The sequence below is a fragment of the Chlorocebus sabaeus genome, chromosome 11, assembly GCF_047675955.1.
Source record: "Chlorocebus sabaeus isolate Y175 chromosome 11, mChlSab1.0.hap1, whole genome shotgun sequence".
Lineage (NCBI taxonomy): Eukaryota > Metazoa > Chordata > Mammalia > Primates > Cercopithecidae > Chlorocebus > Chlorocebus sabaeus.
In genome coordinates, this window is record NC_132914.1 from 121,918,898 (window position 1) to 122,207,255 (window position 288,358).

The 288,358-nt window shown below is 50.3% G+C and overlaps 2 protein-coding genes, 1 long non-coding RNA gene, 1 other non-coding gene and 1 pseudogene across 6 annotated transcripts; 2 read left to right on the top strand and 3 right to left on the bottom strand.

Moving 5' to 3' along the window:
* Positions 1-139,127: 139,127 nt before the first annotated feature.
* Positions 139,128-225,272, bottom strand: SCARB1 (scavenger receptor class B member 1). Of its 3 annotated transcripts, none has more exons than XM_008005178.3 (13): positions 224,908-225,272; positions 177,721-177,878; positions 174,717-174,858; positions 173,947-174,150; positions 171,655-171,750; positions 169,973-170,088; positions 167,573-167,739; positions 159,596-159,714; positions 154,712-154,785; positions 148,779-148,830; positions 147,722-147,868; positions 144,048-144,176; positions 139,128-139,998 (listed from the first exon to the last, which is right to left on the bottom strand). In XM_008005178.3, the coding sequence occupies exons 1-12, from the start codon at positions 225,031-225,033 to the stop codon at positions 144,048-144,050; spliced, it is 1,530 nt and encodes a 509-aa protein (XP_008003369.2). In that variant the 5' UTR covers positions 225,034-225,272; the 3' UTR covers positions 139,128-139,998. The 3 variants fall into 3 exon arrangements, with proteins under 3 accessions (XP_008003369.2, XP_008003372.1, XP_008003371.2); XM_008005181.3 differs by lacking the exon at positions 224,908-225,272 and adding an exon at positions 218,851-218,874; XM_008005180.3 differs by lacking the exon at positions 144,048-144,176 and having other exon boundaries at positions 224,908-225,159.
* Positions 225,273-225,360: 88 nt separating this feature from the next.
* On the top strand, positions 225,361-232,223 carry LOC119622691 (uncharacterized). The gene is made up of 2 exons (XR_012094615.1): positions 225,361-227,017; positions 227,997-232,223. It is a non-coding gene; the product is annotated as an uncharacterized lncRNA (long non-coding RNA).
* Positions 232,224-261,211: 28,988 nt separating this feature from the next.
* On the top strand, positions 261,212-261,311 carry LOC119623999 (U6 spliceosomal RNA; annotated as a pseudogene).
* A 16,274-nt stretch (positions 261,312-277,585) lies between these two features.
* On the bottom strand, positions 277,586-280,460 carry UBC (ubiquitin C). The gene is made up of 2 exons (XM_008005182.3): positions 280,088-280,460; positions 277,586-279,258 (listed from the first exon to the last, which is right to left on the bottom strand). Exon 2 carries the CDS (start codon positions 279,253-279,255, stop codon positions 277,654-277,656), a length of 1,602 nt encoding a protein of 533 aa, XP_008003373.3. The 5' UTR covers positions 279,256-279,258; positions 280,088-280,460; the 3' UTR covers positions 277,586-277,653.
* A 6,778-nt stretch (positions 280,461-287,238) lies between these two features.
* On the bottom strand, positions 287,239-287,310 carry TRNAA-UGC (transfer RNA alanine (anticodon UGC)). The gene has a single exon. It is a non-coding gene; the product is annotated as a tRNA-Ala (tRNA).
* Positions 287,311-288,358: the final 1,048 nt, after the last annotated feature.

A 288,358-nucleotide genomic window follows, 5' to 3' on the forward strand; every position in this document is an offset into this window, starting at 1 on the left:
ATTTTTTTTTATTTTTTTAAATTTTTTTTTGTAGAAACAGTATCTCAATATGTTGCCCAGGCTTGTCTCAAACTCCTGGGCTCAAGTGATCCTCCACTTTGGCCTCTCAAAGTGCTGGGATTACAGGTGTGAGCCACTGCGCCTGGCCTAGCCTGTTCTTGCAACTGCCTGTTGCTGCTGTAACAAATGGCTGCAGACACAGTGACTTCAGGGCACACATTTATCATTTCCCAGCTCTGGAGGGCAGAAGTCCTACATGTGTCTCACTGGGTTAAAATCAAGGCATCAGCAGGTGTGCTCCCTCTGGAGGCTCTAGGGAAGAACCCATTCCTTGCCTTTTCCGGCTTCTGGGGGACACCTGCCCTCCTTGGATTATGGTCCCTTCCTCTGACTTCAAGGCTGGCAGTGCAGCATCTTCAAATCTCTCTGACTCTGACCTCCTCCTTCCACTATTGAGGGCCCCAGTGATGAAATTGAGCCTACCCAGGTAACCCAGGATAATCTCATCTCAGGGCCAGCTGATTCGCACTCTCAATTCCAGCCGCCTCCCTAGTTCTCCTCGCAATGTAACCTGGCATAGTCGCAGGTTCCAGAAATCAGGATGTGGACATCTTTGCAGACCATTATCCTGCTTCCCACCTGACTCTCACTGGTTCTAGGCTCTATCGACTCTCCTGCTCCTTCAGGATTAGGAATACTAAGGGGGTCCCATGGTGCCACCCCCTGGGTGCCACACACCCCCCTACTGTTTCCATAAATCCTGCCCACCCCCCCATAATCATCCCTTCATTTCATCACCTCGATGGCCCCCATTTGAGCTGTCACCTGCAGGGACCTAATTAGTGCAGATAGTGAGATACTTGCCTTTTCCAGCTGAGGAATAAAGGACCATCACACATACCTGTCAGCCCCTCACGCTGGTGCCTGGCACATGGTAAATGCTCGGCCACCTTTACAATCATAGTGTTTTCTTTCTCTCACTAGATGCAGGCCCCCTTGTAAGTGGGAACTATGTACTGTTCTATCATTTTTACTAGCCTTTGGCCTAGCTGCTGACAAAGAATTTCTAATCAATTATTCATTCAACAAACATTTATTGAGCCCCACCTAGACTCTGGAAGACAGAAATGAGATGATCTGACGCCAACAGCAAACCTGCCCACAGGAATCTTCAAATCTAGAGAGGGAGACGACATTTATATCAGTCATCATACAAACACACAATTACAAGATCACATCTCCTCCCAGATTCTCATGGAGGGCCTCCTCTGGACCAGCCATGGCACTGGGCTTATCAGGAGTACAGAAGTGAGGGAGGTATAATCCCTGCCCTCAAGATGTTGATAATCCCATAAGGAAACAATCTGTGACTGGTGAAACAATCCCATAAGGAAACAATAAGTGCTATGCAGCAAGGACAATAGTAGCCAGCACTATGCAGTGTCCACGGGTTCGCTCAGGCAAGCCTCATTTCAGCCTAGGCAGTGGAGAATGAACTCAGCAGGCTGGGTGTCCAAACCCTGCACATTCCAAAGAAAAGAATGGACCTTGATCAGCTCTGGACATAACCTCTACACCCTTGGAATATCATGCCTGATATGAGAGTATTTGTATCTGAGCCAGGGCCACACCACATGGTTGATGCTAACGACCTGATTATATTGAATGCCTGTTTTCATTTGCCTGGGGCCCTAAGCCACACAGAATATTTGACCACTGCAGGGGCTGGAGAGTGAGTAACTGAGGTCAGCTCTGTGGACGCTCCAAGCCTATGTGCCTGACCCCCAATAAAAACCCCAGACAATGAGGCTCAGGCAAGCTTCTCTGGTTGGCAATGTGTTGTGTGTGTCGTCACACAGTTTCTGGAAGAGATAAGTGCTGTTCACACAACTCTACTGGGAGAAGATAGCTGGGAGCTTGTGCCTGGCTTCTCCTAGCCACTGCCTGGCACACCTTTTCCCTCTGCTAATTCCTGTCTGTGTCCTTTTGCTGTAATAAACCATAGCTACAAGTATGATAGCTTTGTGAGTTCTGTGAGTCCTTCCAGCAAGTCCCTGAACCTGAGGGTGGCCTGGGGGACCCCTGACACAACCCTATATGGCCCCTATATATAGTTTTTGAGACAAGGTCTCACTCTGTCACCCAGGCTGGCGTGCTGCAATACAATCACAACTCACTGAAACCTTGGCCTCCTGGGCTTAGGTGATTCTCCCACCTCAGCCTCCCAAGTAGCTGGGACTACAGGTGCATGCCCCACAGCTGGCTAATTTTTGTATTATTTTTGTAGAAACGGGGTTTCACCATGTTGCCCAAGCTGGTCTCAAACTCCTGGGCTAAAGCAATCCACCCACCTTGGCCTCCCAAAGTGCTAGGATTACAGGCATGAGCCACCATGCCTGGTCCACTATGAGACCCCTATTTTATAATCAGGGAAATCAAGGCTGGGAGCAGTGGCTTACGCTTGTAATCCCAGCACTTTGGGAGGCTGAGGTGGGTGGATCATGAGGTCAGGAGTTCGAGATCAGCCTGGCCAGCACAGTTAAACCCTATCTTTACTAAAAATACAAAAATCAGCTGGGCATGGTGGCAGGCACCTGTAGTCCCAGCTACTTGGGAGGCTGAGGCAGGAGAATCACTTGAACCCAGGAGGTGGAGGTTGCAGTGAGCTGAGACTGTGCCACTATACTCCAGCCTGAGTGACAGAGTGAGACTCCAGCTCAAAAAAACACAAAAACAAAAACAAATGCACAAACAAAAACAATCTGGGAAATCAAAGCCAAATGGTTTAAATTGTGGCCCCATGGTCACATAGGAAGCAGCAGAGATGGGGCTTGAATTCAGGCAGCCAGGCTTGCAATCTGGCCTTGCCGTACCACTGGGTGCTAACAGACTGTGGTCAGAAAGAAGGAGGGTCCAGGCTGCCTGAGGCATTGGGAGCCACTTGGTAGGTGTGGGAGGATTAATTTGAAGAGGACCCTAAAAATCAATAGTTACACTTTTTTTCCTAATCATAGGTAAAATAGGTATTCTTTATTGGAAAAAAAAAAAAAAAAGCAATAAAGAAGTTGTGTTTGGCACAAAATGGACCCCTCTCTTAATTTGAATTCCAAAGACACCAACAGCCTGGAGTGTGTCCTTCAGTACCTTTCTCTACATGCAAACATGTACCTGAGGTAAAGCACCGTATTACTTCCTATTACTGATGTAACAAGTGATCATAAACATAGCAGCTGAAACACCACCAATTAATTCTCTTACTCTCTGGAGGTCAGAAGTCCGAGATCGATTTCGTTGAACTACGCAAGACATCAGCAGGACTGGTTCCTTCTGGAGGGGAAGCGTTTCTTTGTGTTTTCTGGCTTTGGAGGTGCCTGCATTCCTGCTCTCGTGAGCCCGTCCTCACATCCCTACAACCTCTTGCTTGCAGAGGTCACAGCTTCTGCTTTGTTTTCTGTAGTCAAACCTCCCTCTTATAAGGACACTTGTGACTATGTTTAGGGCCCAGGGTCATCTCCCCCTCCCAAGATCTGTAACTGAATCCCGTCTGTGAAGTTTCTCATGCCATGTAAGGTTTCGGGGATCAGGACATGGATGTCTTTGGGGACAGGATTCTGCCCACCCCATACTCTGTCTGCAGCCCCCCCTTGCCTTTCCCACCCACCCCCTTCGTCAGCTTCTCTGTGCCAGCGTGAGCAGACCTGCCTCGTCCTTTCCACTGGATGAGCCCTTACACAGCAGCTGCCTGTTAAAGGCAGGGTCAGCTGTGTTGACAGGGAAACGGGTCAGAGTTCTGACTCCCTCCCCTGGGAGCTGAGAGGAAGGAGCTGGCTGGTCCCTGCAGGCCAGGAGACACTGAGAAAGAGCTCTGGAAAGGAGTGAGCCATCCTATGGCCAAAACCTCCCCTAGAGGCACTTCCAAGTTTCCCAGGTTCCCCAAGTCAGAGATGGCTGGTGCAATGTGTGAACTGACACCAAAGCTGGGACCTGGGGACAAAGGCGGCCTAAACGTGGAGGCCAGAATGCACTGCGAAAAAGCATCCTTATTTTGAGGTGATAGCCATGTACAGACCAGTGGGTGTCCAAAGGGACCTGCTTAAAACTTAACAGCTTCCTTAGGCTTTACACTCACATTTCCACACTCGTCCTCATGCTGCATGCACAGGTTATGCTTTGCTCCTCCAGGGTCCCCCTGCCCATGCACCAGGCCTGTCTAGTTTATATTCTTGTTACTTAGTTTGTTCTCTCTTGACCTTCCAGGCCCCTGTCTAACAGATGGGTTATTTTATACATCAAAATGGAGGTTCAGAGAGGCAAATTGAAAGAGGTTCAGAGAGGTTAGGCAACTTGCTCAAGGGCACACAGCCAGGAAGTTGCAGATCTGGTTTTGGATACACGGCCTCAGTTCCCTATCAGAGAGCTCTCTGGTGAGGACCAGAGATTAAACTAGATCCTAGGGAAGTCCAGATGGGAACTAGTGTCCTCTGTCATTTTTCTGCTATCAGCAGAGGGTCCTGGGCTCAGGGTTTGACACCCATTTGGCTACCTCCAGATTGGTCTCCAGCTGGGAGGCAGAGTGTCCCCACACATCCAAGGTCACGCCTGTCTAGATAAGATGTGAAATGTCCCCTTCCTCTTAGCCCCATGTTTGCCTGTGGCCTGAGCTGCCTCCCACATCTGCTGGGGAAGTCACATCCTTAGAGCCCTGGGGTGGGCACATGCGGTCATCCTGGCAGGCTCGAGCCAGCCCGTGCCTGCCCCGCCCCCCCCAACAGAGGGATCCATTCTGACCCTGTTGGGTTTTGGGGAGGGAAGGCTAAAACCAGCTCCCAGTATGGGAGACTTGGGAGCTTTAGTCAAACCATCCCTTTTCCTCTCCCATCCCAGACCTGGGGGAGAGACTAGGGGTGCCATGAGGGCAGAGTGTCCAACTCCATCCAGGTTTGCCTGGGACCATCCCAGTCTTAGCACCATGAGTCCTGCGTCCCAGGAACACCCTAGTCTGGGGCTCACGGAGGCAGCTGCGGACCCGCCCATACGGGGTTGTGGAGTTTCTCTTCCATTCCTGCTGGGAAACGGCCTGTCCACCAGCCTTACACCCTTGCAACCCACTGGTGTTTCTGCGAAGGGTGGAGTGGGGAAAAGCGTATGTGTCTGCTCGTCTATGTAGCCTTGTGCCAACACTGACACCCCAACCTCAGTTTTGTCTTCTGGAGAATGGGGATAAGGATGCTACCCTCCTGGCAGAGCTGCTGAGAGGCTTAAAGGAGGGAGAGATTGTAAGTGGCCAGCAAGGGAGAGTTTTTTAAGGAACGGCACACAGGGGAGACGTTGGGCAAAGCAGAGTGAGTGCTGGGGACATTCTGCAAGCAGAGGTGGCCACAGGCAGGGGCGGTTGCTGGTTGTGTGCCCAGAGTGTGCCAGGCCCACATGGGCTGTGCTCTTGGTTCACCCTCAGAACTACCTAGGAGGGGACCCATGTAGTTCATGAATGTCACTACCCCCATTTTATGGATAAAGAAACTGAGGCTCTGGGGGCAGCCAGCAAGGGGCAAACCCCTGCCCCCACCTAGCAGCAGCTGTCTTTGCAGACAGGAGCCTGCAGCGCAGGGGAGAGAAGGGACCCGTTTTTCCTGTCTGTTGCCCTGTCCTCACCCAGAGACCCAGAGGCGCCTGCGGGGCCCCAGAGCCAGGATGCCCTCCCAGACTCTGCCACCCACACCAGTGACTCCATCTTGGAGGTGGGAGTCTGTTTCCTCCTCTATAAAATGGGAATGAGGCCACTGAAGCAGTCGAAGGGAAGTTTTAATGACCACCCGTGGCCAGCGCCGAGCCACCCAGGCTGGGCAGTGGCCAGGGTTGGAATCCTGATGATCCTGGGGACCTAAGAACACCTGCAGGGGACTACAGATCCCCCACCAACTCCCAGCTGGGTGGGGCGTCTCTCTGTGCTCCCCAAATTATGGGCCACATTGTTCTGAGCTGTAACTCCCTGCTTACTCCTTGCTACACGCCTGTCTCCCTCCCTGCTGGGTTGCTGCAGGCAGGTGCTTATTCAGGAGTTGGAGTCCAGGCCTTCACCTCCTGTAGCCCTGTCCCCACCCTGGAGCAGTGGGGACAAAGCAGGTGCCCCCTCCCACACCATGTCCTGGATGACTCCCTAGACCAGGGATTCTCAAAGTGAGGTCCAAGACTCCTGGAGGGATCCATAGAGTCCCCCTTTTCCTTCCCTACGTCTCTGTGAGGCCAAGTTTTCTTCATGTCCTTCAAACCAAAACGCCAAGTCACACCAGACCGGATGTGGAAGCAGATTTGGGAATCCAGCTCTCTTCTATGGGACCGGACATGAAAGAGGTTTGCAAAAATGTGAAACATACAATGCCACTCTTCTCACGATTTCTTTATGTTTGGGAAAAAAGTTACCTTTCTTAAAATATATTACTTACATTAACATATTAAGTATGTTATTGTTCTTTTAAAATAAATGTATGTACTGAAATTTTATCAGTGTTAATCTCTAATGCAGTAAATACTGATAAATAGAACACACATAAACAAAAGCCCTTTGGAGTCCTCAATAATTTTTAAGGGTGTCATAGGGTCTAGGGGCCAAAATGTCTGGGAACTGCTCCCTTAAACATCAATCTTACTTTGATCCTTAAATTAAAATAGCTAACAGCAGCCGGGCACAGTGGCTCATGCCTGGAATTCCAGCACTTTGGGAGGCCAAGGCGGGTGGATCACCTGAGATCAGGAGTTGGAGACCAGCCTGGCCAACATGGTGAAACCCCGTCTCTACTAAAAATACAAAAATTAGCTGGGTGTGGTGATACACACCTGTAATCCCAGCCACTTGGGAGGCTGAGACAGGAGAATCGCTTGAACCCTGGAGGCGGAGGTTGCAGTGAGCCGAGATCGTGCCTCTGCACTCCAGCCTGGGTGACACGGTGAGAATTCGTCTCCAAAAAAAAAAAAAAAAAATTAGCGAAGAGTTACTTTGCACTTTCTATGCACCTGGCATTTGTCTGAACCTTGTGCATAGATAGTTATATGTAGACATGCACATAGATATTAATTTAACAGCACAAGAACCCTCTGAGGTGGGTTTTAATTACCCCATTTTATATATAGGGAACTCAGGTTCCAAGACGGGACACCCCTTGCCCACCAGGGGCCACTGCCTCTAGGGAAGCCCCCCACTGGGACCCTCAAAGTCTGGTTCCCGAGTGGCTGAGAATCTAGGAAAAACCAGCTGGAATCCTCGAAGTTGGCCCGCGCTGTGGAAAATGCCCTGAGGCTCACTGGTCCAGACTGCCTTGGGGAACCCCAAACCCTGGCATGTCCAGGTCACTTGCTCTGAAGGAAGCCTGGCCACCGCTCACTCACCCACCTCCAGCCACACCGGACCTCCGGCTTTTCCGTGCTGCTCTTTGGACACCCAAACTGTGCCAGCCTCGGGGTTTGTGCACCTGCTGTTCCCTCCCGCCGGAATGCCTTTCATTCACGTGGGGCCCGTCATCGTCCCTGGCCTCATGTAAAACAGCAGCACCCTCTCCCACCCTTCTTCCCTTCCACCCTTTCGCTGCTCTATATTTCCTGTGTGACACTCAGCACCATGGGACATTGTGTCATGGATGCACTTGTCAGGGGCTTAGTGTCTGTCCCCCTGTGGGAATCTAAACCTGGTAAAAGCCCAGGCACAGCAACAGGTCCCAACATGGTGGCCTCACTGAGTGGATGGGCAGGAGACGGGGACAGGAGAGTCATGTCTGGCTACAGGGACGCCCGCCCACCTCCTCCAGCCTGGCTGACCGGCACCGTGTTGGCCTGCTGCCCAGACTTGCCAGATCTTTCGATTTTTCAAAAGAAGCTGAACATCCAGAATTTTATGTAAAATCTCCTCGTTTTTTTTTTTTTTTCACTAGCAACTTATTCAAATTAACAAAAAGAAAAAAAAAAAAACAGCTTGGTGAGCCAAACCTTATGTAGATAAACTAAGTTTGGCTAATCAGACTTGCCTTGCCTTCTAAGGGGAGGTGACATTTGAACAAGACTGGAAAGCCTTCAGAGCTAGGCACAGGCCAAGCAGGGGAGGAGGGGAACAGGGTCGTGCCAGGCCAGCTGGGGCTGGGTTGTGGGGAGCATTTGAGAGGTCCGCACTCCGAAGACAGGCCTGTCACCCTTCCCCTTGGCTTCGGAAGTCTCCCCACCTCCCCACCGACCCCAGGCCCAGCTGGCTGCAAGCCATACACTTGAAGCATATGCGTGGAGTGTTTTTGAGAAACGGAACACACAATACATCGCAAATAAGGCTGCTCCTCCGTCTGGCTGGGACACGTCTCCACGCTCCGCCAGATGGTCCCCGGCCGCCTCCCCAGCTGAGGCCCGGGCTTTGTGAGGTTGCATTCTGCATAGAGGCTCCTCTCCATCCTGCAGTAGGCTGCTGGGAAGCTCTTTCCCTGGGGTGGCCGGGAGGATTTTTCTTGGCCCACAGACAGGAAGGCTGATTCAGCCGGGAACCTTCTTCTGCATTCAGAACCCTCACAGCTCCATCCTACTCCATCCTCCTCCATCCCCCACCCACCACGCTCCATCCCCTGCCAGCCCCCATGACCCTGAGCCCCAAAGCGCTGGCGTTTATTGCTAATTGTTTTCAGACAGATGGTGTGACTCAGAGTCTAATTCCCCAGGCTAGGGGGCGGGGATGCTAGAGGAGAAGGCCGTGACCTTGACCGCTTGCATTCTTGAAGAAAATGTTTAGCCCGGCCTGGGAGGCGGGGCGGGGGGCAGTGACGATGGCAAGGGCTTGCAGAGGGGAAGTTTCAGGGCTTTGAGAAGGGAACAGGGGAATAGGAGGAGGCTTTGAAATGTGGGAACCAACCCTGGAGCCCCAAGGGCTGACAAAGCTGGCTGGAGAATGGCCCCACCTTCAGGAAGCCCTCTGGGATTGAAGCCTGTGAGGCAGGAAGAATTCCTCCTATAGGGTTGAATTTAGGGATGTGGGGAGTAGGGGATTTGTGGGGAGGGTGGAAGACCTCTCCACAATTTAATAAGGAGCCTCACTTTTTTTTTTTTTTTTTTTTTGGGGGGACAGAGTCTTACTCTGTTGCCAGGCTAGAGTGCAGTGGCGTGATCTTGGCTCACTGCAATCCCCAACTCCCTGGTTCAAGCAATTCTCCTGCCTCAGTCTACTGAGTAGCTGGGATAACAGGCACGCACCACCAAGCCCAGCTAATTTTTGTACTTTTATAGAGATGGGGTTTCACCATGTTGGCCAGGATGGTCTCGATCTCCTGATCTCGTGATCTGCCCGCCTTGGCCTCCCAAAGTGTTGGGATTACAGGTGTGACCCACTGCACCTGGCCAGGAGCCTCACTTTTTAATGTAATTTCAACATGATCTGAAGGCTTACAGAGCCACCAACATTTCAGTAGATCCCATGAGTCTGCCGAGCTGAATGAAGACCCCAAATTACAGACGAGAAAAAGAGGTGACCTCTGAGGTTAGATGACTTGCCTTAGGCCACACAGTCCACAAAGATCCATTGAGCTCTCACTCTGTGCCTGGTGGGAACACAGCCATGGCAGAGGACAGGACTGACAAAGTCCGTGTTCACAGACTGGATAGATTTGCACAGGTTTGTGAGAGGAGACAGACACAACTACAAAGGAATACGTTCAGAAACGGAAAGGACTAGAAAGAGAATAAACTAGGGAACGGGGTAGGCAGGGACCTCTGGAGAAGATCAGAGACGGCTTCTCCGAGGAGGCACGCTCAAACGTCGAGCCTTGAAGGCAGAGTTGGAACAAACTGTCTACATCTCAAAACAGAGAGAAAGCCAGTGCAACGGCCCTGGGGTATGGACGAGCTTGTTGTGTCCAAGGAGGGGAAGCGTGGCCCTGGAAGCCATGATGGGGTGTATACAGAGCTGAGATTGTAAAGCCCCTTCACCAACGTTATCACCAAATGCACCCAGGACTAGAGAGCGAGAATCAGCATGATACCAAAACAGCAGGTTGGTCAACATCAGGTTATTTCAACTGGCTTTCTTTGTAAGGGTTAAAGCAGAAGGGACTTCTTTATGCTTGCTCAGGTTGACTGGGCCCTCCTCAATTGGTTGCTGTGAATCTCCAGTCTGTTAGAAAAGTTGCCCCCATTTCTTCTATTTCTGTTTTCTTTTTCCTTTCTTTTTTGTTTTTAGTGACAGGGTCTCTGTCACCCAGGCTGGGCTGCAGTGGCACAATCATAGCTCACTGCAGCCTCAACCTCCTAGGCTCAAGTGATCCTCCTGTCTCAGCCTCCTGAGTATCTGGGACTACAGGTGTGCAATGCCATGCCTGGGTAATTTTTATTTGTTTATTTTTTGCTTTGTCTTGTAGAGATAAGGTCTTATTATGTTGCCCAGGCTGGTCTCAAACTCCTGACCTCAAGCAATCCTCCTGCCTTGGCCTCCCAAAGTGCTGGGATTACAGACACGTAAGCCACTGTGCCCAGCCCAAACTGCCCCCATTTCCAAGCTGTTTAATTACGTGGCACCTGCAGGAATGGCTCCGTTCTTGGTCCGCTGGGGCCTAGCAAAGGAGCTCAGTCCAAAACAAGGGCCTCGCATAAATTTTATTTATCAGCTATGGAGGAAAATAAAGCAAGGAAGGTGGGAGAAATCAGGGGGATTCAGGTGTGACCTTAAATAGGAAGGTCAGGGAAGGGCTCCTGGAAAAGCAGAAAACAATGGAGGAAAGACCTGAAGGAGATGAGGAAGTGAGGCAGGCTGGAATGACGGAAGGAAGGAAGGGACTGATATGAGATCCCTGGAGCAGCCAGATTCACAGAGACAGAAATTCTTTATGAATCTGGCTATTCCAGGGACTTCACATCAGTGGAATCTGACATATTTGTCCTTTTATAACTGACATTCTACTCAGTATGTCCTCAAGCTTCATCCACATTGTAGCCTGTGTCAGAATGTCCTTCCTTTTGAAGGCTGAGCAATATTCCATTCTTTCTGGAAGGAAGGGCCTTCCAGAAAGAGGGAGCAGCTGGTGCGCAAAGGCCCTGGGGAAGGTGTGTGCTTGGTATGTGTAAGGAGGCCAGAGCAGATGAGGGAGAGAAGGAGGCACTGAGCTCCGGGACACAGCACAGGGTGAGGGAGTAGACCCCGCAGGGCATCGTGGGTTGTGGTAAGCACTGGCTTTTCCTCCAGGGACAAGGGAAATTGTTATAGGTGTTTGAGCAGAGGAGTGGCATGTCTTGACTTAGGTCTAGCAGGATCCCTTTGGCTGCCAACTGGAAAATCAACTGTGGGAATGATGGCTGAGAGGCCATCGAGGAGACCACTGCACCCATCCAAGCCAGAGATGATGCTAGCTGGAACCAGGGGAGGCAGTGGACTGGAGAGAAGTGGTCAGAGCCATGATAGATTTTTTTAAATTGTAGTAAAATACACAGAACATAAAATGTATCATCGCAACCCTTTTCTTTTTTTTTTTTTTTTTTTTGAGACGGAGTCTCGCTCTGTCGCCCGGGCTGGAGTGCAGTGGCCGGATCTCAGCTCACTGCAAGCTCCGCCTCCCGGGTTCCCGCCATTCTCCTGCCTCAGCCTCCCGAGTAGCTGGGACTACAGGCGCCCGCCACCTCGCCCGGCTAGTTTTTTGTGATTTTAGTAGAGACGGGGTTTCACCGTGTTCGCCAGGATGGTCTCGATCTCCTGACCTCGTGATCCGCCCGTCTCGGCCTCCCAAAGTGCTGGGATTACAGGCTTGAGCCACCGCGCCCGGCCAATCGCAACCCTTTTCAAGCATACAGTTCAGTGGCATGAAGGGCCTTCACACTGTTCTGCAGCCATCACCGCCCGTCTACAGAACTTTCTCATCTTCCCCGATTAAAACTGTCTCCATGGCTGGCGCAGTGGCTCACGCCTGTAATCCCAGCACTTTGGAGGCTGAGGCGGGCGGATTATGAGGTCAGAAGGGTCAGGGGATCAAGACCATCCTGGCTAACACGGTGAAACCCCATCTCTACTAAAAATACAAAAAATTATCCAGGTGAGGTGGCGGGCACCTGTAGTCCCAGTTACTCGGGAGGCTGAGGCAGGAGAACGGCGTGAACTCGGAAGCCAGAGCTTGCAGTGAGCCAAGATCGCGCCACTGCACTCCAGCCTGGACAACAGAGTGAGACTCCATCTAAAAACAAAACAAAACAAAAAAAAAACAACTGTCTTCATGAAACACAGCCCTGGCACCCACCATTCTACCTTCTGTCTCTATGAATCTGGCTACTCCAGGGAGTTCATATCAGTGCAAACTGACAGTATTTGTCCTTTTATGACAGGCTTATTCTACTTACTATAATGTCTTCAAGCTTCATCCACAATGTAGCCTATGTCAGAATGTCCGTCCTTTTCAAGGCTGAGTAATACTCCATCGTATGGATAGACCGCATTTCGCTTAACCATCATCCATTGACAGACACTCTGGTTGCTTCCACCTTTTGGCCATTGTGAACAGTGCTGCTGTGAACATGGATGTGCAAACATCTCTCCTACTCCTTGAGGATGGATTTTTAAGGTATGGGCAATAAGATTCGCTGATGGTGCAGATCCAGGAGTGTGAGAAAAAGAGGCGTCAATGTGGACCAAAATCAGCTCAGCTCCTGCCCCACCCTGTCTTGATGGGCAAAAGGCCATTCCACCTCTGACATTCTAGGACATTCTTTTGAGACATTTCATAGCACAGCCTCAGCTCCTGACCCCTCATCTCTGCCATTTCAACCTCGCAGGGGCTCAACTTCCCTTCTCTTCTGCCAAGCCTCCCAGGTCAGCATCTGCCCGCCTTCATTTCTCAGGCAGACCATCTCAGTCAGTGCATGCTATCAGCCTCCTTGTCACTGTTGTCCTCCCACTGCACCTCAGTAGGCTCAGATGAGTGAGACACGAGGCTCTTGAGTGTGCTAGAACTCAGCTGAATTTCTGCTTTTAGTCCCATTCAGCAGAAACAGAGCCTTGCTTAGTCTTGAGCTTTTGCTCTCTTCTTCCACTCTGCCCAGGGATTGACGCTACTCATGGCACTCCTAGGCAGTGAGTTTGTGGACCTCATTGGGCCAAGAGTCCCCACCCATGTCCCTGAGATGCTTATGGTCTCATCTGCCTTTAGGTCTTGGTCTGGTTCCAATGACACTGGCCTGTCTTCTGCTCCCCAAACATACTGAGTGAGTGCCTACCCCAGGGCCTTTGCACCTACCATTCTGGTCTTTGCCCACTTTCCTCTTCATTTTGCCACCCCTACTCACCCAGGTTCCAGCTTCAACCTCCCTGCCTCAGAAACCTCCTCTATGCCCCAGGCTGAAGCCAGGCTCCCAGTCAGCTCCCCTCATACCTTCCTGGAAACTCCTTTCTTGACACTTGTCCCATTGGGAGAGAGAGAGACAGGAGGGGGCAGTGGTTAACGCAAGGATTGAAGTCAGACTGCCTGGGTCCAGATCCTGGCTCTCACTGAAAAAGCAGAGTGACCTTGACCAAATCATGGAATTCTCCCATCCTCACTCATAAAATGAGGATAATCATGATCCCCATGCACAGGGTTGTGTGGGGATTAAATGAGATAATATACATCAAGTGCCCAGAACAGTGCCCGACACAAAGTGTGCCATGATCCCCTAATTGTTGTTTTGTGGAATTCCTTGCTGACATCTTCCCTGCCTGGTGGTAACTCAGAGGAGAGGGGCTGGGTCTGCCCCGGGTGTGCAGGTGTACCTCATGTGCTCTCCAGATCTGGACCAGCAGGGTAGATGGATGGACAGATGGATGTTCTAACTCTGAGTCCATGCAGCAACCTCCTCCTCTTCCCCGGTGCCGGCACCACCTCCATCCAGCCCCTCCCCGCCCTCCTGCCACTGGGGGCTCACCTGACCCAGCCCCCACCTCCCCAGCCTCCTGTATCCGCTCAAGTGCAATTAAGCCAAACTTTTGATTGAAGATATTTATAAAGGCACTAAGAATGTCCTCTAATATCAGCTTATATATTTTTAATCTGCCGTTAAAGTGATTTAAAACGGAGCTCCGATGGATGGGCGTGATGAAAATTAAAAGTCTCCATCACCTTGTGTCTGGCTGCAGCGCCCCAGCCGACAAGGACGCAGTGGGGCGGGGGCACCCCACCCCGCCAAATTAAGGGGAAATGCAGCCTTGCCTGCTCTTTTCCAGGGCTGGGGCAGCCAGGGAGACGCAGTGTCATTAAGTAGTGAGCGCAAAGGGCAGCAGTGTCTGCAGAAGGAGCCACGCGGCCGCCCTTAATGAACGGTGACATCTGCTCAGCTCTTTAATTAACGAGCCCCCACGCACTGTGGCAGGACACAGCGACCACGTCCTCTGTGCTTGCAGGAAAAAAAAAAAAAAAAAAAAAAAGCCAGGCAGGGAGATGACTACAAATATGAAGAATGATTTTTTTTCCTGCCTCCTTTTAGAAACTGGAGAATGGAACCCAGCTGCGACTGTTCCCTCTGCAAGGCCATTTCCCGGGACTGGGTTCCTGAGGAGCCTGGTGGGTGAAGGTGCTCTCGCCCCATGCCCGGTGTTCAACCTTTTCTTCACCCTTCTCCCACCCCCGGCCTCTTCACACACAAGTCTGAAATAAATGAAGGCAGCCAGAGCATGGGGGTCTGAGCTTCCCCCAGGCCTGGGATGAAAAGCCATGAATCAGCCCTGTGTTAAATTTCCCCATCATAAATTCACGCATCCACAACTGCATCCCAGCTTCCTCCATGACAACAGGCTGCCACCCACAAAGACACCAAGCGGGGGCTGTGAGAGATTCCAGATCTCACAACAAGGATAAGGGCCCAGAACAAGGGCCACTAGTGGCCATCCAGGGCTTAACCTCTAAGACATTGCGTCTTCCCATTTTCATGCTGGAGGCAGGGTTTACAGAGAGCCAGGCTGCAGTGGGGAGATTTTGACCTGAGGACCAGAGGCCCAAATCTCTGGTTTGTAACATCTCAAAAAACTTGGCCCTTGTCGCTTAATGGCCCAAAAGGTAGCTCTGGAAGAGCCCTGCCCCAACCCCAAATACATCAGCTACAGGTTTTTTTGTTTTTTTCCAGAACCTTCTGGAGTTTTCTATAATTCAACTAAATTTCTGCTTTGTGTCCCATTCAGTGGAAAACAGAACCTTGGCAAGTCTAGTGTTTTCCCACTCTTAGCCTACTCTGCCTAGGGATTCAGTCTAGCTGTGGCCTTCCTGTAAAATGAGTCTGTGGACCTTAGATCAAGGGTCACCACAGATGCCCCCAAGATGCCCATGGTCTCATCTGCCCTTAGGCCTTGGTCTAGCTCCAGCTACACTGGCCTCTTTTCTGCTCCCCAAACATACTGAGTGAGTGCTCACAGTCACAGGCACTTATTTAGCACTTACTGTATGCCTGGCTCTCTGCAAAGTGGTTTATACACAGTAGCTCTCACACCAACCCTATGAAGAAAGAACTATCACCAATCCCACTTTACAGAAGCAATTCTTCTGAGGAACACCAAGAGACAGTGTAGACAAGCTGAGAGTTATGTGCCTGAAGAGTGAGATAGTTGGGGTATTTATCTACCCAATCTCCACTTGTCATCGGTTGAAGGTGTTAAACTCTCCAGCAGTCTCTCCTGAGGAGGCTTAGTGAGCACCAACAGCACCTACTCTCCTCCCTCCCTGCACTTTCCTGTCTGGAATGTTCTGGAGTTTTGGCAGCCATGTTGGCACTACAGAGAAAGGTATAAGAACTGCTGAGGCCCTGACATGGCCTGGTTTCCAAAACAGCTTTTGCCAGGCTTCTTTAAATATCCAATTCTATTTGCTCATTGCTGATATGTAGGAAAGCAATTGACTTTTGTGTATTTACCTTGTATCCTGCAACCTTGCTATAATCACTTATTCATTCTAGTGTTTTTTTGTCATTGTTTTGAATCTTTGGGATTTTCTAAACAGTCGTGTTATCTGTGAAGAAAGTTTTATTTCTTCCTTCTCAATCTGTATACCTTTTCTTACTTGTCTTATTGCATTAGCTATGATTTCCAGTATGACCTTGAAAAGGAGTGGTGAGAGTGAATGTCCTTGCCTTGTTCCTGACCTTAGGAGGAAAGAACCTAGTCTCTCACCATTGAGATGTTAGCTATTGGATTATCGTAAATGTTCTTTATCAGTTGAAGTTCCTCTTTACTCCTAGTTTGCTGGGAGTTTTTATCGGGGATAGGTGTTGGAGTTTGCCAAATGCTTTTTCTGCATCTATTGATGTGATCATATGATTTTTAGCCAGGTTTCGTTTTAGAAGAGGAAAACAAAACTCCCATTTTGTTCAGGCCACCGATAGTTAAGCTTTCTGCAACTTGCAGGCAACAGGCATCCCTAACGGATATGAGGAGTTACAGGAAGGAAGGAAATGGATGATATGGGTCTGGGCTGCCTTTTCAATAAATGTCCTTGTGACTGAGATATTGGGTACATTAGTCTCCCCTGGCTGCCATTAACAAAGTACCACAAATGGGGCGGCTTACACAACAGAAATGTATTCTCTCACAGTTCTGCAGGCCAGAAGTCTGAGATCAAAGGGCCAGCAGGGTTGGTTCATTCCGTGAGAATCTGTTCCTGGCCTCTCCCCTAGCTTCTGGTGCTTCGCTGGCAATCTTTGGCATCCCTTAGCTGGTGGATACGTCACCCTGATTTCTGCTTTCATTTTCCCATGGCATTCTTCCTGTGTGTGTCTGTGTCCAAAGTTCCCCGCTTTAGAAGGGCACAGTCATATTGGATGAGGGATCCCCTTATTCCAGTATGACCTCATCTGAACTAATTCCATCTGCAGGGACCCTACTTCCCAAATAAGGTTGCATTCTGAGGCACTGAGGGTGAAGTTAGGACTTCAGCACATGAATTGCGGGGAATACAACAGGGTCTATAACATCAGGTTAGGGAAAGTTTTCTTTTTATGATCAGGAGTCTTGAGGGCACTTATGGCCATCAGAAAGGTCTGGTTGGGAAGGAAGAAAGGAAAATCCATTGTGTGTAGTTTCTGAGGGACTGGCAAGAGTGAGAGCCCCAGCCCAGAATGAGGGACTGGCCTTTCCTGGCCAACCACCGGGATGCACATGGGGTCCCTATGTGAGGTCTCCTCCTTCCTGAGCAGCCTCCATCTCGGGCAGTGGGCCCGGGGCCGGGGGGAGGCAGTGGAGGGGGCCCCCACGCCACGTTTTGTGGCTGAGCTGAGGCTTCTGCCCTCGCAGCTGGGCTGACCTCCTGCAGGCCGGCCGCAGTCTAAACAAGGGCTGAGTGTGTTTTTCTAGGAGAGGATTGGGCTGGGGTTTGCCCGGGAGCCTGGTTCAGACAGGAGCCCTTTGAAGGCAGGATGAATTGAGACAATGTCTCCTTCCAGCTGAGGGCAGGCAGCGGGCAGGAGCAGCCTTCCAGAGGGCCTCTTGTCCAGGGATGAGGAGAGGGTGGGAAGGGGAGCTTAGCCTCCGGGCCACCATTGGGCCTGAATGACCTTGTCACCTAACAATCCAGTAACTGAGGCAGTGACGGATTCTCGCAGCCTTTGCCAAAGCAAGCCTTTTGCAGGAGCAAGTGACAGGAGGTGGTCCCAGACAAGTATCTCTTTTATTTTTAATAATTATGCATGTATTTAATGTATACTAGAAAAATATAGTTAGCCCATCCCATTAATGGTGTCCCAGGTTGCATTGCTTCATGCAAGGTGACATCTCAAAATTTAAAAAGGAGGTTACTGGAAACTACTTGTATGCCCATCAGAGGTGAATGGATAAGTGAATTGTGGTACATCCTTACAGTGGAAAACTACACAGCAATGAAAAAGCCCATCCTGATCTGCACACCAGCATGGAGCTACAGCTATTGTGTGGGCTGGTGACAGGTCCTGCTCTTAAAACAGGGAGAGGCTGAGCACGGACCCAGCACGTGGGCCCAGCACTGATGCTGTTCCAAGGCTCCACCCCTCCCTGGCCTGTCTCTATATCAAGCCAGTTGTCCCCCAAATTGTGCCTAATCACTTCTTATCTCACTGTTGCAATTCTGGTTCAGATGACCTTACTTCTCACTTGGCTCCCCTGGCCCAGCCTATTGCCTCTTCACACACTGCACTTCCACACTGCACAGATTCATCTTCCTAAACTGCTGCTCTGATTGAGACTCCCCTGACCCCACTGCCATAACTCAAGCACCTTCTATGGCTCCCTATTACCCAGAAAATAAATATCAAACTCCTCAGTGTGTTATTTCACAATCCCAGGACCTTCTGAGCTGGCTTCAGTCCTATGTGGTATACCAGCCACAGCAGTGAATTGGCTACTTCCTCACTGTGTCCCACAAGTTCTCTCCTCTTGATCTTCTCCTTCTACCTGGGATACTTTTTCTATAACCTCAACTCTAGAAGTCTCTTTTCTTTTGAAGGTGCAGCTTTAAATGCTACTTCCTCCTTGCTAGTGAAAATGAAACACATCTCTTTCCTCGTTTTTCTGCCTCTCTCTCCAAGAACGCCCTTATCATTTTTCTTGGACCATGGTGATTTGACTCCCAATCTCAGGTGATCAAGATTTTAAAACAGTCACTCAAAAAGAGCAATGCTTAACCCAGAGGAAGGAGGCTCTGATGGTGACATTTTAGGCACCCATGCCTGAGAAGAAGGCACCATGTTGATCAGGGAGCCCCTTCCCTGAAAGCACCTACACCAAAGGCCACAGACTCCAGCAATTGGAGTCTGAGAAGAGACGCTATGAGCTTATATCAGGGAAGTTGTCTTGGAAAAGGGATAATTGATCTGGGCCTTGAAGGTAGATGGCACTCAGGGAAGTGGCATGGTTCTGGGGAAAGAATTTAGAATTTGTGGACTCAGATAGGCTGGGCTCAAATTCCTTTTCTGCATGGTTTTTTTTTTTTTTTTTTTTTTTGAGACATGGTCTTGTTCTGTCACCCAGCCTAGAATGCAGTGGTGCAATCATAGCTCACTGCAGCCTCAACCTCCCTAGGCTCAAGTGAGTCTCCCACTTCAGCCTCCCAGGTTGCTGAAACTACAGGCACAGGCCACACACCCACTTAATTTTTTTTTTCTGTATTTTGTAGAGATGGGGTTTTTTCATGTTGCCTAGGCTGCTCTCGAACTCCTTGGCTCAGGCGATCCTCCTGCCTCGGCCTTGCAAAGTGCTGGGATGAGACTTTGGCTATCACAGAAGCCCCAACTCAAATTGCCCTCAGCTAAAAGGAAAAGTTATTAGCTCTTGTAATGGTAAATTCTAAGGTAGTGCTGGCCTCAGGTATGGATGAGTCCAGGGACCCAAGCAATGGACCAACATGAACACATGGCTGTTTGTGTCCATGTTGGCTTCCTCCTCAGTCATGTCCTGCCTTCACCACGGAAATGGCATCCAAGCAGGCACAGTTAAATATACTTAATCAGTCCAGATTCTCACTTCCCAGCTGTTTCTGCAACAGTCCTGGGATACCTCTTACTGGACAAAATTGGGTCATCCAATGACCCCTGAACCAATCACTGAGGCAGAGGTTTGGAAATTTTGGATTGGCTGAGCCTTAGTCACATGCCCATCTCTGGACCAATGGGGAGATCCAGTTCAACACAAACCACATGGTCTGAGATGAGAGAAGGGCTATCTCCAAGTAAACTAGAGGGGCTATGACCAGAAGGGGCAACTGATGTCCAATAAAGTTACCGAACAACTGCAGGACCTTGTACAGGTACCTTATGCATTCTGATGCTGAGAGCCCTTGTTTATAAGGTGGGAAAATGACAGACCCACCCAAGGGGAGCTGTAGCTAGTTGTGTGATGATGGTCATGAAAACATCTGGCACACTATTGGAGCCTAATAATGGCTCGCAGATTCAGAAGCTGGGCTGGAATTAGAGCAGATAAGCAGGAAGGATGGAAGTGGCTGTGTTTTCCAAGATGGCTACAAATTCTCCCATCCCACTGGCTCTTTTTACATGTGAGGTGGGCACTCCTGTTATTAGAGCTGGGAGTTATGTCCCTCCCCTTGCCCAGAGCTGAGACTGCAGTGGAAGGGAAACTGGGTGACTTCTGAGGCTGTTACAGGTGTAATGGCTTCCTCCTGGCCCTCTTGGGACACTTTTTTTCTGGAGCACCATGTTGTAAGGAAGCCCAAGCCATACGTGGAGGCTCTGGCCCCAGCTGAGGTTCCACCTGACAGTCACTATCAACTGCCAGACATGTGGGTTGAGATAACCTCAGCCCCAGTCCATGTGTGACTGCAACCACAGGAGAGGCCCCACACCAGAACCATCTGGCTGAGCCCAGTCAACCCCGGAACCATGACATAACAATAACATCATTGCTATTGTTTTATGCTGCTAAGTTTTGGGGTAACTCCTTATACAGCAACAGATACCTGGAAAGGGGAACATGGAAGGATTGTATGCAGAGGCTATGGTGGGAGGCTATGGTGGCCTGATTTCATCACAGGATGTGTCTCCAAATCTCACTGGTTCACATGCCAGGTAATCCTAGTCTGTACAAAAGAGAAAAAGAAGAGGCTGTGCCCGAGCTCCCTGAACCACACACAGCCCTGTGCCCACTTCAGCCCTGGGCGGAAGTGGACTCATTCACATCATCAGGCCCTGGCTGTGAATTTCCCAGGACAAAGGGGTAGCCCCACAGCTGTCAGGGCAAACCTCCTTCGGTGCCTTCCAACAGCTCAGGCCAGCCCAGTTCTCACTGACTTGTGGATGGAACGTGTCACCTTCAGAGGAAGGGGGCAACATAAACCTTTGAAGGTGAGTTTGCTAAATGCTTGCATAGCGAGGCCCCTGCACCTCCCTTTGCTGAGACTGGGGGAGGCTGAATGGCACCAGTCCCTATCTCTCAGGCCCGCTCAACCCCGCTCAGCCCCATCCTTCTAGCTCAGTCCTGTGGGACCGCCCCATCCTTGGGCAGCCCAGCTACACCAGCAGATCACCGAATGTGGATTGTACCCAGGTGGTGTCTACACAGATCAGAAGGTGGTTCAGATAATGGGATCCTTTGAAGCAGACGATGAAACATTCCACTCCAGACCTCAAACGCCCAGGTGGCTGCCTGCCTCGGGTATTCAGGCGTCACTGCGTGGCTCCCGCCCCACCTCCTTGAACCACCCATGGGAACAGCCTCTGCCTTCTCCTTGCTGAACTGCTATTTGTTCACTTTATTTTTTTTTTCTTTATTTTTATTTTTTGAGACGGAGTCTCGCTCTGTCACCCAGGCTGGAGTGCAGTGGCCGGATCTCAGCTCACTGCAAGCTCCGCCTCCCGGGTTTAGGCCATTCTCCTGCCTCAGCTTCTGGAGTAGCTGGGACTACAGGCGCCCACCATGACGCCCTACTAATTTTTTGTATTTTTTAGTAGAGACGGGGTTTCACCGTGTTAGCCAGGATGGTCTCGATCTCCTGACCTCGTGATCCACCCGTCTCGGCCTCCCAAAGTGCTGGGATTACAGGCTTGAGCCACCGCGCCCGGCCTATTTTCTCACTTTAAAAACAACTCCTCACTTTCTCTGTAGGCAAATAAATGGACTTAAAGAGGAAAGCTTCAATCACCCCATAATTGGAAAGCTGATATCACTTGCTGGAAGAGGTGGTGATGGCGAAAGTGAACACAGAGAAACAAAAGGTGTCACCCAAGTCTGGTTTCTGTCCTGCTGCCTGAGGAAGGTTTTAAATGGAAACCGTTTCCGGCTGTTGTGAAGGAAGTCCTGCCAACCTCACTCAGTGAGGTGTCAAAGACATCTCAGCACCTGTGGAGAGTTTCTCCCTGGAGTTGGTGGAAGAACAGGGGGAAAAAAAAAAAAGGAGTGGTTTTCTTGCTGTTTCATATTATTTAATGCTGTGCCTACATCCATTCCGGGTCTTCCTAACCACTTGGCGGAAACCCCAAATTAAGATGCACAGGGCTTGGGTACCTCTGAGAGCATTATATGCACTATCTCATTTAATCCTCATGGTAGATACGGTTATCAGTATCACATAGGGCACAGAGAAGTTAAGTAGCGCATCTGAGGTCACACAGCCAGTGAGTGGTGAAGCTGGGATTTGAACCCAGTTCTCTAGCTTGAGTCTGTGCTCCTAACCATGCAGCATGCTGCCGTCTGAGAAGCACAGGTTTACACCCATCAGGTCCTAGACAACTGCCCAGAGTCTCTGTACTAGAGTGAAAAATGCCCTCAGCCCACAATTTATGTCACTCCCCGGTACCTACGAATGTGACCTCTGGAAATAGGGTCCTTGCAGATGTGATCAAGTGAAGATGACGTCATACTGGATTGGAGTGGGTCCTTATAAGGAGGAGGAAGTTTGGACAGAGACATGCAGGGAAAAGCCACGCGACCACAGAGGCAGCGATTAGAGTGTGGCAGCCATAGCTAAGGACTGCCAAGAACGCTGGCAACTAGCAGAAGCCGGAAGGGGCCGGGAGGTGTCCTCCCTGACAGCCTTCAGAGAGAGCGTGGCCCTGCCGCCGCCCACATGGTGAGGGAACACGATTCCTGCTGCTTTTAGCCACAAAGTTTAGGATTTTTTTTTTTTTTTTTTTTTTTTTTTTTTGAGACGGAGTTTCGCTCTGTCGCCCAGGCTGGAGTGCAGTGGCCGGATCTCAGCTCACTGCAAGCTCCGCCTCCCGGGTTCCCGCCATTCTCCTGCCTCAGCCTCATGAGTAGCTGGGACTACAGGCGCCCGCCACCTCGCCCGGCTAGTTTTTTGTATTTTTTAGTAGAGATGGGGTTTCACGGTGTTAGCCAGGATGGTCTCGATCTCCTGACCTCGTGATCCACCCGTCTCGGCCTCCCAAAGTGCTGGGATTACAGGTGTGAGCCACCGCGCCCGGCCTAGGATGTTTTTTTCCAGCAGTGGCAGAAAACTAACAGTCTTCTTGGCCTGTGTTTGGGGGCACATGTCTCCCACAGGAACAAGTGCCCCCTGGGAAGGGGTCTGGAGTTAGCTGAACTGCAGGAAATCTGTTGTTTTTTCTTGGAAAAGTTGAATTTTCACCTTTCCCCATCTGCTCAGAGATCTTCAGGGACAGCCTTACCTTCCCATTGGCTTCTGTTGCTGTGTTACTTTGGCCAAGTGACTTAACCTCTCTGAATCCCATAGTGGATTTTGCAAGCAAATAGGCGGTATGAGTTTGTTCTCACACTGCTAGAAAGATATGCCTGAGACTGGGTAATTTATAAAGGAAAGAGGTTTAATTGACTTACCGTTCTGCATGGCTGGGGAGGACTCAGGAAACGTATAGTCATGGCAGAAGGCAAAGGGGAAGCATGACACCTCCCTCACAAGGCGGCAGGAAAGAGAATGAACGCGGTGGGAACTACCAAACACTTATGAAACCATCAGATCTCATGAGAACTCACTCACTCTCACGAGAACAGCATGGGGGAAACCACCCCCATGATTCAATTACCTCCACCTGGTCTCTCTCCTGACACGTGGGGATTACGGGGATTACAATTCAAGATGAGATTTTGGGTTGGGACGCAAAGCCTAACCATATCATAGACCTAGAACACCTGCCCCCAGGAGGCAGCTGTTATATCTCCGTGGATTAAGATTTTAGGAACTGGCCGGGCGCGGTGGCTCAAGCCTGTAATCCCAGCACTTTGGGAGGCCGAGACGGGCGGATCACGAGGTCAGGAGATCGAGACCATCCTGGCTAACACGGTGAAACCTCGTCTCTACTAAAAATACAAAAAACTAGCCGGGCGAGGTGGCGGGCGCCTGTAGTCCCAGCTACTCCGGAGGCTGAGGCAGGAGAATGGCGTAAACCCGGGAGGCGGAGCTTGCAGTGAGCTGAGATCCGGCCACTGCAGTCCAGCCCGGGCTACAGAGCAAGACTCCGTCTCAAAAAAAAAAAAAAAAAAAAAAAGATTTTAGGAACTTTTATGGAATTGCCAAACGTTTTCTTTAAGTTGGGCTAAGGATATGGTATCTAAAGCTTTTTTTTTTTTTTTTTTTTTTGTTTATAGTCTGTCTAGACCCATGTTGGCTGATGGAACTTTCTGTGATGATAGAAATATGGCTATCAAGCACTTGAAATGCGGCTGGTACCACTAAGGAACTGAATTTGTAATTTTATTTAATCTAAATGTAAATAGATACATGGATTGGTTTCCTGTAGCTGGTGTAACAAATGATTTTAAAAGTAGTGGCTTAACACATTTTATTCTCTTACAGTTCTCAGGTCACAGGTCTGCAGTGGGTCACACCTAAAAGCAAGGTGTTGGCGAGGCTGCATTTATTCCTGGAGGCTCCAGGAGAGCCTCTGTTTCCTTGTCTTTTCCAGCTTCTAGAAATCTTCTGCATTCCTTGGCTTGTGGCCTCACATCACTCTGACATCTGCTTCCATGGTCACATCTCCTTCTCTGACTCTGACTCTCCTGCCTCCCTCTTATAACAATCCTTGTGATGACCTTGGGCCCACCCAGATCATCCAGGAACATCTTCTCCCATCTCAGATTCTTAATTTAATCACATCTGTAGAGCCCCCTTTATGGTATCAGGACACATATTCACAGGTCCCAGGGCTTAGGACCTGGACATCCTGTGGGCCATGTTTCCATCTCCTGCTGCGTGGGGCTAGGGGCTACCGTATCCAACAGACAGATCCAGACTGGACTGTCATTTCCTAGGGAAACTGCTTCTGTCTTAATCGCCATTGTGCCCTGCGTCAGGCACACAGTAGGTGCTCAATTAATGTGTTCAATTAATGAAATTTGAACATTGCTTCTACAACATGTTTGCTGAACAACATGTTGGGTTTAAATTCTGAGGCTGAGCTAAATTTTGCAAATTGGAGACAGTTGTCATGCTGCCTTTAGCCTGGGCCTTGGGCACTGGTTCTGTTCCATTGTGCTGTGTGACTTTAAGCAAGCCTCTGCGCCTCTCCAGGCATCAGCTTCCCCATCTGTACAAAGAGCCAGGAGGGAGGAAGCCAGACGCTGTGAACCACCTGCAAACAGCCTCGTGGGGGCAGAGAAAACTGGGACGCAGAAGCCATGGGGTGGTCCATGGGCAAGGCCTTGAGGGAGGCGAGCAGTCCACCCCAAAACTAAAAGCATATTTCAGAAAAATGGTGTGGGAGACCAGGAGGGAGACCTTCTGAGCCATCTGGGGGAAAGAACTTGGGGGCCTGGACTGGGGTTAGAATCAGTGACTTCCAATGCTTTGCCGTCTGCCTGGATAGTTCTCCCAAGCCATCTCTGACTCTACACATCCTTCGAGGCCCAGTTCAAATGGCCCTTTCTTAAGGAAACCTTCCTTGACTCCCCCAACCCACCTCTGACCCACAGGAAGAGCTCAGGGTGTCCGGGCCTCCACAGAAGCTGTGCCGCCCCCATCGCAGTCCAGAAATGTTAAATGGCTTGCCCCAAGTCACATATGCTAGTGAGTGGCAGATCTGGGATGTGAACCCAGGTGATCTGGCTCCAACATCTGTGCTCTTCCTGGGCTATCTATGTATGCACATTCACCACACGCACACATGCATACATGCACACAGCACACACACAAAACACATGCACATCCCTAATCACACACGCAGACCTGCACATGCACACACACAGACACACACATTCATCCTAATGCATATACCTGCACACACATTCATCCTAATACACACATGTACCTGCACACACACACACTCATCCTAATACAGGCATGTACCTGCACACACACATTCATCCTAATACACACATGTACCTGCACACACACACTCATTCTAATACACACATGTACCTGCACACACACACACATCCTAATACACACATGTACCTGCACACACACATTCATCCTAATACACACATGTACCTGCACACACACATTAATCCTAATACACACATGTATCTGCACACACACACACACTCATCCTAATACACACATGTACCTGCACACACACACTCATTCATCCTAATACACGCATGTACCTGCACACACACACACACACACACTCATCCTAATACACGCATGTACCTGCACACATACATTCATCCTAATACACACATGTACCTGCACACACACACTCATCCTAATACACACATGTACCTACACACACACACTCATCCTAATACACACATGTACCTACACACACACACTCATCCTAATACACACATGTACCTGCACACACACACTCATCCTAATACACACATGTACCTGCACACACACATTCATCCTAATACACACATGTATCTGCACACACACACACACATCCTAATGCACGCATGTACCTGCACACACACACACATCCTAATACACGCATGTACCTGCACACACACATTCATCCTAATACACACATGTACCTGCACACACACACATTCATCCTAATGCACACATGTACCTGCACACACACATTCATCCTAATACACACATGTACCTGCACACACACACACATCCTAATACACACATGTACCTGCACACACACACACATCCTAATGCACGCATGTACCTGCACACACACACACATCCTAATACACGCATGTACCTGCACACACACACTCATCCTAATACACACATGTACCTGCACACACACATTCATCCTAATACACACATGTACCTGCACACACACACACATTCATCCTAATACACACATGTACCTGCACACACACATTCATCCTAATACACACATGTACCTGCACACACACACACATCCTAATACACACATGTACCTGCACACACACACATTCATCCTAATACACACATGTACCTGCACACACACATTCATCCTAATACACACATGTACCTGCACACACACACTCATCCTAATACACACATGTATCTGCACACACACATTCATCCTAATACATGCATGTACCTGCACACACACATTCATCCTAATACATGTATCTGCACACACACACACACACTCATCCTAATACACACATGTACCTGCACACACACACATCCTAATACACACATGTACCTACACACACACACTCATCCTAATACACACATGTACCTGCACACACACACTCATTCTAATACACACATGTATCTGCACACACACATTCATCCTAATACATGCATGTACCTGCACACACACACATTCATCCTAACACATGTACCTGCACACACACACACACACACATCCTAATACATACATATACCTACACATACACACATTCATCCCAATACACACGTACCTGCACACACACATTCATCCTAATACACACATGTATCTGCACACACACACACACATCCTAATGCACGCATGTACCTGCACACACACAGACACACACACTCATCCTAATACACACATGTACCTGCACACACACAGACACACACACTCATCCTAATACACACATGTACCTGCACACACACAGACACACACACTCATCCTAATACACACATGTACCTGCACACACACATTCATCCTAATACATACATGTACCTGCACACACACACACATCCTAATACACACATGTACCTGCACACACACACATTCATCCTAATACACACATGTACCTGCACACACACATTCATCTTAATACACACATGTACCTGCACACACACACACATCCTAATACACACATGTACCTGCACACACACATTCATCCTAATACACACATGTACCTGCACACACACACATCCTAATACACACATGTACCTGCACACACACACATTCATCCTAATACACACATGTACCTGCACACACACACATCCTAATACACACATGTACCTGCACACACACATTCATCCTAATACACACATGTACCTGCACACACACATTCATCCTAATACACACATGTACCTGCACACACATTCATCCTAATACACACATGTACCTGCACACACACACACACATCCTAATACACACATGTACCTGCACACACACATTCATCCTAATACACACATGTACCTACACACACACACATTCATCCTAATACACACATGTACCTGCACACACACACACACATCCTAATACACACATGTACCTGCACACACACATTCATCCTAATACACACATGTACCTGCACACACACATTCATCCTAATACACACATGTACCTACACACACACACATTCATCCTAATACACACATGTACCTACACACACACACATTCATCCTAATACACACATGTACCTGCACACACACATTCATCCTAATACACACATGTACCTGCACACACACACATCCTAATACACACATGTACCTGCACACACACATTCATCCTAATACACACATGTACCTGCACACACACACACATCCTAATACACACATGTACCTACACACATACACTCATCCTAATACACACATGTACCTGCACATGCACATGAGGTACACATCCTTAAAGACATGAATATACATGCACATGCATGCACATATCCACATTGTCCCACAGACACAACACACATGCATATCCAGCTACACGCACCTATATGTACATGCACACACAGACACCTCTGCATTAACACAGACTCCGCCTCACCCCCATTACAGCCACACCCCACACAGCCATGCATACACACACGGGCACACACTTGTGCATGCATATTCCTTCACACATTCATGTACATATGCATATATACATTCACCCCACACACATATACATATGTGCATGGCATATGACACATGGCATATTCATTCACACATCCTACACTTGCCCACACATCCATATACACACACATATGCACACATGCACATAAGTACACATATATATACACATGACATATACACAAAACACACTTTTTTCTTGAGACAAGGTCTCACTTTGTTGCCCAGGCTGGAGTGCAGTGGCACAATCACAGCTCACCGCAGCCTAGACCTCCTGGGCTCAAGCGATCCTCCCACCTCAGCCCCCTGAGTAGGCAGGACTACAGGTGCACACCACCATGCCTGGCTAATTTAATTTTTGTACAGTCTGGGTCTCACTGTGTTGCCCAGGTTGGTCTCAAACTCCTGGCCTCAAGCAATCCTCCTGCCTTGGCTTCCCAAAGCACTGGAATTACAGGTGTGAGACACTGTGCCTGGTTCCACACTCATATTCTTTTGTACATGTGACCACGTGACACATATGTATGCATATATGTGCACACACACATCTAGACCAAATGCTGACCTCCTAGCATAAGCTTATTCACTTGCACACACACATATTATCTACTGGCCCAGCACACACACACCCACAGGTGTGCACACACAGACGTGTGTGAAGACCACTCATGCACACACCTTGTGTAGGGGCTATACCTAAATGTAAAATCTGCAGAAACACCACTGGAGCAGCATGCATAGGCACATAAAACATGTGTGTGTCCAAATATTCACATGTACTATGCACTCAGTCACAAACAGAAAACCATGGAACTGCAATATGTGAACCAGGAAATCTCCTCATTCTCTTTGCCTCTCTGCAGGCCCAGATATGCATGTGCACACACAAGACATGCCCAGATCCTTCTGCTCCCACTGCCTGTCCCCTATGCCCTCCCTCTCCACCCTCTCCTCTATGCACTCAGTGTATTGGTGAGGCCTAGGGGCAGAGAGCAACGCCCTCTGGTCCTGGATGACCTCAAGGAAGAGGAACGGAGCAGCTGCCTGGCCTCGCCTGCTGGGAAGGGGGACAGCGGGCAGCACAGTGGGAGTTCTGGGAGGACAGCGGATTCCAACCCCAGCCCTGGGCTCGACCCCACCTGGCCTGACCCTGGACACCCTGATCACATTCTTCCTAACGCTTGCCTACCATGCTGGGTGCTGGGGCCAGATGCAGACCCAACACACTCCAAGGTATGCAGAGGAGACCCGGAAGCTGGGGAAGAGTATGGATCCTTTGCTTCACCCTGAAGCCCCCTGTCTGGCCGTGCTGAGCAGACAGGAAGATGACAGCACAGTGTAGGCTGGTGGGGGGACGCCTGCCCGTCCAGCCTCCTACGCAGCAGATGGCCAGCCATCTGCAGGCCCCCTCCTCCTCCTCTCTCCCTCCCTCCTCCCAGCGTGGCCAGGCCTGGTGCTGGGGCGAGGCTGCTCGAGGCTGGCAGAGCGTGTTGGAGCCATGTGCTGCCTGGCGGGCAGGCAGGCGGGCAGGCAGTCAGGCAGGCTGGGAGGCTGCTGCTCCGAGAAAGGCATCCAAACACACAGGCAGGCACGGCCTTCTGCGCTGCCCCACCCCTCTCCCCATACTGTGTGCACCTCTGTTCCAGGATATTCTGGGGCTTCAGGAACAGAACAGTCCTTCATCCCAACAGTCATTCATTCAACAAACACTAAGTGCTTACTAAGTGCTAGGTACTGGAGATACAGGAATGAACAAAACAAATATTTGTTGAGCACCTACTATGGGCCAGACACATTTTCGAGAATGATTGATACAGCTGTGAGCTAAAGGAATATACATTAGATGCCTGCCCTGTGTCAGGCACTAGGCTGATGACAGCAGTGACAGGATAAATGCTTAGTGAGCACCTACTGCATGCCAGGAGCTGGTCTGGGCACTGGGAATACAGCAATGAACAAATTATTTGTTGAGCACCTACTGTGTGCCACACACATTTCTAGGTCCAGAAGTTAGAAGAGCAAGCAATAGCATTATTTATTGCACACCTACTATGCACCAGGCCGTATGCTTTCTGGGCACTGGGGATAGAGCGGTGAATTTATTGAGCACCTACTGTACGCCAGACACATTTGTAGGCACTGGGGATAGAACAGTGAGCAAAATAACTATTTGTTGAGTACCTACTATATGCCAGGCCCTGGGTGGTGACCAAAAAAGTCACTGTCCCCATCCTCTCTCAGTCTCCTGGGTGAGCAGCAGTGACTACCTGATGCCTCAGGCAGAACTAAGGCTGTGGGGGGAAAGGATAGTGGCATTCTTACTGGCTTGATTATTTTAGACGGGTGCAGTCAGGGAAGGCCCCTCTGAGGAGGTGTCTTGGAGCAGAGACCTGGGTGAAATGAGGAGGCCACCCTGAGGATACTGGGGAGGAAGGATGTTCCTGGCAGCGGGAACAGCCGGGGTGAAGTTTCCAAAGGGAGAAAGTGCTTGGTGTGCCCTAAACGGCCCAGAGGCCCCTGCCAGGGGAAGGGGAGGAAACTGGTGGGAGATGAGGGGTGGGGTAGGACCCTGGTGAGTAGTCTGGGGAAACTGAGGCCTGGGAGGAGGCCCCAAGGGTTGCCAGTGGAGTGTGGGGGGTACCATGAGCATGTAATTATGACAATGACCTCGGGTGCAGGAAGCTTTCCCTGGGCCCAACCTCTGCCGAAGGGGGTATCAGCATTTGACCCACTGACCCTGGGATGCCAACCCCGTAATGATGCCCATTTCACAGGCAGGAAGACAGGACATGGAGGTCAGCTCGGATGAGAAAGCAAGAACTGGGGCCTGCCTCTGGTTGGGTGCTCCTGATCCATCCAAGGGCAGGCCAGGGAGACAGGTTCTCTCAGCCCACGCGGGCACCACCGCCATGTCCCCACCAGGCCACGGACAGCTGGGCTCCCCGTTAGCTCCAACTGAGCGGTGGCCTCTGAAGGCAATGTCCCCGGCCGACCCTCTGCTGGCGCCTGAAGCTGTCAGCCTTGATTCCCGGCGGGCTTAGTCACCCCATACAAGTGACATTTATTTATTCCCTCACACGGGAGCGTGGAGAGAATTAATTATTTAGCACCGAGGAAGCACTTTGAACATGAAAGTGCTGAGGAGGGCCTGACATTACAGAGAATAATGTTCCCTCCTCGCTACGCCCGCGGCTCCGGATGGCAGAGCCATCAACCCCCAGGGTCCCACGATGGGGGCGGAACCCCCACCAACCCGCTGTGCCAGGAGGCGGGGGGAAAAGGCTCTGAACTTAGAAATTTCCCTTCTGTAAAAGGAGGGAAGATAGTGAAGGAAAGAGGGAGGGAGGGAGGCAGGGAGCGGTGAAGAGGGAGGAAGGGAGGAAGAAAAGGAAAGGAGACAAGAAAGGAGGAAGGTTTCACGCACATCTTCCAGCCACTGCACACGGGGGAGCTGGAAGGCAGAGCAGAACTGAGTCACAAGGACATCATTATGGCTCAAAAAGCATTTTCTCTCCGCTATTTCCCAAGGTCTTCAAAACACAGGGGGGCTGTCAGCACAGACCCATTTCACAACAAGTAAACTGAGGCTCAGAGAAGAGCAGCACCTTGCTTGAGGTTGTACAGTTTGGCCACAGTAGCTGGGAACTAAATCTGTGTGTGCGCTTGTGTGTATATGTGGGCATGTGTGTGTGCGTGTGTGTGTGCACGGGCATGCGTGTGCGTGTGTATGTGGGTATTTGTGTACGTGTGTGTGTGCAGGCGTGTGTGTGTGTGCATGTGTGTATGTGCGCATGCACACCTGTGTGTCGGGGTAGCCCTGTCTGAATGTAGCTGCCAAGGTCCTCGCCTATGGCAGGACATGTCCCCAGGCCCCTGCTCCCCAGGCACCGGAATCCCCAGGGTGCATGACAATGGCCACACCACAGCAGCGGCCAGCAGAGACCCTGGGGTCAGCCCTGGACGCTGAGCCTCTCTCCCTCCTACCACTCCGAGGATTCCCATGTTGGGGCTTCCCCCAGCCTGCCCGCCACCTCGGGGCAGAGGCAGGGAGGAGAGATCTGGGTAGGGTGGGGAGCAAGGGATAGGGGGAGTAAGAAACAGTCTGGCAGGGAGTTGGAAGTTCAAAGTTTGATTTGACTCCATATTTACCCAAAGGAAATCCATCAGGCTAGAAATAGACAACTGGAGCCAGAAGCACCGAGTTTGCCGTCCCTGCAGGTTCCACGGTCTCTGCTCCTCTCTTCAGAGAGAAAAAGGCTGGCGGACGTGCTCAAGCCCCGTCTAAGTCAGAACCAGGACACCCCAGCAGAAGAGGAGACATGGAGGTCACGGGGGTGTCTCTGTGCTTCCTCCTGCCCTGCAGCCCCAGCTGCATCTGATTCGCCTCCACTCACCCCGGTGGCCAGAACCATGCCTGCATTCAATAGGCGCCCAATGCATGCTCAGGGGACCTGTATGTTATCTGAGGGCCCCTGTAAAATGAAATGGAAAAGAACTGGGGGAAGCAGAGGCCTTGCTTAGGCAGGTACGTAACCTCTGGTGCCTCCGTTTCCCTATCTGTAAAATAGAAGCAAACGTGATGGAACCGCATTATAGACGGGAGTAGCCTAGCGCTTATTCCCAAGGGGCTTTAAACAGAACCTGGCCTGTGTTAAGTACTTGTTCAGTCCAAGCTATCATCAGGGACCAACACTGGGCATATCCCCTGACAGATGCTTGATCTTCGCAGCAACCTGCGTGCAGGTCCTTGTGAGCCCATTGTACTTATTTAAGAGACAGGGTCTCACTCTGTCACCCAGGCTGGAGTGTGGTGGCATGATCACGGCACTGCAGTCTTGACCTTCTGGGCTCAAGCGATCCTCCCACCTCAGTCTCCCAAGTACCCGGGACTACAGGAACACACCACCACGCCCGGCTAACAGTTTTATAATTTGTAGAGACTGGGTCTTGCTATGTTGCTCAGGCTGGTCTCAAATTCCTGGCCTCACGCAATCCTCCTGCCTCAGCCTCCCAAAGCTGTTTTGTTATTATTACTGTTCAGATGATGACACTGAGGCCCAGATAAATAAAGTAACTTGCTCAAGGCCACCCAGCTAGAAAGTGCCTGGGCTGGATTCAAGCCTGTCGCCCCGCCCCTGCCTCCTGGACAGACAAATGGCTTAGACAAGAGGGCAGGGGGCTCCCTGGTGGGAGGGGGCTGACCTCAAGGACCCCCAGTTCAGACTGTGGGAGTCTCTTGATGCTAATCAGGCCTCCGGGGGTGGCCTTGAGGCTTCCCTGCACGGCCGCCCTCAGAGAGCATAACTGAATGCTGTGTGCTTTGAACCAGAAAATGCTCCCGGCTATAAATTAGGGGACCGCCCATGGGCACAAGGCCCTGCGGCCACCTCTGCTGCCCTGGGCCAGGACGGTGGAGGCCCCCCAGGCTCCCTGGACAGCTGGGAAGCCCGCTAGAGGCTGCTGCCATGGCGACGGTGCCGGCTGCCCTCACTCTGCGTGGGCCACATCCTGCCTCTCCCGGGACGAAGTGGACTGGGGCTCAGCCAGCCGCCTCTCCCTCCTCCTCCCTCCCCCGGGGTCATCTGGGGGTCCCAAGGGCTGCCCGCCCATCTGCAACCTGGCGGGGCAAAGCCAGCTCAAAGACGCCCCTCTCTTAAGCATGACGAGCATTGAGCACTTAGCCCCTTACAAGTATTGGTGGCTCAACTCACAATAGGTGAAAAGACTGAGGCCCACAGAGGCAGCATTGCTTGCCCAGGGTCACCGGACTAGGCAAGAGCAAAGATGGGGTTCCAAGCTGGGGTTTCTGACCCCAGAGCTCCATTGCAGAGTACAGTGCAATGGCAAAGACATGACCTCAGGAGCAAGACAAGCTGTGTGACCCTGGACAAGTTACTCAGCCTCTCTGGGCTTGGGCGTCCCCTTGGGCAAAATGGGATAAGAGTGCCTGCTTCCTAGGGTCCTCAGGAGGACTCCATCTGTTAATGCATGTACAACACTCACAGCAGGAACACACACCAAGCAGGCGCTGGGTCTTAGCCTCACTGTCTCCCAGAAACGGGTCCTGGGATGAGGTTTGTAGGCACATGCTTCAGGGGAGGCTGCACAGGGGAGATGGGACAGGGCAGGGAAGGAAGCCAAGCCCAGGTGTCACTCAAGCCAACGTCCCAGCCTCAGCCAGATCTGGGTCTGAGGAACACCCAGTTTGTCCTGCCCCAAGGCAAGGGCTCAGACTCACAGTGGTCACCCAGGGGCTGCCCCAGGGAATGATAGCCGCCAGGCGGGTCAGCTGCCTGGACATGGGGCCAAAGCACCGCCAGCAGCCCGGGAGCAGTGCCCAGAAGCGAGGTGAACGTACAGGCAGTCAGGAGCGAACTGGAGAGAAGGGACACAGAAGCGTCATTGAGAGGCCTGGGGCACGCGGGGGCGGAATCCTGACAGTAAAGCCTCACACCGCCGAGTCCAGGTTGTTATTTTAGGGTTTACTGCCTACAAACTTCAACTCTGCAACAAACCCATCTGACCAGTGGAGTTGCCCTTGTTTTACACATAGAAGGTCAGTGTTTGGCCAAAGCGACAGGGCTTGGGGCAGGGAGCCAAATCTCTAGGCTCCAGGTCAGTTTTCCACTGCCCCTGTGGCCGGGGCGTGGTGGCTGCGTGCAGGGCCCGTAGGAGAGGGTTCTGACTTGCACAGGAGGCCATGAGTGGCTCGAGGACCTGGAGCACCCGGAGCAGGTTGTAGCAGTCAGGATGCCTTGGGTAGCAAGTTAGAGAAAAATCCCAATTCCAACAGCTTTCATGATGAACGTGGATTCTCCCCCGTGACAGGAGGTCCCGGAGCAAAGGAGCTGCATAGCTGGGTGACTCCACAGCTCATTGGTGGCATCTGCACCAGGTGCTTCCTCCTCTCTCTCCTGCCACCCCTCAGTGTTGGGACTCCCTTCATGGCCCCAAGATGGCTGCAGCAGATCCGGTCATCACATCCCAACAGGACAGAGTGCAGCCAAAGATAAGGCAGCCATCTCTTCCCCTCTTTTTGTTTTTTGTTTGTTTGTCTGTTAGTTTTGTTTTTGAGACAGTCTTACTCTGTCACCCAGCTGGAGGGCAGTGACTCGATCTCGGCTCATGGCAACCTCTGCCTCCTCAGCCTCCCTGCCTTCTCCTGCCTCAGCCTCCTGAGTAGCTAGGATTACAGACGTTCACCACCATGCCCAGCTAATTTTTATATTTTTAGTAGAGATGGGGTTTCACCATGTTGCCCAGACTGGTCTCGAACTTCTGACCTCAGGCAATCTGCCCACCTCAATCTCCCAAAGTGCTGGGATTACAGGCGTGAGCCCCCACACTTGACCTGGTTCTCTCTTTTTGAAAAGCAGGTAGGCTGGGCATGGTGGCTCAGACCTGTAATGCCAGCACTTTGGGAGGCCAAGAAGGATGGAGTGCTTGAACCCGGAAGTTCAAGATCAACCTGGGCAACATGGCAAAAACCGTCTCTACCAAAAGCAATATAAAAATTAGCCAGAAATGGTGGCACATACCTGTAGTCCAGCTACTCAGGAGACCCGATCTAGAAAAAAATAAATAGGTAACAGCAGGTAAGCATTCCCTCTAACTCCCCCAGCGCAGTCCCCTCCACACTGCACTGGCTAGGGTTAGGCCACATGAATACCTAGGAAGGGGCATGGGGTGGCCATGACTGGCTTAGCCCAGGGTCAGCAAACGGTGGCTCACGGGCCCCAAGCCTGTTTTTGTAAATAAAGATTTATTGGTGCCTAGCCACATCCTTTTTTTTTTTTTTTTTTTTGAGACTGAGTCTTGCTCTGTCACCCAGGCTGGAGTGCAGTGGCACGATCTTGGCTCACTGCAACCTCTGTCTCCTATGTTCAAGCGATTCTCCTGCCTCAGCCTCCTGAGTGGCTGGGATTGCAGGCACAAACCACCACGCCCAGCTAATTTTTAAATTTTTTGTAGAGATGAGGATCTTGCTGTGTTGCCAAGGCTGGTCTTGAACTCCCGGGCTCAAGCGATCCTCCTGCCTCAGCCTCCCACACTGCACACCCTTTTATTCATATTGTCTGTGGTTGCTTTTGTGTGACAGAAGCAGAGCTGAGGAGTGACCGCAGAGACTGCCCAAAAAGCCTAGAAGAACGACTTGACCCTTTACAGAGAAAAAGTTTGCTGACCCCTGGCTAGACTAACTGGGATCCACCCCTGACCTGGATTGAGTCATTTCCCCCGCGGGATGAATGAACACTATGACAGTCTCTGAGCCCCGTAGAAGTGGGGGCAGGGGCTGGCCTGGCCGCTACCAGTCATCCTTCAAAGCTTTACTACTCAAAGCGTGGCCCCCAGGCCAGCAGCATCTGGCCCACATGGCCGCCGGGTCTTGGTTCCCACCCCAGACCTATGAAATCAGAACCTGCATCCTAACCAGACCCCCAGGGAATGTTACCCGCTAAGTGCAGCGCGTTAGCCTCTCCGGTTGTTGTAACCAGGTACCACGAACCGGGTGGCTTAAAACCACAGGTCTGGAGGCCAGCAGGCTGCATTCCAGGTGCCAGCAGGGCCCCGCTGCCTCCAAAGACTCTGGGGCAGGATTCTTCCCCGCCCCTTACAGCTCCTGGTGGTTCTTGCGACCCTTGGCCTTCCTGGCTTTACAGATGGGTCACTCCAGCCTCGCCTCTGCCTCCATGTAGTCACTGCGTGTCTCCCTGTTTCCTATGCGGGCTTCAGTCATCTTGGAGTCCACCCTAATGACCTCATCTCAGCTTGATCACATCTGCAAAGATCCTATTTCCAAATAAAGTCATATCCACAGCTGCCAGGGGTTAGGACCCGGACATGTGTTTTGGGGAAACATGACCCCACCTGTGACATGTGAGTAGTCCCACCGCACACCACACATGGGTGAACTGGGACACACGTGCTTGTGTTTTTGGGGAGGACAGGGCTGGGGGAGGGGCAGCTCCAGCTTCCCTGACTTCTCAGGCTCCCAGAGCTGCCCTCCTGGGAAACAGCACGCTGGAAGCTTCGTGAACATAGCTGGCCCAAGGCTGGCTCAGGGAGGTCATCTCTACCCCTCATCTCCCACCAGGCCTGAGCTGCTCCTGGGGACTCCTGGGTTGAACCGTGAGTGTCCTCAGCAGGTCTGGCACTGGGTGAGGCGTGCCCCTCTGCACTGGCACCCTGAGAGGGCTTGCCTTCTAACATTCGGTACCCTGAGCCAAGCGCTGGGACTCAGCCCACTTCTCATCTCCAAACCCTGCTCCGGGCTTCTGCTCCCCAACTGTGGCCAAGTGACAGGTGAGCCCAGCCCCCGCACCAACTGCATGAACAGAAGCACCGTCTTCTCAGTGAAACTGAAAATGCCCAGCAAGTGCACCCTGAGCAAACCTCTTTGCTTTGCACATACCTGGTGCTTAAAACTCACGTGCTCAATGTACGAGGAAGTAAATGCCGGAATCCAGATTCCTTATAGTGACTGACAAGGCCCAGCATGATCTAGCCTGCCCTCCTTACCAACCTCATTCCCCCTGTTTTCCTCCTAAACCTCTAGTTTCCAGTTCCATGTCAAGCCTACTACAGGGCCTTTGCACCTGCCGTGCCCTCTGCTGGAAGGCTCCTCCCCACAGACATGCCCATGGCTGGTTCTCTTACTTGATTTAGATTCCTGTGCAGGTGATGTGACCTCTTCAGAGGTAAACCCCACCCCCTCACCCCCTCACTTTCTATCCAATCAATTTTAACGTCTGTGTAGAACACTCACAACTGCCTCCAATCCTCACGTTCATTTATCTATCTACCTGCCACGTCCTGAGTGTGTGGAATGGTGCCGGGCACACAGTAGGTGCGCAGTGAAAACTTGCTACTGAACTGAGAGAGCTCCCTTCTCACCCCCAATCGGCTGAGCTCTTAGTAAACACTCAGGAGTCTCCAGGCCCCTGTATTAAAGGCCTGGCCAGCCTCGCCCTGCTGTGGAATTTTCCAGATGGGGCTGTTTCTTTGTGTGTCAACAGAGTGCTTAATCTCTGCTCATCATGCCGGGCAGGAAGGAGCCTGCTTCACTGAGGAGCTTCTGTCTCAGCCACCAGGTAACATGAGTGGGGCCTCGGGTGGGGGGCAGCATGTTTCCCCACCCCGGCCTTGATAAATGTCCAGGGGCCCTTCTAGCCTCCGCCAGGCAGCTGCCTCTGACCACAGCCTCCGCCGCAGAGCTGAGCTACCCACGTGTGCTCACTCCGAAACTGCAAGCCGGCCCCTGAGGGGGTGTGTGAGGGGTCAGGGTCTTAAAAACTTCCTGCATATTTTCCCTTTAGAAATAGCATCCTTAACTTTCTTTTTTTTTTTTACTTGTTAAAAATGTACTCATGTAATCCACATGCACTAGCTGTGAGAAATTCCATAACATCTTTTGGGAAGAGATCCTCGCCCCCTGAGGCTGTCCCCATGGCACAGATGATAAGCACGGTCAACGAGGCTGGGCGCCCGTACTTCACAAACTTTGTGGGGTCCACAGCAACCCTCTAAGGCTTTTACTTTTATCATCCCCATTCCACAGACAGGGAAACTGAGGCTCAGAGAGGGACAGGGCCAGCAGCCAGCACATGTTGGAGGGAGGTCAAGTCGCTGTGGCTTTCATCAAAGTGGTCACGGGACTACTATGCCATATCCCACCTCTTTGTAGAAGAGTTTTTGATTTCATTTTTAAATTTTTGTGTTGCTATTTCTGTTTTGGACCATTTTCTGTGTATTGTTCTGTGACTTGCTTTTTTCATTTAACATGTCTGAGACATCAATTCATGCTGGACACACAGAGGTCACCTCATTCTTTTTTTTTTTTTTTTTTGAGATGGAGTTGTGCTCTGTCACCCAGGCTGGAGTGCAGTGACAGGATCTCAGCTCACTGCAACCTCTGTTTCCTGGGTTCAAGCAATTCTCCTGCCTTAGCCTCCTGAGTAGCTGGGATTACAGGCACACGCCACCATGCCTGGCTAATTTTCGTATTTTTGGTAGAGACAGGGTTTCCCCATGTTGGCCAGGCTGGTCTCGAACTTTTGACCTCAAGTGATCCACCCGCCTTAGCCTTCCACAGTGCTGGGATGACAGGCGTGGCCAGTCACCTCATTCTTTTTAACACCTGTTTCATAGCCTCTGACACACAGCACAGAGCCATTATAATTGTTGGAGTCGAAACGGTTCATGTCTGATCATCTTGCATTCTCCGGACATAATTCTTTTTAATGTGCACTACAGTCTATATGTGATGCAGTGAGCACTTTTGGGAAAACCAGTCAGACCTGGGCTGGTTGGTCAGGAGAAGGTCTGAAGTGCCCTGTCTGGCCAAGTCTGAGATTGTGGTGGTAGAGAAAGTGAAAGCAGGCTCCAGCACCGAGGTCCAGAATGTTCCCAGCTCCGAAGCCATGAAGGCAAAGCACTTCTTTCTTTGGGCGTCTGCATATCCAAGGACTCCAGAGTATCAAACATTCAAAGCACTGTGGCTCATTCCCTGAACAATGCTGCCAGGTAATTCACAAAGCAACCCTCTGCACACCAAAGTTTGCTCCAGTCTCCGAAGCAAGTCCTACTCAGGGTCTCCCCAGAGCACACGAAGAGAAGCCAGGCCTCTCTCCACTACAGGCAGTGGATGCTTTTGGGGGGCTGGCATAAAGGGAGTAGGGAGGGCATGAGTTGTCACAAAGTCAAAATGAAACTGCTAACAACACAGCTCCGTCTCCCAAGAGTGACTCACCCGGTGAAAACCGGAATATTGTTCCGAGTGTCAAAATCTGCAGAACAGCCTCCAGGATCTGGGTCTTATCCAGCTTAAATGAGCCAAAACATTCCTGCATCTTCCTGGGGTTCCTGGTGAAGGGCGTATTGTCTTTTCCCTTTAGCCCTTGTTTTGGAAAGCTCTGAAGAGGCACCCAGGAGGTCAGCAGACAGCAGCCTAGCCGCTTCTTCTCCAGGACAGCACTGGGACGGCTTTGAAATGCCTCCCAGCGCTTGCCTTCTGCAATCCCCAAACCTATGCTGCTGGCATGCTGGCTGCCACAGAGCGTGGAGAACACCAGGACCCTGGTGGGAGGCAGAAAAAACGCCGCTTAGCCTCGCGCTGGAGGGCCAGGCACGGCAGAGTTTATCATCGTTAGGAGCGAGTTAACTTCGAACAGGGGAGACATGCTTTTAGAGTAATTGTATTAGCCCTGGATTCCGGAATGCCTTTTCCATTCTTTTAAGGAACAATCTGTGCAACCTTGTGCCCTCTGTAGAGAGGGGAGACTGACGGGTTTGTAGGTGGAGAAAAGGGTGAGACATTTTTAGCTCCCAGTTTTATTCATGAGAAAATTTGCCAGGTGATCCTGGAGCGTGACAGGTTGTCTTGTGCAGTTTGCCAGGGCTCCGTGGTGCTCCTGGGTACACTCTGGGTGCATATGTGAATCCACAGTGAGCCACATGCAAAGCAGGACAATTGGACCTGGATCAGTCTTTAGCGCTGATGGTGACTGAGAGAACAGGGAGGGGAATGACAGCAGCTAACATTTATCTAATGCTTCCTATAGGCTGGACGAGGTCCCGAGCACTTTGTGTGTATAACATTTAACTCAGATAATGACCCAACAAGGGAAGTACTAACATGATCTCCATTTTACAGACAGGGAAGGCGAGGCACAGAAAGGTTAAGTAACTTGCCCAAGGTCACACAGCTAGAAAATTGCCCGCCTAGGGCACCCCAGCTCCATGGCAGTGAAATGATTGCAGTCGTGATAGTCAGGATGACATCACTCCCTATCCTTGTCTGATGAGTCCCCGTGGGGGATCTTGGAAGGCTTCTTACAGGAAGTGGAGACAGACTCCAAGGTGAGGTTTTCCTTGAAGGAAGCGTGGGATTCTAACTAGCAACTGGGGCAGAAACAGCATTCAGTGTGGCAGGATGGGCGGGTACGGAGGCTGGGAGGAGGGAAAGGGGCTGCTGGTGAGAAAATTGTGGAGCCAGAGCTTGGTGTGGGTGAAAACCCAAGCATACAGTCAGTGTTCAATAAATGGCAGCTTGGACATTATGGAGTCCAGAAGGCAGTATCCCAGCCGCTCCTTCCTGGCTGGGGTCCAGCATCCAGCACCCTCAGTGATTCCCAGGAGCCATGGCCCAGCCCCAGGGCAGGGTCCTGATTGGTCCAAGATGATCACACCCCTAACCAGAGATTGGTCTAGTCATGGTCATGTGACACAGTTTGACCAACTGCTGTCAAAAATCTAGGAATGCTTTTTCTCACCCTCAAAACCAACTCTCCTTCCAAGAAGGCCCTTGTGTGAGTTAGCTATTGCCGCATAACAAAATGCCCCACATTTTGCCTCCGGGAACGATGATGTATTTTCTCAGCTTCTGTGGGTCTGGAATCTCAGGGAGGCCCTTACTGGGAAGTTCTAGCACAGGGTCTCCCACAAAGTCTCCAGCAGTGGAAAGGTCAGCTCGGGTTCCCGTCATCCGAACGTTCCTGTTCAGCATTTCTCCCTCCATCTGAAAGGCTTCCAAGGTCGGCTCGCCCAGTCCCAGCCTGCGGGGCACAGAACCTTGGCTTTTTCCTGACACACGAGTTCCAGCTCAAACATCACCACCTCTGAGAAGCCTTCCGAGATCATCTTATAAAAAGTGGCCCCCTCCCTGTCCTGCCAGTGAGTCTGCATCCTGTCCCCACCCGCCTTACTGCCTCTGGGCCTGAGGTTCTCTCTCTACTGTTTGCCTTTTTTTCCCTCCTTTTATAATTTACGTCTCTGTTGGTCTCCCTACCCCCTCACTGAAATGTACACTCCGTGACAGTCCCAACATTGCCTGTCTTGTCGTCTGCTAGATTTCCCAGAGTTTAGCATAGTGCCTGTATGTAGTAGGTGCTCAATTAAAGATATGTCTATATTGAATGAATAAATGAATGAGTGGATATTCAGCAGCTGTAGAAGTGGTCTAGGACATCAGGCAACCCTGAAGAAGCAAGGAAGAGGTTAATAACTCTGACACTGTGTGTGTGTGTGTGTGTGTGTATCTGTCTTTCTCCTGTCTCTTCCTCTCTACCCCATCTCTCTCTCTCTCCTGTCTCTTTCTGTCCTTCCCTGACACCCCCTGCCATCAGCCTTCCTGCTGCAGCACACACACCCTCTTCCTCCAGCTGCCTGCATCCAGGTCCCCTCCCTAAGTCTCACTTTCAAAGCCCCCAGATTCAACCTTCTCTGCTTTGCTTCCAGACTGGCTTCTCCAGCCCCACCCCCACCTCCTCCATCCTGTGCCTGCCAGCTCTGGGAGGTCACCTGCAGAACAAAAATGACAAGGGATTGGGAGTCAGGCAGATCTGGCCTGTGTTGAGGACTTCCCAGTCATATGATCTCAGGGAAGTCACCTCCCTGTTCTGAGCCCCAGTTTCCTCATCTGTACAATGGCGCAGTGAGACCACTCAGCCTAAAGAACGCATCACCTCCCTGACTGTGAACATGGGGTTACTTTAGGGATAGAGGGACACCGGGGCTGCCTGTGACAATCCCCACACCTCCCATCCCCCGGAAGCCCACAGCGACTTCAGTTCTCTCGAGTTTGCCGGGCAGCCGCCCCTCCTCTGCAGTTCCTCCCCAGAGAGTGTGGATGCTTAAACGGCCAATATTTCCCCTGGCTCAGCACAAAGCACCGTCATTGCAGGGCAGCCAGGAAGGGCTGTTAGCTTGATTGGGTTCTTTTTCATCTCCACATCAGCTGTTAAGCAGCTCAGCTCATGCAGGGGAAACTGCCTCTCGACTGCCCAGTGCTGGCGTGGGGCTTGGAGGAGTCGTTAAGAAACAGCAAGAATGCGGCCCCATTGCACACCCTCCAGAGGCCAAACTCTTGAAGTACCCCCTCTCCCAGCTCAAAGCCAGCAATAGCTCTGTATTCCCACCCCAGGGATCGATCCAGAGCCCCTCCTCCTCCCTCTATGTGCCGAAGGGTTCCCTCAACAGGACCCCACCCCCCATTTCCTCCCAGAGCTCTCCTTTCTATTTGAGGAAGAGAATTTTTTTTCCGAAGTTCTCCTGATGTGCTGGAGGTAGGGGAATGCTTACTTTCAAACGCATTGGTAACTGCGTCTGCTTCCTAAGGGAAGTGACATAACTCATTCCAATGGGAACATGAATTCCTACATCATCCCCCTCTGGTAACAACAAATACAACAAGACAGGTATGGTGCTGAGTGTTTTCCACAAATGCACTCAAGTAAGCCTCAGGGCAACCCTAAGAAAAAGGCATTAGCCGCATTCCCATTTTACAGACCAGGTTACAGAGGCACAGAGAGGGTGAGTAATGTGCTTGAGGTCACACAGCCAGTGAAGGAAGGGGCTGCCATTGGAACTCAGACCTTCTGGCTCCCTGAGCCTGCTCACAAAGGGGAAGGGAATAGTGGACAAGGCCCAAAGCCAGTTCCTCTGTGAGGCCAGGGCATGCAGAAGGAACAGGGGCCATCTCCTCAGCAGAGCACCATAATAAGGCTTTGGAAATGTAAGGGAAGCCCAAGCTTGGGAGGGCCCTGGATAGGAAAGTTTGGGAAATAGAGTTTCCTGGAGAGGCTGAGAGGAAGGAACTGGGAAACAGGAAAGTTGGAGAATCTAAAAAAAAAAAAAAAAAAAAGGTGGAGCAGTGTGTGCTGTGAAACCACTCCATTCTCCCCAAATTGTAACAAAGTCTGATGCACCCAGAAATGATCCAGGCTAGGGGAGGGGGAAGAGGAATGACAGAGAGGTGGGTAGCCAGAGATGAAAACCCAACTTTTAGAATTTTATCATTTTGGGCCGGGCATGGTGGCTCATGCCTGTAATCCCAGCACTTTCAGAGGCCAGGCAGGTGGATCACCTGAGGTCAGGAGTTCAAGACCAGCCTGGCCAATGTGGTGAAACCCCATCTCTACTAAAAATACAAAAATTAGTCAGGCATGGTGGCATGCACCTGTAATTCCAGCTACTTGGGAGGCTGAGGCATGAGGATCACTTGAACCCAGGAGTAGGCAGAGGCTGCAGTGAGCCGAGATCACACCACTGCATTCCAGCCTGGGCGACAGAGCAAGACCACATCTCAAAAAAAAAAAAAAAGAAAGAAAGAAAGAAATTTGTCATTTTGTATAACTAAAAAGTCTAGGGGGGACTTCAGGCATGGCTTGATTCAGGGGATCAATGAACACCACCATCAGTCCTTCTGTATCTTGGTGCTGCTTTCCTCTAGCCTGGATTGTCTCTCAGGCAGGTCTGGGCACATCCCACCAGCACAGCAAATCTGCCAAAAGAGACCTTCTTTCCCAAGTGGTTCCAGCAAAAGTCTCCGGGAAGGTTCTCATTGGCCTGGCCTGGTCACATGACTATCCCTGAACCAATTACCATGGTGATGGGGCAGAGTCTGCCCCACCCAAACTACATGGGTGAAGAGAAGGAAAGGATTCTTCCCCAAAGGGACATGCAAGAGGGACTTTCCTCCCAGAAGGAAAGAGCCTGGACAGGGAGGGCCTCAGACATCTGCTGCAGGGCTGAGTTCCCTGTCTGGGGCCATGAGGTGAGGAGAAGGGAGGAAAGCACAGTTGTAGGACAGAGTCCACCAGTGAGGCTGGGAGGTTCTGAGCCAGAGCTCAACACCTCAAAGGATGAAGTTGCACTGCCCCAGCTGTCCATGCTCACCTGGAACTGTACAGAAATCCTGCCCAGGGCACTGGGCTGTCTGCAGAATGGGCAAGAAGAGAGATGCCTAGAAAGCAGAGAACCAGAAAGGCTGAATAGTAACCTGCCTCAGCTTCCCTTTCTGTAAGATGGGTTCAAAAACAGCACCAAGCTCACAGGGCTATGAAGAGGAAAGCGGTGGATAGCTATAAAGCGCTCAGGACAGTGACATAGGAAACACGCAATGGACATCTAATTCTTTGCCAACCCGACCACACAGAACTGCCATGATCCCACTGCTGTACCTCTGCCTAGGCCTCTTCCTCTGCCACTTTCTCAGCCACATCCGGTCCTCCTCCGTGAAGCCTTCCTGGAATTCCCAGTGCACTCTGGCCAGACCCCTAGAGCCCCACAGCCCCGGGTGTGAGCCCTGGCTCTGCTCCTCCACCCTGAGGAGGTGGCTTCACCTCTCTGAGCCAACTTTCTCTTCTGGAAAATGTGGATAATTAAAAGCATCTGGGCGGGTACTAGTGCACCCTGAGCAACACCGAGAGGCTGTGGTTTCTCTGGAGCTGGGGTCCCCTCCCTGCCATCTCTCAGTGCCTTGGGGAAAACCTGTCTATGATGCCGAAAGACTCAGATTGGAGTACTCAAGATTCAGAGTGGGCCCAAGGTCTCCCCCAATAGGCTGTGTGACACTGAGTAAGTCACTTTCCCTCTCTGAGCCTCAGTTTCCCCATGGTAATCCCTTCCTCATAGAGCAGTTTTGAAGCTGGCAGGAGCCTCTGACGCAGTGCCTGAGACAGGCAGATATTCCATCAATGGGCATTCTCTTTTCCCCTGGCTACCAGCACAAATGCCACCTTCTCTGAGCAGTCTTCCCTGATTGCCTAGCTGCAGTGAACTCTTGGCCTAGCCTCTTGCCTGCATGGTGAGCTCCTCGGAAGTTCAGATCAGGCTGCTAGTACCTTTAGGGTCTCCAGGACCTGGCACATGTCCCTGTAAATAGTGTTCTGGAGATTTTGAGACTGATGACAATGATAATGACGATTTTTTAAATGTCGTTTGAGACTTCCTGGGTCTCCTTAATCTTTCTCCCACTTTAATGTTAGTTTAACTTGACTTGAAGTTGTCTTCAGATTCTCTTTTGCGAGGATGCAAGTATAAACAAAGTTATAAATCCTGCATCTGCTCAGAGCCAGCTCTGCCAGGCAAGCTTCTGTGTGCCAGTCTCAAGTGGAATCTTACCTTCAATGATGAGGCTTCAAGGGTTTCATGGCCTGTGAGGCTGTTGGCAGTGGGACACACCGATGACCACTTCTTGTCATAGTTACGTATTTATTTTAACGAGAAATTGCATTTGGCTGCATATATCAGAAAACCCAAATAACAGTGGCTTACTCAAATAAGAGGTTTCTGTTTCCCTCTTAACAAGACATCTGGAGGTGGCCTGTTCAAGGCTGGGAAGGCAGCCCCCCCATGCCATGAATACCCAGGCCCTTTTCTACCCCTTTAATCCTCATAGTCACCTATGGTCACAAAGTGGCTGCTGTACCTCCAGCATTGCATCTAGATTCCAGGCAGGAAGAGAAAAAAGAGAAAAGGGCAAAAGACCTGCACTAGCTTCCTGCACTGCTGCCCACCCACCCTTCACCTTTTAAAGAGCGTTTGCGGAAGCCCCACCCAAGGACATCCATTTACATCTTATTGGCAAGAGCTGTGTCACAGAGCAACCCCTACTTGTACAGGAAGCTAGAAAAGGTGGGATTCAAACCAGGTGCACTACTGTCTTGAACAAAATTAGGGTTTCATTAGTAAGGAAGGTGGGGGCAGAGTGGATGTTGAGAAGGCATCCAGTAGCATGGACCACACATAACCATGATTTTGCTGGAATTCTTACTTAGACCAGTGGTTCTCACACTTGAGAATGTGTCCAAATCTCCTAGGGGGCTTATGAGAACACAGGTAGCTGCCCCCCAAGCCCGGAATGCCCGACTCAGTGAGTCCAGGGTGGGCCTGAGTTTACATCTCTGACAAGCTCCCAGGTGAGGCCGAGGCTGCTGGTGCAGCACCACACTTTGAGAACTGTTGGCTCTCGGCATGGCTCAAGTTGGTACTTGAGTAAAACCACGTGAGTTTAATTTAGAAGGAGAAGAATACAGTCGTTTAGATGCATTATCAGTTAGGATCCCAATAGAAAACAGAGGAGGGTACACTGACACAGGACATGGAGAAGCGCTAACTAATCAACTATCTGCAAAGGTGTGAGCAGGGGGTAGAGAAGCTCCTCCCCTCCAGGTAGCAACAGTGAGGAGCTGTCACCACACCTGAAGGTAAATTACCAGAACATGAAGAGGGTGGCTGTAAGAGAAGACCACCCCATAGGAGCCCTATCCTTTGTAGGAGGGGTGCAGCCAACCTTGGACGTTGCAGAGAGGAACTGGGGCTGTAAGCACTCCCAGGCCTCTTTCTCTTCCTGCCACCAGCCTCTAGCTGGACACCCAAGGGCTGGAAGGCCACAGGCCATCCTAGATGAACAGAGTGATTATTGGGCCTGGAGAGACACACTGAAGATGTCCAGCACAGACAGAAAATATCATGACACCAGGATATCCCGGAGCAACTGTTCGGCAAACAACAATTTAAAGCAGGCAACTCAGCCAGCTCATTCGTTCATTCATTCAGTTATTCACTGGAGCACCTGCTACGTACCAGGCACTTACTGGGTGCCAGGGATTAAGAGATGAATTAATCATGACCCCAGTTCAGAGAGCTGCCATCTGCTGAGGTCCAAGGCACTGTGGTGGTGGGTAGGTGGGATCATCTTCCCCAACCCCTGCCATAGCCCACCCAGCCAGACTCACGGTGCCCGCCACAGATCTCATCTGCTTGTCACTCGAATTCCACTGTGATTTAATCTGTCATTAAAGTTTAACTATGGGGAAAAGACTGTAAAAAAAGTCACCCGCTCCATCACAAATCAAAATGTTATTATGTACTAAAACAGGGGCTGCAGGAACAAGCTGACGGGATTTGGCTGGGATTAGGGACAAAGTGAATCTAAACCACTGGGTGCCCACGTGTCCCCCTGGTAAGACCCCGTAAACCTTTATGCATATAGATTTATATCGGCGAACTGTCGATTATGATATTTGTTTTCCTGGGCTGCAAACAAAACCTCAACCCTCAGTGGCCCCCTCGCTGCCGCGTCAGCCACACACAGAATGTCTCCAGGCTCCACAGCCAATAACAAAAATGATGAAGAATCTGATGCAGACGTGGATAATTGCTCTGGCTTCCTCTTGTGAATTTAAATAGCTTTCTTGAATTACTGCTTTTGACAAGATCAATAAAATTGAGCTATGGCTGTATCAGGCCTTTCAGCAAATACATAGGAAGCTGGGCTCCTGGGGCTGACTGTTCGACAGTGACCCCAGCTCTCCCAGCAGGCCGGCGAGGGGCTTGGGGGTGTGCATGGAGTGAGGCCAGGGATGGGCTGGACAGGCCAGTACAGGAAAAACACACAAACCCCAAGATCCTGGCTGTGGCTGGGTGGGCGTCTCACACTTGTAATGTCAGCATTTTGGGAGGCCGAGGCAGGAGGATTGCTTAAGCCCAGAAGTTCAAGACTAGCCTGGGCAACATAGTGAGACCCTGTCTCTACAAAACTTTTAAAAATGTAGCTGGGTGTGGTGGTGCACACCTGTAGTCCTGGCTACTAGGGAGGCTGAGGCAGGAGGATCCCTTGAGCCCCAGTGGTCAAGGTTGCAGTGAGCTATGATTATGCCACCATACTCTAGCCTATGCAACAGGGCAATACCCTGTCTCTAAAAAAACAAAAACAGACTGGGCACAGTGGCTCACGTCTATAATCCTAGTATTTTGGGAGGCAGAGGCAGGTGGATCACTTGAGGCCAGGAGTTTGAGACCAGTCTGGCCAACACAGTGAAAACCCGTCTGTACTAAAACTACAAAAATTAACTGGGTGTGGCAGCAGGTGCCTGTAATCCCAGCTACTTGGGAGGCTGAGGCAGGAGAATCGCTTGAACCCAGGGTGTGGAGGTTGCAGTGAGCCAACATCATGCCACTGCACTCCAACCTGGGCAACAGAGTGACTCTGTCTCAAAAAGACAAATAAATAATAAAAAACCAAAACCCAACAAACAAAAAACTAGCTCCCAATTGCCCTCACTTTCCCCGTATCCCTTCCCCCAAAGTTAATTAAGCAAAACTTACCCATATCCTCTGCTTTCTAAAATGACAGGTGGCCAGTGAGGGAACCCAGTCCATGCTGGGTAGTAACAGGAGGCACTCAGCACACAGTCCCCACCTTCCAGGAATCTCATCTGCACTACAACCGAGGCCTCCTGGACACAGACACCCACCGAAGGAGGTGGCTCAGTGACGGGATTCACATCTCAAGACCACAGATTCCCTCTAGCAGCGTGGCTTTTAGATAGTGGAAAGGTATCAAGATAGAATACTTTTTACCAGGTAATATTCACACGACATAGAATTAACCCTTTTAGCATGTAGAGTTCAGTGTTATTTAGTCCATTCACGATGTTGTCCACCCACCACCTTTATCTAGTTCCAAGCCATTTTCCTCCCCCAGCCTGTGCAGCTTTGGACGCTTGACGCTAAGCCTCTGTGAGCCTCAGTTTCCCCATCCATGCAGTGAGAATTGACTGCACCTGCCTCACAGGCTGCTGTGAAGATTATGTGGGGAAACAGGGGACGTGTTTCACCCAGTGCAGGCCCCTGGGGAGTTTACTGGGGTGAATATCATCCCTGCCCTCCAAATCCATGCCCACCCTGAACCGGTGTATGTGATCTTATCTGGAAACAGGGTTTTGCAGATGGAACCAAGTTAAGATGAGGTCACAGTGGAGTAGGCGAGCCCTAAATGAAGTGACTGGTGTCCTTATAAAAACAGATGACGCACAAAGGACAGCCAGACAGTGACGCAGCTGCGTCAAGGAAGGAAGGTGCGGGGCTGCAGGCAGCTGCTAGGAGCTGGAAGGGGCAGGAAGTCTCCTCCGCCAGAGCCTCCAGAGGAAGCACCGCCCTGTGGACACCTTGATTTCTGACTTGTGGCGTCCAGAACACTGAGAGAATGCATTTCTGTTGTTTTAAGCCACCCAGCTTGTGGCTTAATTAGTTCCGCCAGCCCTAGCCAACAAATAACGGGAGGCTTCCACAAGTGGGAGATGGTCTCATGGCTACCGGAGTTATTCAGCGCCCTGACTGGCCAGGAAGGCAGGCTGGGGCAGGGGACCCAAGGAGGCTGAGTGGCTGGGGAGAAAGCCCTGGCAGGCTCACAGGGCAGCCCCCCACTCTCCAAGTGGCAGCTCCACAAGCTCCCAAGGTGCACCCCGTATTCTCATACCCCAAACCGTCCCCTTCAGGTACAGGATCAGCTGGGGGCTGTCATGGCACACGGCAGTTTCCATTGTCTGGAAAACATGCACCTTGTAGCCTCAGGCTCATTGCTTTTGATTATACACCCCTTCTCTTCTCTCTTTTTTCATTTTTATTTTTATTTAGAGATGGAGTCTCACTCTATCACCCACGCTGGAGTGCAGTGGTGCATTCATAGCTCACTGCAGCCTTGACCTCCTGGGCTCAAGCGATCCTCCTGCCTCAGCCTCCTGAGTAGCTGGGACTGTAGGCATGTGCCACCATGCTCAGCTAATTTTTGTATATATTTTTGTTGTTGTTGTTTTTTGTTTTTTGTTTTTTTTTTTTGAGACGGAGTCTAGCTTTGTCGCCCAGGCTGGAGTGCAGTGGCCGGATCTCAGCTCACTGCAAGCTCCGCCTCCCGGGTTCACGCCATTCTCCTGCCTCAGCCTCCCGAGTAGCGGGACTACAGGCGCCCGTCACCTCACCCGGCTAGTTTTTTGTATTTTTTAGTAGAGACGGGGTTTCACCGTGTTAGCCAGGATGGTCTCGATCTCCTGACCTCGTGATCCACCCGTCTCGGCCTCCCAAAGTGCTGGGATTACAGGCTTGAGCCACCGCGCCCGGCCAATTTTTGTATATTTTTTGTAGAGATGGGGTCTCACTATGTTTGTTGCCCAGGCTGGTCCTGAACTCCTGGTCAAGTGATCCTCTCACCTCAGCCTCCCAAATTGCTACAATTACATGTGTGAGCCACTGCACCTGGTTGGAAGCATAATCTTTAAGGAATGGTGGTAAGAGGGAGAGTGCTTGAGGCGTGGTTGGAGGGCAAACCAACACAGGAAGAAGCATGTGACAGTCTGGCAGATGGGAGACCTGGGAGCGGATCCCTGGGAGCTGTCCAAGGTGTAAGCGTGAATGGCAGATGCTGTGCTGGCCAGGACATGCTGGGCGAGGCGTCCCAGGGGCATCGCAGGACCAAACCTCCCCTCCAGCTTCTCAGGCCTCACAGAGGTCTCAGGTCTCAGTGAAGGACCAGCTTTGGTGAGTTGGGGGTAGGGTCAGAGGTGGGCATCGAATAAGGGCCAGTCATAGGCTAAGTTGAGGTGTAGGGCTGGGGTGATGAGAGAAGACCATTTGCGGGTCTTCAGACCTCTAGACTCAAATGCCAGGTGCAGAAGGAGAGGTGAGTCATTTTTGAGAGGAGCTGAGCACAGGTGTCACCTGTCCCTGCTGGAAGCCATTAGCTGGCCTCTTTAGATACAGGTGGAGGCTCCTGGGGCCGAACACCAACATGTCAATCAACATTATTCTTAAGAGGGGCATGGGTCACCTGAAATTAGAGACTCCCCCCGGGGAAGACCATGCAGCAAGCGATTCCACTCAAAACCCCCTTACAGCCCAGCCACCCATGAATGAGAGGCTCTCCCCTGAAATGCTTGGTACTCCAGGAGCAAATGCCACTAAAACTTCTACCTGATCTCCCTCTGAGGTAGGAGGCAGGACTCCACTCAAGGCAGAGCTCAGTCACTGGACCAAATTGAGGACTAGCTAAAATAGGGGCAGGGCAGAAGCAACTTTCTGTAAGACACACCCACCAGTGTGCCATATCAGTTTACTATTGCCATGGCAACACCTGGAAGTTATCACCCCTTTCCATGGCCATGACCTGATGACTCCGAAGTTACCACCCTTTTTCTAGAATTGTCTGTATAACCCACCCCTTAATTGCATATAATTAGGTGTGGGTATAAAGGAGACTGCAGGGCTGCCTCTGAGCTGCTGCTCTGGGCACACCGCCTGACCTCCTGGTGCTTCTGCTGCTGCCCTGCACTGTGGCTGCAGTCAAAGTTGTTAACACCACCAGCTTGCCCTTGAATTCTTTCCTGGGTGAAGCAAGAACCCTCCCAGGCTAAGCCCTGATTCTGGGGCTGGTCTGCCCTGCATGCATCACCTTAACCCTGAACTGGGGCTCTAGGAATTCCTGTTTCCATCAGCAACAGTCATTTTTCCCCAGAGAGCCCAAAGCAGACCGAAAGAGGCAAAGCAAAGGGGAAAAAACAAGCCCACTGCGTTTCCAATGTCATTCTGCTCATTTCCATCAGGTAAAATCAATATCAAGAGCCCCCAAGGGACACTGGGGAGATGTGGGCTGCCTTGTGGGGAAGAGCAGTTCAGGCTTTCCCTCCAGTAGGTTGATGCAGATAGCAGGAGGATGATGAACCCTGCTGAGGACAGATCAAAAGATGCTGTCTCATTATGGGGCTTCCAGATCATGGCAGATTACCCTTATGTCTGCCTTAACCCATATATATATAGACGGAATCTCACTCTGTCACCCAGTCTGGAGTGCAATGGCGTGGTCTTGGCTCACTGCAACCTCCACCTCCTGGGTTCAAGTGATTCTCATATTTTAGCCTCCTGAGTAGCTGAGATTACAAGCATGAGCCCACATGTCCAGCTAATTTTTGTTTGTTTATTTATTTATTTATTTATTTAGACAGAGTCTCACTCTGTTGCCCAGGCTGGAGTGCACTGGTGATCTCAGCTCACTGCAACCTCTGTCTCCTGGGTTCAAGCAATTCTCCTGCCTCAGCCTCCCAAGTAGCTGTGATTACAGGAGCCCACCACTACACCCAGCTAATTTTTTGTATTTTTAGTAGAGATGGGGTTTCACCATGTTGGCCAGGCTTGTCTTGAACTCCTGACCTCATGATTCGCCTGCCTCGGCCTCCCAAAGTGCTGGGATTACAGGCGTGAGCCACCGCACCCGGCCAATTTTTGTGTTTTTAGTAGAGACGGGGTTTCACCATGTTGGCCAGGCTGGTCTCAAACTCCTGGCCTCAAGTGATCCGCCCGCCTCAGCCTCCCGAAGTGTTGGGATTACAGGCGTGAGCCACAGTACCCAGCCTGCCTTAACCCATATTTTACATGATTGCTAAGGGCTGGGTGTCTGGAGATGGGGTGACGTGCAGCCAGGTTCGAGACCTGCCTCTTTCAACCAAGTTCTGCTGTGCCCAAGTGCACAAGGCACCCCTCGGCCTTCATTCCCTTGGAAGTCTTTGGCTGCATAAATGTTATCACAAACCTGGGTTCCTGACGGGGGTAGATACCAGCCTGAACCATGCGCGAGGCCCGACAGCTCTCAGAAGAAGGCTGGTTTGAATTTCTGAAGCCAAACCAAACACTGGCTCAAAAATATTTTCTTATTATCTCATTCCCTGACTACGGAACAATCAGCCCATTGAAAAACCACAAGCCCGCCCAAGTTTTAAATTAAACCTCTTGAGTTTTCCCTCTGAAAGCAGATAAAATCCTTCCAGCTTATGTTTTAAGGAAAGAATTTGGGGTGTGTGTGTGTGTGTGCATGCGCGTGTGTGTGTGTGCGCGCGTGTGTGTGTATTTCCCCTAAACTCATGTTCTTTTGTTGGGTTCCTAGCACTCTGTTGAAATATTTCACTTGAGGACATCATTACATTTCATGGATGTTGATGTATCCTTCCAGGAGCAGCTACTCCATGGCTGCTTGGATTTTAGAATGCAGCTCTTTTGGGAAGGAAGAGATAAGTCCCCTTCCAAGAAGTAACCTTCCCAGAGTGGCCTTGAAGGGCTCAGCTGAGATTCTTACAAGAGGCAGGCAGTCCCCACCCATGTATTTGTTCATTAGATGCCGACCATAGGCTCTGAAAATCCACCATGTGAACAATCTCACGTTGTACGCTGGCAAGGAGATTGAGAAGACAGAGAGGGTTTTGTTCCTTGGCTGGCGTCAGAAGAAGCCTAAGCTGTACTCTCGGCCCCAGTCAGAGCAGCTGGGCTAATGCTGGCCCGTGTCTTTGCCTCTCAGCATCTTCGTTGCCTTATCCCTAAAGGAGGAATGCGCATAGGAGCTCCTACTGCGGAATTCCCAACAGCGAAAGCCTGCGAAGATGCTACTACAATACTGTCGTGTAGTCGTTTAACAAACATTTGCTGAGCACCTACTGTGTGCTGGATTCTGTTTTAGGCACTTGGGAGACAGCAGGGAACTAGACAAGCAGCATCCCTGCCTGCCTGGCGCTAACGTTCCGGAAGGTGGAAAAACTCATGTCTTTCGAAAGCTAGGAATCATGTCTGATTTTGTTTTGGAAGTGGCATTGGGCTTTTTATGGTGCCTGGTATGTAATAGGTTGTTGATTATTTTCTCTTCTTTAATGAATGGCGAATAACCCACGCCATGAGGAAAGGGCTTGGAGATAGCGTGTACTTAGGGGAGAGTGGGATTCTGGGTGCTGGAGGTTGCTGTCCTATACCTCCTGGGCACTGGTAATACTGGGGCCCCCATGTAGCACCCTGGGCCCATCTGAGACCTCCCTAACCACCCTTCCTGAGAACAGTGAACACAGAGGCCAAGCCGCCCCAGGTAGAGCCTGACCTCTGCAATCAGTGACAAAAACCAGGCTTTACAGTGAGGGCAGAGCTTAGCAACATGGAGCAGATTCTCCATTCAATCCCAAAGGGATTTACAACGCTTACAAACTGAGATGTTCCATACACAAGCCCAGGTGTCTCGCTTCCCCTGAAGCATCAGAAATTCTGCCACACTGGGTGGCATTCCTGCCTGGCACTGCTGGGCTAGGGCCAAGTGGATGTGGCCTCTGTTCCACCATCCCCACCCCTTGTGTATGCGCAATGTGGCCACATTTTCAACCCCTGGTTTAAATGGAGCAAGTCAGAGTTCTCTTTTATGTATTTATTTTGTATTTTTTTATTTTGAGACGGAGTCTCACTCTGTCATCCAGTGCAGAGTGCAGTGGCGCAATCTCAGCTCAGTGCAACCTCCGCCTCCAGGGTTCAAGCGATTCTTCTGCCTCAGCCTCCCGAGTAGCTGGGGCCACAGGAGCCCACCACCATGCCCATCAGGCCAGTGTCATGGCTAATTTTTGTATTTTTAGTAGAGACGGGGTTTCGCCATGTTGGCCAGGCTGGTCTCAATCTCCTGACCTCAAGTGATCTGCCGGTCTCGGCCTCCCAAAGTGCTGGGATTACAGGCATGAGCCGCCGCACCCGGCCGCAAGTAGGAGTTCTGATGAGGACATGAGTGGAACGTTAAGTGAAAAGGACTTTCTCCAGCCTGGTGACTGCAGGTGTGGTGGGAGAGGAGGGGTGAAGGGAGACCAGGTTTGGAACCAGGTAGTCAGGTAGTCAGCGGTCCAAATCCTGGCTCTCTCGCTTGTTGGCTGTGTGACCTTGGAAGTGTGCTTAGCATCTCCGAACCTCAGTTTCCTCATCTTGAATATGCAGAGCTGTGTCCTGCAAGGTTGTTGCAAGGCTGGCTGAACGTAAAGGGCCTCCTGTGTGCCAGGCATGGCTAGGGGGCAGGGACACAAAGGACTAGACAGGGGGTAGGAGGCTCAAAACCTAGAGGCAAGACAGGCAGTGTCAACAAGCAGAGTGGCCAGGGCATGGCAATAGGGACCAGAAGGGAGTGGAGCGCAGTGACCGTGATGGAGGGAGTGCCTGCCACATCTAAAGGCCAGTTCCAACAATTGTCACGTAAGAATGCAGGGCCCGGGGTCACCAGATCTTGTTACTTGTTTTATTTATTTACTTTTAGACAAGGTCTTACTCATTCTGTCACCCAGGCTGGAATGCAGTGGCATGATCACGTCTCACTGCAGCCTCAACCTCCCAGCCTCAAGCAATCCTCCTACCTCAGCCTACTGAGTAGCTGGGACCTCAGGCGCATGCCACCACACCTGGTTAATTTTTGTTTTGTTTTGTTTTTTGTAGAGTAGAGGTCTCGCTATGTTGCCCAGGCTGGTCTCAAACTCCTGGGTTCAGGTGATCCTCCTGCCTCAGCCTCCCAAAGAGCTGGGATTACAGGCGTGAGCCACCATGCCCAGCCCAGATCTGATTTTTTAACAGAGCCCAGATTTTTAATGTGAAATATCCTAACTTTTAAATGATGCCAGTTAATGTTTTAAAAAATAATGAATCTCTGTGCAAGAGCAGCTAAGCACATTTGTGGCCCACCAGTGGACAAACTCTGAGTCAGACATGGTGGCAGCCAGGGAGGGGCTCCTGCTCGCACTGAGTTTGCAGGCCCCGGGGGAACTGGCTGTGAGGAAGCCAGTTCTCAGCTCTGGAGTGGCCATTTGTGGTGGGGAAGCACTGTGGGCTGGGCAAGCGCGTTCTTCCCGGAGGAGGATTCGGCTCCACACTGACAGCTGAGTGTGGGGTGAAGGGGAGCAGGCAGGAGGCTGGGGAAGGTCAGGCCCTGCAGAGGAAATGGCTTCAGCAAAGGCTCGGCAGAGGGACTTGGCCCCGGCCATCTGCGCATCCGAAGGGCATCCAGCGTATCCCTTGGCAACACAAGGAGCAGTTACTCCATCCCTCACTCAGTGGAAAAGAAGAGCAGCCCCTTCTTGATAACTCTGTGCCATGCTAGGGAATCGCCAGCCAGAGTGTCAGTGAGTAGAGGGCAGGTCAGGTTGGCCCGGGGTCCCTGGCCCCACATACTGGCTGGAAACTGGAGCCTGGGGACCCTCCTGGGGGACCTCTCTGTGCCTGCCATTGTCCACCCCAGTCTTAGCTCCTAGACCCTGCCTGGCCCACTCTTTCCTGAAGGAGGGAACCTGGAAACGCACTTCAGATTCCTCGGTGCTTATGTACTGTTTGGGGCGAGGCCTGGCACATTCCAAAACAAATGGAATTAGCAGGCAGTGACGGGGGAGGAAGCTCCGTAGGGAGGAGGCAGGGTAGAGGCAGCAGAGGGAGGCCGCTGGTCTGGGTTTTGCTCCTCCTGGCGGGGTCTGCATGGAGCTCCGACCCTCAGTCTTCGTCTCCCTAACCTCTACTGTTCCAGATCACCATGGGGTCTCAGAGACAGGCTCTTAGTCAGCAGGAAATCCTCCACGGTCAAAGCCAAGGTTAAAGCGACTTCCATGTGAGCATCTGTTTCCTACCCGGCACCGGTTTACGACGAACAGACAGCAAAGGTTCTGTCACAACCAGAAGTGGTTTGGAGGCAGAGCTGGAGGGGACCCACTGGGTTCCAAATGTTCTCTTGAAACAACTGCCACTTAGGAGCCCATAATCTTCTCTGGCAGACTCTCCATTGAGAACGTTCATATCCAGGACTGTGCATACAGTCAGTGCTCAATAAATGCACTTTTTTTTTTCAAAGGGCCAGGTGTCACAACTCATACCTGTAATCTTGGTGCTCTGGGAGGCCAAGGCAGGAGGATCACTTGATGCCAGGAGTTCAGGACCAGCCTGGGCACCATGGCAAGACCCTGTCTCTACTAAAAAATACAAAAATTGGGCGCAGTGGCTCATGTCTGTAATCCCAGCACTTTGGGAGGCCAAGGAGGGCAGATTACTTGAGGCCAGGAGCTCGAGACCAGTCTGGGCAACATGGTAAAACCCCCATCTCTACTAAAAAATACAAAAATTAGCCAGGCATGGTGGCGGGCACCTGTAATCCCAGCTACTTAGGAGGCTGAGGCAGGAGAATCCCTTGAACCCAGGAGGTGGAGGTTGTGGTGAGCTTGGATCACATCATGGTATTTCAGCCCCAGGTGACAAGCAAGACTCTATCTCAAAAAAAAATTAATTAAAATTAAAATTAAAAATGTATTTTAAGAAGATTATCTGAAGAGGGACAGACCGAGTCTCCTTTCTGAGGTGGCGCTCCCCACCCTCCCAGCCCATGGGACCTGCACACTCAGCCAGTCTCTCTCCAAAGACTACCCAGAAGGAAAAATATTAATATGTTCAAACCCTAATCAAATCTGGATAATTTCACTAGAAACCTTTCCATAATTTCATCAGCGTTAAAGGATTACAATAGCAACAAATTAAACCAACGGGCATGAATTTAGTTGCTCAAGAGGAAAATGTAGCTTGATTTAGAAACGGATGTTACAGTTTATTAACCAATCTAAATTAATTCGATTTTGAGCCACTGTTAAATATACATTAGGATGTATCACCCAATAGCACAGCTGACAGGGGGAAAGAGAGGAGAGAAAGGAAAGCAAGGGAGGCTGATAGGAGCTTATTGCCTACGCAAAAAACAGTTTGTTAATTCTGAGGCATGGGGCTGGGTGTCCAAAATTGGAGAAGGGAGTACCAGAGAAGACTCAGAGTAGCAAGGATTACAAACTCAACTGAAGCTGCCTTAAGCCAAAGGGAGGATTTATTATCTCGGTATCTGAAACTATCAGGGCAGAGGTAGCTTCAGGTACAGCTGGATCCAGGTGCTCCGGGTCAATAGGCCCTGGCCTTTTTCTATTTATTAGTCTATTTTTTCCACATAGACTTTACTCTCAAGCAGGATCTTCCTACCTGGAGGTAGGATGACCACCACTAGCTCTAAGTCTTCATTCTATTGTCCCAGCCCCTTGCAGAAAGAGAGCTTCTCTGATACTCCTGGTCCCATGCTGAATTTCAGGTGAAGCTCTCAGTGGCCTGGCCAAGGTCATGAACCACTCTGATGAGCCATGCTTCGGTCCCTCACCCATCCTTGAGCTGGGGAGGAGGGGAGGATGGTCAGCTTGGCCTGTGGCAGGTGGTCTGAGAGCAGGAGGGAAGCTGGTACCAGCAACAGGAGAACGGATGCTGCCCACAGAGGAGCAGGAACGGTGGACTCCCAGAGGGACCAGGCCTGTACCAAGCCCCAAGAGACAAAGGGACATGTGGGAGTCACACGGCTCATCTGGGACTCCCTCCCAGCTAGGGACTGTTTCTACCTTCCCAGTTTTCTTATTTGATGTGAGAGCTGAATAATGACATCCCCTAATGCCTAAAGGCTGAACGACGACACCCATGTCCTACCGCCTGGAATCTGAGGATGTGACCTCACCTAGCAAAAGGGACTTTGCAGATGCCATTCCGTTAAGGATCTTGAGATGGGGAGATGACCATGGGTTATCCACATGGGTCAGTGGAATCACACAGGGCCCTTAAAAAGGGAGGCAGTTCAGAGGGGACAGAACGGGGTAAGAGCCCAAGGAATGCAGGCGGCCTCAGGAGCTGGGAGAAGCAAGGAACAGATCCTCCCCTGGAGCTTCTGGAAGGAACCACCCTGTCAACCCTTGATTTTAATCCCATGAGACTCATTTTAGACTTCTGACCTCCGTAAGTGTAAGAGAATAAGTGGGTCTTGTTTTAAGCCACTAAGTCTGTGGCAATTTGTCACAGCAGCAATAAGAAACAAATACATTTGTACAAGACCATGTACCCGCCTCGGGCAGGCGGCCAACATACCACAGCGTAGAGAAAGTTTCAAGGACAACAGCGAGAAAAAGATTTTTGTGTTGCAACAATTTCAGATGTATTTATTTATTTTTAGGTTTTTGAGACAGGGTTTCACTTTGTCACCCAGGCTAGAGTGCAGTGGCGCAATCACAGCTCACTGCGGCCTCAACCTCCTGGGCTCACATGATCCTCCCGCCTCAGATCCCCAATCAGGTGGAACTACAGACACATGCCACCGTGCCCAGTTAATTTTTGTATTTTTTGTAGAGATAGGGTTTCACCATGTTGCCCAGGGTGGTCTCAAAGTCCTGAGCCGAATTCCTGAGCTGAAACGATCCACCTGCCTTAGCCTCCCAAAGTGCTAGGATTTCAGGCATGAGCCACCGCACTCGGCCCACAATTTCAGATTTATTATGATACAGAATGCAAAACTGCTTGGATCGTTATCCTACCTCAAAGAACTCTTAGGCCTGTACAAAGACTGTTTCCAACCCTGTCTTCCCGCACAGGGGTGCCACCAGCAAATAACTAACATAGTAGTTACTTTGTATACTAGCAAATAACATATTCATGGGCACATGTGGTGGCCTTGAAAGTGGCCCCCTCAGGGCATGTATGGCAGATACCAGGCTCTGAATCACCTGTACCTGTGCTGTGCCAAGCTCCCCATGGGTGCTTCCTGCCACTGAGCAAGCAGGACGGGTAATAAATGCAGGTCCATCCCAGCGCCATGCGGGCCCCTCCAGGAGGGGATCTTGGTCTCAGGACTCCCCATTAGCCGGGACAAAAACCTTAGAACTATCTGCAGCCTGAAGCTCCTCCTACTCCAACCTCATTCCCTCCCTCTCTCCTGCACAGGGGCAGGCCCAGCGCCACAGCTTGAAGGATCTCCCTTTCCCCTCCCTGTTCCTTTTCCCCTCAGAGCCCTTTCCCCTAGTCAGCCTCCTGCATGTCTAATCTCACTGGGCATCTGCTTCTTGGGGTCACAAACTGACTCCCACCATGTGGGAATTAGAAAAAAGAGGCCCCAGGCTGGGTGCGGTGGCTCAGGCCCGTAATCCCAGCATTTGGGGACGCCAAGAGTTGGGAGGATCTCTTGAGCCCAGGACATCAAGACCAGCCTGGGCAACAGAGCAAGACCCCATCTCTACAAAAAGAATTTAAAAACTAGGTGGGTGTGGTGGCACATACCTGTAATCCCAGCTATGAGGGAGGCTGAGGCAGGAGGATCACCTGAGCCTGGGAGGTTGAAGCTACAGCAAGCCATGATTGCACCACTGCACTCCAGCCTGAATGACAGGGCAAGGCCAAGTAGAAAGAAAAAGAGCAAAGAAAGGAAGAGAAAAAGAAAAGAAAAAGGAGCCCCTTGGATGGATACATTATGAAAATCAGTTCTTCTTCCAGGATGAGTAGTCAAGCATGGCCTGGGATCACCCCCCACTGCCTCTTCAGTGAGTGCCTTTGCACAGTGCACAACACACACACTGTGCTTGGACTGTGCTGACTCCTCAGGCAGTACCTGTGACTCCTGGGTTATAGGGAGATTTTGTGGGGACATGAGTATAAGGCAGGCCAGGAAGATCCCCCCTCACTATTCAGGCCTGTGCCTGCCCCCCATATGGCTACAGTCCAGTGATGCTGCACCGTGGCCACTCCCTCTGGCTAGCCCTGGAGGTTTCTACCTTGCCCCAGTCCCCACCCGGCTCATGCTACCCCCTTACCTGCTGGGACCCTAGGGCTTTAGAGCTCACCCCACCCTGTGCTGACTCTGGCTGAGCAATCAACTTGCTGTGTGATCTTAGTCCAGCCACTGCCCCTTTCTGAGCCCAGCTCTCCTGTTCCTGAAACAGGGAGTACAGGCTCCTCTCCTCTTCAATGGCCCTCCAGGCTCCTGTGCTCTGACAGACTGTGGGAAGATGGAGAGGGAGATAAAGAGAAAATAGTTCTGCTTAATTGCCTCATTAAGCGTTCCTTGTTGGAAAGCCAGAACTGGAGGCCTCCTCTGTTTCATCGCCTGCCTACATCCCCCCAGCTGAATGAGGCAGCTGAATGCGGAGCAGAGAGGGTCAGGGTCTAGAGAAGGATCCTTAGGAAGGGGCAAGATTTTAGCTAAGCCCCAGCCCAGTGAGCTCACGTCTGTTTTGTAGCTTCACTAGTCAGGATTCCACTGGGCTGCATGTAACAGAACCCGGCCACATGGTGCTTGAATAAGAGTAGGATTTTTGGGCCAGGTGCGGTGGGTCACACCTGTAATCCCAGCACTTTGGGAGGCCAAGGCGGGCAGTTCACAAGGTCGGGAGATCGAGACCATCCTGGCTAACACTATGAAACCCCATCTCTACAAAAAATACAAAACATTTAGCCGGGCGTGGTGGCGGGCGCCTGTAGTTCCAGCTACTCGGGAGGCTGAGGCAGGAGAATGGCGTGAACCCGGGAGGTGGAGGTTGTAGTGAGCCGAGATTGCGCTACTGCACTCCAGCCTGGGTGACAGAGCAAGACTCCGTCTCAAAAAAAAAAAAAAAAAAAAATGGGATTTCTGGCTGGGCGTGGTGGCTCACACCTGTAATCCCAGCACTTTGGGAGGCCAAGGGAGGTGGATCACCTGAGGTTAGGAGTTCGAGACCAGCCTGACCAGTATAGTGAAACCCCATCTCTACTAAAAATACAAAAACTACCCGGACGTGGTGGTAGGCGCCTGTGGTCCCAGGTACTCCGGAGGCTGAGACAGGAGATTTGCTTGAACCGGGGAGGCGGAGGTTGCAGTGAGCTGAGATTGCACCACTGCACTCCAGCCTGGGCAGCAGAGCAAACTCAACAACAACAACAAAAAAGAGTGGGATTTCTGTTCTTCCTGTGTAATAATAATGACAGCAAATGCCATGGAAGTGCCTGTCGTGTGCCCGTGCCCAGAACCATTCTAAGCATGGTGCGTGTGTCAACTCACAATGACCCCCTGTGCTGGGGTGAAGAGCATCCCCCCAAAATTCATGTCCACCAGGTACTGTGATTGTGGCCTGACTGGAAATAAGGTCTTTGCAGGTGTCACCAAGTTAAGATAAGGTCCTGCTGAATTAAGGTAGGTCTTGATCCAATGACTGGTGTCCTCATAAGAGGGCGGAAATTTCGCCACAGACACAGGCGGGCAAGGCCGTGTGACAACAGAGGCAGAGACTGGAGTGATCCACCTACTAGCCAGGGAACACCCAGGATGGGCCACAACCTCCCGATGCCCGTAGAGAGGAGTGGAACGGATTCTCACTCAGCAACTGCAGAGGAAGCCGGCCCACCGCAACCGCGATTTCCGACATCCAGCCTCCGGAACTAGGGGGAGCACGTCTCTGTTGTTGTGAGATAGGTAAAGTCATCACCCCCATTTTACAGAGGGGGAAACCGAGGCATGGGGAGGGTAAGTAACTGGTGTGAAATCACAAAGCTGTAAGTGGCAGAGCCAGGATTTACTCCCGGCCTATTTGACTCCACTTGTAAGGGTTCCTGCCGGGGAGATGGCTACAAGGAAACACATCACAGGGACATGGCCGTGAACCTCTTTGGGGTCATGGGTGGGAGCAGCAGGGTGTGGCTGCTGAGACACAAGGATTCATCTACATTCCCCTACAACGTGGGTAACCCGCAATGGACCACAGGACCCAGGTCTCTTGTGTGATTGAATGACCCAGCCTGGTGTGGAGGAGTAAACCCAGGTGACCGAAGCACCGGTGGTAACCGGGTTGGGTGGGATTTAGCAGGCCAGAGCCCCACAATGGAATGACCCCCATGGACTGTGCCTGGAAGTAGGGTGGGAGGTGGGACTCAACTCTGGAGGCGGGATTCAGACACCAGACCAAATTGAGGGCTAGCTGAAACAGGTCTGGGTGGAAGTAGGTTTCTATAAGCCACGCCTACCACTGGCCAGGTCAGTTTGCTGTTGCCATGGCAACCACCAAATGACCTGGAAGTTAACACCCTCATCCAAGAAATTCCTGCATAAGCCGCCCCTTAATTTGCATATACTTACAAGTGGGTATAACTGAGTATGGCACTGCCTCGGAGCAGCCATTCTGGGCACACTGCCTGTGGGGTGGCAGGACCTCTGCTGCTGCTGTGCACAGATGCTTCATTAACAGTTGCTGTCCATCACCACTGGCTTGCCCTTGAATTCTTGCCCTTGAAGCCAAGAACCCTCCCTGGCTCAGCCTCGGTTGTGGGGCTCGCCTGACCTGCCCCGTTGGGAAGCCCCGGCGCTGGAGACTACACCCCAGCTGCCATGAGTGCCCTGTGCTCAAATAATGAGGGTGAGATGAGCTCAGCCCCACTGGGCTCCCACAGGGCAGGCGCTTTGCTCCGAAGCCCCCTCCCCAGCTTGCTCCCTCCTCTGTTTCTTGCTCTGTGAAACAGGGCTTAAGGGCTGCTCCCCTGCCCCACCTCACAGGCAACACTCTCCGGGCACTTCTGTGTGCCAGACACGGTGGTGGTGGTGGCAGTGCCTGACCTTCATAACCATGTCTGAGCATGCAGTCCTGGGGTGTTCAGGACACCCCCAGTGCTGTGCAGCCCTCACAACCCTCAGCCGCAGAACCCTTTTCATCTTCCCAAACCCAACGGCAAGAAATGAGGGGGCTGCACTGGGGGCTGCGCAGCTGACAGGTGCCACCATGAGAGAACTCCTTTCTGCTTATTGTCCTGCTGCCAGTGGGAGGACTCTCTCATGCATCCCTGGGGCTCACACCCCACTTTGGGGACCTCTGCTCTGTTTTTTGTTTGAAAAGCAAAAGCCAGGAAGTGATGTGAAAGAGATTTGTAACACGTCTCTTCCCTGAGACAAGTAGCATAGAACCAACCACATACTTGAATAGGGGTCTATCTGATGGTGTAAAGAGGGGAGGGAAAAAGAGAGTGCTATTAACATCTCAATCACTGCATCAAACTAACCTACCAATGCACAGTGGAAACCTATGCAGCCATCATAACCAGGTTTGGGAGAAAAAGGTGAGGTTTATGTTAGATACAGCATTATAAAGTTAAAGGAAGAAATCAAATAAAAATGTACACATAGTGTGGTCATACAACCAAGGTAAAAAGAAAACCGGCAATTATACACGGACAGAAGCCTGGACGAAATAATACCCAGATGTTAACATGGATTGTCCACAGGGCGTGAAACTCTGGAAACATTTTTTCCATCTCTGCTTTTTAATTTTCTCTCTTTTCTGTTTAAGTAGGATGAGGGCCGGGCGCGGTGGCTCAAGCCTGTAATCCCAGCACTTTGGGAGGCCGAGACGGGCGGATCACGAGGTCAGGAGATCGAGACCATCCTGGCTAACCCGGTGAAACCCTGTCTCTACTAAAAATACAAAAAACTAGCCGGGCGAGATAGCGGGCGCCTGTAGTCCCAGCTACTCGGGAGGCTGAGGCAGGAGAATTGCGGGAACCCGGGAGGCGGAGCTTGCAGTGAGCTGAGATCCGGCCACTGCACCCCAGCCTGGGCGACAGAGCGAGACTCCGTCTCAGAAAGAAAAAAAAAAAAAAAAAAGTCGGATGAGTATTGCTTTTACCCAGAGGGGGAAGTCGTGTTAAAAAGTGGAAGATACTGACACTCTTTCCACAAGGCCCGAGGTGACTGAGCGAAACCCTAGAAATAAGGCAAAACCTGCTTCGCAGCAACCCACCGGCCTCTGTCGATGGCGACTTTCCCATTTCCAGGGATGTGCGGCTTGTGTCCTGTCCGGGGTGCCCATGCTGTTTCCTTCCTGAAGGTGCAAGGCAATTGCCGGGGGCGTGAAGGGGCCAGGGTCTCAGTGTCACTCTGGTTCCCATGTGTAAAGTGCCTCACTCAGGTTACAAACTCAGAGAGCGCCTGCCCCTGCCCCACCTCAGGGTTTCTCAACCTCTGGCATCTGGGCACCCCTACACCTTTGCCACGTGTACGCCTCTCTCCTACGCCAAGTTACTTCACTTTTTCTAAGCTGGCCCGATTAGTTTTACTTCAGTACATTTACTATTAATAAGAAGAAATTTGCCCCTTCTGTGTTCACCAAAAGGTACATACAAGAATGTTTCTAGAAACTTTATTTGCAGTTGCCCATTACAGGAAACAACTCCCAAATCCATCCAAAGATGGCCAAGTGAGCTGTGGTCTGTTCACACTGAGGGAGGTTATGTGGCAACAGTAAAGAAGGCGGCACAGACACGCACGTGAATGAGTCTCGTGGACACCGCGGGGAGCTACAGACGCCGGCCACAGAAGCGCACAGGCCGCATGGTTCAGCGTGTATGAAATTACAAGAGAAATTCCTTTATAGGGAGAGAAGTCAAAATAGCAGGGACCCCAGCAGGGGTGGGTGCTACTGACTGGGATATGGCAGGGGGACACGCCTTCTCGGGGAGCCTTCTTGGGGCTGGAGATGTGCTTTATCCTGATTTGGGTAGCAGTTTCCTGGGTACACACACGGAAAACACATCAAGCTGTACATTTCAGATCAGTTCCCTTTACACTCTGAGAAATAGATGATGATGATGATGATAGATAGATAGATAGATAGATAGATAGATAGATAGATAGATAGATACAGATAGATGTTTCAGCAGAAATAAGAAAGTTAAGAAATAGGCCAGGCGCCTGTAATCCCAGAACTTTGGGAGGCCTTTGGGAGGCCAAGGTGGGCAGATCACTTGAAGCCAGGAGTTTGAGAAGAGCCTGGCCAACATGGTGAAACCCTGTCTCTACTAAAAATATAAAAATTAGTCAGGTGTGGCAGCACATGCCTGTAATCCCAGCTACTTAGGAGGCTGAAGCAGAAGATTGGACCCAGGAGGTGGAGGTTATAGTGAGCCGGGATCACACTATTGCACTCCAGCCTGGGCACCAGAGCCAGACCCTGTCTCAAACAAACAAAATAAAAAAGTTAAGAAACAAGAAGAGAGAAAGGGAGGGAAGGAGGGAGGGAGGTGGAGATAAAAGAGGGAAGGAAAGAAGGAAGGAAGGAAGGGAGGGAGGGAGGGAGGGAGGAAGGGAGGGAGGGAGGGAGGGAGGAAGGGAGAGAGGGAAGGAAGGAAGGTCTCATTTGCTAAGGTCCTAAGTGCTGGATCCCGTGAAACAGTGGTTTCGTAGTTATCTTGAGAGAGGAGGGCAGCTTCAGTCTTCAGTGGGAGTTTTGCTGCCTCTCGGCAGTGTTTGTTGAGGATGGAGCTGAGCTAGGCATGGGCCTAACCTCTTGGCCACCCGTTGGGACAGCTGCAACTTTTAGCAGAGGCATCATGACTTCCTCTGAGCAACAGCTCTGAGAGTGATTAGCAGGAGGCACAGCTGGGACCCAGCCACTGGGCTGCAAGCTTGTGACTGTCGCCCCTGCTCCCCAACTCAGTGGTCTCCCCCAAGTACCACCTTCCTTTCATCGCATGAATTTTTCAAAGACCGTCCTAGTCCTAGCACGGGACCACGTGCTGGGCAAAGCAGACTTGTCCTAATGAAACTTTACAATCACAGGCCCCAGATCCTCCACTGGGCTCCAGGGTGGTGGGGACGTGGTGGAACAGCGACACGCTGGGACCCTTCCTCGGGAGGAGGGCTCCCCACCCCCACAGCACTGTAAGCAGAGATTGCTCTAGTCCAATCACCAATCACCCCTTCTCCCTTAGTACTAGAAACCCTGGCTTTTAGCTGGGCACATTGGTGACAGGGCTAACAATGCATTTCCCAGCCTCCCTTGCAGCTAGATATGGCCAATGCCATGCCCATATGGCTGTGCCCAGCACAGGCTACCAGCATGGAAGTGGAAGTGTCCTTAAAGGGAGGGAGAGCCATCCACTCCCAGCCCTCCTCCTTTCTGCTGGCCAGAATTCAGATATGATGGCTGGAACTGGAGCAGCCATTTTATTTATTTATTTATTTATTTATTTATTTGAGACAGTCTTACTCTGTCGCCCAGGCTGGAGTACAGTGGTGTGATCATAGCTCACTGCAGCCTCTACCTCCAGGGCTCAAGCAATCCTCCTGCTTCAGCCTCTCCAGTAGCTGGGACTACAGGTGTGCGCCACCATACCCAGCTAATTTTTAAACATGTTTTGTAAAGACAGTGTCTCATTATTTTGCCTAGGCTGGTCTGGACCTCCTGGGCTCAGGCGACTCTCCCACCTTGGCCTCCCAGAGCTCTGAGATTACAGGCGAGAGCCACCGTGCCCTGCTGGAACGGCTGTTTTAGGCCACGAGATGGAAGTGATGACTCCCTCTGGATTTTGTCTCTCTGTGGGAAGGAAACTCATAACTTATTTAAACCACCATTATTTTGGGTTCTCTGTCATTCACTGCCAAATGTCTTCCTAACTCATGATAGCCGCAAAGCTTCTAAGCAATGAAGGATTCTTGAGACGTGGGGCGGCCTCTAAGTTACCTTGTTCTGGCTGGGAGAAAGCGGCCTCTTACAGGGCTGATACCAAGGCCGGAGCACTGATCACAGAGGAGGCACCTGGGCTGACAAGGGGACCGCTCTGCTTGTGTATTCTGAACACGTGTAAGTCCAAACGGTGTGATTCCAATAACTCTTACCTTTCAAGCATTACCCACTTTGAGGAGAAATAATTCAAATAACAAACTAGACCCCTGCAGTTATGACACCAGTCCTGTTCCAAACCTGCTTCCTCAACAGCTTTTACATTCAAAACTATTTCAAACGCACAAAGTGTGCAGTTAATAACGTAACTGATTGCACATGTCCAACCACCTGGATTAAACGGATATTAACATTTCGCCAAATTTCCTTGAGGTCTCTCATTCTAAAGAAACAAAAAGTCACAGGGCTGGGCATGGTGACTCACGCCTATAATCCCAGCACTTTGGGAGCCTGAGGCAGGAGGATCACTTTGAGGCCAGGAGTTTGAGACCAGCCTGGCCAACATGGAGAAAACCTGTCTCTATTAAAAATACAAAACTTAGCTGGGTGTAGTGATGCGCTCCTGTAGTCCCAGCTACTTGGGAGGCTGAGGCAGGAGAGTCACTTGAACCCAGGACACGGAGGTTGCAGTGAGCCAAGATTGCGCCACTGCACTCCAGGCTGGGCAACGGAGCGAGATTCTGTCTCAAAAAAGAAAAAGGAAAAAGAAACAAAAGTTCACAGAACCAGCTAAGATTCACCTCTTTGTTTGCACACACAGCATCCCTCCCCTCCGCCCCTCCCTCCCTCCCTCCCTCACTCCTGTGCAGGTCTCAACCCTTCCACAACTGTCTCCATCAACAATAGATCGTGCTGTAAAAAACCACTTTCTCGTTCTAACTGGTTAAACTCATTCTTTCAAATACTTACTGATACCTGGTTGATGTTATCACTTCACAATTTATCTAGGACAACCAGACCCCCTGGAAGTTCCTGTGTCTTTAGGGAGATTTTTTTTTTTAACCACCAATATTGCCTAAAGACAGATGTGCTACTTTGCCTTTTTCTAGTACATATTACAATAAATGTGTGACTATGCAAATTAAAAGACAAAAGTTGAACGGTGCACCAGTTAAAACTGTCCTGGGTACCACCCAGAGAACACTAACTCTCCAGTCCCAGGAGAGCTAGGTTCTGTGACTCCACCTTCTTCCACAGGCCAGCCAAACCAGAACATTCCAGACACTTCTGACTGTACCCTGCGACAGTAATAATACATTTTAAGTGCCGATGCTCATGATATAAATATTTCTGACTTGTAAATTGTGGACATGCCTCGACATTCCTTAGCTGTTTTCTTCCTACTCAGCTAGCCTTCTCCCTACAGGGGGTTTTTAAGCCACATGTCCATTTTGTGAAGATGATTTTTTTTTAAATATTTTATTAAAAACATTTTTTTTACTCTGTTGCCCAGGCTAGAGTGCAGTGGCACAATCACAGCTCACTGCAGCCTTGAACTCCTGGGTCCAAGAGATCTTCCCATCTCAGCCTCCCAAGTATAATAGATAGGACTAGGCACATGCATGCCACCACACCTGGCTAATTTTTTGGAGAGACAAGGTCCCATTATGTTGGCCAAGCTGGTCTTGAACTCCTGGCCCCAAACAATCTTCCTGCCTTGGCCTCCCATAGTGCTGGAATTACAGGCATGAGCCACTGCACTGGGCCTGAGGGCTATTTTAGTTAACACCGGGTGCCCTCGTCCTTAGAGCTGCTGGGCCAGTCAGATCACACTGCAATGAACCGCTATTTGCTGACAAGTACTGAGGACACCACCCCTAGCCCAGGTGCTCATGGAAGGAAAATAAACAGCAAGCACATATTGAGCAGGGGCTATGCACTCGGGCCCATTCTAAGCGCTTTACACCAGCTAGCTTATTTAATCCCTGCCGCAGCCCAGGAGGCTGTTATCCCATTTTAGGACTGAAGTTCAGAAAGGCTGAGAAACCTGGCCAAGGTCCCAGAGCTGTCACAGACAGCTGCCTGCTCCTTGTGTCCTCCCAGGGCAGAAAAAGGGCTTGGAGAACTCTCTGGGGTCCCTTTCATAAGGGACTGGTCCCATCGGGAGAGATCTGCTCTCATGACCTAGCCACCCCTCCAAGGCCCCGCCCTCTAAGGCCATCGCATGGGGTCCAGGGTCTCAACACATGCATTTGTTGGGAGAGGCTGCACAAACATTCAGTCCTTTGCACATACTGTATCAAAAATATGTAACTTTAGGGTGGGCATTGTGGCTCACACCTGTGATCCCAGCATTTTGGAGGGCCAAGGCAGGAAGATTGCTTGAGGCCAGGGGTTCAAGATCAGCCTGGGAAACACAGTAAAACCCCCATCTCTAAAAAAATAAATAAATAAATAAAAATAAAAATAAATAAATAATTAGCTGGAAATAGTAGCACACACCTAGAGCCCCAGAGGGTCACTTGAATGCAGGAATTCGAGGCTGCAATGAGCTATGATCGTGCCACTGCACTCCAGCCTGGGCAACGGAGCAAGACCTTGCCTCAAAAAAAAAAAAAAAAAAGTAAGTTTAACTGGCAATATCAAGTGTTGATGAGGATTTACAGGTGGGAGAGTAAATTGTTACAACCATTTTGGAAAACTGTCACCAGCTACTGAATCTAAGAATATGACTACTCTGTGGTCCAGCAATCCCGTTCCCAGATACACTCCCAAGAAAAACGTCCATCAGCTCTAGAATGAAAAACAAACGATGATCTCTTCACGTAGTTTCATGTAATTGAAAACTGCACAGAAATTAGCAAGCACGAACTGCAGCTTCCGGACAGCACAGCGAGAGCGACCCTCACTGGTGAGGATATGCAGATGAGGCCAGACACCGGGAGCGGGGGTGAGAGTTCACGCACTGTGTGAGGCTTGGGAACAGCAGAGAGGGTCTATGGCGATAGAGTCTCTATCATGAGGCCGGGTGCGGTGGCTCAAGCCTGTAATCCCAGCACTTTGGGAGGCCGAGACGGGCGGATCACGAGGTCAGGAGATCGAGACCATCCTGGCTAACACGGTGAAACCCCGCCTCTACTAAAAAAATACAAAAAAACTAGCCGGGCGAGGTGGCGGGCGCCTGTAATCCCAGCTACTTGGGAGGCTGAGGCCGGAGAATGGCGTAAACCCGGGAGGCGGAGCTTGCAGTGAGCTGAGATCCGGCCACTGTACTCCAGCCTGGGCGACAGAGCGAGACTCCGTCTCAAAAAAAAAAAAAAAAAAAAAAAAGAGTCTCTATCATGGTTACCCTTGGAGGATGGGAGTCGACTCTGCAGGGCATGTGGGAACTCTTGGGTGATAGAAATCTTCCACGTCCTGGTCTGAGTGCTAACGCCAAGGTGGAAACATGCAGACATCTGTCACAAGCCATCGCTCATGGAAGATTTCTGCACCTTACCATGCATCCATGCATTCCATGCATTGCTCATCTGTAGAATTTTTTTTTTTTTTTTTTTTAAAGACAGAGTTTTGCTCTGTTGCCCAGGGTGGAGTACAGTGGTGCGATCTCAACTTACTGCAACCTCCGTCTCCAGGCTTCAAGTGATTCTCCTGCCTCAGCCTCCCAAGTAGCTGGGATTACAGGTGGCCGACACCACGCCTGGCTAAATTTTGCATTTCTAATAGAGATGGAGTTTTGCCGTGTTGGCCAGGCTGGTCTAGTACCCCTGGCCTCAGATGATCTGCCCTCCTCGGCCTCCCAAAGTGCTAGGATTACAAGCGTGAGCCACCTCACCCAGCCCATAGACTTTTTTTTTTTTTTTTTTTTTTTTTGAGACGGAGTCTCGCTGTATCGCCCAGGCTGGAGTGCAGTGGCCGGATCTCAGCTCACTGCAAGCTCCGCCTCCCGGGTTTTTACGCCATTCTCCTGCCTCAGCCTCCCGAGTAGCCGGGACTACAGGCGCCCGCCATCTCGCCCGGCTAGTTTTTTGTATTTTTTAGTAGAGACGGGGTTTCACCGTGTTAGCCAGGATGGTCTCGAACTCCTGACCTCGTGATCCGCCCGTCTCGGCCTCCCAAAGTGTAGACTTTTTTTAATGTGTAACTTTGGCCACTAGAATCTCTGTCAGTGTGTTGAGATGCTCACATTAAGAGAGGCGTGAATTAGCTGGGTGCAGTACCTCAAGCCTGTATTCCCAGTGCTTTGGGAGGCTGACAGGTGGGGAGATCGCTTGAGGCTAGGAGTTCAAGACCAGCCTGGGCAACATAGTGAGACCCCTGTCTCTCCAAAAAACAAAATTAATTAGCTGGGCATACTGGCACGCACCTGTGGTCCCAGTTATTAGAGAGGCTGAGGATAGCTTGAACCCAGGAGTTTGAGGTTGCTGTGAGTTACGATCATGCCACTGCACTCCAGGCAGGGTGACAGTGAGACCCTGTATCTAAAAAACTAAATTTTTTTATTTTTTATTTTTTGAAACAGAATCTCACTCTGTCACCCAGGCTGGAGTGCAGTGGTGCGATCTCAGCTCACTGCAACATCTGCCTCTCGGGTTCAAGCGATTCTCCTGCCTCAGCCTCCTAAATAGCGAGATTATAGGCACCCGCCCCCACACCCAGCTCATTTTTGTATTTTTAGTAGAGACAGGGTTTCACCATGTTGGCCAGGTTGGTCTCAAACTCCTGACCTCAAGTGATCTGCCTACCTCAACCTCCCAAAGTGCTGGGATTTAAAATTATTTTTTATTGTAAAAAAGAGGGACATGAGAGAATGGACCCAATTGTGGAAACTGCATGCTTATGTCCTCACCCTCACTAGTTGAGCGCAATTGCCTGGCCACTGCCTGTGTGTCGAAGTTTCTCTCTCTCCAAGGACGCAGAGCTGAATGAGTGTGAGTGACCTGTGTTTGACAGGTGTCCAGCTCATCATTTAGACAGGCCACACCTCCCGACTGGGAGGTGCCAGGCGTGGGGCAGCTCTGCATCCCTGTCTCTGCTCTGCCACTCACAAGCTCTGCGACCTTGGGGAATTCACTCAACGTTCCTGAGCCTCCATTTCCTTCCCTGTAGAACGGGGATGATAGCAGCAGTGACATCACAGTTTCAGCGAGAATTCCGAGAGATCGTGCGTGCACGCCTGCCGCAGCCCCAGCACGTGCTAGTCATTCACCCCATGCATATTTATTGAGCCTAACTCTGTGTCAGGAAGGCTGGGTCCAGCTGTGAGCAAAACAAACACAGCCCCAGGCCTTGGGTGCTTTCTAGTGGGGAGCAGACAAGAGACCTGAGAAGTCAGTGCATGCTGGGGATATCAGAATGTGAGAAGTACTGGGGGTAGCAAAGCAGGGAAGGCAGGAGGAACGGGGAAATGCAGGGCACTCCTGGCACCACCCAGATTCCCTTGCTGGCCCCCTTCCACCCTGAGCACCGCCGGGGGCGACTGCCTTCATCCAAGTGGAACTTCTCCCAGGCCACAGCCAGTGATCCAAACGGACTGGCCCGGGGAGCAGGATGGAGGGGAGGGCGGAAGCCTGGCACCCTGAGAAGAAGGATAGGAAAGAGTCTGGTGCACAGGCATTTGCAGCAGCTCCAGTCACAACGGCCAAAAGGTGGGAACAGGCCAAGTGCCCAACAGCAGATGACGAATAAGCACAAGGGGGGCCTCCATGCAGGGTATATTGTTGGGCCGTGAAGAGGAATGACGCTGCTGTGAACTCAACTTGCTCTGAAAAGCAAAGTCTATTCAAAATGAAAATGGAGCCGGGTGCAGCAGGAAGGAAGGAAATTCTGACTCAGGCTCCAACGTGGATGAACTTTGAAGACACGATGCTAAGTGAAAGTAGCCAAGTGCATGATTCCAGTTAAATAAAATGCCTAGAGCAGGCAGAATCACAGAGACAGGCAGTAGGTGAGCGCTTACCAGGGGCTGGGGGACAGGAAGGGGAGTTATTGCTTAATGGGGACAGAGTCTGCTTGGGGTGATGAAAACCTTTTGGAACGAGAGAGTGGTGATGGTCAAGCAACACTGTGAATGTCCTTAATGCCACTGAATTGTACCTTTAAAAATGGCTAAAGTGGTACATTTTACGTTACATGTATTTTACCACAATTGAAAACACGGCAAGGCTGGATGCAGTGGCTCGTGTCTGTAATCCCAGCAGTCTTGGAGGCCAAAGCAGGAGGACAGCCTGAGCAACACAGTGAGACCTAGTCTCCACAAAAAATAAAAAAATTAGCCAGGCACAGTGGTACACTCCTGTAGCCCCAACTACTCAGGAGGCGGAGGCAGGAGAATCACTTGATCCTTGGAGGTGGAGGCTGCAGGGAGCTGTGATGGTGCCACTGCACTCCAGCCTGGGCAAGAGAGTGAAACCCTGTCTCAAAAATAAAGTAAAGCAAAAAACAAAACACAAACACACACACACACACACACACAAACCCTGGTGCAGTTCACACATCAGAGACCCCATGGGTCTGGGCTGAGGCCACCCTCCGTCCCTCTCCTATAAAAACCTCTCTCTCTGGCTCTGCTTCTGGGACCCTGGATCTAGGTCAGGAGGGTTGTGGTTTAAAACAAGGTGCCAGGGAGGCCTGTGAAGGTGAATCCTGAACGGGAGCCATCAGCAACTTAATGAGAAATAGATGAAACCCTGTTCTCAGCCAGGCACGATGGCTCACACCTGTAATCCCAGCACTTTGAGAGGTGGAGGCGGGTGGATCACTTGAGATCAGGAGTTTGAGACCAGCCTGGGCAGATGTGGTGAAATCCTGTCTCTACTAAAAATACAAAAATTAGCCAGGTATGGTGATGTATGCCTGTAATCCCAGCTACTCAGGAGGCTGAGGCACAAGAATCGCTTAAACCTGGGAGACGAAGGTTGCAGTGAGCCAAGATCATGCTACTGCACCGCAGCCTGGGCAACAAGAGTGAGACTCCATCTAAAAGAAGGGAGGGAGGGAGGGAGGGAGGGAGGGAGGGAGGAAGGAAGGAAGGAAGGAAGGAAGGAAGGAAGGAAGGAAGGAAGGAAGGAAGGAAGGAAGGAAGGAAGGAAGGAAGGAAGGAAGGAAGTCCTGTGCCCGAGACAAGGGGACCGAGGTGCAGAGAGGAGCTTTGCCTCGGCCACAACTGTATAGGGTGAGGGCACAGGGGGCACGCGGGGCACAGACTACAACTCCTGCCTCCCCGTCCCCTTCTCTCCACATGGCAGGCTTGGGCTGGCTGCTTAGGTTTAGAAGCGGAAGCCTCTTTTTTACGGTCCTTCAGAAGCAGCAGAGGATCTGGTTTGAGAGCCAACTGACAGGAAGCAATGGCTGGTGTATTGAGCCTCAGGACGCTCCTGCTCTGTGGGCCCTGCCCTGAAGGCCTTGGCTTATTAAATCCATAGATCGCCCACGCCTAACACGAGCTCTGACCTCACAGATTGCAGCCACCGCAATCTCGCCTGCCCCTCAGCCTTTGCCTGGGAGCTGCCAGGCTCATGTTGCACCCACAGAAGCTGGGAGCCGATTGCAGGGCCCGGCTGGGTGTGGCGGGAAGTCAAATTTTCCTGGTGGCTAGAGAGTGAGTAGTGAGCAGAGGTGTCTGGAGACACACAACTCCAGGTTTCATTCTCTGCCCTCGATGCCGGAATAATCAGTGTACACACAGTGTGGGATCCCAAGCAGTGCTGACTGTGTCCCCTGCTCAAAGGGCTGATGACAGGGATGTTGCATTGAAATAATTATGGCTTCCGCCTGTGAAGAGGTGGGAGGGGAGGAAGAGAGAAGATCTCATTTAGTTATTTACAGTAAACAGCAGGAGTTGGTAAAGAGAACAATCTGCTTTCTCGCAGAGACAAAGCAGCCAGCCTTGACTAGGGGTCTGCAGTGGCTCCAGGAAGACCCCGGCTTCTTCACCACTAGGAACAAGACTCTTGGTCAGAAGAGGCCAAGAGAGACACAGACCCTGTTCTACCGAGGGCTGCCAAGGGGGTCTGGAGGCTTCGGGGTGTCCCATATAATAGTAGAGTGTGGACTGTAAAGGTTTCCCTGACGTCTCAAATATCGGCCTCTCTGACCCACTGCTGCAGCTGTTGACAGGAGGAAGTGGGAAGAAGGGAGTACTGTGTCTTGAGCGCTTCCTGTGTGCCCAGCACAGTGCTGGGGGCTTTATTGGATGTCTTTTATGGAGCTCCAGGTGTATGCTCTGACATTCCATAGTTATTTATTGAACACTTACTATGTGCTTCTTTTTTTTTTTTTTTTTTTTTTTTGAGACGGAGTCTCGCTCTGTCGCCCAGGCTGGAGTGCAGTGGCCGGATCTCAGCTCACTGCAAGCTCCGCCTCCCAGATTCAGGCCATTCTCCTGCCTCAGCCTCCCCAGTAGCTGGGACTACAGGCGCCCGCCACCTCGCCCGGCTAGGTTTTTGTATTTTTTAGTAGAGACGGGGTTTCACGGTGTTAGCCAGGATGATCTAGATCTCCTGACCTTGTGATCCACCGTCTCAGCCTCCCAAAGTGCTGGGATTACAGGCTTGAGCCACCGCGCCCGGCCTACTATGTGCTTCTTAACAACCAACCACAGAACCTCAATGTGTACAACAATCACTGTGTACTTGGCTGGTGTGTTAGCAGGGCGGCTGGTGCTGGCTGATCCAGGCTGGCTCGCCCACCGGGCTCTGCCCACCTCACCTGGATTCACCCGGCTGCTGCAGGTCGGCCGATCCAGGTGTGGCTCAGCCCCACACGTCTCTCATCCTCTCTGTGGGACCAGTAGCCACTCAGCACATCCTCCTTATGGCAAAGGAGGAGGAGCACAAAAGCAAACACAGTCAATGGAGGTCTGGGGACCTCCCGTGCTCAGACCCAGCACGCACTCATGTCAGCTTTGTGCTTTTGGTTAAAGCCAAAGTCAAGGGGTAGAAAAACAAACTTCACCTCCACAATGGGAGGAACTGAGAGGCTGCAAGCACAGGGCAGGAGGAAAGACGAGGTCAATTCTGCAATATGGAGCCCTCACATACTGCATGCCAATGAGTGCCACTTGCCCAAAGAGGCCATTGTTTATTAGCCGCCAGGTGTGGGTACTCGTTCACGCATTCTGCTAATGTGCACTGAGTACCTTCCAGCACCGTAGAACCGGCACCTGGTAAGTTACAAAACCAGATGAGTCCTGGCCCTCCTGGCTCCCACAGGGTGTGTCCGGGGGGAGGGGACTCGAGACATGGTGTCATGCACATGAATGTCAGCTGTGCCCAGTGGCCTGAACAGGAGTTGCTTGTGCTGTGTGTGCCTGCAACAGAGGACCTCACCTAGTCTTGGGGCTCAGGGAGCTTCCCCAAGGACATGGGGATGACGATGGAGTTGGCATTTGAGGGACGAGTGGTAACACCCTCGTGGAGAGCAGGAAAAAGCATCCTCGGCCAAGGGCTCAGCAGGTTCGAAGGCCGTGTGGTGGGAGGTTTACTTGCAGAGGTAAAGAAGGTAGGGGGGCTTAGCGGGCAGTTGTAACACAGGCAACGGACCCTACCCACCAACCCCAGCCATCGCCGCCACTGGCCCTGGGTGCACGGCAATCAGAGCTTTCCAGCTCTAAGGGCCTGCAACCACGACCGAGGCCTTAATCGGAGAAGACATGGCTCTGAAATAGAAAAGCTAATGGCAAAATCAAAATTGATAGGTGTCATGGAATACTAGGCAGCCAAAAAAAAGGATGAAATCATGTCCTTTGCCAGAACATGGATGGAGCTGGAGGCCATGATCCCTTGCAAACTAATGCAGAAATAGAAAACCAAATACTGCATGTTCTCGCTTATAAGTGGGAGCTAAATGATGAGAACGCATGGACATACAGAGAGGAACAAGACAATAGGCCCTACCTGAAAGGGGGGGACAGGAGGAGGGAGAGGAGCAGGAAAAATAACTAATGGGTACTAGGCTTAGTGCCCAAGTACTAAGTACGTTAGTATCTAGGTTGGTGCAAAAATAATTTGGTTTTCGCATTGTTGAAATTTGCCATTTGGTATTGGAATACATTCTTAAATAAACATGGTTTTTATATATCATTTTAATGCACATATCTAGCTTTTTTTGGGGTAATGACTTATTATTACTTGCTGTTTATATTTCTTTTAAACTATGGAAATGATGTTAGACAAAAAGCAAATTTGAGTGATTTTCTTACTCGAGTTCAAAATGGGTCATAAAGGAGCGGAGACAACATGCAACATCAACATCATGTTTAGCCCTGGAGCTGCTAACGAACGTACAGCGCAGGGTGTAATTACAATCACATCGGAGAAGTATCCTCAGCACATCGATGAGACACATTGAAAACTGCAGCGCCTGCAGCTGGCACTGGCCAACAGGAAGGGCCCAATTCTTCTCCACGACAACGCCTGACTGCACGTCGCACAACCAGCGCTTCAAAAGTTGAACTAATTGGGCTACAAAGTTTTGCCTCATCTGCCATATTCACTTGACCTCTCCCCAACCGACTACCACTTCTTTAAGCATCTCGACAACTTTTTGCAGGGAAAACACTTCCACAACCAGCAGGATGCAGAAGGCGCTTTCCAAGAGTTCATCGAATCCCAAAGCACAGATTTTTACACTACAGGAATAAACGAACACTTCTTCTTGGCAAAAATGACTTGATTGTCATCCTTCTTATTTTGATTGATAAAGATGTGCCTGGGCCTAGTTATAATGATTTAAAATTCATGGTCCAAAACTGCAATTACTTTTACACCAACCTGCAACCCGTACAACAAACCCCCATGACACAAGTCTACCGATGTAACAAACCTGTACACGCGCCCCTGAACTTAAAATAAAAGTTTTTAAAAAAGAATAGAGAGGAGCCTGTATTTCCACTGAAAGGAAGGAGAGGTTGGGGACTAGAAATAATTCTGCACAGGAACAAGAAAGTGAATGCAAGGAAATTTTCAGAGGCAGTCTCTGCCCAAGTCTTTAAAAGTTTTTGTTAGGGGTCATGAAGTTTGAAATGTGTCTTAAGGAGGGATGGATTACTTGGAATAAATTGCCTCTATGAGACAGTGTGATATGAGGGACTGTGGAGAGTCACGTGGCGACGTGGGAGGAGGAGGAGGGGTTAAAATCTACACAGAGTACAATGTACACAGCTCAGGAGACAGGAACACTAAAAGCTCAGACTTCACCACTGTACAATTCATCCATGTAACTAAAATCCACTTGTACCCCAAAAGCTCCTGAAATTAAAAAAGCAAATTCACAGGTGTCAACTTAGCAACAGAACCTGACATTTTTTTGACAAGCTGACTGCAACGTAGAGCAACTCGTGGAGGTTCTGCTTTCACAGCGTACTGATGGCAGGGCTTCTGCTTCTGGAAGGTGGAGCAGGTGCACTCACGCACTTCTCCGTCTTCCTCCAACAACAGAAACTAAAAGCCGTAAGCGTGGCAGGTGCTTGTTCTGCCCCTCCTCCCATGTGAGAAGCTGCCTTGAGAGCTGCACAAAGACCCCTCTGTGAAACCCCTTAGCGACCCCACAAGGAAAATAGCACGACCACCCCATTCTACAGACGGGGCAACTTGAGGCTCAGAGAGAACAGGCGACTCGCCCAGTGTCACACATGGTCTGCCACTGGTTGTCGAGTCAGGATGTGAACCCGAGTTTGTCTCACTCAGAGCCTGCACTCTGAGCTGCCTGCCTCTGCTTCTCGGATTCCAGCCTCAGTTGTGTGAGTCCTGAGCACACTGTAGGTGCTGAACTCATCGCTGCATGCACACATCTGGCAGATGTTTAATGAGCACCTACTGTGTGCCAGGCAGTGTTCTAGGCACTGAGGATACAGCAGGGAGCAAGACAGACAGCATCCCTGCCCCCACGACGCTGGTATTTAAGTAGCAGGAGAAAACATGCAATAAATATAGATATACACACACTATGCCAGACACTGCTAAGTGCTAAGGTCAGAAAATGACGCGGGGGCAGTGGGGATGAGATGCAAAGGGGTGCAATGTTAAGTGCAGTGGCAGGGAAGGCCTCGCTGAGAAAGGAGTCATTGCACCTGCAACAGGGAAGGTTACGAGCAATGGGGCATCCAGGGGAGAGGGAACAGGCAATGCAGAGGTCTGGAGGCCAGACCACTCCTGCAGCGACTTTGAGGAACTGCAAGGAAGCCAGCATGGCTGATGCTAAGTGCGCAAAGAGGTCAATGGTAGGAGATGAGGACACAGAGGACAGATGCTCCAGGAGGCCAGAGTGTGTGGGGCTTTGAGGCCACAGAAGGACTTTGGTGTTTACTCTGGTGGAAGTGGGAGCCACGGCAGGCATTTGAGTAGAGGAGCAGCCTCCTCTGACTTGGGATTTAACAGGATCCCTCTGGCTGCCGTGTTGGGATAGCCTCAGTGGGGCCAGGGTGGCAGCTGGGAGACCAGGGACCTGGACTACTGTACCCGTCCAGGCGAGCAATGATGGCGGCTGGAACCTGGTCGGGGTGGGGAGAGGTGGAGGTGGTGAGAAGTCCGCAGATTCTGGATGTATTTGGAAGAGAAAAACAGCAGAATTTGCTGGTGAGTCAGACACGGGTATGAGAGAAAAAAAGCAGTCGGATGGCTCTGAGGTGTTTAGTCCAGCAACAGGGAGATGAGGTTACCATTCCCAGAGAAGCAGGCAGGGGCGGAGCGGGCCTGAGGTCGATGTTAAACACGGTGGTAAGTTTGAGATGCCCGTGAGCCATCTGCAGCCCGAGCAGGTTTTTCTCTAAGGACACAGCAGCAGAAAATATAACACAGTGTCTGGCTTGAGCTTCTGAAAATCCTCACTCCTCAGGTTTGTTCTCCTCCAGGGATAAAACCAACCAACCGGATCTTTCTCTGCCATCTCTCCTGAGCACGGCGAGCCTCCAACTGGGTCGGCTTCAATCCTCCGGGAAGCTGGCACCATAAATCACCTGGCGATGATCCCAGGGGCCTCTGAGGACGTCTCCCGGTATGAGGCTCAGACAATAGAAGGGGATTTGGATGAGCTCACCCAGCGGCGGGCACATTAGATTTGCCATCAATTATTACAAGGTTAACAGGAAACCACACAGTGATCTCAGCTGAGCTGTGGAAGGAACAAGGGGAGGGTGCCAGGGGGCCTCACAGCGCCACATACTCCAAGCCACCACCCTGCTCTGCAGTCAGGGCAGCGTGTGTGTCCCAGAACAGATCATCAAATAGTCCTAGCATGAATCAGAAATGGGAAGGTTTTCTTGAGGACATCAGATGTCTTTGCTTAGCAGCTTAAAAGCTGTGTGTCCTTGAGCAAGTTACCTAACCTCTCTGGGCCTCGATTTTCTCATCTGAAAAATGTGGATAATACTTGTTCCTAACACAGCTGGTGAGGATAGCAATTTGCTCCAATTTCCCCCAAACATTTGCTCACCTTCCTGTCTTTTTCCCAGCACACAAAGAGTCGCATGTTCTCCAGTCCTTGAACTGAGGTACAGCCATGTGTCTTGGTGTAGTGCATGAAACCCACATGGAAAAGACATGTTTTAAGAGCCAGTGGGCAATTCACCATGATTCACTTCATTCACTTCCCGTCCTACAGCTGCTGCAGTTTGCCAAGAGTAGAGCGATCTGTGCCACCCATGAGGGGCAGGACATAACCTGCGATTGTTGTTTGTTAAGCTGGAATTTGGGGGTCATTTGTTAATGCAGCAAGACCTAATCTCTCCTGACTGAGGCCAGATTAAATGAGTTAATACATCTAAAATCCTCAGAGTACTGTCTGGCACAAGGCAGGCACCACAGACTGTTAGCTTTTATTATTGTTTGAACAATCATAAAGACGAAATCAGCAAACCTGGACGTGGAGTAGCAGATAGACTCCAGGGAGGCCCCAGTGGCCTCTGCCCCCTGGTGCTCATGCCCTTATTAATCTCCTCCCCTTGAGTGTGGGCTAGACCCACATGAGGCTTGCTTCTTGCAAAGGTGATGGAATGTCACTTGCAGGACCTACAATCACAGTGTCTGTCTTGCTAGGAGGCTCTCTCCCTTGCTGGCTCTGAAGTGAGTGGGTGTGTGGGAAGACCCACATAACAGAGAACTGGGGGTGGCCCCCAGCCAACAACCAGCTAAGAATAGAGGGCAGCCTCTGGCCCAAAGCCAGTGAGAATCTGAGCCCTACAGCCCCACAGCAAGAGTAACCAACTCATTCCAGCCTGCCTGGGCTTTTTCAGCTTTAGCACTGGAGAGTCCCACATCCCTGGAAACTCCCTCCTGGTTTATCCAGGACTATCCTGGTTTTAGGGTTGAGAGGTTGGCATCCCTGGAGCCCTTCAGTCCTGAGCAAACTGGGATGGTCAGTGTATTTGATGGCTAGGGCTGCCGTGACAAGTGCCACAGACAAGGTGGCTAACCAGACAGACGTCTATTTGCTCACAGTTCTAGAGGCTGGAAGCCCTGGATCAAGGTGTGGGCAGTGTTCTTTTCTTCTGAAGTCTCTCTCCTCCACTTGCAGATGGCCATCTTCTCTCTGTGTTTTTATGTGGTCTTTCCTGTGTGTGTGTCCTAATCTTATTTGATAGAATAGTCATAGCAGATTTGGGCTCACTCTAATGACTTTGTTTTAACTTAATTACTTCTTTGAAGACCTATCTCTAAATACAGTCACATTCTGAGGTACTGAGGCATAGGACTTCAACAAAGGAATTTTGGAGGGGACACAGTTTGGTCCATAAGAACTGGTTCCCCTAACTGACAGCCACAAGAACCTGAATTCTGCTAGCAACCACGTGAGCTTGAAGCAGATCCCTCCCTGGTCAAGTCTTCAGATGAGACCCCATCCCAGCTAACACTTTAATGGCAGCCTTGCAGAGGAACCAGCTAAGCTGCGTCCAGGCTCCTGACCCACAGAAACTGAAACTGCAAGATAATAAATGGGCATCCCAGTTACTCAGGAGACTGAGGCAGGAGAATCGCTTGAACCAGGGAGTTGGTGGTTGCAATGAGCCAAGATTACACCACTGTACTCCAGCCTGGTGACAAAGCAAGACTCCGTCTCAATAAATAAATAAATAAATAAATAAATAAATAAATAAATAAAACTGGGTATAATTTTAAGCTGCTAACTTTGTGACATTTTGTTACACAGCAATGGATAATGAATGCCTTGAGTCATATCTGTGTACTTGCCCAACCTTCACTATAGTTTTCTGCTGATCCCTGGCACAGAATCTTCTGTTTCCATAGTCACATGATGGTCTTCTGGGAGCACTGGAAGGACCAATGTTACTCTATAGATTCCTCCTCTGTTTCACCTAGTAACTCACTCTTCTGAGCTCTTCATTCTTCCCTCAGGTGGTAGAACATTGTTTTTGTCAAAATACTTTTATACGCTTTACTAATCAATCCATTTCTTGTTGGGTTCTGACAATGTCCCCAGTATGAATGGGTCTTCAAAGTGTTGAGTTTTTATCTTCTTTCTAGCCACACAGGATAACCATTCCCTCCTAACTGCAGCTGGTAGAGATAAGGGTTACAGAGGTGATGTCCTCAAGTGTATTTGATTCCAGGCTCTGAGCACCTGCAGTCATCTTCCCTAATCCAGGATGCCCAGCAGCATACTCATTGATGCACACAGATGCTCTGTGAAGAAGATTCCATGAAAAACTGCATGTTCACACCTCTGCTTGTAAATGCACAATGTACATTGATGTATTAAAGGCACTGAGAAGACCTGTGAGGAGGTGGAGCAAGGGACACCACTTCAATCCTTTTTGAGGAACACTGTTCTTTTTTTTTTTTTTTTGAGATGGACTCTCACTCTGTTGCCCAGGCTGGAGTGCAGTGGCACAATCTTGGCTCACTGGAACCTCCACCTCCCAGGTCCAAGTGAGTCTCATGCCTCAGCCTTCTGAGTAGGTGGAACTACAGGCACATGCCACCATGCCTGGCTAATTTTTGTATTTTTAGTAGAAATGGGATTTTACCATGGTTGACCAGGCTGGTCTCAAACTCTTGGCATCAAGTGATCCACCTGGCTTGGCCTTCCCAAAATGCTGGGATTATAGCCATGAGCTACCACACCTGGCCAGGGAACACTGTTTTGACCCACTCCATGACACTGGAGGGTAAGTAGAATTATGCCCGTTTTCCAGATGAGGACATTGAAGCACAAGAGTTCTTGTGCCTTACCCAAGGTCACCTTGTTGACAGAGTCAGCCTAAGAGTCAGACCCAGGCTGGAGGACACCAAAGTCTGGACCATTCACTGTCCCATCTGACCCCGGAAAACCAAGCAAGTAATTGAACGAGTCTTTGGTGGATCTTAAGGGGCTGGTTAATGCCAAGAAGTTGTGGGAACCAGGGCAGGGGCAGACCTGAAGGTCAAGTTGATGCTTTTCTGCTGAAAATGCCTCATGGGTGAAATTCCAACCTTCTCCTTTCTCTTTTAAAAATTACCAAAGCATTTATATTGTAATCTATTGTTTTCTTTAAAATTCCAGCATGGAGTGAAGGAACTGACCCCCAGGCTCCAGTGCCTACTGGAATTACACACACTGCCAAGCTTGTTCCCTGCGATCGCTGGGAGTAGGAACGCTGTTATTAATAATAGCACATTATTAATATAATGTTGTTATTAATATTGTGTTATATATTATATGCTATATTATAACGTTATTAATGTAACGCTGTTATTAATACTAGCACTCAACCCTTGCATGAACATGGGTTGCGAGCTATGTAAGCGCAGCTTGGTGGCTTCTCAACGAATCCTAATGAGAACCCTGTGAAGTAAGAACTGTTAACACCCCATTTTGCAGATGAGGAAACTGGGGCACTTGGTGGTTAAATAACTTGTTTGGTGCTGGGTGAGAAGCAAGAGGCAAACGGTCCTTAGATACATTGGGAGGGAAGTCAGTGAGATTTTATAGAGAATTGCCAAGAGTGTGAGAGAGAATAAACATTGCCAATAGTAACCTTGTCTACCAGTCTTTGGGTATAAACAGCAGCTGCTGTTTATTGAGTGTTTACCACGTTTCTGGCACTGCTCTGAGGGCTTTGTTTGTCTGTAGTCATTTCGTCCCCATGACAAACTCGTAAATGAAGAAACTGACAATGCTCATTGATATATTAAAGGCACTGATAAGTCCTGATAATGTGATGAGTGAAGAAATGTTATCATCATCCTCATTTTCTAGGCTAGGAAACTGAGGCACAGAAAGGTGAAGTAGTGTGTCCAAGGCTGCACAGCTAGGAAGTGGCTTAGCTGGGACTCAAGTCCAGAGCCTGTGCTGTGTTCCTAACCCTGCATGCCATCACCTCTCTGGGGCTTACCAGAGGCTGGATGTTGGCATTTTCTTTTTTCTTCCTCTTGTTAGCCTATTTTGCAAAGGCAGACACTGAGACTCAGTGAAGGGTGCAGGTTGTTCAGGCCCCTGCAACAAGTGAGAAGCAGACCACCTCCCCTGGGGCACCAGATGCCAGGACAGAGGTGAACAGCACTTCCCTTCACTTTGCTGCATACAGCTCGGCAGGACAGGCCCTGGTGGACCCCCCACTTTGTCCAGACCCACTGCCTGGCTCAGTAGTAAAATAATGCTGACCCAAAAGATCAGAAGCAGAAGATGGCTTGCTGCTATCCACATCTGCTGCTTACTCAGCATTCTTGCTGAACTTTAAAATAAAATCCCTGAGAATACTAGAACCAGAGCTATAGCTTGCTTAAAATGAAAGGAAAAAAACAAAAGGAAAAACTGATAATGTGAGGAATCTTTCCTGCAAGCCAGTGCAAATCAAATGGGTTTAAGCAAAAAGGGAGGCTTATTGGCTGAAGTAATTTAAATTCCAGGAATAGCATCAGCTTCAGGCATAGCTGGATCCAGGGGCTTAGCTAATGTCATCAGGCTTGGGTCTCTCCTTCCCTCTCTGGCCTGTCCTCTCCTCCATGTTGGTTTTATTCATAGACACCACATGGTGGCAAGATGGCTGCCAGGAGCTTTATGCCATATCCCCCAGGCATGAGTCCAGCAGGAAAGAGATGTCCCTTCGGGGTACTACATACAGCAAATGTGCCAAGATCAACCTTGATTGGCCATCTTAAACCAATCAGGGGACAGCAGTAGGCCAAGTGGCTCAGATCCAAATCACCTGGAGTTGGATGCACCGTCTCTGGACCAAGAGTGGAAGGTTGGATGCCCCATGGAAATCAGGACTTGTTGCCTGAAGGAGGAGGAGCAGAGGCTGTGGAGACAGACTCAGGTACTCACTACACCAAGAAACGAATCAGGCCCTGTGTGCTGGCACCTTCTGTTTGCCCGAGAGATCCCTCTCTTCCTTTCCCCACTGGTCCTCTGCCCCTAAAGCTGACCCCCCTAAACCACATCCACAGCCCACTGCTCTCTGTCTCTGGTTGGACTTGGCAGTGGGGCAGTCCGGCAGGACACGAGTGAGGTCAAGGGCTCCCTCAGGCCACTCAAGGGAACCTCTCCTCTCAAGACAGCTCCTGCTACATTCCCTCTCCTCCTGGCTTTCTGGAACTATCCCTTCCCTCCTCCCTTCCAGCCCAGGGGTGGTGGCATCACCTCCATTTCCAACCCAGAGTTCCTCTATTCCTGCCCACACTTTTGAAAATAGCCCCTGTATGAAGTCAACCTGGAGTCATCCACATGTTACTGTCCCTGCTTTTCCTGAAATCTTGCACCCAGATAGATGCCAGGGAGGAAACTCAGTGCATTCTGGGATGCCCAGATTCTCCCATGATCCCCTAGTGTCAGCCCCTCCCCCACCAGAACCCACCCCCACTGCGCCCCGCCTTCCCCCAAGTCTTAACCACCAGTGAGTTGAGAGGATGAAAAAGTTCTGGAAATGGACGGTGGTGACGGTTGCAAAACAATGTGAGTGTGCTTCGTGCTGCCAAATTGTACATTTAAAAATAGTTAAAATGGTAAATTTTCTGTGATGTATATATTGCGGTAAGCCACAATTTTTAGCATGTTAGAAACAAAAAAAAAGCCAATAAGCACAAATCCTCATCCAGCCAGTGTCCCAGCTTTTCTCTCTCCCTGCCCCACCTCGGGTATAGCAATTCCTGCTCGGAGAGGAAGCCAAGTCTCCTTTCAATCAATGCGGTATTGATTCGTGTTTCATGAACAAGGACAAAGGCTGATTGCCTTCCAGTGGATCTGAACTTCACACGCCCCCAGGCCTCGGGCACAAAATGATGCAAACCATTTCCGCAGCCAAGAGGGAGGAGGTTCAGCAACTGACCCTGGGTGGGCAGGGGAAAGAAAGGCGTTTGGCCAATGCCACCCAGTAGGAGCCACTCCGGGGCAGAGATGACAAGGTTCGGAGCAGACGCCCAAGTTCCTCTTTCCAGCATGGGAACTGAGTCACCCTGCCTGTGTCCTCCCAGCAGCTCCGTTCTGCCCGCAGGCTGGGAGTGGCCTGGTTACAAGGCCAGATGCCCACAGTCAGCAACTTAAGGACAGTTCTTTCCACTGGGAAGAACCAAGACTCCTTGGGCACACAGTAGGCCGGGTTCTAGATGCTGACACTAAAAAAGGGAGCTGAGGCCAGGCGCAGTGGCTCATGCCTGTAATCCCAGAACTTTGGGAGGCCAAGGTGGGCAGATCATGAGGTCAGGAGCTCCAGACCTGCCTGGCCAACATGGGGAAACCCTGTCTCTATTAAAACTTACAAAAATTAACCAGGCGTGGTGGCAAGTGCCTGTAATCCCAGCTACTCAGGAGGCTGAGGCAGGAGAATCACTTGAGCCTGGGAGGCGGAGGTTGGTTGCACTGAGCCGAGATGCGCCACTGTACTCCAGCCTGGGTGACAGAATGAGACTGTCTCAAATAAATAAATAAATACATTAATTAAACGAATAAAAAGAAGGAAGCTGAGCCGATCATTCCCTGTCCTCATTGAGTTGATGCTCCAGGGCAGGCTGTCTAGTAGAAACATAACGCCACCCACAGGTAGAATTTAACATTTCCTAGTAGCCACGTTAAAAGGAAGAAAATGTGGCTGGGCGCCATGGCTCACGCCTGTAATCCCAACACTTTGGCAGGCTAAGGCGGGAGGATTGCTTGAGCCCAGGAGTTCAAGACCAGCCTGGGAAACACAGTGAGACCCCATCTCTACAAAACATTTTAAAACTTAGCAAGGCATAGTGACACCTGCACCTGTAGTCCCAGCTACTTGGGAGGCTGAGACAGGAGGATCCCTTGAGCCTGGGAGGTTGAGGCTGCAGTGAGCCCTGATCGTGCTGCCGCCCTCCAGCCTGGGCAATAGAGCAAGACTCTGTCTTGAAAATAATACATAAATAAAAATAGAAAGTAAAAAAAAAAACAGATGAGATTAATTTTAATTTAATCTAATTGATCCAAAATATTATCCTTTCAGCACGCACTCCACATAAAGAATTAATCCCTGAGCTATTTACACGCATTTGTTTCATCCTAACTTTCTGGAACCCACTGTGTATTCCACACTTAGAGCCCATCTCAATGTGGACACTAAATTCTCATTGGAAATATTTGATCTGCATTTTGATTCCGTAAAACTGACAGTTGAAAAGGTGCATTAATCTACTGAAGTTGCCCCGTAGAGACTTAAAAGTCTTCCAAGAACTGAGTATCAAAAAAATCATCTTCCTTTAATATTCGCATCCACATTGGCAAAACTGCTTCGGTTTTTAATTTTTAATTTAAACTAATTAAAGCAAAGATATGAAGACATAAAATTCAGTTCCTCAGTCACGATAGCCACATTTCAAGTGCCTGATAGCCACACTTGACCAGTGGCTATTATTTTGGCCAATGCCATTTTAAATGGAGGAGACAGGCCAGGTGCGGTGGCTCACGCCTGTAATCCCAGCACTTTGGGAGGCGGAGTTGGGCAGATCACATGAGGCCAGGAATTCAAGACCAGCCTGGCCAACATGATGAAACCCTGTCTCTACTAAAAATACAAAAATTAGCCGGGTGTGGTGGCGGGCGCCTATAATCCCAATTACTCTGGAGGCTGAGGCAGGAGAATCGCTTGAACCTGGGAGGTGGAGGTTGCAGTGAGACAAGATTGTACCACTGCACTCCAGTCTGGGCAACAGAGCAAAACTCCATCTCCAAAAAATTAATTAATTAATTAATTAAATGGAGGAGACAATGAAACTATGTGTAAATGGCATCGTTTCATGTCAGCAGAATCCCACAGTAGGTCCTCTTTCCTTTAGCAAATTCATTTAGCGAATTATTTTGAGACACATCCACACCGGGGGTAGGTGTGTGTGCATACATCCACCTGATAGTAAATGCGAAGAAAGAACACAGAAACTAAAGGGAGGTTGGGAGTGCTTTTAGTTAGAGAGGAGATTTGGACAGGACTCTCGGAAGAGGTGATGTTTGGCAAAGACTTGAAGGCCGTGGAGATCTGAGCCATGTTTGGGTCTGGCAGAAGAGTGTCCCAGGCAGAGGGAACAGCCAGTGCAAAGGCCCTGAGGTGGAAGCATGCCTGGTGCGTTCAGGAAGCAGAGCAGAGGCCGGGTGGGCTGGAGTGGACAGAGGATGGGAGAAGAGATAGGAAAGGAAACCAGAACAGTCCCAGGGCCAGACCCCATGACCTCGTGGGGCTTTGTAAGAACTCGGACTTCTACTCTGAATCCTCTGTCCCCGCCCCCAGTTCATTCCCAAAATGTCCTCTTTTCTTGCCTGGCTCTTCTCTCATTCAGCGTAGGTATCTTTAGAGTCATTTATTGTATTAGTCCATTTTCACGCTGCTGATAAAGACATGCTGAGACTGGGTAATTTACAAAGAAAAGAGGTTTAATGGACTGATGGTTCCATGTGGATGGGGAGGCCTCACAATCATGGCAGAAGGTGAAAGGCACATCTTACATGGTGGCAGACAAGAGAGCGAGCCAAGCAAAATGGGAAACCCCTTATAAACCATCAGATCTCTTGAGACTTACTCACTACCACAAGAATAGCATGGGGAAAACCGGCCCACAGTTCAATTCTCTCCCACCGGGTTCCTCCCACAACCTGTGGGAATTATGGGAGCTACAATTCAAGATGAGATTTGGGTGGGGACACAGCCAGACCATATCATTTATGTTGCCGTGCACATCAATAGTTCATTGTAAGGATATACTACCATGTGCTGACCCACTCGCCTGCTGATGGGATGTTGGTTTATTTCCAGTTTTTGGCTGTGACAAGAAAGCAGCAATGAACATTTGTGTACAAGTCTCTGTGTAGACAGATGCTGTCATTTCTCTTGGAGGGGGATCGTGGGGTCATACTGGAAGTGTATGATTAACTTAAGAAACTGCCAAACTGTTTTCCAGTGTAGTTACATGATTTCACATTCCCTCCAGCTGTGTGTGAGTTCCAGGCCCTCTGAATTTTCCCGGTGCTGAAGGGCGTCGGTCTTTTTCATTTCAGTCATGCTAGCTGGTGCTGGAGTATCACATTTTGATTTTGGACTGTGAGATCTTTAAGGTCCTGAATATTCATTCATGTTTTCAACAAATATTTACTGAGGACCCATGAAGCACCGGGCACTGTGCCAGGAGCAGAAACAACCACAGTCGCTGCTCCTGTGGTACGTCCAGTTTCAGGGGTGAGACTGACATTTAACAACTGTGGGGTTGCAGGGCCTTTCAGTGCATGAGATGCCAGGAGTCTGTGAGGCAGAGAAGCGTGACCTGTTCTTGTGGAGAGGGAATCAGGGCAGGCTCCCCTGAGTAAATGACTTCTTGAGAACTAGTTGGTTGGCCGGGCACAGTGGCTCACACCTGTAATCCCAGCACTGTGGGAGGCCAAGGCGGGTGGATCACCTGAGGTCAGGAGTTCGAGACCAGCCTGGCCAACATGGTGAAACCTTGTCTCTACTAAAAATAAAAGATTAACTGGGCGTAGTGGCACATGCCTGTAGTCCCAGCTACTGGGGAGGCTGAGGCAGGAGAATTGCTTGAACCAGGGAGGTAGCAGAGGTTGCAGTGAGCTGAGATCGCGCCGTTGCACTCCAGCCTGGGTGACAGAGTAAGGATTTGTCTCAAAAAAAAAAAAAAGTTAGTTGAGTGGGGAGGAGGCAGGAAAGAGAAGTCCAGGGAGAAGAGATGCCCACACACAGAAGCCATGGATAAATTGGGATCCTTCAGGCTTCGAGTAACAGCTATGAGGAAATGTAATACTTTCATTGCTGTGGATTGAATGTCTGCATCTCTCCCAGATTCCTATATTAAAATCCTAACTCCCAATGGGGTGGTATTAGGAGCCGTCTAATTTGGCGATGATTGCGTCATGAAGGTGGCGTCCCCGTGAAGGTGACTAGTGCCTGATCTAGTTTGGATATTTTCCCCACCCAAATCTCATGTTGAAATGTACTCCCCGAGGCCGGGCGCAGTGGCTCATGCCTGTAATCCCAACACTTTGGGAGGTCAAGGTGGGTGGGTCACGCCTGTCATCCCAACACTTTGGGAGGTGAAGGTGGGTAGATCACTTGAGTCCAAGAGTTTGAGACCAGCTTGGGCAACATGGCGAAACCCTGTCCCTACAAAAAAAAAAATTACAAAACAATAGCCAGGCGTGATAGTGCACGCCTGTAGTTCCAGTTACATGGGAGACTGAGGTGGGAGGATCACAGGCGGAGGTCGAAATGAGCTGAGATCACACCACTGCACTCCAGACTGAACAACAGAGTAAGACCCTGTCTCAAAAATAAATAAATAAATATAATCCCAATATTAGAGGTGTGGGCTGGTGGGAGGGATTAGGTCATGGAGGTGGAGTTCTCATGAATGGTTTAGCACCATCTCCTTGCTGCTGTCCTTGCGACTGTGAGTGAATTCGCACAATCTGATTGTTTAAAAGTGTGTGGTGCCTACCCCACCCCCTTGCTCCCACACTGGCCATGTGATGTGCCGGCTCCCCCTTTGCCTTCTGCCATGATTGGAAGCTTCCTGAGGCCTCCCCAGAAGCAGAACAGATGCCGATGCCATGCTTCCTGTACAGCCTACAAATCGTGAGCCAATTAAGCCTCTTTTCTTCATGTTACCCAGTCTTAGGCATTTCTTTATAGTGACATGAGAATGGCCTCATATACTGCCCTTTTAAAAGAGACCCCAGAGAGTTCCCTTACCCCTTCTGCCATGTTAAAACATAGCAAGAAGCCACTATCTATGAACCAGGATGTGGTCCTCAACAGACATCGAATCTGCCAGTGACTTGGTCTTGGACTTCTCAATCTCCAGAACTGTGAGCAATAAAAAATTTTTGGCTGGGTGCAGGGTCCACGTGTGTAATCCCAGCATTTTGGGAGGCCAAGGTGGGTGGATCACCTGAGCTCAGGAGTTTGAGACGAGCCTGGCCAACATGGTGAAACCCCATCTCTACTAAAACTACAAAAAAATGAGCCAGGCGTGGTGGCACATGCTTGTAATCCCAGATACTCAGGAGGCTGAGGCAGGAGAATCGCTTGAACTGGGGAGGCCAGGGTTGCAGTGAGCCAAGATCACGCCACCACCCTACAGCCTGGGCAACAAGAGTGAAACTCTGTCTCAAAAAAAAAAAATTGAGACAAGGTCTCACTCTATTGCCCAGGTTGGAGTGCAGTGGCATGACCACAGCTCACTGCAGCCTTGAACTCCCAAGCCCAAGCAATCCTCCCACCTTAGCCTCCCAAGTAGCTGGGACTACAGGTGTGCACCACCGCGCTCAGCTAATATTTTTTATATTTTTTGTAGAGACAAGGTTTCACCACGTTGCCCAAGCTGGTCTCAAACTCCTGAGCTCAAGCAATTTGCCCACCTTGGCCTCCCAAAATGCTGGGATTACAGGCATGAGCCACCGCACCCAGCCTGAGCAGTAAAGTTCTGTTGTTCATAAGCCACCAGTCTATGGTACTATATAACACAGGGGTCACCAACCTCCAGGCCGTAGACCAGTACCAGTCCATGGCCTGTCAGGAGCTGGGTCGCACAGCAGGAGGTGAGCAGCGGGTGAGCGAGCATTACCACCTGAGCTCCACCTCCTGTCACATCAGTGGCGGCACTAGATTCTCATAGGTGCACAAACCCTATTGTGAACTGCACATGTGAGGGATCTAGGTTGCCTGCTCCTTACGAGAATCTAATGCCTGGTGGTCTGAGGTGGAAGTTTCATCCCGAAACCATCCTCCCCACGGACAGGCTGTGGAAAAATTGTCTTCCACAGAACTGCTCCCTGGTGCCAAAAAGGCTGGGGACTGCTGGCGTAACAGCAGCCTGAACTAAGACACTCATATAACAGAAGGCCTAGGGAAGGGCAGTCGCAGGATGATTTCGACCCCACGGTATCATCAAGAGCCTAGGAGCTTCCCAGCTTTCTGCTCCACCATTCTCAGTGGTCAGCCATGCTTTCTCTCATAGTCATAAAGTGGCTGCTGTGGCTCCAGACAACACACCCTCACCCTCACCCAGTGAGCCAAGCAGGAAGGAAGAGAGGCAGCAAGAGGCACTTTCTTCTCGTCTCTCTCCTATTAAAATCTGCCCCCAGCCGAGTTTCCCTAACATTTTGCTTGCTAGAGCTTGGTCTCATGCCCACCCTAGACCAACAAGAAACAGGATTCCCTTAGATCTATCGTGATCAATTCCCTGGGACAGGGAGACTCATCCCCTAAATAAAATCCAGACCGTTCGAGAGGAAAAGGAGGTAATGCTCGCTAAGTAGCTGACCACCAGGGCCTGCCTGGCTCACAGACTGTTGTTTAATGGAATTGGTGGCCATCTCAGGAACGTCTGGCTTGCTGGCCTGAGAATTCACCCAAAGTGACATGGCAAAAGAGGAGAGATGGGCCAGGCAGCCTCGGCCCAAACACCCGGTCTCAGTTCCCAAATGTCCTCTAGGCCCCGAGAGAACCCGATGAGAGTCACACGTGGGAATAAGAGGCGACCTCCAGGAGCCCTACCCATGAGGCTTCTGAGTGGGGGTCCCAGGCCTCTGCTCCCCACTCTCCACTGAGACATCAGGTGTGGAGCTGGCCACTCAAATCCACCTTGCCACTGGCCCCAGCCCAGGCAGCCACTGCCATTCAGTCTGAGCACGCTTTCTCACTCCCTTGCTCTCACTCACTTTTAAAAAACTCTTTTTTTCATTTCCCTGGGGGAAACATCTTAGCAGCTCCTGAACCCGGCCCTGAAGATGAAGGGCAACTTAGAAACAATCCAATGACGGCCCGTCCCCTCCCGTCTCCTCCCAGCCGGGGGAGGCCCCTGGGCCTCGCTCCATCTGCGATGCACAATGTGTGATCACCTTCCTTCGTTCAGCCCACCATGTGCCTGGGCCTTCTCTGAGTTCCCAGAAGGTGGTGGGGAACAAGCTCCCTCCACTAGACCCGGCGGCCTCCTGGGGAAGGAAAGACAGTCAACAAGAAAGCAAATAAATGCAGCAACGGCAGAGAACGCTTCATGCTATGATGCAGAGTTTGGCTTCTTTACCTGAAGGTCAGAGAAGGCTTCTCTGAGAAGCTGACCTTGAGCTGAAAACTGATGAGGAGCCAGCTCTGCAAAGACGGCAGGAAGTGGGTTCAGACGGAGGAACACCAAGTACAGAAACCCTGAAGTGGGAAGGAACCAGGTGGCCTCCAGGAACAGGAAGGGCTGCGTGGCCGCGAGGCGCTGGGTACCTGAGGTCATGGGCAGATGTGGCTGGAGGGTCTGGCTGTGCTTGGCTCCATGTGGATTTGGTATTAAGTCCAGGCATAGCAAGAGCACATCTTAGGCTTTGCTTGAGAATTTTTACTTTTTTTCCAGAAACCCTGGAGACAGAGCAGTTGAGAAGCTGTTTTTAGGTTTGTTTTGTTTTTTAAAAAATAGAGATGGGGTCTTGCTATGTTGCCCAAGCTGGTCTCGAACTCCTGGCCTCAAGCAATCTTCCTACCTTGGCCTCCCAAAGTACTGAGATTACAGGCGTGAGCCACTGTATCCGGCCAGAAGCTGTCTTTGGCTCAGGAGTTTGGCTCCAACCTTTGATGTTTTCAGGGGTGATAATGTGCCCTACTGAAGATTGCCCTTGCCACCCTCCCCTGCAGACACGGGTCGCCAATGAGTGACAAGCAGAGGTGTCAGGCAGGGCTCTTTGGAAGCATTCCTATTTTATTTTATTTTATTTTATTTTATTTTATTTATTTATTTATTTTGAGACAGAGTCTCACTCTGTCGGCCAGGCGGGAGTGCAGTGACACGATCTCAGCTCACTGCAACTTCAGCCTCCTGGGCTCAAACAATTCTCCTGCCTCAGCATTCTGAGTAGCTGGGATTACAGGTGTGCGCCACCACACCTGACTAATTTTTGTATTTTTAGTAGAGACGGGGTTTTACCATGTTGGCAGGCTGGTCTCGAACTCCTGATCTCAAGCAATCCACCCACCTTGGCCTCCCACAGTGCTGGGATTACAGGCATGAGCCACCGTGCCCAGCCTTCTTTTTATTTTTGAGACAAGATCTCCTTCTGTCCCTCAGACTGGAGTGCAGTGGTGTGACCTCAGCTCACTGCAGCCTTGAGCTCTTGGGCTCAAGAGATCCTCCTACCTCGGCCTCCCGAATAGCTGGGATCACAGGTGTGCGCCACCATGCCTGGCTACTTTTTGTATTTTTTGTAGAGACAGGCTCTCACTACATTGCCCAGGCTGGTCTCAAACTCCTGGACTCAAGTGATTAGCCCACCTCAGCCTCCCAAAGTGCTGGGATTACAGGCACGAGCCACCACTCCTGGCCAGCGTTCTTTTTCAGAGTCTGGTATAGGGAGGCAGCCTGCAGGGGGCGTGGGAGCCCCCGTTTTCCCGCTGGTTGTCACCAGGGCTGGCTCTCGGCTCTCAGGCCCCTGCTTGCAGCACAGGAGCTGGCTTCTTCAAAGCCGCCGGGAGCTCCTCTGCTACTGCGACTTCCCCATGGTGTCATGCAGTCCTGGGAGTGACTACGCCATCACTCTTTTGTCACATGTCATCACCTGATCGAGGGAACAACTATCCCATCGCATTATCACTCAAGGGAGGGATTATCCCAGGCATGGACACCAGGGCAGAGGCGCTTAGGGGACGCTGCAGGATTCTGCCTACCACAGAAGACAAAGCTTCTGGGGGGGCTTGGCCTGGTGCGGATGCTAAACCCAGAGGGGGCCAGTCCAGGGATCGCCCAGAGTTCCTCAGGATGGAGTCCACTGTCTGAGCAGAATCCTCCACTGGGCAATTTACAGCACAAATTGTGAAGTCCTCAGCCTGCATGAAGCAGATGCAATCAGGTGATTCGGGAAAGGCTCAGATGAAAGCAGGGACCAGCCAGGAGAAGGCCGGACTCAGGAGCCTGGGGAGGGCCTGGGAGGTGGCCAGCAGCTGCCACTTCACAGACCCGGAAGAGGGAAGGCCCAAGGGTGGAGGAGTCAGGACTAGACTCAGTTGGGTGAGATAGAAAATCCAGTCCCTTGGCCGGGCGCGGTGGCTCAAGCCTGTAATCCCAGCACTTTGGGAGGCCGAGATGGGCGGATCACGAGGTCAGGAGATCGAGACCATCCTGGCTAACACAGTGAAACCCCGTCTCTACTAAAAAAATACAAAAAACTAGCCGGGCGAGGTGGCGGGCGCCTGTAGCCCCAGCTACTCGGGAGGCTGAGGCAGGAGAATGGCGCAAACCCGGGAGGCGGAGCTTGCAGTGAGCTGAGATCCGGCCACTGCACTCCAGCCTGGACGACAGCGCGAGACTCCCTCTCAAAAAAAAAAAAAAAAAAAAAAAAGAAAAGAAAATCCAGTCCCCCAGCAGCACAGAGCCCTTGGGGAATTCCCAGTGGCTGCTGCGGGTAAATAGAAAAGAAATTCAGCTGCCCACAGAAGGTGGCCTCTATTTTAGAGATTAAAAAACTAATGCTCAGAGAGGTTAAGTGACTTGCCCAAGGTCACACAGCTGGGAAGTGGGAGAGCTGGGATTTGAACCCCTTTGATTTGACTTTCTGTCACTTGCAACCAGTAAGTCCTGATTACTATGCCATGTGACCCTTGGCAAACCAGGGAGCGAGTTCCTGAAGCTTTTATTATAGTTTGTGTGTGTGTGTGTGTGTGTGTGTGTGCACGCATGCGCACGCACATGTATATGTGCAGGGTTACAACATAAGATGTACTTCTTACCAGGGGTTGTGTTTTAAAATATTTGCAAACAGGCCAGGAGCAGTGGCTTATGCCTATAATCCCAGCACTTTGGAAGGCCAAGGTGGAAGGATCACTTAAGGTCGGGAGTTTGAGACCAGCCTGGCCAACATGGTGATTCCTTGTCTCTACTAAAAATACAAAAATTAGCCAGGCATGGTGGCACACGTCTGTAATCCCAGCTACTTGGGTGACTGAGGTGGGAGGATTGCTTGAACCCAGGAGGCAGAGGTTGTAGTGAGCCAAGATCATGCCACTGCACTCTAGCCTGGATGATAGAATGAGACTCCATCTCAAAAAATTAAAATAAATAAAATACCAAAAAAAATAAATAAATATTTGCAAGCATTGCTTTAAACTCGTGTTCCTCAAAGTGTCCTCCATGGATCAGCAGCCCCAGGTACTCTGGGAGCATGTTGGAAACGCAGTCTCAGGCCCCACCCTAGGCCTGCTGAAGCAGAACTGCGTTTTAACAAAATTTTCAGTTGAGCTGTGTGCAGTTTTGAGAAGCTCAGCTCTGGCTAGAACCTAAGCGCGCTCGCAGTGCCTCAGGCTCTGCAAGGAGCTCCAGGGCCCCCCATCATCTCTCAAGGCTCCCCCAGATGTGAGGGAACCTCAGGGCAGTGACAGGAACTGAAAACAGAATCCCCTAACGCTTCCCACCCCGCCGCCCAGCCCTCCCCGCTGCTGCCTCCTGGCGCAGCTCTCCCTGGGACTGTGCCCAGGGTTTCCCACTGCCTGGGCCTCTCAATACCTCCTGGGGGCTGAGGCCCACCCGCCCAACTTGCCCCCCAGAGCCACCCAGGACAGGGCCTGGCAAGCTTCCCAGAAGTGGAAGTGAGACTTGGTTTAAAGAAACAGACCACGAAAAGGGTGGCGACCAGCTTCTCTCTGCCCTGCCATGAAGGTGTACCCACAGAGAGCTAAGGTAACAGCAGGAGGGATGGCAGTCAGATAGTTAGACAGCGTGCTGCTGTGGTCGCCACCACAATTTCGGACTCCTGTCTTCACCCAGCAGGTCCATGAGAACATTTATCCACCCACCCACCCAACCACCCACGCACGCACCCACCCACGCACCCACGCACGCACCCACGCACCCACCCACGCACCCACCCACGCACCCACACATCCACCCACCCATCCACCACTTACTGAGGTCCTCCTGAGAGCTGGCCACTGCTCCAGGGACTGGGGTACAGACAGGCAAGCATTCTACCAGTAACCCGCTGGGTGACTTACGAAGTCGCCAAGGCACCCCGGGCCTCAGTTTTCCCTTTGGTAAAATGTGAGAGTTAAACAAGAGGCCTCCAAAACATTTCATTTTGATCTTTCTTTTGATATGGCAGTAATAAGGGTGAATGGCATACAGTAAGCGCTCAATGAGTGCCTGTCCATGAACAGACACAGCCCCAACACCACTGTCCATGCCCCCAGTTTTACAGAGGCAGCCCCAGGCCCAGCTCCGTGGTGAGCCAGCGGGATGATCATTCTGCACTGCTTTGCCACAGACTGGCCTTGGTGTGGTCATGTGACTCACTTCTGACCAAAGGGACATCAAAGGAAGTCTGCTGCGACCTCAGGGAAAGATTTTGCTTCCTGGTATAAGAGAAACACACAGAGAAGACCTCCTTTCTCCCCACCCAGCCCCTTTCTTCCAGTTTGAGAGGCTGCGGTTTAAAGAATTGATGTCTGGAGCAGCTGCAGTCATATTGGGACCCTGAGGCAAGAAAGATGGCAGTGTCATAGGCACTGAATGGCCTGGTCTTCGATAACATCACTGAGGGGCTGAGCCACACCTGGAAACTCACACCTCTGGACTTCTTAAGTTAAATAGCCTTGTCATCTACACCATAGTGCGCTGGGCTTTCTATTACCTACAGTTGAGGCATGCTAACCAATCCGGTCAGTTCTTCAAAGCCACCTCTTAATCATCTCCCAGAGCTCTGCTCAAACGCCCCTTCCCTGCCAGCACCCGTCCAGACACTCTTGAACTCACCACAGTCCCTGGCAGCACACTGAGCATAGGTGCCATTTAATTTGCCAGGAGAGCTGGGGATAAATCCCTAACCTTAACCTCTAACGTGGGTCGTGCAGAAGGAAAATCCCATTTTTCTGGTGCCCTCATCTAAGTCAGAGCCCTGGGCTGGAGAGAGGCTAGGTCTGCATCTGCGCAGTGACTAGAAGGATTCCTAGCCCACCTCAAGGTCAATAGTGATAGCACAGGAAGCCAAACTGCATCAGAATTCCCAGTTAAGGCCAAGGAGCCAAGCAGGCCTCAGCCTTGCCATTTCCTAGCTGTGTCCTTGGGCAAGTGACATCACCTCTCTGGGCCTCAGTTTCCCCATCTGTAAAATGGGAACAGTAACACCTCAAAGATCATGATAAGGGCTAAATGGAGGCAATTAAGGGAGCCAGCTAGCCACTCGGAGGCCTATTTCCCGTGGGCAGGAAGCTAGCATGAGGGTGGTTGGGAGGATGACACCCCACTCCTGGAATGTGTGGGAATGAAGCTGTCTGGTAACCAGTGTGAGGCCAGGGTCATCTCACAAACTCTCTACTCTAGATCCAGCTTCCACAGAAAGTTCTAGGACGTGAGCTGTCACTAACCCTTCCCTGGCTGCCACCCAACAGCAAGGTGGCCTGCCACTGTACTCCCAAGGGCACCTGCTCAGGACCATGTGCTGGCCAGACCCTGGCTGTTTCCCCCTGCTGTGGGAGGACGAGACAGCCGAGATGACAGGATGGCCTTTTCTATCCAAAGTGTAATCAGACAACCTGCGTACCTGCTCCAACCTCACTATGAGGAGAGGCCGGTGAGTAATAAGATCTGACGTTTCTGGAGCATTGCTACGTGCCAGATGTGTTCTAGCACTTTCTATCAATTTATTTCATCCTCAGAACAACGCTATGCGGTAAATACTATTATCATCTCCATTTTACAGATTAAGAAACCAAGGCTCGGAGAGGTTAAGTAACTTGCCCAGGGTCACGCAGCTAATAGGCAGTGGAGCTGGGCTTCACAACCACCTGATCTGACTTTCTGCCGTTTGCGGCCAATCAGTCTTGATTAATGTGGCATGTGACCCTGGGCACCTGCTCTGAACCAAACTGGAAGGCAAGCTGGCTGGAGAAGCCCTTTCCTTCTCAACAAACAGGCCAAAGCTCCAGTGCCCCTACTCCAATAGAAACCCCGACAAATGGAGATGGCGGTGGCCAGGGTCAGCAAGAGAAGCAGGCGGCCTGAGCTGGGGGCCCTGGGACCACACACGGAAGGCGCCGCCTTGCTTTCTCACCCGGCACCAGCAGCCCCAGGCAGCTTAACCCAGGAGGTCACGCATCTCTTTTGAAGTCTGAGTCACAGGATGAAGATTCCATTTAACGCCCCGATAAAGCAAAACCACTGAGAAAACAAACGAGAGGCTGCCCAGGCACAAGCATGCTCACCCTCCAGGAGCCCCGGACGGTGCTGGCTGCACGGCAACGGGGCTCCTTCCAAGCCAGCCTGTCACTCAAGAATGATCCCAGCCTAGGAAGACGCAAGGCCGTGACTATCAGTGCCATTTTACAGGTGCGGAAATGGAGGGCCAGAGAGGTTGCACCACCTACACAAGGTCACACAGCCCATGAACGAGACCGGAAATGGCGAATAAAATTCAGGTCTCCCCATGCCCCCCAGTGCTCTTCCCTCCTTTCTCAGAGCCAGGTGAGAGTTCTCCCTCCCCTGCTGCAGAGAGCAGTACTGTTTTGGAGTACACTGCATTCATTTCTCTCTTAAGAGACAGGGTCCTGCTCTGTTGCCCTCCCACACTGGCCTCCTACAGCGCTGAGATCACAGGCGTGAGCCACTCTATGCAGCCTCATTCCCCTTTTCAATGGGGGCATTACTCTGAATTTCCTCCACGCAGTCCAGGATGGTCAGGTGGCCTCCATCCCCTGAAAGGGCAGAGCCTGTGCCCCAGGCCTGGCCAATCAGAGCACTGCTAGCCAGGTGACTGGCTCAAAGACGGGCATGCGACCCAAGCTGGTCCTATCGGAGGGAGGGCTAGGTAATTGCGCCAGAGTTAACCAGGGAGAAAACATTCCATCCCCCCGAGACTGGAACCAAGGGAGATGTGAGTTAACACAACACGAATGTATTATCTTACAGTTCTAGAGGTCAGAAGGCCGCAGTGGGCCTCACTAGACTTAAAGCAAGATGTTGGCAAGGCTGTGTTCCTTCTGGAAATTGCAGGGGAGAATCCATTCTGTGCCTTTTTCAGCTTCTAGAGGCTGCCTGTACTCCTAGGCTCATGGCCCCTTCCAGCAAAGCCATCACTCCTGCCTCTGCCTCTGCAGTCACAAGTCTCTCTGACTCATGCTTCTCTTTCACTGATAAGGAATCTTGTGATTACATCATCCTTATGATAATCCAGGAGAAGCCCCCATCTCAAGATATGTAACCTAATTAGATCTACAAGGGCCCTTTTGCCATGTCAGGTAACATATTCACATGTTCCCTGGGATTAGGACATGGACATCTTTGGGGGTGGTTATTCTGCCTACCATAGCAATCAGAACCACAGCAGGCAGGGTGCCAAGATGGAGAGAAAGTAAATCCTGGTGAATGTTTTGAGCCCCTGGATCAAGCTGTACCTGAAGGTATATACTTAACTTTTCAGTTACATCATGACGATTAAATTTCCTTTTTACCCCTAAGCTAGTTGGAGGTTTTTGTTTTGCTTTGTTTTGTTTTTACCATTTACAAACAGAGAGCCTGGCTGAATTAACTCCCAACCCATAAAGATTTCACTGTGAGAAATTACCAGCTTGCGTGTGTCTCTCACATGAGGCTGAAATCTTGAGAGTAAAGACAATACCTCCTATAACTTTGTCTCATCAGCACCTAGCAAAAGAGGCACTGAGAAAATGTTTGTTGATTGAATAACAATTTACTGACGGAATAAACACCCTCCTACATGCCCTCCCTCAATGGCCATCACGAGAACAAGAGGGCAGAGAGAAGCCGTGGCAGGATTTCCCAGGGGTGAATGGTAAGCCAGTCATTTCCCGCTGGGGGTGGCAGCTTCCTCAGAGAGAGGTGACCCAGACAGAAGTCCCGGAGAAAGCCTGACTTTCGTGGGCAGTGAGGGGCCCTGCCACCCAGAGCCAGCACTTCCCAGTTGATCCCAGGACAGCAGCTGCAGCGCTCTGCCGACAAATCTTTCTGAGTCATTTCTGGTCAGGAAGCAGCTTGCCATCGGATGAAAGTCACAGTGGCTCCCTCTGCACACCCAGAGGAGGCAGCAGCCTCCTCTTTTCCGCAGCCACAGAGTTCGGTGGCCACGGCCCTGCAAGGAGGGTTTCACGGGGCGAGGAGAGGAGTCAGAAGAGAAGCCTCCCAAGAAGGCCCGTGTGTCCTGGTCCCCAGCACTGAGCTATCATTTTACCTGACAACGAGTCATCAGGTACCACTGCCATTCTTGTTCCCACGTACATCTGAGACATGTGGTCTGAGGCAGGCTCCCTCCCTCTCTTCTGTGCCCCACTCCCCAGACACACCTGCCTCTTCTTTTCTGATTTATCCTCTGTGGGCCCCGAAGGGCAGGCTTCACCCCTTGACAGATCCACGCTGAGCCCTGCACTCAGCTCTCCGTGCATTCAGGTACAGCAGTGCGGCAGGCCTTTGCATATGCTGTTCCATCTAGCTGGCACACTGTTCCCCACACAGTCTAAACTTTAGCTACTGTCACTCATGGATGCTCAAAGACTGAACGGAAACATTGCTTTTTGTTCATGTACTCAACTAGCATTTATCACGATCACTGGTGATACGGATACAGCACTTACAACGCGCCAGGCTCTGTTTCATCTATTACAGATACACACAACAACGTATTTACTCTTCACCAAAAGGCTAAGGTGGGGAAACTGAGGCATGGGTAGTAAGTGACAGACCCAGAATTTGGACCCAGACAGAGCTGCCCCCAAGGGCTGGGTGCTCAATCCTTGGGCCACACCATACAGATTTCCTGGACTCCTGGACTTTAGCCAAGTCCCTCTGCTGTCCCCCCACCCCCCCAACTGCCTGCCAGACCCCATGAGCAGGGGCAGGGGTGGCTTCGTTCACCTCTGACCCCCCGCACCATCACTGAATGGCACGACAATACATAAATGAATGAATGGGCACTCAAGCCTTGGGACCTTGGGCACCTAACAGTCCTGTGCCTCAGTTTCCCCTCTGTGGAATAGGGATAATAATGATATCGACTCTTGACAAAAGGCATATCTGAGCCCCTCCTCTTAAGGGGAATCCTGACAAGGAATTTGAGTGAGAAATGGGGGGATCTCAAAATACATCAATGATTTCAGTCGCACTGCTCCACAGAGGCCCAGGCATGAGTGACGTTATAAATATTTAATAAGTCGATGATCTGGGCTCCCGGCCAATGGAATGAAACCTGGATATAAACACTGGGCACAGTATGCTGATGTGGATCAGTGTGTCTGACCCCTGGGCACCCGCTGGGGACACAGCTCCACCGGGCCCGGTGCTCTGGAGCTCCCGCAGACACCACCTGCCACCATGAGTAAGCCAAGGTGAACAGGCAGCTGCAGGAAGGGCGTCCAGATGGTTGAGTCGCTGGGACCCTTTGCAGACTCCCGAGGGGCAGTGGAGCCCACAGAAAATGCAGTGGGGCTGCACAGCCTGGACTCCCCACCCAGGCCAGATGTCCTCAGCTCAAGACCCAGCTGGCACTTCCTCCCCACTGGTCTACAGTGCCTGAAATGTGGGCCTCCCCAACACGGGCAGTGGGTCCTTTTGGAGTGGCCAGAGGGGTCCTGTTAGGGAACCTGTGGATGGCTCGGGATTTTAGAACACTCTGAGCTTGGGGTGCCCAGAGAGCGGACCTGCAGAACCCACGGGACTGTCTCTGCTTGTGACTCCTGACAGCTCCTTAATCCTAAAGAAGCCAGATCCGAATCTTGGCAAATTGTAGCCAGGAGTTCTCAAGCAGCCAGAGACTGATGGGCTTCCACTGGCAGAGGAAAGACCCAGCTTTAGGAGCAGAATCACGCCTGCGAGCTGGCCCTAGCGAGCTGTGGCCTCTGCTTACACACCTCCAGGGACGGGAGCCCACTCCCTCCTCCGCTCATGGCTCAGGGTCGTGGCCGGGGCCTACCTGTGCAAAGGCGACTCCAGCAGCCACCAGCCCCGCCCAGCTCTGCCCACACAGCTGCAAGGCCAGCATCTTGCCCTTTGTCAAGTTTACCACGTCATGTCCCACCCCCCATTCGCTGAAATCAGCCCCAAATTGCCTGGAAACCCAGACTCAGCACCCCTTCCCCAGCTTTCCTTCTTCAGGGAGTTTCTATTTCAGAACAAGGAAACAGATACCCCCAAAACAATTAAAGAAATAAATCTATAATTACAAATTGTACTACATGCCACGGGGAGAAATGGCAAGAAAGGAGATGGGCTACTTTTAAGGATGAGTTTTGACACAAAAATAGTTCCAGAATATTTCCTGGGTTTGTGAGAACAAGGGTTTCTATCTCACGAAACAGAGAAAAAAGAAAGGAAGGAGGGAGGGAAAAGAAAAGGAAAGAAAGAAAGAGAGAGGAGAAGAAAGGGAGGGAGAGAACCCAGGAAAGAGAAAAGAGCCACTGATTCCCCAGAACCATGGTCTCATCCAGGGGCCAGCACACCGCAGCCGTGAGACAAATCCAGCTGGTAGCAAAGGAGAAGAGTTCACAGCCTGCACACTAAGAATCATTTTTACATTTTTACAATTTTTATTTATTTATTTATTTAAGACAGGGTCTTGCTCTGTTGCCCAGGGTGGAGTGCTGTGGCCCAATCACAGCTCACTGCAGCCTTGAACTCCTGGGCTCAAGCAATCCTCCCACCTCAGCCTCTCCAGTAGCTGGGTCTACAGGCACATGCCACCATGCCTGGCTAATTTTTTTTTTAAACACTGGGTCTCACTACATTGCCCAGGCTGGTCTCAAACTCCTGGCCTCAGTGATCCTCCCGCATTGACCTCCCAAAGCAATGGGATTACAGGCATGAGCCACCGCACCTGGTCATTCTTTACATTTTAAAAGTTTTTACAAACAAAACAAAAACTAACAAAGAATGTACAACAGAGACCTCGTGACCCACAAAGCCTAAAATATTTACTACCTGGCCCTTGACGGAACACGTTTGCCGTCTCCGAATCCCGCCACTGACTTCTGTCGTGGCCAGCTGTGAAAAGCAGAAAGAAGGGGCAGATCAGACGGCCGAGAATTTTCCATTTCTGCCCACGAGGCCAAGCACCATCCATCACAAACCTCTAAACGCCGAGGCCTGGAAGGTTAAGTGATTTCTGCTCCAGCTCAGTGAGGCGAGGTCAGGGCCGGCCAGAGAATGGATGTCCTCATGCACCAAGGAGAAAGGAGTCATTCCCAGCCTCTACCATTAGCCATTGCTCATCGGCTGTTTAGGAAGCAGGGGAATCAATTTTGCTTGTTCCACGTGTGGTGTTTTATGAAATAAGGGGAGAGAAAAGGCCTATTTATCAGTCAGGGCTCCCAGCTGCAAGTGACAAAATTCCCAATTCAAAGTGGCTGAAGCGACAGAGAGAGCGTATCAGCTCATGTTACTGAAAAGTCCAGGGGTTGGGTGAGTTTCAGGCACAGTTGGATCCAGGGGCTCACAATAGCACCTCCAGGACTCATTCTCTCCATTCCCCTAGGGTTTTTTTGTTGTTGTTTTGTTTTTTTCTTTAGATGTAGTCTCGCTTTTGTAGCCTAGGTTAGAGTGCATTGGCATAGTCTTGGCTCACCTCAACCTCTGCCTCCTGGGTTCAAGCAATACTCCTCCCGAGCTGTTGGGATTACAGGTGCTCACACCACGCCCAGCTAAATTTTCTATTTTTTGGTAGAGACGGGGTCTCGAACTCCTGACCTCAGGTGATCTGCCTGCCTTGGCCTCCCAAAGTGCTGAGATTACAAGCGTGAGCCACCACGCCTGGCCCTCTGGGTTGGTTTTATTCTGAGGCAGGCTCCCGCTTCCTAAGGCAAGAATCTCACCGAGCCCTGACCGCATCAAGTGACCCTCCTTTGGACCAATGACTGCAGTCAGAGGATGGGATGACCTGATTGGTCAAGCCTTGGTCATGTGCTCCTCCAGAGAGCCAGGGAGGCGGGGTCAGCCCCACCTGAACTACCGATGGTGAGAGACAAAAAGAAGTGTTTCCCGCAACAAGATCCCGGGCCGCTGTTACCATGAGGAACAGATGCTGAGCTGGTAAAAGCAACAGCTGTCCGCAATAGAAGCAAACTCCTATTTCCCAGGCCCCTTGGCTAAGTCTCACCACCACCAATTTTACAGCTGAGTAAACTGAGGTCCCGGAGGTGAAGTCAGTCTCCTTTGGTGATGCAGTCAGCGCCCCAGTCCCAATCTGGGTCTGATTCATGCTCAGGCTCTTCACGCTGACCAGCGTGTATCTCTAATCCTGCCCTCCAAGAACCCTGCACACAGTTGGTGTGCAATAAATGCACATCACATCGAATTGTTGTTAAGAGTCTGCCCCTGCCCACTGGACCATAAGATGCCTGAGGGCAGAGACCATGTCTGTCCTGTTCACTGTGGCACCCCAACACCCAGCGCATAGCAGGTGCTCCACCAACGCTTGGTAAATGAATACCCTGGCGCATAGTACGTGCTCCACAAATACTGGACAAACATATGTATCTCTGTGGATGCTCCACAAATACCTGGCGAGTGAATGCAAGTCTGTTTAGTGCCTCACGCACAGTAAGTGCTCCACAAACAGTGGTAAATGAACGGATTCTTAGTGCCTGCACATAGTGGGTGCTTAGTAAATATTTAGTGAATCAGTAAGTGGATCTCGATGGGAACCAAGTTGCCTGGATGCTCAAATATTTCCAGATCATTAACAAGATAGAGAGAGGAGAGAGATTAGGGGGCTGGTGGGGGAGGAATGAATGAATGACAGAAACCTTTGCTGGACTTTAGTGCTCAGACAAGGATCCACAGTCCTTGCGGCTCCACAGTGAGCGCCAAGGCTGCTTGCAAGGAAAACCCACTTTTGGAAAGGGCGCTGGGTCTTTGTGAGCTAGGAGAGGGGGCGGCGGGGCTGGCAGCAGAGTCAGGAGGAAGGGAGGTCAGCCAGGGCGGGCAAGCAACGGGCCGTGCCAGGGACACCGCGCCCCGGGCAGGGCCTGCTCCCCCTGCCCCGACCTTGCCTCCCGTTCCACAATAGAGCATCCATTGTAAGTGGGTAATTGGGTTCCGGCGCATCCCCTCCCCTGGCTGGGGGTGGAAGCAAAGGGAAACACAGTCTGTTTTCTATTTGTCACGGCTGCCAAGACGCCACTCCCTCCCCCAGCCTCCGCTCTGGCTGGCCCGCGGAGCCACAGCCGCTTCCACATTCCTTGGCCTGGGCTGAGCCTGCATTCAGAGCTGCCCACCCCTGCTGGCTTACCCAAGAGAAACCACGTGACGGAGACCTAGAAACAGTCTCAGGGGCCTCCTGGCCTCTTTCCCCAGCCTCCCCCATGGGAAGCCAAAACCACAGCCCTCGCAGGAGTCTTTCCACCCCAAGAAGGACTCACATCCTGGCTCCTTCGCTTTTTAGCTGTGTGACCTTGAGCCAGTCACTCAGCCTCTCTGTGCCTGTTTCCTTCTCTGTAAAATGGGGAGGATAGTAATGATAGAGAGGCGCTCTTGTGTGTTGAATATATTCCCCCAGGCAGAGTCCTGAGCACATAGAAAGGGTCTGGTCGCCATTAGCCGTCTTTTAATTTATTCTTTTAGGGAGTGAGTGGGACCTTTCTGGTTTCCGTGTAATTCACAGAGTTGGGTGTCTCTGTCCCTGAACAATTTGAAGTGGGGACGACAAGGGCAAACGTTCAGAGGGCCCCGTGCCTGAGCCGCAGGCTGCCTCACTGAGCTGCCCACTGACATGCAGAGGGCCTGTTGGATGCCTCAGGTGCGCGCAGCTCACACTGACCTGACGGGAGACGATCAGGGAGGTGAGAGGAGGAACACACAAAGAAGTCAAAGGTCTGAGGTCTGCCCATGAGGGGCTGGTGACCTATCGTGTTGGGTTAGAAGGCAAACGGGCTCTGCTGACATGTCCCTGCGCCCCTGAGTTCTGTGGGAGTTGGGGAAATGCAGCAGGCTTGGAGGAATTCCTGGAGGAGCTGAGCCAGGTTTGAATCTGCCTCTGCTGTGGATCTTGGGCAATGTCTTCACCTCTCTGGGCTTTATGATTTCATCTTTTGGGGACTTCTTCAAGAAAAAGAACAGCACAAATCAGCCAGGCCTTCAACAGGCAAGGTTAGGGCGATTTTAGAAGAAACCAAGACACCTTGAACTTGGCCTTTGTTGGATGAAATCCCGTGGAGGCCTTGACTTGGATGTTCAGAGTAATCCTGCTTCAGCCCCGCAAAGGGCCAGTGTGGGCAGATGTGCACCTGCGGCTCCAACCCCAAGCCCCTCCACACCTTGGGCAATCACTGAACCTCCTCATACTCAGTCTCTGCATCTGTAAAAGCGGACTTCAGAGGCACCAGCGTGAGGGCTTAAGCTAACAGACGTGGTGCACAGCAACTGTTCAATAGATCTTAGCAACTACCCCTAATTCCCAGAGGCAGAGGCGTCTGAGAAAAGCGGAGGCAACGGACAGCAGAAGCCACAGCTTATCTGTGGACAGCAGCGGGGCCCTCACTCCCCTCTTGATGAATCAACTTGGATATGGTAGTAATGGTCCGTATGAGTTCTTTCATGACCTCAGGTGCATAAAATCAGATTAATCATTGTCCTGTGACTCACTCCCGTGGCTGGTGAAGCCTGACCTGTTTTTGTTTTATGGGTTTATTTCTTCATTTCTTTTTTTGCTTTCAAATTTGTTTCACAATATAATGGACACTCATGAAACTACTACCCCCAATGCAAGAACAGAAGGTAACTCAGGCAGGGACACATCTGCCCCCAGACTCTCCCCAGAAGTAAGCCCCACTCCTCGATTTAATAAACACATCTTTTGTCCTCACTGTGGGCTTTGGGCATGAGCATGTTTGTGCCTGAACCGGTGCTTCTCACACGACAGTGTGCTCAGTCACTTGGGGGACTGTGGCCCAGCCCAGAGCGTCCAACTCAGCAAGTCTAGGGTAGAGCCTGAGAATGTGCATTGCCAACACGTTTCCAGGAGCTGTTGCTGCTGCAGCTCTGGGACCACACACTTTGAGAAGCTCACCCTAAAGAATGTATTACCAGGCCGGGCGTGGTGGCTCACACCTGTAACTCCGTGGGAGGCCAAGGCGGGAGGATCACTTGAGGTCAGGAGTTCGAGACCAGCCTGACCAACATGGTGAAATCCTGTCTCTACTAAAAATACAAAAATTACCTGGGCGTGGTGGTGGGTGCCTATAATCGCGGCTACTCGGGAGGCTGAGGCACACCAATCACTTGAACCCAGGAGGCAGACACTGCAGTGAGCGGAGATGACGCCACTGCACTCCAGCCCGGGTGACAGAGCAAGACTTTCAAAAACAAAAAAAGAATTGATTATCGAGTCGTAGTTGTTTTTAAACTTCCTAGCACAAGGGTCATGGTTTATGTAGTCTTCTGTGACCTGGTTTTTTCTTTTTAACTCTCCACAGACGAGTCTCGATTTTACCTGAATCGAGATTGACTCCGGGCACTTTGGCAGTGTCTGGAGACGTTTTTGGCTGTCACAACTGGTGGAGAGGGTGCTGCAGCTCCAGATACGCTGCAAAACGCCCCACAGTGCACAGACGGGCCCCATCATGAGGAGTGCTCTGGCCTCCAATGTCCATAGTCCCAAGAGATACGAAGACGCACGTCCACGTAAGAACTTATACACAAATGTGCGTAGCAGCATTATTCACAATCGCCAAGAAGTGAAAACAGCCCGAATGTCCACCCACTGACGACTCCATAAACCACACAAGGTCTGTCCATGCAATGGAATATGACCAGCCACAAAACGGATTCAGCACTGACACACGCTGCAAAGTGGACGAACCTCGAAACATGACGCAGAGTGAAAGAAGCTAGACACAGAAGGCCACACAGTGTCCGGTCCCATTTCTATGGAAAGTCCAGACCAGGCAGACCCATAGAGCTGCACGGTAGATTGGCGTCTGCCAGGGGCCGGGGAAGAAAGGAACAGAGGGTGATGGAACAGGGTTTCCTTTGTGCTTTATTTATTTATTTATTTATTTTGAGATGGTGTTGCACTCTTGTTGCCCAGGTTGGGGTGCAGTGGCACAATATCGGCTCACTGCGACCTCCACCTCCCAGATTCAAGCGATTCTCCTGCCTCAGCCCCCCAAGTAGCTGGGATTATAGGCACACACCATCACACTCAGCTAATTTTTTTTTTTTTTTTTTTTTTTGGTAGAGACGGGGTTTCACCATGTTAGTCAGGTGGGTCTCGAACTCCTGACCTCAGGTGATCCACCCACCTTAGCCTCTTCAAAGTGCTGGGATTACAGGAGTGCGCCACTGCACCCAGCCCTTTTTTTTTTTTTTTGGATAGGGTTTCACTCCCACCACCCACCCTGCAGTGCAGTGGTGTGATCTCAGCTCACTGCAGCCTCCACCTCCTGGGCTCAGGTGATCCTCCTGCCTCAGCCTCCCGAGTGGCTGGGAGCACAGGCACACACCACCATGCCCAGCTAACTTTTGTATTTTTTGTATAGATGGGGTCTCGACGTGTTGCCCAGGGTGGTCTTGAACTCCTAAGCTCAAGTGATCCTCCCGCCTAGGCCTCCCAAAATGCTGGGATTACAGGCGTGAGCCACCGTGCCTGCCTGGGTTTCCTGTTGAGGCTTGAAGATGCTGCTGCTGCACACATTCTCAGTCATGTCGCCTGAGGCACACGTTCAAGAGTTCTGCCTTGGCACATATCGAAGAGAAAAATTACTGAGTCTTAAAGAACAGGAAAGCTCCACTTTACTGGAAAATGTTAGCATCATGTTGAGTACTTGCTACTTGCAGCAGGCACTGGGCTAAACAGCTGCCTATTTTCTCATGGAATTGTCCCTGCACTAGTATTCTTGGGTCCATTTTAGAGATGAGGAAACTGAGACTCAGAGAGGGGGATTAACTGGCCTGGCCCAGAAGTGGCAGGACAGCCTTAAGCTCTTGGCCACTCATCCTACAGCTCAGTCCCGTCACTCCCCTTGGAGCCTGAGAGACAGTTCCCCAAGCAGGCACACTGCAGGCAGCGGGGCGGGAGGGGGCTTGGCAGAAGCCATGGACTTCCCCCCACCTCTATGGCCTTTGAATAATTCACCAGCCGCTTCCAGCCCAGCCCAGTGGTAAACACTTGTTTAGAAAATAACCAAGAGCCTCCAACAGGTTTCCCAGAGTGTGGCCTGCTGAACTTTCTGGAACCCCTGGCAAGCCTACATCACACATCCCAGCCACCTATGCCCTCAGGTACACAGAACCGTACAGCACCCCAATGCCTCCTGCCTGCCCTGTGTCCAAACTCCAAAAAATACCTGCACACCCAAGCACAGAGGAATAGCACAGCCACAGCGCGTGAGGGGTCTGCAAACCGAGCACAGCCACAGCGCATGCGGGTCTGCAAACTGCCAACCTGGTTCCCAGCAGAGAGGAATAGCACAGCCACAGCGCATGCGGGTCTGCAAACTGCCAACCTGGTTCCCAATGCCAGTGTTACCGTGAACTTGCTGTGTGACTACAGGGCAGTGACCTGACCTCTCTGAGCTCCAGTCTCCTCACTTAATATAAGAGGGATATCAAGGCAACGGACATATGTGTCAGGCTGCAAATCCCAATCTACAAGATATGACTGATTTCTATTTCTTTCCAATTGACTGGGGGCTGATTCCAAACCCCATCCTCGCAGGATGAAGGAAGATTCCGTCTCAGGATTGAGGCTCCTCCATGCTGGATCGGATCAAAGACCGAATGTCCATGAGTCCCCTCCAGCCACTGGTTCCCCTGGGCACCCTGGAGAGACCTGGGATGGGGAATGGGGACTGTGAAGTGGTCTTTTCTGGGGTGAAGGGGGCAGACCTTGTCTGCGCTGGAACTCTTGGCTCAGGGTGCCCTCTTCCTGGTGCAGGACACAGCTCCCAGACCCCTCACCTTCAGAGCATTGCGGCGGAACCAGGTCACCAGGCCTGCCTCGCTACCCGCTCCCAGCATGTGAACATCTCGCTCTCTCTCTCCATCTCCCTCCAGAACCAGCAGCAGCTTTCCTAGCAAGCTCAGGTGTGACCAACGTTCTACAGGAATAAAACTGGCTGGGCACGCAGCCGCAGAGTCTGAGACCTGGAGACCTCGCTCCCGCCTCCCTTGCCTTTGCTGGAATGTGAGTGGAAGCGTCCACACCTGCTTCACGGGCTTCTCCCTCTCCCCGGTTCTGAGAGCTGGAATGTGGGTCTGGTTTTAACACTGCTTCAACCACGCCATGAGGACCATATCCAAGGGGGATGGACAACAGGATGGAAGGGGCTGGGCCCCACTTACTGTAAGGCAGAGCTCCTGGCCGTCCTGGCAGCCCGCCTCCATCAGCCCTCTTACAGTAGAAACAAGCTTCTCTCTTGCTTTAGCCAATGTTGCGTTGGGGTTTCTCTTCTCTCTCTCTCTCTCTCTCTCTCTCTCTCTCTCTCTCTCTCTCGATCTCTCTTTTGTTTTGTTTGTTTTTGAGACAAGGTCTTGCTCTGTCGCCCAGGCTGGAGGTCAATGGCTCTATCATAGCTCACTGCCAACTTGACCTCTTGCCTCAGCCTCCCAAGTAGTTGGGACTGCTGGTGTGTGCCACCATGCCCATGTCCAGCTAATTTTTTTTGTATTTTTTGTAGAGACAGAGTCTCGCTATGGTGCCCAGACTGGTTTCAAATTCCTGGTCTCAAGTGATCCTCCTACCTCAACCTCCCAAAGCGCTGAGATTACAGACATGAGCCACTGTGCCTGGCCTGGAGTTTCTTTGTTACAGCAGCTGAATCTATACCCTGACTAATACATCGAGTTTTCACAAAAGGTCAATATAGATGGACTGTCTCCCAGAAGCTTCTCATCTCTGCCCAGAAAAACAAATATCAAGGAAAGGGCTGGATGTTGCCTTGGAATTGGGGGAGGGAAAATCACAGGGTGAATAAACACAGATGAATACCTCAGTAAAGAACCTGCTCAGCACAGTACCTTCTTTGGGGAGTGGTTTGAAGGACCCCCGGGGACTGATGCACACAAGACAGCCAGCTCCTGAGGCCTGGGGCATAGCGAGTGCCAAGTGCCAGGAAACACTGTGGCCGTGGGGTGGCTGCCCTGAGCCTTGTCAATAGTGAGCACTTTGCTGTGAGCCCCATCTGGCTTACAATCTGGCATGTGAGCTTGGGCAAGTCATTTCATAGTTGCAACAAATAATTACTGAGCACCTACTGTATGCCAGGCACCAAATAATTACTGAGCATCTACTATCTGCCAGTTCTGGAAGCTGGAGACAAAGTGGGGAGTGAGAAATACCTAGCCCCTGCCCTCTCTGACTCAGATTTGACTATCTTGAGATTTGCCAGCCCAAGGGTGCTTGGAGTGCCAGGCTGACCAGCTCCAATGCCCTGCAGCAGGCACTCAGGTTCACAGCAGATGGAGTGACGTGGCAGAGGCACGAGGAGAATGATTAATTTGGCAGTGAAAAACAGAATGGATTCGGCTCAGATGATTACCAGCCCCAGGAGGGACAAGAAAAAAAAACCCTGACTCTACAATGGCTCAGCAGAACTGCTCTCTCTAATAAATAATAATTCTCCAGCTTTCCTGCTAACAGTCACAGGCAGGATTTCTCATCTCTATGCCCATCCCCCACCAGAAGTCAGGCACGGCCCTGTGGCTTGCCTGGGCCAATGAGATGTCAGCAGAAGTGATGTAAGTTGCATCTAAGAAGAAGCTCTAAGAAGCAGTGCACAACCTGCCTCAAGCCCGATGATACTCCACATTGCAGAGGCCCCCTCTGCATCCCAGAGTGAGAAGACATGGCACAGAGCCCCTCGCCAACACACAGCAGACACATAGCACGGGTGAGAGACAAACATTGATTGTTAGAAAACCATGAGATTTTGGAGTTGTTTGTTACTGCAACACAACTGAGATGATACTGACTGATACATCTCCCTTTCACAGGTGGGGAAACAAAGTCTGGAAGAGATTATATAGGTTACCCAAAGTCAAACCCAGAGTACAGGCACAGACAAGACTCAAAGACAGGTCTGCCCTTTGCTGCAACCCTCCATTCTGAACAAACCCAGCCAAGCCCCTCACTGCTAACCACTTCAATTACAGCCAGTGTCAAGGCCTCCTGGTTTCTAAATGAACAGCCCTGATCATGTTCGTTAAAGGCCCTGTCTGCTCAGACTGCTCATTTTATCAGAAACCGCCAACAAGATAAATGGCCCTGTAACTTATTGTTCTGCTGCAAAGCACCTCGCGGCAAGTGGCAGCACAGATGCCAGGAATAAATCACATCTGATCTTCCAAGAGCCAGGCAGCGCACTCATGAGGAGCGTCGGAGTCAGGGGAGGCTGGAGCAGCCCTGGACCTTGGGGGGCTTCACTAAGGATCAGAGAGCTGCAGGGGTCTTTATTAGGGCCCTGGAGCTCTAGAGTATGCATTGTTCTTTTTTATCGGCCCAGCACCTATTTCCCCTTCTTGGGGTTTAATAGCACCCCTTTTTCTTTGGAGAAACCATCTCTTCTCCACTCTCAGTCCGTCTGGTTCCGATGGGGTCATCCCTTCTCCCAGTTACAGGGAGGAGCATGAACACGTGACCTACCCTGGCCAATCAGAGCTTCACATCCTTTAGTAGCCATGACTAGCTCAGAGTGGGCAGGTGACCTACACCAGGCTGATGCGACCCAAACCTCAGACTTCTGCTTAAACTCTAGGAAAAGAGGAGTTCTCTCTTCTAACAGGTTGCTCACAGAAGGAACTTTTCCATTGAATTACCTCAGTTTCTAGCACAATTACAGGCACATGGTAGGTGCTTGGTAAAAATGGGCTGGATGAATGAACAATCCACCTGGAGTTAGCACAGCTGGCTTCTTGCCTGGGCGCAGCCACCTGTAACTTCAAGACAGCTTCTTCACCTCTGCAGGTCTCAGTTTTCTTGCCTGTAAAAAGGCATTAATGACAGCACTCAGCAGTAGCTGATTGTATCAGTTAGCTCTTGCTGCCTATATGCTGCATAACAAAGGATTCCCACATGCAATCATTCATTATCATTTCCACGTCTGCGAGTTGGCTATGGGTCACCTGATCCAGGCTGGGCTGGGCTACCCCACCTGTCTGTCTTCCTCCTTGGATCAGTGAGTTAACCAGGGACCTGTTTGTCTCACCCAGAGACAGAGGCACAGCATACATAGTACAAGGTCCCTGAAGGGATAGGGCCAGTACTGGCACAGCCTCATTTCCACTGCCTTCTTTTTTTTTTTTTTTTTTTTTGAGACAGAGTTTTGCTCTTGTTGCCCAGGCTGGAGTGCAATGGCACGATCTCGGCTCACCGCAACCTCCACCTCCCAGGTTCAAGCGAATCTCCTGCCTTAGCCTCCCTAGTAGCTGGGATTACAGGCATGTGCCACCATGCCCAGCTAATTTTGTATTTTTAGTAGAGACAGGGTTTCTCCATGTTGGTCAGGCTGGTCTTGAACTCCCGACCTCAGGTGATCCACCTGCCTTGGCCTCCCAAAGTGCTGGGGTTACAGGTGTGAGCTACCATGCCTGGCTCCACTGCCTTCTTATGGCCAGAGCAAGTCACATGGCCAGACCTAAAGTCAAGAGGTGGGGAAATGCACTACACTTCTTTGCCATCTGGTAAAGGGCGCAGATGTGGGGGGTGGTAAGGCATTGAGGCTGGCTGTGCACCCCCACAATGCCATTGTCTGTGCCTTAATGTTGACTTGATCTGTGTCCACCTCCTTCTCCACTAGAATAAACCTCCGAGCACCTGGATCTCTCTCTGCTCTGTCCACGGCTGTGTCCCAGCATCTAGAACAGGGCCCAGGACAGAGTCGATGCACAGCAAATCCTTGTGGAAAGCCTGGCCAGCTGCCCCTGGCCTCCCTCTGCTGTGAGGACTGAGCCAGGTCAGGGACCCAGACACGGCATTGGAAGTTATGGAAGCCCCCCAAAGACTCATGGTGCAGACCCCTGCTCTGGCTTTTAAACATCCAGTGGGAATGAATGTCCCATCTCTGACCCTGATAATCAGCAGTGCCAGGGGTGTGGGTGAGTGTTGTCACATCTGGGGAGCGTCCTGCTGGCGCTGGCCGTGTTTGCACTCCGTTCTCTCTTTCCTCTGGCCCAGCGGTCCTGGAGGGGCCCCCTCACAGCTCACACCCATCCCGTTGGATCAGGGAAGCACAGGTTTAACTCCATGCTGAGGCCACAGACCTCTCTGGGGTGTGCAGGAAGTGGCCTGAAAGGCCCTGGGGAGAGGAACAGCCTGCTGGGGCCGTGTGCATGGCCCAGGGCGCCCGAGGCCCCCTGCTCTATGCGGTTTTCCTCTTGCCCTGCTTCCCATCTCTGAGAAACAGCAAAGTCACCCTCCCCATCTGCCCTGCCCTGGGGGAGCGGCCCCCACCCCCACATCCATCTGGACCTCAGTGCGGCCATCCCTCCCCTGCACAAAGCTCCTCCCAGCCCCAGCACACAGGAAACCTCTCGAGCCTACCCCCATGGTGCACACTTCAGCACAAAAGCCTTCCCCCTTTCCAGGCCCAGCCTGAAAGAACCAAATGTTCCTCTATTATGCAAGCTCATTCCTCTCTTCCTGCCGCGGCCGAAATTGCAATCTGTGCGGAGGGGTGGAGGGGGAAGAGCAGGCCTCAGAAAGAGAGAGCTGAACAGCAGCGGAAGAAGCCTCCCTCCCACCCTGCTAAACGCCAACTTAGCACCAGCCCCAACCCCTCGGAGGCCCCGGCGAACACACCAGCAGACGGGATGTAGTGTCAGCACCTGTCACCAAACATGAACCCAGCTGTCCCTGTGGTTTGCCCAGAGGAGAGAAACTCTGGGTGTATCCCCACAGTGAAGAACACTGCTGCCAGCCAGCCATCAACGACAGGGCTTTCATTCCAGGGGGCTAGGGCGGTGTCAAAGGCACTGATCACTGGAAGACAACACGTGGGTATTGTGTGTTGAGAGCTGGCTATGCATCAGGCACTGTTGTAAGCACCTTGCCCATTTAATCCTCACACTCTACGGACAGGTCTTAGTATCATGCCCATTGCACAGAGGAGGAAACTGAGGCTCACAGTGTGTGGCTTCATGGAGGAAGCATAATCAGGAAGCAGAGGATCTGGGGTCCAAACCAGGCAACCCAACCCCAGATCTGCCACGTAAATAGCTGTTCTGTTAACGCTCGGATCGGCATTTGTGTTCCATAGGTCTTTCCTGCAAGCCAAAAAGCCATACTATCTAAGATCCAGAAAACCCACTTCTGGTTTTTATTTTTTTATTTGTTTGAGACAGGGTCACACTGCTGCCCAAGCTGGAGTGCAGCGGCACGATCATGGTTCACTGCAGCCTTGACCTCCTGGGCTCAAGTGATTCTCCCACCTCTGCCTCCCAAATAGCTGGGACTGCAGGCATGTGCCACCACACCCAGCTAATTTTTAAGTTTTTATTGGAGGCAAGGTCTCAAGATGTTGCCCAGGCTGGTCTTGAACTGCTGGGCTCAAGTGTTCCTTCCACATCTGCCTCCCAAAATGCTGAGATTGCAGATGTGAGTCACCATGCTCAGCATCCACTTCTGGGTTTATATCCGAAAGAACAGAAAGGAGGGCCTCAAAGAAATATATGCACACTGAAGTTTATAGCAGCCTGATGTGTTGATTCACAAGAGCTCAAAGGTGGAGGCAACCTAAGGGTTTGTGGGTGGGTGGGTGGATGGATGGATTGATGGATGGATGGACGGACGGACGGACGGATGGATGGATGGATGGATGGATGGATGGATGGATGGATGGATGGATGAACAAACTATGGTCCATTCATACTATGGAATATTATTTAGCCAAGAAAAGGAAGGAAACTCTGTCATGTGCTAACCCAATAGATGAACCTTGAGGACATTACGCTAAGTGAAATAAGCCAGTCACAAAACGACAAATACACTTAGAGGAGGTAGCTAGAGTCATCAGATTCATAGAGACAGAAAGTAGAATGGCAATTGCCAGGGGCTAGGGAGAGAGGAATGGGGAGTTCTTGTTGAATGGGCACAGAGGGACAGAGTTTCAGTTCTGCCAGATGAAAAAGTTCTGGAGATCTGTTGCACAGCAATGTGAACATACTCAATGCCCCTGAACTGTACACTTGAAAATGGTTAAGACGGTAAATGTTATGTTAGATGTATTTTGCCACAGTTTTAAAAAGCAGAACACCATCATTGGTGTCACCATCAGAAGAGTTGCTATGCTTGGACGGCACCTTTTGGACGCCTACTGCACTGTTGTAAGGACTTGACTTAACCTCCCTGATAGATTGTGTTGATGGCCCCAAGTTTATACCTCACCCTATACGCATGCCCTTTGCTGTGTGGGTTTGCAATTCCTCTCACCAAAGAGGTAAAGTTACTCCCCCACCCCTTGAATCTGAAATGGCCTTGTGACTGGTGTCAGCTGATAAAAGTAACAATGTGCTAGTGCCAAGGTGGGCCTTGAGAAGCCTGGAGCAACTTCTTGTACTCTTCCACCTCTGCCATCATCTCAGATCCTGCCAAGGCTAGCCAGTTGGAGGAGAGATATGCAGAGCAAAGCAGAGCTGTCCCAGCAATCCCAGCTGAGGCCACCCTGGAGCAACCAACAGCCAGCCACCCCCAGACATGTGAGCCAGCCCAGCTGAGACGGAAGAACCACCCAGCCGAGACAGAGGAACCGCCCAGCCAAGCCCAGCCTTAATCACTGACCTGCAGATGCATGAGCCTAATAAATGCTTATTGCTTGAGGTCACTGATATTTGAGGTGATTTATTATGCAGCATTATTTTGTCAATAGATAACTGATACAAACTCATATAAAAGGCCTCATCTGTTTACTCGCGTATTCAGCCGTTCCAACACAAGCTCGTGAAACACCCACTCTGTATCCAGGGATAGAGCTTCAGGCAAAGCCTCCGTGGAGTCCACAGCTCAGAAGAGAGAGAAAGACTAAGACCCAAGTGCTCACTACAGCGTGATTAAGTGAAGAGCCCAGGCACAGCCTATGGCAAGAGCACACAGCCAAGGCTTGAGAGATCAAGGAAGTCTTCCTGGAGGAGGAGTGATCAAAATAGAGGCCTGAAGAAGAAGTGGGAGAAGACAGATTGGGGGTTGCATCCAGGCAGGAAGAGAAGAAGTCCCAGGTGGAAAAACAAGGATAAATGCTGTGGCTGGCTGGCGGGGAGCCAGTGGATGTCACAGCCTGGCTGCTTGGAAGCATTGCAAGGCCTTGGGGAAATTGGTGCTGGAGCCAGATCATGCAGGGATCTGTGGCCCCCATTTCAGAGCTGGGACCTTATTCTGAGGGCCTGGGGGATTTCAGCCGGGAGCTACATGAGCAGATTTGCACTTGAGAAAGATCACTGAGGCAGCGGTGCGGAAGAGCTGTCAGCCGAGCATACAATTAAGCCGGGCGGTGAGAGGCGAGGTCCCTCCTCCACGCTGCAGTGCGGGTGCCCCCATCACCAGGAGTCGCCAGCAGGCGACTGGCTGTCTCCGCTGCCCTTTCCGAGGTTGGCTCCCTCTTGGGCAGCGATGCAGAAACGGAGGTTGACCAAGGGTACGCCGCTCCATCATTAGCCCGGCTCCCCAGGGACCCACACAGTGGCAGGAAGGAGGACTTCTGCCAACTGTCAGCCCTTTCCCTACCCAATCAGAGGGACCGCCAGCTGCAGAAGATGCCCTGCCCAACTGGAGCCACGATGCCCCTGGGGCCACCTTCAACGCATCAGTGGAAAACAAATTTGCTGATCCCAGCCCTGGCCGAGGGCGGCCAGAATCCTCCTGCCAACCCCATCAGCATGTCGCCACCTGGTCAGGCAGCCGGCGCCCCTGCCCCAGCTGGCCTCCCCGCACCGGCGAGACCCCTCATCCGTCAAGCAGGATCATCCCTTGGCATCCATCACTCCGGAGAAGAGAAATAAAGACATTGCCATATCGTTGTCCCAGGATTGATGTCCCCGCTGTGAAAACAAACGTCGCGTCTTCCCGCCAACATTTATTTTTGATAAATGCTGTGACTTTGCCTTGACATTTCAGAAGCAGCAGGAGACCATTACCCAGTGACAATGTTCTATTCCACTGACATTATCTCTTAATTATAATATGCAAGTAATGCTGAAAAAAATGGCCCATAAATAGCTCATTTGGAGTTGCCACATTCTGCCCTGTCGGGGGACGCTGAACGATTTCATTCAGCACTTGCAAATGAGGGGAGACAAATGGATATCTGGGGACCTTGTGTGTCCTGCCTCCTCAATGACAAAACTTGCAGGGTGGCACAGAGGTGGCAGGGAGGTGAGGATTCAGGGCATCTGCTGGGCTTCCACCAGTCCCCAGGTTGCCCCTCCCCATCCCCAAAATCAGAGGGCGCTTCACTCCTACCACGAATCAGCAGCCTGCCAACTCCAGTCCCGCAAAACCAGTTTAATATTTAGTGCAGAGGGACAGCTATTGATTTTTCTTTAATCAGGAAATTAATTGTGTTAAGAGGCACGGAGGTTGAGGGAAGGGCCACCTGGAGGAAATCCCATTTTGCAACTCATTTGGGTTCTTGAGGGCAGATGAAACAGTCCCCCAAGTTCAGAGAGAACAGACTTCTAGAAGAGGGTCTGCAGGGACAAGGCAAACAGAGGCTTTGGGATGGTTCAAGAAAGGAACAAGGACATCCTGTGTGGAACAGCGGACATGGCTTTTAGAGACTCAGCAGAGGACAGGCACGGTGGCTCACGTCTATAATCCCAACACTGTGGAAGGCCAAGGTGGGAGGATCTCTTGAGGCCAGGAGTTCGAGACCAGCCTGGGCAACATAGTAAGATTCTATCATCTCTATTTAAAGACAGAGAGAAAGAGAGAGAGCAAGAGGGAGACCCACAGTACAAATGAAAGTCAGCACTAACACTTATGGGAACCGACACTTCTAGGGACAACAAGGGGCAAGTGAATTTGTGCTTTAAAAATCATCATGGCTCCAAACACAGACCAGTAAAAACAAAACCTCCGGGCCAGGGCTTCTCAACCCTGGGCAATTCTGGGGCACAGCTGGCAATGTCTGTAGACACTTCGAGTTGTCACAACTGGGAGTTGGGGTGACCTTGGCACCTTGTGGGCCAGGGATGCTGGTAAACACCCTAGAGCACACAGGGCAGCCCCACAGCCCTGGCGCCAGCAGAGCAGAGGCTAAGTAACCCTGGTCCAAACAGCCACACGGGGAAGTGGTTGATGGGTATTTGGAGAACGTTAGGTGCCTTGGCGTGGTTGAGAAACGTCTAGAAACACCAGATAGCTGTCAGCTTTGGAAGAAGATGTTTAAATATGAGGCTTTAACATCTGAGAATAGCTGCTAAGGGGATGGAAGACAATCTATGCTTTCCAGACGGGCAGGGGAGGGCAGGAAGTGAGGAGGCCGGCCCCAGCTCTATTGGTTTCACACCAGCCGAAAGGCCAAGAAGGGGAAACATCTTCCCATGAGCGCTTTGAAGAGGTTCTCCTTCTTCATTTCACAGATGAGGAAACTAAGGCTCCGGGAAGACCATGTGCCCAGTCGCCATGGTGGTGAAGGCAATCAAGGGGTTCAGCCTTGGAGTCAGGCGGCAGCCTGGGCTCACAGGCTGGTCACCTTGGGTGAACAACCTGACTTCTCTGGGCCTTTGCTTCCTCACCTGTAAGTGAGGCTGATAAGCCCATCCTGGAGGCTGCTGCTGGGATGCGCTGGGCTCACAGCATCGAGCGAACACAAGTCAGATGGTTCGAGGCTATCATGAGGGGAACTACCGACCACACAGGCAGGAAGGTCAGGGAGGTGCTGGGATTCCGGGGCCAGAACGGTGGGGAGCTGCTGCCCCCACAGCCAGGAAGAGGTGGGGAAAGGAATTTCACCTGCAGGCCAGGGAGAGAGAGAGCCACGGAAGGGCCTCCCAGCAGGGGCTGAGATGTGGGAAGGGGACAGAGCTGGCCCCATGGCCATGGTCACTGCACACCAGCCACAGCCAGACCCCCGGAAGCAGGGAGGGCTCTAGGGGCTGAACACTCCAGCCTCTCTGCTTCCCACTCAGCCCGATGCCAGAGGCGTATGGAATCCACAGGGTCCCCTTCCCCCTAGAGAGTGTGGAGCAGGCACCGCAGGGGCCTCTGGGAGAATAACCAGCAGCAGGACAAGCACCGCGCAGGTGCCAGGAAGGGGAAGGGCGCCAGCCTATGGCTGCAAGAAGCAGCAGGAGCAACGGAGCACAGACCAAAGTCCAGCTCCCCAGGTTCAAGTCCACATCGAACCCTCCCGGCTCTGTGACCCATGCAAGTGGCTGACCCTCTCTGTGCGTCGGCTGCCTCGTCCGTATAATGGGGTAAGGCTGGCAATCACCTGTGTGGGCCACTGCGCGCGTGAAACGAGGGAACGCAGGTAGAATGCATAGCAGGGCCCAGCACACAGTAGGTCCTCAACCAGGCAAAAATCATCCAAACCTTCACTTGAGATCAGGAGTTCAAGACCATTCTGGCCAGTATGGTGAAACTCTGTCTCTACTAACAATACAAAAATTAGCTGGGCATGGTGGCACATGCCTATAATCCCAGTTCTTGGGAGGCTGAGGCAGGATAATCACTTGAACCTGGGAGGTGGAGGTTGCAGTAAGCCAAGATCGCACCACTGCACTCCAGCCTGGGTGACAGAGCAAGACTCCATCTCAAAAAAATTTAAAAAAAAAAAAAAAAAACATTCAAACCAGAAAGAAGAATAAAAGATGGCTCCAGTGGGGGTTGGGGGTGGTCTCTGGAAGGGAAGGGGGCTCAGGACGCCTCCAGTATTTTCTGTGTATTTTCCTCTCGTTCTCAAGAATGCCATGAGAGCTCAGCCAAGGAGACACTCACTGGCTCTGGGGGAGAGCTGGGTTGGGATCCAAGCAGCCTTATGACCTCACTGTGCAGCTTTCAACAACGCATTCAGCCTCTCTGAGGCTTGGTGTCCTCATCTGTGACACGGGGAGAACGCCTCCTTGAAGAATTTGTGTATAGAGGGAAAGACGCGACAGAAGGCAAGCGCCAAGCACATAAAAGGCACTTGGAAAATGTGAGCGCCCTTTTAGAAATTCCCAATGTTTTTTTTAACCACAGCCCTGGCTGTTGCATCAAAGAGTGGAGAGCTTGGCTGGAAAATGTTACACCTTTAGGTGTTCAGAGATGTGTGGCGACTTCCTCCCCCAGCTTCGTGCGTGTGCGTCTTGTACCAACTCTTTTCAACCCGCTCGGCAGGCAGTGCATGCTGGCCCGGTGCCATCACTGACATCACTGTGGGCAGCCTGGGTTGACCTGGCCTGAAACCCCATAGTCCTCACAGTCTGTCTGCTGCCTTGTCCAAAGGGAGGGGCTCCCCACACCCTGGTTTGTCCGCCACCAGTGGTATCTGCAGATCTGCCTTTCAAGGCACTGTGGCCCCAGAGCAAAGGGAACAGTTCCTTTTTCATTGGGCACGCAGCTGAGGGCAGAGAATAGCTACTGTTGCTGGAAGGGATTTCTATGGCAGCAGAGATTTGGGTCTGTTTTGTTCAATCCTCTATCCCCGGTGCCTAGAACCGAGCCTGGCCAGGAGCATGTGTTCCATAAATATCTGCTGAATGAATGAAGAGGAAGCTGCCATTTACCGAGTACTTAGTATGAGGCAGGCACTGTGCTAAGCCTATTCAATGCATTGTTTCATCGACTCCTCCCTGCCCATGCAGAAGGTGTGTCAGTCAGGGAGGTCTAGGTCATGCTGCAGTAACAAATAGCCCCCTGGAGCTTCATAGCTTGAAGTTAAAAAAGTCTGTCTCTTGCTCATGCTGCAGAAGCCAGCTTGGGCTCTGCTCCATGTAGCCCCCATTCTGGGACTCAAGGCGATACATCCACCAATGTCTCAGACATTGCCTGTCACCATGGTGGAAGGAAAGAACTCTGAAGTTTCTTGCACCAGCAACTAAATGCTGCAGCCCTAGAAGTGAGCTGAGTGATTCTTCACTGTCAGCTCATCAGCCAAAATGAGTCACACACCCCGCCCTCCCAGCCACAGGCAGGCCAGGAAGTGCCATCCCCCCGTGTGCCCAGAAGGTAAAAGTTAGAACTCCTGGCCACCACAATGTTGTCTTTATTATCCTCATCTTTACTGACGAGGAAGTTGAGGCTCAGAGAGGTTACGTGACTTGCTCAAGGTCACACAGCTAGTGAATCATAGACCCAGGATTCCAACCCAGTTCTCTCTGACTCTAGAAGCTAGTATCTTAGCTGTTATCATTTGAAGCCCCTCACTAGGATCTGTTTAGCCACACTCATGCAAAAAAAACACCACATTCAGTGACTCAGGCTGATGAGGTATAGCCACCCACACACCTCCAGAAAGAGATGGATAGCCACAGACGTTTAGACTCAAGTTACACACCTAGAAGGCAGAGGCAAATACCACCCCACAACTGACAGACTGAGTCCTGGCCAAGACATGTTTCATTTGGCCCATACGATATATTTTTTTTCTTGAGACATGGTCTTGCTTTGTTGTCCAGGCTGGAGTGCACTGGTGCAATCTCAGCTCACTGCAGCCTCGACCTCCTGGACTCAAGCCATCCTCCCACCTCAGCCTCCCAAGTAGCTGGCACCACAGGTGTGTACCACCATGCCCTGCTAATTTTTGTATTTTTTATAGAGACAGGGTTTTGCCATGTTGCCCAGGCTGGTCTCGAACTCCTGGGCTCAAGAAATTCACCTGCCTTAGCCTTCCCAAAGTGTTGGGATTACAAGCATGAGCCACTGCATTCGGCTGGTTCATACAGTATTATAATTGGAATTTGTTGCCAATAATTAAAACTCAGGAGATTTCACATTTTAAAAAACCACATTCTCTTGTAAAAAAAAAAAAAAAAAGACGATCTGGCAACATTGGCCTGCATTCCATTGAGGCAGTAATCAGTTCTGCAATCACAGGAAGGCAGCCTGGGCTGGAGTGCAGAGGAAGAGGGTGTCATTACCCCAGAACCCAACACACAAAACGCCACTCTCTTTAACCACAGGTCTAACAGCCTCACGTTCACACTTTAACATGTTTGACTTTTCATCATGGTCTTAACAATAATGGTGTTGGCCGGGTGCTGTGGCTCACATCTGTAATCCCAACACTTTGGGAGGCCAAGGTGGGTGGATTACTTGAGGCCAGGAGTTCAAGACCAGCCTGGCCAACATGGTGAAACCTCATCTCTACTAAAAATACAAAAAATTAGCCATGTGTGGTAGTGCACATCATTAATCCTAGCTACTCGGGAGGATGAGGCACAAGAAGAATAGCTTGAACCTGGGAGGCAGAGGTTGCAATAAGCCGAGACCACACCACTGCACTCCAGCCTGGGTGACAGAATGAGACTCTTTCTCAAAATAATAATAATAATAATGGTGCCAACAGTGTACCTTTAAAAGTGATGAACAGGTGCCACTTTGGGGAGATAAGGCATTAGCTGTTCCCACACCCACCCCCTTGATCTCTAGCCACACCTGTGGGCAGGGCATGCCTTTACCCTCTAGCCAGCCACACAAACTACCCTACCACTCAATGAACAAGCACCTGGTCTGTTGGGCCTATTTACACTGCCTTCCTGGTTCTGTAAGCATTTGAACTTGCCTCCACTGATCCACATGCATCCCTCCATTTACAAAAACTAGTTTTATACAATGTATGATAACCACACTACTCCCACATGCAAGAACGCTCATGATGTGTTTGACAGTGGCACCTGCTGGTGATGTGTGGTATTACAGCTCAGCTCCACTAGACCTTGTAAATACTTAGCTAAACTGGGTCATGGATGTTAGGGTTTGTTCAAAGAGTACTTTATGGCACATTTGAAAACCTTCCCAAACTATTTTCAACTGAAAGTGCATAAAATGTTTTTCTTAATGATCCTCATGAGAATCTGAAATTGATGGGGCAGGAATTAGAATTCCTGTTGGACAGAAGTGGACACAGGCACAGAGGGGTCAAAGTGACTTCCCTGAGGGACACAGTGAATCCAATCTTCTTCAGAACACAGCTCTAGCTTCCAAACCCTGCCATCTGCCTAATCTCCAAGGCTGACATCATGAAGGAAACTATGTCCTTCCCTCGAACAGCTGTTACTGCCACAGACAGAGAGACCACAGAGCCAAGCACACCACAGTGCATGACCAGAGATGCCAGTGTTTAATCTCAGAGTCCCTGTTCCCCGAAATGGAAGAAATTCCTGTGGCCCAGAAAAGAACAGATGAGGCTGGTCATAGAAGCAGAGGGAAAATCCCAGAGACCAGAAGGGTGTTGCACAGTTCTGAGAAACCACTGCAAACCCGACCACAAGCCTCAGGCTTAATGCCTTCCATGCCAAGTTGTTCCAATCCATCTGCAGAGATGTTTTCCCAAGGGAGTGGAAGTCCCATTTTGCAATGGAAGCTGAGGAGGTAAGTGAGATCTGGTTTGCAGAAACATGTGCCTCATGGCCAGTGTTGCTTAAACATCTGTTCCTGAAAGAGGAGAAGAAAAAAAAAAAAGCTCCCTCTTAAAAGCCTCCCTCTGCCTCAGTCGAGGACTTCTAAATGCTATCAAGTTTGCTAGGGCTAAGGCTTCATGCAAACGTGTTGTGAAATCTGGAAATACTCATGACTCCAGAGATATTTGGCCTTCACCCTCAGATTCTCCAGCCAGCCTGGCTCCTAAGACTTCAGAGAGGAAAATCAGAGAAACAACCGCCACCAGGGCAGTGCACCTTATTCTTCCCTCAGCCAAACCTCTAGGCTTCTCCCTCCCAGTTCTCCTGCCCTCTCTTTCCTGTTTTGTTGTGGGTTTCAGAGATCCAAGCACTATTTTTAGACATGTTTATTCTTACTCCTCTTCTTTCCCTTCCATTCTCGACCTCTCTGGAATGAGCCTGGATGCTCCCCTGCCAGGGGCTTTTCTGGAGTGATTGGACACATGCTTGGTATGTGGGACCTTTTTCTAGATGGAGCTGGGATTGGATTTGGGGGAAATGGGCCTTGCAACCTCCTTTCCTCTCCCAGGCTCCTCAGAAGCTCCAGAGCCAGGACCTGTGTGCATTCATTGCCATTGCTTGGAGATGATGTTTCTTGAAGCTGAGTTCCCAAGTTCAGTTTCATTTGGGATAAGGGGTAAGATAAAGTGGGATGCCTCAGCCAGCACCCACAGCAAGCTCTGGTTCCCTATCAATGAGGAGGTATGCAAAGTAGCTGATAAGCATGCATGTCCCCCAACTAGTGGCCAATATTCATATCCAGACTCTGACCCTTTCCAGTCATAAGACCTTGGACAATGACCTCGCCTCTCTGTGCCTCAGTTTCCTCATCTGTAAAATGAAGATGATGATGATAACAGCACTCACCTGGGTTATGATGAAAACTAAGTGAGCATATGCCAAGGGTTTAAAATAGTGCATGGCACTTAGAAAGGTTCGATGAATGCTAGCAACAGTCTGTTCCAGGAGAGCAAGCCAGGATGCCAGAGCTGAGCTTGCCTGACTGGGCTGGGAGTGGCCGGCATTGAGATTTTCTTTTTTTTTTTTTTCTTTCCCTTTTTTTTTTTTTTTTTTTTTTTTTGAGACAGAGTCTCACTCTGTTGCCCAGGCTGGAGTATAGTGGCACAGTCTCAGCTCACTGCAACCTCCGCCTCCCAGGTTCCAGTGATTCTCCTGCCTCAGCCTCCCCCGTATCTGGGATTACAGGTGCTCACCACCATGCCCAGCTAATTGTTGTATTTTTGGTAGAGACGAAGTTTCACCATGTTGGCCAGGCTGGTCTTGAACTTCTGGCCTCAGGTGATCCGCCCACCTCAGCCTCCCAAAGTGCCTGGGATTAGGGGTGTGAGCCGCCACGCCTGGCCCCGTGTTGAGATTTTATATCTTCTGGGCATCCGAGGTTTGGATCAGGATTGCCCATCCCTGGGAGACCACAATCAGATTTTGGAGAAGATCTTGAATGTACTGTCCTAAAGCCCCACACCGCCAAGATTAAAAGAACTGTGATAATTTCCCCTTTTTAAATCTTGCCCTCTCTGGACATAGTTCATTAAGAATTTTGCAAGCCCTGTAACTTAACAAAAATATATTGCAGGACTATTTCATGTACGGAAGCTGTTAAATTTTTACATGTAAACATACAAGAGAACATAGTTCTTGCAGCCCTAGTTCATTAGTTTGTCATTTTTTATCTTTGCTACGTACAGACCCTGAAACAACAGACGTTTCCCAGCCCCTGGGACCGCCAGAGAGACCCGGGTTGCTGGGGCCTCTGCACCTGGATCGGGGCCGCTCTGCGAGGCTGGACCCACAGCGCCCCCTGGCGGCCATAGTCAGCACGTGCGGCCTCTGGCTGGCCCTGGGCAGGTCTGCAGAACTCCCCTCCCGCAACCACCTCCCCAATCTCGCTACACCCCAGATCATTTATGCTTTAACTCAGCAAAGACTGATTTGCATGCATGCCCCATGAACCATGAAGCCCACATAACTCCGGTGGCTGCCTTCAGCAGCGTAAAGTCTAAAGAGGGAGACAGCACAACCAAATGCTCCTACACAAATAAAGATCCACCTTGCAAATATAGCCCCACCCCCTCAGCCTCCGTCTTCCCATCTGTGAAATGGTCCCCTCAAGACTCCCTGCTGTACAGGCCATTGGAAGCTCCATGAAACATGTGCTCCCCTGAGCATCAAAGAGGCCTGCTGTTTTTGGTGCTGTTGCTACGTTGGGATTCCTGGTGGTGCTTTCTCTCTCTGGCCTTTCACATTCCAGACGCCCTGGGGGTGGGTGGATTGGGATAGAGGACGAATCCGGTGTGGGTGACACAAGAACCTCAAGGTGCTGACTCCTCCCTCTGCAGCCCCCACAGGGAGTTCACAGTCATTCAATCCATGCTGAGCTAAGCCTGGGTCTGCACTGGGGGATGGCGACCCTACTTGCTCCCAGCCCCACCTTCTTGCCTCCTTCCTCAGTTAGTGGCACCTCCCTCTGGCTCACACCTGTAATCTCAGCACTTTGGGAGGCTAAGGTGGGCCGATCGCTTGAGGCCAGGAGTTCGAGACCAGCCTGGGCAACACAGTGGGACCCTCTTTCTAAAAATAATAATAATAATAATAGTTAATTTTAAAATTAGCCAGGTGTCCTGGCATGTGCCTGTAGACCCAGCTACTCCGAAGGCTGAGGCAGGAGGATCACTTGAGCCCAGGAGTTCGAGGCGACAGTGAACTATGATCACGCTGCTGCATTCCAGCCTGGGTGACAGAGACCCTGTCTCAAAAACAAATGAAAATGGCCAGGCGCGGTGGCTCACGCCTATAATCCCAACACTTTGAGAGGCCGAGGCGGGCAGATCACAAGGTCAGGAGTTTGAGACCAGCCTGGCCAACAAGGCGAAACCCCATCTCAACTAAAACTACAAAAATTAGCTGGGCATGGGTGGTAGGCACCTGTGATTCCAGCTACTTGGGAGGCTGAGGCAGGAGAATCGCTTGAACCTGGGAGGTAGAGGTTGCAGTGAACCGAGATCGCGCCACTGCACTCCAGCCTGGGCAACAGAGCAAGACTCTGTCTCAAAAAACAAAACAAACAACAAACAAAAACAAATGAAAACTAACAAACAAAAAGCGGCCCCTCCTTCACCTTGGCTGTCAGGCTCAGACACTGGAGAGTCTCACTGGGTGCCTCCTTGCCCCTCACTTCCCACATCCAGTTTAGCATCATGTTCTATGAGCTCCAGCCCCTAAAAATACACCCCGCATCTGTCCCCTCTTCATCCACTGCCCCACCCTGGCCCAGGCCACCACCACCACCTGTCACCAGGAGGAGGGCCACTGCCTCCAGCCGGACCTCCAGCGTCCACGCCTGCCCCCACAGCCTCTCCCACAGCAGAAACAGCAGCCCTCCCCGACTGAAAAATCTCCAGTGGTTTCCCACTGTACTTAAAATCCTAACTGCAAGACTCCCCAGCTCCCCACCTCCATCTCCCTCCAGCCCCTCCCACTGTGACAGTGTAAAATATTTATTTGGTCTTCTGCCCCTAAAATCCTTGGAATCTCCAAAGTGATGTCCTTTTGTTTGCCAATGACTCACTGGTGGCTGGCAACCCCTAGGCAGCTTCAGGATGGGGAATGGTCTCAGAAAAAGCCAAGTCAGTGCTAGAGGGCTGGGACTTTCAGCCCCACCCCAACCTCCAGTGAGGGGAGAGAGGCTGAAGGTCAAACTGATCACCAAGGGCCTGTGGTTTAATCCATCACACCCACGTATACAAAAAACATACACAGAGAGAAAGAATGAATAAGACCTACTATTTGATCACACAACAGGGTGACTATAGTCAAGAAAAACTTGATTGCATATTTTTAAGTAACTGAAGGAGTGTAATTGGATTGTTTGTAACACAAAGGCTAAATGCTTGAAGGGGTGGATATGCCCTTCCCATGATGTGATTATGTCACATTGCATGCCAGTGTCAATACATCTCATGCATCCCACAAATGTATAACACTTACTATGAACCCACAAAAATTAAAAATTTAAAATAATTTTAAAAATTATGCCCACCTAATGAAACCTCCATAAAAACTGAAGAGGACAGAGTTTTTGAGCATGGGAAGGCTCCTGGAGGGCGGTGCCCTGGAGAGCATAGCAGCTCCACACCCCTCCCCGTGCCCCTCCCCCGTGCCTCTCCCTAGCATCTCTTCATCTGTCTCCTTGTAACATCCTTTATAATAAATAAACTCAGTGCTTCCCTGAACCCTGTGAGCTGCTCTAGCAAATTAATTGAACTCAAAGACAGGGTCGTGGGAGCCTCAATTTACAGCTGGTCTGTCAGAAGCACAGGTGGTGCAACCCAGGGCTTGAGAGGGGCATCGGGAGTGAGGGGTCGCCCTGGGGTCTGAACCCTCGACCTGTGGGGTCTGACACTGCCTCCAGGTAGACAGCGGCAGAACTGAGTTGAATCAGAGGGCCCCCGGCTGGCGGCCACTGCAGAATTAGTTGTTCATTTCATCTGCGGTGGGGGGTCCCCCATATTTGGTCACAGAAGTCTTCTGTGTTGATTGTTTCCAGGCAAACAGAGGAGGGAAAGCAGTTTGCGCTTCTCTCACTCAGGCCCACCCTCTGGGCTCCAGCCACAGCACACTGTTTCTGTTCTGTAGGTCGCTACCCCAGGCCCTTTGCACATGCACTTCCCGGTTCCTGGAGCGCTCTTCTCCAGATTCCCATGAAGCCTTCAGGAGTCGGCACTTCTCAAAGGAAACTTCTGGAAATGCGCTCTCATCTAAGTAGGCCCCTTGCACAGCACCTCTTCTCCGGCGCACCCCCTGCTTTTCTTTCTGTCCTGGCATTGTTGCTTCCCAGAGTGACCTTACTCATGCGTGATCTTACTCATGAGTGACCTTACTCATGCGTGACCTCACTCATGCATTTACTTGCCAGCTATCTCTCCCACTAGAAGGCAAGTTTGTGAGGGCAAGGAGCTTTCTATCTTTGTCCAACTTTGTTGTTGTTTTTCTTTCATTTTCTTTTTTTTTTTTTTTTTTTTTTTTTTTGAGATGGAGTCTCACTCTGTCGCCCAGGTTGGAGTGCAGTGGTGAGGTCTCGGCTCACTGCAACCTCCGCCTCCCAGGTTCAAGTGATTCTTGTGGCTCAGCCTCCCATAGCTGGGATTACAGGCACACGCCACCACACCTGGTTAATTTTTGTATTTTCAGTAGAGACAGGGTTTCACCATGTTGCCCAGGCTGGTCTCAAACTCCTGACCTCAAGCAATCCACCCACCTTGGCCTCCCAAAGTGCTGGGATTACAGGGGTGAGCCACTGCACCCTGTCACCTCTGTAATTCTGAAGCGGATACCCTTGGTGTTTCAAGCAGATTCAAATGAATACTCTTTTAACTGTATTTGCACACCCCTGACTTTGGAGCATTTTTGCATCCAAAACCCAAGACCTGTTGGTCTGCCTTTGAGAGCTGTCCATGACCCTGGGCTGCTAGAGTCCCCTTTGCCCTCCTGGGACACTCCCTGGCCAGGAATCTTGATCTCAGCGTCTGCTTCTGGGGAACATAACTGAAGCTGATTCGCAATACATATGAGGGTGTGTGGCGCGCAGTGAGCATCCAAACAACGTTTGCTGAATGAAGGAATAAATGAATCGACACAGATTTCTCAGAACTTGACTCCCTCTCAGAGCCCAGCAAGTGCTCTGCACACAGTAGGTGTCTAATAAATGCTTGCTGGAGGCTCAGCATTTGAGAGCTTTTATAATCGTCCCAGAGCCTGGGATGCTCACACACCCATTTCTTTTCTTTTCTTTTCTTTTCTTTTTTCGAGATGGAATCTCACTCTGTCACCCAGGCTGGAGTACAGTGGGATGATCTTGGCTCTCCGCAACCTCCACCTCCTGGGTTCAAGCGATTCTCGTGCCTCAACCTCCTGCGTAGCTGGGGTTACAGATGCCTGCCACTACACCCAGCTAATTTTTGTATTTTTAGTAGAGACGGTGTTTCACCATGCTGCCCAGGCTGGTCTCGAACTCCTGGCCTCCCACAGTACTGATATTAGAGGCAAGAGCCACCGCACCCAGCCCTCACACGTCCATTTCGAGTCCACCCTCACAGAGGTTCTCAGAGATTTGTGTAGCAGCAATCTTCACTCCCATCTCATGGGAGGCTCAGAGAGGTTAGGAATTGCTTCAAGGCCACCCAGCAACTTGAGCAGAGCAGGCAGTAGCACGCAGGTGCTGGGAGCAGGGAGTAGCATGCTAAGGAGAAGCAGACATCGTGGGACCCCGGTCACTCTGTTATAGGGGTGTCACTCTTGTTCCCAAGACCCCAGAGAGAAAGGGTTAAGATCCCTTTGAAAATCTGAAGACTATTGAGGAAACGCTTCCCAGAATAAAACGCCCAGACACACACATAAAATACAATATCTAGGGGTCACGGGTTCCCGACGCCAGGCTGTGGACCACAGCCTTCCCGGTTTAAAATCAATCCACTCCGTTCTAGGAACCAGGTGATCCGCAGCGTCTCCTAGGCAGCAGCCTCTGGACCACCTGTGTGCACAGCTCGCCCCCCAGTGGCCGAGCTCGGAATCGTCCTGAAGTCTCGCGTGCGGCAGCCAGATTGCGGGGGATCGCGGACGGAGAGACAAGTGGGGGAGACTTTACCGCCAGGATGGGGGAAAGTCACCCACGATTCAAGCAAAGATGACCTTTGTGACTGATTAACATTTCAGGGTCGCCGCCTGGGGAATGGACGGCTCAGGACACGCGTGGGAGCCGGGAAGCCAGTGGACCAGACTGGCAGAGCCTCAGTGGCTCAGACACAGGGTCCCTGGCCCTGGACCCACCCACGGGGCCGCCACCTCGAGCCCCACGCTGACCCCAAGAGGCATTGTTTTCAGCTGAGGACCCCTGCCCCCGGCCCACTCCATTCACTATCCATTTCACCCCTCTCTCCTTGCACATCCCTGCAAAGCAGGTCTGAGTCACCTGCTTTAAAGGGGAGAACACTGGGTCTCCAGACAGGCTGTGTGACTTGTCCAGGGTCCCACAGCTAGTAAGTGGCAGAATTGTCAAGTTGTTTGAGAGGAAGGGCCGCCTCTGCCTGGTCTACAATTGCACCCCCCGCGCCTAGCACGTAGTGGGCAGTGGCCAAATATGTTGAAAGAATGGGTGTCTGCGTGAGCCAAGGAGTGCTAAGGAATGTAAGTAACTACCCTGGCTAAGCATATTCGTTTCCAGCACAAGGGCAGGTACCGGGGTTATGTTGCAGGTCCTTGGGGTTTGGGGTTACAGCAACTGGAATTAGGACTTCTTGTATTCTAGAACATTCTAGTATCAACTGAGATACAAAGTGCCCCAGGAGTCCTCAGACAGGGAAAAAGAGCAAGCAGAAGTGATGGGGGAGGGGTGCTTCCTGGAGGAGGGGGTATGGCTGGAATTGCACCTTCGATGATGGCGAAGACTAAACAAGGCAGAGAAGGGGGGAAAGGCCATGCAGGGGCGACACAGGCCAAGCAGGACGAAGGGCGCATGGGACACAATCATGGGATGGTGCCGAGATCGCAGGTAGCAGGCCGCTTCGAGGTACAGGGAGGAACATCCTTAGTAGTTAGGTATTTATTTTAATGGAGACTGGAAAAATATTACTTGCCCAAAGGACCCATAATTTCACAGATATAACTGCCTTCCTTTTAAAATAAAATTCTTTAAGAAAAAAAGTAAGCCAAATTCAAGCAACATAGTAAGTAGTAGAGTCCCGTCACTGGCGGGGGCTGGGGCCTAAAGTGAGAGCATGAAAAGAAAGTCTCGCAGAGTCAAAGATGCTCAGAGTCAGAGACCCTGAAGCTGGACCGGGTGTCCCGAAGCACAGCCCTCCAGCTGTGGGGCAGGCGGTGCTTCCCCTCCCTGAGCCCTGGCTAAGGTCGTTGGCTGGGCTTAAGACCAAGGATGTGTCCAAACATACACCCTACAAAAAAAATCAAACCTCACTCAGAAGCAAGGTGTTCACCCAGTGAGACACACAGGAGGCTAATTCCCTCAGGAACACACACACACACACACACACACACACACACACACACACACACCACACAAGAATGACTTAAGGGCCAGGGCAGTGGCTCATGCCTGTTACCCCAGCACTTTGGGAGGCCGAGGTGGATGGATCGCTTGAGCCTGGGAGTTGGAGACCAGCCTGGGCAACATGGCAAAACCCCATCTCTACAAAAAAAATACAAAACATTAGCCGGGTGTAGTGGCACAGGCCTATAATCCCAGCTACTTGGGAGGCTGAGGTGAGAGGATCGCCTGAGCCTGGGAGGTCGAGGCTGCAGTGAGCAGTGATTGCACCAGCCTAGGTGACAAAGTGAGACCCTGTCTCAAAAAAAAAAAAAAAAAAAAAGAATGCCTTCTGGGGACTGTCTTTTTTTCTGTTTTATGAGCTTCTGAGCAGGTAGACCTGAATGCAAGGGTTAAGTGTCTGTGATGTGTTGCATGTGCAGGTTAAGTCAAAATCCTTATCGTGGTTATCAAATAACCAAAGCTGGGCTCAGCTTCCCAGAGGATCAGACACAGGGAGTTTGAAGGGACCGTCCTCGGGGCCTGGCCTCTCTCCTGATCTTGTCACTTGCTTGCCAGTCCCCCAGGCAGCTCACAAGACCCCCGACCCCTCCACTCTACAGCCAACGGGCAAAGCCTGCCTGACCTCCAGCCCCAGTCAGAGGGAACTTCCCGGACACGGGTTTCGAGAACCCGTCTAAAGATTGGGTAAGAAACACTTTTGCAAGCCGGTGGTTTCCACTTTGCTGCTTTCTACAAATGTGAAGAAAGGTCAAACGGACCTGTCAGCTGGGAGATGAGTGAAAATCGCTTCCAATGACAGATGCTGCGTGACATTCGCATACTAACCAGGAGTATAAGAATTCCACTCCCGCCGACTTCCTTAGCAAACAAGGCTTCTCTGCACTTGCAGCGACGAAGAATTGATGGTAAAAATTGGTTTCATTCTAGCAATACGTGACAGTCATTCACAGATACATGAATTAATTGCGGGTGGAGAGGAAGTCCCACTCATCTCAGGACAAGAAGTATTTCTAAGCAAATAAAAGCCACAGTGAGAAACCACTATGAAGGGCTGAAGGTTTTTAAAATTGAAAATACCAAGATGCTGGTGAGGACGCAGAGCTGATGGGAAAGCCGGCTGGTACAGCGACTATGAAACTGGCAGTCCCCCTTAAGTGAAACGCAGAGCTCCGGTTTGACTCTGCAGCCCCACTCCGAGGTGTACACCCAAGGGACATGAACGTATGCCTTCACACACAGATGTGGACATGAGCGTTCACAACAGCTTTGTTCATAGTGGCTGATATGGTCTGGCTGTGTCCCCGCCCAAATCTCATCTCGAATTGTAGTTCCCATAATTCCCATGTTGTGGGAGGGATCCAGTGGGAGATAATAGAATCGTAGGGGCGGTTTCCCCCATACTGTTCTCCTGGTAGTGAGTAAGTCTCACAAGAGCTAATGGTCTGATCGGGGGTTTCCCCTTTCACTTGGCTGTCATTCTCTCTTGTCTGGTCCCATGTAAGACATGACTTTGCTTCTCCTTTGCCTTCCACCATGATTGTGAGGCCTCCCCAGCCATGTGAACTGTGAGTTCATTAAATCTTTTTTCTTTAAAAGTTGCCCAGTCTTGGGTATGACTTTATCAGCGGCGTGAAAACCGACTACTACAATTGCCAAAGGCTGGAACCACTCTACATGTCCCTCAATAAGTGAACGACTGAAAATCATTGGTGTGTGCACCCCATGGAGTTCTGCTCAGCAGCAAAAAGAAATGAACTATTGCTACACACGACAACAGGCATGCATCTAGAGACAGTGCTGAGTGAAAGAAGCCAGGCTCAGAGGGTTACAGGTTGTAGATGCCATTTAGAACATTCTGGAAAGGTAAAAATAGCTAGTGGCCAAGGGCTAAGCATGGGGGCAAGGGACTTCCCTACAAAGTGGGAGGAAGGCAGCACAGGACACAGGCTGGGTGCAGTGGCTCACGCCTGTAATCCCAGCACTTTGGTAGGTTGAGGTGGGAGTAATGCTTGAAGCCAAAAGTTCGAGACCAGCCTGGGCGACACAGCCAGACCCCCATCTCTACAAAAAAAATTAGCCAGGTGTGGTGGCACACATCTGTGGTCCCAGCTACTTGGAAGGCTAAGTCAGGAGGCTCTCTTGAGCCTGGGAGGTGCAATGAGTAGGCTGCAGTGAGTCAAGATTGAACCACTGCACTCCAGCCTGGGCAACAGAGTGAAACCCTGTTTAAAAAAAAAAAATTATGGGAGCCCACTGTAAAACAAATAAACAAAAAAGAGAAGGCACGAGGAAATCTTGGGGAATAATGAAATTGTTCTGTGTCTTGATTGTAGGGGTAATGACTCAACTCTATCCACGTGTCAAAATTCATGGAATTGTACACACATACACAACTCTAATCTGTAAATGAAAAATATATATAAAATGCATACCAAAAGGACATGCATTCCTATAAAATTTTGCTTTGTTGATATGTAACATAAAACATAGTGATATAGTTTTGACCAATCGTGTCCTGAGAGTTGAAAGGCAATCCAGATGGTATAGGCTAAATGTTGTGTTGACCCAGAATTCCTATATTGAAGCCCTGACCCCTAGTGTGGCTGTGTCTGGAGATGGGGCCTCTAAGACAATAATTAAATGAGGCCCTGATCCGACAGCATCAGTGTCCTTATAAAAGACACCACAGAGCTCTTGCTGTCCCTCTCTCTTCCCCGCTCCATACTGAGGAAAGGCCATGTGAGGACACAGAAGGCGGCCGTCTGCAAGCCGGGAAGAGACACCTCACCAGAACCCAACCCTGCTGGTAACCTGGTCTCAGACTTCCAGCCTCCAGAGCTGTGAGAAATATAAATGGTTTAAGCGACCTACTGATGGTATTTTTTCTTTTGGAGACAGTGTCTTGCTCTGTCTCACAGGCTGGAGTGCAGTGGCATAATCACAGCTCACTGCAGCCTCAACCTCTTGGCTTCTAACAATCCTCCTACCTCAGCCTCCTGAGTAGTTGGGACCACAGGCGCCCACCACCATGCCTGGCTAATTTTTGTATGTTTTTGAAGAGATGAGGGTCTCACCATTTCACCCAGACTAGTCTTGAACTCCTGGCCTCAAGTAATCCTCCAGTCTTGGCCTCCCACAGGGCTGGGATTACAGGTGTGTGCCACCATGCCCGGCCTTGACGGTATTTTGTTATGGCAGTCCCAGACCTAAAAGAATTTACCCTTGATGGTCACAAGAAAAAAAAAAAAAAAAGCATCAAATATACATATCATTTAGATAACACTTTAGGAGGGAAGAAGAAAGGAAATACAAGTTTAAGGGGAAAAGGGGCATAACATTTCTGATCATAAAAGAGCTTGTTCGTGTATTTCTTGAAATGTTTGGCAGTGAATATCCTCTCCTGTCCTAGTTCGATCCAGGGCACACTTAAACACTGATGAAATGGTCTCATATTCAAACATCAACGATGATGACAATCCGAGAAAATTCCATCCTTTGCAATGATCTACACTTAAAATGAAAACTTTTAGATGGCTCCAAGCTGTTCTCTTACCCACTTCTCTTCTTCACCATTTATGTAATAAGCAAAAAGCAAAGGCCTAGAACAACACGGGGCATGTCCCACGGGCACCAGGATTTGTAGATAAAGACACAGAAACACATCCAGGGGCCCCACGCAAAAGTGGCAAAGGCATCTGCACTGGGGGCTGTGGGCATGGCCGGGGGAGGGGGGAAGACGGGACTCAGGCCTGCTGCTTCCAAACAAGGGCGTACTCATGCAGTATTTCTATGAAACTCAGCATTGCACAAGGTTGAAATTTAAAAACAACAGGAAGGTAAGCCAGCAGCCTAGCCCTGGGAGAGACGCTCTTGGCAGCCACCAGAAAGGAGCTGTTGACCAAGTGAAGAAGAGCCCAGAACTTCCCAGAGGCCCCCACTGCTCCCCCAACCCCAGCAAACAAGGCTGTCACAGAGGCCAGCATCAAATTTTTTTAAAGGTTTATTACTTCAATAGTGAATTATTTTTCAAAGATGATAAAACTCATTTCCAGTAGAAAAGGGTCACAGGCTGGCCCCAGGGTCCAGGAGCGCCCGGGAGGCAGGGCCCGAAGGCCTCTTCACCTCAGCCTGGGCACCTAAAATCTGAGGGACCCTGTGAGGGGTTGGGCGCAGCTCGGGGGCACAGCCTGCTGCCACTTCGGCCAGGGAGTGGCTGGCTCAGTCCGTAGGATGATTTCAGTTTAGGCTGGAGGAAACGGGCAGCAGACACCCTGATGCAGTGCCTGTGAAGACGTTGGGGAGATCAAGGTCCGGCCAGGGTGGGTGGGGAGCCTTGGGCAGCTGCACGGGGCATCTCGTGCTCACCCCGTTGTTTTCCGAGGCCTGTGTAAAGGCGCTTTGCCTGGCCTGGCAGCTATTTGGCACAGGAAGCCAGCACTCCCAGCCGGCCAGTCCTGCCTGGGGAGTCACTACGCCGGGACTGCAGTGTTTCACCCTGAAGGGGAGGAAGCCTGGGCCCAACAGCTGAATGGGACAGGCCAGGTTCACCCAAGGAAGGGGACACAGTACCCACAGCCCTGTGGTCAGGCCTGTGGGCCACATGGAGAGAAGGTTCCAGAACAGTGCTTGTCGACGAGCCTCTCCCTGCAAGTCCCTTCAGCAGCAGCTCCGTCCCTGAGTGTCTGCACAGGCCTGCATGCATGTATGCAACAGGCACATGGCAGCTGGGAGGTTCAGGCTGTGGGGCTGGGGGGCTGTCCGCTGGGAGAGTCCGGGAGAAGTGGGGTGTAGGGGCTGGGGGGCCGGTCAGGCCCAGTGGCCAGGCCTGGCTGGCTCATGGTGTCCTCAGGACCCTGTGGAGAAAGGCAAAGCTGGGTGACCACCCACGCCCTGTCACCAAACCCCACCCTCATCCCCGCCCACCCAGGCCTGTACCCACATCCCCAGCACAGACACCACCCCCGCCACCAGGCTGTCAGAGGGGAGAAGAGGCTGGAGTCGCCTACAGACTCCTGGAATGCCTCCCAGAGGGCCTCTTCATCTCACTCAACACCTGCCTGGCCTCCCCGACCTCCTTTAGGGATGGAGAAACTGAGGCCCAAAGAGGCTTAATACAGTGAGGGGCAGAGCAAGCTGGGGGGGCCTGTGTGCAGCACAGTCAACACGGAACAACCAGGGCAAGCTCCGTCCCTCAGGAAGAGAACATATGTTCACGTGTTGATTTATTTTTTATCTTTTAGAGACAGCGTCTCTCTCTGTCGCCCAGGCTGGAGTACGGTGGTGCCATCATGGCTCACCACAGCCTTCAATTCCTGGGCTCAAGTGATCCTCCCACCTTGGCCTCCCGAGTGGCTGGGACAATGACACGTGCCACCACCATGCCCCGCTCATTTTTTTATTTTTTGTAGAGACCAGGTCTCACTATGTTGCCCAGGCTGGTCTCAAACTCCTGGGCTCAGGCGATCCTCTCACCTCAGCCTCCCAAAGTGCTGGGATTCCAGGCGTGAGCCACCACGCCTGGCCTGCATTTTTAAACCAACGTCACAGACGGTATTCAGCTTGAACAGCACTCATGAACAGAAGACAGGGAGGAAAGCCGGCCACACAGCAACACACGCGGCAGGATGCAGCTTCGGTCACATTCAAAAAGTGACCTGTTGCTCATGGCGGGGCACATGCAGATTCAGAGTAAACAAACCCACAGGCCAAGTTCCTGGCAATGGCTACTCAGGGCGCGCAGGACATGGGGAGAGGGACGAGGGCCACACAGGGAACGAGTGAAACCAAGGGCACGAGATGCTGACCATCTTCAACACTGACAGCTGTTAGCAATGGCTGAGTCTGGGTGAGGAGAACTGGCTACTGTCATTTGTCTAGTTTGACAGTTGTAGAAAATTTCTCAACTTAAAAATTAAAAATACAGATAATGCTAATGATAAGAGTGTAGGGTGAGCCTTTATCCTGCTAAGTCCCCACCTCCTTTGCCCTGAGCAACAGAGGTCTCCCTACCCCGGCAGCTGGGGCTGGAAACCCCTGCCCCACCTCCGCACACCCGTGCTTGCTTCACCAAAGGGCAGGAAAATAAAACTCCTGCTCAGGGCAGAGAGCGGGCACAAGGGCCAGGGTGTGCTGTACTGAGCCAGGCATGGGGGAGGTCAGCCCCGCCCCCCACGCCACCCATTGAGGCAGCATGGGACACCCACAGGTGGCTAGACCTTAGCCATGTGGGCCCAAAGAGCCGTGACTTGAGAGAGTCTCACTCAAAAGTAGCAAGGGGAACCGCCCCCAGGTTGTATAGAACCCTGGTCTTTCCCAAGGAAGACGTGTGGAACAACGCCCCCAGGTGCCGGAGAGTGAAGCAGGTTCCTCCTCCTCCCTCTCCTCCTCCTCCTCCCTGACACTTGTTTGACTGAGGAACACAGACTTGGAGTGGGAGAAAGGTCAGTGAGAAGCTAAGAAAGGTCCAGGAACATATCCCTGAAGGGCCATCCGGACAGTTGTCCAGGCCGTTCACTGCACAAAAGGATCCAGCTGAAGGGGTGCAGACCAGTGGACACAGTTTACCAAGCCCCCTGGCCTACAGCAGGCCTCATCTGCCCAGAGGGACTGTCTTTTCCTTATTTATATAAAAATATCCTTTCTCCCCCTACTCCCAAGCAAGGCAGCCCCTCAGGGCCACCCCATACCCAGGTACCCAGGGACTCAGGCCTGAGACTCAGAACAGGACCCAAGAGGGGACAGCAGTGGCCTGCAGGGGAACCACTGGCCACCACCCAGGTGCCCACTCCAAGCTGAAGCTGGCCACTGGAGGACACTGCATTCCCCCTTTCACATGCCAAGGGCATCCAGGGTGCTGGGCTGGGCTCGAGACCTTCCAGAAGGCTGGGCAGGAGGGTCTTTTTAAGTCAAACACTTGTCTCATCACCTAAAAATTGGATTCTGTTGGCAAAATAAAGGGGAGACCCCAGTTTTGTTTGGGGGGTGGGTGACAGGACATCCTGGTTATGTCCAGGGAGGTGCAGCCATGGGGCCCTGGCCACTCTATCTGTGCTAAAAGTGAAAAGCTCCCTGCTCTATACTGACCAGGCCCTGACCAGCCCCCACCCCTGTACCCTGGGAATCCCAGGCAAGTTTCTGCAGAAGGGAGCAGTGGCTGGAAGGAGCAGGGACACCGAGGGGGCCAAACAGTGCACAGCACAACAGTGTCCTGGAGGAATCCTGGGAGAGAGGAAGGGAAGGGGGGCCCGGCCAGAAGGCCTTGTCTGCAAAGCCTGGGGACCCTGTCCCGGGGAGGTTCCTCTCCAAATATTAACACTCCACCCCAACACGGTCAGACCCTGCCCCCTACTCCCAGATGGACAGGAAGGCACCCCAGAGCGTGAGTGGGACACGGGGCTGGCAGCGCCTGCCAATGCCAACAGGCTCCTGCCCACCCCTTGGCATTTTCTTTTTCATTTCCTTGTCCAGCCCTGGCAAGTGAGATGAGCTAGAGACAGCCAAGTGGCCCCAAAGAGTGGGGCTGCTGCTTCATGTCCCCACAGCGTGGCTGCCTGGAAAGCTATTTTCACCCAAGTAGGCCCAGCCTCAGAAGCTCTTGAGGGCAGCATATTTTTCAGAAACTAAAATAACAGCTATCATCAGAGGCACCACTTTAGAGCGATTCATCCCTGCCCAACCCCAAGCTATAGGGCCTGCAGCTCTGCCCGTCTCCTCCCCTGGCAAGGACACCATCCCTGGCCACGGCTCCCCCACGACCTCAGCCCTACAGAAACCTGGCCAAGGAAATGGAGAACCCCCAGGGGCATCAGCCTACTTCCCCGGCAGATAGGGTGGCCACATAAAATCAGGATGCCTAGTTAAATGTGAATTTCAGGTGAACAACAGATAGGTTTTCAGGATACGTGCGTCCTATCATTGCACGGACACAATAAAAATTATTTATTGCGTACCAAAAATTCATATTTAACAGGCACTCTTCTGTTGTTTCTTGTGTTCCGTTTGTTCGCTTGTGCTCAATCTGGCAATCCTACCCTCAGATCCAGTCCTAAGTATACAATTGGTGTTCAATTGATGCCTACATTCTTTGTTCTTGGTCAATCATCCCAGATTTATTTATTTATTTATTTATTTTAGTTGTATTTTTTTGAGACGGAGTCTTGCTCTGTCACTGAGGCTGGAGTGCAGTGGCATGATCTTGGCTCACTGCAACCTCCATCTCCCAGGTTCAAGCGATTCTCCTGCCTCAGCCTCCCGAGTAGCTGGGATTACAGGCATGCGCCACCACGCCCAGCTAATTTTTTTGTATTTTTAGTAGAGACAGGGTTTCACCATGTTGGCCAGGCTGGTCTCGAACTCCTGACCTCAAATGATCCACCCACTTTGGCCTCCCAAACTGCTGGATTACAGGTGTGAGCCACTGCACCTGGCCAGTCATCCCAGATTTAGATCAATGTTTCTCAAACATGTTTCTACATCAGAATCTCATTAGGGTCCATTAAAATACAGATTCCTGGGTCCCACCAAGATTCTATTTCAGAAGGCTAGAAGGTTGCCCAGGGATCTGCATTTCTAGCAGACTTCCCCAGGGAAGTCTATTGCACAAGAGATTCCAGAAGCAGCAGGCCTAAGCCTTGCTCCTGCCTTTCTAAAGTGACTTGCAAATAGGCACCAGCCCACAGAACACAATTTGCCCTCTGGGATCAAAAAAACTGCTATGCACTCAGAACATAGGAAGGGCAGTTTCTCTAAAAGCAAAATACACAAATATACATCTTCAGACTATAGACACTCCAGGTGAAGTTGAGGCTGAAGGAATGAGCCGGACCCCAAATGTTTTAAGCTGCCAGCATTCTGCTTGATGTGGGAGGGGGCAGGGAGGCGCACGGTGTTACCTGGTACCCACCTACAGTTTTGCTTCCTGCAGCACAGAGCCCTTGGGAGCTGATGTCATCAGGGATTCAGAATAGGCCTGAATGGCCTCCTTATCCTTTGAGCCCTTTTTACTACTACTCCAAAATAAATAGCATTTCTCCTAGAAGATAACCAAGCTAATTTATAGTTGACGTTGAAGCCACATAAAAATGGTTTTACACGGTTCTTTGATTTGCAAAAGGCAAAGAGGAAACAGGAAAGCTACAGAAGTTTAGAGTCCAACAACCCTCAACGATTGCAGGTGGCTGAGATGTGGGGAGCTGCTGCTCTTAGACAGAAGTACAAGCATCTTCAGGAAACACACCTGGGAGGTGGACAAGTCAAGCTGAAAAGGGCTCGTCCACTTGAAAATTTAAACCAGCGAGGAAACAAAGTGGGGAGATGGGCCATGGAGACTGACAACCAGTATACTAGTTGGGGGGCTGTTGAAAATCAGCCAGGAACAGATTGTTCTGTTAAAAATACTTTTGATTGTTTCTTTTTTTTTTTTTTTTTAAAAGAATGACTTGCGAAGAAAAAATCATTGCTTTTTAAAATTTTTGAGACAGGATCTCACTCTGTTGTCCAGGCTGGAGTGCAATGGCGCAATCATGGCTCACTGCAGCCTCCAACTCCTGGGCTCAAGTGATCCTCCCACCTCAGCCTCCTGAGTATCTCAGATTACAGGCAAGAGCCACCACACCTGGCTCAAGAAGAAAGATTTCTCTAAAGAGAAATTAAAATATGTTGAGTTTACCCACATGTGATTTTTTTTTTTAATCAGGACAAATTACATAAAAACTGATAAGGCCAGTCAGGCACAGTGGCTCACACCTGTAATCCCAGAACTTCGGGAAGCCGAGGCGGGCAGATCACAAGGTCAGGAGTTCAAGACCAGCCTGGCCAACATGGTGAAACTCTGCATCTATTAAATATACAACAATTAGCCGGCCAGGGTGGTGGGCTTCTGTAATCCCAGCTACTCGGGAGGCTGAGGCTGAGGCTCCCGCTTGAACCCAGGAAGTGAAGGTTGCAGTGAGCCAAGATTGCACCACTGCACTCCAGCCTGGGCAACAGAGCGAGACTCCATCTAAAAAAAAAAACCCCAAAAAACAAAAACAAACAAACAAACAACTGGTAAGGCCCTGCTAAATCAAAACACACATAATGGGATAGATTTCACTTATGTGGCCTCCAGTGAAACCTGCAGGGAGGGAAGCCACACTGCCGATCCTAGCATTCTTACTGGATTTGAGGGTGGGATGGTGATTTGGGGGCTATGGCAGGGAAGAGGACCCTAGCCAGAGCCCAGACATTCTGTGCTTCCTGACCCTCCTTCCCTGTTCCCATTCTGATGGACAATTTGGAGAGAGACAGAAGGAGACAGAGAGTTGAGGCTGTCACGGCCTCCTCTGGCCCAGTCCCTCAGCCAGTCCTCAGGGACCCCTCACATGGCTGTGCGTCCTCGCCTGTGGACACCCACAGTGATGCTCTGCCACAGGGAGGTATTCATGGTCTGGGAGCGTGGGTTCTGATTCCTTCTCTCCTCTCTACATAATTCAGTCTAGAAACTGGAGGGAGTTCCCTTTTGCTTGCTGGAGTCACAGCCCTGCTGGGTCCTGGCTGCCCCGGGGCAGTAACAAAGAAGGGGGCTCCCAAAAGGGCTGGCTGGACCCAATGATCATTGATCATCAGGAGCTCAAACGCTACAGCAGCAACAGGATGACAGCTGGTGTCCAGGCTACCACCTCACATTGTGGAAACCTTTTCCCCCCGAGGGCAGGAATTTTGAAAGGAAGTCGGGTTTCAGGTCTGAAAGCCAAGGTGAAGAACCAAGAATGCTTTATTCTTACCCAGCAGGCAAGCAAGGAAGCAGTCAAGCCTTCCCTGAGAGAGGGGAAGAGGAAGAAGCATTCACCAGTGCTAAAGGAAGCAGGTACTGCAGAGGAGTCAAGACCAGCAGAGCAGCGGGGCAGCCCCAAGGCCCCCAGAAGGCCTCGGCCTGTGGCCCTAGGATGATGCAGGTGGGGGCCACCTCAGAGGGTGGCTTTCTGCTCCATGCATCCAAAAACAGCCTTTCCTGATGCCTGCCGGGGGCAGCATCCCCTCCCCTGCCATGGCAGCTGCTCGCCCATCTCCACTGCCCCTTGAGCTCTGTGATCACAGCTCTCCTGTCCTTCGTGTGACTGTAGTAACTTGCCTAAAGGTCTGCCTTGCCCATCTCTGCTGCCGATCTCATGTTCTGGTCATTTCTGCATCCCCTGACCTGTGCAACGGACCTTGCAGTGAATGCCATGAATAAATAAATAAATGACCCCGAAGCAAGGAGGTCTCCCCTCTTCTTGCTGCTTCTGGAGGTCTGAAGCCCAGGGCTGGAGCTCTTCCCCCCATTTCCATTCCCTCCTGATAGCAGCTGCCCCATCCTATTCAAGCCACTGACTTCCTCACCCACTGGGGCCTCCCCGCTGGGCCCAGGCTTCCACCCCTCCCAGCCCAGGGCCCACTTGCCAGCCAGCAGCTGACCTAGTGATTCCCCTCTTTAAAAGCCTCCAATGGCTCTGTCACTCCCAGAATCAGTTCCAGACTGCTCACTCTGCACCACAAGGCCCTGGGTGGCCTGCCCTGTCCACTCTCAGACACCACCCCCTACCTATGTCCCTGCCCTCTCTCCCCTCCAGCCACCCTGGCCCTGCCTGACCCTCCGATGTGCCTTGCCTGTCCCTGCCGCAGGGCCTTTACAGTGGCCGCTCCAGGCAGCATTCCTCCTGTGGCTGTGTGCTGAACGCCTCCCTGCCCTCCACTTCAAAGCTCACTATCTACCTCTTCAGAAAGGCCTTTCTGGAGCTCCATCTGTCCTTGTCCCCACTTGCCCCAGACATGCACTGTCCGGTCTGGGAGCTGCATTCGGCTGGTGAGCCCTTGAAACAGAGCCAGTCCAAATTAAGACCTGCTGCACATGTACCATACACACAGGATTTCAAAGACTTCACGCAAAACAACTGCAAAAATATTGACATCCTTTATACTGATTACATGTGGAAGTGATAATATTTTGCATATATTTGGGTTAAATAAAATTAAAATTAATTCCACCTGTTTCCTTGGACTGTTAAATGGCTATTAGAAAATTTAATCTGAAAACTTCACACGTGGCTCACGCTGTATTTCTATTTGACACCATGGCTCTAGCCCCTCACATTTCCTATCATGAGTGTAATTATCTTTTCTGCTGATTTATTTGGTTTTCATCTGTCTCCCCGGCTGGAATGCCAGCCCCCCTCAATCCCCCTGAGCAGGCTCCTCAGCTGTCTCCTCCACTGTTGTGCGTCCCCTTGCCCCTAACAGAACCTGGCATCCCGGGTGCTGACTTGATGAATGAACGATGCAAATACCAGGTCTCATTACTCAAAACCCACCTGCACCCCCTCCAAGGGAGGGTCCCAGGCCTTCCAGAACAGGCAGAGTAGTGGCAACGCGGCATGCAAAAGACGCAAGCCTGCAGCACAGCCCCCAGCAGTGACCGCTCCCACTCCAGCACAGAAGCAGGACTGCTGCTGGAGGTGGGCTCCAGGCTGTGGTTGGCCAGAGGGTCCGATCTGAGGCCCCCTTCCCCCAGCAGGCAAGCGAATAGCTGTCAGCCCGGGCCACACTCTGGCCAGCACCTACTTTGCTCCGGATTTGGCAGACGACAGGGACCAGCAGCAGGACGCAGCCCAGCGCCAGGAGGACGTACTGGGCATAGTGCATCACCTTGGGCATCAACACCAGCTGGGTGTAGAATGTGTGAAGCGTCTCCCCCTCCATGGCCCCGCTCTGAGGAGGCAGAATGACAAACACATGAGCTGGAGCCACAGGCTGTGGGCTACAGCGCAGATGCCACCCAACACCCTCCTCTGTGCCCGCCTCAGCCTTTCCCCATCTCAAGCTCCCTAGCTAAAGCATGTGTTGGAGCCTGCCAGGCACCGCCTCCCTCCAGGACACAAGGTGAGACTACAATTCCCAGAATCCTTGCAGTTGGGCAGGGGCATTTGGTCGTGTTCTGACCAATGGGAGGTGGGCCTGGCCTCACGTGACCCCCCCATCACTTTCCCTGCCACTGAAAGGAGGATCTACAGGAGGGCGGGGCCCCCGGGGCCCTGGAACCCTAAATTACTGGAGGCAGCAGAGCTCTGCTTCCCCATCAACCCACTTCAGACTGGGCTGTGAGCAGGAAGTGAACTTGACATTCGGAGGCTTGTTTGTCCTGGCCATTAGCTAGCCCTGATTTAAAACGAGGTAGGCAAGAAATAATAAATAAAATTTAAAAAAAGATAAAATTAAAAAAATAATAAAATAATAAAATAAAATAGGCCAGAATGAATTCTAAAAAGATGCAAGAGAAGTAAGTTTAAGTAAAAAGCTGACACCTTGGAAACCAACTTCCCCACTTTCAGGAGAAGAGGTTATATGCCTCAACAAAATCATTTTACACCCAGGGCCAGGGACTTTACCGCTTGATGCAGCTTCTGTCTTCCCCATCTCAAGGGATCCCTTTCAACTCAGTGGGATAACTGACATAGGGTGCTTGGACAGTGTGAAATTTCTGATACACTGGTCCATGTCACAGTCCGGTTACCCCGGCCCAGCCCTCTCCCTTTCTACAAGCCGATCCCCACCCCCTGCCTCAAATGCCCACATTGGCTCTTAACAAAAGCCCCTGACACTGTGCCCAACGCACCCTTACCTCTGCAAACCAAAGCAGCGGCAGGACCACCGGCTCAATCTTCCCAGTTTGTCTGGAAATAAGCAAGGTATAGCTGTGTGAAACAAAGTCTTACACCCAAACCTTGATATAATTCTGCTTGAATACAACATCTAAACGGGTTTAGTATAATTTTGCACACGCTAAACCCTCACCACTAAATATAAACAATGAGCTGAAACACTTTAGGAGCCATGTGACAAAACTCTCCCCAGGCTGAAGGTCTCAGTCTACAGCCCTCAATACTACTTGTAAATAAGACTAACTTTAATTCTTTTTATTTTTTATTTCATTATACTTTATGTTCTAGGGTACATGTGCACAACATGCAGGTTTGTTACATATGTATACATGTGCTATGTTGGTGTGCTGCACCCAACTTTAATTCTTTAAAAGGCATTTTTTGTTGTTGTTTTTTGTTTTGTTTTGTTTTCTTTAGTTGACAAGGTGAGATGTTTTCCCAAAGGGCTGTTTGTCATCACACAGCTTTGAACCTGTGATCATAAGTTCTGGGGCCAGGAGGGACTTGATTCTGCAGTCTCAGTCATCCCTCCTTATCCACGGTTTTGATTTCTGCCATTTCTTACCCTGAGTACAGTACAATAAGATATTTTGAGAGAGAGACCACATTCACATAACTTTTATTATAGCATTTGTTATAATTACTCTATTCTTAGTTATTGTTAAGTGCGGCTATGCCTAATTTATAAATTAACTTTATCATAGATGTTGTGTGTATAGGAGGAAGCAGAGTATATGCTATACAGGGTTCAGTACTATCCCCAGCTTCAGGCATCCACTGGGGGTCTTGGAATATACTCCCGGGGATGAGGGGGCCACGGTACTTGACTGGTGCAGGCTTAGGGAACCGGTGTTTTGATGTGCTGCTAGAAGGAATCTCCCCTGGCAAAGAGCTTGATAATTTGATAATAATCTTTTTAAATTAAAAACTCACATCTCCTACAGGGCAAAGCCCACCAGTGACCCAGCCAAAATCCATTGGTCCCTTTTAGAAACAGAACCCAAATTTTACTCAGGATGGCAATGCACCCAGTGAAAGACTCCACCTCAGCCTCTCTTGTGGCAAGTGAGGCTCTGTAACCAAGTTCTGGTTAATGAGATGTTTGCAGAAGCGTTATGTGGGATGGCCGGGAAGGTTGCTCAAAAAGCAGCTTTCACAGCTGGGATGTGAACCTTTTTTCCCTCCTCCCTTTCAGATGCCTGGAATGCAGATGCAAGGGCTGGAGCTCTGCAGCCAGTGGGACCAGAGGTGACCTTGAGGATGGAAGCCATGTGTTGGGAAAATGGAACAGAAAGATGAGTGGAACTTGGACCATGAATGTCTCTTGCCATACTCTGACTGTCTGCCTCCAGACATCCTCTAAAAGAAGATTTTTTAAATAACAATATACCTTTGTTCCATTTGGGCAACAACTGTTGAGTTTTCTGATCTATACTGACAAACCTAATTCCACCAATATACCTCACGACCCAGCAATTACGCTCTTCAGAAACTGCCCTAGAGATGCTCACACATGCACACAGAGGCACAAAGATGTTCAGTGTTGCTTGGACTAGCAAAGACAAACAAACAGACAAATGACAACCTGTATCTTCTCTATGGTGACATATATATGAATGTAAAGAAGTAGGAAAAGGCCTGGAAGGAAGCACAGCAAATTAATGATGGTGGGTACGGCTGGGGATGGTGGGGAGTCACAGGAAACTCTCTTTATTCTTCCCCTCAAGAAGATATGTTCATATTACCTGTGACATTAAAACTTACACGCCAAGTTAAAAAGATAATAAAATCCAAAGGGAGAATAAAAGTTAACTCGATGCCGGAGAAACGTGACAGGCATGACCTTGTCCAGGCTATCAAGGTCAACATCAACAGTGATACAGTATGTTGACGGAATGTACCCTAGATGCTCTGAAACTGGAACTTTCTCTCTGTGGTCTTCCTCCTCCCAAAACCCATCACCCCAGTCTAATCATGAGAAAAGCACCAGACCAATCCCAGGAGAGAGGCATCCTACAAAATACCTGACCAGTGCTTCTCAAAAGTGTCACTGTCATCAAAACGAAGGAGAAATGAGAGACTGCCACAGCCAAGAGGTGCCTAAGGAGACCGGAAGACCAATGTGACACCTGGGATACGGTGACCTGCCACGACAAAGGGGGACCATGCAGACGTGACTACATCAAGGCTCTGAGATGGGGAGAGTGTCCTGGAATATCTAGGCGGGTCCATGCAGATATGGGTACATCAAGGTTCTGAGATGGCGAGACTGTCCTGATATCTAGGTAGGTCCCAGGGAATCATAAAAGTCCTTAAAGAGAAAAGTGGGAAGTCCTCGCCAGAGCAATCAGGCAAGAGAAAGAAAAACGAAAAAACAAAAACAAATTGTAAAACACCTAAAAAAAGAAAAAAAAAATTTTTTTTTTTTTTTGAGAAGGAGTCTGGCTCTGTCACCCAGGCTGGAGTACAGTGGCGCAATCTCGGCTCACTGCAAGCTCCACCTCCTGGGTTCACGCCATTCTCCTGCCTCCGCCTCCTGAGTAGCTACGACTACAGGCGCCCGCCACCACGCCCGGCTAATTTTTTTGTATTTTTAGTAGAGACGGGGTTTCACCATGTTAGCCAGGATGGTCTCGATATCCTGACCTCGTGATCCACCCGCCTCAGCCTCCCAAAGTGCTGGGATTACAGGCGCGAGCCCCCGCGCCCGGCCAGAAAAATTAATTTTTAAAAAGAGGGTCTGGGGCGTGGTGGCTCGCGCCTGTAATCCCAGCACTTTGGGAGGCCGAGGCAGGCGGATCACAAGGTCAGGAAATCAAAGCCATCCTGGCCAACATGGTGAAACCTCGTCTCTACTAAAAATATAAAAATTATCCAGGCGTGGTGGCACATGCCTGTAATCCCAGCTACTCAGGAGGCTGAGGCAGGAGACTCGCTTGAACCAGGGAGGCGGAGGTTGCAGTCGGAGGGAAGATCGCACCACTGCACTCCAGCCTGGCGACAGAGTGAGATTCCATCTCAAAAAAAAAAAAAAAAAGGCTCAAATCCCCCAATCACAATTATTGGAGGTCTCTCGGGCCACTTAAATAGGGTATAGCACAGTGAAATGGGCTCACACTATCACCCTACAGAGGACGAAACACAATGGAAAGACAACAGATGGTACCATTCACTTTGGCTGCTTTTCTCCGAAAGACTTTGTAAGAACCAGTGGGAACTGTATGCAAGTAACATGCAACCCCACTGCCTTTACCTAGTGAGCAAGGAGCACAGAAGCTCCCCCGACAGGTCACGAGACAGCTCTGCTTCCGGCAGCTGTGTCCCTAGACTTTTCCCACGCCATCCCTTGTGGCCCTCAATATCTGCTGTTGAGACCACTTTCCTGGAGTGCCTTGTTCCCAGTCTGCAGGGAGGTCAGCAGCTGTGCGGCCCAGAGAGGTTGGGTGAGTCCCCAGAGAGGTTGGGTGAGTGGCCCACAGCAACCGGTCCACAGGTCACTGGCAGGCACAATCCAGCTGCCCGTGTGAACTGTTTGTCAAGAATGTGAATTAGGCCCGGTGCGGTGGCTCATGCCTGTAATCCCAGCACTCTGGGAGGTGGATCATCTGAGGTCACAAGTTCAAGAACAGCCTGGCCAACATGGTGAAATCCTGTCTCCACTAAAAATACAAAAATTAGCTGGGTGTAGTGGTGAGTGCCTGTAATCCCAGCTACTTGAGAGGCTGAGGCAGGAGAATCGCTGGAACCTGGGAGGCAGAGGTTGCACTCTAGTCTGGGCAACACAGCAAGACTTTGTCTCAAAAAAAAAAAAAAAGAATGTGAATTACCTCCCAAGAAGTAAAAATTGACAGAGTTCCTGTTAAAATTCAGATTTGGAGGTCCTTTTGAAAAATGCAGAGGATGTGGCCATAGTGAGCCCACATTTCCATGGGGCCACAGTCAGCTGGTGCTGGGAAGGGGCTGTATCCTCAGCCCCAGGTCTCCTCTTCTATCTGGGTCACCCACTTGGCCCCAGTTGCATCCCAGTTAGCAGCCCAGGTGCCAAGTGGTGGAACCAGAGGGAGGACTTAGGCTGCAATCGCCTCTTCTGTGCCTAGTGCTGTTTCCCCACCCACAAATCTATCAAGAACAAATTCCCTAAGTGGCCTCAAAATATAAAAATAAAAGGCAAGGGGGGCAGTGAAGGAAGCGAGCTGACAGTTATTACTCGCTGCCGTGCTCTGACAAAGTGTTATTCTTTCCAGCCGAGAGGCATTTGACAAAGCTGAATAGATGCTTACATTCCTGCAACCCAGGGATTTTTCTAAGAGAATTTTTTTTTAACGAAACTATTTCAGATATGCTAAGAAGCACAGACACTGACATAGCAACAAATCAGTGTAATCCCTCACCAAGTCCTAGCAACGTGTAATGCTACAGCAAGTGCTGGTGCGCGTGGGGAGGAACTGGAACCCTGCTGCGCTGCTGCTAAGAATGGGGACAGGGTAGAGGCTGTGCAAAAGTCTGACAGTTCCTCAAACAGTTAAACAAAGAGCTAACATAGGACCCAGCGATTCCACCCCTCGGTACCTAACTAAGGAAAATGAGAACAGATGTCTACACTGGGACTGACACAGGAACATTTATAGCTACATTATGCATAATGGCCAAGGCGTGGAAACAACTCAGACATCCATCAACCGATAAATAAATGTGATCTATCTAGACAATGGGATATCATCCAGCCATAAAATATACTGATCCATGCTACGACATGGATGAACCTTGAAAACATGATGCTAAATGAAAGAAGCCAGTCGCAAAAGACCAAAGACCACATAGTGTGTGATTCCATTTATATGAAATGCCCAGAATAGGCAAGTCCACAGAGACAGGAAGAGGAAGAGCGGTTGCCTGGGGCTGAGCGGACAGGGAAGTGAGTGTTAATGAGTGTGGGGTTTCTTTTGGGGGTGATGAAAATGTTCCAAAATTGATTGTGGTGATAGATGCACAATTCTGTGAATACACTACAAGTCACTGAATTCTGCATTTTATTTGAGGGGGGGATTGTTGTTTTTTATTTTTTTATTTTGAATTGCGCATTTTAAAGGGGTGAGTTTTATGGTATGTGAATTGTATTTCCATAAAGTTGTTTTATTTTAAAAATCAAAAAGAGGAAATCAGTGGTTGAAAAATTCTTATAAAATGAATAGTGAAACTAAAGAATGTTGTTTGGTAAGTTTCCATTTTCAAACATTTGGTTTTGCCAGGCTTTAATTTTTGTCACTCTGTCATGTAGGAAACAGCTTGTATTAAAGCTCTGGCTAATTGGCAGGGAGGGGGTGAATGTTAAGAAAGAAAAGTGGAGGCTGGGCACGGTGGCTCACGCCTGTAATCCAGCACTTTGGGAGGCCCAGGTGGGCGGATCACTTGAGGCCAAGAGTTTGAGACCAGCCTGACCAACATGGTGAAACCTCGTCTCTACTAAAAATACAAAATTAGCCAGGTGTGGTGGCACATGCCTGTAATCCCAGCTACTCAGGAGGCTGAGTTAGGAGAATCGCTTGAACCTGGGAGGAGGAGGTTGTGGTGAGCCGATATCCCACCCTTGCACTCCAGCCTGGGCAACAAGAGCGAGACTCCATCTAAAAAGAAAAGACAAAAACAAAAACAAAAAAAGGGAAAGAAAAGTGGCCTTCTGGGGAAGGAATATCAGGATGCAGGTCAGGACCTGGCTCAAAACCAAGACCCCTCAGGGAGAAGATCAGCAGGGAGTAGATTCATCCTCAATAGGACCCTCTCCCCTCCCCATGCCTGGTTCCTGGGGTATGTCACTGGAGTCTGGGACCACTGGAGCACTGAGCCCCTCATCTCTCAATGAGCAATGCAGCCCCAGCTCCCAGTCCGCACTCACCCAATGCCTGCGATAGATTTCATGTAGAGGCTCAGCTGCAGTTTCACAGAGCAGTTCATGGGGATTCCTGTGACCTGCGGCAACAAACACAGTGAGGAGACTGGCCACCCCCAGCTCCAGGGACACCACCAAGCCCTCCTCTCCCTGGTCTCTGTCAAGAAGGTGGGCGTCCCAGCTAACTGCCCAGTGGAGCTTGCTTGTATCTGACCTAAAACAAGCCACAGGCTGGGGGAGGGTCCATGGTTCTAGAAATGCTGGGCAGGTGCATTGGGATCTCCTCTCCTGGTTCTAACCCCTTATAGGGAAACAAGTGTTTCCCACACGGTTATGTCTACAGCCTCAAGAGGTCCCTTCTAGAAAGCAAGCCTGTTCCAGGGTGGAAAAAACCTAATCACTTTCACCTGTCCTCCTAAGACGGTGTTTCCCAAAGTGCAGAATGGCAATTTGTCCATGCTCCCTCTCAACCTCCACATTCAATAAAACGGACAAGAATCCCTTCTCAATTCACTCCCAACTCCTCCGGATCATTTTCAAGAGTAGTCTCAGCCAGGTGTTTGCATGGTCTTTAATGCCCCTCTAATACACCTACACAAAATCTCCACTTTTAACACTGGCGCAGAGTTGGCCCCAGGTTCACCCCTGCTGGCAGACAACAATATTTTACATAGAGCCTAATATTTTTTTCCTTGTTCATTTTTATGGTTGTCTTCTTTCCTTGGAGAATTTTGTAATTTCCTATTTGAGGTAGTAATAAAAACCTTCCCTTGTGCAGAAATTTATTTTTATTTTTGTTTGTTTTTGAGACAGAGTCTCAGTTATCTAGGCTGGAGTGCAGGCAACCTCTGCCTCCTGAGTTCAAGCCATTGCCCTGCCTCAGCCTCCCCAGTAGCTGGGACTACAGGTGTGCGCTACCACATTCAGCTAATTTTTGTGTTTTTAGTAAAGACAGGGTTTTACCATGTTGACCAGGCTGGTCTCAAACTCCTGGCTGCAAGCGATCTGCCCACTTTGGCCGCCCAAGGCAGGATTACAGGCGTGAGCCACTGCGCCCAGCCTATTTATCATTATCATTTTTGTAGAGACAGAGTTTTATTAGGTTGCCCAGGCTGGTCTCAAACTAGCCTTAAGTGATCTTCCTGCCTCAGCCTCCCACAGCACTGGAATTACAGCCATGAGCCACTACACTCAACTCTTTTTTTATGAGACTTTTTTTTTAAGTAAATAGCAGAAGTGACACACATATGTCATCAAAAACAACAGGAAGGTGGTTCCAGAATGAAGTCAGGAAATGATAGTGGAAATAAAACTAGATTTGAGGTCAGAGAACTGCATTTGGTTCTTCTTAACTGAGAGTTGCTTCCTCATCTGTAAAACAGAGGGAACTCTCCCCACCTGACAGAATATTTGCAAGAGCAAAAGTAAGGTATGCAAGATAGCCACACTCAGGGCCATAAATGCCTGGGTTATTATCACATACACTGTAAGGAAAGGATGTTTTCTTCATTATGGCCCAGGATGCTGAGGCCCTTCCAGGCCCCTGTGGTAAAGAAGAGCTCATCAAACGCCTCACTTATGCCCACAACTGGGGAGCACTTGCCCTTGAAAGTGAAAGCCTGGTGGGATGGGCGTTAGTTCACCCATGAGTAGAACAGAGTTCACACCGCAGGCCTGAAGCTGCTCTCCTTAGGAATTCTGCTGGCATCTGGGAACCCAGATTTCAGGAGGGTTCCCACCATCCCCAACTGATGAGAGTAGTTCACTGGGCCAAAATTATCTGCACAAACAGTATGGTTCTTGCTCAGCACCTGCTTTCCTTCCCAGAGTCTAGAATTTTGGTACCTGCCAGGCAGAGGTGCCCATGTGATTGGCCCCTAGCAAAACACTGTGGGCACTGAATTTCTAACGAGCTTCCCTGCTAGACAACATCTCCTACATGTTGTCATAACTCATTGCTGAAGACATTAAGTGTATCCTGTAGGACTCCCCTGAAAGAGGACTCTGGAAGCCCCAGCCTGACCTCCCCCGACTTCACCCAAGGTGCTCTTTCCCTTTGCTAATTTTGCTTTGAATTCTGTCGTTATAATAAATCTTAGTTGTGATACCACCATAGCGGCGTCCTGTTGCGTCCCCTGTCCCCATGCCCTCCCCCAGTTTCAGGAGCAGAAAAGTGGCCACACGGAAGCAGCTTCCAACATGCATTTGGTTTTCAAGGCTAATGGCCAACAGGCAGCAAGCTGATCTCATGATCCCCTCCCCAACGTGCCCAGCTCAAAAAACAAAGAAGTAAAGGCCACTTCCTCTCCCTGTCGGCCTCAAGCTGATCTGGAGGTAGAATTGGACGCAGCAGCTAAAGTGGCTGCGGCAAAACAGCTCTATGCCTCTCTCTGGGCTCCCAAACTTAACCCCCTCTTTCTTGATGTGAGGGGGAGAAAAGAAAATCCCTGCCCTGAAAGGAAAGTGATCAGTGAGAGCACACAGGAGACGGTGTGCATGGCGGAATTCTCCGGAAGCCAGCAGAGCAAGAGAGGCCGGAGGAGGAATTAACTAAAAGACGGACAGCAGAGACCAGGCCTGCGGCCAGGGCCGAGAGGGTCTAGTCAGTGGCTAAGGAGGCCTGGGAGGACAAAGGAAAATGGAAGGAAAAGGAAAAGGAAAATGGTGCATCTGCCGCAGAGCTTCCGGAAGGGCCTGAGGTGCCCAGCACTGTGGCAAACGCATGGAGCTTCCTCAGACAACTAAAACCAGAACTACCATCGGATCAGTGATCCACTGCCGGGCATCTGCCCAGAGGAAACGAAATCAGTGTGTCAAAGAGACAGGGGCACTCCCATGTACAATGCAGCCAAGATACAGAATCAAGCGAAGTGTCTGTCAGCGAATGAATGGGCACCGCAAACATGGTGCACACACAGTGGGATACTGTTCAGCATTTAAAAAGAGGGAAATCTGGCCAGCGAGGTGGCTCACACCTGTAATCCCAGCACTGTGGGAGGCCGAGGTGGGCGGATCACTTGAGGCCAGGAGTTCGAGACCAGCTTGGCCAAGATGGTGAAATCCCATCCCTACTAAAAATACAAAAATTAGCTAGGCATGGTGGTGCGTGCCTTTAATCCCAGCTACTCTGGAGGCTGAGGCAGGAGACTCACTTGAACCCAGGAGGCGGAGGTTGCAGGGAGCCGAGATCATGCCACTGTACTCCAGCCTGGGTGACAGAGCAAGACTCTGCCTCAAGTAAATAAATAAATAAAAACAGGGAAATCCTGTCATTTGTGACAACATGATGAACTTGGGGGACATTATGCTAAGTAAAATAGGCCAGGCACAGAAAGGCAAATACTGCATGACCTCACTTGTATGTGGAATCTTAAAAAGTTGAATTCAGGCCAAGCGCAGTGGCTCACGCCTATATTCCCAGCAATCTGGGAGTCCGAGGCGGGTGGATCACCTGAGGTCACGAGTTCAAGACCAGCCTGGCCAACGTGGCAAAACCCTGTCTCTACTAAAAATACAAAAATTAGCCAGGGGTGGTGGTGTGTGCCTGTAATCTCAGCTACTCGAGAGGCTGAGGCAGGAGAATTGCTTGAACCCGGGAGGTGGAGGTTGCAGCGAGCCGAGATCGTGCCACTGCACTCCAGCCTGGGTAACCAGAGTGAAACTCCATCTCAAAAAAAAAAAAAGTTGAATTCATAGAAGCAGAGGGTAGAATACTGGCTAGCAGGGGCTGGCAAGGCAGGGAGGGGGAAGTCCGTCAAAGGATACAAAATTTCAGTTAGACAGGAGGAATAACTTTAGGAGATCTGCTGGACAATATAGCAACGGTCAGTGTATTGTACTATACAATACAACACAGTGACTATAGTGAATAGCAATGTATTGTATACTTGAAAGTTGCCGACTGTAGATTTTAAATGTTCTCACCACCAATACATGATCAGTATGTGAGGTAATACATATGTTAATTGGCATGTACTCAAAAATAGACAGCTTTTCTTTTTCAAGTTAGAAAACTAATTTTGGCTGGGCACGGTGGCTCATGCCTGTAATCCCAGTACTTTGGGTGGCTGAGACAGGAGGATTGCTTGAGCCCAAGAGTTCAAGACCAGACTGGGCAACATGGCGAAACCGCATCTCTACAAAAAATATAAAAATTAGCCAGGCATGGTGGCACATGTCTGTAGTCTGGGCTACTAGGGAGGCTGAGGTGGGAGGATCACCTGAACCCAGGGAGGTCGAGGCTGCAGTGAGCCATGATCATGCCACTACACTCCAGCCTGGGCAACAGAGTGAGACCCTGTCTCAAAAATAATAATAATAATTTTGTTAAAAGCCCATGGGAGAGACCACAAGTGCCCACTCAGGAAACAGAAAACCACAGATTTCTGAATCAATGGTAGCAGCCACCAAGCCCAACTGGGCATATTTTACAGAGAACAGAGGCGCCAAGAGAAGAGGCTACAGGCTGAAGGCATGTCCTTGGGAGGGCCACATGTCCAGCTCCCTGCTTGTAGACAGAACTTCACACGGGACAAATTCTCTGTGTGATTTATCTGCAAGATATTCCTGGCTTTTCTTGGTACCTGATCTTTATGGTATCTTGACACATCCAGAGGGCTGCCTCCAGCTCACATGTAGGAGACACCCCAGCTGATAAGTTCTAATTAATTTACTGTCTTAGGGCCCATTTATAGAACCCGGTACAGGGATCATAAAACCCATGAACTATGGAGTCGGGGTGAAGGAAGGAACTTTGGTAGCTCGAGATTCTAGAAGCCAGGCTTCCACCACCCCAGCCCACAGCAGCTCTGTGCTTGGGAAGAGAGGAGGCAGCCAGGTGTGCTCCGACCAGGAATCGCCCACCCCCCACAGAGGATGGCAGGGGCTCACCGGGTGGATGTCCAGGAACAAGGAGTGTGCCTCCTGGTTAGGGTGCAGGCCAGTCACCGCTTCTGCCAGGACCGGGTCGGCGTTGAGGAAGTGAGGATGGGAGAGAAACAAGGGGGCACCTAGAAGACAGAGGGGTGGCGAGGGGACATCAGACAAGGACAGTGCGTTGGCAGGTCCTGCCAGGCCGTAGGTCTGCACAGAGCTGCGGTCTGCAGAGCACCCCCGTGGCAATGACAAGATAACCAGACAGAGAGGATCCCTTCCTCCATTCCGTCAAAAGCCCCAGGCCCTACCATGAGGGACAAGCTCTGTGCCAGAGAAGGGGTGAGGCAGGAGCTGCTGATTCTGACAGGAGAGACCAAAGGAAGGAAGAGACCAAAGGCCTCTTAACAGGAGCCAGGTGAAGGAGGCCCAGGAAGCACATTCCAGATGGAAGGGAAGGTGGAAGCAAGTGCGGGCAGGGGAAATGCATGGTGCACGAGGGTGCTAGGGAGGCAGGGATGGACAAGGCAATGCCAGATCTGAACTTGGGTGTGGGGAGGGGAGTCTGGAGCACAAGTCAAGGAGCCTACACTGGCCCTTGCAGGCCACGCAGCAACAATCAGAGCTCAGGTGGGCAGGCCTCCCTGCGTCCACAGGAGTGTGTCCTGTAGACACACCTGCTACAAACATGAGCTCAACCTCACCACTGACCAACCAAACCAGGCAAACACTAGCTCACCCTCCGGACAATGGGCAACAGGCCTGAAGGACAAGTTAACAAGGAACAGCGAGCGGGCCTCTCTCAAAAGCTCACAAGGGCCAGGCGCCATGGCTTATGCCTGTAATCCCAACGCTTTGGGAGGCCTCAGCAGGTAGATCACTTGCACCCAGGAATTGGAGACCAGCCTGGGCAATATGGCAAGACCCCATCTCTACCAAAAAAAAAAAATACAAAAATTAGCTGGGCATGGTGGCACATGCACGTAGTCCCAGCTACTCAGGAGGCTGAAGCAGGAGAATCACTTCAGCCTTGGAGGCTGAGGCTGCAGTGAGCCATGACCGTGCCACTGCACTCCAGCCTGGGCAGCAGAGCAAGATCCTGTCTCAAAAGAAAAAAAAAAATTTTTTTTAAAAGCTCACGAGGATCCAGATGGTGCTAATCCACTGACAGAGCCGACGGGTGGTGATCAGGGGCTGGGGAGGGGGCGGGGAGTAACTTCTGATGAGTCTGGGTCTCCTTTTGGGGTGACACAAATGTTCTGGAACGAGATACAGGTGATGGCTGCACAACCTTGTGACCCTGCTAAATGCCACTGAATTGTTCACTTTAAAATGGTTAATTTTATGGTACAAGAATTTTGCCTCAATAAGAAAGGAAAACAAAACAGAAAAAAACCCGAATCAGAGGCCAGGCATGGTGGCTCACGCCTGTAATCCCGGCACTTTGGGAGGCCGAGGTGGGTGGATCACCTGAGGTCAGAAGTTCAAGACCAGCCTGGTCAACATGGTGAAACCCCATCTCTACTAAATATACAAAAATTAACCAGGTGTGGTGGTGGGTGCCTGAAATCTCAGCTACTTGGGAGGCTGAGGCAGGAGAATCGCTTGAATGCAGGAGGCAGAGGCTGCAGTGAGCCGAGATCGCGCCTTGTGCACCAGCCTGGGCAACAAGAGTGAAACTTCATTCCAAAAAAAAGACCAGGCGCAGTGGCTCATGTCTGTAATCCCAACACTTTGGGAGGCTGAGGCGGGCCGATCATGAGGTCAGGAGTTTGAGACCAGCCTGGCCAACATGGTGAAACCCCATCTCTACTATCTCTGCTTTTCTTAGCAAAGCCAGGCACTGGTTTGAAATAAAAGCTGGGATTATCGATGTCGGGCTTCCTCTTTCTCAGTTCTTGTGCATCCCTGCCCTTCAGGTTTCTCAAGCATCATTCATCCCAGTACCTTTTCAATTTCATCACATCTGAATGCCCCCTGCACTGTTATATAATGTGCTGCTCTGAAACAACTGCCAGTGCCTTCCTTAAATCTCTGTATTTTAAAGGGAAGCTTTACAGCTGTGCAAACACTTGCCAGAATTAGAAAGTACATATTTAGGCCAGGCACTGTGGCTCACACCTGTAATCCCAGCACTTTGGGAGGCCGAGGCAGGCAGATCACTTGAGGTCAGAAGTTCATGACCAGCCTGGGCAACATGGTGAGACCCCCGTCTCTACTAAAAATACAAAAATTAGCTGAGCATGGTATGGGCCTGTAATCCCAGCTACTCGGGAGGCTGAGGCAGGAGAATTGCTTGAACCCGGGAGGCAGAGGTTATGGAGGCTGCAGTGAGCTGAGATCGCACCACTGCATTCCAGCCTGGACGATAGTTTCCAGAGGTTGCAGTAAGCCAAGATTGCGCCAATGCAATCCAGCCTCAGCGACAGAGCAAGACTGTGTCTCAAAAAAAAAAAAAAAAAAAAAGGACATATTTGAATAAACACTGTGAAAAATATTGATGTTGTAACCTGTTACTGCACGAGGCTTTAACTGGGAGCCCTGCTCTTTTTCTGTTAAAAGAAAAAATAAAAAAGGTTGATGAGTGTAGAAGGTTCTTCAAGTCCTCAGCATCAACAGAGACCTTCTCCTACACGTGATGGCAAGGAGGAAAAGAAGATGGACCCAGAAGCTCTCTCTCACCTCCTTGGACCTTCTGAAGCCATCCCAAGCTCCCGCAGGGACAGTGTCTTCCACAATTTGGAAAACGCTGCTTCTCATGCCTCCTCCGTGGAGGAGGCAGCCACGGAGCCACACTCTGGAGGAATCTCAAACAAGCCCTGGTCTACCCACAGCCCCAGGTGGAGACTGAGGTGGGATGAGGCCACTTGTCAGCCCCCGCCCTTACTTCAGAGGCTGAACCTGTATGGACCCACGCACGTGTTTCTTCCAATTTTATTACCAAACACACCGAGAGATCTTCCCAGCAATAAGTGGTAATTAATTTATAGCTTTATGGCATACCTAGCCAGGCATAATTGCCCAGGATTGCCACGGATGATAATTAGTTGGCTCTATGAGGCAAGTCGGACACCCTCACGCAACAGGGAGGTTTGAGATGAGGGAGTTGTCTGAGTCCAACAGATTTCAAGGCCCAGAAAGGCAAAGGCATGGGTACCTTTACTCTTTAGATAACATGCCACAGAAACACAGACATAGGTGACCAAATGACACGTGTGCACCACGAATGCCCACGATGGAACACCATGCAGCAATGAAGAGGAGGAGCTGCAACCACTCACAACGTCACAGACAAATCGCACCAGGGTGCTAAGGGGTGCACAGGCCAGAAAAGGAGGGAAAGGAATCCAGGTTTATGGGCTATTCACATGAAGATGCAAACCAGCTGAGCTCTGGGGCTGGATGCCAAGGCGGTGGGAGGACTGCGAGGGGTATCCGGGGCCTGTCATGTCTGTTTCTCGGTCAGGGTGCTGGCCAAGAAATGGTGCATTCACTTTGTGAAGTTTCAAACTGCACATGTCAGCCAGGCGCAGCAGTTCATGCCTGTAATCCCAGCACTTTGGGCGGGAGGATCGCCTCAGCCCAGGACTTCAAGACTAGCCTGGGCAATATGGTGAGACCCCGTCTCTAAGGAAAATTTAAAAATCAGCTGGGCATGTTAGCAACCACCTGTAGTCCCAGCTACTCGGGAGGCTGAGGTAAGAGGATCATTTGAATGATGGAAGTCAGGCTGCTGTGAGCTGTGATGGCACCACTGCACTCCAGCCTGGGTGACAGTGATACCCTGTCTCAAAAAAAAACAAAGCAAAAAACCCCCAAAACTGCATGCATCATCTGGGAACTTATTTGTATCTATGTGTATTTTATTTAGAAGCAAAAACTAAGCCCAGGCAAGACGGCACAACACCATCTCTACAAAAAAAATTTAAAATAAGATAAAATAAATTAGCCAGGTGTGGTGGTGTGTACCTGTGCTCCCAGCTACCTGGGAGGCTGAGGTCAGAGAATCATTTGTGCCCAGGAGGTCAAGGCTGCTGTGAGCTGTGATTGCACTACTGCACTTGAGCCTGGGCAACAGAGTGAAACCCTATCTCAAAAATATAAATAAAGAAAAGAAAAAACTTTATTTAAATAAGTATTTTAAAATTCCCTTGTGCTTTTGAAATTCTTTTGGCAGATGTGATAAGAGAAGACAGGGCACACCTCATCCCAAGCCCTTGGAGGGGATGGGCATGTCATTTCTCTCCCTTCTCCTGGTACCTACACCCCTACTTACACCTTCCCTACTTTCAGCCTTGTGCTTTGAGTGGGGCCAGCTCACCCAGGAGCCAGCTGATCATGTGACACAAGCCTGGCCAATCAGCATAGTCCACCTCAGCTACCGTGATTGGTTTACAGCTGGGCATGGGTGCCAGGCAGACCAATTAGAGCAAACCCTGGAACTTCTGCTGGAGTGAAGGAAACACAGGTGGCCCCCTTTCTGCAGGACTCAGAGCTGGGCAGAGGTGAGCCTGGAGCCTCCACAGGCAGCCAGGAGGGAGAGCCTGCTTGGCAGCAAAGCCAGTCCGACAGAAAACTGAGCTGGGACTTGGCAGAGGCAGCTTCCAGGCAACATCTAAGTTCTGGATTTGTGCCTAATACAGGGATCTGCCCTGGAATTTTTCATTACGCAAACCAAGAAGTGCCCTTTTGGCCTAAATCAAGTGGAGTCCAGCATCTGCCACTGCGACAGTTGCTGTAGCACACCTATTGGGTGTGTAACATCCTCAACCTTACTAGCAGAAATTCCCGCTGATACCAGCAAAGAATGAAGCAAGCAGAGGCCATTGCCCAGGCGGGCCAGACAGGACCAGGAGACAGCAGCGGGCGACCCAGGCCCCAGCTCCAAACCGTTTGCTCACAGGTTGCTCCATTCTGCCTGAAATGGGGGAAAGCATCCAATCCGTTTACAGTCCCTCCTCCTGACCCCCGCTGCAGACCAGTCCTTTCGAGTCGCTGTCTCCAGCTGGAAGACGGGGCTTCAACCAAAAAGGCTCCCAGAAGGCACGACACAGTCAAATAGAGGGCCGCTTCCGGTCCTACCAACCCTGTGTGTGACCTTGGTCGCATCCAGCCTCAGGCCTCCATTTCCTAAGTACAGAACACACTCACCATCCCTATATTCAAATACTGTATGAGTATCCATTACATGCGGGGCACAGTTCTAGAAGCTAAGAATAAAACCAAGAAGAGGAGCTTGGGGCCCTGACTAGAGGGATGACAGTGAATGGAAAGGGCAATGAATAAGAAGATAAAATCCACAGTCCATGATTTCAGGGAGCGATGAGCACCAAGAAGACAAGACGAAGCCATAGGGAGCAGCGGGCAGGAGAGGGGGCAACTTTAGAACAGGAAATCAGAGGAGGCCTCCTGGAGGAGGTGGCATTTGCATGCAGACCAAAAGAAGGTGAAGGATAATCCACTCAGAAGTCCAGATAAAGAGCTCTCCAAGCAGGGGAAGCAGCCCACGCAAAGGCCCTGAGGCAGCACTGACCTTGGTATATTTTAGAAAAAGGGTGAAGCCATGAGGGCTGGAGAATAATGAACAGGGGACGTGTCGGGAGAAATGAAGTCAGAGAGGCCAGCGGGGGCTTCAGAGAGGTCGGTAGGGGCTGGATCCTGCAGGGCCCAGGGCCATGGTAGGAGTTTGGACTTCACTCTGAATACAGACAGAGCTGCCAGACATTTTGAGAGTATAGTGGCAATCTCCATATTTTTTGAGATGGGTCTTGCTCTGTTGCCCAGGCTGGAGTGCAGTGGGGTGATCACAGCTCACTGCAGCCTCGACCTCTGGGCTTAGGCCATCCTTCCACCCCAGCCTTCCACGTAGCTAGGACTACAGGCATGCACCACTATGCCTAATTTTTTTTTTCCTAGAAAGAGGTCTTGCTGTATTGCCCAGGCTGGTCTTGAACTCTTGGCCTGAAGTGATCCTCCCACCTTGGCCTCTCACAGGGTTGTGATTACGGATGTGAGCCACCATACCCGGCCGGCATTGTTAAAAGATCCCTTGGCTGCTGTCGGGAGTGCTACAGAACTTCCTATGATGATGGAAATGTTCTCTACGTGTGCTATCCAAGACACTAGCTGCTAGACACACATAGCATGTGAGCATTTAACTTCCGGCCACTGCAACCAAGGAACTGCCTTTTAATTTAATTTTGTTTAAATCAATTTCAATTTAAACAGCCGCAAGAGGCCAGCAGTGACCGCACTGGATGGTCTAGGGGATGGATGGTACAGCGGCAATGCTGCGTCGAGGGATGGGCTACTGAAAGGACTGGATCACCAGGAAGGACGTGTCCGTGGGCTGGACAATGAGGCGGGGGGTTGGAGTGGGTGGCAAGAGAGAGGAAGGAGTGAGGACTCAACCTGGAGGTAAAGCCATCTGGGCTTGTTGACACACTGGAAGAGCCGGGTGAGAACAGGGAATCAGACTGACACCCGAGGGTCCAAATTGAGCAACTTGAGGCGGGGGTGCCTCAGGGACTGGCACACAATTGAGACACACCAACAATGTCAGGGGGCACAACTCTAGCGGCAATCATCACATCTGCCTAGCCGCCCACGCCGCAGAACAAGAGGATGTTATGTAACACAGACCCTCGCCAGCCTCTTTTCATCTCAGAATGGGTGAAGGGTCCTTCCCACCAAGCCTCACTCTCAAGTTCCAAATCACGGTGTGGGAGGGCAGAGGAACAGCCCCTTAGACACGTCCATGCCCTAAGCCCCAGAACCCACGGCTATGCCAGGTCACAGGGCAAAGGGGCACTGGGCCTGCTCAGCAGCTGCCTTGAAGGTTCAGAAATTGGGCCAGACACAGTGGCTCATACCTGTAATCCCACTGCTTTAACAGGCAGAGGCAGGTGGATCACTTGAGGCCAGGTGTTTGAAACCAGCCTGGGCAGCATGGTGAGACAACATCGCTACAAAGAGTTTACAAAAATAAAATGAGCTAGGTATCGTGGCCCACACCTGCGATCCCAGTTACTCAGGAGGCTGAGGCAGGAGGATTGCTTGAGCCCATGAGGCCGAGGCTGCAGTGAGCTATAATCGCACCACTGTACTCCAGCTCCAGGCTACAGAGTGATACCTTGTCTCAAAAAATAAAAATAGGCCAGGCGCGGTGGCTCACACCTGTAATTCCAGCACCTTGGGAGGCCAAGGCAGGCGGATCACTTGAGGTCAGGAGTTCAAGACCAGCCTGGGCAACATGGTGAAACCCCGTCTCTACCAAAAATACAAAAAATTAGCCAGGTGTGGTGGTGCACAACTGTGGTCCCAGATACTCGGGAGGCTGAGGTGGGAGGATCACTTGAGCCTGGGAGGAGGAGGTTGCAGTAAGCTGAAATGGCACCACTGCATCCAACCTGGGTGACAGAGTGAGAGTCTGTCTCAAAATAAATAAATAAATAAACAAGATGGGGAGATTGTCCTGGGGTATCCAGGAGAGCACGATGTGGTCTTAAGGTCCTTAGAACTGGAAGAGGGGGCAGAAGAGGGGGCAGAGGAAGAGATTTGAGGACACAGTGGATCAGAAGGATGCTGTGTTGCTGGCCTCAAAGGTGGAAGGGCCCAGGAGCCAAGACACACAGAGAGGCCTCTAGAAGCCAGAAAAGGCTGATGCAGATTCTCCTAGAGCCTCCAGAAGGAACACAGCCTCCTTGATCTGAGTGCAGTGAGACCCACGCGGACTTCTGAACTACAGAACTGCAAGATAACCAGTGCGTGTTGTTCTAAGCCATGAAGTTCATGGCAATTTATTGTGGTAGCAACTAATAGACCTGGCATTTCTTCCTTTTCAAATCATCTTCTGCGGCCTCGTTATCTTCAGCCTAATGGGATTATCAAGAGTACAGAGGCCAGAGATTCAGCAGACAGCACGGGGCAGATAAACCCTCAGCTGGCCCCACCCTCGCGCCCTCCCGCCATCCCAGCACAGGGGACAGCACGTACTGAACCTGCAGGTGCTGACGTTCTGAATTCCAGACTCCAGGCACGGGCAGAAGCCTTCGTTGGGTGGGTAGATGGACCCATTGGCAAACAGGGTTTTGGGAGCCACGAAGCGATAGGTGGGGATGCCTTCAAACACCCCTGGCTCCTTGTACATTAGCTTCATGGACCTGCAGGGGACAGACAGGGTGAGAGGGGACACTCAAACCCAGCGGCCAGAGCCAGGCCCTGCCGAAGGCTGCCAAGATCCAGTCACTTCTCCCCACAGGCGCTACCACCTCCCGGGTCCAAACCGCCCCCATCTCTCACCCAGGTAGCTGCAGTGACCTCCTAACGGGCCTCTCTGCTCCGACTCTGCCTCCCTACCCACACCAATGTATTAGCCACAGCCAGATGGAGTTTTACAAAAGAACAGGGGCCAGGCATGATGGCTCACACCTGTAATCCCAGCACTTTGGGAAGCCGAGGTGGGAGGATCACTTGAGCCCAGGAGTTCAAGACCAGCCTGGGGAACATGGTGAGACCCAGTCTCTAAAAAACAAAAATTGTTTTTGAAAGTTATGAAACCAAAAAAAGAACAGAATATATCACGCCTCTGCTGAAAATCTGTGACCCTTTCTAGTCTAACCTACCGTTAGGATTCATGGTCCTTATCTAGCCCCCGCAGCCGCTCTACTCAGCCCTGCCTCACCTTCCTGTGCCCAGGGCCTCCCTGCAGTTCCTAAGCACACTCACTCCTGCCCCAGGCCCTTTGCATCGCTGCTCCCTCTGCCTAAGACCAGTCTCCTCTCGCATCTTCATCCAGCAGACTTCAGCCCTTCAGTAAGATCTCAGTTCAGCTGTCACTTCCTCGGGTGGCAGCACCGTCCCCCACACCCACTCCATCCACCCTCCATCCGTTTATGCTCCTGCACTTTCTCAAAAGCACTTCTGAACTTGAACATGCACTGTGCTACCCGCTCTGTCCACGGCAGCCACTCAGCACACGTGGCTGTCCATCCCACCCTTGACATGGGGCAAGTCCAAATTGGGATGCAAGTGTAGAATACATTCCAGATTTCTAACACTTGCTAGCAAAAAAAAAAAAACTCACCAATAACACTTGAAATGATCCTATTTTTGATGTATAAGGTCAAATAAAATACATTATTAAAAATAATTTCACCAATTTCTTGTTACTTGTATTAATGCAGCCACTAAAAAATTTTAAATTGCATGTGTGCCTTGCATATTTTGATTTATAGGAAAGTGCCAGCTTAGATAATAGTATTATGTCAATGTCAAATTTCCTCATTTCAATAACAGCATTGTGGTTATGTAAGAAAATGTCCTCATTTCTGGAAAACACCCACTAAGTATTTGGATGTAAGGGGGCACACAGCCTCCAACCTACTCTCAGATGGTTCAGGAAAACGACACTCAGCAAGAGAAGGGGACGGGGGGCTTGACACAGCTAGTGAACCTGGGTGAAGGGGACATGGGGGCCACTTGTATTTCTCATGCAACTTTTCTTTAAGTTTAAAATTCAGCTTTTAAGAAGTCAGTTGGGTCCGGTGGCTCACACCTGCAATCCCAGCACTTTGGGAGGCTGAAGCAGGAGGATCCCTTGAGGCCAGGAGTTCAAGACTAGCCTGGGCAACATAGCAAGACCCCCATCTCTAAAAAATAAAATAAATAAATAAATAAATAATAACTTGAAACAGTAAAGAGTGGCCACACAGAGCAAAAGCACTGTCGCTCTCTGACACTCTAGTGCTTGTGCATTTGCCTGAGTTGCCCTGATAGGACACAACCTCCTGGGGCACAGAGACTTGGCCCACCCTCTCACTACCGGGCACCTGGCACACAGGGTTTGCTGGGAGGGCAGATAAGTCAAGATCCACATGAGTGAATTCCCAAGTACAGGACTTTTCCAGAGTGACCAGAATGGAACAAGACATAGCAAGGCCTCCAGAAAAGGGCTGCAGGAGCCACCCACTGTCTACTCTTACCTCACAACAGGAACCACGGGACACAGAGCTGAGCCTGAAGGAGCCAAGCAGAGCCAGCTATGTCTCAGCACCCAGATGGTCACGGGGGCCACCAGCCAGATGCCAGGGGGAGCCCACCTCTCGCCTCCATTTCATGGCCCCCTCTGACCTTGACATGTCCTGCCCCCTCCTCCCAGCCCAGCACCACCTGACTCCAAACCACCAGCAGCAGCCCCTCTCTGGGCCGTGCAGAGGCACTGGCAGCTGGAGTTTGGCTCTTGGCGGTGTGGCCAAAGAGAATTCAAGCTGGTGCCAAGGGCTACTGAGTCAAATCCACAATGAGTCAAATGCTTTCCAAGTGCGCAGCCAGCACCACAGAATTTGCCCATGCGCTGCCCAGGAAACCCAGGAGGCCCCGCGTCCCAGTGATTACCGGCAGGCCTCAGGGCTGTAGAACTCCAGCGAGGACTCAGGAGTCATGAAGGGCGGCCACATTTGCCCAGAAGTTCCATTGATCATGTTGCACTGATCGGAATGCCAGAAGTCAACCTGGGGGGAAGCATCCAGACCAGACCCCTCAGTGGGGCCAAGGCCCCTTAATAAGGCCTCTCAGGTGCTGCACACCTAACTCACCCTGGTGCACACATGGCCACTCAATTCGCAATACTGGCACGGTGGGAAGCTGGCAGGCTGTGTAGACAGACAGACAGAATGCCTACCACAGCTTCCCACTCCCACACCTCTGAATGTGTCACTTTGCTGGGGACTCAATTCTTTCATCTGTAAAATAGGCCTATCACCCACATCTCCAGCCTCAATCTGGAAAGAAGTGCGGTGAGCAGGTGGGGTGAGAGGTGGGGCGCGGCTGCACTCAGCCCTCAGAGCGGAAGTCAACAGGCCCCTCCTAAAAAAAACAATCGGCACACAGGCAAACTACTTCAAATCATAACGGTGGCCGCCACCGGGCAACCCCAAAACACAACCCATCAGGTTAACTGCCTCTGGGGAGCGAGACCCAGACTCGACAAGTCTAACTGCTCACTTTCCAATCTTCCGCATGATGAGGAGGTGTCAAATCACATGCACATGTACGGTACATTGGAATATACAAGCCACAATGAAGGTGAACTCCATCTATCACGAATGGCTACTGCTGGTTGCAGATGGTGATTCTGGCCACTCTGGGCACTGGTTGGGGTACGATTTGTCCCCAGCCCTCAGGGTCTTTGCAGTAACTACCACGGGGAGCAGGTAGTGGGAAATTGCTCAATCATTTTCACGCATATTGAGAAAAGGTTACGAAGGTGAAAAAAGCAAGTTGCAAAACAATGCACGTAGTATGATTTCATGATGTTCAAAGAAGAAACAATTCCATATTTCTGTGTACATACAGATGTGCACATGGGTAAAAACAGATGGGAAGAATATATCCCAAACTGGTAACTGTGGGTTTCCTCTGGGGCAAGGGGTAGGGGTGGGAGGTGATACTGAGGGCACTTGTCTCTCTCTCGTATTATTTTGTAATGTGAATCTCTTTTCTTTTTTTTTTTTTTGGAGACTGAGTTTCACTCTTCTCACCGAGGCTGAAGTGCAGTGGCACAATCTCGGCTCACTGCAACCTTCACCTCCCGGGTTCGAGCGATTCTCCTGCCTCAGCTCGTGAGTAGCTGAGATTACAGTCATGTACCACCAAGCCCGGCTAATTTTTTGTATTTTAGTAGAGACGGAGTTTTGTCATGTTGGCCAGGCTGGTCTCGAACTCCTGACCTCAGGTGATCCGCCCACCTTGGCCTCCCAAAGTGCTGGGATTACAGGCATGAGCCATGGCGCCCGGCTTTCAAAACATTTTTGTGAGTAAAGAACCGAAAGGAAGAAAGCACTCCATTCCCAGCAGACGCCAGGTGCTCAGTAAGAAGTCACTAGCCCCGCCTGCCCCTCTGGCTGGTCAACATTTAACCAGAGGTAAAATCCCTTCTCCAACGTTGAGAGTGTTCATCCTCCCAGCACCCTCTTCATGACAAAGGAAGAAGAAGCCCTGTGGTCCCTGCCATTCCCGAGCAGCCACGGCCCGGCGCACCCTCCCCTCTCCAGGGGCCCTCGCCTCTCACCCCTCACCTTGCTCAGCCCGTTCCACTTGTCCACGAGGTGGATCCTGCTGATGTTCTGGACCCCCGTAAACACCGTGAAGAGCCCAGAGTCGGAGTTGTTGAGCTGCAGACACAGCAGGGAACAGCATCGTTAAGGCTCAGGCCTACCATTGAGCTCGCCTGGTCTGAACATTCTGGGCTGAGCCCTCCTCCCCTCCACCAGAAGGAAAGGACCCCCGGCATCTGGTTCACTGCCACATGCCCAGTGTCTGGGGACTGAGAGGAGGCTTGGGAGCTTTCTAGGAGGAACGGTCCCGGGTTCTATGGCTGCAGTGTTCCACCCTCCCTTCCTAACTCTGGGAGAGCCTAGCTTTCCTCCCAGGTGAATGGCAGATCACCCCCCACCATACCCTACTCCAGCATAAAATAAAACGGGGCCAGGTCAGCTCCCTGAGCAATGAAAAAGCAGAAGTGGCATGTCACTTGGGGGGACGCTTTAAGGACTGTGCACACGCCTTTCACCAGGCTCTCTGCCACTGCTATAGCAGCCAAGGAGGCGTGTGTCAAGACAGCCTCCCTCGGCCTGGGTCCCCAAGTGACTACCACAAGCAAGGGTGCCCTAGTCACCCACACTGGACGTGGAGTGCAAGCAAAGGAGTAAGTCTTGGTTGTTCTAAGTCATGGAGATTCTGGGACTGCCTATCACAGCAGCACAACCTGGCCTGTCCTGACCGTCACAGTTTGTGGAACATTCCTTGATGGGGGCCCAGGCTTTGGTGCTCCGAGAGCATTTCCCAGAAGCTGGTTTCTAATCCCAAAGACATGCAAAGCACAAAATGGTCTGAGTGACTAAAGGAAATATCTGGAGGTGCTTTGCAGGGTGAAGCACACTGAGGAGCTCCAAGGTTGCCCGGCCAAGTGGCTGCACCCATCACAGACCTCCAGGGCAGGACCCAGCACAAGTCCCTGGCCCAGCCTCCCATGTGTGTCTGTCACCTGCCCATGTGGAGCCAAGAATAACCAGAGCCACTACATAGGGGAGAATTAAAGGGGCTCATGTGCAAAAAGGGCCAGGTACGGTGCCCCGGGCACAGTAAGAGCTCAAAATGCTGGTCTTTATTTCCATTATTATTGTTATTATTAATAAATCATCACTCAACAGGATCCCTAAATGATCATGATAATGGACAGAGAGCATCAGAAACTGCGAGTTACTACCCAAAGCCCACTCTCTCCTTACTCCTTCATAACAAAACCCAAACCGTCCTCAGAGTATCAGCACACCCAGCTAAAAGGCTACCTTTCCAGCTTCCCCTGGAGCTAGGTGTGGCCACGTGACTCAGTTCTGGCCAATAGCTGGGACATGCTGTCTTACCCCCAGTTCCTCCATCTGCTCCCCAAAGCCCCACCAATTCTTCCTTCCCGCTGTGCTACCTGGAATGTGATGTGATCGCTGACACTCTAGCAGCCAAGTTGGACGATGAGGTTATCTTGAGAATGAAAACCACATGCCAAGGATGGCAGAGCAGAGGAGTAGAAGGCTTCCAGATCACTGAAGACCACAAAGCCACCACACCAACACTGAACAGCCTACCGCTAGACTGTTCTTGTGAGGTTTTCATTATATGTGGTCAAACGTAGATTATACTAAACTAGGGACTTGGTAATAACTTTCATTTGCAAAGCACTTCAGGATTTACAAGATGTTTTTACAGAATCATGCCACTTAGCCCAAACTTGCTAATTTACCCACACAACAGGAGCCCGTCACCCTTGACAAAAACATACTATCTATCACATGTAGCACCACAATATCCCCCCCAGCACTCTACCCTGATCAACAGAAACCAGAGAGATGGCTGACGCTGGAGCAGTCCCAAGAACTCATTGAAACCTGCAGTGAAGGAGCCAAGGTCAGGGTCAGACCCTCCATGGACGAGATGTTGGCTCCAAAGCCCAATCAGTGACCCTACCAGGTTGCCAGGAGTCAAGATTAAGAGTCAGCTTGTGATCTTACTCCCAAGCAGCCATGCCCCCTTCTTCCGGCAAAGCCTCCAATTTGCTAAGCTAAGGCTCAATCACATCATTTGAGCCTGGATCAAGCTGTACCTGAATCCAATCCTAGCATTTTCAGTTCCATGAGCCCCAACATTCCCCATTTCACTTAAGCCAGTTTGAGTCAGGTTCTCGGCCACTTACAACCCACAGCCGCTAGATCCCCAGCCAGCTACAAAGCAAGCTGGTAACCAGTGTCCAGGCTGTATGAGGGGAAGACAGGACACAGGCCTGAATCTTTGGCTTCTCACCAGGCCACACGTACCTCAGCAAATAATCCGAACTTGTCCTTGAAGGGGAACATGCCTGGAAAGTACTTGTTGATGAGGTTCACAAGGGGGTCCTGGTAGCCCCACATGATCTCCCCTACAGTGCGGTTCATGAAGGCACGTTCGCCGAGGGTGGTGAATGCCAAGGTCATGATGAGCTTCAGGGTCATGGGCTTATTCTCCATCATCACTGCCGCACCCTGCAAGGCGAAGGGACACTAGTGTCAGAGACTGGAGATGGCTGGCCCATCCTCCATCGGCCCCAGCTGGGCCTCATGGCAAAGAGCTCATGAAGGGAAATGCTGGGGTGCAGGAGGCCCCTGGAGTGGCCACGTGGGGCATCCGGGTCACCAGAACCACCCTCTGCTCCTCCAGTGCCAAGACCACATGTGCTCCCAAGGACGCCTTCTCCCTCTTGCACCCCACTGGACTCAGGCTGAGTGAACTCCAGCCCCAGTCCCAGAGGTGGGCCTGTGGCTGAGCCCCCAACAACACAGCCCCTTTTGGAGATCTCAGAAATGTAAATTGAAAAGGAAAAAAAAATACTTTGGCCAGGACTTCCAAACCAAGACAGGTGGACCCACCTGGGAAACTGAGAACCCACGGAGGGTGGTGGAGACAGCACAGGGCTGAGAGCCACCCACCAGGCGTGAGTCCTCACGCTCCGACCACCTCAGGGACTGCTCTCTGCACAAGGGGCAGGCGGGAGGAGAGACAGGGGACGAGGCCAGGGTGCGAGGTGGCGTGGGCCACAGGGCAGCCTCACCAAGACCAGGATGTTGGGCATGACGATGTAGTCACTCTCCGAGCCTTGGGACTTGGAAGGCTCGAACTGGAAGGTGCGGTACTCGAGGAAGGACACGGTGTCATTGTTGTTGAAGGTGATGTTGGTCTTGTGCCTGAACTCCCTGTGGGGGAAGCCGGTGGGTCAGACGCCTCGCCCTGCTATGTGGGATGTTTCCCTTGTACTCGCCTGCAATGCCTGCCTGGGAAGCAGGGGCCCTGGATGTCTGTGCACACCTCCAGCCCCACAGCCAAAGCTGAGCTCGGCCCCTCCGCCAAATCTGTCCCTCCCTGCGCCTGCTCACTGCAGGACATGGTGTTGCCACCCAGCCGGCCTCGTTCTGCTCTCCCTCACCCAACACGGCCATTGCCTCTCCATATACAGAAGGAAGTAATCACAAGCCCTACTTCAGGGGGCAGCTGTGGGGATTAAACAGTCCCCACAGTAAAGCAATCAGATACCCGGAAAGCAATCAACACAGCCGCCGGGCGCAGAGAAAGCACAAGGTAAACATTGACTGCCGTGACTGTTACTGCTGCTGTCATTATGATCTCTCATCTCTCCAAGCCATTCTCCACCATCCAGAAGAATCTTTGAAAAATGGAAATCAGGTCGGGAGTGGTGGCTCATGCCTAAAATCCCAGCACTTTGGGAGGCCGAGGTGGGCGGATCACCTGATGTCAGGAGTTCAAGACCAGCCTGGCCAACATGGTGAAACCCTGTCTCTACTAAAAATACAAAAATGGCCGGGCGCAGTGGCTCAAGCCTGTAATCCCAGCACTTTGGGAGGCTGAGACAGGCAGATCACGAGGTCAGGAGATCGAGACCATCCTGGCTAACACAGTGAAACTCCGTCTCTACTAAAAAATACAGAAAACTAGGCAGGCGAGGTGGCGGGCGCCTGTAGTCCCAGATACTCGGGAGGCTGAGGCAGGAGAATGGTGTAAACCCGGGAGGCGAAGCTTGCAGTGAGCTGAGATCCGGCCACTGCACTCCAGCCTGGGCGACAGAGCAAGACTCCGTCTCAAAAAAAAAAAGTACAAAAATTAGCTGGGCATGGTGGCAGATGCCTGTAATCCCAGTTACTCGGGAGGCTGAGGCAGGAGAATCGCTTGAACCTGGGGGGCGGAGGTTGCAGTGAGCCGAGACCGCGCCACTGCACTCCAACCTGGGTGAGAGAGAGACTCCATCTCAAAAAAAAAAAGTGGAAATCAGATCGTGCCACGCTCTGGACCACAACCCCACTTTGCATGCAGGTTAAAATCAGGCTCCTAATGTGACCTCTGAGGATCTCAGCAAGGCTCAGGCCTCGTCTCTCCACTGTCTCCCTCCCTCGTAACCCCAGCCGCACAGGCTCTGTTTCCAGCCTTCAGACCTCTGGACATGCTCTGGCTGGGACTCTCTCTCCCCAGGGCCTCTTCCCACCATGCGGGTCCAGTGAGTGTCCCTTTGCAGAGGTGCTCCCGACCCTCCAGTCAGACCGAGTCCCACGGCCACCCTCCCTTCTGCACTCCGGCTTCACACTGTTTTGTCTGCACAACACTGATGGCTGCCTGATTTCCCCTTATTTGTCCACTTCTTTACTCTCTCCCCATCAGAATGTCAGTTTGGTGAGGCAGGGCCTTGGTCTGCCTGCACCCCCAGCACACAGAAGGTGCTCAATCAGTGCTCACAGAATGAAGGAGTATAGAGAGCTTTGGCATTTTTACCCATTCTGTCCGCTGCTGGGTCCCCTGTGCTTAGAATGGCAGCCAACACCTAGTAGGTGCTCAATAAACATTTGTTAAATGAAAGAGCAAATGAGTGAATGAGTGAACGGAATGCAGGAGCTGACTCATGTCTCCTACTCCCAAACCTCAGGCACATTTGCTAGGTTTTCATCTTGGCTTTCCTAGAACCAAACTGTGGGTCTCCAACAGCGGGAACACCCTCTGCCCACCCCATCCCTGGAACACCGCGTGCCGGGAGCAAGTCAGCTCTCCTCTCGGAGCCCCTACTCCTCCGCCTGTGAACTGGGAAGCGGGGGTGTGGAGGAGGGGAGATGCTGTGAAGACTCCAGGAGGTAAGGGCGTTGTAACAGGCACATCCCCCCGCCGTCTCAGAGCTCCACATGCATCCTGAGAGTCCCGATGACCCCATGAAGGGGCTCTTGTGTCTCTCCAGCCTGCAGACGGGCAAGCTGAGGTTCAGAGGGGTGAAGTCACTTCCCCTAGGCCACAGCCAGGGACAGGGCAAGCAGAAAGCAAAGGCACCACTCTGTGGTCCCTGGGCCAGCATGTTCCACAAACAGCCGACCCCTTCCCGTGCTGACTCACCCGGTCCTCTGGCCCAGACAGGGTGCGGGGGGTAGGTGTGCTCCTGGTTGTGTGTGTGTGTGTGTGCACGTGTGTGTGTATGTGTATGTATGTATGTATGTGTGTATATTTATGTGTATGTATGTGTGTATGCATGTATGTGTGTTTATATGTATGTATGTGTATGCATGTATGTATGTGTGTATATGTGTATGTGTGTATGTATGTGTGTATGTATGTATGTTTGTATATGTATGTGTATATGCATGTGTGTATATGTGTGTGTATGTATGTATGTGTGCGTGTGTGTGTCTCTGTCTCTCACATATGCACCCTCCAGCCAGACCCCCACCATTGGTCCCTCCCTGCTCCATAAAGAACCTCTCTAGGTAAGGTCTGGTGACTCACACCTGTAATCCCAGCACTTTGAGAGGCTGAGGCAGAGGATCGCTTGAGCCCAGGACTTAAAACCAGCCTAGGCAACACAGCAAGATCCCATCTCTACAAAAAAAAAAAAAAAAAAACTAAAACTAAAACTTCTCTGGGACTAGCACTTCCCCCGAGTATGCCTTGCCTGCTTCCGGAAAAACCTCTGGGGCTCAGTCAGCAGCCTCCCCATCCCGTCCACTCTGAGACCCCTCCCCTGCCCAGCCTCAGCCGGCCCCTCCGCCCTCACCTGGACACAGCCTCACCTGTACACGTAGGGCCCGCGCTCCTGCACCTGCGGCTTCTCGCCCTTCAGGATCTCACTGGGGTTCATGACGTCAAAGAAGTAGACGGAGAGATAGAAGGGGATTGGGATCTCCTTCCACATGTTAAAGGACAGGCTGCTGGGGTCGATGCGCACGTTCTGCAGGGGAAGGGACAAGCATGCCTGTGAGGAGAGTGACGAGGGCCCCACACCCCACCACGAGGCTCCAGAACAGCTGCCTGAGCCCTGCCAGGGAAGGGGCTCCTCGGCGGTGGCTCGGGGTAGGAGGTGGTGGGAAAGCCCTTCGCACATGAGGCTGTCGCACCTGGAGCTTATGGAATTAAACAGGCAACCTATCCATGCTGTCATAATGCTTCTTAAAATATGTCATGACAGCAATATGTGACACCAGTCAAGGGACTGTGGTAAACAGGGGCCTATGCACCATCTAAAGGGGGTGCCGGAGCTCAGGGTAGTGGATGGGCTCAGGGCAGGGATAGTGCCCTGCAGGAACATGGGCTCCATGTGGCCAGGTGAATCATTCATTCATTCAACAAGCACGCACTGAGCACTACCACGTGCCAGGCAGGTTCTAAGAGCTGGGGATGGGAGAGCAACCAGGACAGACCTAAAGCTCAGCTCTGTAGCGGGGGAAAGGGAGGCACCAAACAACTCAGGTAAAATGCATGCTACGTGACAGAGCACAGAGAAAACACAGCAGGGACTGGGGAAAGGTCAGGATTTGAGACAGAGTCATCACGTAAGTGAAATGTAGGCCAGGTGCCGTGGCTCATGCCTGTAATCCCAGAACTTTGGAAGGTCGAGGTAGGAGGATCTCTGGAGCCCAGGAGTTTGAGACCAGCCTGGGCAACATAGCAAGACCCTATCTCTATAAAGAATAATTTTATTTATTTATTTATTTTTATTTCTTTTTTTTTTGAGATGGAGTCTCACTCTGTTGCTCAGGCTGGAGTGCAGTGGCATGATCTTGGCTCACTGCAACCTCCACCTCTGGGTTCAAGTGATTCTCCTGCCTCAGCCTCCTGGGTAGCTGGGACTACAGGTCCCCACCACCACGCCTGGCTACTTTTTGTATTTTTATTTGTTTTTATTTTATTTTATTTTTTGAGAGGGAGTCTCACTCTGTTGCCCAGGTTGGAGTGTAGTGGTGCAATCTCAGCTCACTGAAACCTTCGCCTCCCAGGTTCAAGCAATTCTCCTCCCTTGGCCTCCCAAGTAGCTGGGACTACAAGTTGCCACCACCATACCTGGCTAATTTTTTTTTTTTTTTTTTAGTAGAGGTGAGGTTTCACCATGTTAGCCAGGATGGTCTCCTGACCTCAAGTGATCCGCCTGCCTCGGCCTCTCAAAGTGCTGGGATTAAAGGCATGAGCCACCTTGCCCAGCCTATAAAAAATAATTTTTTAAAAATTAGCTGGGCATGGTGCTGCACACCTATAGTCCCAGCTACTTGGGAGGCTGAGGTGGGAGGGTCACTTGAGCCAAGGAGGTTGAGGTTGCAGTGAGCTGTGATGGCAGGACTGTACTCCAGCCTGGATGTCTGAGAAATACCCTGTCTCAAAAAGAAGGAGAAGGAGAAAAAGGAGAAAGAGAAGGAGGGAAGGAGGGAAGGAAGGAAGGAAAGGAAGGGGAACACATGCAAACACAACTTACACCCAACAGAAGGTAGTGAGGAAGGGAGCTCACGAGTCTAGAAGGTGGGGGTTAGGGGGCATTCCACAGCAGCCACAGCCTGTGCAAATGCCCTGTGGTAGGGAGATGCTGGGAGACAGCCTGCCTTTGCGGCTGAGTGAGCCATTCAGGGAGGAGTCAGAGGAAGATGAGAACACAGAAGTTTTCCATGAAAACCAGAAATACAGAAATATATACGAAATCTCCTGATTTAAAAACTTTGCAAAAACATGATTTTCTTAAAGGGACTATAGGAAACATGCCTGGGGTCTGCTTGGACTCCTCTCCCAGCTTTGCTCCTCTAGATCTATAATACGCTGCTCCAGTGTCACAGGGAGTTCCCCCCCAGTCCACCTGATCCCCACCCTCAACCCAGCCAGGATCTCCAGCCCCTCAGTGCCCACACCATGTCAGAGCCCAGGAGGAGTGACCCAGCCCATCAGATTAGAGCTGATGTTGCAAAGCCAGGCAGCCAGGCGGCTGCATCACCTTCCACCCTCTTTTGAACATGGCCTTCTAAGACGAGGACAGCCACCCCCATTGTCCCCAGACAGCCAGAAGCAATACGCGGAGTCTCTATAGGAGGCAGACAGCTGAGCTGGCCAGTAGAGCCAGCCCCACGTCCCCTGGAAGGAGCAGATTTGGAGGCAGCCAGACCCTGGGTCGCACTCCATGGAGCCACTTGGGCAAGTCAGCCCCTGTGAACCTCAAGTTTCTCATCTGTACGATGGAGCTGGTGACACTGTGTCTAGTTTGACCTACGTGGCGTGTAAATGAAGAAGTTGAATTCATTGTCAAGAAGCTGGAAGATGTAATGTAATACCTGGATTTCAGAGTTCTCTTGGAAAAACCAGGAGATCAGAGACTTGCCTTCAAGTGCCATAACTGTTTATTGATAAACGCGTCTTCCTACCCAGCTGCGAGCACCAGAAGGAGCATCTTATAACCTGAACAGCCCATAGGTGTAAACGAAGGCGCATAAACTCAATATTAAAGAAGTAACAGAAACAAGCATTTCCGGGGTGCGCTACACACCTGGTGATGCTGTTCACTGTGTTCTCATCCTCTTAACAGCACCATGACTCTTTGAGGCAGCCACCTCCACTATTATTACTCCCATGTTACAGATTAGGAAACTGAGGCACAACTAAGGCTGGAGAGAGATACAACCAATAGTTGGAGGGCACTGAGGAGTCCGGGAGGTCTTCCTGGAGGAAGTGGTATGTGAGCTGGGTCAAAGAGCAGTCCTGCCCCCTCAGTAACACCCTCCCCACCCCATGGCAGCTCCCGCCACCCCATGCGACCATAGCTCACAGGCACCAGCTCCAGCCCCTCCCAACTCTCAGGCCCCGATCACCCAGCCCTTCCTTCAGTCCTGGCCTTCACCCAGCCTCCAAGCCCGTGCACTGCAGGTCCCTCTGTCTGGGACAGACCCTGCAGCCCTGGGGACCCTGCTCACCACAGGCCAGGCCCCGTCTCCAGCCTAGGGGACACATCCAGCTGCTGGTGCTCCCTCCATAGAAAACACAGCATCAAAACCCAGAACCCTGGAAAATGTGTTCAGGGAGTAGAGCGCGAACTGTATGTTCTCACCACAGAAAACAGTGGGGGGCAGGAGGGAACCGTAGCGGTGACAGGTGTGTTCAGCACCTGCATCTCAGGGGCGGGTTTCCCGGTGTGCACACACCAGCCCATCAAACTGCATACATTAAACATGTGCCATTGTTTTATATCAATCACACCTTAGTAAAACTGCTTTTTTAAAAAAGCAAAACAAGGCCCAGTGCGGTGGCTCACACCTGTAATCCCAGCACTTCGAGGGGCCAAGGCAGGCAGATCACTTGAGCCCAGGAGTTCAAGACCAGCCTGAGCATGGAGACCCCATCTCTACAAAAAACACAAAAATCAGTCATCCATGATGGCAGGTGCCTATAGTCCCAGCTGCTTGGGAGGCTGAGGTGGAGGATGACTTAAGCCCAGGAAGCAGAGCTTGCAGTGATCTGTGATCACACCACTGCAGTCCAGCCTGGGCGACAGAGCAAGACTCCATCACACACACACACACACACACACACACAGCCTCAATTTCCCTTTGCGGCCTTCCTCTCCCACCCGGTTTCTCAGCAGAGTCTGCTGGGCTGGAGATGCCTTTCTCCTTTGGAATCTCACCATGCTTTTCTCCTCCCCTGGCCTGCTCGGCCTGGTTCTGAAGATGAATCAGGGCTAAACCAAGAATTCCTGGGATCTGGCCGCGTGTCCATGTCTCTCTGTCTCTCTGTGTGTCTCCAACAGAAGAGGCTTTCGGGCCCTGGGTTTCAGTCCATTCATTCAACACTACCCAAAGGGAATCTTCAGAGATGCAGCGCAGCCCTGTCCAACTGGGTGACCAGGGGTGGGTCACTGACCTTCTCCCAGCCTCAGTTTCCTCAACCATACAACGGGCATAAGGAGAGTGTCGCCTCGTGGGCTGCTGTGAGGTTTGAACGAGTCCATGGAGGTAAAGTGCTTAGAACAAGGTCTGAAGACCCCGGGCACCGGAGGGTCAGCCCTGCAGTCACTAAGTGACCCTTCCTTCTCTGCCCCACCTCCACCTGGGTTAAGGGATGGACTCTGCCCTGCTTTTGATCAGCAGGATGACTTTTTTCCACCACACTAGACCAGGCAGCTGATTAGATAACAGTGGTGGGGACACTGTGGCCTTTTGCCTAACATGGCTGATTCTGTGATTCTGTCCCCACCACCCCCAAGGTCAAAGATCATGGCCCTGGAACACAAAGTTGGGACAGAATGCCAAGGTGAGCCTTTGTTGGACACCACTCCTTCCCATCTGGCAAAATAGACCCTTTGAGCCCAGGAAGGCTGCCTGGAGGAGGGGACATCTGAGCTGGGAATTTTAAAATGAGCTGGGCTTTCCTAGGAAAAGAAGACAGTGGAGGAGTGCCTGGCAGAAGACACAGCCTGTGCAAAGGCTGGGAAGGCTTTAAGAGCGTGACTTGCCTAAATGTTCACCAAAAACAAACATGGAATGATATGTCCATATCTGATAGGCGGAAACTCAAATATTCATCAACAGATAAATGAATTGCCACACATATCCACACAATGGCATGCTACTTGGCAATCAAAAAGAACCGACCATGGATAAACGCCACAACAACGGGTGAGCTTCAGAAGCACTAACCCAAGTAAAAAAAAGAAAAGAAGAATCATACTACACAACACCATTTCCGCGACATCAGGGAAAGGGAAAACTCTAGAGAGAGAAGCCAGACCAGTGGCTGCCGGGGACCAGGATGGAGGACTGATATGAACTGGCCCAGCTATCTTGATTTTGGTTGACATATAGGTGAAGTATATATAACCAATACAACCCATCAAATTAGGCCAGTCATAGTGGCTCATGCCTGTAATCCGAGGACTTTGGGAGGCAAAGCCAGGAGAATTTCTTGAGGCCAGGAGTTCAAGACCAACCTGGGCAACATGGTGAAACCCTGTCTCTACTAGAAATACAAAAAATATTAGCCAGGCATGGTGGTGTGCACCTGTGGTCCCAGCTACTCAGGAGACTGAGCTGGGAGGATCGCTTGAGCCCAGGAGTTCAAGGCTACAGTGAGCTGTGATCATGCCCCTGCACTCTAGTCTGGGCCACAAAGCAAGACCCTGTCTGAAAAAAAAACAACAGCAACAAGAACACCCATGACATGCTATATTTACCACTATGGAACAACCTCCAGTATATTTTAAGTAAAAATAAATAAATAAATGAATACTATTACTACCTTTAAAATATAATGCAATCATGTTGATCAAAAGGCAGACATGTGCATACACATATAATCCCATTTATGTGACGTTCTAGAACAGGCAAGACTGACATATCAATAGAAGCCAGAACGGGGTCACCTGGGAGGATGGGGAATAAGGGGGTGAAAATTCTGTTTCCTGATCTGGTTGCTGGTTACCCATGACTGTGTTTACTGAAAAATGTATGGTGTTGTTCCCTTTATATGTGGGCTTTTCTATACGTATGCTACACTTCACTAAAACCCTTTTGAAACTATAATGTGAAATTAAAAAAATAAAAGGTTAACTGCAAATGGTCAAAGGACTTGAAAAGACCTTTCTCTGAAGAAAATACACAAATGGCCAACAAGCTCATGAAAAGGTGCTTGACATCATCAGGGAAATGCAAATCAAAGTCACAATGGGCCACCACTTCTCACCCTAGGATGGCTAGAATTTTTTTCATGGAAAATAACAAGTGTTGGCAAGGGTGTGGGAACTGAAACCTTTGCGCATTGCCGGCGGAAGTGTAACGTGGAACAGCCACTGTGGAAACCAGTCTGGCTGTTCCTCAAACAGTCCAACACAAAGTTACCGTATGACCCTGCAACTCCACTCCCCAGAACAGACCCAAAAAGAACTGAAAATGGGTGTTCAAACAACACGTACAAGAATGTGCACAGCACCACTGCTTGCAATGGGCGAAAACGACCCAAGTGTCCGTCAACAGATGAGTGGCTGAACACAGGCTGATCTGTCCAGACGCGGCATCTGACTCATTCAGAAAAGGGACTGCATGGGTTGATTGTTTACTATTGTGTAAAAAAGAAATGTATTGAAAGAGCCAAAAATATAATTTTAGAGAAAGGAATGTGGCCGGGCGTGGTGGCTCACGACTGTAATCCCAGCACTTTGGGAGGCTGAGGCAGGTAGATCACCTGAGGTCAAGAGTTCAAGACCAGCCTGGCCAACATGGTGAAACCCCACCTCTACTTAAAAAAAAAAAAAAAAAAAAATTAGCTGGGCATGGTGGCAGCCATCTATAATCCCAGCTACTCGGGAGGCCGAGGCAGGAGAATCACTTGAACCTGGGAGACAGAGGTTGCAGTGAGAGCCGAGATCACACCACTGCACTACAGCCTGGGTAACAGACCGAGACTCCATCTCAAAAAAAAGAAAGAAAGGAATGTGACACTGACACATGCTACCACATGGACAAACCTCAAAAACATGACAGAGTGAAAGAAGCCAGTCGAAAGGCCACACATAGTGTCTGACCACACTTAGTGAAATGCCCAGAATAGGCAAATCCAGAGATAGCAGATTGGTGGTTGCCAGGGGCTAGGGGAGAAAGGAATGGCGGGTGACTGCTTAATGGGTGCACGGTATGAGAATGCTTTGGAATTAGGTCGTGGTCATGGCTGTGCAACCTTGCAAATGCACTAGATGTCACTGAACTGTACATCTGTAAATGGTTTTGGTGAATTTTATGTTAGCTGGATCTTAATCACAACTTCAAAAAGAAAGATTAACTCCAAATTAAAATGAGATATCATTTCCCAGTAGATGAGAAAAAATTAGGACATCCAAGAAAACAACTACAGGCAAAACTGTTTGGAAACAGGACGACAGTGCACAGCGGGGGTCTGGCCACCAGGGAGTTGCGGACAGTTTCTAACTGGGTCAGGTGTGAGCAAAGTCCCATAGTCTGTGGGTTCCCTGTTCAGACATGGCACAGAGCACCAGCTTCCCAGCTCCTGCCACTCTAGGGCCACGACCTGCACACCCACCAGAAGCTTCACGAAGGAACACTCACCTTCCCAGCATGATGCAACTTACGTTACGGCTCCATTATTCACCCCTCTGATATTCTATCTTATTCCATTCTGTTTTCAAAATGCTGATCCCAGGCCAGGCGCGGTGGCTCATGCCTGTAATCCCAGCACTTTGGGAGGCTGGGGAGGGCGAATTGTGAGGTCAGGAGATCGAGACCATCCTGGCTAACACAGTGAAACCCTGTCTCTACTAAAAATATTAAAAATTAGCTGGGCATGGTGGCGCGTGCCTGTAGTCCCAGCTACTTGGGCGGATGAGGCAGGAGAATTGCTTGAACCCAGGAGGCGGAGGTTGCAGCGAGCCAAAATTGCGCCACTGCACTCCAGCCTACAGAGACAGAGCAAGATTTCGTCTCAAAAAAAAAAAAAAAAAGCTGATCCCTACCCACTCCACTTATTTCACAACCCACAATCTGATCACATCTGACAATTTGAAAACTCTGCCCTAGAAAGATTCTCATATGTGTGCAAGAGAGCGCCAGAAGAATTGTCAGACCTCAAAAAAAGAACAGAGGGCCAGGCACATGGCTCACGCCTGTGATCTCAGGCCTTGGGAGGCCGAGGCAGGTGGATCACTTGAGGTCAGGAGTTCCAGACCAGCCTGGCCAACATGGTGAAACCCCGTCTCTACTAAAACTACGAAAATTACCCAAGCACAGTGACATGCAACTGTAGTCCCAGCTACTCGGGAGGCTGAGGTGGGAGAATTGCTTGAGCCCAGGAGGTGGAGGTTGCAGTGAGCCGAGATCACACCATTGCACTCCAGCCTGGGTGACAGAGCGAGATCCTGCCTTGAAAAACAACAGGGAGCCCAGCCAGGTTCTCAGTCAAAGATAAGCTGGGCTTCTGCACACACGGTGGCTGCACGGTGAGTAAACATCATCGACTTGGAGATATCTCAACAGCAGAATCTTGACAGAAAGACAAATACTGCAGGACAAATACTTTTAGATTTGTCTTTTAGAGATGAGGAATCTGAAGGTATTGAATACACAGAGAGTTGAAGGGTGCTTCCGGCGCGGAGGCTGGGGAAGGTGGGGAGATGCAGGTCACAGGGCACAAAGCTGCAGTCACATGGGATGGGTGGTCTGGAGGCCGGATGCACAGCACGAGGACTGTAATTAATACTGTACTGTTTACTGGAAGTAGACTTCAGGTGCTCTCACCACTAAAAACAAAAAGGTGGCTGGGCCTCATGCCTGTAATCCCAGCACTTTGGGAGGCCGAGGTGGGAGGATGGCTTGAGGTCAGGAGTTTGAGAACCACCTGGACAACACAGGCAGCCCATCTCTATAAAAAATACAAAAACTAGCCAGGCACAGTGGCACGCACCTGTGGTCCCAGCTACTCAGGAGGCTGAAGTGGGAGGATCACTTGAGCCTGAGAATTCAAGGCTGCAGTGAGCCGTGATCACCCCACTGCACTCCAGCCTGGGTGACAGAGCAAGACCCTGTCTCAAAAAACAAAAAACAAAAAGAGGTAACTATATGAGGAGATACATATGTTAATCCGCTTAACTGTAGTAATCATTTCACTATGTGTGTATATATAGCAAAACAGCATGTTGGATGCCTTAAATATATATAATTTTTACTATTTATTTATTTTGAGACAGAGTCTCGCTCAGTTGCCCAGGCTGGAGAGCCTTGACCTCCTGATCTCCCCAGATCAAGCAATCCTCTCACCTCAGCCTCCTGAGTAGCTGGAACTACAAGGCATGCACCACCACACCTGGCTATTTTTTTCTATTCTTTATTTTTTTGCTTTTAGTAGAGACAAGGTCTCACTATGTTGCCCAGGCTGGTCTTGAACTCCTGAGCTCAAGCGATCCACTCGCTTCAGCCTCCCAAAGTCCTGGGATTACAGGCGTCAGCCACTGTACCTGGCCTCAATTTTTATTTTAAAAGGGAAAAAAAATTGAGTGAAGAAAAGGCTAAAGAAAGAAACAATTGACATTGGCCTCTTGATGCGAATTTTCCAGACACACGAAATAATACTCGATATTTTTTCTGAAGACAAACCCATGTGGAAATGTAGAAAACCATTCAGGGAAATGGAACCTGCAAACAATCTCAGGAGAGGGCCGGGGGCTGGGCATGTGGGAAGCTTTAACTGTCATTGTGAACATGTTATTTCTTGAAAATAACATACGAGCCACCGTCTGAACATTGGCGTACAAGTCCCTCTGCCTGATCTGGCCCCTGTGTTCTCTCTGGCCCCACATCCAGCCACTGTCTGCTACTCAGCCCAGCCCCACTGCCTCCTTGCTGTCCTGTCTAAGCGACCATGCTTCTGCCCCAGGGCCTCTGCACCTGCTGCTCCCTCCTAACCACGTGGTCAAATCCCTCACACCTTTGAATCTCTATTCACATGCCCCCTTCTCAGAAGGCTCATCTGACCTGCCCCTAAAACTCTGGATCTCGCGACCTGCTGTGTTGTTTCCATGCTGAGTGTGGCCATCAAGCGCGTGGTACAACTAGCTTATCAGGTTTATCATCCATCTGTCTCCCCTGCCAGGCCATACACCCACAAGGGCAAGATCCTCAGCTGCTTTGTTTGGTGATGTGTCCTCAGGGCCTGGGACGGTGCTTGGCACCTTGCAGGAGCTCTGTAAATATTTTCTGAGTGAATGAGCAAAAGTGAGACCAGAAACCATATAATCAACGTGGAAATGTCTACCGGGTGGTAACGCTAGTCCTCCTTTGTGTGTTTTAAACTTAAGAAGGGATTTTTTTTTTTTTTAATACACGGAGAGTACCGCCTGTTTAGGCCGAGGCAACAGCTCGGTAAATGTGTGATGGATGAGATGAAGATTTCATAGACATTAATTTTTAGCTCTCTCTTCCCACCACCCACAGCACTTTCCCCTGTACCTGGAGAGGCCCCTGACCTCCAAACCTAAAACCCCACTCGCCCAGGTGCCGCCTCCTCCATGAAGCCCGCTGGAATGACCTCGGCCTACAGTGAGCCTGCTCTGACCTCATTGGGATTGCAGTTCATCCCCTGCACAATCAACCGCCCATGCTAGATGCTATGCTAGGAATTTAAAGACACAAAGATGAACACGATGGGGCCCCTGCCCTGAGACACCCCTGCCCTGAAGACACCAGGGGAGCAGAATTGTATGGACAATCTGTCCAGCACTGTTCAGGTAGCAAAACACTTCCACCTACTTCACCTCTTAAATCCTCAATGACTCATCTCACAGAAGCAGACACTGAGGCTCCGAAGCCAAATGCCTGACCAAGGTCACAGGAGCAGGGACAGACAGAGCCCCAGGCTCCATATCCACGTCTAGGCCTGTGCCCTCACACTTCTCTCCTAGGCCATCCCCGCTGGGCTCCTTGCACGGGAGCTTCACAAATGAATCATTAACTTGACCTGGCCACTGAATTGCAGGCCTAATTCCTCCTGTTAGAACAGAAAACAGGCTTCCAAGAAAGACACCTCTGACCAAATGAGCCAAGAAGCCAATTTGCCGAGACGAAGTCTAGTTCTAGGACAAGGCCAGGCCCTGCCCACTCTGGACCAGCCAGTCAGTCACTGACTACACCCTGAATCCCAGGGCCCCAGGCATCCCCAGCCCCGTGGGGCCTATAAATGCAGGAATGACGATGACACAGGCTAATCCAATCTGGGACTTGGGAACACCACACCCTTGGCTCACGTTCCAACTTCTTTTGGTTTTTAAAGGACTAAGGTAAGAAGAAAGGGTTTTTACAGGAAAGAAGAAAGAAGAAAGGTTTTTTAAAGGACTAAGGTAAAATAAAGGGTTTTTACAGGAAACCCACGCGTGTGAGTTGTTTAAGCAAAGAGGTTGAGTCATTCCTGAGTCCTCCATTTCCCTCCCACCTAGCACCCATCCAGCAGCAAGGCTGGGCTGCTCTCGCTTTAAAGTATGCCTCAAATCCATCCACTTCTCTCCAGCACCATCCTGGCTTGTGCGGACGGGTGCCGTAGTCTCCTCACTGTTGTCCTGCCTCTGCTCTTGCCCCCCGCCCCATTCTCCCCACAGAATCCAAGTTATCCTTTTAAGATTAAAGTCAAAGCATGTCATTCTTCTGCTCAAACCTCCCCTATGCCTTCCTATTTATCTCAGAAGAGAATCTAAATTCCTGACAGTGACCAATGAGGTCTTGCACAACCCAGCTCTCTGTAGTCACTCCAGCCTCCTCCCCCGTTCCTATCTGCCTCGCTCACTCTGCTCCAGCCACACTGGCCTTGCTGTGCTCCTGAGCCACCAGGCAAGTTTCTGCTACAGGACCTTTGCACTGACTCTTTGCTCCTCCAGGGCCAATCCTTCCCCTGATGCCCACAAAAGTGAGCCCCTCACTTCTCAAGTCTAAAGTCACCTTCTCAGTGAGACCTTCCCTGAGCACTCTTCAATCCCTCAACCGTCTCTTTTGAGCCCCCACTGTATGGCAGGCTCTGCTCTAGGCCTGGGCACTTCAATGGTGAACAAAATGGACAAAAAGACCATTCGTCCTAAAGCAGCCCTTCCCCCATCACATTGTACTCACCACCCTCTTTTATCTCCCTGACATTATCAATATCTGAAATTCCTATGTATTTGTTGGTAAGTCCCCCTTCCTGCTGCCTGGAATTCAGTCACAATGGAGGGAGCTAGAGCAGCCATTTTGAATCGTGAGACCCCCCTTAAGAATGGAAGCCACACAGGAAGAAGGGTGGAGCAGAATAGGAGATAGAAGAAAGGATCCCTGTGATTTCCTGGAGCCACACACCAGCCCTGGGTGACTTAGTCATCAGAGAAATGTCCACTGGACTCACAGTGAGATCCCATGCCATACACCAGAATGGCTAAAATGAAAAAGACTGACAATAACAAGTGTTGACGAGGATGTGGAGCAGCCAGAGTGCTCACACATTGCTGGTGGAAGTGTGCATTGGTGCAATCACTGTGGAATATACTTTTTCTACCAAAGCTGGACATTACCCTACAATATAGCAATCCCACCCCCAGTATTTATCGCAGAGAAATGAAAGCGTGCAACCACACAAAGATTATCCACAAATGCTCACAGCAGCCGCACCCACAACAGCCCCAAACTGGAACCAACACAAATGTCTACAAGCGAGTGAATGCATGACAAATGGGGACACACTCATACCATGGAATGCTGCCCAGCGACAAAAGGGAATGACCAATTGAGACACACAGTGACAGGGTAAATCCCACACAGGGACCACGTGCATGAGTCCATGTATGTGATGTCCCAGGGGATGGCAAAACCAACCCATGGGGATAGAGGTGGGGGCAGCAGGACCTCAGGGGTGGATACTGACATGGAGGGGTGCGCGGAAGCCATTTACACTCCGTACAGGGGGTCATTATAAGCATGCACACCTAGGTAAAAATCCATCAACCTCTAACCGAAATCGTGCACTTTTCTTTATGTATTTGATACTTCAATTTTTTTAAGGAAAAAAATTAAAGCAAAAAAAAAAAATTTTTTTTTTCCAGACAGTCTCACTCTGTCACCCAGGCTGGAGTGCAGTGGTGTGATCTCAGTTAACTGCAACCTCTGTCTGCCAGGTTCAAGTAATTCTCCTGTCTCAGCATCCCGAATAGCTGGGACTACAGGCACGTGCTGCCATGCCCAGCTGACGTTTTTTTTTGTTGCTGCTGTTGTTGTTGTTCTTGTTGTTGTTGTTTTTAGACAGAGTTTTGCTCTGTCGCCCAGGCTGGAGTGCAGTGGTGCGATCTCGGCTCACTGCAACCTCCGCCTCCTGGGTTCAACCGATTCTCCTGCCCCAGCCTCCCAAGTAGCTGGGATTACAGGTGCCTGCCACCACACCCAGCTAATTTTTGTATTTTTTTTTTAGTAGAGACGGGGTTTCGCCATGTTGGCCAGGCTGGTCTCAAACTCCTGACCTCAGGTGATCCACCCACCTCGGCCTCCCAAAGTGCTAGGATTACAGGCGTGAGCCACCGCGCCTGGCCTGATTTTTGTACTTTTGACAGAGATGGGGTTTTACCACGTTGGCCAGGCTGAGATCTCCAACTCCTGACCTCAGGTGATCAGCCCACCTCGGCCTCCCAAAGTGCTGGGATTACAGGCGTGAGCCACCATGCCTGACCTAAAGCAAAAAATTATTGATCCAGAGATGGGTACTCTTCAGATGTTCCATACACCCTCAAGTGGTGTCGCTAATAAGAGAGCACCTGCAGCCACCAAGGCCCAATCAGGGTCGCAGTCCCCCGTCAAGCCTGATTTCTGAAGCAGAGCAGCAAGGTCAGCCAGGAGACCGCCAGGGGCCCTGGAGAGATGTGAGAGGTCTGGGGTCCCCTCCTTACTAGCAAAGGGACTCTGACCACTCTCTGTCCCATCAACCCCCTGCCCATCCTCCACCTACCAGCAGGTGCCTGATACAACTTCCTGTGCCTCAGTTTCTTTACCTGTAACAAGGAATAAAGAATAGGACCCATGCAGCAGGGACAGGTCATGTGGACATAATGTGCTGAGAACGGCCCTTCACTGCTGTGATCTTCCTTCCAAAACCCGGAACTAGGGTCTAATCAATAGAAGAACATCGGACAAATCCCGGCAGAGGGGCATCCCGCCAAATCCCTAGCCGGTGCTCATCAACGCAATCCAGGCCATCCAAAGCCAGGAAAGTCTGAGAACCCGCAGAGACCAGAAGAGCCTAAGGCAACGTGACGGACAAACGTGATTTGGGGCCCTGGGTGGGGTCCTGAGACAGAAAAGGATACGAAGGAAACCCGAATCCTGTCTGGATGTTAGTTATTACTGATGTATCAACACTGGTTCATTCATAGCAATAAATGTATCCTATTCCATTAAGATGTTAATAGCAGGAGACACTGGCTGTGGGATATGTGAGAACTCAGCACTATCTTCCCAATTTTTCTAAAAGTCAAACTGTTCTAGGCCGGGCGCAGTGGCTCACGCCTGTGGAATCCCAGCACTTTGGGAGGCCAAGGCAGGTGGATCACTTAAGGTCAGGAGTTGGAGACCAGCCTGGCCAACATAGTGAAATCCCATCTCTACTAAAAATACAAAAATTAGCCAGGTGCGGTGTCAGGCACCTGTGGTCCCAGCTACTTGGGAGTCTGAGGAAGGAGAATCACTTGTACCTGGGAGGCGGAGGTTGTAGTAAGCCAAGATTGTGCCACCGTACTCCAACCTGGGCGACAGAGTGGGACTTGGTCTCAAAAAAAAAAAGTTCTAAAATAGAAAGTTATTTTAAAACAAGCAGGCTCTGTCACAGCAATACAGGGAGGGCCAAATCAGTGCCTCACCGAATCATATTACAGCTTCAAGCAAAAGGAAAAATGTGCACTTCATATTTATATTTTTCCAGGACATTAAAGTCTTTTTTTAAAAACATTGAAAATTTCAAAAGTTCATATATTAAAACTTACAACATTATTTTAAGTTTAAATATTTTATTTAAGCCCACCCAAACCAGACTATACTATCATGTTAATGACCTGGCTTTAATGGAAGCATTTCTATTGTACTAGCTTTCCACTGCTGCTGTAAGAATTGACAATTGACACTGGCTCAGATCAATACAAAGTTATTATCTTACTATCTTATAGTTCTGCGGGGGAGAAGTCCAAACTGGGACTCCCCCGAGACGGGATGAAAGTCATGGTGCAGACACGGTGCTTCCTTCCAGAGGCTCAGGGAGGAATCCATTTCCTTCCCTTTCCCAGCTTCTAAGAAGCCTCTACATTCCTTGTCTCCTGTCCCCTCATCACTCCAACCCTTGCTTCTGCAGTCACATCTCCTACTCTGACCCTCCTGCCTCCCTCTGACAAAGATCCCTGTGAAAGCATCGTGGCCCCTTGGACAATCCAGGTTCATCTCCCATCTCAAGATCCTTAACTTTTTTTTTTTTTTTTTGAGACAGGGTCTCACTCTGTTGCCCAGGCTGGAATGCAGTGGCGTAATCACGGCTTACTGCAGCCTCGAACTCCCAGGCTCAAGCAGTCCTCCTTCCTCAGCCTCCCACATAACTGGGACCACAGGCACACACCACCACGCCTGGCTAATTTTTAAATTTTTTGTAGAGATGGTGTCTCACTATGTTGCCCGAGCTAGTCTTAAGCTCCTGGGCTCAAGAAATCTCCCACCTTGGTCTCCCAAAGTGCTGGGATTACAGGTGTGAGCCATCATGCCTGGTGTAAGATCCTCAACTTAATCACACCTACAAAGCCGCTTTTGCCGAGGAAGGTCACATATTCACAGGTCCTGGGGATTAAGACGCCAGCATCTTTTGGGGACATTGTTCAGCCTGCTATACCCACCCAGAGACCCCAGAGCATCTTCCCACACAGCCACCCCTACAGGGAACACCCCTGCACCAGGGAGTGTGACATTTGCCCCGTGCACCCTTTCCTCCCCCCACAGCCCTATCTCGGCCAGAAGGCAGGCTTCGCTACAGACAAGGTGGGCCCGGGAGGAAACCCAGTGTCCTCTTCAATGGGAAGCTCCACGCCCAGGATGCTCACACGTCCCCCTGCTGTTGAACCCTGCTGTGTTTCGGCCTGAGCTGTCCTAAGAGAAACCCGGGCCAGGGATGATCCGTGGAGCAGGACACTCTCCTGTGGCTGCTTTCAAGCAGCTCAACGGAGCGCTTTGTTCTTGCAGCTGAGATCTGAAAACCAAGCCCTTCGGGGCTGCAGACATGCCCACACTGCCTACACTGCCTCCTCGTGACTCCTGAGGCCGCCTACCAGTGACACGAGGGTGTCCAGAAACATGAACTGAGGCTCGCCCTAAAAAGGGCGAAGCCAGCTTCATCCTCAGCCACACAGGAGGAAGAATACAGGCAACAGCCAGCAGGGGCCTGAGGGGCCCTGCAAGGCCAGAGCCCCCTCCCCTGCGCTACATCAGAGCCAGAGGGCTTGTCAAAAGCAGACCTCCAAAGCCAGTGAGCTCCCACAGGACACACAGGGGGACAGGGAGGCAGCCAGAGGTCAGAGCCACTCCAGGGTCCTCAGGTTCCCAGACATTTCCAGGCGGGGCCGGGACCAGAAATAGACGTCACCGGTGCTGGTCCCTTTTGCTGGTCCCTGAGCCACACCCCCTGAGGCCCCAAAAGGGGCCCAACCAACAAGGGGCTGAGGGTCCAGGCAGAGCCTCCCGCTCCAGGCATGAGGCCTTGGGCAATTTCTGAACATTCGAGCAGGTCCACCTTTCAAAGCTCATTACTGCTCTACAGAATGACTTCTGGTGTGAGCATAGTACTGTGGTCATGTTCGGGGATTTTCTTTTGCTTTGTCGTAGTGGTGGTGTTACCAGGTACCCATTCAGGCAGCGGTTCTTGAAGTGTGGTCCCTGGCTGAGCATGGAGGCTCATGCCTGTAATCCCAGCACTTTGGAAGGCCAAGATGGGAGGATCACTTAAGCCCAGCAGTTCAACAGCCTGAGCAACATAGCAAGATCTCATCTCTACAACAAAATTTTTTTACAATAGCCAGGCATGGTGGCATGTACTTGTAGTCCCAGCTACTTGGGAGGCTGAGGCAGGAGGATTGCTTGGGCCCAGGAGGTCGAGGCTGCAGTGAGCTGTGATCACACCACTACACTCCAGGCTGCACAACAGAGCAAGACCCTATCCCCCCCAGAAACAAAAGGTGGTCCCTGAACCAGCAGCATCAGCATCACCTGGGAACTCGATAAAAAAACAGGTTCCCAGGCTCCATGCCAGGTCTGCTGACTCAGACACTCAGGGGCTGGGGCCTGGTGATCTGTGTTTTAGCGAGCCCTCCAGCGTCCAGACTCCAATGCACCATGAAGAGCCATGGCTGTATTAGAGACACTGATGGATGAGGCAATGTCTGACATGAGCCACAGAACGATGTGGAAAAGGGGGAACTGTATGGAGGCACGTGCAGAAGGCAGGACTTGATATCTCCTCAGCAAGTTACAGGGCGCATGACCATCACACCGGTCTATTTTTATGTATGTTTTAATTTTTTTTTTTTTAAAGACAGTCTCGCTCTGTCACCCTGGCTGGAGTGCACTGGCGCAGTCCTAGCTCACTGTAGCCTTGAACTCCTGGGCTCAAACCATCCTCCTGCCTCAGCCTCCTTGTAGCTGGGACCACAGCAGCTTCCGTCGCTATACTCAGTTAATTTTTTTATTTTTTGTAGATTTTATTTTTTGTAGGGGTCTCACTATGTTGCCCAGGCTGGTCTGAAACTCCTGGCCTCAAGCAATTCTCCTGCTTCAACCTCCCAAAGAGCTGGGATTACGAACGTGAGACACTGCACCCAGCCCTTGAAATTTTCCATAAGTTTTTTTTAATTCACTCAAAATTTCTTATACACCCCATCCTCCCCACCCCCACTAAAAAAAACACAGACTAGGTCTTATCTCTTCCTGAACCAGATGCCACAAACTGGGCCCATGGGCCAGATTTGACCAGTAGATGGGTTTTGGATCACAAGATATTTCAAAATATTTGAATCCGTCGACAGTATCTTAAACCAGCAGGTAAATTCCAGCCTTTTGGCTTCTTTTGGGAACCTGCGTGATGTCCAGCTCCAGACCTGCATGCTACGTGGCCCAGCCTGCTGGAGCAGAGCAGCAGCCGCTTCACAGATGGGGTATGCCCTCCAGCTTGCAACAGACCCCACCACTCCCTATCACCTCATGCCAGGGCCCTTCCCCCATGTATGTTCCTGCAGAGTTTGCAATCCCTGTCCTATAGTAACACATGATGAGAACGCGGCATTCCTTCATTCATTCACTCAGTCATTCATTCATTCCAATCCTGCCTGAGCACCTAAAGCAGGCGATCAGTGCTACAGGGGTAAAGTTAATCCAACAGGATTCCTGTCCTCGTGGGCTGAGCAGCAAGTGGGGAAAAGGACATGCAATTCACAAGTGACTCAGGTACACAGTAGGAAGAGCTCAGGGACATCGCACATATTCACTGGCATGCACTGGCAAGCACCAGAGTTCTCGCGCGTGCGTCACTGACCAGAGTGCCGTCAGTACACCCACCTCGGAGAACCACTGGGCAAACTCTACTGAGGTAGAGCACGATGTTCTGAACTGCTGAAGGCGTCTGTAAACCACCACCTCCCGTCTCTCAGGAAGCACAACAGTAAACATCTGCATTAGAGAACCACTGGAGGCAAGTTTTATGCTGTTTCTAGCTCAAAGCATCCCAAAACGCTTTCATTTATTTAAACCTAACAATTAGGCCGGGCGTGGTGGCTCACACCTGTAATCCCAGGACTTTGGAAGGCAGGAGGATCGCTTGAGCCCAGGAGGTCGAGACCAGCCTGCGCAACACAGTGAGCCCCATCTCTACAAAATATTTTTAAAAATTTGCCAAGTGTGGGCCTGGCGTGGTGGCTCACGCCTGTAATCCCAGCACTTTGGGAGGCCAAGGCGGGCAGATCACAAGGTCAGGAGATCAAGACCATGCTGGCTAACATGGTAAAACCCCGTCTCTACTAAAAATACAAAAAAAATTAGCTGGGTTTGGTGGCGGGCGCCTGTAGTTCCAGTTACTCAGGCGGTTAAGGCAGGAGAATGGCGTGAACCTGGGAGGCGGAGCTTGCAGTGAGCCAAGATCACGTCACTGCACTCCAGCCTGAGCGACAGAGTGAGACTCTGTCTTAAAAACAAAAACAATTTGCCAAGTTTGGTAGTGTATGCCTGTAGACCCAGGTACATGGAAGGCTGAGGCAGGAGGATCCCTTGAGCCCAGGAGATGGAGGCTGCAGTGAGCCATGATCGTGCCACTGTACTCCAGCCTGGGTGACAGAGCAAGACCCTGTCTCAAAATAAAATGAAACAAAATAGAACAAAGCTAACAATTCGTCTGTGAGGCAGGTAGTTATTCTCCATTTTACTGATGAAGAAGGTGAAGTACAGGGAGATTAAACCACTTGCTTACCCAGGAGCACAAACCCGATGGTGGCACAGAGTCTTCACCTCGGGTCTGACACCAAAGCCTGGGCACTGCCTTGGTAAAGGCCCAGCGCAGGCGTCGCAAGTAAGGAGCTCGGAATAGCGAAGAGAATGCTGGAAGGTGCACATAGTCCTGGTCCCCGGGCACAGAGACGAATCAAGCACAACCTCTCCTTCCTCGCCAAATCAGGGCCTTGTCCTGCTCCCCAGTTGCACCTCCATGATGGGAACTCCAGGCAGCCCACCTCTACTTGATTTTTTGGACAAGAACAGTTTCCACCAGGGCTGATCCCAGCCCCACTATTTCCACACAAGTCAGACAGCGAATATGCCTTCTTTCAAACACCCCAACCTCAATAAAGCTGGCTGTTTTCAAGCAAAAGCATTATTCCTGTCTATTCTTAGCAAGGTTTCAACAAGCTACGGCCTGTGGACCAAATCCAGCCTGATGTCTATTTCTACTCACCCCACAAGCTAACAATCGTTTTACCTTTTGAAATGGAAAGAAGGGAAAGAAAGGAAAGAAAGAAAAGAAAGAAAGAAAGTCAGCCAGCCGGGTGCAGTGCTGCACACCTGTAATCCCAGCACTTTGGGAGACCAAGGTGGGAGGATCACTTGAGGCCAGGAGTTCAAGACCAGCCTGGGCAACATAGTGAGGGCCCCCCCACACCCGCCCACCAATCTAAAAAGAAAAAAAAAAAATAGCCAGGCATGGTGGCACATGCCTGTTGTCCCAGCTACTCAGGAGAGTAAGGTGGGAGGATAACAAGCCCAGGAGGTCTAGGCTGCAGTGAGCCATGATGATGCCCTTGCACCCCAGCCTGGGTGACACAGTGAGACCCTGTCTCCAAAAAATATATTAAAAATAAATAAATAAATTATTGAAAGAAAAATGCCATTTCATGACATGTGAAAGTTATATGAAATTCACATTTCAGTGTTCATAAACGCAGTGGCACTGGCCCACAGCAGCCACCTCGCCTTATATCTGTATCATCAATGGCAGCCTCAGCAATATAGCAGCAGGGCTGAGTAGCTGAGAGACAACCCGTGCAACTGCAGAGCTGAACATATTGACTATCTGTCTCTGTACAGAAAAGCACGCCAACCCCAGCCTAGACCACACAGAAATTCAGGAAGGGCCGTCCCTTGCCAGGCCAGCTTCATGGGTGAAGCCAGATCTGGCCATCAGGGAGAGGGCCAGGGCTGCAGACCTAGTTCTGGCCTCCGCTCAGTCAGCCCCTCCCACCCGGTCCCTGATGTGCCACATGGAGACGTGAGTGCCTCCCCATCCTCCCCGGTAGCAGTGCAGAGAGAATGAGATGACCTAGGACATGTGCCTGTTGTAAAGAGGGCACCCGGGTGTAAACATGCCTCAGCGAACTATTGTTACAGGAGCCTCCCTGAGCTCACCACTGGCTCCAGTTCAAGAACACATCATGAAGCCAGCCAAGGTCTTGTAAAATAGGGCAACGGTGGTTTGGGCCTGGAGGAATCAGAATCTCAGCGCTGCCTGCTTCAAAGGCTAAGTCTCTTGCAACAGGCTTAGCATGTTGGAATTCCACCCTGGCCAACAAGCTGGGCCGTCTGGTCTACCATCTACAAACCAACAGCCCAATCCATTCAAGCAGGAGGGGCCGGTACCATTTCTCCCTCCAGGTTAAACCTTGCCCCAGTTCTTTTTTAATTTTAATTGGAGTAAACATAAAATTTACCAGCTTAGCCTTTTTTTTTTTTTTTTTTTTGAGATGGAGTCTCACTCTGTCGCCCAGGCTGGAGTGCGGTGGTGCGATCTCGGCTCACTGCAACATCTGCCTCCCGGGTTCAAGCAATTCTCTGCCTCAGCCTCCTGAGTAGCTGGGATTACAGGCGCCCACCACCATGCCAGGCTAATTTTTGTATTTTTAGTAGAGACAGGGTTTCATCATCTTGGCCAGGCTGGTCTTGAACTCCTGACCTCATGATACATCCACCTCGGGCTCCAAAAGTGCTGGGATTACAGGCTTGAGCCACCGCACGCCTAGCCCAACTTAGCCATTTTTAAGCGTACAGTTCAGTGGTATTAAGGACATTTGCAATGTTGTGCAATCATCAACAACATCCATCCAAAGAACTCTTTCATCTTGCAAAACTGAAACCCTGTAGCCACTGAATAAGAGCTCCCCACCCCTCTCCCCCCAGCCCCTGGCACCCACCATTCTCCTTCCTATCTCTGAATCTGGCTACTCTAGGGAGCTCATGCAAATGTAATCGTATGGTATTTGTCCTGTCGTGGCTGGTTTATTTCACTCGCATAACTTCCTCAAGGCCCATGCATGTTGCAGCATGCATCAGAACATCCTTCCTTTTGCAGGCTGAATCCTATTCCAACGTGTGGATGGGCCCCAGCTCATTGCCCACCACCCACCAGTGGACACTCGGGTTGCTCCCACCGTTTGGTCATCGTGAACAGCACTGCAATCAACACGGTGGCCAGATTCCTCTTCAAGTTCCCACTTTCCATTTCTTTAATACCCAGAAGTGGAGTTGCCCCACCATATGGTAATTCTATGTTAAATTTTGGGGGGCCTCCACACAGCAGCTGCACCATTCTACATTCCTGCCAGCAGCACACACGGGCCCTGATTTCTCCGCACCCTCACCAATACGTGAGATTTTCTGTTTTCTCAAGTGGCCATCCTAATGGGTATGAGTGTGTCTCACTGATTCTCATTTCCCCAACGATGAGCAAGTGCCGCTGAGCACACTTCCATGTCCCCGATGGCTATCTGCGTGTCTTTTTTTTTTTTTTTGAGACGGAGTCTCGCTGTCTCCCCCAGTCTAGAGTGCAGTGGCACGATCTTGGCTCACTGCAACCTCCGCCTCCCGGGTCCAAATAATTCTCCTGCCTCAGCCTCCTGAGTAGCTGGGACTACAGGTGTCTGCCACCACACCTGGCTAATTTTTGTATTTTTAGCAGAAACAGGGTTTCACCATCTTGGTCAGGCTTGTCTCGAACTCCTGACATTGTGATCCACCCACCTCGGCCTCCCACAGTGCTGGGATTACAGGTGTGAGCCACGTGCCCAGCCGCCTGCATGTCTTCTTTGCAAGTGCTTGGCTGGTGTTTTAATGGGGTTGTCTGGCTTTTGTTGTTGAGTTGTCCTAGCATGATTTTAGGACCAGAGTTAAGGCCCAAACTCTAGCTGCTCTCAACCTCCCTCCCCCGATCTTCTCATCTTAGAAAACTGCTCCACCATCTACCACACTCCTCAAAAGGGAAGTCTAAGAACCATCCTTGATTCCTCTCCTTCCCTCGCACCCCAGTCCACTGACCAAACTTGTTGACTCTCCCTGAAAAAAAAAGAAAAACTCGAATCTGTTCCCTTCTTTCCATTTTGAAAACTATCCCCACCCTGGCTCAAATCACCATCCTCTCTGCCTCCCCACTTCCAGCCTGGCCCCCAAAACCCCCTTCTCCCGAGAGCAGCCAGAGGGCTCTTCAAGACTGAGTCAGGCCAGGTATGGTGGCTCACACCTGTAATCCCAGCCCTTTGGGAGGCCGGGGCAGGTGCATCACCTGAGGTCAGGAGTTCAAGACCAGCCTGCCCAACATGGTGAAACCCCATCTCTACTAAAAATACAAAAATTAGCCGGGTATGGTGGCACGCACCTGTAATCCCAACTACTCGGGAGGCTGAGGCAGGAGAACTGCTTGAACTCGGGAGGTGGAAGTTGCAGTGAGCTGAGACAGTGCCACTGCACTCCAGCTTGGGCGACAGAGCAAGACTCTGTCTCCAAAAAAAAAAAAAAGACGACTGAGTCAGATCATGGCTCTTCCCTGCTTAGAACCCTCCAAAGAATTGAAAACCAAATCTGAACTCCTCCAGGTGTCCTACAAGGCCCCACATGCCTGTCCCCTCTCACCCCCTCCACTCACTTCTCCCAACCCCACTGGCCTGCTCCCCCTTCCTCCAACACAGCGGGCTCCTTCCCACCTCCGGTCTTTACACCTGCGGGCTCCTTCCCACCTCCAGTCTTTACACCTGCGGGCTCCTTCTCACCTCCGGTCTTTACATCTGCATGCTCTCTGCTGGCTGCTCTCCAGCTCATATAGCCCCTCCTCTGAGAGGCCCTCCTGACCCCCACATCAGAAGGAGTCCCCTCCCCCGCCATTGCTCCATATCAGCTCACCTGCCTGGTCCCCTTCCTAGCTCTTCTCGCCACCCTAGCTCTTCCATGTGCTTCTCCGTGGCCCGTCCCTCCTGCTAAAGCGTAGCTGCTTCGAGCAGGACCAGGTCTCTTTTGTCCACGGCTGTAGCTCCAACACTTGGCACAAGGCCTGGCCTACAATTCACAAGCAGTAAACATGGGCCGAAAGGATGAGTACCCTGCCCTGCCATGTCAGCCCTGTGGGTCCCTCCTCATCCTCCCGCAGTCCTATGTGTCCCATTCGGCTGGTTCATAAACAGCTGCCCGGAGCGGATTCTCCACTGGGTTTTGTCCCATCTGTAAAATGAGGGTTGTAAATGTGTCCAAACAGCCGGGGATGAAAGCAAAGCACTCCATGCCCCGTGTCACTCCCGGCCAGGAGCAAAAGGGCACCATGCCAGTGTTGCATCTGGCCCAGGCAGTCACCTGTCCAGGGGAAACAGGCCTCTAAGGCTCCAGTGGCCTCATGCACTGGGGTTCATCATCAACACAAGCTGAGAAAGCCCCAGGAAAGCTGCAGACGCTGCTGGAAATGCAAAGCTGCTCATTCTTCCATCTGTCCCAGCTAAGGGAGTTCAAGGAAGCTCTTCCCCACACACCTCCCAGGGTGGAAGGGGACCTCCTATCTCAGCGGGGCTCTGTCCCTGGCCCCAGCATTCCAGTCCCTGTCTCTTCTCCCTGCCCCCACCAAGGACACTGATGCCCAGGCCTGCTGGCAGCTCCATCACACTTATCTGCACTCCCAGGCCACAGATCACAGCTGTCAGGGCCAGAGGGAGCGTGGAGGTCACATCAACCCTGACTCTGGTGTCTTGCAGGAGAAGGGGGAGAGGGTTGTCTGCCCCAAGGACAGACTGCCCCACAGCCACGGCTCCCACCAGCATCGCCTGCCCGTCCCAGCACAGCCGCCTCCTGCCCCCCGCCTCCCCAGGTCAGCATGGGATCATCCCCGCTGGTTCAAGGCTCCCTTGGCACACCACACACCACCATCATCACCACCACAAACGCCGCATGGCTCTCTCTACCAGCACCACTCCCTGAACCCTCATGACAGCTCAGCGAAGTAGATGTTAATGCTATCTCACCTTACAGATGGGGAAACTGAGGCTCGGGAAGGCTAGGGCACTGCCCGAACCCACGACAATCTGGGAGGTCGACACTAACATTATCAACATTACAGATGGAGAAATTGAGGCTCAGAGAAGAGCCTCAATTTCTTGAAATCTGAACCCCTTGAAGATGCTCTCCTGACTACCCTATCCAAAGTGGTTCCCTCACCAGCAGTCCCTCGATATCAACTCCGGCCAGCATCACAGTGGCTTAATGGGTAAGCTATTGTCTGGGGTCATGAAAATCTGTGAACACTAATCCTACCTTACAGATGGGGAAACTGAGGCTCAATGTGGTTAGGGTACTGTCAGAGACAATGGCTAGAATCTGGACCTGTTTTCTTTTTTTTTGAGACAGAGTCTCGCTCTGTCACCCAGGCTGGAGTGCAGTGGCCCGATCTCAGCTCACTACAACCTCTGCCTCTCAGGTTCAAGCAATTCTTCTGCCTCAGCTTCCCAAGTAGCTGGGATTACAGGTGAGTGTCACATGTAATCGCCCAGCTGGTTTTTGTATTTTTAGCAGAGACAGGGTTTCACCACATTGGCCAGGCTGGTCTCAAACTCCTGACCTCAAGCAATCCACCTGTCTCAGCCTCTCAAAGTACTGGGATTACAGGTGTGAGCCACTGCGCCCAGACCAGGTCTGTTTTCTTAGCCCCCACTCTATACTGCCATGTACACTGAGATAATAATCACAGTAATAAGTGGTATTTTTCATTCTTGTCATTATTACCTCACTTGACAAGGTAGAAAGCCCAAGTGCTGTGACAGGTGAGGAAACTGAAGCAAGAGGTTTATAACAGGCCTAAGGCCTTCAGTGGCCTCTGAACGCCACGGGACACCTGATGGCCCAGATTCCCTCTGTGAACTCCTCCATCACCCAGGACCTCAGATGGCCTCTAGGAACTTACTCCAAATGTATACACACACAGAGGCCGGCAATGAACGTCACCGATGTCCCTAACACGGCCACATCACCACCCATGATGGCAGCTGAGTCAGCCCCAGGCGGCATCGACACACGTCCCATCCACCAACCCACCTGCCCCTGCAGCAGCAGCTCTTGAAGCAAGGGCCCCCGCCAGCCGCATTTTACAAGGAGGGAGCCAAGGCACAGAGAAGCCCCCTCACTTGCCCACAACCACACGGCTGGAGAGCACCATGCAGAGGAGGACGAGCTCAGCTCAGGGACGGCACCACCGACAGCTGCCACACGGCTCTCCCAACCGTCACCAGAGCCTCAACATCTAGGTTTGGATGAAAATCCACCCCTCTGGTTTTTTGGGGGGGGTTTTGTTTGTTTGTTTGTTTGTTTTTGTTTTTATCGTCCAGGCTGGAGTGCAGTGGCGTGATCTTGGCTCACTGTAACCTCCGCCTACCAGGTTCAAGCGATTCTCCTGCCTCAGTCTCCCGAGTAGCTGCGATTACAGGTGCCCATCACCATGCCTGGCTAATTTTTGTATTTTTTAGGAGAGATGGGGTTTCACCATGTTGGCCAGGCTGGTCTTGAACTCCCGACCTCAAGTAATCCACCCGCCTCGGCCTCCCAAAGTGCTGGGATTACAGGCGTGAGCCACTGTGCTTGGCCAAAATCTGCCGATCTTTAATGCTGGCAAACAATTTAGGTTTTCTTAGCAGCGGCGTGGGGCAAACAAAACACATTGCCAGCCAGGCCTGGGCCCATGGGCAGCCAGGGTACAGAGCCTGGATGGTAGCAGGGAGCACAGATTCTGATGGAGATATGGCTTCCCTCCATCACCTGCTGTGTGACCTCGGGCAGGTATCTTAACCTCTCTGAGCCTGTGTGGTGTCTGGCACACAGCGAGAACTTGATCAATGCCAGCTATTGTTAACACCACCCTTCCTGGCACGGGTTGAATGGTGGTCCCCAAAGATATGGCCGCTTGGAATCTGTGAATGTAACCAAAAAAGGGGCTTTTCTGCAGATGTTATAATTAAGTTAAAGGTCTAGAGATCAGGCTGTCCTGGATTAGCGCAGGTCCTAAATCCAATGACAAAAATGTCCTTATAAGAGATGACACACAGCTACTCAGGAGGCTGAAGTAGGAGGATCACTTGAGCCCAAGGGGTCGAGGCTGCAGTGAGCTGTGATCACGCCACTGCACTCCAGCCTGGGCAATAGAGCGAGATTTCCCCTCTCTAAAAATATAAAACAAAAGAGAGAGAGAGAGAAAGAAGACCCAGAGGAGAAGGCCAGGTGGTGATGGAGGCAGAATTTGGAGTGATACAGCCACAAACCACAAAACAGCTAGAGCCACAGAAGCTGGAGGAGCCAAGGAGAGAGCCTCCCCTACACCTTCTGGAGGCAGTGTGTTCCCAGTGACGCCTTGATTCCAGACTGCTGGCCTCCAGGACTGCAGGAGAATTCATGCCTGATATCTGAAGCCACCACGTCAGCGGTCATCTGTTACAGCAGCCCAGGAAGCTCATCCACCCCGAGAAAGCCCTGAACAACATGAAGGTGTTTCCAGCACAGCAAGGTCGTACTGGAAAGGACCCCCAGACCCCAATGTTCTAGAGGTGTGCCCCACAACCCCACGTGCCCCTCTTCACTGCTCTGGCCTTTGGGAAACACAGCCCTGTCCTTTGCAGGGTCCTATTTGCAAAGCCCGCTGGGAGACAGAGGCCCAGGGCTGGGATGAGGATGGGTTCTGTGTGGGAACGAGAGATGCCAAGATCCACCTAGGTGCCCCAGCCAAGCAGCAGAAAAGCACGGGAATCGTGCGCCCATGTGAGGCGTGTGCCAGGGACGGGAAGGATACGGGTGTGGGTCCCCCTCTGTGGACGCAAACACGTTTATTGCAGGAAGGAAAAACAAGGAACTGTTAACCCAAGTCACCTCTGGAGCAAAGACCAGCTGGGCCCAGGGGAGCAGTGGCGTGCTGTGATCTTTCCAGAAGGCTGACTCTTTTTCATACACTTTCAATTTGTTTGATCATATCCCTATTTTACCTTCCTTATTTTTAATGCCAGCCAAGGGCTTTCTGGGTAAGAGCTGGGCACACCCAGTGAGAGGCAACGTGACCATCCACAGCTGCTCTCCTTGGCCTCCAGTTTGTTTTGTTTGTGTCTTACTTTCTGTGGAGATGGGGGGTCTTGAACTCCTAGCCTTAGGCGATCCTCCCACCTCTGCCTCACTGAGTGCTGGGATTACAGGCATGAGCCACTGCACCTCTGGTTTGTGAGATAGAAGAAATTGGCCCCATGTGCGGAGGTGGAAATCGGCTTTCAGGAGAAAAGTGAGTTGCCACAGGACCCAAGTAGTGGGACCTGGATTTGAGCCCAGAGTTCTGCAGATCTGAGGACTGGGCACCCGCACACACAGTGCTGGTCAGAAGCATGTACCCCCCCAAATTCATTCCCATGTAGAACCTCAGAATGTGGCCTTATTTAAAAATAGGGTCTCTGCAGATGTTGCCAAGTTAAGATCGCAAGATGAGATCATCCCGGACTGAGGAAGGGCCCTACATCCCTGCTGGAGGCCCTCCAAGCCCAAGCTGGGGGGTCTAGCCCCAGTGTGCTCTGTGACCCTCCAACAAGGCCCTCAAAATCTCTGAGCCTCAGACCTCCACCTGAGGACTTACGAAAGGAAGAAGACCCAAATTCCCACCTAAAACATGAGAACAATGCTGCACCACGTACACCCACTGGGACCCCAGACATTCCCGAAGGCTAAACCGTCTCAGGTGCCGGAGAGGATGTGAGAGCCGGGAGGGTGAACAGCAGTGGCCCTTCTGGAAGGCATGTTGGGTGAAACTATCTCCCCCTCTGCCCTACAGCAATTCCACTCCTGCGCATCCCCAGGAAATTCTGCAGAAGCACATGGCAGCAGGGTCCAGCATATTTGCTGTTTGTGGAGGCAAGAGTCAGACGTAACCAAGGTACCCCCGTCACTAAGGGAATAAACACAACGGGATCAATATTAATTGGGGGTCCAGGCAGCAGCGGGAAGCAATGAGCCGGATACATGCACAGGAACACGGACAGATTTTAAACAGGGCAGCACAAGGAATGTTGGCCCTCTCCTCAGACATGAATGGCCATGTGAGGGGGGCCTCCCTGTGCCACCCCCAGCTCAAAGCACTTCCACCTTTAGCTCCCTCAGTCCTCACTGAATCCTATAGGAAGGCATGGTTTTAGCCCATTTTATAGGTACCCTACTATTATGAGCTGAACTGTGTTCCCCCAAAATTCCCATGTCGCAGCCCTAACCCTCGGTGCATCAGAATGTGACTGTATTGTAGGGGGCAGGGCCTTTAAATCGGTGATTACGTTAAAATGAGGCCAGTGGGGCGAGCCCTAATCCAATCTGACTGATGCCCTTAGAAGAGGAGATTAGGACACGTAGAGAGCCGTTAGGGATGTGCACACACAGGGAGAAGGTGGCGTCTACAAGGCTGGGAGAGGGGTCTCCAGAGAAGCTAGCCCTACTGACATCTTGATCTTGGACTTCCAGCCTCAGAACTGCACAGGGATACATGGTCTTTCGCACATGTACCTGTTATGGACCTTTCTTCCTTCCTTCCTTCCTTCCTCCCTTCCTCTCTCTTTTTCTTTTCTTTCTTTCTTTTCTTTCTCTCTTTTCTTCCTTTCTTTTCTTTCTTTCTTTTTTTTTTTTTTTGAGACAGAGTCCTACTCTGTCGCCCAGACTGGAGTGCAGTGGCACAATCTCGGCTCACTGCAACCTCCGCCTCCCATGCAGACTCAGACACCCACCAGAGACCAGAGACTTGAGGAGCCTGTCCATGGTCACACAGCAGCAGGAGGCAGGGCCGGGATCTGGACCCACCCCTGGAGGCTCTGGAATCTGTGCTATCGCCCAGGACAGCACGAGGTCCAAGGACACACTCAGGTTTACAGACGCAGCGACACAGAGGGCAGGCACAGGGGCAGGGAGGACTGAAGAGCGAGAGGGGTGAGGGGAAGGAGGGGATAAAAGGAGACCACTGAAGGCAGAGGCCAAGCGAGTTCCCAAAATGTGCGCTCCCAGCAGTACCGCTCCCAACAGCCACCAGCCCAGACGCCCATCCACAGAGGTGCAGAAAAGCAATATGCAGTCCATCCGCACCGGGGAGCCCTGCTCAGCCACAAAAAGGAACGCAGCACTCCATATGCCACACCACGATGAATCCCAAAAACATGACGCTAAGCAGAAGAAGCCGGGCGCTTAAGGCCACACATCACATGATTTCATTTATAAGAAATGTCCAGGGCTGGGCACGGCAGCTCAGGCCTGTAATCCCAACACTTTGGGACTGAGGCGGGTAGATCACCTGAGATCAGGAGTTCGAGACCAGCCTGGCCAACATGATAAAACCCCTGTCTCTACTAAAAATACAAAAAAATTAGCTGGGTGTGGTGGTGGGCACCTATAATCCCAGCTACTCAGGAGGCTGAGGCAGGAGAATCGCTTGAACCCGGGAGGCCGGAGGTTGCAGTGAGCCGAGATTGCGCCACTGCACTCCAGCCTGGGCAACAGAGCAGGACTCTGTCGAAAGAGAGAAAGAGAGAAAGAGAGAGAGAAAGAGAGAGAGAGAAAGAGAAAGAGAGAAAGAGAGAAAGAAAGAGAGAGAGAGAGAGAAAGAAAGAAAGAAAGAAAGAAAGAAAGAAAGAAAGAAAGAAAGAAAGAAAGAAAGAGAGAAAGAGAGAAAGAAAGAGAAAAGAAAGATCCAAAACAGGTGCATCTATAGAGACAGAAAGAAAATGAGTGGTTGCCAGGGGCTGGGGAGCTGCAAGGAGCGGAGAATGGGCAATTCTACTTGGGAGGGATGGAAATGTTTTGAAACTAGGTAGAAGTGGTGGTTTCACTGAATTGTTCAATTTACAAGGATTAATTATATGTTATGTGAATTTCACCTCAATAAATTATTAAATGAAAAACAAATGATGGGATTGGAAACTGCTGCAACCACTTTGGACAACAGCTTGGCCCTTCTCCATGCAGGTGAAGATATGCACGCCATGATCAGCCCCCCTACTTCAAACATCGGGCCCTAGAGGGATTCAGGCACATGTCCCTTGCAGGCAGGGACACGAGTGTGTCATAACCCAGAAGTGGACACAGTCACCGGCATCAGGGTTAAAACAGATGAACTGGCTGGGTATGGTGGGTCATGCCTGTAATCCCAGCACTTTGGGAGGCCGAGGCAGGCAGATCATGAGGTCAAGAGGTTGAGACCATCCTGGCCAATATAAAACCCCATCTCTACTAAAAATACAAAAATTAGCTGGGCATGGTGGTGCATGCCTATAATCCTAGGTACTTGGGAGGCTGAGGCAGGAGAATTGCTTGAACCTGGGAGGCAGAGGTGGGAGTGAGCAGAGATCGCGCCACTGCACTCCAGCCTGGCCACAAAGCAAGACTCCATCTCAAAAAAAAAAAGACAGATGAACTGTGACACTGGCTTCTTCCGATAAGCATCATGAACTGTGATATGACATGGCCATGAAAATGGAGTGCAGCTTATCACAACAATGTGGATGGATCCCACAAATACAATATGAAGTAACACCAGCGAGACTAAATCAAACAAAAATACAGAGAATATGCTTGCATTCAAGTGAAGTCCAAAACCAGACCAAACTAATCCCGGCGTTTAGGGATGGGTATGAGGGAGTGACGCTATCAAAAGCAAAGCAAGCCGGGACCAAACACAGTTTCTTCTGCAAGAGCTTCGGGGCAGATGAGCTTTCACTCTTTCTCACGTGGGGTGATCGCACGCAAGTTCATCTTAGTTACATATTTGATTGCATGGGTCTTACACTTTCCTCAAAGTGAGCAATATTTCACAAAAAAACAGAAATCAGACTCTGGGTGGAAAGTGCAAAGCGAGGGGTTGCAGCAGGTGGAGTCCAGGAGCCTGGGAACAGATAGTAGAAGGAAATCCCAAGGACAGGGGAGACTTGGCTGTTCCCAGAGCTGCCAAGGGATCCTGGCTGCAATGGGCTCTCAGTCAAGTAAGGTCAGCATGATCTCCACCTGCCTGCAGGAGGCCAGACAGGCCCAAGATGATCCGGCACAAGAATTTCCACAGGGCTCTGAGGCCTGGGCATCTGGGCTGGTGGCTGCCGGGAGGCCCAGGTAGGGAGAGGCAAAAGAGGAAAAGCCCCCACCTGCCACTCTATCCAGCCTCCCGTTTCCACCTGACCAGCCGTAAGACCCCAGGGTTTCCACAGTCTTTCTGGCCCAGGGGAAGAGGCAGGGATCAGATCCGCCATCCCTTCCCGTGTGATGGCACCGGGGTGGGCATAGGCTGGCTGAAGGCCGCTGAAGGATGGACGCATCACTGCTCAAAGGCAAGGAACGAGAGCCAGGAATTTTAGAAAGCAGGTGGAGGAAGGGGCCGGGAGGAATTGCAGGCTTCTTCAACCCAGGAGGTTCAAACTCGCACTGTAACTGCCAGGCTGGGAGCTGGGGGAGGGTCCAGGCACCCACCCCAGCTCATCAGAAACACTCTGCTCCAAACTGATTCACACAATGAGGCTTCTGTGTGGCAGACTGTGGGAAGAACACGTGCACTCCTGAGAAAGCAATCAGACAAATCCAAATCAAGGGCTGTCCTGCCAAAAGCACCCGCCTGGCCCCTTTACAGATGCCAGTGTCCTGAAAGACCGAGCAAAAAGAAAAGGGCTGGAGAGCAGGTCTGGATCAAAGACGAAAAACACATAAGGCAACCAGATGCAGGATGCAACCTTGGATTCAAAGATTTTTTTTTTTTTTTTTTTTTTTTGAGACGGAGACTCACTCTGTTGCCCAGGCTGGAGTGCAGTGGCACGATCTCGGCTCACTGCAACCTCCCGCCTCCTGGGTTCAAGCAATTCTCCTGCCTCAGCCTCCCAAGTAGCTGGGACTACAGGTGCGCACCACCATGCCTGGCTAATTTTTGTATTTTTAGTAGAGACAGGGTTTCACCATGTTGGCCAGGATGGTCTCAATCTCTTGACCTTGTGATCCACCTGCCTCGGCCTTCCGAAGTGCTGTGATTACAGGCATGAGCCACCATGCCCGGCCAATTCAAAATTTTTTAATGAACAACTACCACAAAAAGTGTTATTGGGACTGTAAGGGTATCTGAACGCAGACTGAGTGTCAGATTAAAGGTGTGTATCCTCGTGGCCTTCCTGAGTGGGGTCATGGTCTGCAGTCATGGAGAAGGAAGTTCTTGTCCTCAGAATGCACCCAAAAGGCTCAGAAACGAGAGAGAGAGAGAGAAAGAGAGAGAGAGAGAGAGAGAGAGAGAGAACGTACATGCAGCAACTTGTACTTTTCTTGCCATTTTTACAAAATAAAATTTTTGAAAATAGAACCTCGGGTGATGGGGTGGTGGAAGAACACACTGGGCTGCTTTATTTTAAAAGCTGGTGCCTCCCTCATGAGAACGGCAGAACGAGCCGGGGTACATCCGCACCGTGGAACGTTTCCAGGCATCTAGAGAATCAGAGCGTGATCATCACCAGAAAATCCCGGCTGACTGAGGAAAACATGGACAAGCGATGACAGCGTGAGAAACCCACGGCACAGCAAAGCGTGCGTAGTATGGTCCCATTTCAGCAAACTGCTGACAGATGGATCCCTCTCTGTGTCTGTGTCTATCAGGTTAAGATGTGGGAAACAGCAAGCCCTTACGTGACACTTGCCAAGCTGCTATTCGAAGTGTCTGACATGAGCCAATTCTGCCACCTTAAAAGCCCTATGTAGGACATGCTTTTATTAACTTCATTTTACAGAAAAGTAAGAAAGGCACAGAGAAGGTGAGTCACTTGGCTGAGGCACCCAACTGGGAAGTGGCCAAGCCAGGATTTGAACCTGGGCTGCCTCCAAAGTCCATACACTGGGGTCCACCTGAGCTGCTGGAAGCTGAAGCCCTGCCAAAGGCTGGAGAGAAGCCTGGGACTGATGCTGGGACACACTGCAGGGCACACCTGGTGGCTAGGATTCCAGATCCACTCCTCCGCGGCTGCATCTGGGCAGCTCATCCCTCCCACGCCTACCTCATCCTCTCTCTGCCCACGGCACACCCCTGCAGTCTCTCACCTCGGGTGGACAAAGCCTGAACTTTGGCACACCAGCCCTGACATCTCTCCCACTTTTTAAAAAACGCCTCGTCCCAGTCCTGCCGCCAGGATGTGAACAGGCAGGGGTATCAATGGCACCCTGGGAACTTCCTGTCTGAAGGACATTCGTCAATGACTTCCTCCTGCACCCACCCAGGCCCCTTCCACCCCTGCTGCCCGGGCCCTCCTGGCCGCCATCCAGCTAGCCTGGGACAGTCAGCCCCACCCAGCACTCGCTGCTAACTATCTCCGTGGCCTTGAGTAGCCTACAGAATTTGGGTCCCAAAAGAAAAATAAAAGATGGAACTGAGCTTCGGAACCCAAGTCAGTCCAGATCTAACACTCTGACAGCTGATGAAACTTCCCCTGTTAAAGCGATTAGGCCAGGTACAGAGACTCATGAGTGTAATCCCGGCACTTTGTAAGGCCAAGGTGGGAAGATTGCTTAAGGCCAGGAGTTCAAGGCCAGCCTGGGCAACATAGCAAGACCCCTGTCTCTACAAAAAATTTAAAAATTAGCTGGGCATGGTGCACACCTGTAGTCCCAGTTACTCAGGAGGCCAAGATAGGAGGATCGATTGAGCCTGAGTAGTTGAAGCTGCAATGAGCTGCAATCATATCACTGCATTGCAGCTTGGGTGACAGAGTGAGACCCTGTCTCAAAAAATCTAAATAAATAAATAATAAAGGCCGGGCACTGTGGCATATGCCTATAATTCCAGCACTTTGGGAGGCCAAAGTGGGTGGATCATTTGAGGTCAGGAGTTCCAGACTAGCCTGGCCAACCTGGCGAAACCCCACCTCTACTAAAAATACAAAAATTAGCCAGGTGTGGTGGTGGGCACCTGTAATCCCAACTACTGAGGAGGATGAGGCAGGAGAATCTCTTGAATCCGGGAGGTGGAGGTTGCTGTGAACCAAGATCTACAATGCTGCTACACTCCAGCCCTAGTGACAGACCGAGACCATGTCTCAAAAAAATAAGTAAGTAGGCCGGGCGTGGTGGCTCACACCTGAGATCCCAGCACTTTGGGAAGTCAAGGCGGGCAGATCACCTGAGGTCAGGAGTTCGAGACCGGCATGGCCAACATGGAGAAACCCCTCTCTACTAAAAATACAAAATTAGCTGGGCATAGTGGTGCATGCCTGTAATCCCAGCTACTTGGGAGGCTGAGGCAGGAGAATCGTTTGAACCTGGGAGGCAAAGGTTGCAGTGAGCTGAGATCGCACCATTGCACTCCAGCCTGGGCAACAAGAGAGAAACTCCATCTCAAAATAAATAAACAAATAAATAAATAATAAATAAACAGCTAGTAAGCTACTACCTCCTCAAGAGGCCTTGGTAAACAAAATAATCAGCCAAACAAAATAATCTCTAATACTGTAACAGCCAAAGACAGTGAAAGGCAATGCGGGGATGAAGTGGGAAGCTACTTGGGGGCAAAGGAGCCCAGCCCCATTTTTGCTGCCTATGGCCCTCTCATCTCCCTGCCAACGGCCCCTCCTTTTTACCTTTAGGGAACCACCCCACTCCTACATGAGTCTGTATGGACAAGAACAACTTCCCTCCCTGGCTCCAAATGGCCAGGCGACCCAAGGCTGACTAATCACAGCAGTCCATTACTTGAGCCACAGCAATTGGTCCAAGGATGCACATGTGATCCCAGCCCAGCCAATCACAGCCAATGAGCATTGACAGCATAACCTGTCCCAGTCCCTGAGAAAATTATTTAATTCTCCTTCAATATCCCTCAGGAAGGTTCCCTTCCAGGAGCTTCTGGGAATTCCAAAGCAGTCAGTTTCTCCGTGACGTGGTGCAGATGCCATTTATTTTCTAAGCATCCGAGGAAGCCACTGGCAAGTGAGACTGAGACGTACATACAAAAACATAGAAATCTAATTCTAGAATTGCATTCAGCCTGTCCGGATGCCCTGTCACGGGACTCAGGAGGAACAGCAGGGTCACAAGAAACTCACTCCCTATATTGACACTAACCAAGTCTACTTACGAGGGTCACTGCTGTTTTCCTTTTTTTTAATTGAGTGCATGTAGATGATTTTGCATAAATGGCATGCTTATGGGCCACACCTCCACATTCCTGCACAGAGCGAAATCACCAGCAGAATGGACCTCGGTCTCCTGACTCAGCCTCGCACAGTCCTGCTAATGAGAACAAAGTGAAACAAAGGACTCCATTCCTTTTTTTTTTTTTTTTGAGATGGAATCTCGCTGTCACCCAGGCTAGAGTGCAGTGGCGCAATCTCAGCTCACTGCAACCTCCACCTCCCGAGTTCAAGCAGTCCTCTGCCTCAGCCTCCCAAGTAGCTGGGACTACAGGTGTGTGCCACCATGCCCAGCTAATTTTTGTGTTTTTAGTAGAGATGAGGTTTCACCATGTTGGCCAGGCTGGTCTCGAACTCCTGACCTCAAGTGATCCACCCACCTCAGCCTCCTAGAGTGCTAGGATTACAGGCATGACACCACGCCTGGCCCATAAATGGTTCCATTCTAAATAATGAACCTCGGTTTAAATGCTCAGGGAGAGAAACACTCCCAACCCCAGCCCCATCCAAGAGACTTGATGGGACCAAGATGCCAACAGGAGGATCCCTGCTTCCTCCTGGAGGCAGGAGGTGGCCCCAGAAACAGCCTCCACGCTTCCTGTGGCCCCTCCACCAGGACAGGTGCTGTCTCTTTATCCACCATCCACAGACAGCCTTGATGGCATCTTTATACCCCCATATCCCTTCCTTCTGGTCACTCCACCTTCATGCTGGGGCAGGAAAGGGGTCAATCAGAAGCCACCAAAGCTCAGACAGGGAAACACTCCAGCACTGGAACCAGGCAGAAGTCACCGAAATCCAGATGGAGTGTGTTAAGACTCAGGCCTACAATCTGTGGAGGCATCCCAGGGATCCAGGCTTCGGGATGCTCCCCAGGGCATATGACCTCGCTTACCCCTGGCTACAGCCCGAGGAGGGAGGTCCGGGGAAACAAACCCGGCAGGGTTATGCAACTCACCCACAGCCACAGAGATAGGCAGTGCAAGAGCCACTGCTAAACTCAGGGAACCTGGCTCCAAAGTCCACGCTGTGGAGGACCCCCACTGGGGCCTCTCTCTGCCTTAGCCCAAGGTCCTACCCTAAGCAGTCCTCTGACATGGACAAAGGTCTCCAACTATGGAATGCAGCCATGAACGAGACAGATATAGTCTCTGTCCTCATGGAACTCACACAAGTGGATGAGATAATTTCAGAGACTGTTAAGGGCTCAGAAGGGAACAGCATGGAGTGGTTATAACACAGATGGCACAAGCCAGGCATAGTGGCTCACGCCTGTAATCCCAGCACTTTGGGAAGCTGAGACAGATGGATCACCTGAGGTCAGGAGTTCGAGACCAGCTTGACTAACACAGTGAGATCCCATCTCTACTAAAAATACAAAATTAGCTGGGCATGGTGGCGCACGCCTGTAATCCCAGCTACTCAAGAGGCAAAGCTGGAGAGTCGCTTGAACCAGGGAGGAGGAGGTTACAGTGAGCCAAGATGGGGCCATTGCCCTCCAGCCTAAAAACCACACAGATGGCACAGACAGTGGACGTGGGGGGCAACTGTCCATTGAGTGTGGTGGGCAGTCAGGGGGTGTCTTCTTCAAAAGGTTACATTTAAGCTTCAAAAGTTTACATTTAAACATAAAAGAGGAACCAAGCATAAGAGCCAGGGGGACAAAAAGACGGTCCAGGCAAAAGGAAAAGCAAGTCCAAAAGCCCTGAGCCAGGACAGCGCGTGACATGTTGGAGGAAAAGGAAGGCCTGTGAGGCTGCAGTGGGGTGAGAATGCTGAGTTGAGATGGGCAGGGCCCGTGAAAATGAGGCCTACAGCTTTGATACCAAATGCAGGAAGATTTTATTCAGCTTCGTGAAATGATCCGATTTGCATAGGGTTTGTTTTGTTTTGTTTTGTTTTGTTTTGTTTTGGAGATGGAGTCTTGCTCTGTCTCCCAGGCTGGAGTGCAATGGTGCAATCTCAGCTCACTGCAACCCCTGCATAGCTGGAATTAACAGGCACCCGCCACCAGGCCTGGCTAATTTTTGTATTTTTAGTAGAGACGAGGTTTCACCATGTTGGCCAGGCTGGTCTTGAACTCCTGACCTCAGGTGATCCACCCACTTCGGCCTCCCTAAATTCTGGGATTACAGGCATGAGCCACTGTGCCTGGCCCAATTTGCATGTTTTAAAGAGCATCCTGGCTTTGATGGGGAGAAGTGACAACAGTGTGGTATGAATCAGCAGAGCAAACAGCCCCATGAGGACACTCCAGCACCCACTGGGAAACGACGGTGGCAGCTCAGTCTGGGGCGATGGCTGTGGCAGGTGGAGGAGTAGGTCCCATCCCCCTGTACGGGACCACAACCTGCGACTGGTCACGAACCATCCTTTGAAACAACCCTTGTCTTTTAAACATCCTTTCAATAAATATTTGAGAGCCTGAGATTATGTGCTAGGCATCGTTCCAGGGGCTTCAGTCATGGCAACAAACAACACAAAGCTCCCTGCTCTCATGGTCCGACATTCTCATGGGGAGAAATAGACAATAAACAATCAACATGATACACAGGGAAGTTCCAGGGTATCTCAGTGGCTGACAGGGCCACAGAGAAGCAGAGCGAGTAACAAGGGCTGGGAGCACAGGGGGATGAGGGGGAATCTGCATGATGCACAAACAGAGTTGGGGGGTCTCCATGAGCAAGTCAGAGCTGAACAGAGACCTACAGGAGATGAAAGGGCTTGTGTCACGAGAGAGCTAAGGCGATTGGGCCTGTGGGGCCGAGGAATGGCCAGGAGGCCATTGTGCAAGGGAAAAGGGAATGGGGACGTCGCCAGAAAAGTGGCAGGAGTGGATTGCACACAGGTCCTGGGCTGGGTTAGGACCTGGCTGTGACTCCTAGAGGATGGGTCTGGCCATGTCAGGGCTTTGAGCGGAGGAGGTAAGTTAAGTGCAGTTTTGATGGGCTCCTGTGGCTGTTTATTGAGGAACCCCACTGGGGAGCAACGGTGAACACAGAGAGCCCAGTGAGGAGGCGGATGCAGGAATTCAGGGGAAAGGTGATGGTGCCTTGGACCAGAGGTGATGGCGCCTTGGGCGTGGTAAGAAGTGGTTGGAATCTGGGTATATTTAGATGAAGCCATAAAACTTTCTGACGCGTTTGTTGAAGGAAGTGGAGAGAACAGTCAAGGCTGAGTGCAAGATGTTGGCCCAGGCAACTGGAAGATGCGGGGGGAGGCTCCTGATGGAGTGGGAAGCTGGTGGGAGCCACAGGTGTGGCCGGGGGGTGATGAGGAGCCAGCCAGGGCAAGCGTGAGCTGCCTTTGACCCCGAGTTGAGATATGGATGCCATTGGATACTCAGGGGTGGGATTCAGGGGAAAGGTCTGGGCCCAGGGATACCAATTTGGGAGTAGTCAGGACAGAGATGCCATTCAGACACAAGGCTGGAGGAGCTCACCCCAGGGATGAGGGATGAGGACGCACAGAAAGGATGCCTAGGGCTCTACCAGTAGGAGGCAGGAGGCCAAGGAAATGAGGAGGCATCAGCAGGCAAGAGGAGAGCAGCCAGGAAGGCAGGAGGAAAACCCAGATAATGGAGATTTAAAGAGCCTCAAGGGTCCTTCTAGAAGCTTCCAGAGAAGGTGGAAGGAACTTCACGCAAAATGTCAGGAAGCGAACAAGGTCAGGCCCCTCCTGTTCCTTCCCCCTCCCCAGCACAGGCAATCAGTGAACAGGAAGAAACAATGGAGTGGAGGGAAAGAAAACAAGAAAATTAAGATGGCCATGCCTTGGGCCACGAGGCTTCCTGGAACCCTGGGCCTGGGAAGCTTCTGAGCAGGCAGAGTGACTCCATATCTCACCCAGGCTTTGGGAGGAAAATCGCCGACACCTGCAGGGAGCCAGCCCCTGGGCCGTTTAAGGGGGCCAGCGGAGCCCAAAGTCACATTCAAACAGGGGGAGGGAGACGAGGTGAATAAAAGGGATTGTTTTTGTTTTGTGTTTCTGATTTTTGACCAAGCCCTAGTGTTGAATTCTCCGAACAATTAATGTGTTTGTGGTATCAGAGCTGCTAGCACCTCCCGGAGCAGAAGGCCTGCACGGAACACTCCTCCACAGACTCCTCCAGGCCCAAGATGTAAACCACAAACTCTCTGGGCTCAGCCTCGTGGGGAGTGGCTTATGGCCTCAGGGGCCTCTCTTCTGCTGACCACAGACATGGAATCACCCTCCGGACACTAAGGAACCTCCATGCAGGACCCACGGATGACAGTGCCAATGAGCCCGCAGCAAATTGCCACTGGGACCAAGACTCATCCAGGAAAAACACCTTCATGAAGCAAGCCCTCCACACAGGGGGGACTCACTTCCATCGCATTTGCTAGAAACCGAAAGCCAGGGTAAGGCGATTCCAGGTGGCTGAGCTTCACCACGTTCTAATTAATCAGGGTGCGTCTCCCGGTGGAGGTACAGCAAGTACCGGCCATTCCAGGAAGGGACAGGGAATATTTCCTGGAAACCCCGGGTGCCGGGCCTGGCCCTGGAAAGGCCAGACAACAGCAGGACACATCAACATGTATGTGCAGACATCAACACACACGGACGTGCATAAACACGCATGTTCATGTGTGTCCGTGTGCATGTACAGACACGCCGTGTGCGCCTGCATCAACACATGTGGGCACATACCAACACAGGTGTCTGCACACACATCATCATGTGGTCACACATCAAGGCAGGTGTGTGCATGCCTACACAGGTGTGTGTCACTGTTTTCACCATGAACACGTACGTACATGCACCAACACACGTGTGTGGAAACACACACTCATGAAGACAGGCAGAGGCAAATCTACCAGGAGCAAATAAACTAGACTCAGGCAAACTAAAAATAGCCCCTGTTTTTCAGCCGTCGCCAGGGAGTAAGTTGAAGTTGTCTCTCACATGCCAGAAGGAGTAGGAAGTTCAATGGCAGGAAAGAGGAAGAAAAACAAAACAGAACTGGCACACACCTGTGATCCGAGCTCTCCTCTGAGGAGCCACCTCCTCACCCATGACCAGTGATCAGTTCGAGGGCTTTGTCCCACGCGTCTAGACATGGGGGTCCTACAGGAAACGCCCAGTAGCTAGAGACACTGGACCTCCCTCCCCGGTTCCACTGGGGGGCTGATAAGGGCGCAGAGCGGACCACCCCTGCAGGACGGGTGGGAGTCCAGCCCCCAGGGTCACTGGGAGCCCTGGGCTAGGAAGAGATGGCCTCCCCGGGAGCCTCACTTGGTGCCTGTGATTGAAGAACACGTCCCTGGTCTCAGACTCCCCCCAGAAGGGAGAGGCCAGGGTGCACTCTGCACCAGCAATGTTTGGCGGGGTGATTATCAGGACAAAGGCCTCGAAGGGACCCTGCTGTTCCCTGGCGATACACAGAAAAGGAAGGGGCAGCCCAGGAAGACATTATAAGAAGGACCCCCCCACCGCCCACCTTAAGCATGCAGTCGACCTGCTCAGACACGCGGAGAACCGGGAGGACGCAGTCTGCAGAGGCCGCCGGGACCGGCTATGGAGTCGAGCCCCCCAACTTGAAATCCTGATTCAACCACTTAGAGCTGTGTGACATGGCGCAAGTTACTTTCCGGCTCTTTGCATCCATTTCCCTTAATAAAACAAGACACAATAGTACCAATTTTAGATACTAAAAGAAATAATGCACTTAAACACTTAGAACAGTGTCCAGCCACAGCGAGTGCCCATTGACTGTGATCTCTCATGAACCCCCACCTTTTAACTGATGGACAAAGATTTCCCAAAAGGCACAAACTCAGGGACAGTCGGTGCCGTCCCTGGCTGGCCCTGGTGCCTGGGCTCCCTGAGGCTCACTGTGTGACTCTGGCTGAGGGAGGCAGGGGTGAGACAAAGCCTGAGGCCAGGGCTGGGGGTCACACACGCCTCATTCATTCTGTAACCCGACTGGTGAAGGGTTGGCAAGAGCTCAGGTGCTGCTATGGCCCTCAGGGACACTGCAGTGACAGTGATGGGAAAGCCCCTGCCTCCGCAGATACAGGGGTATCAGAAAAAAGCATGCAGGCAAAGATGACCTAAGGTTTTTGCCTCTATCCCTGGGGTAACAAATGGAGGTGCCGTTTATTGAGACAGGGACCATAGGCGGGGGCAGCCCAGCAGCGGGATAAGGCAGCCGAGGTTGAGTCCAACTAGAAAACCAACTTAAAGACCGCAGAGGGACCCAGGTTCTCTCCTGGACATGGAAGAAGGCCATGAGGCCTATCATTGAAGAGGGTGGCCTTGGAAGATGGCCCCTTCCCTACAGCCCAGCTGCAGTGAGGGGCCTCTCCCCACGTCCACCAGCTGGGCCTTCCTTGGAGGGCCAGAGACACACGGGAACTTGGACGTGTGCCCCCCAGGACCTGAACCGAGCCTTCGTTACTCACCCACATACTTAAGCACAGCTGCACGCCAGGCTCAGATCCAGGGAATGGCAGCAAAAGTCCCCGTTCTCACAGCATCTGCCTCTGGGACAGAGACAGACACCTTCACACACACACACACATACACACACACGTGCATGCATGCACACACACACACACCAGTGAGGTCACTTGGGGCAAATAACTCTCTTCATCATGTCCCTTAACAGACACTGATGACAGTAAGTCGTATGTCACGGCCCTCTGCAGGGACTGAACGAGACGATTTTCACAAAGGTGCTTTGAACCCTGCCTGCTGCACAGTAAGCCGCCCGTGAGTGGATGCCGTGAACTTCACAATCGCGGCCCTTAGTGTGTCCATCCAAACACCTCTCTCCAATCCTCCCCACTGGTGGAAGGGAGAAGAAATGAGTCGCACTGCCCCAAAGCCTCTCCAAGCAACCTCGACCACAGGGTCCCTTTGCAGTGTGCCTCCTCGGTCCGGGTGGCGCATTCATCTGGCCAGTCTTTGGGGAAAGCTATGTATCTATTCATCTGTAACTTTTTTTTTTAAGAGACGGGATTTCACTCTGTTGCCCAGGTTGGAGTACAGTGGCACAAACACAGCTCACTGCAGCCTCGAGCTCCTGGGCTCAAGAGATCCTCCCACCTCAGCCTCTCAAGTAGCTAGGACTATAGGTGCATGCCACCATGTGCCAGCTTGGTTTTTTTATTATTATTATTTTTGTAGAGATGGGGTCTCACTATGTTGCCCAGGATAGTCTTGAACTCATGGGTTCAAGTGACCCTCCCACCTCAGCCCCGTAAAGTGCTGGGATTGTAAGCATGAGCCACCATGCTTGGCCTTGTAATTTTTAATCAAACACGTAGCATGTGGATACATTTTCTTTGTTAAAACAAAAAATAGAAGCATTACAGATAAAGTATTAGGTTTCCTTTGTCCACACCCCCAGTATCCTGCCTTCTCTCATGAGAGTATCCACTTCTGTTAGTCTCACCTTTCCCAAACTTCAACATTTACATATTCTAATATTAAGCCATTGAAAATAATGGCAGGGCACGGTGGCTCACACCTACAATCCCAGTGTTTTGGAAGGCCAAGGCAGGAGGATCACTTAAGGCCAGGAGTACGAGACCAGCCTGGGTAACACAGTGAGACCTTGTCTCTACAAAAATAAAAATAAAAACTGAAAGAAAATATAGAATATTGTTTGGTGGTTTGTTTTTTTTTTGACATAAATAGCACCAGAGCTTTTTTCAATTAGTAATTAGTAAAAAAGTAATTACTTTTTTGATTAGTAATTAGCTTTTTTCAATTATGGCCTACCCATGCTGAGACATATATCTAAGTTTCTTCGCTTTTTTTTTTGTTTTTTTTTTTGTTTTTTTTTTTTGAGATGGAATCTCACTCCATCACCCAGACTGGAAGGCAGTGGTGCAATCTTGGTTCACTGCAACCTCAGCCTCCCAGATTCAAGCTATTCTCCTGCTTCAGCCTCCCGAGTAGCTGGGATTACAGGTATGCACCACCATGTCCAGCTAATTTTTATATTTTTAGTAGAGATGTGGTTTAGCCATGTTGGCCAGGCTGGTCTCAAACTCCTGACCTTGGGTGATCTAGTGAATAACGAAGACATGGTTCAGATCCCTGGGGGCACACATCCAAGTTCTGTGACAAGGACAAAGACATGAAATGTAGACAAGAAGTCATTCTTAAGAAATTCAGTCTATAGAAGCAGGCCAAGGGGGAAAAGATGTCAACTAGTGTGACAATATCCACATCTTCACTCCAGCTCATCACTGAAGATGGAGGCCTTGGAAGATGACCATCCCTTTTTTGCAACCCAGTGAGGGGCCTCTCCCCATGTCCACCAGCTGGGCCTTCCTTGGAGGACCAGAGACACACGGGAACTTGGCTACCAAAAAATGGTGATGATAAACCAGTAATCACCAGTGATGGCAGAGATAGGGGAAGTGGCACAGTCCCATACCTTGTGGGTGGATGTAGCAACAGAGCTGCGCAGAGGGCAATTTGGCCATAATCTTCAAAACTCAAACTGAGCACACCTGCTCCCAAGGCCCCACTTCTAGAAATCCACCCTGTGGAAATGTTCATGAACCACACGAAGAGGGGTGTGTCGGGATATCGCTATCATTTGTGACAGAGAAAATGATCAGTCAGTGGAGAAACAAGTAAACAAGCCTATAACCATTCAAAGGAAAACCAGCAGTGATGAAGGAAAACGCGGGGTACATTTATTGCTGAGACATGGAAAATTTTTCAGATAATATCTTTGAATTGAAAAGCAAATTGCAAGATAATTACACATGTTCAAGTTCATTTGCACTTAGTTCAAGTTATGTAAAATATATGTATTGATATGTATACATACAGGCTCTTGGTACACAGAAAAGGGTCTAGAAAGATCCACACCAATGATGGTGATAATAGCTGAGGAGGGGAATGAAATGGGGGAAACTTTCTCTTTTTCCTCCATTTGAACTTTTTTTACGAGCAAGTATTCATATATTTTATATAAAGTCGTCCCTCAGTGTCAGAGGGGAATTGGTTCCAGGACCCCCATAGGTACCGAGACCTGCAGATGCTCAAGTCCCTGACATAAAATGCTGTGATATTTGCGTATCACCTATGCACATCCTCCCGTATTCTTTAAATCATCTCTAGGTTACTTATAATACCTAATACGATGTAAATGCTATGTCAATAGTTGTTATACAGTATTGTTTTTATGTCTTTTTTTTTGTTGTATTGTTATTTTGGGGGGATTTTTTCTGAATACTTTCAATCTGCAGTTGATTGAATCCATGGATGCAGAACCTGCAGACACAGAGGGCCAACTGTAGGGACTCCTGTCACTAACCAAAAAGCATATTTAAAAAAATCAAAGCACAAGGCCTCCCATTCAAGTTGCACACACACTCACGCAGCCAAAGAAAACACCAGCCGGCAGTCCCTGCTCATGCGCGTGTCTCTCACGCCCTATCCCCTGAACACAGGCTCTCTTCTTCCATGCTAAGGCACTTGGCCGCTGCTCCAGCCTGGGCGGTTCCAGAAGTGGCCGTCTTGGGCTGGACATGTCTTCCTGCCTTCACGCCACTCGGCCCCAGACCAATAGCCTTTGGGATATCTAAAGAAGGATGCTGGGAGGCTCCTGCTCAACTTTAAGCCAGATGCTCCTAGCTCCAGGACAATTGAGGACAATGTGGTTTTCCTCTTTAGAAGCCCGGGAGAGGAGTGGGGAAATTTGGTGGTGCATGCATGTGTGGTACACGCACACACACACGCACACGCACACACATCCTACTGACATCCTTAACCGGATGACATCCTGAGAAAGAAAACACCTTGAAATCAGCCCCCGAATAACTGAGTTGGCGAGACTCTTTACCTGGCATAAATCCCACCACCCCCACACTCCAAAGCAAGAGACTAGGTGCTCACTCACAGTACAAGGTCACATGCTCCCACTGCCTGAGTGGCAGCCCCTCCAGGGACCCTGCATACACACTGTGGGGTCCTGGCACTGCAGCAGCCACAAGGCTGTCACTGACACACACGTTTCAGTATGAGTAGGCCACAGAAATAAAACTCCCAAAGTGTAACAGAGAAAGACTCTGAGCTGTCATGGGGAGGAAGAGGCCATTCTGTTGCTTTTCCTGCCATCCCCAGAGACAGTGTCACCCTCCACGGGGACCTCTGTGCAATCAGACTACAAGCTTTGACAGGATAAGATTTGAAAAATCAAAAATAGACACAACATGGCCAAGATGCTCTAGACAACTGCTCACCCAGAGACCTTGAGAGAGGCCACATGTTGCTCCATATTTAAAGCCAGCTAGTTGGGTCCCAAGAAGTGGCAGCCAGATCTAAGCAGACGTATGCTTCATTCATTCACTCATTCATTCGCTCTGTAAATGAGGGAACAGACATGAAATGTGGACAAGGAGCCGTTCTTAAGAAACTCAGTCTAAAGAGGCAGGCCAAGGGGAAAAGATGTCCATTAGCATGACAACGTCCACATCTTCACCCCAGCTCAGCATCTGGCTGGAACTTTGATAACAGTGAGCCCGTTTCCCCTTCCCTCCACTGCAGGTGCTGGCTCCAGGGCTTCAAAACTCTAAATGACTTTTAGCTCAAATGTGATACTCTGCAGTCTCCAAGTCCTTCCCTAACTCCAGGCTCATTCAAACATTGGCACCCAGGGCAGAGTCTGTCCATCTGCAGACCAGCTGACCGCCTAATCTGTCTCCGTGGTTGAAAGGGCAATAGTGTGGATCAGAGGAAAGACCTCAGGCTGCGTGCACTCAGAGGACCTTGGGCTGGTGCCTGGCTCTGCATGAATCTGGGGAGAAAAGCGGCTTATAGTTTCCAGACTGAATCATGAAGGCAGTGAGCAGGGAGAACAGGGTCCCGCATTCTACCTCCTGGAAAGGGTTCTTATGGGGGGATTCTGGGCAGCGGAGGATGCTCAGCTGAGCACCTACCATGTGAGCTGGGCACCCACGTGGGCCTCACAGAAGGTTCCTGTCCTGCCGGGCTCACAGGATACAAGCAAAGTGCAGCTCTAATTTTACCGGACCCTGCTACCGGCTTCTGTGAAAGCAGGCGTCGCACTCCTGGGCTCCTTCAGGCGGCACCACGGAAGCAACCCGTCCACACTCCTGATTTGTCGTGGGCGCCCAGACCCTTTGCGGGGGTCAGGCCTCCGGGTGGGCTCCCATCCAGGGCTCCTCAACCCTGGCCTGCGCCTCCAGCAAAGCCCCTGGGTTCCCCTTTTGCCCTCCAGCCTCAGTCTGGGGCGGTGAGGGTGGTGGAGAGGCGGGCAGCGGCCCCCTCCCGATGCACCCGGCCTCCCTCGTGCTCTGCGGAGCCGGTGGGCGCCAATCCCGCTGCGGTCGCCTACCCACCGCAATGCTTATGCCCCTGTCTCTCCCCCACCTCCTCCCGTCCCCTGAACACAGGCTCTCTTCTTCCATGCTAAGGCACTTGGCCGCAATGCGCGGGTCCCCCTGGGCGCCCACAGCTCAACAGCCCGGGTCCGTGCGCGGACACCCCCGGGGGCTCCCTCACCCACCTTGAGGACCTGCTGCTTGATGAGCGAGGGCACCATCACGATCATGACAGCGCCCAGCACCGCGCACAGAAGCCCCGCGACGCCCAGCGCCGCGGCAGCCCAGCGCGCTTTGGCGGGGCCGCCCATGTCTGCGCGCCTGGGGCCCACCAGCGGCTCGCAGGGCTCCGCGCCTGGCAGGAGACGGGGACGGCGACAGAAATGACACAGGCGGGGACTCCGGGCACTCGGGCCGCAGAGGCACGGTGGATCCGGGACGGCAGCGCACGCAGGAGCAGCCCAGCAGGTGGCCAGTGGTTTTATGCCCCATCGCCGGCGCCGCCAGACCGCCCCCGGGCCTCCTTGGGCTCCAGAATTCCGGCGGCAGGGGCGGGGCCTGAGCGGTCCGGGGGCGGGGGAGAGGCGGGGACGGGGCGGGGACGGGGCGGGGCGCTGATCGGACGGGCAGGGGGCGGGGTCATGGCCGCCAAGACACGCCCCGCTATGCTGCAGCTGACCCCACGGCCTCGCTTCCGTTTTGGGGCGGGAGCGGAGGAGGCCTCGTGGCCACTGTGCCAAAATGTCTATGGGGCCTGAGTCCCTCACCCTCTTGTTCCCTTCCCCTTCCTCCTCCCCTTCCCCCACCTATGTCTCCCCTCCTCCCAGCTCTCCCCTCTGAGCCTCTCACCCTCCCCTTTCCCTCCTCCTCCCCCTCCTGTATCGGGACCATCATCAAGGTTGGTCACAGTGATTAGGACTTCGCCAGCCCACCCAGGAACCCCAAAGCCCTTACAACGATCCACATGCCCCGCCACCACCCCATGGACCCTCATCTCCCCAGTCCGTCTCCAGCCTCACTGTCCCTGGAAGAAGCCTCACTGTCCCTGGAAGAAGCCCCGCAGGCTTCAACCCCAGGGCCTTCATACACCCTGCACAGGCAATTCTGTTCTCCCGGGTATCCGCCTGGCTCTATCCTTCATAACGTTGGTGCCACCATCACCCTATGACTGAGCACCCCCTGGCAGGTTCACATTCATTTGCATCCTTGCATTCTGACCATGTGCTCCAACTGGGATGCCAGCCCCTGAGGCGGGGCCCCCCCACTGGTCCTCCACTCTAGAACGTGGCCTGGCAGGGAATGCCTGCTCACAGTAAATATTCTAGAATGAATGACTGAGGAGTCTTCTAGGTGCTGGCCCCGTCCTTAGTGCTTTGCACACAATGGCTCCATTTTACAGATAAGAAAACTGGGTGGTGGCTCATGCCTGTAATCCCAGCACTTTGGGAGGCCACACAATGGCTCCATTTTACAGATAAAAAAACTGGGTGGTGGCTCATGCGTGTAATCCCAGCACTTTGGGAGGCCGAGGCAGGTGGATCACCTGAGGTTGGGAGTTGGAGACTAGCCTGACCAACATGAAGAAACCCCGTCTCTACTAAAAATATGAAATTAGCCAGGCGTAGTGACGCATGCCTGTAATCCCAGCTATTCGGGAGGCTGAGGCAGGAGAATCGCTTGAACCCGGGAGGCAGAGGTTGTGGTGAGCCGAGATAGCACCATTGCACTCCAGCCTGGGCAACAAGAGCGAAACTCCACCTCAAAAAAAAAAAAAAAGAAAAGAAAACTGACGCACAGGGAAGCTTAGTTAACCCAAACCGAGTTCCCGGTTTCTAATGAAGAGGGAAATCAATGATAAGCACGTGAGCAAATGAGTGAAGGATAATTGCAGGCAATTGCTCCAAGAAAACAGAACAGGCCCGGTGCACGGTGGCCCACAACTGTAATCCCAGCACTTTGGAAGGTCCAGGCGAGGGATCGCTTGAGGCCACTAGTTGGAGACCAGCCTGGGCAACATAGTGAGACCAGTCTCTACAGAAAATTAAAAGATTAGCCAGGCATAGTGGCATGCGCCTGTGGTCCCAGCTACTCAGGAGGCTGAGGCAGAAGGATCCCTTGAGTCCCGGAGTTCAAGGCTGCAGTGAGCCCTGATCTTACCACCACACTCCAGCCTGGGTGACAAGAAGACCCTGGGAAAAAGAAAAGGAAAAAAGAAAGAAGAGAGAGGGAGGAAAAGAAAACAGAAGAAGATGCACAGCAGCGGGCTGGCACTAAGTGGCAGTTGCCCTTAGATGGGTGAGTGTGTCCCTGAAGCCCTCCACACCCCCCTGAAGTCCTTCCCCACACCCCACCTGGCCTGCCTTCTGGTCCTCCAACACTAGCCCCACCTTGAGTTTTGGGCCCCTCACGTAGGCCAGTCCCCTCATTTTCTGAATGAAGTTATTGAGAGGACAAGAGACTTCTGGGTTACACAGGGACAGGAGGGTGGTGTCCCCAGCACCTGGGTAAGGCAGGTTCAGTCCTTGAATGCTCTAAACCTCTTACTTAACCCTAGAAGAAAGCAGCCTTCTCCCAGGGCCATCCTTAAGCAACATGTCTTGGCCTGAAGCAATATTTACGGAGCATCTGCTATGTTCTGGTTAGACAGCTTTGCCTGGCACTGGCTTCCTCTAAGGAGGCCGAATATGGTCCAGTGCCCCAAGGGGCAGGGCCCAACTCCTGAGGGAGGTCAGAGTGGCTAGGGTGAGGCTATGGTGGCCCAGGGGGACAGGTTCAGAGAAATCCAGGCTCTGGGGTTTCCCACATTGGAGTCCTAGGGCAAGTGGTGTGGACCTTTCTGTGCCTCAGTCTCCTCATCTATGAAACAGGGATTAGAAGAGCCGCTTTCCAAGGGCTACCGTGAGGATTAAACAAGTCAAAAACCGTGCCAGTGCTTAGAACAGTGCCTGGAATGTGTCAGTGCAACTGAGCTGGGGGCTGTCACTGTTATTTTCAGGACCTACATGACCTGGCTCCTGCCCATCTCTCTGCCTCCATCTCCTGCCGTCTCCCCCATTGTTTCTGTTCATTGAGCGTCCCCAGCTTTTTCTTGTGTCAGGACCTTTGCACTTACAGTTCCTCTGTCTAGGATACACTTCCCCTAGATCCTTCCACGGCTCCCCACTCTCCTCTTCCGTGCTCAGCTGAAAACAGGAGTCCTAGCCCACTGTCAGGCCAGCTTGTTTTGTGTGAAATGGTCTCATCTGTTTACTGTTCGTCTCCTCCAACTCCCAAGAGACAGAAGCTGACCCTGTTTCTCTTATCGATGTATCTCCAGCACCTGGAAAAATGCCTGGCACGTAACAGGTACTTAATAAATACTTTACTCAATCAGCTAATTAACTCACTTATTAATCAATCAAGTAACTGATCAATTGATTAATTAATATCACTTCATTGAATTCCTTAAGGCCTTCAACAGCCTTCAGCTGTGCAGTTGCCTTTTCTTAAATGACTTTTGTAGTTCTCAGAAATTAGCCAGTTAACTAAAATCTGTGGTCTGCCTGGCCCTGACACCCTCCCCCACTTCCTTGATACTGACCTGCCTTGACCATCTCACTCAGTCTAACTCTGATTCATGACCAAGTCTTCAAGGTCCAAATGTACGTGGTGCTTACCCAAGAAGGCTGCAAGGCCATGGTTGGAGAGCCCTCATGTCACGCCATGCTGTCACTCAACGAGAGAGAAGGGCAGAGATGACAGGGTGCTAGGACACGTAAGCCACCTTGGCCTTGCTGAGGGGAGTCACTTCCGGTGGCAGGGAGGGCAGCTTAAGGAGGGAAAAGAAGACTTCGCCATGTTTGAGGGAGAGGTCCTGCCCTGGAGAAAGTCAAAGATACAGAAGAAAATAAAGAGTACTGATAACAAAATGTGATCAACATGGTGTCACGGGGCTCCTGGAAAATCAAGTCAGATGCTTTTCCTCCTCTGCTCAGCATCCTCTCGTGATCAAAGATGGAGAGTGAGTGCAGGCAAGGACCTGGAGGGGTTGGAAGCTTCATGAGGTGCTCGTGGGATTGTAAAATGGTGCAGCCTCAAAAGGTAAACATAGGGGTCCCCTAAGACCCAGCAGTTCCACTCCTGGGTGTGTGCCCAGGATAAAGGAAAGTGTGTGTCCACATGGAAGCCTGGATGCAAATGTTCACAGCAGCCAAGCAGCGAAAACAACCCCCACCCCCATCAGCTGGTGAACAGGCAAATAAAATGTGGCAAAGCCACACACTGGAATATGACTCAGCATGAAAGGGAATGAAGTGCTGACGCATGCTACACCATGGATGAACCTTGAAAACACTGATAAGTGAAAGAAGCCAGACACAAAGGCCACATATATGATTCTGCTTATATAAAAATGTCCACAGTAGGTAGATCTATGCAGACAAAAATAGACCAGTGGTGGCCAGGGGCTGGGGAAAATGAGGAGTGACTGTTACAGGTTTGGGTTTCATTTTGGAGTGGTGAAAATGTTCCAAAAGTGATGGTAAAAGTGGTGGTAATGATGGTTGCACAACTCTGTGAATATACAAAAAGCCATTAAATTGCACACTTTATTTACTTTTATTTTTTAAGAGACAGGGTCTCGCTCTGTCACCCAGGCTGGAGTGCAGTGGTGTAATCTCCCTAAAGCCTTGAAGTCCTGGGTTCAAACCATCCTCCCGCCTCAGCCTCCTGACTAGCTTGGACAACAAGTATATGCCACCATGCACACCTGTTTTCATTTTTGTTGGGACAGGGTCTCACTTTGTTGCCCAGGCTGCTCTCAAAATCCTGGTCATCCTCCCACCCTGGCCTCCCAAAGTGCTGGGATTACAAGTGTGAGCCATCATGCCTGGCCAAATTATATACTCTAAATGGGTGAATGTATGATATGCAAATTATATCTCAATAAAAACTGTTATTTTAAAGAAATGGCCAAGCATGGTGGCTCATGCCTATAATCCCAGTGATTTTGGAGGCTGAGGCAGGAGGATCCCTTGAGGCCAGGAGTTCGAGACCAGCCTGGGCAACATAGCCAGACCCCATCTATATAAAAAAATAAAAAATTAGACAGGTAAGGTGGCACGCACCTCTAGTTTCAGCTACTGAGGAGGCTGAGGTGGGAGAATCATGTGAGGCCAGGAAGTCGAGGCTGCGGTGAGTGAGTTATGATTGTGCCACTGCACTCCAGCCTGGGCAACACAGTGAGATCCTGTCTCTCAAGAAAACAAAAAGAAAGAAACCTTTCTGTGGCTCCCACCTCATTCACCGTAAAAGTCAAAGCCCTCACTATGGCCCACAAGATCACCACATCTCATGCTAGAGAGACAAAGTCAAAACACACCCAGATCGGCACATCTCCCTGACCTCATCCCCCTCCCTCCCCTTGCCCACTCTGCTCCAGCCACACCCTCCTCCCTGGAGCTCCTCCACCTGCCGCCCGGCTCGTGCCCCAGAACCTTTGCACTCCCTGGTGCCCTCCTGGAATGCTCCTCTCCCTAACACCCAGGAGGCTTACGCTCCCTTCCTTCAGGTCCATGCTCCAATGTCATCTTCTCAGCAATGACTGCCTTCCTGCCCACCCTTGGAAAGTTACACACCACCCACACGACCCTCCCTGTCCCCCTTGGCTGCTGCATTTCTCTCTGTGCACCGACCGCCCTCCAGGGCAGGTGTTTGCTTGTTTGATTGGCTTCCTTCCTCTTCTAGGATGAAAACAGCTCCATTGGGCAGGAATCTGCCTGTTTCGTCCATTGCTGTGCCCCCAGCTCCTGAACATCACGTGGCCCACAGTAGGCCCTTGGTCAGTGTGTGTGGATGAATCACATCTACCAGAGTCCAAGGTAAAAGCTTGCCTCTGCTGCCGGGCCATGCGGCTGCCTGGCGTGGTGGCCTGGGGCAAGTTGCTCAGCCTCTCTGTGCCCCGGCTCCCTTATCAGTGGCTCGGGCATGGTCTGAGTCATGCCTGCACCCCAGGGTCGTCATGAGGATTACATGGGCTCATCCTGGTCATATGCTTCCCGAGGTGACTGTGTGAGGCGGAGCCAACACCCCCTGCAGGCAGCCGCATGCCCTGTGCCCCACCCCAGCCTGGGAAGAATCACTCTCGTCCCCAGGGGCAACAGAACACACTGCAGGGAAGCTGAAGGGCTTCCTTAAAGGAGGCACAGCTGGTTCCTGGTGGAGCAGAGAGCAGAGATGTGAACCAGTGACTTGGCACGAACATTACCACTACGTTGTTTGCTGAGGGAAAGGAAAAAGAGGAAGAAAGTGAAGGAAAGTGAAGAGACGGGGGTGAGAAAGGACAAAGTAAAAAGCAAAGGAAGAGGAAACCTTATTTTTTTTTTCTTTTGAGATGGAGACTCGCTCTGTGGCCCAGGCTGGAATGCAGTGGTGTGATCTCGGCTCACTGCAACCTCTGCCTCCCGGATTCAAGCAATAATTCTCCCTGTCTCAGCCTCCCGAGAAGATGGGATTACAGGTGCATGCCACACGCCCGGCTAATTTTTTTTTTTTTTTTTTTTTTTTTCTGAGGAGGAGTCTTACTTTGTTCCCCAGGGTAGAGTGCAATGGTGTGATCTTGGCTCACTGCAATCTTCTCCTTCCAGTTTCAAGCAATTCTCCCGCCTCAGCCTCCCAAGTAGCTGGGATTACAGGCACCTGCCATCATGCCTGGATAATTTTTGTATTTTTGTGGAGACAGGATTTCACCATGTTGGCCAGGTTGGTCTTGAACTCCTGACCTCAGGTGGTCTGCCCACCTCGGTCCCCAAAGTTCTGGGATTACAGGTGTGAGCCACTGCACCCAGCCAATTTTTGTATTTTTAATGGAGATTCGGTTTTACTATGTTGGCCAGGCTGGTCTCAAACTCCTGGGCTCAAGTGATCCACCTGCCGCAGCCTTCCTAAATGCTGGGATTACAGGCATGAGCCACCTGGCCAGGAAAGCATTTTAGCCACATTTGCCACCTGGATCACTGCTGGTGAGGGAGGAAAGAGAGCTCATGTGTGCCTGCTGGATTCATTCAGTTCACATTGAGCTCCTACTCTGTGCTGGGCACTGTGTTGGGGGCTTGGGGACCCAGCAGGGACCATAAGCAAGCCCCTGGCCTCGCAAGTCCTACATGTTAATAGACAAGCAATAACAATGAGTGATAAACATCATCATTGGTGATTTTATAAAACGTTAGGGCTGTGGGCCCGGCATAGTGGCTCATACCTGTAATCCTAGCACTTTAGGAGGCCGAGGCAGGTGCTGTGCTTGAGCTCAGGAGTTCGAGGCCAGCCTGGCCAACATAGCAAACCCTGTCACTACAATAAATACACACACACACACACAAAAAGTAGCTGGGCATGGTGGCACGCACCTGTAGTCCCAGAAACTCAGGAGGCTGAGGTGGGAGGATCACTTAAGCTCAGGAGGCAGGGGTTGCAGTGATCCAAGATGGCACCACTGCACTCCAGCCTGGACGACACAGCAAGACCCCATCTCAAAAAACAAAGCAAAATGACATTAGAGCTGTGCAATCCAATATAGTAGCCACCAGCCTTATGTGGCTATGGGCCACTTAACACGGAGCTAGTCTGACATGAGATATGCCGTGTCATATTCATCCCAGATTTCAAAGGCTTTGTATGAAAACAGCATAAAATATCTCAACATTCTTATATTGATCACACATTGAAATGATACTATCTGATATCAAGGGTTGAATAATAGATACAAGTTAAATTAATTTCACCTGTTTCTTTTTACTTTTTAAAATGTGACCCCTAAAATTCTTTTATCTTTTTTTCTTCTTTCAGAACAGGTTCCTCTGTCATAAAATGTTTCAAATTGTGTGTGTGGTTTGTGCACGCTGTGTTTCCATGGGACAGGCAGTTAGAGGACAATGCATGCTTTAGGGGGAGAAACTCAATAGTGTAAACGCTACTGGGGGAGAGGGGTTGCTATTTAAATGGGGTGTTTGGAGACAGCCCCAGTGAGAAGGTGACATTTGGGCAAAGACCTGCAGGAAGTGCAGGAACATGTTGAGATCCAGGGAAGACCATTCCAGGCAGAGGGGATAGCCAGGGCAACGGCTCTGAGGCCGGAGGTGCCTGCATAAATTTTCATCAGAATGTGAATCTCTCATGTTGCTGCAAGTGACTTTTTAGGACCTGTTTCTCTTCAGTAAGTCAAAATGCACCCTGCAATATTGTGAATATCAGAGAAGGTCTCCAGAGCCCCCAAACAGCCCCCTCCAGAAACTTAGCCTCTGCCCCTGGACTTTAGCCCCTGTGCTAGAGTCTGAACGTGTCCCCTGAAATTTGTACGTTGAAACCGAATTACCATGTGATGGTATTAGGAGGTGGGGCTTTTGGGAAGTAATGAGGTCATGGGGGAAGAGGCCTCATTGATGGGATTAGGGCCCTTACACACGAGGCTCCAGAGAGCTGCCTCTCCCCTTCCACCAGGCAAGGACGCAGAGAGAAGTTGCCATCCGTGAACCAGGATGCAGGGCCTCACCACCGCCAAATCTGCTGGCACCTTGATCTTGGACTTCCCAGCCTCCAGAACTGTGAGAAATAGGTGTCCATTGTCTATGAGCTGCCCCAGCCTATGGTAGTCTGTTTTAGAAGCCTGAACAGACTGAGAGAGGCCCTGTAAATCCTGTCTTCCTTCAAAATCACACCTTTCTGAGTCCCCGACCACTGACTTCCCTCAGGAGCCTTTCCTTTCTGACTCAGGGATAGCAATCAATCGTCACCTTTGTCCCTGGCCTTTGGGGACTCTGATATGTCCTCTCTGACAAGGACTAACCCTCCAACACAGACGTGCTTTCCAGGACAAAGGTGCAAGTGTGTGGGGAGGACCCAGCTGGCAGCCGTGAGCTAATAGGCCGCTCCATGGGCCAGGTCACCAGAGAAGAGAAGTTTCTATCAGCTCCCACTCTCAACAGCAGCTGGAGAAAGGAGGATGACTCCTATCCCAGGACCCAGTAGGTTCCTCTGAGACCACCTGGTCCTATCCTAACTACCAGAGAAGGGATGGACATGCTCAATCATTCATTCATTCATGTGGCAAATACTTGCTGAGCACTCACTATGCATCAGGCCTACTGTGTGCTAGGGCCTGGGGGGAGATGGGGAAGAAGGCAGGCAGGTCCTCTCTGCCCTGGCCTTACTTTTTTTGAGACAGGGTCTTGTTCTGACACCCAAGCTGGAGCTCAAAACTCACTGCAGCCTCCATCCCCTGGGCTCAAGCCATCCCCCTACCCTCAACCTCCTACAGGCATGTGCCACTACACCAGCCTTTTTTTTTTTTTTTTTTTTTTTAAAGACAAGAGTCTTGCTCTGTCGCCCAGGCTGGAGTGCAGTGGCGTGATCTCAGCTCACTGCAACCTCCGCCTCCTGGGTTCAAGCAATTCTTCTGCCTCAGCCTCCCTCCCAAGTAGCTGGGACTACAGGCGCCCGTCACCACTCCCAGCTAATTTTTGTATTTTTTTTTTTTTTTTTTTTTTTGAGACGGAGTCTCGCTCTGTCACCCAGGCTGGAGTGCAGTGGCCGGATCTCAGCTCACTGCAAGCTCCGCCTCCCGGGTTCACGCCATTCTCCTGCCTCAGCCTCCTGAGCAGCTGGGACTACAGGTGCCCGCCACCTCGCCCGGCTAGTTTTTTTGCATTTTTTAGTAGAGACGGGGTTTCACCAGGTTAGCAAGGATGGTTTCGATCTCCTGACCTCGTGATCCGCCCGTCTCAGCCTCCCAAAGTGCTGGGATTACAGGCTTGAGCCACCGCGCCGGGCCTAATTTTTGTATTTTTTAGTAGAAATGGGGTTTCACCATGTTGGCCAGGCTGATCTCAAACTCTTGACCTCAAATGATCCACCCACCTCAGCCTCTCAAAGTGCTGGGATTACAGGTGTGAGCCGCCACACCCAGCCGAGCTAATATTTTTTTAATTTTTATCTTTTTTAACAGAGAATGGGGGTCCCACTATGTTGCCCAGGCAACATAGTGGCCTGTGACACCCCAACTGCAGTGAGCTGAAACACACAGGCTGGCTGCAGCTCTCGAGCAAAGGTCACGGTCCTTGGAAGGCAGCCCTCTCTGACTCCTCTCTCTTCCCGGGTTCCAGGCGACACTCCCTGCCCTCCTCCCCTCAGCCCCAGGGGTGGGAGCAGCTTCACTCTTCGTTTTGTTTTCCCTGCACCTTTGTATATATCCTCGAAGTCTCCAATTTCGAGTGTTCTCTCCACTTCCTGCTCAGACCACTGCAGGAACTGATTCTGTGGTGGGAAAGGAATTAGAGGAGAGAAAGAAAGGCTTAGAGGCAGCGTCCAACTGTTGGGGTAGAAGCGTGGAGGTAACAGCCGGCACAGTGGCTCATGCCTGTAATCCCAGCACTTTGGGAGGCCAAGGCGGGAGGATGGCTTGAGGCCAGGAGTTCAAGACCAACCTGAGCAACATGGTGAAATCCCCTCTCTACTAAAAATACACAAAATTAGCCAGGCTTGGTGGCATGTGCCTGTAGTCCCAGCTACTCGGGAGGCTGAGGCAGGAGAATCACTTGAGCCCAGGAAGTAGAGGCTGCAGTGAGACATGATCGTGCCACTGCACTCCAGCCTGGACAACAAGAGTGAAACCCTGACTCAAAAATAAAGAAAAAAAAAAGTAGGCTGTCTTTAGAAAAAAAAAAGAAAAAGGTTGACTAATAGTTAAAAACAGCAAGTCTGGAGTGAGACAGTCCAGGTTCAAAGCCCTGCTCTCCTATGGATACGTTACTTAACTATCTGGGCCTCGATTGTCCCATCTGTAAAATGGGACTAATAAGACCCACCTCAGAGGTGCTGAATAAGTGAATTGCTTGAACCTGGAAGGTAGAGACTGCAGTGAGCCAAGATCATGGCACTGCGCTCCAGCCTGGGTGACAGCAAGACTCTGTCTCAAAAAACAAAAAACAAACAAAAAAATTAACATAGAATTACCATGTGATGCATCAATCTCACTTCTGGGTATAAAAGAAATGAAACTGGGGACTTGAAGAGGAATCTGAACACCCGCGTTTATTGCAGCGCTGTTCACGATGGCCCAACAGTGGGAGCAACCCGAGTGTCTCCTGATGGGTGGTGGGTAATAAGCTGGGGCCCATCCACACGTTGGAATACAATTCAGCCTGGAAAAGGAAGACATTCTGACGCACACTGCAACATGCACGGGCCTTGAGGAAGTTATGAGAATGAAATAAACCAGCCACAACAGGACAAATACCGTACGATTCCATTTGCATGAGCTCCCTAGAGTAGCCAGATTCAAAGAGACAGAAAGGAGAATGGTGGGTGCCAGGGGCTGGGGGAGAGGGGGTGGGGTATTATTGATCAATGCATATGCAGTCTCCATTTTGCAAGATGAAAGAGTGCCAGAAGGGATGGTGGTGATGGTTACACAACAGTGTGGATGTCCTTAATGCCACTGAAATGTACACTTAGAAATGGTTAAGATGGTAAAATCAAACAAACCACACAACAAGAGGCTGAGCCAGAGAGAGGATAGGAGCCTCCCACAAAGTGCAAGTTTGGGGTCAAGAAATCTATTAGGAGGCTTGAGGGGACCTGAGCAATGCGGAGCAGCTTTGATCTGTCTTTGATCAGGGAGGCAGAGATAAGATGTGAGTGGGGCAGGCTCAGGGAGGACAGCAGGTCCACCGGGCCCTCTGGAGTGTTCTCTGAGCCTCCAGACAGGGCATGAGGGGACTCAGGGCCCCCAAACTGTCGCCAAGCCCACTCCTGGGGACTTCGTAACTTCTCCACCCTGTCCTGACCCAGAGAGAAAAGTGCTGGCAAGTGTGACAGGAGCCCGTGTCAGCTTCCCTGAGCAACACAGACGCAGACCCAGGGTCTGTCTCAGAAAGGAGTCCCCACCACACAGGGAGGAGGGATCAGAGCCGCCCAAGAGGGTATTCGGGTGATTCATGATCGGGGCGACAGAGCCTGGATTTCTAGACAAGTTGCTCAACTCCTCCAGGCCGTGGGTGCCCCTCTGAGCCCCAGGTGTCCCCTCTGAGCCCCAGCTGCTCCTCTCAGCCCACGGTATCCCCTCTGAGCCTTGGGTGTCTCTCTGAGCCCTGGGCCCCCTCTGTACAGTGGGAAAGAGAGGTGTACCAAGGGTGGAACAGTGGATACAGGCCCCAGTCTATTCAAACTCAGTTCGCTGTTTCTTATCACTGTGCACCAGTAACTCTAAAAAATGTCAACGATAAAACATTCCTCCTGAAACAATCTTTTATTGGTCTAAGTCTGAACCGGGAGTTGGCAAACTACAGCCCGAAGGCCAAACCTGATCCCCAGTCTGTTTTTGTAAATCAAGTTTTACTGGAACCCAGAGACACCTATTCATATAGTTTATGGCTGCGTCCAGGCTACAATGGTAGAGTTGAGTAATTTTAACAGAGGCCCTGTAGTGCAGAAAGTTAAAATAGTTATTATCTGCTGCTTTACAGAAAGAGTTTGCCAATCCTTGGACTAAACAATTGCTGTGGTTGAGTTTTAATAATACATATGTGAGTTTCAGATTAGCACAATCGTCTTACTTTCCTTTTAATAAATATTGTATTCCTCATGGAGTTGAGATCAGAGAACTCCACATGCCCCTACATACACACAGACACACACATTGACACACACAGATACACAAACATATGCACATGTTGTTTGTGTGTACAAACAACACACCCACACAGACACATTGACACACGCAGACACACACATTAACACATGCAGACACAAACACATGCAGAGACACACACACACAGACACACATTGACACACACAGACACACATTGACACACACACACAGACACACATTGACACACACAGACACACATTGACACACACAGACAACACACACAGACACACACATTGACACACACAGACACACAAACACACAGACACATTGACACAGACACACACATTGACACATGCAAGCACACACACAGACACACAGACACACAAACACATGCAGAGACACACACACACACACAGACACACACACACAGTATTTTACTGAACTTGAATAACTATCTCTTTTTTCTTTATTTCTACACAGCAGGGATAGAAGAATAAATATCATATTAGATTGGTCACGGTGGCTCATGCCTTTAATCTCAGCACTTTGGGAGGCTGAGGCAGGAGGATAACTTGAGCCCAGGAGTTCAAGACCAACCCTGGCAACACAGTGAGACCCTATCTCAAAAATAATTTTTTCTAATTTAAAAGAAAGGAGAAGTGGGGGTTGGTTCATGGATACAAAAATAATCATTTAAGGCCTGGCGCGGTGGCTCATGCCTGTAATCCCAGCACTTTAGGAGGCTGAGGCGGGCGGATCACGAGGTCAGGAGATCGAGACCATCCAGGCAAACACGGTGAAACCCCGTCTGTACTAAAAAATACAAAAAATTAGCCGGGCGTGGTGGCGGGCGCCTGTAGTCCCAGCTACTTGGGAGGCTGAGGCAGGAGAATGATGTGAACCCAGGAGGCGGAGCTTGCAGTGAGCGGAGATTGCGCCACTGCACTCTGACCTGGGCGACGGAGCGAGACTTCGTCTCAAAAATCATCATCATCATCATCATCATCATTTAAGAGAATGACTAAAACCTACTGTTTGCACAACAGGGTGACCAGAGTCAATAATAACTTAATTGTACATAGTAAAATAACTAAAAGAGTAGAATTGGAGGCCGGGCACGGTAGCTCACGCCTGTAATCCCAGCACTTTGGGAGGCCGAGGCGGGCAGATCACAAGGTCAGGAGTTCAAGACCAGCCTTGCCAACATGGTGAAACCCCATCTGTACTAAAAATACAAAAATTAGCCAGGTATGATGGTGGGCGCCTGTAATCCTAGCTACTAGGGAGGCTGAGGCAGGAGAATCACTTGAACCTGGGTGGCAGAGGTTGCAGTGAGCCGAGATCACCCCACTGCACTCCAGCCTGGGTGACAGAGTGAGACTCCATCTCAAAAAAAAGAGAACATAATTGGATTGTTTGTAACACAAAGGATGAATGCTTGAGGGAATGGACACTGCATTCTCCATGACATGATTATTGCACTTTGCTTGCCCATATCAAAACATGTACCCCATAAATAGATACACCTACTATGTACCCACAAAAATTTTAAAAATTAAAAAGATGATCCATTCAGAGGTCAAATACGAGATACATGCCGATGGGGACAAGTAATACCTCGGAGGGTTTCGGTGAGGATGAAATTAAGCAGGGGTGATGATAGATACCATTGGTTGCCTTTCCGAAATTCACTCTTCTCACCCCTTCTTTCTTGAAGGCAGAGGGTCTGTCTGCTTCCCGGTGGCCACAGATGCTCAAAGAGGGGGACCTCGTTCCCCCACACAGAGGAAATCCTGATTATTCTCAGCCATCTTGGCAATACAGTTCCTCTCACTACGACTGGCTTAGGGGTGGACATGTGAGCAAATGCTGGTCAAAAACGTGAGCGATCCCAGCACTTTGGGAGGCCGAGACAGGCGGATCATGAGGTCAGGAGATCGAGACCATCCTGGCTAACCTACTAAAAAATACAAAAAATTAGCCAGGCGAGGTGGCGGGCGCCTGTAGTCCCAGCTACAGGAGGCTGAGGCAGGAGAATGGCGGGAACCCGGGAGGCGGAGCCTGCAGTGAGCTGAGATCTGGCCACTGCACTCCAGCCTGGGCGACAGAGCGAGACTCCGTCTCAAAACAAAAAAACAAAAAAACAACAAAAAAAAACACGAGCAGGGGTGAGCTAGGGGAATTCTTGGAAAGGTTTCATTGCTGATAAAAATGGACCAAGGAAGAGATGCTGCCTGTATGTGTCCTGTTGGATGAGATGCCCAGACAGAGGCAGCCACTGTGCCCTGCAGAAAATGCCAGAGCAGAGAGATGCAGAGAACCTGGCTCTTCTGGGATCCCCTTGACTACTGAAACTGAGAGCCGGCCGGGCGTGGTGGCTCACGCATGTAATCCCAGCACTTTGGGAGGCCGTGGAGGAAGGATTGCTTGAAACCAGTAGTTCAAGACCAACCTGGCCAACATAGTGAGACCCTGTCTGTATTTTTTAAATAAAAATATAAATAAATAAAATTTAAAAAGAAATTGAGAACGCCAGGCCCAGTGGCTCATGCAAGTAATCCCAGCACTTTGGGACGCCAAGGTGGAAGTATTGCTTGAGGCCAGTAGTTCAAATCCAGTCTGGCCAATATAGTGAGACCCTGTCTCTATTTTAAAACTAAAAAGGCTGGGCACAGTGTCTTATGCCTGTAATCCTAGCACTTTGGGAGGCCAAGACAGGTGAGTTCAGGAGTTCGAGACCAGTCTTGCCAACATGGCTAAACCCCATCTCTACTAAAAATACAAAAATTAGCCGGGCGTGGTGGCACATGCCTGTAATCCCAGCTACTCAGGAGGCTGAGACAGGAGAATCGCTTGAAGCAGGGAGGTGGAGGTTGCAGTGAGCCAAGATCGCACCATTGCACTGCATCCTGGGCGACAGAGTGAGACCCCATCTCAAAAAAAATGAAACCGAGAGCCCCAAAACTGCCCTGCCTCAAGACTTCCCCTTAAATGGAAATAATAAATATCTTTATTGTTTTTTGTTTTGTTTTTGTTTTTTTTTTTGAGACGGAGTCTCGCTCTGTCGCCTAGGCTGGAGTGCAGTGGCCGGATCTCAGCTCACTGCAAGCTCCGCCTCCCGGGTTCACGCCATTCTCCTGCCTCAGCCTCCCGAGTAGCTGGGACTACAGGCACCGCCACCTCGCCCGGCTAGTTTTTTGTATTTTTTAGTAGAGACGGGGTTTCACCGTGTTAGCCAGGATGGTCTCGATCTCCTGACCTCGTGATCCGCCCGTCTCGGCCTCCCAAAGTGCTGGGATTACAGGCTTGAGCCACCGCGCCCGGCCTAAATATCTTTATTGTTAAACCACTTGGGTGCTTTCTAGGACTTTCAGCCAAAAGCAGTCTCAATGGCTACAGATATAAACCCAGCGGAAAAATAGCCGGCAGCCACAATCAACAGCTTGATTGACTTTGTCCTTCAGTGAGTATTCACGGACTGCGCCCAGTGCAGCAGGACCGGGGACTGCAGCTCATGAAAAGGGGTTTCTTTCCTAGAGGCACACTCCAGGGGCTGCAGACAGACACCAAAGCAAGTCCAGGAATAAGCCACCAAAACAGCTTCAGATAATGTTCAATGCTGGCAAGAAACAAAACCCAGCGGTTTGAGAGAGAGTGAGTGAGGGTTTGGGTTCTCTGGGAAGGTGACATTTAACGGAGAACTGGATAAAGACCCAACCATGGGAAGACCCAGAAAGAGTATTCCAGGCAGAGGGCGTAACACGCGCAAAGGCCCTGAGGTAGGAGTGAACTTTGTGCGTCGGAGGAACTGAACCATGGAATGTGAGAGCATCACGATTGTGGCAGCAGCTTTCAAGAAAGTATCTAAAAACAAACAAAAGGTCCACAATCTGAATTTCTTGCCTCCTTTTTTTTTTTTAGATGCAGCCTCAAACTCCTGGCCTCAGGTAATCCTCCCTAGTAGCTGAGACAACAGGCACCCGCCACCACACCTGGCTCTGTCAGACTGTGACTGACTGAGCACCTCTTATGGGCAAGGGGGCACGTTAATCACCTTCTCATAAAGATCACACACCAGTGGGACAAAGAGATTCCTCTCACACCAATGAGTCTGCCATGACACCTGAGAAAACGCTCTCAGGGAGAGGAATCCGCCTCGGTGAGGGCGCATTCCAGGGGCACAGAGTGGACCTTTTTCAAAGCGAGTGGGATTGTGTTACTTCCTGCTTGAGCTCCGTTGGTTTCCTGTTGCATAAAGTCCAGGTCCTCCCCGGGCCGCCTTCCTCTGCCTCCCTCTCCACTCTCTGGAATGCAGCCACCCTCGCTTCCTTCAGTTCTTCCTATGGGGCCAGCCCGTGCCCACCGCAGGACCCAGCACAGGCTCTAAGCCCCGCGTTAAATGCTCTTCTTGTTTAAAAGGGCACCATGGAGGCTTTTTCGACAGGCAGCTCCAGCATCACCTCCTCGTAGAGGCCTTCCTCAACCAGCCCTTCTAAAGTAACACTCTTCTCTGGCGCAGTGGCTCACACCTGTAATCCCAGCACTTTGGGAGGCTGAGGAGGGCAGATCACTTAAGTTCAGGAGTTTGACACCCGCCTGGCCAATATGGTGAAACCCCATCTCTACTAAAAATACAAAAATTAGCCAGCTGCAGTGTGCACCTGTAATCCCAGCTACTCGGGAGGCTGAGACAGGAGAATCACTTGAACCCAGGAGGCAGAGGTTGCAGTGAGGCGAGGTCGCACCACTGCACTCCAGCCTGGGCGACAGAGTGGGACTCTGTCTCAAAAAAAAAAAAAAAAAAGAAAGAAAGAAAAAATTAACTGGGCATGATAGGTGTGTCTGTAGTTCCAGCTGCTCTGGAGGCTGAGGCGGGAGGATTGCTTGAGCCTGGGAGTTCCAGGCTGCAGTGAACCATGATTGTGCCACTGTACTCCAGCCTGGCCAACAGAGTGGCCCTGTTAATTAATTAGAGACCCTGTCTCTAATTAATTAATGCTCTTTAGTCCTGTTTTATTTTCATCGTTGTCCTGTTTTATTTTCATCACACCCTGACATCGTCTGTCCTGACTTTTCACCACTTGTTTCCTCCATGTTTCTGCAGAGAAACACCATGAGGGCAAAAACCTTACCTGGCCTCACAGCTGAATCCCCAGCACCAGCGCAGGGCCCGGTGCATGCAAGGGGCATGACGGTTTGTGGAGCGAATGAATGAACGAACGAATGAATGAGGGACCTACCCCCACTGGAGGAAGTCAGGAAAGGCTTGCTGAGGAAGTGGTATCTGAAGTGGCATTGATGGGTGAGAAGGAGTTCGGCTGTTCACCCCGACTTTGGCCAATGATTAGAACTCCCTGGGGGCCAGCGCTTGTGGCCTGCACTCAGCGGTCTCCCAGGGTCTGGGTCGGGCACAGGGGTTGGTGTGTGTTGAAACTCCCTGTGTGGCCGGGCACGGTGGCTCAAGCCTGTAATCCCAGCACTTTGGGAGGCCGAGACGGGCGGATCACGAGGTCAGGAGATCGAGACCATCCTGGCTAACACAGTGAAACCCCGTCTCTACTAAAAACACAAAAAACTAGCCGGGCGAGGTGGCGGGCGCCTGTAGTCCCCGCTACTCGGGAGGCTGAGGCAGGAGAATGGCGTAAACCCGGGAGGCGGAGCTTGCAGTGAGCTGAGATCCGGCCACTGCACTCCAGCCCGGGCGACAGAGCAAGACTCCGTCTCAAAAAAAAAAAAAGAAACTCCCTGTGTGATTCTCATATGCACACTAGGCTGAGAGCCGTTCATCGGGGGGTCTTGGTTCTCCTCCAGGTGTTCTCCAGGGCAGCAGCACCAGGCCACCTGGGAATGTGATAGAAATGCAGGTTTTCAGGCCAGTCGTGGTGGCTCACGCCTGTAATCCTAGCACTGTGGGAGGCCAAGGCTGGAGGATAACTTGAGCCCAGGAGTTTGAGACCAGCCTGGGTAACATAGTGAGATACCATCTCTACAAAAAAACATTGTTTTTATTAGCCAATTATGGTGGCAAGTGCCTGTAGCCCCAGCTACTCAGGAGGCTGAGGTGGGAGGATCTCTTGAGCCTGGGAGGTCGAGGCTGCAGTGAGCCATGTCCACACCACTGCACTCCAGCCTGAGCAATAGAGCAATAGCCTGTCTCAAAAAAAAAAAAAAAAGAAAAAGAAATAAAGGAAGGAAGAAAGAAAGAGAAAGAGAAAGGAAGGATGGAAGGAAGGAAGAAAGGGAGGGAGGGAAGGGAAGGAAGGAAGGAAGGAAGGAAGGAAGGAAGGAAGGAAGGAAGGAAGGAAGGAAGGAAGGGAGGGAAAGAAAGAGAGAAAAGAAAAGGGAAAAGAAAAGAAAGAGAAGGAAAGAAATAAAAGAAAGAAGGGAGGAAGGAAGGAAGAAAGGAAGGAAGGAAGGATGGAAGGAAGGAAGGAAGGAAGGAAGGAAGGAAGGAAGGAAAGAAGGAAGGAAAGAAGGAAGGAAGGAAGGAAGTCAGGCAAGCAGATTCTGAGTCCTCACCCCAGACCTGTGACTCAGACACTGGGGAGTAAGGCCCAGGAATCTGCATTTTCACAAACCCTTCAGGGGCTTCTGACTCACTCTGGAGTGATGGGTGGAACAGAATCTTCCAGAAGGACAAATGCTTTCAGCCATGCCTGGTGTCAGAGGCAGGAGCTCCCACACTTACGGGCTGCCTGGCTCCTCACCAAGACAGGTCCTAGACTGTCTCTGAGACTATCTTTTCCCTTGAGGCAGCTGAGAGCTGGAGCAGCTTCAGATGCCTCCGGATCCTGGGACCTTGAACTTCAACTCGAACTTGGTTCTAAGGTGTCGCCCTCAACGAGAGTTAGCGCAGTTGTACCCTGGCTCCATGAGTGGGTGGACAGGGGGCCTTGCTCGCTCCTTCCTCCGCAACCCACCCCACAGGGAAGAGAGAGAGGTTGTCAGGTGAGAAGGAGTTTGTTTCAACAGTGTATTTATGAGTCCCAAGAACTGAGGATAAAGTTTCTGAAATACTAGCCGGAGGATGTCCCTCTTCGAGAAAAAGAGAAAAAGAACACCGCAGTTACCCCAGCTTTGTTATTTATGTCACAATAGCAGGGCATTTGAGTTCTTTCTCTTTTCATCCTACTTCCACTCCCCACACTAACATTTCTAATCACTAACATTTCTCTTGTTTTGATGTTTTTTGCATCGTTTCATTCTCCCCATCTGAGGTGGGTAGAATTGTGTCCCTCCAAAAAATGATATGCCCAAGTCCTAGGCCCCTGGTCCCTGTGATTGCAGCCTTATTTGGAAACAGGGTCTTCGCAGATGCAATTAAATCAAGAGGAGGGCCTGCAGGATTCGGGCGGGCCCTGATCCAATAGGAAAGGGGTCCTTATAAGAAGAGGGACATCGGGCTGGACGCGGTGGCTCACGCCTGTAATCCCACACTTTGAGAGGCCGAGTCGGGCGGATCACCTGAGGTCAGGAGTTCGAGACCAGCCTGCCCAACATGACGAAACCCCGTCTCTACTAAAAATACAACAAATTAGCTGGGCATGGTGGCAGGTGCCTGTAATCGCAGCTACTCAGGAGGCTGAGGCAGGAGAATCATTAGAACCTGGGAGGCGGAGGTTGCAGTGAGCCAAGATTGCACCATTGCACTCCAGCCTGGGCAACAAGAGCGAAACGGCGTCTCAAAAAAAAAAAAAAAGAAGAAGATCTTGTTACAGAGGCACATACAAAATGTCATGTGCCATTGAGGCAGAGATTGCAGTGCTGTATCTGCAAGCCAAGAAATGCCGAGGGCTGCTGGCCCTCAGAGGTCGAAGGAGGCAACAAGGCTCCTCCCCACCCCAGGCTTCAGAGGGCTCTGCTGACACCTTCGTTTCTGATTTCTGCCCTCCAGAAAGGTAAGAAATACATTTCTGTTGTTCTAAGCCACCCAGTTGGTGGCACTTTGTCCCGCAGCCCCACAGGACCAACGTACCCTCTCCACCCTCTTCCTTTAGCCCAGCGAGAGTTCTTGCGCTTGGGCAAACAGCAGAGCCACCTGGAGGTTTAGTGGAACCCAGAGGGCTGGCCCCACCCCTGGAGCGCCTGATTCAGTAGGTCTGGGTGGGCCTGATAACTGCATTTTCAGCAAGTTTCCTGAACTCGCTGGTACTGCTGGTCTGCGGACCACACTTTGAGAACCGCTGATCCAGATCACACTATCTCCTGCCTGGATGACAGCTCCAGTCCCCTAACTGGCCGGAACCCTCTCCCCTCCCCCCTTCCCCCTCCACTGGCAGGCAGGCTGAGCTTCCTAAAACACCTAGGAAATAGTCACTCCCCAATGTGGAACCTCCAGGCGCCTCTCACGGACTGCAGCACAAAGTCCAAACACCTTCGCAGGCCACTGCAGTTGCCTGATCTCAGCTGGGGTGCTCAACACAGACTCCCCACCCACCCCCAGGCACAGGAAGGAGGGAGAAAGCGATGCTTTCAAGAATCGTTTTTGTTTTAATTTATCAAATAATTGTGAATAGATATAGTGTTACTTTGCTAGGGTTGCCGTACAAAGCACCACAAACCCGGCAGCTTAAAGCAACAGAAAGCCGGGCGCAGTAGCTCATACCTGCAATCCCAGGTCTTGGGGAGGCCGAGGTGGGAGGATCACTTGAGTCCAGGAGTTCAAGAGCAGCCTGGGCAACATGGCCAAACCCCATCTCTACAAAAAATACAAAAATTACCCAGGTGTGGTGGTGCATGGCTGTACTCCCAGCTACTTGGGAGGCTGAGGTGGGAGGATTACCTGAACCCAGGGAAGTTGAGGCTGCAGTGAGCCGAGATTGTGCCACTGCATTCCAACCTGGGTGACAGAGTGAGACCCTGTCTCAAAAAAATAAAAAGATATAAATAAACAGAAAGTTTACTCTCTGGAAGTTCTGGAGGCTGGAAGTCTGAGATGGGGATGTCTGCAGGGCCACGCTCCCTCCGAAGGCTCCGAGTCTCCTTCCTCGCTCTTCCAGCTTCCAGGGGGCTGGCTGGCAATCCTTGGGGCTCCTTGGCTTGCAGATGCCTCTGAGGTCATGGGGCCATCATCCCTGAGTCTGACACCGTCTTTCCCATGTACATCTGTGTTCACAAGATGGCTCTGCTCTTACAAGGACACCAGTCCTGTTGGATTAGGGGCCCAACCTGCTCCAGCAGGATGTCATCTTAACTCATCTGCAATGACCCTGCTTCCAAATGAAGTCACATTCTGAGGTATCAGAGGACAGGGCTTCAGCCTATCTTTTTGGGAACACAATTCAACCCATGACAGATTTTATTTTTCTTTTGAGACAGGGTCTGGTTCTGTCGCCCAGGCTGGAGTGCAGTGGCACAATCGCAGCTCACTGCAGCCTTGACCTCCTGGGCTCCAGCAATCCTCCCGCCTCAGCCTCCCGAGTAGCTGGGACCACAGGGATGCACACCATGCCCAGCTTTTTTGTTTTTGTTTTTTTTTAGATAGAGTTTCACTCTTGCTGCCCAGGCTAGAGTGCAGTGGCGCCATCTTGGCTCACTGCAACCTCCGCCTCCTGGGTTCAAGTGATTCTCCTGCCTCAGCCTCCCAAGTAGCTGGGATTACAGACACCCACCACTATACCCGGCTAATTTTTGGTATTTTTAGTAGAGATGGGGTTTCACCCTGTCGGCCAGGCTGGTCTCAAACTCCTGACCTCAGGTGATCTGCCCGCCTCGGTCTCCCAAAGCGCTGGGATTACATGAATCACTGTGCCTGGCCTATTTTTTTATTATTGTTTGTAGAGACAGGGTCTCCCTATGTTGCCCAGGCTGGTCTCCAGCTCCTGGGCTCAAGTGAGCCTCCCACCTCTGCCTCCCAAAATGCTGGGATTATAGGTATGTGCCCCTGCACCTGGCCCCATGGCAGACATTGATCATCATAATAGCTAATATTCATTAAGACTGAACTTCATGCAGGGCAGTGTTCTAACTGTTTTACATTTTAACTCATTGAATCCCCACATTCACCTCTGGAGTTAGAACCAATACTATGTCTACTTTTCAGATGAGGAAACTGAGGCACAGAGAAATAAAGTAACTTGTTCAAGGTCACACGGGGACACAGGGAGGGAGTGACCGGGCCCGAATTTGAACCTGAGTTGTCAGATGCTGGAGTCTGAGCTTCACAAAATCCAAGAGAAACAGAAAGAACGGAAAGGCCTATTAGATGAAAGCGAGGCCGTCCCTCACCCCCGACACCTGTTCTCTTCTTGTAAAATTTGGAAAACATTTGGTAATTAATGTTCTGCAAAAGCAAAGAGTAGAGAGTACGAGATCATCAGAGCACTGTCAGACTGGCTTTTACCCACCTCACTGTGGAGTGGGCGGGTTATTTTGAATTCCAGCGGAGCGGTGGGGTCCTTCCTTATCTTCAGGGGATACGTTCCAAGATCCCTAGCGGACGCCTGAGACCTGAGATAGCACTGAACCTGGTATAGACTGTTTTTCCCCATGATAAAATGTAATGTATAATTTAGGCACAGTAAGAGATTAACAACAATAACTAATAATAAAATAGGCCATGCGCAGTAGCTCACGCCTGTAATCCCAATGCTTTGGGAGGCCGAGGCAGGCAGATCACTTGAGGCCAGGAGTTCAAGACCAGTTTGGCCAACATAGCAAAACCCTGTCTCTACTGAAAATACAAAAATTAGCTAGGCTTAGTGACACATGCCTATAATCCCAGCTACTCAGGAGGCTGAGGCAGGAGAATAGCTTGAACCCAGGAGGCAGAGATTACAGTGAGCTGAGATCATGCCACTGCACTCCAGCCTGGGCAACAGAGTGAGACTCTGTCTCAAAATAAATAAATACATAAATAAAACCAGGTAAAACATTGAAATATATATATACAGTATGTGTGTGTGTGTGTATATATATACACACAATATATAATTATATAGATATATATAATTATTTTTAGAGATGGGGCCTCGCTCTGTCACCCAGGCTGGAGTGCAATGATGCGATCATAGCTCACTGCAGTCTCTACATCCTGGGCTCAAGCGATCCTCTCAGTTCAGCCCTCAGAGTAGCTAGGACGGGACTACAGGTGCACGCCTCCGTGCCTGGCTGATTTTTTTTTTTTTAAGACACAGTCTTGCTCTGTCACCCAGGCTGGAATGCAGTGGAGCGATCTCTGTTCACTGCAACCTCCACCTCCTGGGTTCAAGCGATCCTTGTGCCTCAATCTCCCAAGTAGCTGGGATTGTAGGCGCCTGCTACCACACCGGCTGATATTTCTTTATATTTGTAGTAGAGACACTGTTTTGCCATGTTGGCCAGACTGGTCTCAAACTCCTGGCCTCAAGTGATCTACCTACCTTGGCCTCCCAAAGCGCTGAGATTACAGGCATGAACTATCATGCCTGGTCTGATTTTTTTTTTAATTTTGTTGAGATGGGGTCTTTCTGTGTTTACCAGGGTGGTCTTGAATTCCTGGCCTCAAGCAATCCTCCCACCTCAGCCTGCCAAAGTGCTGGGATTACTGGTGTGAGCCACAGTGCCTGGCCCCCTTGTTATTTTTTATTTCTAGAATGTTCCTGGCAATTTTCCTTTATTCACATCTTTTGGTGAACTTGGGCACCATTTTCTCAAACCTCCCAAAATTTTGTGTTGGTATTATAATGGGGATTGCATGGATTTCTAGTTAAATTTAGCAAGCTCTTGGCATCTTTCCAAAGCTGATTCTTCCTCTCTAAGAAGAACGATTGTCTTCCCATGAATGTAAGTCTCTTTTTATATTTCAACAATAGTATAATTTTTTTAAAGGTTTTTATGTTTGTATCCTCCACACTCCTTGGGAAGTTTGTTGTTAAATATTTTATCATTACAGTTGCTATTGTAAACAAGATCTTTTCTTTCATTAGAAGTAAAGTGGCTGGGCGCAGTGGCTCACGCCTGTAATCCTAGCACTTTGGGAGGCCGAGGCGAGCGGATCACAAGGTCAAGAGATCGAGACCATCCTAGCCAATACGGCAAAACCCCGTCTCTACTAAAAATACAAAAATTAGCCGGGTGCAGTGCTGCACACCTGTAATTCCAGCTACTTGGGAGGCTGAGACAGGAGAATCACTTGAACCCAGGAGGCAGAGGTTGCAGTGAGCCGAGATTGTGCCCCTGCACTGCAACCTGGACAACAGAGCAAGACTCAGTCTCAAAAAAAAAAAAAAAAGTAAAAATCAAAGTTGTATAAAAAGGGCCACGTGCAGTGGCTCACGCCTGTAATCCCAGCACTTCAAGAGGCCGAGGTGGGCAAATCACCTGAGGTCAGGAGTTCGAGACCAGCCTGACCAACATGGCGAAACCCTGTCTCTACTAAAAATACAAAAATTAGTGGGCATGGTGGCAGGCACCTGTAGTCCCAGCTACTTGGGAGGCTGAGACAGGAGAATCACTTGAACCTGGGAGGCAGAGGTTGCAGTGAGCCGAGATCACACCACTATACTCCACCTGGGTGACAAAGCAAGACTCTGTCTCAAAAAAAAAAAAAAAAGTTGTATAAAAAGGTGAAAGCCACCTGTGTTAGGGTATACGTTAAGCTCCTAAGAGACCCCAAAATACAGTGACTCTAACAAATTAGAAACGTATTCCTCTCTCCCTTAACATTGCAGAGGTGGCTACTAGTCTAAGAAGGCAGGAGATTCATCTCCATGTGGTCACCCAGGGACCCAGGGACCCAGCATCCAGCTGCTTACCATCCCCAGGGACAGAGCTGGCTTCTCAAACCCTGTCCATGTTCCAGCTCAAAGAGAGTGGGAAAGGTTAGAAGGTTAGGAGCTTCCCTTCTAACCATGTGGCCTGGAAGTATTCCCATCACATCATCTACCTGTATCTTATAGGCCAGAACGTATCGCGAGGTCACACCTAGCTTCAGTGGAAGCTGGAAAACATCACCTCTAGCTGGGTGACATATGCCCCTCTAGAACTTTAGGGACTCTAAAACTAAAAAGAAAAGAGAAATATGAGCCAGGTGTCACGCCTGTAATCCCAGCACTTTAGGAGGTCGAGGCAGGTGGATCACAAGGTCAGGAGTTCGAGATCAGCCTGGCCAAGATGGTGAAACCCCGTTTCTACTAAAAATACAAAAATTAGCCGGGCGTGGTGGCGGGCGCCTGTAATCCCAGCTACTCGGGAGGCTGAGGCAGAAAATTGCTTGAACCCGGGAGGTGGAGGTTGCAGTGAGCCAAGATCACAACGCTGCACTCTAGCCTGGGCAACAAAGTGAGACTCTGTCTCAAAAAAAAAAAAAAGAAAAGAAAAGAAAAAAGGAATATGGTAATTGGGGAGCAATTAAAAAATCTTCCCCACGCTGTCCCACTTTCGGCCTTACCCTCAACAATAACTGGCACACCGTAGACACAAATTGCAGATAGAAATTTTCTGATGGGCAGCAGTTCTGGATTCTTCCTGTGGTCTTATTTCCATGTTCTTTGGAGTTTCTGAAAAATAAAGAACTGAAATTAGAGTTTTTCCCAGCATCGAGCTGACAGGAGGAACTGAGTTCTTATTAAGTGGAACAAAACAAGAGCTCTTGTATTCCCACAGAACAGACGCTAATGCTGTTCAGAGAAAATGGCTTTCTCCTTTAAAAAATAACCTCTTTGGGGCCAGGTGGCACATGCCTGTAATCCCAGCACTTTGGGAGGTTGAGACGGGAAGATCACTTGAGCCCAGGAGTTTGAAACCAGCCTGGGCAGCACAGTGAGACCCCTTCTCTACAAAAAATACAAAATACAAAATTAAGCCGGGTGTGATGGTGTATGCCTGTGGTCCCAGCTACTCAGGAGGCTGAGGTGGGAGGATCACTTGAGCCCAGTTGCAGCGAGCTATGATCACACCACTGCAATCCAGCCTGGGCGACAGAGCAAGACCCTCTATCAAAAGAATAACAACAACAAAAAGAAATAACCTCTCAAATGAAGACAGAGCTGGCTGGGCGCGGTGGCTCACACCTGTAATCCCAGCACTTTGGGAGGCTAAGGCGGGCGGATTACCTGAGGTCAGGAATTTGAGACCAGCCTGGTCAACATGGTGAAACCCCATCTCTACTAAAAATACAAAATTAACCGGGCATGGTGGCGCATGCCTGTAATCCCAGCTACTCAGGAGGCTGAGGCAGGAGAATCACCTGAACCCGGGAGGCAGAGGTTGCGGTGAGCTGAGATCGTGCCATTGCACTCCAGCCTGGGCAATAAAGAGTGAAACTCCGTCTTAAAAAAAAAAAAAAAAAAAATCAAGACAGAGCCTTCTTAAACCTTCATGAAAGGAGGGCCGAGGAGTATGGCTGGGATCTTTCCCAGCATGTGGGCTGTGTTCCTCCCAGCAGTCTTTAGGAATTATCCACTCCAACTCCCTTGTCTTACCAATGGGGATACTGAGGCCCCCAGAGACCACTCATAGCCGAGGTTCATTTTGCATAAAAACAAATTGCACAATTGTCTGTGGAAATGTTACATTAGAAAACTCAAAGAAAATCACTGGAAAGCTATACAGCAAACTGGCAATAGAGGTTGCCTCTGGGGAGAGAAGTCAAGGCAGGGCAAGACTTACTTTTTGCCAAAACCCCTTTTATATGTAGTGATGGCTTTCTTTTCTCTCTCTGTCTCCCTGTCTCTCTCTCTCTTTCTCTCTCTCTCCCTCTTTTTATTTTTATTTTATTTTATTTTATTTTTTTGAGATGGAGTCTCGCACTGTCACCTGGGCTGATGTACAGTGGCGCGATCTCAGCTCACTACAACCTCTGCCTCCCAGGTTCAAACAGTTCTCCTGCCTCAGCCTCCTGAGTAGCTGAGACTACAGGCATGTGCCACCATGCCCGGTTAATTTTTTGTATTTTTAGTAGAGACGGGGTTTCACTATGTTGTCCAGGCTAGTCTCAAACTCCTGACCTCGTGCCATTTAAAATGGCAAGAAGTTTATTGTGATGGCTCATGCCTACAATCCCAGCATTTTGGGAGGCCAAGGTAGACATAGAACTTGATATGAGTTCAAGACCAGCCTGGGCAACATAGTAAGACTCTTCCTCAGGAAGACCCACCTCGGCCTCCCACAGTGCTGAGATTACAGGCGTGAGCCACTGCGCCCGGCCCTCTCTTCCTCTCTTGAGATAGGGCCTGGCTGTGTCGCACAGGCTGGAGTGCAGTGGTGTGATCTTGGGTGTCAATGCAACCTCTTCCTCCCGGGTTCAAGAGATCCACCTCAGCCTCCCAGGTAGCTGGGACAACAGGTGTTCGCCACCACACCTGGCTAATTTTTTTTAAATTTTTTATAGAGACAGGGTCTTGCCATGTTGCCCAGACTAGATTCAAACTCCTGGACTCAAGTGATCCTCCTGCTTTGGCCTCCCAAAGTACCGGGATTACAGGCATTAGCCACCATGCCTGGTCAGGGATGGTTTTAAAGCATTTATGAATTCTGTAATCCCACCACTTTGGGAAACTGAGGTGGGTGGATCACTGAGGTCAGGAGTTCGAGACCAGCCTGGCCAACATGGCAAAACTCTGTGTCTACCAAAACTACAAAAAATCAGCTGGGGGTGGTGGCACACACCTGTAGTCTCAGCTACTTGGGAGGCTGAGGCAGGAGAATTGCTTAAACCTGGGAGGCGGAGGCTGCAGTGAGCAAGATCACACCACTGCCCTCCAGTCTGGGCAACAGAGCAAGACTCCGTTTCAAAAAAAAAAAAAAAAAAAAAACACTTGTGAATTCTTTAACATTTCTTCATAAAAAGGCAGAGCCTACTATGCATCAAAGGACACAATCAACAGAATTCCTTCCACGGAATGGGAGAAATTATTTGCAAATCATATATCTAACAAAGGATGAATATGCTAAAACTCATCAACAAATAACCTAATTTTTAAAATGGCAAAAAGTTTATTGTGATGGCTTATGCCTACAATCCCAGCACTTTGGGAGGCCAAGGTAGATAGAGCACTTGACATGAGTTCAAGACCAGCCTGGGCAACATAGCAAGAATCCATCTTTCCAAAAAATGAAAAAATTAGCCAGGTGTGATGGTGAGTGCTGTAGTCCCAGCTACAGGCTGAGGCAGGAGGATAACTTGAGCCTGGGAGACTGAAGCTGCAGTGAGCCGTGAGCAGCCACTGCACCCCAGCCTGGATGACAAAGCAAGGCCCTATCTCAAAAACAAACAAACAAACAAAAAGCAACATGGCAGGGGCAGGTGTGGTGGCTCATGCCTCTCATCCCAGCACTTTGGGAGGCTGAGGTGGGAGGATCGCTTGAGCTCAGGAGTTTGAGACCAGCCTGGCCAACATAGTGAAAGCCCCATCTCTATAAAAATACAAAGAAAATTATCTGAGTGTGGTGGTGTGTGCCTGTGGTCCCAGCTACCCAGGAGGCTGAGGTGGAGGTTGCAGTGAGCCAAGATCACACCACTGTACTCTAGCCTGGGCGACAGAGCGAGAACGTGACTCACAAAAAAAAAAAAAAAAAAAAAAAAGAAAGAAAGAAAGAAAGAAAGAAAAAAGCAGGAGGGGGCAAAAGACTTGAATGGTCTTGTCTCCAAAGATGATATACAAATGGCCAATAAGCAAATGAAAAGATGAATATCACTCATAACCAGAAAAATACAAATTGAAACCACAGTAAGATATCATCTCACACCCGTCCACAGGGTTACTTCCAAAAACCAAAAAGTAGGCCGAGTGCAGTGGCTCATGCCTGTAATCCCAGCACTTTAGGAGGCTGAGGTGGGAGGATCACTTGAGGCCAAGAGTTTGAGACCAGCCTGGGCAACATGGCAAGATGCCGTCTGTACCAAAAAAATATAAAAATCAGCCAGGCATGGTGGCATGCACCTGTAGTCTCAAATTCTCTTGAGGCTGAGGCAGGAGGATCACTTGAGCCCGGGAGGTTGAAGCTGCAGTGAACCGAGATGGCGTCACTGCACTCCAGCCTGTGCAACAGAGCAAGACCCTGCCTCAAGAAAAAAAATTACATTACATTACATTACATTACATTAAAAAGTGGCCGAACGCAATGGATCACATCTACAATCCTAGCACTTTGGGAAGCCAAAGTGGGAGGATCACTCAAGCCCAGGAGTTCGACACCAGCCTGGCCAACATGGTGAAACCCGTCTCTACTAAAAATACAAAAGTTAGCTGGGCATGATGGTGGGCGCCTATAATCCCAGCTACTCGGGGGGCTGAAGCAGGAGAATCACTTGAACCTGGGAGGCAGAGGCTTCAGTGAGCCCAGATCATGCCACTGCACTCCAGCCTGGGCAACAGAGCAAGACTCCATCTCAAAAAAAAAAATTAATTAAAAAGTGGCATTTAGTATATTCACAGTGTTGTATAACCACCACCTCTACCTAGTTTCAGACATTTTTATCACCCCAAAATAAAACCCTGTACCCATTAAACACTCCCTCCTCATTCCCCTCCTCCAGCCTCTGGCAGCCACTCGTCTGCTTTCTGTCTCTGTGCATCTGCCTGTTCTAGATATTTCCCATAAATAAAGTCATACAATATGTGACCTTTTTGTCTCTTCTTGTATTTAAAAAATCAACTATTGTTGACATTTGAAAACTTGTTTATGTTCCTACCCAACTACCATTCCTATTACTCCATCTTGAGAACTAATTAAGAATGGTTTGAAGTTAGGAAGGATGCCTTGGGAAGATAACAAGACTCAAAACTATAACAGAAATAGCTCACCAAGATAGAAAAACATATATTATTATTCATTCATTATTTAGTCTACACGTATTTATTGAGCACCTACTATCGTCAAGCACTGTTCTGGGCACTGGGATACAGCAGTGAAACAGACGAGGTCCCTGCTTGTGGAGAATGCTGGAGACTTAAGTAAATACCAGGGAGCCAAAAGGGCTAAGTAAAGAAGTAAAACAGGTAGTAGGATTAGGCAGGACCTGATGGCAACCTTAAGTTGGGAGGCCAGGGAAGGCCTCTCTGAGTTAAACTAACCTGGAAATGACAAAATAGGCCTGCCACTCAAAGCTGGGAAAAGATTTGCAGGCAGAGGAAACAGTACATGAAAATGTCAAGAGCCCGGGAGACTGAGGCTGCATATCCTTTAACTGGTGGTCAAGGGAAGGGGAGGGAGGGAATGGTGCCCTCAGGGAGGACAGCAGTGTTTTCTGTAGCCACGATGCCAACAGTAGAGGGAAGCGACCTCTCCCTTGGTGTGGGTAAAGCTGGGAATTGGCAACATGTTTCTGGAGGACAGATTGGCAACAGTCAGAAAGTTTTAAAATTTGCAAACTGCTGGGTGTGGTGGCTCTTGCCTATAATCCCAACACTTCGGGAGGCTGTGTGTGGGTGGATTGCTTGAGCCCAGGAGTTTGAGACCAGCCTGGACAACATGGTGAGACCCTCATCTCTACAAAATAGTTAAAAATTAGCCAGGTGTGATGGTGCATGCTTGTGGTCCCAGCCACTGGGGAGGCTGAGGCTGGAGAGTCACTTGCGCCCAGGGCAGTTGAGGCTGCAGTGAGCTGTGATCGCACCACTGCACTCCAGCTTGGGGGACAGAGTGGAACCTTATCTCAAAAAAAAAAAAAATATGTGTATATATATATAAAACATGCTCTGAACTAGCTCTGAGCTTCCATTTGTAGGATACTCAAGTGACAATGAAATGAGGACAATAAGGGAACGACTAAGAAAGGAGCGGCTTAGACTCTGCCTGGGGTGGGGCCTGGGTTGGTCAAGAAGCTTTCTGTTAGCTACTGTAACAAATCATGAACATAGTGACTTAAAACAACACAAATTGATTATCTTCTCATTATCTTTCATTTCTGGAGGTCAGAAGTCCAAAACGGTTCCACCTGGCTAAAGTTAAGGAGTCTGCAGGGCTGCATCCCTTCTGGAAGCTCTAGGGGACAATCCGTTTCTTCACCTTTTTCAGCTTCTAGAGGTCGCCTGCACTCCTTGGCTCATAGCCCCCTCTTCCACCCACAAAGCGCATCACTCCAGCCGCTGCCTCTGTCTCCACGTCACCTTCTTCCCCAAGACTGACTCCTGTGTCCCTCTCATAAGGACCCTTGTGGTTACATCAACCCACCAGGTAAGCCCCAGGTCATCTCCCAATCTTGGCACCTTTGATTTAATCCCAAAGCAACACAGTCACAGGTCCCAGAAAATTAGGATGCAGACTTCTTTGGAGGGGCCATTGTTCAGCCTACCACAGAGGGCCTCTTTGATGGGTAAAATCTGAGTCAAAACCAAATAACTGAGAAAAAGTCACCCATGAGAGCAGAGCATTCTGGGTAGGGGTGGGCAGCAAGTGCAAAGGGCCTGTGGCAGGAGCTGGTTTGGCAGTTGGAGCACAGACCGTGAGACAGACAGTGGCACCAGGGACGGGCCCAGGGCAGCTAGACCTTGTGGTCTGCAGTGAGGTATCATCTTTCCTTCTGCTCAGGCTGTGATGAGTGTGATGAAAAACAAAATCAGAGTCATGTGGAAGACAGAGACGGTGTGGGAGGAACAACAGATAGGACAGTCTTGGAGTCTCTCCAAGGAAATGACTTTGACCTCAGACCTGAGTGGTCAGGGGGGCAAGGATCGAGAGGCCCTGGTCCTGTAGGGCCTCATAGCCTTCACAGAGGAAGTTGCATTTTTTGTGTGTTCATTGGGAAGAAGCAGTTAATGGGGTTTAAGCGGGGATGGGGCAGGAGTCGTGTGCAAGCTTTAAGGGAATCCCTGGCTGCTTTGCAGAGAGTGGCGGAGATTCAAGGATAAGCTGAAAGTCTCTATATTGAGAAGTTTTGCTCATCAAAATCAGAAAGGAAGGGGAAGAAAACAGTTTGGCAGTTCATCAACAAGTTTAACGTACGGGGAGTCTCTCTGAACCTATTCTGGCTCACGGTCTGCTTGATTGAAACAAAAAAAAAAGAAAAGAAAAAGAATCAAGTTATATATAGCATCACCATATGACCCAGCAATTCCACTCCTAGGTGTACGTCCCAGAGAACTGAAAACAGGCACTCAAATACCTGTCTGTGCATGTTCATAGCAACAATATTCATAACAGCAAAAAGCAAAAATACACATCACATCATACTCATTCATTTTTAATCATTTAAAAAACTATTTGGGAGACAACTCAAATACCCATCGATGGATGAGAAAATGTGGTCTGTCCATACCATGGAATGTGATTCAGCCATAAAAAGAAATGAAATACTGGCTGGCCATGGTGGCTGACACCTCTAATCTCAGCACTTTGGGAGGCTGAAGCAGGAGGATCACTTAAGGTCAGGAGTTCAAGACTAGCTTGGCCAACACAGAGAGACCTCCCTCTTAAAAAAATTTTTTTTTAAAACACTGATACATACTACACCATGGATGGACCTTGAAAATATGATGCTAAGTGAGAGAAGTCAGGGCCAGGCACAATGGCTCACACCTGTAATCCCAGCACTTTGGGAGGCTGAGGTGGGCAGATCACCTGAGATCAGGAGTTCGAGACTATCCTGACCAGCATGGCAAAATCCCATCTCTACTAAAAATACAAAAAAATTAACCAGGCATGGTGGCAGGCGTCTGTAGTCCCAGCTACTCGGGTGGCTGAGGCAGGAGAATCACTTGAACCCAGGAGGCGGAGGCTGCAGTGAGCTGAGATCACACCGCTACACTCCAGCCTGGGTGACAGAGCAAGACTCTGTCTCAAAAAAAAAAGAAAAAAAAAAGTGAGAGAAGCCAGAAACAAAACACCACACAGTGCAAGATTCCATTGATAGGAAATCTCCAGAGTAAGCATATCCATAGACAGAACACAGAGGAGCTCATGCCTGTTATCTCTGCACTTTGGGAGGCTGAGGCAGGAGGATTGTTCGAGGCCAGGGATTTGAGGCTGCAGTGAGCTATGATTGCACCACTACACTCCAGCCCAGATGACAGATCAAGACCCTGTCTAAAAAACATAAGAAAAAGAGACAGAAAACAGATTGCTATTTGCCAGGGACTGGGGAGAGGGGGAAATAGGAGGTGACTCCTAATGGGTGCAGGGGTTTCCTTTGGGGGTGAAGGAATGTTCTGGAACTAGATGGAGGAGGTGGTTGCATAACATTGTCCTAAATGTGACTGAACTGTACACTTCAAAATGGTTAAAATGGTGATTTTTTTAGTAACGAGTTCTATGTTATGGGTATTTTATCACAATTTTTAAAGGACGGAGGAGATGGAGGGGTGCAGGGAGGGAGTGGGGAACAGTGGCGCCGCCTGCGGGTACCACACTCCATGCCCACTTCCCTTAGGTGATGCCAGCACCCGGCTAGGAGTGAGTCACCTCCCCACTCCCCCTTGTGGCTGCCTTGTGTTTTTGTGGCGGCCTTGGAGAGAACTGGGGTACCAAGGCAGCCTGCATATGCTTGAGAGATGCTCTGGCTTCTGGGCCATGGACTCTCAATTTAGGTTCGGTAACATTTCACCAGGGCCCTTGCCAGCCCCTAATTCAGCACAGAAACCTCCCCACGCTGGAAGGGGGCACTGCTCCACCTTCTGGGAACATTTTAGAAGCCCCCCAAATGGAAGACTCAACAATTGCTTCCTGTTTCTGCCTGCTTTCTAAACACTCTGCCATGTCTTACCACCATGCCCATAGTTTTTAACCATTCTATCCATTTGTATGTGTGACACCAAGGGCATTCACATTGCTGTGCAACCATTGCCACCGTTCATCTCCAGAACGGTTTCATCTTCCCAAACTGTAACTCGGTCCCCATTTTCATCTTGCAAAACTACAACTCCATACCCATTAACAAATTTCCGGTTTAGAAAAAAGTGCGGTTTGCTATCAGCAAGATTGTGCCACTGAACTCCAGCCTGTATAACAGAATGAAGTGCTGGGATTATAGGCGTGAGCCTCTGTGCCTGGCCTACACTGGTGGACTTTTAGGGTTGTTTTTTAGGATTGTTTTCCGATTTCGGCTGTGAGCATGGGCACACCATAATTCTTTTTTTTTCTTTTTTTTTTTCTTTTCTTTTTTTTTTTTTTTGGAGTCAGAGTCATGCTCTGTCTCTCAGACTGGAGTGCAGTGGTGCGATCTCAACTCACTGCAACCCCCGCCTCCCAGGTTCAAGCAATTCTCCTGCCTCAGCCTCCTAAGTAGCTGGGATTACAGGTGCATGCCATCATGCCCAGCTAATTTTTGTATTTTTAGTAGAGACCGGGTTTCACCATGTTGGGCAGGTTGGTCTCAAACTCTTGACCTTATGATCGGCCCACCTCGGCCTCCCAAAGTTCTGGGATTTCAGGTGTGAGCCACTGCACCCGGCTATAATTCTTTTCAATGTTACACACTTTGGCTAAGTCGCCAGGGTTGTCCCTCTGTGGCTGCATGAATCTTAGATTCCAGGAGCAAATCAGCACATCAGCCACTGAGGTTGGGGCCAGTGAAAAAGGACAGCGCTGCCGGCCGGGTGCAGTAGCTCACACCTGTCATCCCAGCACTTTGGGAGGCTGAGACAGGAGGATCACTTGAGCCCGGGAGTTCCAGATCAGCCCAGGCAACATAGCAAGACCCCATCTCTACAGTCCCTTATTTGTTAAATGAACAAATAAACTGCACAGTTAAATGAACAAACTGCACAATTCCTTTATAACAAATTACCTTTGAGAAACATTATAATTTTGTAAACAGTGACAGCCAGGCCCGCTTGCAGCTTGTCATAGCTTCTGCCGTTCCACATCCAATTCTGTCTTTCTCTCTGCATCCACCATAGCTAATAATTAGCAACACGAGCTCAGTGCAAACGACCGATGAGGCAATCATTACAAACATTAGACGCCCTCCTGGAGGGCAAAGTCCCCACGTCCCCAGCTGAGATCCCAAGGGCTTCAAGAAGTGTTTTCCACATGGAAAGTGACTTTGTCAAGTGAAATAATCAATGAGGTCCTTATTGTGTGAGGGAATACAGAACAATTTTTAAGGTAAAACTATCACCGGGCACGATGGCTCACACCTGTAATCCTAGCACTTTGGGAGGCCGAGTCGGGTGGATCACCTGAGGTTAGGAGTTCAAGACCAGCCTGACCAACAAGGAGAAGCCCCATCTCTTCTAAAAATACAAAATTAGTTGGGCATGGTGGCGGGCACCTGTAATCCCAGCTACTCCGGAGGCTGAGGCAGGAGAATCACTTGAACCCAGGAGGCAGAGGTTGCAGTGAGCTGAGATCACGCCATTGCACTCCAGCCTGGGCAACAAGACTGAAACTCCATCCCAAAAAAAAAAAAAAAAAAAAAAAAAACTATCGTGAGATACTTTAATTCCCCTAGCAGATAAATAAGCAAAGATCAGAGTGTGAGAAGCTCCTTGTGTTGTTAGGGTGTGGGGAAGCAGGCACTGCTGGCTGCTGTTGGTAGAAGGGTAAATTTGTATAACCTCTTCAGAGGGGAATTTGACAAAGCCTGTCTAAATTTAAAATCCATATGGCCTTTGACCCAGCAAGTTTGCTTTGAGAAGTTATCTTTCAGATATATATGCACACAAAGGCAAAAATCTATGGATAAATATAGCCAGCTGGATGCAGTGGCTCACATCTGTAATCCTAGCACTTTGGGAGGCTGAGGTGCGCCAATCACTTGAGCTCCGGAGTTTGAGACCAGCCTGGGCAACATAGTGCTACTCCATCTCTACGAAAAATACAAAAATTGGCCAGGCATGGTGGTGCATGCCTGTAGTCCCATCTACTTGGAAGGCTAAGGTAGGAGGAGCACTTAAGCCCGGGAGGTCGAGGCTACAGTGAGCTGTGATCATGCCACAGCTCTGCAGCCTGGGCGACAGAGCAAGACTCTGTCTCAAAAAATAATAATAACAATAACAAATAAAATACTTGTGCTCAGTTTGGCAGCACATATGCTAAAATTGGAATGATACAGAGTAGTTTAGCATGGCCCCTGTTTAAATTTTTAAAAAAGAAATAGCCTTGACTGGGTGGTGTGGTTCACGCCTATTATCCCAGCACTTAGGGAGGCCGAGGCAGGCAAGCATTTGAGATCAGCCTGAGCAACATGGTGAAGCCCCGTCTCTACACAAAATACAAAAGTTAGCTGGGCATGGTGGCGCATGTCTGTAGTCCCAGCTACTTGGGAGAAAGAAGTGGAAAGAAGTGGGAGGATCGCTTGAACCCAGGAGGTGGAGGTTGCAGTGAGCGAAGATCACACCACTGCACTCCACCTTGGGAGACAGAGTGAGACCCAATCTCAAAAAGAATAAAAAAGAAAAAGAAAAAGAATAGCTTTCATTGCAGTGGTTTTAGCAGCACCATACTGGAAGCAAGCTGAATATCCAACAGGAAGCGATTGCTAGCTGAAGTGTGGTCCATCTACACCGGCACCATCCGATAGAGCTTTTTGCAGTGATGGAAGTGGCCTGTGTCGCCACCCAGTACAGTGGCTCCGGTCATGTGTTTCCACTGAGCACTTGAAATGTGGCCAGTACACCTGAGGGACTAACTTTAATTTTAATTAATTTAAATTTAGCTGGCTGTGGTGCTGCACACCTATAGTCCCAGCGACTCGGGAGGCTGAGGTGGGAGGATCGCTTGAGGCTTGGAGGTTGAGACTGCAGTGTGCTATGATTGTGCCACTACATTCCAGCCTGAGCAACATAGCCAGACCTCATCTCTGAAAAATAAAAATGAAGAAGAAGACAAATTTAAATAGCCATGCGTGATTAGTGATTACCATCTCAAACAGTACACATCTACACGATAGAATATTTTGTAGCTGGAAACAAGAATAAGACAGATCTATATGGACTAATAAAAAAAAATTATTCTCCCAGTCTGGGCAACATAATGAGACCCCGTCTGGAAAGGAAGGAAGGAAAGAAGGAAGGAAGGGAGGAAGGGGGCCGGATGCTCTGGTTCACACCTGTAATCCCAGCACTCTGGGAGGCCAAGGCAGGCAGATCACGTGTGGTCAGTAGTTCAAGACCAGCCCGGCAACATGGCAAAATCCTGTCTCTACTAAAAATACAAAAATTACCCAGGAATTTTGGCTCAAGCCTATAGTCAAAGCTACTTGGGAGGCTGAAGCAGGAGAATCGCTCGAACCCCAAAAGGCAGAGGCTGCAGTGAGCCAAGATCATGCCACTGAGCTCCAGCTTGGGGGACAGAGACAGGCTCCATCTCAAAAAACAAAACAAAACAAAACAAAAAAAGAAGACAAGAAAATAAATTAGCCAAGAAGTGTAGTGGCCTGCACTTGTGGACCCAGCTACTAGTGAGGCTGAGGTGGAAGGATCGCTCAAGTCCCAGAGGTGGAGGCTGCAAGTGAGCCAAGATCACACCACTGCACTCCAGCCTGGATGACAATAAATAAATAAATGAACACCCTGCTGTGGGCTGAATGATTGAACTTTGAGAAAGGGAAACTATCCCCTTTCTACAGTGATGGGAACATTCTATAACTGCTCTGTTCAGTATAGTGACTCCAGACACCTGTTTCCATCAAGCATTTCAAATGTGGCTGGCGCAATTGAGGAGCACAGTTTTTTAATTTTAATTCATTTAAATTTAAAAAGTCACACGTGGTTAGCTTCTTAGAGTCGAGTTGCATAGCCTTGTCTTTCATTTTTCTTTCTTTTTTTTTTTTTTTTTTTTTTTTTGAGACGGAGTCTCACTCTTGTTGCCTAGGCTGGAGTGCAGTGGCACAATCTTGGCTCACTGCAACCTCCGCCTCCCAGGTTCAAGCAATTCTCCTGCTACAGACACATGCCACCACGCCCAGTTAATTCTTGTATTTTAGTAGAGACGGGGTTTCGCCATGTTAGCCAGGCTGGTCTTGAACTCCTGATCTCAAGTGATCCACTCACCTCGACCTCCCAAAGTTCTGGGATTACAGGCGTGAGCCACCACGCCTGGTCGGTTATTATTCTAATGGGGTGGGGAACTGCCACATAATCCTGTGTGTGTACACATACACAACTAGTGAGAAAATTGCAGAGAGTGACAGGCATTGTGATGAATGTAACGGCTACGGGGCCGGACGCAGTAGCTCATACCTGCAATCCCAGCATTTTGGGAGGCTGAGCCAGGAGGATCGTTTGAACTCAGGAGTTTGAGACTAGCCTGTGCAACATAGCGAGATCCCCTCCCTACAAAAAATACAAAAATTAGCCAGGTGCGGTGGTGCATGCCTGTAGTCCCAGCTACTTGAGGAGCTGATGCGGGAGGATCGCTTGAGCCCAGGAGGTCAAGGCTGCAGTGAGCTTTGTCTATGCCACGGCACTCCAGCCTGGATGACAAAATGAGACCCTGTCTCAAAAAAAAAAAGTGACTAAGGGAGACTGAGTGGGAGCGAAATGGCCAGAGGTGAGCCTGGTTGTCCAAAGCCAAGAGCTGGGATTGTGCTCCAAATGTCCTGGGCGAGATGGACACAGTGGCTCACACCTGTAATCCCAGCACTTTGGGAGGCCGAGGTGGTGGATCACCTGAGGTCAGGCGTTCAAGACCAGCCTGACCAACATGGCAAAACCCCGTCTCTACTAAAAATACAAAAATTAGCCAGGTGTGGTACTGCATGCCTGTAATCCCAGCTACTTAGAAGCCTGAGGCAGGAGAATCACTTGAACCTGGCAGGCGGAGGTTACAGTGAGCTGAGATAGCACCATTTCACTCCAGCCTGGGCAACAGAGCAAGACTCTGTCTCAAAATAAATAAATACATAAGTAAATAGCCTGGGTGGCCCTGGGAAAGTTTTAAGCCAGGAAGGGTTATTGGTTCTAGTAACTCACTGGGACTGGCAAACCAGGGAGTGGGAAGAGGCAGACGTGAGGCCAGTGAGGAGGGTGCTGGCATATACCTCTCAGGGACCCTGGGCTCCCCCTCACTTCCTCCCTTCAGACCCCGAGTACTTTCCTCTCCCCACTGTTGTATTTGCTCAAAGAGAGCATTGAAAATGAGGAACGAGGGATGTGGCTCCAGCCATCATCTTTCTGGAGATCTGTGCACTCCTAGACTGCTGAGAGGACAATGAATTGTCCAAGGCCCAGTGGGAGCAGAGACTAGTCGGGAGGGAAGAGGGGAGGAGATGGTGGCTTGGACACGGCTGTCGGTGAAGGGACAGGGCTGAAAGAGCTTAGGTGTGTGTTGGAGGCTGAGCGGATGGGCTTTGCTGATGAGTTAGGCTGGAGGAGTAAGAGGAAGAGAGAGAGAGAGGTTTTTGCGTGGACACGAAGACACGGTGTAGCTATTGAGTAAGAGAGAAAGTGGGAGGGACCGGTGAGGAAGAGCTGCAAATGGAGAGATCAGAAATGCTTTCTATTCTGTATTATATTTTTCAAAACAATACACATTCATGAGGAAATCATGGGACACCTCCAGACTCTGGGACATTTTTAAGTTAGCTAGCCTGGATTCCCCAAATGTCAATGTCCTAGAAAGGAAAAAAGCAGGGGATTGTTCTAGATTAAGAGAAGAAGGTGATGTCATAACCAAAGCAAAACACGAAAATCATTTGTCCGATCCTGGTTCAAAAAATAATTAGCTCTTACAGATATTCTTGGGATGCTCAGGAAAATTTGAATGTAGACTGAATAATAGATAAAATTATGGGATTCATTTATTAGATGTGATAATAGTATCACAGTTACCCTCAGGAGAGGCAAGCTGAAGTGCAGTATTTAGGGGTAAAAATGTGATGTTCGTAACCTCTTTTCCAATGATTCAGATAGATGGACAGAAAGATTGATAGCTGGATAGATAGAAAGATAGATGGATACATAGATGGACAGATGATAGATAGGATAGATGATCAACATATTAGATAGATAGATAAATAAATGGATGAATGGATGGAAGGATGGATGGATGGATGGATGGGTGGGTGGATGGATGGATGGATGGATGGATGGATGGATGGATGGATGGAAGGATGGATGGATGGACAAATGGAGGAAGGAAAGGGGGGATGGATGGATGGATAGATAGAGAGATAGATGAATAGATAGATAGATAGATGATAGAGGTATAGATAGATACATAGATATAGATACATAGATAAATAGATGATAGATAGATAGATAGATAGATAGATAGATAGATAGATAGATAGATAAAGGCTGGGCACTGTGGCTCATGCCTGTCATCCCAGCACTTTAAGAGGCCAAGATGGGTGGATCATTTGAGGTCAGGAGTTTGAGACCAGCCTGGCCAATATAGTGAAACTCTGTCTCTACTACAAATAAAAAAAAATTTTTTTTAATTAGCTGGCTTGTACCTCTAATCCTAGCTACTTGGGAGGCTGAGGCAGAAGAATCCCTTGAACCCAGGAGGTGGAGGTTGCAGTGAACTGAGATTCCCCCTGCTGCACTCCAACCTGGGCGACAGAGTGAGACTGTCTCAAATAAAAAAAAATATATGTAAGATATATAGATGATAGACAGATGGATAGATACACAGATAGGCAGACAGATGAATGAACAGACAGAGGATAGATAGACACATGGATGGATGAATAGATTAGATAGAGGATAGCTAGCTAGATAGCTAGACAGCTAGATAGCTAGATGATGGATGGATGGATGGATGGATGGATGGATGGATGGATGAATAGATGGTAGATGGATAGAGCAAATACAACAAAATGTTAACTTTTGAATCTAAGAGGAAGATTCATTACGCTAGTCTATTTTTCTTTCTTTTTTTTTTTTTTTGAGACGGAGTCTCGCTCTGTAGCCCAGGCTGGAGTGCAGTGGCCGGATCTCAGCTCGCTGCAAGCTCTGCCTCCCGGGTTTATGCCATTCTCCTGCCTCAGCCTCCCGAGTAGCTGGGACTACAGACGCCCACCACCTCACTGGGTTAGTTTTCTGTATTTTTTAGTAGAGATGGGGTTTCACCGTATTAGCTAGGATGGTCTCGATCTCCTGACCTCGTGATCCGCCTGTCTCGGCCTCCCAAAGTGCTGGGATTACAGGCTTGAGCCACCATGCCCGGCCCCTATTTTTCTTTCAACTTTTTGGTATGCTTGAAACATTTTTATAATTAAAAGTTTGAGGGGGTATTGAAAAAACTGGTTCATTTGATATATAGCAATGTGTAACAGCTTTTTTTTCTCACTGCAACCTCTGCCTCCTGAGTTCAAGCGATTCTCCTGCCTCAGCCTCCTAAGTAGCTGGGATTACAGGCATGCGCCATCAGGCCCTGCTAATTTTGTATTTTTAGTAGAGACGGGGTTTCTCTATGTTGGTCAGGCTGGTCTCAAACTCCCGACCTCAGGTGATCTGCCTCGGCCTCCCAGAGTGCTGGGTTTACAGGCACGAGCCTCCACGCCCGGCCTGTAACAGTTTTTCTGAATGTTTGGGCTGCACGTAGCTGCTTAGCACCTCTGCTTTGCTGGCCCCTGCTGGGCACCTGGGCACTACCTGAGGAGATTCCAGTGAATACCAGGGCACAAGAACCTGAATTATCCTGCAATGTGGACAATTTGGCCCAATTTTTGGAAGAGCACCCAGTGAGGAAGAGGTTTTTGGAAGTGACACCAATGAAAAGTGGGAGGAACCCAGAGCACAAAGGCTGTGTGTGGCCATGTTTCTTTAGCCACATCCAGAATCCCATGGGGTCTGATTAAAAATGCAGATTCTTGACCCTACCCAGGTCTTGCTAAGTCAGACCCTGGTGGAAGGGCTGAGACATTTTCATTCTAATTTTTTGTACAGACAGCGTCTTGTTATGTTGCCTGGACTGTTCTCAAACTCCTGGCCTCAAGTGATCCTCCCAGCTCAGCCTCCCAAAGTGCTGGGATTACAGGTGTAAACCACAGCATCTGGCTGCATTTGTATCTTTAACAAGTCCCGCAGTGGCGTCATACACACTTTACTTTATGAATCACTGGCCTACAGATGTGTACATTGGCTAGGTGAGGTGGCTCACGCCTGTAATCTCGGCACTTTGGGAGGCCAAGGCAGGTGGATCACCTGAGGTCAGGAGTTTAAGACCAGTCTGGCCAACGTGGCAAAACCCCGTCTCTACAAAAATACAAAAATTAGCCAGGCATGATGGCAGGTGCCTGTAATCCCAGCTACTTGGGAGGCTGAGGCAGGAGAATTGCTTGAACCTGGGAGGTGGAGGTTGCAGTGAGCTGAGATTGCACTATTGCACTCCAGCCTGGGTGACAGAGTGAGACTCCATGTCAAAAAGAAAAGAAAAAAAAAAGGCTGGGCACGGTGGCTCACGCTTGTAATCCTAGCACTTTGGGAGGCTGAGGGGGGAGGATCACGAGGTCAGGAGATCGAGACCATCCTGGCTAACACAGTGAAACCCTGTCTCTACTAAAAATACAAAAAATTAGCTGGGCATGGTGGCGGGCGCCTGTAGTCCCAGCTACTCAGGAGGCTGAGGCAGGAGAATTGCATGAACCTGGGAGGCAGAGCTTGCAGTAAGTCAAGATAGCGCAGGCAACAGAGTGAGACTCCATCTCAAAAACAAAAACAAAAAAGGATGTGTACGTTGAGTTTATCCAGAAGACAGCTGCTTTTGACTGCCTCCCCTCAAATCCATGACCTTTATGGCATTCTGATTTTTTTTCAGGGTGACGACACATTCAGCTTCAACTAATAGATTATAATTGGTCTAAACCAGTGGTTTACAAGGAGGGAAAATTTTGCCTCCCGGGGAACTTAGAAAATGTCTGGAGACTTTCTGGGTTATCACAGCTAAGGGTGACTGGGGTCCACAGGGTAGAGGCCAGGGATGCTGCTAAACATCCTACAATGCACAGGAAAGCTCCAAGCAAAGAATTATCCAGGCCAATACATCTGTCAATAGTGCTGAGTTAGAGAAGCCTTGGTCTAAACCAAACATAAAAACCCTACTCCCTACTTCGCAGCCTACTCTGCAGCTATTGAAGGCCACTGGACCCAGTTCTGACCAATGAGACCCGAAGGAAGTCAGAGAACGCTTTTCTTCATAAAAGAAACCCATGTGGCTGACCCCAATCCTCCCTGCCTCCTCCTTTGAATACAGACGTGATGTCTGGAGTTGTGGCAATAATCTTGCAACTATGAGAGAAAGGACAACAGACTCACACCCTGACATCAGAGTCCCTTATATCCAGACATCATCTTCTTCCTTTTTCTCTTTCTTTCTTTTTTTTTTTTTTTTTTGGAGACAGAACCTTACTCTGTCTCCCAGACTGGAGTGCAGTGATGCAATTATAGCTCACTGCAGCTTTGACCTCCCAGGCAACCCTGCTGCCTCAGCCTCCCAAGTAGCTGGGACTACAGGCCTGCACCTCTAGGCCTGGCTCTCATTCTTTTTATTGGTGTTGAAACTATAGAATCTATTTTTAAACTAACCCAGCTAAGTTGTTGTCTTTTGTAGAGACAGGGGTCTTGTTATGTTGCCAGGTATGGTCTTAAACGCCTGGCCTCAAGTGATCTTCCCACCTCGACCTCCCAAAGCACTGGGATTACAGGCGTGAGCCACTGCACCCAGTGTTAAAAAAAAAAAAAAAAAAATTATTAAAAATTTAAAAAGAATGATCATGGGCCAAGTATGGTGGCCCACACCTGTCATCCCAGCACTTTTGGGGACTGAGTTGGACAGATCACTTGAGACCAGAAGTTTGAGACCAGCCTAGGTAACATGGTGAAACCCCCATCTCTACAAAAAATACAATAGCTGGGACTACAGGCACCCACCACCACACCCAGCTAATATTTTGTATTTTTAGTAGAGAAGGAGTTTTGCTGTGTTGGGAGGCTGAGGCAGGAGAATGGCGTAAACCTGGGAGGTGGAGTTTGCAGTGAGCCTAGATCGTGCCACTGCACTCCAGCCTGGGTGACAGAGCGAGACTCCATCTCAAAAGGAAAAAAAAAAGGAAAAAAAGTTAGGGCCGGGCACAGTGGCTGACACCTGTAATCTCAGCACTTTGTGGGGCTGAGGCAGGTGGATCACTTGAGCCCAGGACTTTGGGACCAGCCTGGGCAACATGGTGAAACCCTGTCTCTACAAAAAAACACAAAAATTGGCTGGGCATGGTGGTGCACGCCTATTAGTCCCAGCGACTTGGGAGGCTGAGGTGGGGGGATCACTTGAGCCTGGGGAAGTCGAGGCTGCAGGGAGCCATGATCTCGCCATTGTACTCTGGCCTGGGCAACAGAGTGAGACCCTGTCTCAAAAAATAATGACAATAGGCCGGGCGCGGTGGCTCAAGTCTGTAATCCCAGCACTTTGGGAGGCCGAGACGGGCGGATCACGAGGTCAGGAGATCGAGACCATCCTGGCTAACACGGTGAAACCCCGTCTCTACTAAAAAATACAAAAAACTAGCCGGGCGTGGTGGCGGCGCCTGTAGTCCCAGCTACTCGGGAGGCTGAGGCAGGAGAATGGCGTAAACCCGGGAGGCGGAGCTTGCAGTGAGTTGAGATCCGGCCACTGCACTCCAGCCTGGGCGACAGAGCCAGACTCCGTCTCAAAAAAAAAAAAAAAATAATGACAATAATACCAGTCTGGCCAACATGGTGAAACCTTGTCTGTACTAAAAATACAAAAATTGGCTGGGTGTGGTGGCGCACACCTGTAATCCCAGCTACTCGGGAGGCTGAGGCATGAGAATCACTTGAACCTGGGAGGCAGAGGTTGCGGTGAGCTGAGATCTCTGCACTGCACTCCAGCCTGGGCGACAAGAACGAAACTCTGTTTTTTATATATATATATATATATAAATTCAGCATATTATATATATATAAATTCAGCGTGTATATATATATAAATTCAGCATATATATATATGCTGAAATTCCTGCAAACTAACATTAACTTTGTCTTCATTGCGGGCAGAATGGCAATAACATCATCTGGAGGTTATGATGATGTCATCTGGGTAGGAGGCAAATTTTTTTTTTCTCCTTACACTGGGCCCCACAGAAGAGGGTGAGGTTTGGCTGCAGGTTTGGGGGATATAGCTAAGGAAGGATGTCAGCTCTGGGCCAAGGACAGGAATGACCTATCAGATCCCCCAGGGAAGGAGCAGGACCTTGGAGCATTAATATCTGTGGCACACAATTGTGATTTCTCCACGTTGCAATTTCCTTTCACTATCCCCATGTCTAGCTGTCCTAAGGAAAGAGCCGGATCCCTGAGGCAGCCCAGAGAAGCCAACTCTAAGGTGTCAAGAGCTCATGAGCAGAATCTCCCAAGGCAGCCAGCTGGCTGAGTGACAAATGACGACAATCACAGATTTGTGGAGAGTACAAGCATTCTTCAGAAACTCCCAAAAATACCAGTGAGGGGAAACTGGTAAGTGGACTTCCTCGAGGACTCACGCACAGTGCAGAACAGACCACTGTCCCATGCGCTTGCAGGGACACACTGGCCCCTAAACACTGGCCCACACAGCACTGAGTCACACTTGCCCCTCCCTCTTGCCTACGGTCACTCCCCAGCCCTTCCCTCCCAGGAGATCGGCAGCTTTTGCACATTTTAAGATCACTTGAGAGTTTATAAATATGTCCTGTTTCTCTATGACCATCGCTATGGAAGAGATGAAGGTGTCCTAACCTGTTTCCCATCAAAACTTGTGTTCTAAGCCTAAAAGGAAAAGCAGCAATAAAAACAACCAAAACATTTTTTAAAAATAGGTTTTATAGTTCCAAAAACGATAAAAAGAGTAAGAGCCAAGCCTGGAGGTGCACATCTGTAGTCCAGCTACTTGGGAGGCTGAGGCAAGAGGATGGCTTGAGCTAGAGAGGTTTAGGCTGCAGTGAGCTGTGATCATGCCACTGCACTCCAGCCTGGGCGACAGAGGGAGACACCATTTGTTAAAAAAAAGAAAAAAAAAAAAAAAAAAAAAATTTTTTTTTTGTTTGAGGTGGAGTCTCACTCTGTCGCCCAGGCTGGAGTGCAGTGGCATAATCTCGGCTCACTGTAACCTCCACCTCCTGAATTCAAGCGATTCTCCTGCCTCAACCTCCCAAGTAGCTGGGATTATGGGTGCATACCACCACACCTGGCTAATTTTTGTACTTTTAGTAGAGACAGGATTTCACCGTTAGCCAGGCTGAGATCTCCAACTCCTGACCTCAGGCGATCCGCCCACCTCGGCCTCCCAAAGTGCTGGGATTACAGGCATGAGCCACTGCACCCGGTGTTGAAAAAAAAAAATTTTTTTTTAATTTAAAAAGAATGATCATGGGCCAAGTATGGTGGCCCAAACCTGTAATCCCAGCACTTTCGGGGACTGAGTTGGACAGATCACTTGAGACCAGAAGTTCGAGACCAGCCTGGGCAACATGGTGAAACCCCCATCTCTACAAAAAATACAAAAATTAGCCAAGTGTGGTGGCACACACCTATTTTCCTAATTACTTAGGAGGCTGAGGCGGGAGGATCACTTGAGCTCAGGAGTTCAAGACCAGCCTGGCCAACATGGGGAAATCCCAACTCTACAAAAAATACAAAAAATTAGTCAGACATGATGATGCACACTTATAGTTTCAGCTACTTGGGAGGCCGAGGCAGGCGGATCACCTGAGGTCGGGAGTTTGAGACCAGCCTGACCATCATGAAGAAACCCTGTCTCTACTAAAAATCCAAAAAAAATTATCCAGGCATGTTGGTGCATGCCTGTTATCCCAACTACTCAGAGGCTGAGGCAGGCGAATCGCTTGAACCTGGGAGGCAAAGGTTGCGGTAAGCCAAGATTGCACCATTGCACTCCAGCCTGGGCAACAAGAGCACAACTCCATCTCAGGAAAAAAAAAAAAAAAAAAAAAAAAAAAAAAAAAGATCTCAAATAGTAACTAGCAGTGATGAAACTTTTTTCTTTTTTGAGACAGGGGCTTGCTGTGTCACCCAGGCTGGAGTGTAGTGGCGTGAGCATGGTTCACTACAGCCTCCACCTCCCAGGCTCAAACAATCCTCCCACCTCAGCCTCCTGAGTAGCTGGGACTACAGGTGTGCACCACCACTCCCAGTTAATTTTTGTATTTTTTATTTTATTAATGTATCTGAAGCTCATTCTTCCTCAATACAATTACCTTGTATTAATTCAGTTAAAAGATATTTAACCCATTTACTCAGCTGGTCACAGTAGCTCATACCTGTAATCGCAGCACTTTGGGAGGCCAAGGTGGGTGGATCACCTGAGGTCAGGAGTTCAAGACCAGCCTGGCCAACATGGTGTAACCCTGTCTCTACTAAAAATACAAAAAAAAAAAAAAAAAAAAAAAATTAGCTAAGCGTAGTGACAGGCACCTGTAATCCCAGCTACTGGAGAAGCTGAAGCAAGAGAATTGTGTGAACCTGGGAGGCAGAGGTTAAAGTGGGCCAAGATCGTGCCACTGTACTCCAGCCTGGGCAACAGAGTGAGACTCTTTAAAAAAAAAAAAAAAAAGTATTTCAAAGGTATTTCATCCATTTACTGATAGCAACATTTGAAGCCAGTGGTTCCCAGGGCCATTAGTTTCACTAGGAGAGTTTTTTTAAATGCTGATGCCTGGGCCCCACTCCGGACCAAGCATTTGGTATTTGTTGAAAGCCCTCCAGCCCCATCTCTTCACTTGCTTTTCCCACCTCAGTTACGCTGGTCTCCTTTCTGTTCTTCAAATATGCCCAAGTCTTCCAGCCCCAGAGCCCCCGTGCTATTTCCTGACTCTGTACCTTCTGCAAAGCTAAGGCCCATCTTCCAGGTCTCATATAAATAGTGTCTTTCCTGAAAGCCTCTCCTGACCATCCGCAAGTAGGATCACAACCCCTCCCAGTCAACCTGACAGCCTCACATAACTCCTGTCACCATGTGTCATTTTCGCTTACTAGCAAATCAAAGAACAGAAGCAAGCCATTTGATTGTTTCTATTTTTTTTTTTTTTAGACAGAGTCTCATGAGCCTCCGTACAAAATAGAAAAGTTGATGGGATTTCAGGGAAAATGGATAATCTTCAGTTGGGGCAGTCAAGGAAGGCTTTGTGGAATCTTTGAATTAGATCTTGACATTATATTTTGACAGTACTTTAAATAAATACAAATAATGTTATTTTTTCTTAAGACTCATGCAACCGCATCTATGTAAGGGAATCCTTACATAGTGTTCATTCAAGTGTGAAACCACACTTTGGGATGCTTTACAATTTAACAGTCAGGAACACTTACTCTATTTTATTGATTTAAATTTGTCGAGGTGGCAGGGAACAACTGAGTGAAGGGTGGGAAATGGCAGTGTGTATGTGGGGGGAAAAAGTGGCCAGCAGATAAGGGAAGCAGGGTGCAGAGTATTTTGAGGGGTTAGACCTGACCAGCTACGACAGGAAATAGAGGCTCTAGATTGAAGAATAGCTACAATGGATGTTACGGAGAAATTCCAGCTGGGGTGGAAACATATAGCTGCAAAATTGGAAGAGCAGCTTATTCTAGGCAGAAAAGAAGAAAGTAAAAGGCATCTGAGGGGATAGTAAATTAATGCTTACTGATAAGTAAACAAGCCTCTGGAAGTAGAAAGGTAAAAGCATAAACTGCTTGGTCAACCACAACCGCTTGGGAGTGCTGCAGGCTTCATGACTAAACCAAAGTCTGTCCCTGAAGCTCCCTCTTCCGGCAGAAATAAACACTGCACACTAAGCTCGCTGACTCCTTTAAAAGGTGCTTGCCCATCTCTAAACAGTATACCTGTATGGGAGTCACAATTGTAATATCTTGGTGAGGGTTTTGTTGTGCCTTCAGGCAAACTATAAAAGGAACACTAATTTAAATAAATACAAACAATGTTATTTTGTTCTTAAGATTCATGCAACCACATCTATGTAAGTGAATCCTTATATGGTATTCATTCAAGTGTGAAACCAAACTTAGGGATGCTTTAAAATTTAACAATCAGGAACAAGACTCTGTTTAAAAAAAAAAAAAAAAAAAAAAAAGAAATGTTACAACTGTGTCAAATTATAAAAAAATAAAGTGAAATAGCACAGTGCAGAACAGACTGTACAGACCAGTGTGCTACCTTTTGTGTAAAGGGGAATTACATATATTATATATAAAATTTTTTATTGTTTGTGTACATACAGTACTCGCTATATATGCATAAAGTCTGAAAGTACATGCTGGGGGGAAGGGGTGGATGGGAGACAAGGATGGAAGATTTTTTTTGTTCGTTTGTTTTTGGAGACCGTGTCTCACTCTGTCACTCAGGTTGGAGTGTGGTGGCACAATCTTGGCTCACTGCAACCTCCACCTCCCAGGTTCAAGTGATTCTCCCACCTCAGCCTCCTGAGTAGCTGGGACTACAGGTGTGCGTCACCACGCCCAGTTAATTTTTGTATGTTTATTAGAGATGAGGTTTTGCCTATATATATATATTGGCCAGGCTGGTCTCGAACTCCTGACCTCAGGCGATCTGCCCACCGCGGTCTCCCAAAGTGCTACGATTACAGGATTACAGGTGTGAGCAGTGAGCAGCCTGGAAGATTTTTTGTTATATACTGTTTAAAAGTTTTTAAGTAGTTGAAACACATGAAGACATCACCTCAAAAAGTCATATTAATGATTCAAAAATATGCACATTAAGGATTTTTTTGAAAAATTTAAAAATTGAGAAATATCACAGGACAGTAATACAGTAATCATGAATAATTACAAAAATAAGTGCTGGCTGGGCATGGTGGCTCATGCCTGTAATCCCAGCACTTTGGGAGGCCGAGGCGGGTGGATCACAAGGTCAGGAGCTCGAGACCATCCTGGCTAACACGGTGAAACCCCATCTCTACTAAAAACAGAAAAAATTAGCCGGGCCTGGTGGCGGGCACCTGTAGTCCCAGCTACTTGGGAGGCTGAGGTAGGAGAATGGCGTGAACCCGGGAGGCGGAGCTTGCAGTGAGCCGAGATCGCGCCACTGCACTGCAGCCTGGACGACAGAGCGAGACTCTGTCTCAAAAAAAGAAAAGTATCCCTGGAAAGTAAAATTGAGTAGGGAATTTAAATGGGTTATTATCACCTTTGACTTTATAAACCTGCACTCAAACACACAAAATGTGTATGTATTTAATTACAAATAGTAATTAAAGACCTGGCATGGTCCCTCACACCTGTAATCTCAGCATTTTGGGAGGCAGAGGCAGGAGAATCACTTGAGGTGGCAGTTTGAGACTAACCTAGGCAACAGTGAAATCCCTTTTTTTTTTTTTTTTTTTTTTTTTTTTTTTGAGACTGAGTCTGGCTCTGTTGCCCAGGTTGGAATGCAGTGACACAATGTCAGCTCACTGCAACCTCCACACCGTGGGTTCAAGCGATTCTCCTGCCTCAGCCTCCCGAGTAGCTGGGATTACAGGCACCTACCTGCCAACACACTCAGCTATTTTTTGTATATTTTGTATATTTAGTAGAGATGGGGTTTTGCCTTGTTGGCCAGCACGGTCTCGAACTCCTGACCTCAGGTGATCAGCCCGCCTTGACCTCCCAAAGTGGCTTACAGGCGTGAGCCACCGCACCCAGCCTGAAATCCCCTATTTTTAAAAAGGACAAATAAATGTGTTTTTTTTTTTCCCTCTGGGAGTGACAATACATGGAAATTTCACTTTCTACATCACTAATTTTATGAATGTGCTTATGTTGCTCTATACTGCTTTTCAAAACTTTTCTGGTACCTATGCTTGTAATTGAACTTGATAGAAGCACTTTAGTTCAAGGGGCCAAATGTTCTTCAGTGATTTTTCAAGTGAGCATCCTCACCTCTACAACACTCACACAGCTTAAAACAGACTCATGTTCGCTCATGCCAAGATCCTGCCGGCTCTGCACAATGCTGTAACACCAATATGACCCAGTTCCCACATCCCACATCTTCAACGGCTTTAGCAGCCACGGCCTTTCTCGCATTTGACTTAATGCAGCTTTTAGGTTTTCAAAAAGCACTTGACACTGATTTATCAACGTTGTAATGCCTGACACCAAGTGTACATCTTTAAGACACCATTCAAGGTATTTTTTCCTTATACTAAGGTCACCCAGGTTTTAATGGGCACTAAAATTACACAGAAATTTGCATACTAACTGGAAGTGATCGCCTGCCTAGTAGTGGTTGAATTTGTTGGGTTCTTGTAATGTTTCCTGATTCATGTACTCACTTGCATGGGAGGGTCATTGAAATTATTATACATTAGATGCACTCATAATGAAAATTCACAAAGGATTTCCTTAAGATTTACAAATTTCTCAAATTTTAGTCCAGTAACCCTAACCCTAAAGCTAAAACTGGTTTAAGCCACCCTTAGCTGCTTTACAATTGCTGCAAACAACGTTGAGGTTCTTCTACAGCAGAGGTTGTTCATGAATCCCCTAAAACTTTAGGGGGGAGGGGAAGGAGTGATTCTCCTTGGGAAAAACCTTCCAAGACCTTTAAAGGGCCTCTGGATGACTGCCTGGTGTCCACCCCTTGTATTAAACCAGTTTCCCTGAACTTCTGCCTTTGGTTCTAGTCAACACCTTACCAGGACCATTCAATTGGGCAAATGCTACTATACACTTGGGACAAATCCAAAGGTCAATTGTTTCCCCCACTGGTTATGTGCCAATCCTCCATCTGTAGTCACAAAAAATGTGACATTTTATCAGCAAGAATTGTTTCAAGGAATAGCTCATTCTCTAACCACTAATTCCTTTTCTACACCTTGGTGGCTATGCCTTTTAATGCTTTACCTGCCACATCCTCTTAAAATTTGATCCCATGATTGTCTACGCAGCTGAATGTACATTTATACAGACCTATGTACTTAAAGCATCCTTTCATAGTTACCCTCCCACCTTTTAAAATTCCTTCCTCCTTCCTGGTGTTACGGTAATTCTCCCATTCTCTTACCTCACACATCACCCACAAACCAGTAAACTTGGAGTTAAATCTACGTATGTAAAATACTTCCATCTCCCAACATCTTGTCTTGCTGTTCCCCCAGCGGGAGTACAGTGGCACTCAGATCACTGCAACCTCCGCTTCATTGGTTCAAGGGATTCTCCTGCCTTACCCTCCCATGCAGCTGAAATCACAGGCACTCACACCTGCCTTTTTGTATTTTCAGTAGACATAGGGTTTCACCACGTTGGCCAAGCTGGTCTTGAAGCTGGCTTTTATTTGCACCCACCTTCCACAGTTCATACTATATTAAGTTCAACCCCTTCACTGACATTTCACTGTTACCACAGCAACATTTGTAGACTGAAAACCTTGATCCCCTTCACCCAGTCTAATGCAAAATAACCTTAACTTTTAAAAAACCACACCAGTTGGGAATGCAACAACTTTATTGAAAGAAAAGTGCAATGAAATTTGTTGAAACCTTAAAAGGGGAAACTTAGGCACCCCCCCTCAAGCGCAGGACCAAGTGCAGAGTGGACTCTTTCTGGATGTTGTAGTCAGACAGGGTGCGTCCATCTTCCAGCTGTTTCCCAGCAAAGATCAACCTCTGCTGGTCAGGAGGGATGCCTTCCTTGTCCTGGATCTTTGCCTTGACATTCTCAATGGTGTCGCTGGGCTCCACCTCGAGGGTGATGGTCTTGCCAGTCAGGGTCTTCACGAAGATCTGCATCCCACCTCTGAGGCGGAGCACCAGGTGCAGGGTGGACTCTTTCTGGATGTTGTAGTCAGACAGGGTGCGCCCATCTTCCAGCTGTTTTCCAGCAAAGATCAACCTCTGTTGGTCAGGAGGGATGCCTTCCTTATCCTGGATCTTTGCCTTGACATTTTCGATGGTGTCACTGGGCTCCACCTCGAGGGTGATGGTCTTGCCAGTCAGGGTCTTCACGAAGATCTGCATCCCACCTCTGAGGCGGAGCACCAGGTGGAGGGTGGACTCTTTCTGGATGTTGTAGTCAGACAGGGTGCGCCCATCTTCCAGCTGCTTTCCAGCGAAGATCAACCTCTGCTGGTCAGGAGGGATGCCTTCCTTGTCCTGGATCTTTGCCTTGACATTTTCGATGGTGTCACTGGGCTCGACCTCCAGGGTGATTGTCTTGCCAGTCAGGGTCTTCACGAAGATCTGCATCCCACCTCTCAGACGGAGCACCAGGTGCAGGGTGGACTCTTTCTGGATGTTGTAGTCAGACAGGGTGCGCCCATCTTCCAGCTGTTTCCCAGCAAAGATCAACCTCTGTTGGTCAGGAGGGATGCCTTCCTTATCCTGGATCTTTGCCTTGACATTTTCGATGGTGTCACTGGGCTCGACCTCCAGGGTGATGGTCTTGCCAGTCAGGGTCTTCACGAAGATCTGCATCCCACCTCTGAGGCGGAGCACCAGGTGCAGGGTGGACTCTTTCTGGATGTTGTAGTCAGACAGGGTGCGCCCGTCTTCCAGCTGTTTTCCAGCAAAGATCAACCTCTGTTGGTCAGGAGGGATGCCTTCCTTATCCTGGATCTTTGCCTTGACATTCTCGATGGTGTCACTGGGCTCCACCTCGAGGGTGATGGTCTTGCCAGTCAGGGTCTTCACGAAGATCTGCATCCCACCTCTGAGGCGGAGCACCAGGTGCAGGGTGGACTCTTTCTGGATGTTGTAGTCAGACAGGGTGCGCCCATCTTCCAGCTGCTTTCCAGCGAAGATCAACCTCTGCTGGTCAGGAGGAATGCCTTCCTTATCCTGGATCTTTGCTTTGACGTTCTCGATGGTGTCACTGGGCTCCACCTCGAGGGTGATGGTCTTGCCAGTCAGGGTCTTCACGAAGATCTGCATCCCACCTCTGAGGCGGAGCACCAAGTGCAGGGTGGACTCTTTCTGGATGTTGTAGTCAGACAGGGTGCGCCCATCTTCCAGCTGCTTTCCGGCAAAGATCAGCCTCTGCTGGTCGGGAGGAATGCCTTCCTTGTCCTGGATCTTTGCCTTGACATTTTCGATGGTGTCACTGGGCTCAACCTCAAGGGTGATGGTCTTGCCAGTCAGAGTCTTCACGAAGATCTGCATTGTCTAACAAAAGAGCCAAAAACCACCAGGATTTAGCAGACAACGTACTAATCTTCCTAATAAAACTATGTTATATTCACCCAAATGGTTACAATTTAAAAGGTACCTAAGAAATTTCACAAAATACACTCGCCAACCCCGAATGCATAGTTTAAAACCCAGACTTCAGCTACTTAAGAAAATAGGTACATAGAACTGACCAAAGAAACTGACGCCTCACTTATTCCTCCCCTCACCAGAGATCAGGCCCCTGTCGACTCAGGAAGGCCTACCCTAGGCCCCAACCCTGCGTCCTGCGACGAAGAAAAGCCTACTGCACACCTACCGGCAGGTGGCCCCACCCTACATTATGAGCCAACAGAACGGATGACGTCACGACACTGCGAGGGCGCGCGCGCTCAAGCTACGGGTGCACTGCCAAGTGGCACCGCCATTAACTGCCGCCCCCGCAAAAGACGACAAAGCGAGTTCTCCGGTCAGTGACAGACTTTCACATCAAGGTCCCCAAATGGTGCCCCAGCCCACCTCACCAGAATAAGAGCGTTCCCGCATTAGCGAAAACCTCGAGGCCTTGGGTTCTTGCCGCAAACCATGCCCCCCACCTTGTTTCAACAACCTCACAGCCCGCCTCACAAGAGTCTTCCATTCAAGACTCGGGAACAGCCGCCATTTTGCTGCGCTCCCCTCCCACCGCTGCTCAGGGGCACCTTCCTCGCGGACCCGGACTACAGCCCTCCGCGGTCTCTCGACCCGCGGCGTCGACCCCCCTCCATCCCACCGAGCGGCCCAGCGGCCACGAAAGCCCTGGCCGGCCCAGCAGCCCTCTGCTCACCAAGTGGCGATGACACCGACACACAAACAAGAACTGCGATCCCACTCCCGGCTACGACGGAACTGGCTGCGCCACACCCGGCGCGTCCTTATATAGTCATCGGCGTTCACCGCCTCAAGAAAATCCCTCCGCAGAATCGCCGAGAAGGGACTACTTTTGCTCGCCCGTTCCGGTCTCTGGAAAGAAAACCAGTGCCCTAGAGTCACCGAAGTCCCGTCCCAAAATGTCCTCCTGCTGAGACTGGGGTTCTGGGACCCAGTCTGGTGGGCAGCGGGCCGCCGTCCTGAGCGTCCAAGCGGAAGAATCAGGGCGCTCGCTGCGCCCTGCGGCCATGACGTGGAGGCGCTCGCCGAGAGGAGGGGGGCGTCCGCGGGAGGCGCCAAAACCCGGCGCGGAGTCCGCGGCGCCAGGAGCGGGTGGGCGGCCCCCGTTCCTCAGCCCCGGCCCCGCGGCCCCTCCCCTCAGCCCCCGCGGTCCCCTCGGGTCGAGAACCCCGAGTTCGGCGGACGTGGGGCGCGGACCGAGCGCCTCCCGCAGAGTCGGGGTCTCCCTCCCCTCCCTCGCGACCCGCCCTGGCCCACCCCGCGAGACGGACGGGTCTTTATTTTTGGGTCACATTTGAGATAATGACGGGGCTTCCTTTGCTCAGCCCCCCTCAGTCTTCCTGAGCTTCCCAGCCCGGTCGCGGGGGCTCCCAGGTGCCGCGCCCCTCCCCCACTGCGGGCCGCGGGACAAGGACAGTGATTCAGCAGATCTCAGGCCAGGCGCGGCCCTAAAGCTGGGGAACGCTCGAGAACTTTCGAGGGGAGACACTGCAGAGGAGCTGGTGTCCAGTTTAAATTTGGAAAAGAGAGGCGGAAACCCCACAAATTTTTTTTTTTTAGCTGGAACCCAAGGCTGAGGGAACGACATTCTTCTAGACTGTTCTTTCACCTTCCTGTACATTCTGAGGGCCGGGTATGGAAAGGTCCTACTTGGTTCCAACAGGGAGGCCTGGAAATTTCTCTGGTTTCAATGGGTACGATTATTGTAATCAGGATCCATTCAATAATCGGACCCATTTAAACCGGAGGTTTTAAAAGACAGGAATAGAATCCCAGCCCTATTTCAGGGCAGGGTAGGGTGTCAAATATGAAATGTAATTCTACAAGGCAATTCTATTTTGATAAAAGAAGTGGGGAGAGAAGAATCACCAGCCAGGTTTTTAAATTTTTACCACAACCTATTTTGTGATCCTTATGTGTCATTTTTTCAGTATATTTTTAAAATGTTTTAACATATACGAACATGGTGAGATTTTTTAAATGTGTCTTTTAAAAGTGTACAGTGAAAAGTCTCCCTCATGCCTTCAGTTTCCCAGTCACTGTTCCTTCTGGAGTCTTCTAGAAATAGTCCCTGTTTCTACAAATGTATTGGAGGTAGGGAGACTATTTTGATTTCTACCCTTGAAAGCTTCAAAAAGAGAGAAAAAGAGGCTAGCAACTGAAAAATATTTTGCCATTAGGAAAAGACTACATTCTTGTTTTAAGTTATGAACATTACATTATTTAAACGGCACACTTAAAATATGCATCAAAGCAAAATGAACCTGCTACGTATTCTCTATGGTAACCCATGTTTGTGTGCATTTATGAAAATCCAAGATCTGTGCAATGTTCAAAACAGACTTTGACATCTCTAATTTTTAACAATTTTAAGAGAATGAATTCATGTGTTAGTGGGAAATTAAAAGGAATAATAAGTGTCATCTTCCAGGATTGGCAGGAAACTCCAGTGAGTTCCAATACACATTTCTGCAAAGTTTTTGTTTTTTGTTTTTCCCCTAGATTTCGGGAAGGAGTTTTGAAAGGAATAAAAAGATGAGATTCTTTGTGAGGTGACGAGGCCTGGCTTTCAACCACGCCCTGGTTGCTTTTGGCTGTTACTCTGCTGCAAGCCTTGTGATTCATGTTGTTTAAAGGCTGAGTCACCAGCTTTGTGACATAGCTTTTTTCAGAGTCCAAAAGGTACAGAGAAAAAACAGCCCTGACTGCAGAGGGATGGGAGGGAGAGGAGGACAGAAGGAGGAAAAAGGAAGAAGAGGGGATAAGGGTAGGGTGGGTAATGGGCCAAAGGTTAGCTACAGAGAAACCAATGTTGTCTCTAGCAGAAAAAAATTATTGAAAACACCCCAGCATTCCCTAACTTAAATGGTTATTGGAGCAAACAGAAATAAACCTTTCTCCAAGGTCACTGAGGTGACAGAGAAAGGAAAAGAAAATGGCCTTCCAAAACACAGGTGTCTGATGCTTCTCTAGAACAATGGTTCTCAACAAGGAGTGATTTGCCCTTCAGGGGGACATTTGGCAATATCTGGAGATATTCTTGGTTGTCACAACTCAGGGGAGGTTAGGGGGTGATACTACTAATACTAGCACTCTTGGTAGACACCAGGGATGCCGCTGAACATTCTATGAGGGACAGTCCCCCACAATAATTAATCCGACCCAAAATGTTAATAGTGCTGAAATTGAGAAACCGTGTCCTACAAAGAATTTTTGTTGTTGCAACCACGGCTTTTCTATTTTCCGAAAGGGTTTCCAAAGTCTAAATGTCCCACTTGGACTCAGGAGTCAGGTATCAACTCACGCTCTTAAAACCTAAACCCTGCTGACCTAGAATGCGATGTGCTAGAATGTGCGAGAATCGGGATGAGTCACTGGATCCGTTTTCAGTTCGTTCCACCCCCAGATCCGTCCTTTGCAGGCGCCCTAGAAAAGATTGCTTCAGAGCTGGCACCAATGGAGAAGGGACAGAGGCCCAGCAACAGGGCGGGATTGGCAGGCGGAAGGGAGCATGTGATGGGCTGAGCTCACAAAGGGCCCGGGTGCTGGGCTGCAGCTGGGCGGTGCGGGGGTGGATCAGTGCCTGCTCTTCCGCCTTCCTTTCTCCCCGCCCCATAAGGATTCAGTTCCCCCTTCTGAAAGTCACCACCTTGTACGTGATTTAATCCAGCCCCATGAAACTGTCTGAGAGCATGAGTGAGGGTCAACAAACTTGTTTCCCCCAAGAAAAAGGGTGGAGTCAGAGAGGTGGTGGGAAGGGTTTGCCTTGCTTTGTCATCGCTTATATAACCAGAAAAGGTTGTCAAGGACACCTGCAGGTTAAGGCCTGGCAAACAGGAAGAAAAAAAAAACCTTAGGGAATATGTTCTTCCTGTTTCTACTTGTGTTGTATAACTGTGTGGTGGAACACAAACTGCTCCAGCTTAAAAATAAGCCATTCATCTCAGCAGGCAAAACCGGACTTAAGAGCTAGTCTCTAAATTTGCCTAGTTTAGGAACATTAGGAAGTTATTTAACCTATTTGGGCTTTGTTTTTGTCGTTGTTTGGTTTTGTCTTAAAATTGTAAAATACACATAAAATTTACCATTCTTAAGTGTACATTTTTTGTAACATGAAGTACATTCAGTGTTGTGCATCAGCCATCACCACCATCCGTTTCTGGAACTCTTTTCATCTTGCAAAACAAACTCTGTCCCCATGAAAAACTAACTCCCCATTTCTCCTCCCACCAGCCCCTGGCATCCACCATTCTACTTTGTGTCTCTATGAATTTTACTACTCATGTGACCTCATATAATAAGCTTTAAGTGTAAAATAAAATTTAATAGTTGAAAAAGCACTTTTTTCAAAGAGTATTTCTAGGAAGCTCCAGTTCCTAACACTAGCCTTTAACAATAACAACAACTTGAGGTATTTTTTTTCCTTGTCATGCACTAGCAGAAATATTTGGCTTTGTTTCTTTGTTTTTTGAAACAGTATCTCGCTCTGTCATGCAGTGGTATGATCACGGCTCACTCTGCAGCCTGGACATTCAGGCTCAGGTGATCCTCCCACCTCAGCCTCCTGGGTAGGTAGGACTACGGGTATGTGCCACCACACCTAATTTTTGTGTTTTTTTTTGTAGAGAGGAGGGTTTTGCACTTTGGGAGGCTGAGATAGGTGGATACCTGAGGTCAGGAGTTGGAGACCAACCTGGCCAACGTGCTGAAACTCCATCTCTACTAAAAATACAAACATTATCAGGCGCGGTAGCTCACGCCTGTAGTCCCAGCTACTCTAGAGGCTGAGGCAGGAGAATCACTTGAGCCCTAGAGGCAGAGGTTGCAGTGAGTCAAGATCGTGTGCCACTGCACTCCAGCCTGGGTGACAGAGTGAGACTCCGTCTCCAAAAAATAAAATAAGAGACAGGGATTTCACCATGTTGCCCAGGCTGGTCTTGAACTCCTGGGCTCAAGTGATCCTCCTGCCCTGGCCTCCCACAGGGCTGGGAATACAGATGTGAGCCAATGTGCCTGGCTGAAATATTTAATTACAAGGTACAAAGTAATGTCATATAAGTGGGGGTCATAGTAAGAAATAAAAAATAAAAATTAAAAAAATTGAAAAAAATAGCCAGGCATGGTTTACATGTGTAATCCCAGCATTTTGGAAGGCCAGCGTGAGAGGGTCATTTCAGCCCAGGAGTTAAAGACCAGCCTGAGCTACATGGTGAAACCCTGTCTCTACCAAAACAAACAAAAATTAGCCAGGCGGTGGTGCATGCCTGTAGTTCCAGCTGCTCGGGAGGATGATGTGGGAGCATCGCTTGAGCCTAGGAGTTTGAGGCTGCAGTGAGCTGTGACTGCACTACAGTACTCCAGCCTGGGCAACAGAAACAGACCCTGTCTCAAGAAAAATAAATAAATAAACAAACAAAAGAAGAAACAAAACAGCAGTGAAACTGACTTTACCAAAGTCATAACAGAAAATTATTACAATGAAAGAGATCTGACCTTATTGACGCCATCTTGCACCTAACCTCCACTGTCTTTGTTCATCCCTAGGTGTAGGCTGAACTGACTTTGGAGGAACTTAGTTTATAGTTTAATTTTGAAACAAAGGTGATAACAGCCTTTTTCCAAAACAAGCCCCCTTCCTGCCTGGGCACGAGACTGCTTTGCAGGACCAACAAATTGGTCAGAAGATTAGAAATTATGGTTTAGGAGTCATGCAGCTGGAGACTGCAAGATTCTGTCCATGCCCAAATTGCTCCTGAGGATAAAACATCACTATTGTAAAACCTAAGACCAGTGCTTAAGATATTTTGCATACTCTGCACTCATTGGGCCAACTGACACCGCCCAGATTGATAAACTGGCTCATCTGGTCTTGTGGCCCCCACCTAGGAACTGACTCAGGGCAAAGGGACAGCTTTGACTCTGTGATTTCATCTCCAACCCAACCAATCAGTACTCCCAATTTCCCGACCTCCCTACCCACCAAATTATCCTTCAAAACTCCAATCCCTGAGTTTTCAGGGAGACTAATTTGAGTAATAGTAAAACTCCCGTCTCCCACACTGCCAGCTGTGTGTGAATTAAACGTTCTCTATTATGCCAGGGCAAGGTGGCTCACGCCTGTAATCCCAGCACTTTGGGAGGCTGAGGTGGGTGGATCACAATTTCTCTGTCTTAATAAATGGGCTCTGTCTAGGCAGCAGGCAAGGAGAAACCTTTGGGCAGTTACAGAAGATGTAAGTTTTGTGTTAGTCCTGATGACTTCAGAAATGATCTTCAACGTTTTTTCCCTTAAAACCTTGTTGACTTTCAGGGAGAAATAACCTTTCCTGAAGCTCATTAGAAACAAGCTGTCACCAATGCGTCACCACCTAACTGGTGAGTCAGTTCACAAGTTTCAGTTTCCTCATCTCAAAAATGAGAGCTCTAGATCTAAGATTAGACACTTTTACCATTTAAAACATGAAGTCAAGTCAAACGAAAGAAAGGGGCTGACAGGTGAGGAATTCATTATAATTGCAAAGAACTGTACCACAGAATGCAGCAGAATCCCTTCTTTCATTCTTATTATTATTTAGAGAGATGGGACCTGGTTAAATTTTAAAAATATTATTTATGTATTTATTTTTGCCTAAAGATCATGCACGCAAGTAAATCTTTCTTTTTTTCTTTCTTTCCTTCTTTCTTTGTTTCTTTCCTTTTCTTTTCTTTATTGAGACAGATCTCCCTTTGTTGCCCAGGCTGCTTTCAAACTCCTGGGCTCAAGCAATACTCCTGCCTCATGCCTCCCAAAGTGCTGGGATTACAGGCCTGAGCCACTATCTTTTGCTTTCAATGGTAAGATACAGAAACACAGTGGAGGTGAAAGCAACTCCATCTTGGATGCTAATCTGCCAAGATAACTTCTGATTAATGCCTCTTCCAGGAAGGCCTCTAAGATTTCTACTTTACTGTTACCATAAATTCTGCCCTTAGATCAGAACAACCTAGATCATAAATCCTGCCCTTATGCAGATTCATATAACATTCTTCCCTTTGCTTGAGGGGTCGACTTCAATTGTCCTAAATATTCCTTCCCTATGGTATAGAAGCCCTGGGTTGGGGGTTATGGCACAGTGAAATTTACATCCTCTGATGGCCACCCTGAGACTATGGCTTCTGTTGGTAAGTCCCTAATAAATGTTTTTTCCTGAGAAACTGGGTTTGTCAGCCCCTTTCTTTGGCCTCTTAGCTCCCTTGACCTTTGGGGTAGGTTTGCGGGTCTCCTCACCCCGGAACACAGTGTATAAATATAAATGTAAATTGCATGTGCATTACAGCCATGGAGATTTGTTGCTGAGGAAGCAGAGAGCAAAGCCCTGGTGGGATGCGAGTTTGCCTTTGGGTTCCTCCCATGCAAATGAGGTGGTTAGTGGCAGTGCAGAGGAGGAGTGAGATGGCAAACAGGGGGGCCCAGACCTTCCAGCAACTTACACACTTGCCCCCGCGATGGCCAGGAATGCGTCAACAGCCCTCGAGACCAGTGCAGTGCAATCACAGTGGCACGAGATGTGGTGTACACTCCCCAGATGATCTTCCTGCTCACGTTTGCTGTGGTTTCAATCATCGAGTCAGGTTTTGCCTTAACACTTTTCTGCTGATTACTCCCATCAGCCTCTTCTAACTCATGTGCATTTGAAACATGAGATTTCAGAATGGGAAGATCACGCCTGGTGTGAAAATCTGAGCTCCAAGTAGTGACTGGAATCATAATACATATAATGATCACATCCATGGCAGTTTAATGATAAGGAGCTATGGACTAAAATGAATAGATCAGCAAAACCGTAATGGAGATGCCGGGGATCGAACCCGGGGCCTCATGCATGCAAAGCATGCGCTCTACCACTGAGCTACATCCCCCTCCCTTTCTTATGCTTTCTTTTGAAAGTCCTTGCTATACTCTGTACTTAAAGGCGTTTTTCCTGTTTCCACGTGTTTCATTTTTATTTTTGGCTTTTATTACTGTTTTAATTGACACATAACGATTGTGCACATTTATGAAGTGTGGTGTGATGTTGTGATCTATGTACATAATTTGTAATGTTCAAGTCAGGACAATGACCACATCCATCCCTTCAAACATGTATCATTTCTTTGTGTTGGGAGACATTAAAAATCCATGCTTCCAGCTATTTGAAAACATACAATAAGTTGTTGTATTCACCCTATAGGGACACTGGAACTTATTCTCCTATTTAGCTGTACTTTTGTATCCAGTAACCCACCTTTGGGTATTCCCACCTTCCCCACCTTCACCACCTGTGGTAATCACTATTCTACTCTCTATTTGTGAGAGCAACTATTTCAGCTTCAGCTTATGAGTGAGATCATGCAGTGTTTATCTTTCTGTGGTTGGCTTATTTCACTTTATGTAACATCCCCCAAACTTAACCATGTTTTTGTTTTTGTTTTGTAGAGGAAAAATGCCAGGATTTCATTTTGTTTTGTATTTTTTTAAGGTCGAATGGTATTCTATTGTGTATGTACACCACATTTTCTCTATCCATGTGTCTGTTGACGGACACTTGTGTGGATTCCACATCCAGGCACTTGTGAATAAAGCTGTAATACACATGGGAGTGCAAGAGGCTTTTAGTTTTTGGTTGGTTGGTTTGTTTTGAGACAGAGTTTCGCTCTGTCGCCCAGGCTGGAGTGCAGTGGCCTGATCTCGACTCACTGCAACCTCCACCTTGTGGGTCCAAGCGATTCTCGTGCCTTGGCCTCCCGAGTAGCTGGGACTACAGGTGTGCACCACCACACCTGCTAATTTCTGTGTTTTTCGTAGAGATGGGGGTTTCTGCATGTTAGCCAGGCTGGTCTTGAACTCCTGACCTCAGGTGATCCACTTGCCTCGGCCTCCCAAAGTGCTGGGATTACGGGCGTGAGCCACTGCGCCCAGCCAGGGTTA

What these genes read in the sequence shown, in the direction of transcription:
- SCARB1 (XM_008005178.3), bottom strand. Translation starts at nt 225,033, where the DNA reads ATGGGCGGCCCCGCCAAAGCGCGCTGGGCTGCCGCGGCGCTGGGCGTC. An exon ending in TCAAGCAGCAGGTCCTCAAG is followed by an intron (nt 177,879 to 224,907) that starts GTGGGTGAGGGA and finishes CTTCCCCTGCAG; the next exon opens with AACGTGCGCATCGACCCCAG. An exon ending in AGTTCGGATTATTTGCTGAG is followed by an intron (nt 171,751 to 173,946) that starts GTACGTGTGGCC and finishes CTGTGTCTGCAG; the next exon opens with CTCAACAACTCCGACTCTGG.
- UBC (XM_008005182.3), bottom strand. Translation starts at nt 279,255, where the DNA reads ATGCAGATCTTCGTGAAGACTCTGACTGGCAAGACCATCACCCTTGAG.